The sequence below is a fragment of the Mus musculus genome, chromosome 2 (assembly GCF_000001635.26).
Source record: "Mus musculus strain C57BL/6J chromosome 2, GRCm38.p6 C57BL/6J".
Taxonomy (NCBI): Eukaryota; Metazoa; Chordata; class Mammalia; order Rodentia; family Muridae; genus Mus; species Mus musculus.
Window position 1 is genome coordinate 151,486,590 of NC_000068.7, and position 275,260 is coordinate 151,761,849.

At 45.4% G+C, this 275,260-nt stretch overlaps 8 protein-coding genes, 5 long non-coding RNA genes and 1 pseudogene across 45 annotated transcripts; 6 read left to right on the plus strand and 8 right to left on the minus strand.

Annotated features, from left to right (window-relative positions):
* The first annotated feature begins 7,592 nt into the window (after positions 1-7,592).
* Nsfl1c (NSFL1 (p97) cofactor (p47)) lies at positions 7,593-24,721 on the plus strand. 2 transcript variants are annotated; one of them, NM_198326.3, is made up of 10 exons: positions 7,593-7,823; positions 9,995-10,092; positions 14,126-14,200; positions 15,866-15,871; positions 16,425-16,590; positions 17,522-17,614; positions 18,764-18,873; positions 19,658-19,795; positions 22,920-23,084; positions 24,318-24,721. In NM_198326.3, exons 1-10 carry the CDS (start codon positions 7,719-7,721, stop codon positions 24,478-24,480), a joined length of 1,119 nt encoding a protein of 372 aa, NP_938085.1. In that variant the 5' UTR covers positions 7,593-7,718; the 3' UTR covers positions 24,481-24,721. The 2 variants fall into 2 exon arrangements, with proteins under 2 accessions (NP_938085.1, NP_001278003.1); NM_001291074.1 differs by lacking the exon at positions 15,866-15,871.
* Positions 24,722-31,933: 7,212 nt separating this feature from the next.
* Positions 31,934-41,128, plus strand: Gm52533. The gene is made up of 2 exons (XR_003953956.1): positions 31,934-34,088; positions 37,372-41,128. It is a non-coding gene; the product is annotated as a predicted gene, 52533 (long non-coding RNA).
* A 13,008-nt stretch (positions 41,129-54,136) lies between these two features.
* Gm14167 (predicted gene 14167) lies at positions 54,137-55,882 on the minus strand. Its single transcript, NR_166213.1, has 3 exons — positions 55,664-55,882; positions 54,834-55,015; positions 54,137-54,296 (listed from the first exon to the last, which is right to left on the minus strand). It is a non-coding gene; the product is annotated as a predicted gene 14167 (long non-coding RNA).
* Positions 55,883-55,893: 11 nt separating this feature from the next.
* Positions 55,894-75,102, plus strand: Fkbp1a (FK506 binding protein 1a). Of its 10 annotated transcripts, none has more exons than NM_001302078.1 (6): positions 55,894-56,155; positions 56,229-56,276; positions 57,317-57,551; positions 70,797-70,909; positions 72,869-73,031; positions 74,032-75,102. In NM_001302078.1, the coding sequence occupies exons 3-5, from the start codon at positions 57,341-57,343 to the stop codon at positions 72,995-72,997; spliced, it is 453 nt and encodes a 150-aa protein (NP_001289007.1). In that variant the 5' UTR covers positions 55,894-56,155; positions 56,229-56,276; positions 57,317-57,340; the 3' UTR covers positions 72,998-73,031; positions 74,032-75,102. The 10 variants fall into 10 exon arrangements, 9 of the variants coding, with proteins under 9 accessions (NP_001289007.1, NP_001342006.1, NP_001289008.1 ...); NM_001355077.1 differs by having other exon boundaries at positions 72,869-73,027; NM_001302079.1 differs by having other exon boundaries at positions 57,424-57,551.
* Positions 75,103-82,636: 7,534 nt separating this feature from the next.
* Gm39959 lies at positions 82,637-85,436 on the minus strand. The gene is made up of 3 exons (XR_866853.2): positions 85,382-85,436; positions 83,658-83,838; positions 82,637-82,756 (listed from the first exon to the last, which is right to left on the minus strand). It is a non-coding gene; the product is annotated as a predicted gene, 39959 (long non-coding RNA).
* Positions 85,437-85,704: 268 nt separating this feature from the next.
* Positions 85,705-103,416, plus strand: Sdcbp2 (syndecan binding protein (syntenin) 2). Of its 3 annotated transcripts, XM_006499304.3 has the most exons (10): positions 85,705-86,115; positions 87,308-87,381; positions 96,104-96,176; positions 97,345-97,414; positions 98,220-98,320; positions 99,738-99,896; positions 100,478-100,653; positions 100,733-100,904; positions 102,616-102,707; positions 102,944-103,063. In XM_006499304.3, the coding sequence occupies exons 3-10, from the start codon at positions 96,123-96,125 to the stop codon at positions 102,996-102,998; spliced, it is 879 nt and encodes a 292-aa protein (XP_006499367.1). In that variant the 5' UTR covers positions 85,705-86,115; positions 87,308-87,381; positions 96,104-96,122; the 3' UTR covers positions 102,999-103,063. The 3 variants fall into 3 exon arrangements, with proteins under 3 accessions (XP_006499367.1, NP_663510.1, XP_006499368.1); NM_145535.2 differs by lacking the exon at positions 87,308-87,381 and having other exon boundaries at positions 86,034-86,115; positions 102,944-103,416; XM_006499305.2 differs by lacking the exons at positions 85,705-86,115; positions 87,308-87,381 and adding an exon at positions 86,123-86,214.
* Positions 103,417-103,959: 543 nt separating this feature from the next.
* On the minus strand, positions 103,960-146,018 carry Snph (syntaphilin). Of its 11 annotated transcripts, none has more exons than XM_030251168.1 (7): positions 145,867-145,984; positions 145,559-145,665; positions 115,792-115,819; positions 114,389-115,042; positions 113,668-113,775; positions 110,520-110,669; positions 103,967-108,010 (listed from the first exon to the last, which is right to left on the minus strand). In XM_030251168.1, exons 4-7 carry the CDS (start codon positions 114,568-114,570, stop codon positions 106,831-106,833), a joined length of 1,620 nt encoding a protein of 539 aa, XP_030107028.1. In that variant the 5' UTR covers positions 114,571-115,042; positions 115,792-115,819; positions 145,559-145,665; positions 145,867-145,984; the 3' UTR covers positions 103,967-106,830. The 11 variants fall into 11 exon arrangements, with proteins under 11 accessions (NP_001278005.1, NP_937857.1, NP_001278006.1 ...); XM_011239535.1 differs by having other exon boundaries at positions 113,668-113,874; XM_030251172.1 differs by having other exon boundaries at positions 114,389-114,485; positions 145,867-145,951.
* Positions 146,019-148,289: 2,271 nt separating this feature from the next.
* Gm46786 lies at positions 148,290-150,041 on the plus strand. Its single transcript, XR_001783621.2, has 3 exons — positions 148,290-148,596; positions 148,963-149,272; positions 149,872-150,041. It is a non-coding gene; the product is annotated as a predicted gene, 46786 (long non-coding RNA).
* On the minus strand, positions 156,401-157,043 carry Gm19180 (predicted gene, 19180; annotated as a pseudogene).
* On the minus strand, positions 157,777-184,033 carry Rad21l (RAD21-like (S. pombe)). Of its 4 annotated transcripts, none has more exons than XM_006500044.2 (14): positions 183,921-184,033; positions 181,801-181,976; positions 181,317-181,446; positions 179,740-179,833; positions 177,761-177,867; positions 174,054-174,224; positions 171,770-171,862; positions 170,838-170,951; positions 168,524-168,750; positions 168,014-168,110; positions 166,871-166,995; positions 165,299-165,385; positions 162,487-162,564; positions 157,777-159,003 (listed from the first exon to the last, which is right to left on the minus strand). In XM_006500044.2, exons 2-14 carry the CDS (start codon positions 181,942-181,944, stop codon positions 158,815-158,817), a joined length of 1,656 nt encoding a protein of 551 aa, XP_006500107.1. In that variant the 5' UTR covers positions 181,945-181,976; positions 183,921-184,033; the 3' UTR covers positions 157,777-158,814. The 4 variants fall into 4 exon arrangements, with proteins under 4 accessions (XP_006500107.1, XP_006500105.1, XP_006500106.1 ...); XM_006500042.2 differs by having other exon boundaries at positions 165,299-165,388; XM_006500043.2 differs by having other exon boundaries at positions 165,299-165,388; positions 183,885-184,033.
* Positions 184,034-192,771: 8,738 nt separating this feature from the next.
* On the minus strand, positions 192,772-199,544 carry Tmem74bos (transmembrane 74B, opposite strand). Its single transcript, NM_001378411.1, has 2 exons — positions 199,375-199,544; positions 192,772-194,485 (listed from the first exon to the last, which is right to left on the minus strand). The coding sequence occupies exons 1-2, from the start codon at positions 199,438-199,440 to the stop codon at positions 194,255-194,257; spliced, it is 297 nt and encodes a 98-aa protein (NP_001365340.1). The 5' UTR covers positions 199,441-199,544; the 3' UTR covers positions 192,772-194,254.
* Positions 199,545-215,215: 15,671 nt separating this feature from the next.
* Positions 215,216-230,156, plus strand: Tmem74b (transmembrane protein 74B). 5 transcript variants are annotated; one of them, XM_006498562.4, is made up of 3 exons: positions 215,420-215,856; positions 219,725-220,464; positions 225,045-230,156. In XM_006498562.4, the coding sequence occupies exon 2, from the start codon at positions 219,766-219,768 to the stop codon at positions 220,462-220,464; it is 699 nt and encodes a 232-aa protein (XP_006498625.1). In that variant the 5' UTR covers positions 215,420-215,856; positions 219,725-219,765; the 3' UTR covers positions 225,045-230,156. The 5 variants fall into 5 exon arrangements, with proteins under 5 accessions (XP_017170388.1, NP_001153835.1, XP_006498625.1 ...); XM_017314899.2 differs by lacking the exon at positions 215,420-215,856 and adding an exon at positions 215,216-215,391 and having other exon boundaries at positions 219,725-227,312; NM_001160363.1 differs by lacking the exon at positions 225,045-230,156 and having other exon boundaries at positions 215,419-215,856; positions 219,725-220,721.
* Psmf1 (proteasome (prosome, macropain) inhibitor subunit 1) lies at positions 229,473-257,610 on the minus strand. 3 transcript variants are annotated; one of them, XM_006499306.4, is made up of 8 exons: positions 257,414-257,610; positions 254,422-254,565; positions 248,885-249,037; positions 247,633-247,715; positions 242,902-243,087; positions 234,234-234,287; positions 232,896-233,054; positions 230,156-232,096 (listed from the first exon to the last, which is right to left on the minus strand). In XM_006499306.4, the coding sequence occupies exons 1-8, from the start codon at positions 257,417-257,419 to the stop codon at positions 232,045-232,047; spliced, it is 837 nt and encodes a 278-aa protein (XP_006499369.1). In that variant the 5' UTR covers positions 257,420-257,610; the 3' UTR covers positions 230,156-232,044. The 3 variants fall into 3 exon arrangements, with proteins under 3 accessions (NP_997611.1, NP_001292173.1, XP_006499369.1); NM_212446.2 differs by lacking the exon at positions 257,414-257,610 and having other exon boundaries at positions 229,473-232,096; positions 254,422-254,721; NM_001305244.1 differs by lacking the exons at positions 247,633-247,715; positions 248,885-249,037; positions 257,414-257,610 and having other exon boundaries at positions 229,473-232,096; positions 254,422-254,721.
* A 3,378-nt stretch (positions 257,611-260,988) lies between these two features.
* Positions 260,989-264,876, minus strand: 4930556L07Rik (RIKEN cDNA 4930556L07 gene). Of its 2 annotated transcripts, none has more exons than NR_138569.1 (3): positions 264,775-264,876; positions 263,149-263,387; positions 260,989-262,237 (listed from the first exon to the last, which is right to left on the minus strand). It is a non-coding gene; the product is annotated as an RIKEN cDNA 4930556L07 gene (long non-coding RNA). The 2 variants fall into 2 exon arrangements; NR_138568.1 differs by having other exon boundaries at positions 264,689-264,876.
* Positions 264,877-275,260: the final 10,384 nt, after the last annotated feature.

The window sequence follows — 275,260 nt, forward strand, 5'->3', positions numbered from 1 at the left end:
CTTGTAGGGTTAGCTTGATGCTTTCCTGATATAACATACCTTCTCATTCCCAGGTAGGGAGACTGGGCCTGTGTTGTCTGTACTGGGAGTAATGAGGCAGTGAGGTTATCCAGCTGGAAATGAGAGAGGGAAGAGAACAGACAGGCTGGGTCCCAGACACTGTGCTGTTTGTCCTGTTGCCCCTGTGTTGGCTGTGAGGAAACCCCATTCACAATGTATTTCATCTTGTGAGTGAGGCTTCACAGAGTTGGTATAAGGTTGCTCTCTATGAGAGTCACTGGGTATAGGTTAGTGAGGGTACAGTACAGTAGTTAGCCTTGGCTGATTGATAGAGATGAAGAAAAAGTGATATTTTAGATGATAAATATCATCGTAATAATACCATTCTTTAACAATATTTGAATGCACAAGAACTAGAGGTTGAATTTTCATACATATCAATTATTACAATAGTATTTCTTCCATTTAAATTTTTTTCTGTAATTTATGAATTTACCTAACATTCTGATTGCAGCCCTCTCTCCTCTCCTCCACGTCCCACCAGCCTCACACCCTCCTACCCCCATTCTTCCTTCCCCTCTGTGAAGGGAACACCTCCACATGGGTGCCAAGCCACACTGGCATATCAAGTTGCAGCAGGACTAGGTGCATTTTCTCCCACTGAGACCAGACAAGGCAGCCCAGTTAGGGGAAAGGAATCCAAAGGGATGCAACAGAGTCATGGACAGACCCTGCTTCACTTGTATGGGACCTGCCAAGGACCTGCCCCAGGCACTGGTGGCTCTCCCTGGAAGGCAGCTGATGGAGGGAATCATCGGGGGTGGGTAAAACTTGGTTTTTCGAGAATAAATGTTGCTTAGTATTAATAAGGTTTTCCTGTCTTAACTCTAAGTTACTCTGAGGCCAGAAGCTGCAGGCCTCGGGGTGAATTAATACCTGATGCTTAACAGTGGGGGATTAGGTAATGGGTGAATTGCTAGGACTCCTTTCTCTCTTGCCCAGAAGCCTCACCTCGCACTGGCCAGAGTGAGAGGAAGGCTTGGAGCAATTAACTGTTAGTGAACCAGGAAAAGAGAGTCATACTCGCAGAATGAAGCACTTTTACACATGCAAATATGCACAGACATACATACATTCACACACACACTCATAAACATGTATACATTCATTCATGGTTGAGATCAGCCATTTGTCTCATCAACTTATATACACACACCTATAGTGTGTGTGTGTGCGCGTGTGCGTGTGCGTGTGCGTGTGTGTGTGTGTGCGTGTATTTGGTGGGTGGATTAAAAGCTTTCCATGAACACATTTCATTGAGCAAGCCCCAGTGCAAAAAGGAACTCACTTATTCTGGGTGAAAAAATAAGCTCCAACCTTTATTGCTAGAGAAAGAAAACAGTTCTACCCTTTTATTGAGAAAGAAAAAGTCCTGTCCTTGTCAATGAGAAAAAACGTGCTGTAAGACAAGCCTGCCTGCTGCTTTCTGCTCTGCTGTATTCTGCGGTCTCTCTGTGTCCTATCTTGCCTCTCCTGTCTCCTCAGCCCTGTCATGTTCTGCTATGTGCTGCTGTCTCTTCTGCTTCCGTTTTGCTTCTACTCTGCTTCTCTTCTGTTCTCCTTCTGTCTGTTATTGCTGCTCTCTTCTTATTATCATTGTTCCTAGCACTTCTACTTTTTTTTTACAGGATACAACATCACATGGCATTCTAAGCATCTTTTTTCGAAAGTTCACAAGTTCAAACATAAATCCAAATAAGTTACAACAGAGATGCTTACATGTGTTTCCATTCAGAGTTGTTATGTAACTAAACATTCATTATCTCACTAGCTCCACAGGTTCACTTAAAGTTTAAAACTACAATTCTTATGTCTAAGTTAGCACTGAAGTTGTATGTACGTAAACTCGGTGAACATGTTATCTTCTATTCTTGCACCTACAATAAATCATTTCTTTTATGACCTTTAGTAAATAATTTAGTAGCCTGGTGTTTTGTATTTCTTAATCATAAATGTGTCTGCTTTCTGTCTTAGAGCAATTAGTCCATGACATGTGAAGAATTAGAGAGTGCTAATTACAGTCTTTCTATAAATGGTTCAATAAATATTAGTATAAACTTAGTTTTTATTAGTTTTTGTTGAATCATATTAGGAACCAAGAAATCATCTATTTGTCTATATAGCACCACTACAAGACAGTACATCTTCGTTGATCTGCAGAAAATCTACCCAAATAGGGTGAGTTTCTGCCCAGGAGTTATTATATTAGCTTAATAATGACAGGAAAGGCATATAAGCTGCAAGAATCAGTTCCTGAGTTGAAGTCTTTCAGACCTTTCCTCCTAGAGCTCACCCACTGCAGTCCATGCAAGTCATCTCCAAGAAAGTCATTCTCTAGCCTCACCTAGATGGCTCTTGACAGAGACACACATGGAGACCATGCTGCACACCTGCTACATATATGTAGGGGGCCTAGGCCCAACACCTGAATGCTCCATGGTTGTGGTTCAATCTCTGTGAGCACCCATGGTCCCGGGTTAGTTGACTCTATAGGTCTTCTTGTGGTGTCCATGATCCCTCTGGTTAATTCACTTCTATCCCCTAATCTTCCGCAAGACTTCCCAAGCTCTGCCTGATATTTACTGTGGGTCTCTGCATCTGTTTCCATCCACTACTGGATGAAGTCTCTCAGGAGACAGTTATGCTAGGATCTTGTCTACAGCATAGCACAATATCACTAATAGTGTCAGTTGGTTTTCTACATTGGGATGGGTCTCAAGGTGGAGCAGTCATTGGTTGGCCATCCCCTTACTCTTTGCTCCATCTTTATCCCTGCACATCTTGTAAGCAAAACAAATTTTAAGTTGAAGGTTTTGTAGGGGGTTTGATGTCTCCCTTCCTCTACTGGAAGTCCCACCTGGCTACAGGAGGCAGCCATTTTAGTCTCCATATGCCCTCCTGGTAGAAACCTCAGCTAGGGTCACACCCATAGACTCCCTAGAGCCTCCCTCATCCCAGGTCTCCAGCTAGTCCCAGAGATGCACCTCCATCAACTTCCATTCTCACCCCCAGCCTTCTCCCCCACTCACGCCCCCACAAATGTTTCCCATATCAATTCCCCTTCTCAACCCCTTTCTCACTCAGTTTCCTCTCTCCAACCACCTGCAATTACTACTTTCTCCATGGCTAATGGAAGTGCAAACTTATACAGCTACTTTGAAAATCAATTTGGTGGTTTCTCAAAAAATTGTGAGTAGTCCTGCCCCAAGACCCAGCTATACCACCCCTGGGTATACACCCCAAAGATGCTCCATTATACCATAAAGACACATGCTCAACTATGTTCATAGCAACTTTATTTGTAATAGCTGGAAACTGGAAACAAACTAAATGTCCCGCAACTGAAGAATGGATCAAGGTAATGTGGTAAATCTACACAATGGAATATTATTTAGCTATTTAAAAACAAGGACATCATGAAATTTGCAGGCAAATGGATGGAAATAGAAAATATCATCTTGAATGAGGTAACCTAGACCCAGAAATACACGTATGATATGTACTCACTTATAAGTGGACATTAGCCATAAAATACAGGACAATCATGCTACAATCCATAGCCCCAAAGAAACTAAGTAATAAGGAGAATGCAAGGGAGCTGCATGAACCTCACAAGGGGACACAAAATAGACAGAGGGTTCTTTGCTGAGCACAGCAGGGCCTTTTTGGCTTCAGGGTCATCTCCATCTGCCCTATAACACTGCTGGAGGCAGACCCAGCACGGTGTGCAGATCCTTTCCTGCTCCCCTTCTGCAGTCTAAGGCTGAGTGGTCTGTGTGTTGTTTCTCTGAAATACACAGTATCTCTCTATCCTCCTGCCAGGTGGGCTGAGTCTCTGGCTGCCTGTGAAGAGTACCAGCTGGAAGCATTATACAAAAGTTGCCATCAGGCTCCCAAAACAGATGGGGCCTAGGATGGAGCCCTTTCTCTCTAGGTCTCTGCAGCTTCTGACTGCTTGCCTCTTCCTCAAATAGCTCAAGTCTGGTCACCAACATCTCTAGATTTGCCTTCACATCTAGAGCTCTGCACTCAAGGCTTCCAGATTGAAGAGAGGGGTGTGTGTGTGTGTGTGTGTGTGTGTGTGTGTGTGTGTGTGTGTGTGTGTTAGGCTATGGTGCTAAAAGGGAGCCTGGGAGTCTCCTGCCAGAGGTGCTCAGGAAGTGATATTGAAATGGGGACAGGGAAAGTGGTGGGGCTCAGGTTTAAGAACTGGGTGAAAGCTAGCAAATTTGTTGAAATAAATTCTAAAATGTGGCTCCAACTTGTTAACTTGTAAATTCCTTGGCCTCCTGTAGCCCCCAGGGTGACATTGCTGGCCAGGAGACAGGCATCAAATGCAAAATCTCTTCTCCACTGCTATCTCTGGCTATACCAGACACAGGAGACACTGTGACAAAAAGCTGGAGTATGTGTGGCTAACCTCAGGATGGACTGTTCTACTATCGGGAGAGACTCAGAGCAGGCATACCCACTGCAGGTGGCACTTCAGGATGACTGTGCCCCACAGCTGACAATACCTTAGGATGGATAGGTCACCCTGGTGACTATTATTAACTCCAAGTACGGCACCTCTGGGTAGGCACGCCCCACTGAATACAAGACCCTGGAATAGACCCCAAAACTGTGAAAATAAAGTCTGCCTCCTTACACTGTTTCTCTCCGGCACTTGTTGCAACAACTGATGCTATAACTTTCTCTCCTCCATCCCCCATTTCCCCTCCTCCTCTCCCCTCGAATCCCATAGTTGGTGTGGAGTTCATTGCCATTTTGGGAAGGACATTACCCCCGCTGGTGGCTTCCTCTTCCCAAGGTGGCTGAGGGAATTACATAAAATGACACTGGGATTTGTCACTCCAATGATGTCAATGTTTGTTATGTCTTCTGAGATAGGAGGGAGATAGGAGGAAGGGCTGGAAATTCTGCCCTTCAGACTCTATACTAGGTCCCCTCTATTTTGTAAGCCTGACTGTGACTTTTGTATAGTGCTTCTAGCTGGTGTTCTTCACAGGCAGCCACAGAGCCCGCCGTGTGTGTGTGTGTGTGTGTGTGTGTGTGTGTGTGTGTGTGTGTGTGTGTGTGTGTGTGTAGGTTTCTCTGTAGATCCCTGACTATCCTGGAACTCACTCTGCAGATCAGAGTGGCCTCAGACTCAGAGATCCACTTGTCTCTGCCTTCCAAATGTTGAAATTAGAGATACACACCACTGCCAACCAGCACTCCCCCCATCATTCTTTAGGATATATCCTTCTACCTTTAACAGGTGACCTGACACTATTTCAGTGGAAACATTTGCAGTCACCTGCCCTCAGCTGACAGAATCTGCTCAGTGACTCCCTTGCCTGTACTTTCACAGAAGAGAGATATGCAAACTTTTAAAACAAACCCTCCCGGTCTGTCTGTGATGCCCAGAACCTCCTTCCAGCAAGGTAGCAAATAGCCAGTAAGTGCAAACTGACCTGGAATGAGAGTACTGAAATAGGGATGGTGTGGGTTTGGAAATCTGAAAAGCATAATGTGCACTTAAGCTGGGCTATTCGAGGAGTAGAGTGCCATGGACGCCATAGGTGGTGGTGATGATGATGATGATGGTGATGGTGATGATGGTGATATATGTGTATGTTATCCTGGAGTAATGTTGTTGTTCTGGTGGTGGTGGTGGTGGTGGTGGTGGTAGTGGTGGAGTGTGTGTGTGTGTGTGTGTGTGTGTGTGTGTGTGTGTGTGTTAGTCTGGAAGCCATGAGTATTGTGTGGAGTGCCCTGGATATTTGGGAGAACATGTGGAATGGACTAACTGGAAGCTATAGGTTCTGGGTACATTTCATACCTGAATGACAAGAAAGTCAGCTTTAAATTGAAACCAGAACTTGACCACAGGTGGAGCTGTGGGTGATGCTGTGTATATGTAGAGAGACAGCGAAGATAGAGGCTTGGTCAGTCTTTCTCCAAACTTCCAGGCTAGGACATTTGTTTAAAACTGGGATTGAAACTATAGCCTCTCCCATGACAGGCAAGGCCTCTGGCACTGGGCTGCATCCTCTGCCTTTTAGCATGGATTCACTTTCTCACCAGGTTTAGTTTTGTTTCCCAGACTGACTTTAAATATGCTCTGCAAGGTCACTCTTTCAGTCTCAGGCACCTGAGAAGCTGGGACGGCAAGGCCCAGGTTGTACTTTTCATTAGGTGTGGTCCTACTGAACCTCTGGTTTCTGTCTTTACCTGTAAAATGGGAATACTAACCTCTACCTAGCAGAGGTTTATTTTATGATGAAATAGATAATAATGTGAACACAGCACCTTCAGCAGGCTAAGGGAACCCTAATGCCCTGCACCCACAATTATTCCTATAGTCTTCTTGATAGCTGTCAGGCTGGGCAGAGGGCTGACTATGAATCGGACCAGCATCAAAAGCAGATAGGGTTCTCCTTACTGCTTCTCTGCAATGTGTTAGGTTCCAAATGGCCTCTGTGGGCCTTTTCAGTTGGTTACAGTGGGACTGATCTGCAGTTATACCAAAGGACGGTATTCACACCAATCCAGTGCTGTCGCGTTTGCAGCCATGCCCGAGGCTGGCTTAGAAGTTGGAGATGCCCCTGGCAGAGCTACTTCCTGCTCTTCATTCTCATAGTATGACTCTGTGGAACAAAAAGACTGAAAGGGGCTCTTGCATAGACCACTCCCTGTGAGATCCTCATTGTCTGATCCATGTGTTATTTCATCCATTCACTTATTCATTCATTCACACATTCATTAGTAGTGGCTTCATGCACAGTGAATGTGGCTCTGAGTCAGGCATAGGAAGAAGAGGAGAAAAACAAAGCATATAATCAGCTGACAGGAACCTCACTGAACACTCAATAAGTTCTGGTAGAATAATTGCTGGTCACCAACTTAGCAGATTGTAGGATGGTAACAGTTTAACCTTGAAAATGAGGGATAAATAGATGGACTTAGGAGGCTCCCAGCTTCACTTGTCCCCACTTTCACTTGAGGGGCAGCACTGTTGGAGAGAGAGCTCTAAACTTTCTCTGTAGGTGACACATGTCCATCTTACCTCTGCTCTGAGTCTCCTTGTCCTGGGCCAGCCTGCCAGTGGCAATGCAATGGTGATTTGCTAGATGCTGTGGAAAGTGGCAGGCTGAGACTTATACTAGTTTAAGATAGGAAACCATGGGGATGTGAGCATCGGTTAGAACTGTTAGGGTCAAAGGACATAAGCAACAAGAAGACAGGATACTTTGTTTTATCTCTGTTATTTCCACAGCCCTTGGAAGAGCATCAAGCCATAGACAGCGTAATGCTTCAAGAAGGAAATTAATGTGCAAATAAATAATTAACGAAATAAAGGGATGAGACCATGAGTAATTTCCAGGATCTGATTTCGGGACTACTTCATCCTGTGGGAAAACCAGCCCCTCCCTACTCACTTCCATCGACCTTCTACTTCAGCCATTAAGGTGAGGCTCACATAGGGGCCACCAGAGGGCGCGAGGCGGCTAGGTTTCCCACACGGAGGGCTTTTCCTGTGGCACCGCATTGGGCGGAGCCTACGAGCAGGCGCCCAGCGGCTGGACGCGGTAGAACGGCGGGCGGAACGCAGACCTGGGGTTCGGGCTGTTGCAGTGTCCGCCGGAGCGGTTTGGGAAGTGCACGGGGCGAAGATGGCGGAGGAGCGGCAGGACGCGTTGAGGGAGTTCGTGGCGGTGACTGGCACTGAGGAGGACAGGGCCCGTTTCTTCCTGGAGTCGGCTGGCTGGGACCTGCAGGTAGCGCCGCGAGGCGGGCCGCTTCGGACGGGCTGGGGAATACGGAGTGCGGCGTCGGCTCTGCGATCCCTACGCGGCCGAAGCGCACAGTCATCCCTGCGGGGCTGGGCCCTGCCTGGCCCAGGCCTCATGGTGCCTGGGGTCGCTTGCCACGCGTCACCGGCCTGGCTTGGAAGTTCATGGAGGCGGGCGGGCCCTGCTTTGCAGGGCCTCTGTTTTCCTGCGGGCTCGCAGTGTTGGCGAGACTTTGGGCGCTGCCGCAGTCCGCGTGGAGTCGTCGCCTGGGGGCGTGGCTGCCACGGCGAGTGCCTGCGGGTGGCCGGGTGGAATCGAGTGCCCTGCTTCCAGATGGAGCCCCACCGAGGTCGCGGTGGCCTTCCGATTCCGCTTCTGCAAGGATGCTGTGCTGGTGGGGGAAACCCTGCAAGGCATCAGCCCACGCCCCACTCTTGCCTAATTGCAGGGAGAAACTACCTGTGGGATTGTGGCGCACGTTTGGGGTCTCTGCACATTTCGTAGTTAACTGTAAAATGGGAATTTCTTAGGACTTACTGTCTTGTTCACTGGCATGTAGTAAATAGTCACTAAGGAATTAATTTAGAAGGCAAAGCTCCACCAGGCATAAAATGTTGCACACTTCTGATCCCTAGAGCAACACCCATCTCTTATTGCTCAGAAACACAGTAATTAATGTTAGAAAGAATTGATTGCATAAATGTCCTTGGCCAGCCTACATCTTAGGTAGATGACGATGACTAATATTTCTTGAGTACCTACAACAAGCCAGGCACTGTTCAGCATTACAGAATGTCTCATTTACATGTCTCACATTGCAGCTGAGACTTGGAGGATAAATAACTTGCTGAAGAGCTAACTACTAATTAAACAGGTAAAGACTAACCCTATCTTATGGATAAGGAATTGGACCCTCAAAGGGACACCGAATGTGCTCACTGTGTGAGCTTTCTGATGTAACCATGTCTACTGACTGTAATATTTAGCTTCCCAAACATTAGGGATCTTTATTCCTTTAACTCTTTCAGCACTCTGGAGGCAGAAGATCTCTGAGTTCGAGACCAGCCTGATCTACATAGTTCCAGGAGTAAATAGTCCCTCTTTCAAAAACATAACAAACAGAAAGATGCTCTTAAAGGCGCTGTGAAGCCTCTGTGCTGAGTGGAAATACATAAGAGAAAAGCTTCTATCCCAGTAGATCATCCGAACTGAGGCTCTTACCTGTGTGGTAACTTGACTAGCAGTGCCAGGACTTGAATGCAGGTTCTCTAAATGTCAGTTTAGTACAACTCCTACGATGGCACATGACTTCCCAGAAGCTGGTTATACTACATGAAGAATACCTTCAGACTGATTGTCCCATGACAGCTCATTTCCTCCTAGACAGTTGGTTACCTTTTAGACAGGAGGTGCCTCCTCCATCTCCGTGGGACTTCATTGTTCTGTCTTCTCTCTTTGTGTGGAGAATGTGTGATAAATCAATGCCTTCTCATTGAGTTGGCGACAGTCACAAATGACCAAAGGACTCATATGAAGGGCTTTCACATGTGTAAAGCTAAGGTGACTGCGTTAACTTTAGTGATTATCTCCTTCAGTTTTATAGGTTTGGTGGAACAGCATCCCCATTTCAAACAGGAACCGGGCTTCACAAAGAAAGGAAATGTAGCATCTGTCCCTATACTCTTCTTCCTCTTAGAACATAAGCTTGAGGGCCTGAGCATGCTGCCTGGGGTTGAACCTGACCCCACTTCTTACCTCCAGAAGCTGTCTTCATTTTGCAGTCCATTTGTGCCAGCTATAAAGTGAGACAATAATGATACTAATTACGAAATTCTGAGTAGATTAAATGAATTAATATATAGTGTACAGACGACCTGACACATGGATAAATAATAGTTGGTGGTCTTCCTTTATGTTTTTCATATTAATTTTATTTAGTATCTTTGTTTCCCTTGGTGGGTGGATTTCCCCCTGAAGTAATATATCCCCATCTTCACTTCCAGGCTAACATGTCTATTGCCTTTTCATCTAATCTTCTTTGGTTCCAGGTGTAGGAACCAAAGTATGGGTTTTGTCTTCATGTTTTTGTTCCATTGTGAGATATGTGTCAGATGAAAGCCTGGAGGGTCCCAAAGTACTCTGTCTGTGTGTTTTAGATTGCACTTGCAAGCTTTTATGAGGATGGAGGGGATGAAGACATTGTGACCATTTCACAAGCAACCCCAAGTTCAGTGTCCAGAGGCACAGCTCCTAGGTAAGGACCAACTTCAGTTGCTACATGAATGTTTCCAGAAAAGGGACTTTCCTTTCTGACTTGACAGATTATGAACCAAGAGGTTTAAAGATCAACTAAAAAGAACTGAGGGATTCAAAGGTCAACTTACAAGGGTTTTTTTGTGGCTTGGTTTGTTTGTTTGTTTGTTTGCTTGCTTGCTTCCTTGTTTTTGTTTTGAATGTGAGTGGGTGTTCTGCCTGCCTGTATGTTTATGCACTGTGGGGACCAGAAGAAGGCATTGGATTTCCTGAAACTGGAGTTAATACATGATTGTGGGCCACCATGTGGGTGCTGGGACTTGAACTGGGGCTTCTGGGAGAACATTCAATGCTCCTAACTGCCAAGCCATCTCTCTAGCCCCTACTTAAGATCTTTAAGGGCTGTGTTTATGAACTTTGGGGAGTCACTTGTCTTATTTCTGGACTAGGAGTGCCATAGTAGAGATGAGGTTAATGGCCTGTCACACTAGTAAGATGATCATGGAAATAGATACCTCTTCTGAAGTTGACACGGGGAGTTAACTAACATTTGTGTTATGCCACCTTCCCTAGACCTTTGGCCACAGTCAATCACTTTTGTGATTGGCTCATGAGGAGAATGTTGGCCTTCCCAGATTCTCTCTACAGAAGCGTCTGAGCTCCCACACTTCTTTCATACTTTTAGTCTAATTGCACTTACTCCAGGGTATATGTTGTCAGAAAATTTTGCTGGGTTTGAATTCAACTCCAGTATGTAGAAAAAATGTCTCTCTACTATGAAGTGGTAAATTCTCACAGAGGGTCTCTGAGCTTTAAACTACATTTTTTCCCTTTGAGAAACACTAACACCAAATCTCATTGGTCCTTCATGTCTTTCCCTGCCTCCCACAGAAGGGGGGGGGGGTCACAGGAAAGTGATCTTTTCAATTATTTGCAGTGAGATACTGATGAAATACTGTAATGTTATTGCCTGCGGGGTGGGTTGTAAGTATATGGGCTGCTGGCAAAGGTGGCAAATTTGTGATCCAACCTCACTTTGGGTTATTGACATGTCAGAAGTACCAAGGAGGAGAAATTGAAATGTAGCCTCTAATGCTAGTCATTTGTCCCTCCTCTCTTCTTCCACAGTCCAGAATAACCCTTAGCGCATCAAGGGTTTATTAGTGTAGGGCCAGGGAGGCTAACTACCCAGGTTCAGGCTCAGAGACTCATGACTTGCGACAGAGTATTTATCTCAGTTTCTCAGTTTTCATCACTGTCAAATGGAAATTGTAATAGTGTCTGCTACTTAGCAGAGTCAGTGAATTAACCCAAGCCAGGCGTGGTGGCACACACTTTTAACCCTAGCACTTGGAAAGAAGGTGAGTTCAAGGCCAGCCTGATCTATATAGGACAGCCCCAGCTATGCAAAGAGACCTTGACTCAAAAGCAAAAAGCCAGACCTCAGAGCACACTTCCTTTAATCCCAGCACTGCCTAGGCAGAAGCAGGTAGAGCTCTGCCACCCTGTCTCAAAAACAAACAAACAAACAACCCAACTTTATGTAGTACTTAGAGCATAATATGTTGCCTACTATGACTGACACTGTACCCTGCCTCATTCCACAACTGGCAGGTGGGTGTGGGTGGGTGGATGTGAGAGAGAGAGAGAAAGAGAGAGAGAGAGAGAGACTGAGAATCTGTGTGTTTTACAATAACAGTAAAGAACAAGGAGCTACAGCTTAACATCAGCATTAAACGTGAAAGGAATGTAAGACTGGCCAGGAGTTGAGGCCTCTTAGCCTTTCTTACTGTTTTGCTTAAGCCCTAGCTTTGACTGTGGGCTTCTGTGAAGGACAAAAGAGGACGGAAAGGGGGTGTGGCTTTTCATTGTCTTTGTTTAGGAGGAAAATGCTGACTGGATTTTCTCAGAAGAAACTAAACTGTACTAGCATCCCAAAGGAATTTGGTGGTAGTCAGGGAGCAGCTGCTCTCCAGCCTTTGACCTAGCTGTTACAGGACACTTAGCCTGCTGCTGACTGACCCCTGTTCACCTGTCATCTACCTTTCATGTTGTCTCTGACGCCAAGTGAGAACAGTCACTCTAGAATGGAGCATTTAGTGTGGAGCCCTGGAGCTTCCAGGAGGAGTCTGTAGAAAGGGATAGTGGAATGTCTTTAGATTAAAATTACTGTAGGTACAGGTTTAACTATACTTTGGCAGGTATCTTCTGGCAAGAGAGTCTATTAGATTCCCATAAGAAGAATCTAATAAGGTGTTTTGCATAATTTACTGTGGGAGGAAGTCTTAAGCTCAATATAAACCATTATCATTGCTGAGCACTCAGTGCATCTTTTTTTGTCATCCACCTTGGGTGAGTACTGTACTGTTCCCACTGTATCGATGCAGACACAAGAGCTGGGCTTCTTCCCTAGATCACACAAGCCAGCAAATGGAGGGTAGAAGTCCGAGCTCTTCTGCTTCCTGAGTCTCAGTTTTCTGTGCAGCATGTTGCTTCTCATGGATGCTCAGAAGTCCTCCAAAGTCTTTCCTGAATCTGCCTTTCTCATCTTAACCCCTTTCCTTTTCTTAAATCCTTTGTTCCAACCAAACTAGTTCCTTTGATGGCCCATCTCTGTGATATGTGTGGTTCTGTCTTTGTTGGTGTCCTCTAAATTGCTGTAGTGGCTGTCTTGCTTTCTGCCTGTCAATCTCAGTTCACATCCCACACCCATGTTTGCCTTCATCCTTGCTCCTCTGCTGAGCAGCACACCACAGCCCTATTCCTCAGAACTCCAGTTGCAACTCTAAATCTGTTTATAAGTAACATCTCTCTCATGTTGTCTTGAACCCTTTTCCTGATAATTTAACTTTTCATATTAATAAAATGAGAAGTAGGAGAGTTTTTGCACTAGCCATCTGTCTGCTGAAGCCAGAGATAACCCCTCAAACTTCTCCTCCACACCCTGTGGGGTTCACCCAACCCCACCCCCTGAATATTAGGAATAGGACTTGGCAGGAGAAGTGCCTCATGCCTATAGTCTGAGCACCTGGAAAACAGGCATGAGGATCTAAATCTAAATAAAAGATCTAAGGAAACTTTTTAAAAATTATCCTGCAGTAGAAATAGGCTGAGAGCTCTATGCTCCCTGCCACCCACACATTGATTCTGCAGGACTCCTTGACCTTTCTCTAGTGTGTAGTCTCTTGTCTCTGCATTTACATAAGTGTTTTCCATAATGCTATTTTAGTTCCCATTTCCCACTATCTCCACCATCCTTTTTTCACTCAGTCTCCTGTTCACCGGTTCCTTGGTAATGGTCCAATTGTGCCTTTTTGTAGGAAGCCTTTCCCTCACGGGAGACAAGAGGCTTTGTGTTCATAAGGTCATGTGCACTGATACAGCCCCTGTTGTGCATCCTTATAGTAGATAGTTGCTTATCTGTGCCACTAGCCTGTAATACCAGTGTCTAATTTTTACCTTTATAAATCTAACATTTAGTTAATGCCTTATATGTTAAAAGTTACATAATAAGACTATTCAGTAGTAAAAAAAATTTTTTAATTTTATATGTATGAATATTTTGCCTATGTGTATGTATTTGCATCGTGTTTGTGCCTGGTACCCACAGAGGTCAGAGAGGGTGTTGGATTCCCCAGAACTGGAGTTACAGATATTTGTGAGCTACTATGTGTGTTCTGGGATCCAAATGTTGGTCCTCTGCAAGAGCATCAAATGCTCTTAACCACTGTGCATTCTCTCCAGCTCTCAGTAGTTTTCTTTAAAAACAGTGAATAACTCATTCCCCCATTTCCAGAACAGCTTAAATTGGATTCCATTTTACCTCACAGTAGCATTCGCTAATTTATTCTCAGTCCTGTGTGACCTTAACAGACAAATGCCACGCCCTTTCTTATCTATACTTAGGTCAGTCTTTTCATCTGTGTTGTCTTCATACCACAGCATCTCACTCAAGTGTGCAACTCACCAGTTGATACAGGCGTTGCCTTTCTTTAACTCTTCCTGATATAATTTTTGCTCCTTCCTGTCTCCAGTGATAATAGAGTGACATCCTTCAGAGACCTCATTCATGACCAAGATGAAGAGGAGGAGGAAGAGGAGGGACAGAGGTAAGGCTTTGAGAGGGAGCACAATTTATCAAAGTACACAGTGGTGTTTAAGTCACCTAGGATAAGGCGTGAGACACATGTTCACTATTGCCAACCGTCACTGCTGTGCATAGGGGTATAATATCCTAAGAGCAGTTTGCTCTCGGTAGGTTAGCAGTAATTCCCATCTCATTGCTATACCCCCCTCCCCACTTTGTCATGTACTGGGGCTTTTTTTATTTCTCTCTCTAATTGTTACAGGGAGGTATTTATAGAAGAATATTATAAAGAGGGAAGCAAAACTTCTAAGAATGAGAAAGTTACCAAGTTACCCATAATACCACAACATAGAAATAGCCAAGTATCTTCTTGTGGTATGTTTTTATCCATATAAATAACTTACACAATAAGTAGAAAAATAGGGTTGTAAATGTGTGTCCTCCCAACACCATCATACTGTTTTTACTTTTAGGAATCTTGTAATAGAATTATTGTTTCATTGTAGAAAATGAGACTTACAGAATGAAAGTATAGTGTTTATCCTTTGATAATTACCATTAATATTTTGTTATGTTTCTATGCAGTCCTTGTTCTGATTATAACATGGTGAAGATGATTAGTTTCTTGTGTTGGATTAAGCAAGGTCTTAGATACTTCCCTGCTGACACTGAAATTCCTGTTTTCCATGACTTTGCTAGCCCATATGTCCCATAGTTTTGGTGAGTCTGTGTCTATACTACTGTAAATGTCAATTCTGTGAACACCGTTTATGTTAATCTTTGACCAGTTTTGAATTATTTCCTTACAGTAATTTCTCTAACAGAAACACCAGGTCAAGAACATAATACTTTTAAGGCTGTTATTCACTGGCTCCCAGTTATTAAACTAAGACTTAAAGTTCCTTCAACTAAGACTTTTCAGCCCAGGCAGACTGTATTTACGTGGATTGAACAAGAATAATCTGGCTATAGCCTCATTTCTCAGGTGTTTATTCTCCATGGGTCCGCTTTGGTCTTTCAAGCATTCCTCAGGGAGATGAGAAGATAACCATTGTAGAAATGTAGTGACTTCTCTGTAGAGATCTGAGGAGTCACATGTTCATGTAGTGCTTCACACTACCTCAGAACTTTGCTTTTAAATATACTGGAGACTTGTAGATATTGGTAATTTTAAGGTTCTGTACTCCTCAAGTAGAAGGGCACTAATTATCACAGCCCCAGCCTAGCTTCCAAATACCACCTCTATCTTCTCCAGCCTGGTCACAGCTTCCATTGTGACCTTCCACTATTTCACAGCCCTTTAGCTTCCTTGGTTACTTTAGACCCCACTCACTTTAGACCTGAAACATTCTCAGCCAGGGCCTAAGTGTTGCCTCCTGTTAAGACTGGTGAGGAAGCAGCTACATGATAGCACCTTCTTAGATCCAAATTTTAAAAAGTGCTGGTTTAATCTCAAGCTGATCTTGGACTACTAGAGTACTACTAGGTATCTTGGAGCTTATTTCTGAGATTGGAGCTTTCCTGGCTTCTAGTGCATCTCTTGAGGCTCCCAATGTACATCATAAGAATGGCAGGTGAAGTGAGTCTTGGGGGAATTATGGTGTGGTGTCAGTCAGCCTCACACGTACATTGCTCTGCTTGCTCTTTTGCATACATCTGCTGATTTGAACCTCGACTCTGACTTAAGGAGCAGGTAGGTAGGGCATGTAATCCTTCTTTCATTTTAAAGCAATAAAGTATGCAAAGCAGTGCACTGGCTTACTATTCAGGTCATACAATTGCAGAGCCAGGACTGGATCCTAGCTGCTTGTACTAACTACACCACCAACATTAATCCAAAACTCTTAGAGTTAGCTGCTTCTGACTAGGACCACAGTTGCCTCCTGGAAAGGGGCTTGCAGAAGGATGGTTCCTGCTGAGAGCCTCCTTCATTAATGTGTTGTTGTGCATGCCTGGAATGTTTTTCCCCCATCTCTTACCTGATAACCTCATCCTCAAGAGATCCCAGGAAATAGCAGCCTTGGTTGTTGTCCCTGTCTCCCCATCTCCATGCTGCCACCACCATTGTCCCTGAGACCCTCACTGACTTGATGGCTGCTCCCTTTGCATCATATCTGCTTGCACCCTTATGTGTTTTTCTAGCTAGTCAATAAGTTTCTTAAAGACAATATACCCTTTGCTTCAGTGCACCCAGAACCTGGTACATCTTCTGTTTATTTTTGGTATGTTTGGCATTTCACACACAGGTTTTATGCTGGGGGCTCAGAGAGAAGTGGACAGCAGATTGTTGGTCCTCCCCGGAAGAAAAGTCCCAACGAGCTGGTGGATGATCTGTTTAAGGGTGCCAAAGAGCATGGGGCTGTAGCTGTGGAACGAGTGACCAAGAGCCCTGGAGAGACCAGTAAACCGAGAGTGAGCATAAGGGTTGTTGTAGCCAAAAGAATTGAGTTCCACAGTGGAGAGGGAAGCCTGCTTCTCTCTAGCAGAGATTGGCTCCTTTGTTTCTTCACTTGGCTATTTGTTCTTCTGTGTAGAAGACTAATGTGTCTGTGAGCTAGATCAGAGCTCAGAAACCTACCTATCCAAATTGGCCAGCTTAGTGTTTTCCTTTATTTCACTGTAATTAAATTCATTACTGAATTTAAGGAGGGAGGAATTTTTTGTTGTTAACAATTTTTTTATTAAATATTTTCTTCATTTACATTTCAAATGCTATCCCAAAAGTCCCCTATACACTCCCCCCGCCCTGCTCCCCAATCCACCCACTCCCACTTCCTGGCCCTGGCATTCCCCTGTACTGGGACATATAATCTTTGCAAGACCAAGGTCCTCTCCTGAGGGAGGAATTTGGGGGTTTTGTTTATTTGTTTTTTGCTTTTTCAAAACAGGATTTTTCTGTGCAGCCCTGTCTGTTTTTAGAATTCTCTGTAGACCATGTTTGTTGCCTCAAGCTTACAGAGATGCCTGCCTCTGCCTCCCAAGTTGTGGGGATAAAGCTGTGCTCCATCATGCCCAGCTTCATCACCAGTTTTTATGTAAAGATTTCTGTCCTTAGGAAAATCAAAACATCATTGTTACTGTCCTATACCCATATTCCTGCATAGCCATTATTATTATGAGTTTATACTGAGAATAGTAGCTATTCCCTTTAGCTGGGTATTCCAGCTTTCACCTCTTATCCTGCCCCTGGAACAAGGGGCAAACACAAGCAAACCTTGTCCCTGTGTTTGCTATTCAGTAGTTAACAAGCTTGATCAGAATGTTACTTCTCTGCCTCATCCTAAAAATGTCTTTGTACCTGAGTAATTCCACCACCAAGTGTTTATGAACTTGTCCTTTATAGCCATTTGCAGGAGGGGGCTACCGCCTTGGAGCAGCACCAGAGGAAGAGTCTGCCTATGTGGCAGGAGAAAGGAGGCGGCATTCAGGCCAGGATGTGAGTGTCCCTTCCTCAGAGATGCTTGTGGACTGTTCATTGTGCCCATTTCAAAAGGGACTAGTTACGTGTGTGAACGAGCAGCCTCTAAAAGACGAGCCTGCTGTGGTCTCAATGGGGACTTACATAAAAATGACAGTTTTCACTTGGTGGTTAGAGGGCCAGGGCAGGAATGGGGAAGAAGATGGACACAAGGTTTCTTGAGTGTTCTTTGGATCACACACAAGGGGGCAGTGTGGTGGGGGGAGTGATTCCCTGGTATTTTGGGGATAGTTGAAGAACCTTGAAAATGCCAAAGAAGGCCTGAAATATGGATGGATTTGGTTGGTTTTGTTTTGTTTCGTTTTGCTTGAGTTTTCTTTATACACACACACCCTCCAGGCAGTGATACTATATAATTTTGAGTCTTTAAAAAAATTTAATATGCTACAAAATAATTTGGTCTACCTTTATTTCCATTCATTTCTGTGATGTATATTTTAAATCATTTTAGTTTTATTCCCAAATAAAGTCAAGCAGGAAGACAGTAAAACTTTTATAGACTTGTAGCAGTGGCCACCAGTGCATTAGCTGTTAGCCTTTCAAACTTTTTTCTGTAAGTGTGTATAGAAAGTTGACAAATTGTGGATATGTTCTTGAAATTTCTTTCTTTTTTATGTGAAGGGGACAGGGGATATGCACATGAGTACAGAGGCCAGAAGAGGGTGTTTAGATTTTCAGTAATGAGAGTTAAAGACAGTTGGGAGCCACCTGGCATAAGTGCTAGGAACTAGGAACCAAAGTTGGGTCCTGTCAGGGCACTACATGCTCTTGACCACCGAGTCATCTCTCCAGCTTCCAGATAATCATTTTTAGTAACTGCAAAATAGGGAGCCACAGCTGGGATTGAGTCATTTCTTATATAGTCACCTCGATAGCAAACTCTCCTTAGAACAATGCCCACTTCTCCTAACCTGCGTCATAGCATGTCCCTAGTTTAGGTTGGTGTGATGTATTTGGTTGATACTCCTTGTCATGTGTGTATTTGTCTGATTGTTGATGTTTTTGTAGTAATGTAAGATAGTGAAAACTCACTCATTTATAGGTTCAGTTGCATTTTCTAGGTTCCTGTCATTGTAACTCCGTGCTTATTACCTCCTGTTGTCACAGGTTCATGTAGTGCTAAAGCTCTGGAAAACTGGATTCAGCCTAGACAATGGTGACCTTAGAAGCTACCAAGACCCATCCAATGCCCAGTTTCTGGAGTCTATCCGTAGAGGGTAAGCAGAAAAGCCCATGTTAGTCTCACTTTCGTGAATGAGCTGTCAGGTGGGAAAGGAAGAAAAGTTATTAAAACAGATTTAGCACAATTTGACATAAAGATTCACAGATCACTCCAAAAACCTTGTCCATTTTTAGCTGTTTTCCTTGAGGCATAGCTAAGTAGCCAAATAAGCAGGCCGTGCTGTGACTGAGAAGGTGGAGACAGACACTTCCATAACCAGACCCTGGTGACAGAGAGTCTCTCTCCTCTCAGGCCATTGGGGTGAAAAATGCTATGGTGGCTTTGGGGGATGGAATTTCCTTCATCTCCCCAGTTCCTGTCCTCATGAAAAGCCCTCAGGGATAGAGAAAGGGAGAGATGGAGACAAAGAGGAAGAAGTGCTTGAGAAAGCAAAGGGATTGAGAGGTTTGGTCTCATCTTGTGCACTGTTCTCATTTGCTTTCTGTTGCTGGGATTAAACCCAGAATGAAAGCAACTAAAGGAGAATGGGGTTTGTAACAAGCTGCTTGTTTGCTCACTGACGCCTGCTCTGCTGGCTATCTTAATAACTAGATTCACCTGCCTAGACAGTGTCATCCTCAGTGGGCTTGGCCTTCCTACAGCACTTGTCAATGAAAACAGTCTCTTAGAGAGATGGCCGCAAGCCATTCTGGGAAAAGCAGTTCTTCAATTGAGGTTCTCTCTTCCCTGATGACTACACAGGGTATCAAGTTGACAATAACAACTTAATCAGGTTTCCATCCATCTCAAAATAAACCCACCATTGCCTTTTTCCTTAGGGAGGTTCCTGCAGAGCTTCGGAGGTTAGCGCATGGTGGGCAGGTGAACCTGGATATGGAGGATCATCGGGATGAGGACTTCGTGAAGCCCAAGGGAGCTTTCAAAGCCTTCACTGGCGAGGGCCAGAAACTGGGCAGGTGAGAAGCAGTGTCAGTTGGACCATCAGTCCCATCAGCCAGTCCTGTGTTCTCATTGTGAGGATCTCAGTGAGAGTAGTGGCAGAGTAGTTGAGTTGTGTTTCACAGAAGGGAGAGTATAGGTTCTGGAGTATGCAGACCTGAGCTAAGTCTCTGCTTGTCTTTCCTTTACAGCTGAGTGATCTTAGACTGCACAGCCTCCGTTTCCTCAGCTGTAAAGTAGGGTTGCTAAGAGTCCTTGCCCTCGGGGTTCTATAGGGAGGAATAAAGGAGCCAGTGCATGTAGAACTGTTTGGCATGAGCTGTGAATGGAGCATAGCTGCTGCTTTGACTCAGAAGGATTTCCTGGATGCTGTAAGCCTACACTAAGCATGCTGGGGTTAAGAAATTTTCAACTTCCTGTCCAGCACCGTCTCCCAGGAGTGCTGCACAAGGACATCATAGCCCTTGGAAAGGCTACTGCTCCTTAGTGTGTAGCCCAGTCAAGACTGGGATTCTGTTGCCTACAGCTGGCCTCTACCTCAGCATCCTCCTGCCACAAAGTGCTAGGGTTAGACGAATGTACACCCATCACACCTAGGCTCATTATCACTTTGTCATCCAAAATAATTCAAAGCTAAAATCTGAATTTTATTTTTCAGGTTTATCTTAAATATAAAACAAACCTCAGATTTGGGGGGTTTGCTTTTCAAGTTATATATAAAAAAAACCTTTTTATATTAAATAGTGAATGGGTCATTTACTTTAAAGGCACTGAGAAAATTCTTGAGTTGTGTTGAATATCTGTAGTAGGTTTAGGCTTCACATCCATTCATTTGAGCCACTTACCTGACAGTTTGATAAAGACTGCACATATTTCAGTTTGAAGTGTAAACAGTAGAAATGTGCTCTCAGAAAACACTTCCCAGAAGATGTCACCTCAACGATGCTGGTCTCTTCTTAATCACCGCTAATTTCTTAGCTCCAACTAACCAGCATCAATAGTCCCAATAATGCAAAGGTTTTGCTTTAGTAGTTCTGGTATCTTGTTAATCGCAGCTGATTTCAGCCCCAGCTAACCAGAACCACAGAATAATCAAACTCCAAAATAGCAATGGACCTGAAAAGAGTCTCTAATTTTCCTCCTGAAATTTCACAAGCCAGGCCTCCATTTTCTGCACTGTTCTCAACATTATCTTCAAAGCTCCTACACAACATCTGACAGAGCTCTTAACAACGAATGAATCTTCTAGCCCAAAGTTCCAAAGTCCTTCCACAGTCCTCCCCAAAACATGGTCAGGTTGTCAAGGGATTCCCCACTATGCTGGTACCAATTTGTCTTAGTCAGGGTTTCTATTCCTGCACAAACATCATGACCAAGAAGCAGTTGGGAAGGAAAGGGTTTATTCAGCTTTACACTTCCATACTGCTGTTCATCACCAAGGAAGTCAGGACTGGAACTCAAGCAGGTCAGGAAGCAGGAGCTGATGCAGAGGCCATAGAAGGATGTTCTTTACTGGCTTGCTTCCCTTGGCTTGCTCAGCCTGCTCTCTTATAGAACCAAGACTACCAGCCCCGAGATGGTCCCACCCACAAGGGGACCTCCCCCTTGATCACTAATTGAGAAAATGCCTTACAGTTGGATCTCATGGAGGCATTTCCTCAACTGAACCTCCTTTCTCTGTGATAACTCCAGCTGTGTCAAGTTGACACAAAACTAGCCAGTACAGTGACTTTAACCTAACTTTGGTCCCCATTCTACATATAAGAACCATAGCTTGGAGAGTCAGGCCTTTCCCTAGGGCCAAAGTACTGACCAGTGCCAGACTAGGCTCCTTCTAGTCTCTGTTCTTACTGCCAACACTACAGGAATCCTAGATAACTTTGAACAGGTTTTGTACCTCTAGTATATGCCAAGTGCAACATGTCCTTTGAGCTACTTTCTCAACTTTTCTGGGAAATGTTTGTTTGTTTGCTTGTCTGTCTTATTGAGATCCTCAAACTCCTGAGTCATAAGAAACCATGCCTGGCTGTTGCTGGGAATTGAACTCAGGACCTCTGGAAAAGACAAGTAGCATGATAATTGCCACTGTCCCAGGCTCGGGTCTTACAGGCCAGGAGTCTGACATAAAAGCAGCTTCTCACAGGTGTATGGTTGGTACTCTTTGGGCTCCACTTTTAATTCTCTCAGCCCCTATCTCTTCACAGAAGAGGAAGTCCATTTCTTGGACTGAAAGTTGGGCATGGTAGTTCATGCTTGTAATCCCACCACTATGGAGGCTATGGCAGAAAGATTGCAACATGCCCTAGGGCAGTGTGGGCTACATAGTAAGAGTCTGTCTCAATAAAAATTAAAAAATGGAACTTGGTTTGCCCAAGGCCACCCAGCTAATGAGTGAATTTGGATCCTGGTCCATCTCATGCTTAAAATGTGAGCACAAATAACTGGCAGAAGCTCCATCCTGTTCATTGTGTGACTAACCACTCCACTACCAGGCTCATAGCTGACCTTTAGGAATCCTTACTTCACCACCACCATAGTTGGCACATATAAAATAAATGCCCGTGTGAGTTCATTAGTAGAGCATCAGTTCTCAACCTATGGGTTGTGACCCCTTTGTGTGTAGGGGAGGGGGTGTCAAACAGCCCATGTACAGAATTCACCTAAGGTCATTGGAAAACACAGGTATTTTTCAATTCATACCAGTAGCAAAATTACAGTTATAACGTAGTAACAAAAATAATCTTATGGTTTCAGGTCACTACAACATGAGGTACTATAATATTAAAGGGTTGCAGCATTAAAGGTTAAGAACCACTGTACTGGAGGGTGCCTGCCTGAAGAACATAACACAGCCAGTCACTTGCAGTTTTGCCAAGGCTGCCTCAGTCACAGATTTGGAATGCATCCTCTAGCCATGTCAGTGAAGTTGAGCCATCCTGATCTGTGGGTTCTGTGCCTCACAACAGTCTCATCTCTCCAACTACAAGCTGTCTTCTTTCTAGACTGTCACATAGGGCACCTAGATTGATACAGGTTTGGTACATAGCAGTTGCTCAGTGAGAACCCAGAGATTTCGGCCTTGTACCTCTGTGAGGACCTTGTTTCTTTCTATACTGCCCTGATGTTCTTCTTTCTCCTCAGCACGGCCCCCCAGGTATTAAACACCAGCTCTCCAGCCCAACAAGCAGAAAATGAAGCCAAAGCTAGCTCGTCCATCTTAATCAATGAAGCAGAACCTACCACGAACATCCAAATCCGGCTTGCAGATGGCGGGAGGCTGGTGCAGAAATTCAACCACAGCCACAGGTACCTTCTCTATCTGGACTACCTTCTGCTAGCAGTGTCTGGTCCCAGAGTCTAGGATAGATCTGTGGGAAGCAGGCAGCTGTTCTCCTTCATGTACACTATCCAGCAATCCATGCCTTCCCTGGAGGAAGCAGTGGGTTGGGATGATTAATGTACAAGTAGCTGGATCTGTCCCATCTGTAGGTCTCATTCCTCCTCATTAGGATTAAGCCACCAGGTTCCTTATTCAAAGGAAGTGTCTCTGGTTTTAAACTTAGGGAAACTAAGGCACCATAGAATGAAGAGACTAGCAGAAGAGGTGCTAGGGGCCTATTACCAGTAAAGATACTTGGCAGCTCCTTTCTCTCAAAGAGGATGTCTAAGTTTCATCCATAGTGTGCTAGCTAAGCCAGGACTCAGATGTGGGCCACTGAGTAGGTAGGCAATCTTTGAGTGCTGACCAAATGTTCCTAATGTTGGTGCTTCCCTCTGAGAGAGTTGTAACCCATCTTACCAACCAGTTACTGCTTTAGCTTCACCTCACTAGTTAACCCCACCCAAGTGACAGCCTGTACAGAGTGTGGATGAGGGGTCTAGGCTGCATCTTATATCTCCAGCCTCTCATGGGCCACTACTACATAGTGGCAGAAAGAAACTTCTGTTGATAGGGTATAAGGAAGAATTCTGTTGCCAGTGGCTCTATCCTTGTGATTCCCAGGTGCAAGAATGTGCCTGGAGGAGGGTTCCTAGGACTAAGATGATGCTGGCATACAGTTGAGAAGTGCCCCCTCTGATACCAAAATAAGATGTGTCTACCCTGCTGGGATTCATGGTCTATAAGGCATAGGCTATAGTCAGATGGCCCCAGAAGTATACAACCACTTCTGTGGCAAGATGGGAGCAATAGAAGACAGCCTTCTTTTGTGAAGAGTCCCAAAGTAGAATAGAATGAAAGAAGGCTGACTGTGGAAGGAAGAAAGAAGAGAGATAAGGACAAGGAAGGAGAGCAAAATAAAGCAGGCTTTGGGACTCCAGGAAGATTGTACCTGCCAGGAATGGGGGGCTTCAGGCAGAGGAGGAAATGAGGTTGATGTGCTTCCAGGTGACAGCTTTGGCCACTCTGTAGAGAAGGGACACAGGGAAGCAGGCATGGTAAGAAGGAGCCTTCAGAAGCATTCCTCTTCCCAAAGGCCAGGGTTGGGGGCAATAGCAGAGAGCCCTATTCATTACCTCCAACTTACCCTGCTCCTCCAGGATCAGCGACATCCGGCTCTTCATCGTGGATGCCCGGCCAGCTATGGCTGCCACCAGTTTTGTCCTTATGACTACCTTCCCTAACAAAGAGCTGGCTGATGAGAACCAAACCCTGAAGGAAGCCAACCTTCTCAACGCTGTCATCGTGCAGCGGTTAACATAACCGCCCAGCTGTTGCCTCACCTCCCTAAGTGTCTCCCATGACTGTGGCCATGCCCGTGGGGATTTCCTCCCACCCCGTACACACCTAGCCCTTCCAGTGCCACGTCTCGTCCGTAGCTCTGGATTCTTAGACTTCAGTTGGACATTTGTTTTCTCTTTAGTTGTATTTCCTGGGTTTTTGTGATGATCAATGGACTTTAAAGAAAAAAAAATAAAAAACACAAAAATTTGAAGAAATACTACCAATTCTGTTATATAGAAATTCCCACTGGAGCTGTAATTGATTGCTAGAAAATCTTATCTTGGGGCGTGGTAAGGGGACTTTGCTTTCATCCTCTGCGTAAAAGTCACTGTGTACACATAATCATCTCCTGCTGTGGTCCTCCTGCTGCAGGTGGTTGTGTGGAGGATTCCTCCTAGAATAGAGGGGTTTTCTTTTGGATGTGGCACATGACAACCTTAGTGGGTTCAGGTAGGTGTCTTTTTCTAGGAAAAAAGCAGAAAATGTCACTAATGCTAGCAGCAGATACACATATGGGAATGAATGTCTTATGTATCTTGAGTGCCTTTAACTGTAGTGGTGGTCACAAGAGTCTGTGGAGAAGCAATTTTATTTGGGTATGTATAGTTAACGTGTAGCTTTGGGACGCAAGTTCTGTTTTACACTTGTTCCCTGCCCTTCGGACCTTTGACTTGCAGCAGCTTCAGGCATATCCCAGCCTGGTGAAGACATCCACCATTGAAGGCATAAAAAGGATAGTAGGGACCTTGGATAGAACCTCTTCTGCCTCCTTTACTGTACTGCTTCCTGCCCTGCCCAGAGCCAGGAGCCAATGTGATACTGTGAGCTACCAAGAAGCATCCTTAGACAGGGTCTTAGAAAACAGTGTTCTCCTGGGGTTGCAACGTCTCCGGCATATTGGTTACACCGGAACCAAAGATCTGGAAAAACAAAATTGGTCATTATAAACAGAACAAGGACAACAGAGTTTGTCCTGCATATTGAGTTGCTTGGAAGGAAGTTGGCAGCACCTCTATTTCTGCACTTCACAGGGCCCAGGTCACACTTGGCAAATGGTAGGGTGCATGGGCAAGGTTCCTGGGACCATGCTCTAATGCCCAGGCTTTCCTACATAATTCAGGCCCCTTCCACTACCTGGTTTTGCCTACATCCTCAATGATTTGCAAAGGGTCCTGGGTTTTCCCCCTGCCTGTGAAGTAAATATGGATGGCAGCTGCTTGAACTTGCCCCAGTTCTGTGCCTGGCCCACAGCCAAAGGAACTGCATAGAATGGGCTCCATGCCCAGGAAGGCTGTTTCCAGCTTCAGGCTTCTGTTCTGGAGGCTCAGGTGGAAACATCTGTCCACCCAGATGGGCTTTCATCAGATACTCTAGGGCTGTTGAACTGAGGGCAGTTCTCCACTGCATCATTGTGGATCATCCTAGCATTGCATGACAAGTAGGGGAATCACTTGAAACTAAGTAGGCTGTGCTTAGCATGCATTACAATGCCTGGACATGTCTTGATCTGTCGGAAGAGTACTTCTTATTCACCAGAGTAAAGGTAAGTTAATTATGATGCCTGTTGTGGGGGATAGGATCCCACTGTTTGCTCTGGCTGGTCTGGAAGTTACTATACCTCCATGTCAGGTTTCATGATGCCTTTTCTAACAAGTGCAGTTCAAGCTTGTTCAAAGAAACATGTTTGATCTTACTACACCAACCAACTCACAAGTAGAGTTATATACATCTCTTCCTCCTTAGAAGATGATTATGGAAGGAAGGAAGGAAGCATGCAGGCAGGGACTGAGCACATTCTTGGCTTTAGATGATACTGCCGCAGTTCCTTCCAGAGTACCACTAGCTGTTTCCTGCCATCAATACAATAGAGCATGCCCCTCTCCGCCAGACTCTTCAGGGTGACTTGGAATTTACTAAGAGCAACTGGTACAAACATAGGCCCCCTGCTGCTCCCTCTTTCTAACCTGCTCTGTTCTAACCACTAGATTCAAGACAGCTACTATCTGAGACCCTTTCTCAGGCCCAAATAAAAGGTCTTCCTTCTTACAAATGGGTGTGGCTCTGTTTTAATGGTCTGACTGTCTTCCTAGCTCCTTTCAGAGAGAGCAAGCCTGAGAAGCAGGGTAGAAAGCACATGGTCGAAGCATCTTACCTGTTCCCAGTCTGAGCCAGATCTTGCACATGATCAATCTCAGTAGCTCTGTCTCCCCCCCCTCCCCCCAATATGGTATTTTTAATAATTTGGGGATTTCACACTTGCTTCCTATCCCCATTCCTCGCAGGTCCACCCTTGATCTGCATACACCCAAATTATTCCAAGTCCAATTTGTGTTTCCCATATACTCATTGGAGCATGCTCAGACTCCCAGTGGCCACCCTTAAAGAGAACTGAGTCCTTCCCCACACGGCAGCAGCCTCTCTGGCACCTGCTGGGCCTCGTGGCTGCTCCAAGGAACCTGGTAGACCCTGTGTCAGTACCTTTATCCCTCGATGCCACCTAGGTGCTACTTGCCATTAGCTCCCTGGCCAGCTTCCTTCATCTCTCATGTGGAGTAAGCAGTAATTCCATGGATCTGCCCTTAACCAACATCATGTCTCACCCAGCAGAGGGCTCCTTTCACCACATTAACCATATGCTATGGCCTGATTCTCTAGTGCCCTGTGTGCATTTGATTGTGCCTGGAAACTCCTAAGGGACCTTGCAGGATCAGCTCCTGCCTACTACTATCAGCTCCCCGACATTCTCTGGCCTGTTTATTTGCTCCTTGCCTGATACAACATATACTGTCCATTTGTGTGTGTGTTTACTTTGGCCCTCACTAGAGCCTAACCTCTACCAAGGCAGGGTGTTTGGTATTCTTCACCCACACCTGGCTATGTTCAGCAGTAGTGGGGCAGATGAAATTGAAATGGAGTTGAGATTCTTATGTAAAGGATACACCCCCACTCACAATCTTCCCAGTAGGCTCTCAGCCAGAGAGGTAGCTTTTTAAAGAACATTGGTTACTCTAGCTTCATTCTGTGCAGATGGTTTAAAAAAAAAATGCAGACTAAAACCAGATGAACTTAGGAGGTGAGACATGCTGTGAAGAGAATGTTTCAGCACCTGGCTTACCAGTTACTGCCTACTGAGAACCTGAGGTTGTTGCCAGGACTTGAGCTACCACAAAGAATGCCAGCTACTGCCATTATTTTCACACTAACTTTGTACTTTACCTCCAATGGAAAAATGGGCAGAACTACATTTGAACCATTCACTGTTGTACTGCAAAGCCAGACTTCATGGTTGTTCTGCTGTGAAAAAGGCCCAAAGGACAGAGGTGGCAGTGATGGCAAGGGAGTATGGAGGAGTCTAGAAGAGAGCACCTGAGAGTTGGGTGGTAAAGGATGCCTGGAGATTGGTTTTTTTGAAAAAGAGGAAGCCACTGGACATGGTAGTACATGCCTTTAATCTCAGTACTCAGAGGCAGAGCAATCTATTGTGAGTTCCAAGACAGCTAGCGCTGTGTAAAGAGACCCTAGAGAGAAAGGGTGAGGGTGGGAAGTAGGCAGAGACAGCTGCAGAGAGTTAGGGTTGGGGGAAGAAACTTTCCCATAAGAGCCAGATCTAGCAGACAGGTGGTGTAGACAGGCAGATTTGGCTTTGAGTTTAGGTTCCATTTTCTGCTAGGTATGACCTTAAAGCAGTCACTTAAGCTTCTGTAGTTTTGTGTATCTCATTCAGTAGAGAAATTATCGTGGTCCCTACACTGAGGGGACTAAAGAGATCTGTGAAATGTTCGACTCTAGGAAGAACTTTCTAATGAGTATAGTTGCCATCTATTGAGCCCTTAGTGTGAGCACTTGGGCAGGCATGACCTCCTTAATTGAATACTTAGGAGGCAAGTGCTTTGATTATATTTATCCAGGGAGAAACTGTGCCTTATAAATATCAGGTACCTTATACAATAAGTAACTGTAGATGCACAGAATTGGAGAGGTGAAACCTTCTCAAGGGCTTATCTGTAATACTAACAGAACTAAGACTGAAACCAAGGATCATCATATACATTTATCCTCATGCCCTCTCTACCCTGAGCAGACCCTTCATGACTCAAGGAGAGTTCCAGCTGAACAGACTATAATGGGGTGCTTAGTGTGACCTTGTGAGACTACGAAGAAACTGGGTCCCTTAGACAAAAGAGGGTCAAGCATCCCTACAGCCCAAGGTAAGGTACTGTCCACACACAGGGCTTGCAAAGAGATTGAAAGGGTTATGTGATATTTCTCATCCCACAACAAGGCCAACTTATTGAAGAGTTTTCTTCAAAGTTGCTGAAAGGCTTTAGGTCTCCAAGGAAGGGGAACAAGATTTCCTTTCCCCTTGGCCAAGAAGTGGGGTCTCCTAGAGACAGCTAGAGAATTTGGAGGTGGTGTCAGTGATAGCTAGGCCTTTGCCTCACACAAACCTAGTATGAGAGAGATGTTGTAGGCACAGAGAGAACTCGGTGCCTAGGAAGGTCTGGACCCCAGGACTCTACAGAGCCTCCCAAGGGTACAGGATAGCCCATAGACAGCTGGCCTGGACTCTAGGGAACTAACTACTCTAGGGACTGAGAAGCCTGTGTGGAAGCCTGACCTTGGATTGAGGAATGGGGAAAAAGCAAGCAGCCAGACAGGAATTTATTTGGCCTTGTCCAAGGGCGTATAGGCACGTGCTCCCAGGACCCTGGACCAAAACCCAAAGAGCCCTCTGTTTTTGGATAGGCTTTCAGAGCACCTGGGCTTCTTATTTCTGGAAGCCATCGGGCCCTTCCTGCCTTTCACCTCTCCTGCGACCAGGACCCTGACACAGTGAACCTATACCTCTAAATGAATACATTCTTCTTTTTTCATTGTTGGATATTTTTGTTATTTTTTGTAGAGGTGTTTTTGTTTTTAATTTATTCACTTCACGGCCAACATAAACCCCCCTCTCCTCTCTCACACACAGATCTTCCTCTCATTCCTCGTCCCTTTCTCCTCTGAAAAGGGAGAGCTCCCACCCCCAACCCTCCCCCTGGGTATCAACCCCACTCCCAGCACATAAAGTCATTGCAGGACTAGTGCATTCTCTCCCACTGAGACCAGGTGAAGCAACCCAGTTAGGGGAACAGGATCCATAGGTAGGCAACAAATTCAGGGACTGCCCCTACTGTCAAGCTGCACATCTGTTACATATGTGTGTGGGGTGGAGAAGCTAAATCCGGCCCATGCTCACTCTTCATTTGGTGGTTTAGTCCAGTTCAGTAGTATCAGGATAGCAAGCATAAGTCAGCAGCAGTGGTACAATCCAGCAGAAACAGCATGGCCTACAGCAAATTAGCACGAGTCAGCAGGACCAGCAGGAATGCTAGGAGTTCTCTGCCATGTGGCTCTCAATGAAGTACAGATCAACAAAGTCAAAGACAGAAGACCAAGGAAGCACTGCAAAGCTAGCTATGCAAGAGCACTATCACTGTCCACTGAGTCCTATTATACTCTCTCCAAACATCACAAGTCCTCCCACGGGTATTGCCTCAGCAAAACACCGTGTGAGTCTATCTTAGCAAAACACCACATGAGTCTGTATTAGCTGACATATCCAGAAACTTCCACTTCACTCTGCCCATCAGCCCGAGTACACAGAAGCAGCCAGAATACCACCAGAAGTTTTTTGGTATGCTTCTCTCTATGAAGTCACAACAAATGACCTGTAAAAAATGGAAAGGCTTCCCAATGCCATCTAGTGTCATTGACTGTCTGTTGGGTTATATTTATATTCCTTCTAGAACATCGTGCATCCTCTCACATGTCTGCTCTAGCAAAACTTCTTTTCACCTGTGTACCCCAGTAAAATATCATTTACCTGACTTTCCAAAGAAGCCATAAGTTCCTACTTTACACACCTGCACCCTTGGGGTGAAGCCGGCTTGATCATGGTGGATGATGTTTATGATGTATTCGTGGATTCCGTTTGTGAGTATTTTATCGAGTATTTTTGTATCCATGTTCATAAGGGAAATCGGTCTGAAATTCTCTTTGTTGAGTCTTTGGGTGGTTTAGGTCTCAGGGAGACTATGGTCTCATAGAATGAGTTTGGCAGTGTTCCTTCTGTTTGTATTTTGTGGAATATTTTGAGGCGTATTTGTAGTATTAGCTCTTCTTTGAGTGTCTGATAGAATTTTGTACTAAAACCATCTGGCCCTGGGCTTGCTTGCTTGATTGATTGATTGATTGATTGATTGATTGGCTGGGAGATTTAATGACTGCTCCTATCTATTTCCTTTGGGATCATAGGACTGTTTAGTTTGTTTACCTGTTCTTGATTTAATTTGGTAAGTGGAATCTGTCAAGAAAATCATCTGTTTCATTTAGATTTTTCCAATTTTGTGGAGTGCAGGCTTTTGAAGTAGTATCTAGGGATTCTTTGGGTTTCCTCAGTGTCTGTTGTTATGTCTCCCTTTTCATTTCTGAGTTTGTTTATTTGGATGCTGTCTTTCTGCCATTCAGTTAGTTTGGCTAAGGGTTTGTCTATCTTTGATTGTCTCAAAGGACCAGCTCTTGGTTTCAGTGATTTTTTTTTTCAATTGTTTGTTCTCTTTGTTTCTAATTTATTGATTCCAGCCCTAAATTTTATTTATTTTTTATTAAATTTGATTTTATTTCCTGCCATCTACTCCTCTTGGATGTGTTTGCTTCTTTTTGTTCTAGAGCTTTCAGGTATGTTGTTAAAGTCGTTAGTATGAGATCGCTCCAGTTTCTTTATGAAGGCTCTTAATGCTATGAACTTTCCTCTTAGCACTGTTTTCATTGTGTCCCGTAAGTTTGGATATGTTGAGCCTTCATTTTCATTGAATTCTAAAAAGTCTTTCATTTCTTTATTACTTCTTTGACCTAGTGGTCACTGAGTAGAGAGTTGTTCAGTTTCCATGAGTTTGTAGGCTTTTAGTTGTTTCTGTTTTTCAAGTCCAGCATTAATACATGGTGATCTGATAAGATGCAAAGGGTTATTTCAAGTCTTCTTGTATCCTCAGGAAGGCAGAGAGAGCCATGAGCATACAATGAAGGTCAAGGGACCGGACTCTGCTGGCTCTGCCTCAGGAGGACCCAACTGGCAAGGGATTGGTGGGGCAGTGTTCCAAGCTGGTTGTGCTTGAGGTCCCCACAGGCTTCCACAGAGAAGCAGGACATTCTTGGGGTCCCCAAGGCTCCTAGGGGACTATAGGGTGAGCCAAGAGCCAGACAATGGAGGTCAGGGGACCACATGAAACTCCTTTTTTTTGGTTTTTGAAGACAGGGTTTCTCTGTGTAGCCTTGGCTGTCTGGGAACTCACTCTGTAGAGCAGGGTGGCCTCGTATTTATAGAAATCCACCTGCCTCAGACTCCCAAGTGCTGGTATTAAAGTCATGAGCACCATTGCTTTGTTATTTTCATTTTAAATAAAGTTTTTTTTTAAAAAATGATAGCTCCTTTCTGCTTGATATCCGAAGATCTTTTCCTCTTCACACAAAGCTCTTGCTTATCCTTTCAGACTTCCTAAATATGAAATACCCACTGTCTACTCTAAGATGCAAAACTTCCCACATTTTCACAAACATGTGAAATTAAAATACATTGTTTAGTCAGGGAACCATGGTGTCACCTAAAGCCTTAGCCTACTTATTCTACCCATATTTTTCCTTTTTTGTCTAATCTAAAAAATGGTAAGTAAGCAAGCTCTCAAGAGCAGGTAAACAAACTAAACAGTCCTATGATCCCAAAGGAAATAGATAGGAGCAGTCATTAAATCTCCCAGCCAATCAATCAAGCAAGCCCAGGGCCAGGTGGTTTTAGTACAGCATTCTATCAGACTCTCAAAGTTGATGTCTCTGTCATCCTGGAATCACAGGGTCAGTGAGTCTGCAATAGTTCTACTAGACAAATGTCAGCCTACCTGCCTGTTTTCATCTTTTTCCATTTGGGGGAGCATTCCTAATGAAGGACTTGTTGGTGCCCCTGGTGTTTTTGCTACTGCAAACAGTGCTGCAGTGGGGCAGCTTGTACTTGCTAGTGAAGGCCACAGGCAGTGGATGGAGACTGTTTCCCACTGTTTCCCACAGATGAACCAGTAGAGTGTGCTGTGGTAGGCGGAAGTTCAGTAAGTGAAACTGCACTCCCCTCATAGTTTTGCATGTGCTAATAAATATAATAAATAAACCATTTATTGCGCTCTTTCCTACATTTCATGATAAGCTAAGCTAATTCCTTCCCCTGCATGATCTCATTCCATCCTCAGACCATCAGTCCTGTGATACAGAACTGCTTTTTTTTTTTTTTAAAGAACCCAACTATTTCTGGAACAAATATAGAATAATTCATGAAGTAAGGAAGTTTCAACATGAAGATACAGTCAACAATTTCAGGTTCCAGAGGGATGCTACATACACAGGAAAATGAGATTTGACTAGTATTTCCCCAAAAGGTGATTTTGAACTAAGGGATAAACAGAAGGGGCCCAGGGGAGTAGGATTATAACACCAAGTGTATCTCTTATTCATGTAACAAGGAGCAGTCCCCTCGTTCTCCCTTCAGAACAGTTGATATAAACAACCGTTTAGAGTATCTTACCTAAGTTACATTCATAGCAAGCTCTCTACAGCTGGAATTGGATCTACTCTTACTGATGGGGAAAACAGCTGAAATTAATATGCTGAGTCACTAAAGAAATGGTCCATTTGTTCCTCAACTGTCCTTCTGAAGTCTATAGTAATGACTCTCAGGAAGTGAAAAGAAGAGAATATATGTCCCTAATAGGGTGAGTCCCAATCCCAGCGATTGGGGTTGGCTCCAAGACAATCCTTAAGACACAAATGTTGCATTTCTATGTCCTATGATTAACTGGAGTGCCTCAGACCAGAGGTGAGCACTGACGGTCATGTTATTCCCAAGAAATCTCTGCCAGATTCTTTTTCCTACTGAACAAATCCTCCCAACTACATAATTTGCAGCTTTTACAACAGATGGTATCCTTTTTTCAAAAAAAAAAATCTCTTAGATTATTCATATCATTATGAACCAACTAGCAAGTTAGCCATATACGGTGAGTATAGCAAATTCCCTCAGAAGCCTTGAGCTAACTCTCACGCTGATAAGGATGACTTTTGTTGTTATTGTTTGTTGTTATTTGGGTTTTTTCACTTCTGGTTTATTATTGTATAGGTGTGCATGTGCAGACATGATCATGCATATTCATAGGCACATATGTACATCAGAGGACAACTTGCTAGAGTTGTTTCTCTCCTTCCATATGTATCTTATGGATCAAAAGCCAGCCTCACTGAGCATTACAGTAGGAAATACTGTCACCTGCTGAGCCATCTCAACTGCTCCATTATCACTTTTAAAACAGGATCTTGCTATGTTGCCAAGGCTGGTCTTGAACTCATGGATTCAAGCAGCTCCTTCACTTCAGCCTCCCAAGTAGCTGGTGGACTATAAATGTGTGCCAGTGCATCTGGCTGATCTAGCAGCTTTTAAAGTCTGAATGTATTCCCATCATCCCAACAAATCTAGCTGCCACAACACGTCTAACAAACCCTACACTCAGGTACTAATTTAAATTTTTCATTTAAAAAATGTTTATGTGCGTGGATATTCTGTCTGCATGAATGTCTGTGCACCATGTGATGCCTGATACCCTCAGAGACCAGAAGAGGCCATTGGATACCAAAAATGGAGTTACAGATGGTTGTGAGTGCTGAAAATCGAACCTGAGTCCTCTGGAAAACCACCCAGCGCTCTTAACCACCTCTTTAGCACCCCTACGAGTACCGTTTATCATTTTCCAGATGAGGAACACAGCAGCTAAGCAATTCATCCGTTGCACCAAAGCCAGCATATGCAGGTCCACAATCTTACAATAAATTTGGCCATAGTACATTTCATTTCGAAGCTTACTCATTAGCCACTCAGAACATTTGTCTTCCTAAGTATTTATGCATATAGTAATGAAGAACATCATATTTCCAACTTAGCGTCTCCAGGATATTGGTGTATATTTTTATGACTAATTATGACTGATTATAGTATCTATGCAAATTATAATTCTTCCTAGCTTGAGAAAGATAGCCACACCTTTTACTTTCTATGGTGAGGCCAGTCTTTGGTGAATTGGTCAAATACATATTTACCTGTTAACATCTCAGGTGTCTTAGTTTGATTTTCTGTTGCTGTAACAAAAATACTCTAACAAAGGACTAGAGAGATGGCTCAGTAGTTAAGGTCTCGGGGTGCTCTTGCAGGGATCTAGGTTTAATTCCCAGCACTCAGTTCCAGTGGATCCAGTGTTCTCTTTTGGTTTCCATAGTTACCAGGCAAGCATGTGGTACATATACAAGTAGAAGGAGCACTCATGCACATAAAGTAAATTTTAAAATCTAAAAATGTACTCTGACAGAGGCAGCTTAAGGGAGAAAGGGTTTCTTTTAGCTCACATTTCCAGGTTACAGTCCATCCTTGTGAGGAAGGCACAACCGCATGAGCCAGAGACACTATTCACACCACATCCATAGTCAAGAAGCAGAACAGAGCAAATGAGTGTGTGCATGCTTGCACACAACTCACTTACTCCACTCTCACACAGTTCAGGAGCGCCTGCCACTGGAATGGTGTCACCCACAGTGGGTAGGTCCTCTCACAATTACTCACGGACATGCAACTAGGCCAACTGGTCTAGACCGTCACCCAAACTGCTGTCTTCGCAGATAATTCTAGATTGTGTCAAAGTTGACAACTAAAAATAACTCATCAGCTATATGAGCAAATAGTATTCCTTTTAAAATGTTGCTTCCTGGATCTATCTTGTTTCTTTCCTTCAGTTTTACCTTCTTTTGTGAATGACTGTTGTGTGTAAAGGTTGACATCAAGTATCTAGCTTAGTTGCTTCCTACCTTCTATATTGATGTGGGATCTCTCACTTCAACACAGATCACTGATTAGGCTAGTTTCTAGGTAGGACACTTCCTCTGGGAGTCTCCTATATCTGCCTCCCAGGTGCTAGGATTACAGCCAGGCTGCCATGCCCACCAGCATATACATGGATGCCAAAGATCCAAACTGCAGTTCTCATTCTTGTTTAGCTATCCGTCCGGACATACAGAATGGCTCATATAAGAATGTACGTTTTCACATTTCAATTTTAGAATTACATTACTTCTTGTGTGCACATGTGCATGAACACACATGCACACAGGTACATGCATGCCATGACTTGTTTGTGAAGGTCAAAGTACAACTTGGGAAGTCTGTTCTCTTGCAGTCTCTGGGTACAGCGTCTGAACTTACCAAGTTAGGCTTGGTGGTAGATATCTTTACCCACTGAGCCATCTTTTAAATACGTTTTTCTAAAACATTTATCTTTAAAGAGACTCATGATCAACTATCATATAATTTTAGGAAATCCAGCTGCTACAACTCTACATTAAAGTAGATTTTCTCATCACATCACGTATAAAATATAATCTGTAAGACAGCTAAAGGATTGAAAGAAAACAGTCATCACTCCCAGCTGAGAGACATTTGCTCCTGGGCTCTGCTCACTTAGCTCTTAAGAAGCTATGGGAATGGACTCGGGGCAGACTGCCAATAATCTCAGCATTGCCCCTTAGCTTCAAGAATCTAGGCAAGTCACACAGCCCTTTGGCCTTCTCTTCTGCAAAGTGGAGATACCAACGTCACAGGTTGACAATGGGGACAAAAGTGAGGTATTATATATACAGCCATGTGACCAAAACTATATTATACTTAGAAGTTGGAGAACACAGAAAAATGTATGAACTTGAGGGGGCGGGAAATAGACTGCCTATGACACCAAAGGCATGAGCAACAGAAGGAATATACAAAGCAAACATAAGATTTAAAATGTTTGTGTGAAGGACTTTAAAAAGAAAACCAAGGGCTACTGGCTACTTAGCAACTGGCTTAGTGGCTGAGAAAACTGGCTGCGCTTCCCAAGGATCTGGGCTCAATTCCCAGCATCCACATAGCAGCTCACAACTGTAACTCTAACTCCAGGAGATCTGATACCCTCTCCTGGCCCCCATAGACACTAGTTATACAGGTGGTGCACAGACATTCATGAAGGCAAATCACCCATACACATAATGATTTTTTAAAAACTTAAAAAGAAAATTGAAGTTATAGAATATGAGAAAACATTTGCAAATCAAGTCTGATTCAAGGACACAGTAGCCAAAAGATGTAAAAAAAAAACAAAAACAAAAACAAAACTCTACAACTCAGCAAAAATAATTTTCAAATAGAGAAAAGAATTAATAATAATAATTCCTAGCACTTTGTATGAGACTAATATAGTGATGTCCAAACCAGACAATAGGTAAGTGCCCAGAAACAGGCCAATATCCCTCACAAACATAGATTCCAAAATTTCTCCACAAAATATCTGGAAAGTACGGGGCGTGGTGGCGCACGCCTTTAATCCCAGCACTCCGGAGGCAAAGGCAGGTGGATTTCTGAGTTCAAGGCCAGCCTGGTCTACAAATTGAGTTCCAGGACAGCCAGAGCTATACAGAGAAACCCTGTCTCAAAAAAATAAAACAAACAAAAAAGTCTGGAAAGCAAGTCTAGCAACTTATCAAAAGGATTAGCACTGTGACTTTCTCACAGAAAGGGTGATTGAACACAAGGTCTGCCAGTGTAACTAACATACCATGCTAATGTTTCCTCAGGGGAAATGGCATGATATCCTCTCAATAGACACAGAAAGCATGCAACAACGTCTAGTACCTGTGCTTGGTTGTTGTTGTTGTTTTTTTTAATCTACAACTTAAGAATAGGAGCAATTTTTAAATTTTTATCTTTATACTCTCTAGGGGAGTGGACCTCAGGTCTTCAAGGCTTGGGTGGCAAGAAGTTGACTATCCCCAGCCTCACTTCATATGATTTTGAGACTATTTCCTAACTCCAGGTAACTACAAAAACATTTTGTTAAGTGAGAGACTAGTTTTTAAAAAGTCACACACACACACACACATACACACACACACATAATGTATGATTTTACCAATATAAAATGACCAGAATGGGTCAATCTACAGAAACAGACGTTCAATGTTGCCAGGGTCTGACAGGAGGTGGAATAGGAAGTAGAACCTAATGGCTGCTGGGGCTGCAGAGGTGTGGTGTTTATATAGCCCTGTATACTAGGCTATATGCACTGGGCTATGCTAGGTTTAAATGGCTCATTTTATACCACAGGAATTTTTATCTCTATAAAAATATATACCCTTACTGCTTGGAATACATTTTGTCATAGAGCCTCAACACCCTTAAGTCACCCGAGACTGAGTGGGAGTGAGCGCCTCTCTACTCTTTTTTTGTTTTTTTTCAGTCTATTTTCTTAACCTCTGCATGTTGAGATTATCTTATCTCTTCATGTTCCGGAAGTACTGGTTAGTAGAAGATAGCCCCTAAAGGTTTGTGGTATGTGTCTCAGAGATAAAAAGCTGAGTGATTTTGGATTCTGTCCTGAACATCTGAATACTGTATTACAGAACTTCAGCCTTTATTAAATTCCACAAAGAAGGTTGGGATTTCCTAACCAGAAAAACAAAACCTGGTTAGCTTAGGCCACAAGCTCCTCCCTTCTGTGGTCATTGATTCCATTGGCAGTTGGGTTAGCAGCCTTTTCTGTGCCATTTGGATCTGCCCCACACATTGTGGGAGGTATGGAAGTGGTCTGTCTTGTCAGACTTGGCTGAGTGTTCACGGTGCTAATTCCTGTCAGATCTCCATTCATGTAGCTCAGCAGTGAGCCAAGGAGTTAGTTCACAGACTCTTCAGGAAGCTGCTTCCCAATCTCCTCCCTGTTATCAGCCTCCCTGGTACCTTCCAGTTTCTGAGGCTCCCCTCCTAACCTGCCAGCAGAAAAAAGCCCCAGTACCCACCCCAACACACATGGCTTCACAGCCCAGCTGACTTACTGGGAAATCATCCCACCCCGACCTCTTCCAGGGTTTTGACTGCAGTCTCTAAGTAGGCAGCAGCCTCTGCTGCCACTGTCACCAGGGCCTGGTCATAGGAGGAGAAGAAGAAAGCTGTAAGGAAGAACGAAGGAAGAAGGAAGGGATGGAAAGAGAGAGAAAGGAAGAAAACATAAAATTTAAAAAGGAAGGAAAGAAAGAAAAAAGAATTCCCTTTCCAATTTTTGCCCAGAACTAGGACTCCCTGGCATTTCTGCCTAGGTTCCCACCACTAAGGAGTACAAAGGTGTGAGGGAACTCACCTGTGCTGTAGTACTTTCATCCCAGGGCTAGGGAGACATGTGCTGTATTTTGTTGTGCTTAAATATATGAGGACAGGAAAGGTGAACAGTAATCCTTTCAATCCTCTTCTTGTCCTCAGTTCAGCCACTTACATACCCAGTTTGTCACCCATCTTACATACCCAGTCTGTCACCCATCTGGCCTTCACAGCTGCCACTCACCTTAGCCTGATTACAAAGGCTAGCAAGCATCTTTGCAAACACTTGGAAGCGACTGCAGGTTTTGCCTGTGACCTCTGTTGCTCATCCTTTTTTGTTTTTCTATGGGAGAGTATTTAGGAACCAAACAGATGCATGCTGAAATCCAAAGCTATGAATCACAAATGTTTTTCTAATTCATTTTCTTTTGTCTTGTGACTCACTTCTACTTTTTTCTTTTTCTATCCTTAGAGTTTATTTTTGTAACTGGATGAACTAAGACTGCTTGCAGGGATAAAGGGCCAAGGCGACTTTAAATGACAGAAGTCATTGGTGCCAACCCTAGATCCTATCACCAGACTTGAAAAAACTCAAGCCCTCAAGGTGCATGGACACTCTAGATCAAGCAAAGCAAAAACTGTTATAGCTCCTGGGGTCCTGCATACTCAGTGCAAAGGTCATGAGCACTAAAGTGTACAGTGACACCTCCTCTGATTCTTGCTATAGCTTCTTGGCCTGCTTTCTGGTTATCAGGCAGAGCCCTCATCTGTCACACTCTATCTCTGCTTCCCTTCTTCGGAAGGTGGAGAACTCATTACTTGTCATTCTGTCACTAGGTCTGCCCATCAGAAAGTCTTCTGAGCCCCAAATTGACCTGCCTCCCCTTACTCTCTGAGAATCTTTGCAGTGGTCTCCTAGAGACACTTGGACTGTGGGATCCTTAAGGGTACAAGGCATAGTTGGTCAAGTCTCTGGAGAGTAGGCTGCCTTATCTGGGCCTACCTGCCAGCCCAGTGCCCACTGAAGCAAAATCTCTGAAAACCCAGGTCCCTACCCTCATGAAGGATCCTTCTAGGAGGAAGAGAGTCAGTTAGTCCTACACATACACATGGACAGACAGACACACAACACAGAGAGAGAGAGAGACCAGCACACAGACATGAACACGTAAAGGTACTGTACACTACTCAGGGACTTCTGTGCTAACCTTCTAACGGCCCTCCCCAAGAGAGGCTATGGGTCACAGGTTTTGAGATTCCTCTTCTTTCTCTTTCACTGTAAGAAATTCCAGGCTTTATAAAAAAGAAAACACTATACTTCCTGCCCTCCCTTGCAGCTAGAAATAGCTGTGTGACAAAGTTCTAGCCAATAGAATATAAGCATAGAAGTTTCTTCCCTTCTCTTCTAACTGGACTGCAGACATAGTGGAGCTTCATGTACACAAGAAAGAGCCACACCCTGGGGACAGAACGCACTAGCCAGACTTTGCCATGCAGAACAGCCACACATTGAGAGAGCCCATTTGGATCTTCCATTATAAGTTGACATATCCATAGCCTCACTAAATGCAACTTTTATCTGAAGCTGTGAGAACAAACTGTAGCCCCATGGAGGCATCACTACATAGAGACACTCCTGGTGACAAAGACACAAAGGAGAACATGAGAGTACAGGGACCTCATTCTGTTGGGAGCACCTCTGAGCAAAGAGTTGTAGGAAGAAAGTCCAGAACAAATCAGGGGAACTCTGATGGACAGATGTTCAACTCTCCCAAGTAGTTACAAGGACCCAGCATGGTCCTGTAGGCTTAGACTTTCTAAACCTACTTTAATAAGTGTTTTCAAATGCTTTGACCTCCCCGCCTTCTAGCATCCAAAGGCAGAGGAGAAAAGATGGTAAGTAGGACAAGGGGATGTGGACCTGTTTAGTAGTAGTTTCTTGGGACAATTCCAATCTCTGTCGGGATACCAGTAGTCCAGTTTGGCAGTGTCAGGATACCCAACACAAATCAGCAATGGTGGCAAGATCCATCAGAAACCACCAGGTCTCTGCCTTATCAACACAAGTCAGCAGGAATGACCAGGACCAGCCGAGATGCCAGGAGACGTTCTCTGCGGTGCTTCTTTTATGGAAGTGAAGATTAACAAAGAGGAAGGCGGGAGCCCAACGAAGTGTTGCTAAGCTAGCTATGCAAGCCTGCCATCACGTCCATTGAGTCCTATTTATACTCTCTCCAAACATCACCTGGCCTCCCACAGGTCTTGCCTCAGCAAAACACCGTGTGAGTCTGTACCAGCTGACATATCCAGAAACTTCCACTTCATGGTGCTAATTCATGGTAGGTGTTCAGTAATTGGTTATCACAACTAAAAAAAAAATTGGTCATTCATTTGTCTTTGCAAATATATGAATAACCAGTAGTTTGTAATAGCCATGTCAGCTGCCATCAGTGGGTACATGCTATATGCTGGGCTCCAGTTTAATATCAGCCTGATAATGGTCCTCAGAGCAAATTGTTCCTTAAAGAAGAAGCAGGTCACACCCAGGGCCAAACAGCCTGATTGTGGCAGAGATGGATTTGGGTCTAAGGAATCCCGTAACCCTTTTGCACAGTCATGCACAATCTGTCCACCGCTTCCCTGATGATACCCAGCCCCTTCCAAAGAGGCATTTATGGGGCAGCGGTTAACACAGACTGGAGTCAGCCAGCCTGCATCCTAGCCCCACTGCTTTGCCTGTTCTGAATAAACCATGTCTTTTCCAGGTACAAAACGGAATGGGTGGAGTAGCAGCATCTAAAATTCTGTAGATGCTATGAAGTCCTGAGGGGTTATTTTAAGTGCTGAACACAGCACCTGGCCCCCAGCTGTGGCTCAGAGACAACAATCTAGGCCATAAGACAGAAACACCTGGGGACAGAGCCCAGGAGAGGTACCCACATCACAGGGCAGAAATGTGAGCTGGAGGCCAGGCCTGGAAGAACTAGAGCAGCAGTGGGGATGCCATGGCCACCAGCCAGGCCAGGCACAAGAGCTTCAGAAATCAGAGTTCAATTCCTCCATCTCTGCCCATGAAACCTGTTAGGATCAGAATCCTAGCCAGGCACTGGCAGAGCCTGACCAATACAGATATGGTTGCACATAGCCAAACATTGGACTGAACGCAAGGACCCCAATGGAGAAGTTAGGGCAAAGACTGAAGAAGCTGAAGGGGTTTGCAACCCCATAGGAAGGACAATAATATCAACCAACAATATCCCCCAAAACTCCCAGGGACTAAACCACCAACCAAAGAGTATGAGTACATTGCGGGACACGTGGCTCCAGCTGGATATGTAGCAGAAGATTGCCTTATCTGGCATCACTGGGAGGGGAGCCCCTTGGTCCTGTGGATGCTGCCAGGGTAGGGGAATGCTAGCAAGGGTGCTGAAGCAGGAGTGAGTGAGCAGGTGGGGGGCACCCTCATAGAGGCAGGGGGAGGGGAGAGGGAATAGGGGGGTGTGGAGGGGAAACTGGGAAGGGGGGCATTTGAAATGTAAATAAATAAAATAACCAATAAAAATGAAAAAATATAGCTGGACATGGTGGCACACACCTTTAATCCCAGCACTTGGGAGGCAGAGGCAGGCGGATTTCTAAGTTTGAGGCCAGCCTGGTCTACAAAGTGAATTCCAGGACAGCCAGGGCTATACAGAGAAACCCTGTCTCGAAAAAAAAATTAAAAAGGAATATTTTTTAAGTGTCTTGACATAGTTATTACAATTAGTTGATCAGAGTTCATGGTGGGATTTTTCTTTTTCTGGATTTTATACTGATCTGCATATCCATTTAAAAATATTTGGTTTTATGTGGTTATGTGTGCTCTCTGAAAGTATAAATTTAAAAAAAAAAAAAATCCAAGCCAGATTCTCTCCTTCCCTCTGTGTTGCCTCCTGGAGTGACCCCACCCACCACTTTCATCAAGTTTCATCCTTTCACTCAACATGTGTCACTATTGGCTGGCAGCCAAGCCAGCTACTCTGGTACCATAGTGTACCCAAGATCTAGGAGATGTGGAGTGCAAGGACAGATGTGGCCTAGCTGTGTAGGTGCATGAATGATGACACCCACAAATGGTCATTTGTGGCTAGGCAGTAATGTTGGTGAATCAGTGAACTAGGTCTGATGTGGGGAAAGGAGTTGGAGCATCATTCCATTGGGGTTGGGAACAGGTTCCCCAGCCCAAAAGTCTGGCTGATGTGTATGGAGCAGTGTTCCCAGCCTTGTGATTTCTACTCGGGTAACTTAGAGAGGAGGCCTGAGGTCCCAGGGAACCTGAAGGCAACTACTCACAAAGCTTTGAACTGACCCCTAACTGTGGGATCCAATGTTTGCACAGGGATGAGTGGGTGATAGCCTGAATTAAGAACAGCAGTCAATTCACAAACTCCACTGCTTGAACCTTCAACTAGGCAAGCTCTCATGATTGGGGTACTTGGAGCATCAAGGAATGTTCTTTAGACTGCCAGAGTGCAGTCTCTGGGAGAGACACAGGAAGGCTCAGTCTGGGGCTGGCAGGGATGAGCATTGCTGATGGAGTCCTTAGGATTTGTGGCTTCTGGCCCTCACTGAATCCTTGGCTGTGACCACACAAGAGCAGTGGCTCTTAATCTGTGGGTCATGATCCTCTTGGGGTCACATATCAGATATCCTGCAAATCAAATATTTACATTATGATTCATAATAGCAAAATTAGTTATGAAATAACAGAATCACTTTATGGTAGGGTGTTCACTCTGCGTGAGGAACTCTGTTAAAGAGTTGTGGTGTTAGAAAGCATGAGAATCTTTGCTCTAAAGTGTAGACAGCTGGGAATGGATGGGCTACAGGAAGGGGTGGGCAGGCTGCAAAGTTGGGCCAACAGGTTCCAAGTGAGGCCTCTTGGCCTTGTATCCCCTTTCCTGGCTGCAGTTACTCACCACAGGTACCAGCCTTCCAAAGCAGGTCCAAAAACTCTGTATCCAGGGTTGAATTCTGGCTCTAACATTGATGCACTGTGCAACCCTGAACAAGTGACCTTCCCTCTCTGAAGTTCAGCTTCGTCATCTGCCAAATAGGGTTGGTATTGTGTGGGTTTTCTTGGGGAGATATGAGGGAGGAAATGTCTAGTAACCCCAGATAAGGAACTGGCAAAAGACCAAAGAAACAATGCCACCCAAGTCTAGTGAACAAATGAGCTCGTTGGGGATACAGGAGCATGGGTGAGTCAAGGCAGCTGCGTCACTGGACAGCCCGCCAAGATTGAGTGACAAGACATGAAACCTGCATTCCTGGAGCTCCTGCATGACTTAGAGGAAGCTGGGCTGGCGGGAGGGAGGGTCTCCTCTCGAGGGAGTTGGGCAGCCCTAAGCTTCCCTCACACCCTCTGCCCAGGATGGTCCCTCTGCCTTTGGGCAGCGTTGGAGTGGGGATGGGCCCTTCACCAGGTTTTAGCACTGCCTGTGTCCATGCATGGCTTGCTCAGAACTACTCCCTCTCTGCTTCTCTGGGAATCCCACTAAAAATGCTCATAGAACAGTTCCCACCAGCAGGCAGAGCTAAATACCAAGAGGACACTTGAGGCTCAGAGACAGGAAGTAAGGTCTTAAGTCTCACAGCTGATCAGAGATAAGGAGGGAGCAGTGGCTACATCCAGACCCTTTGTTAGCTGACACCAGAAGGGCCTCCAGCCATAGTGCTCCTGGTGAAAGCCCAGCAGGCTGCAGCAGTCCTAGGGCTTCTGCTGAAAAGCAGGTTCAAGAGGCAAAGCTGAAGCACTGCACAGGAAGTGAAGCAGGTGTAAGAGCCCTTCCCCCAATCTACCTGCTGTCTCATAGTCCTACAGAGGGGGATGAAGGTCAGATACAAGGTCGTTGATGTAGGTTAGAGGGACAGGCATCCAGGCCCCAGACCTTGTTCTTTTAATAAGAATCAAAACCATATGCTGGGAGTAGTGGCATAGGCCACTAATTGAGGTACCCAGGAAGCATAGGTAGGCAGATCTCTGTGAGTTTGGAGCCAGTCTTGTCTACATAGTGAGTTCTAGGCTAGCTAGGACTACACAGTTAGACTCTCTCAAAAATAAAAAATCAAAATCATCATAAGAAAACAACTGGCCTTCATTGTGTAGGGTGTGCCAGCACTGCATTAGGAATGTTTGTTTGTTTGTTTGTTTGTTTGTTTGTTTTCTGAGACAGGGTTTCTCTGTGCAGCCCTGGCTGTCCTGGAACTCACTCTGTAGACTAGGCTGGCCTCAAACTCAGAAATCTGCCTGCCTCTGCTTCCCAAATGCTGGAATTAAAGGTGTGAGCCACCACTTCCCAGCAGGAATTTTTATAAACAATCCCTTCCTCCTTCCTTAGGTTTGTTTCCAGACTTCCTTGCAACTGGCCAAGCCTCAAACTCAGTCCCAAAGTTAAGGCCAGAGACACAGCAGAATCAGGATTTTTCTCCTACCCCTGGACCTACCCTAAACACTGAGAATGTGGGGCTCATCCACACCTGGCTAGGGCTGGGGCTTGCAAAGAGATCCCTCCCTTTTTCTGGCTCCTGCTCTTACACCCATGATCTGCTCTTTGCCTCAGCTCAACAGCAATCTTGGGACTGCTTCTTGTGGTTCCTCAGGTCATTGTTGCCTTCCTTAACACACATGCCCTCTGGTGCCCAAAACCCTGCCTGGCCCAGCCAAGCTGAGCGGTCCTCCCTGTTGGCCTGCCTCACACATTTCAACCCTCAGCCAGTATGGGTAGACCAGCTACAATACCCTCTACCAGATGGGCACTTCTAAGGAGAGCCCTTAATGCCACCAGGGCCTCTAGACTCATGAGGACAGTGTCACTATCTAGGGAGACTGAGATCACCTGCCGTCCTCCCATTCCATGGTGGATACTCAGCTCTAAGTGCTCCCTCAGCCTCTGTGTGTAATTGTCCCCAACCACACACAGGACAGCCATTCCAGAAAAGGGGTCTGGTAACTGCTTTAAGTTGGTGTTTTGTACTGATTGCTGTGAAGAGGGGTGAACTGGGAAGGAACTGAATGCCGAGCTACCTATACAGCCTTGCTCTGTTTCCCTCTCCCTCTCCCTCCCCCTCCCCCTCCCCCTCCTCCCTCCCTCCTCCCTTTCCTTCCTTCCTTTGGACAGAGTTCCACTGTATAACCCAGGCTGGCCACCTGCTGGAATAGGCCATCACTGAGGCTGGAGCAGCTATATCTTGTTGCCACCAGTTCTTAGATGTTTTGTCATAGGAACCCTCTACACTTAAATACATACATATAATAGATACATATACATGTATCTATTATATACACATTTTACATATATATTATATATAAATATATTTGTATCATATATATGTGTATATATGACAGTCTTTTTAATATAGCTCTCTATTATTCAATATATACCCAGCCATGTTGGCCTCAAACTTATAACAGTCTCCTGTTTAAGCCTCCTGAGAGCTGAGATTCCAAGAGATCACCACCATACCTGGCTTTCTTCATGCTCTTAAAAAGTCCTGAAGGGCTTTTTTAAATTTTAATTTTGAATATGATATTTGTTTTGTCTATACCTGTGTACCATGCATATATACCTGGTACCTATGGAGACCAGAAGAGGACATTGTATCTGCTACAACTAGAATTACAGATGGTTGTTGGCTACCATGTGGGTACCAGGAACCAAACCCAGGCCCCTCTGGAGGAGCAGCCAGTGTTCTGAGCCACTGAGCCATCCTTCATACATGCACCACTCTTGTGTCTAGAGTCATTTTCCACTATTTCTTAGCATGAAGAATAGTGCTGTTCTACATAGCGGCAAATCCTCTGGGTGGTCTATCTCAACAAAACACAAGAGGCTTTCCTTAAAACTGTTTCAATGGTTGCAATGTCCTAGGCCATATGGCTTCTGGGGAATAGAATTCATAAAAAAAAAAATGAAGCAAGACAAGTGATGTCCTGATGTTATTATGAAATGTAATGTGTCCTTGTACAGCCCCTGAAAATTGTCTGAGGACATGTGGGGACCTGGGGACCTGATCTGAGAATGTTTGTAAGGCAGAGACTTGTAAGCAGGGAGGGAGGAAGGGAGCATCGGGGGTAGGGAGACAGACAGCTCAGAGTGCCTACAGCGCATGCATGGGGACCTCAGTCTAGTTCCCCACATACATGTTTAAAAGACAAACTAGGCATGGCAGTGGTTTAAAACTGCAGTATAAGGAAGGCAGAGACAGATGGATCCCTGGGGTTCACTGGCCAGCTAGTTTAGCCTAATTGTCAATCCCTAAGTCCCAGTCGAAAATGTCTATCTCAAAAAACAAGGTATATGGCCCTTGCGCGCGAGCGCACACACACACACACACACACACACACACACACATGCGGAGGTGGGGGGTTGAGGGAAGGGGAGGCAGAGGCATTCTAGGAACAGCAGCTACAAACACAGCTGAGTCATCTTCCTCATTCACACTGAGGAAATGATGCCCAGAGCAGAAATGAGTTTCCCAGTGGCACACACCCCTCAGATGCTGGCCATGGTGACTGTCCCCTGGACCTAGGCAGGCAGATCCAGGGCTGTCTTATGACTACAGGCCTTCTGCTCACCCAGTCATAGCCTCTCCCTTCCTAATAGACCCTTTTTAGTCATCCATCTCTTTCTGGACCAGGCCTGCCTCAGCTTCCTGAGTAGCTAGGATCACAGGTATATGCCATGTCATGAACTTGTAATGCATGTGAAAGATCTTTCAGGCTGTAGGAAGAGCTGGACATTGCACTGGGACGACCACTGGATTTGCCAGGATTTCCCAAGAGGAACGAGCATGTTCAAGTTTAGGTTTTTGGTTTGAGTTTGTTGTTGTTGTTGTTGTTGTTGTTTGGTTTTTGGCAAGGCTACTGCATTTTTGCAGTCACATGGTGTCAGTGACACTGGTAGCCATGAAGGAATAGAGACATTTCTTGGTTACATGAGCTCTGAATCAATGCATCATGGTAGCTTTAATACTATCATTTTTATGTCATTGGTGACCTGGAGTAATCTGATAAGGGAATTTGCTGATCAGATATTAAACACAGGACAATCTTTAATTCCTGTTTCCTAATTTCCTACCTTTTTAAACAATGAGTTAGGCCTCTAGCAGCCTCTAGCAACCAAGATACCTATCAGCTTGTTTCTATTGTGACTTTGAGGATCATCTCTAGTTTACTGACTTACACACACACACACACACACACACACACACACACACATGAGAGGCGGGGGCAAGCTCTGGATGACAATTGCTTTGCTTGATCTATCAGATGCTTGAAAATTGTCAAGACAATGGGCCCTATTGTGCCATCTCCGTGTGTGCCTTCTGCACAACAAAGGTAATTTTACTTAAGGGACAACCTACAAAATGAGGGAAATTAATTAATTAATTAATCCTTTACCAAGGGATTTAACATCTAGAATATGTAAGGAACTCAACAAGCCAGCAGAAAAAGCATAAAAACAAATCATAAAATGTAAAATTGGCAAATAATCTGAGTAGCTATTTCTCAAAAGAAGATATGCAAATGGCCAACAAATTTATGGAGATACTGCTAATGTCACAGTCACAAGGGAAACACATCAAAACTACAGTGATCAGTTCAGTTAAGATGGGTATTACAAGCTGGGCAATGGTGGTGCATACTTTTAATTCCAACACTCAGGAGGCAGAGGTAGGCAGAACTCTGAGTTCAAGGCCAGCCTGATCTTCAGGACAGCCAGAGCTACATGGAGAAACCCTGTCTCTAAAAGCAAAAGGGGGTGTGTGCTCTGGTTTAGATCTAAGTACCACTAAGGCACATATGCTGGAAGCCTGGCTGCCGGCCTTTAACCTGCTGGGAGCTTATGAGGCCTAGAAGCAGGGTCTAGAGGACAAAAAAAAAAAAAAAAAAAAAAAAAAGTAACTGGAAACCTGTCCTGGACTGGGTATTGTGACCCCAGCCTCTCCTTTCTCCTTGCTTTTTGGCCACCATGAAGTAAGTAAACAGACCCTGTCCTCATGGGCTCCCACATGCTCCCCTGTTCTGCCACAAGCTTAAAACAACAAGGCCAAGTGACCAGGAATTGACACCTCTGAAACAATGAACCAAAATACACATCTCTTCCTCTTACAGGAAGTTGAGACGGGTAATGGAAAGTTGGTTAGCACAGTTATTATACAAAAAGAGATAAAAAAAGTAATATTAGTGAAGTTGCAAGGAAGAGGGACCCTCAAGTAGTGTTGTAGGATAGGTAAATTAATACAGCCATTATGGAAAAGAGCATGGAGTTCATTAAAGAAAACCAAATCTAGAATACCATGTGAGCCAGCATCCCCACCACCAGCATGCATTCAAGGGAATCAGCAAGGCAAAGGACTGTGTCCACCTGCGGTGCACAGTAACACTAATCACAGCAACCAAAACAATGTCTGTTAGCAGGTGGATAGGTGGATAAAGAAAACTCTGTGTGTGTGTGTGTGTGTGTGTGTGTGTGTGTGTGTGTGTGTTACCCACGTTTGTCCTCAGTAAAAGAAAGGGCAATAGGTGAAATATTGAGCAGACTACCAAGTCCCTACTCTCCCTATTTTTTCTTTCCTTCTTCCCCTTTACAGACAAGGCCTCACTTTGTAGCCATGGTGGCCTTGACTTCGAGGCAATCTTCCTGCCTCTGGTTAACAAATTCTAAGATCACACATGTAAGCCCCTGCTCCTGGCTTCCTCTTTTCTTTTAAGCAGGGATACAAAGCTTCAGAACCCCAGAGAGAAGACATCTGCTTTCCTCAGCTGGAGTTGTTCACATGGCAACCTCTAGCAGCAAAAGAGCCCACATACAGGAGGAGGAGGGGGAGGAGGAAGGGGAGGGGTCAGGGGGAGGAGGGGGAGGAGGAGGAGGAAGGGGAGGGGTCAGGGGGAGGAGGGGGAGGAAGGGGAGGGGTCAGGGGGAGGAGGAGGAGGAGGAGGAAGAGGAGGAGGAGGAGGAGGAGGAGGTGGTAGGAGGTAGGAAGTTTTGAAGCCCAGCAGTGCTTTGCACAGTCTGGTTGGAGGTGGGGAGGGGATTGGAGAGATGGCTCAGTGAGTAAGAATGAGTACTGCTTTTGCAGAGGCTGTAAATTTGATTTCCAGCACCCACACTGAGTGGCTCACAGCTCCTATAACTCCAGCTTCAGGGTATCTGATGCCTCTGGCCTCCACAGTACCTGCACTCTCCTGCAAATATACCCACATATACACATATACACACTTTAAAAACTAATCTTTGAAAAAAGAAGTTTGCTCTTGAAGTGAGCAAGAAGGAAGCGCTGGGGCAGGGGACAGCGTCTCAAAGCCCTAACTAGCAAATCAAATATTCCTGCTCTCTGCCTCAAACTCCCTCCCACAAGACTCTGGAGGAATGCCAACACTGCGGTTTCTTTGTAAATAATGAGTCAGAACCAAGCAGTAAACAGTAGTAGCCAACTGTCACTGTGTATTACCGCTTCTGACTCAGGAAACAAGGCTTAAAGTTGAAGATTGTTCATACAATCTTGAAGTTCCCTATAAAAGTCAAGTTGAGGAGGATTTCAAAACACATCTACCAAAATAGAGGCTACTACGTGACCACCCAACTCTGGTTCCCTCTCCTTGCTGGGCACACCTCCCAGCCTCCCTTGCAGTTGAACACGGCTGGGTGGCTAATGGAAGAACTGGTATCATTCCAGGCCTGGCCAGGAAAAACTTAAGCTACCTTTCTTTTTGTCCTCAAACCCAGATCACAACAGAATGTTCATGGCAGCCACATGCTAAAGACTACAAACTCAAAGGCAGCCTAGAAACTTGACTAGTCACATACAGTGTAGTACCCACCTGCCATAAAGGAGCACCTTGGCTCCGAGGGTTCTAAGACAGAAAAATAAACCTGTGTTCAAGTAGTCACACAATGGGTATACTTCTTAAGTGTGCTCAGCCCACTGGACTGTTATTCTAGACATTCAGCTATGGAGTCGTAAAATATGGATGATGTCCTTTCTTCTGCTTCTCTGCCAAACTTTCTGGGCATTACAGACCTTAATTCACAAACATTGGAGGGGAGCAATCCTGGAAAACAGGGACAGAGCCCTAAGAATGGGAAGTCTGAGCTTTTTGTTCCATTCTCCACTAAGAAGCTGGAGTGAAAATGACCCTGGACCATTGGAGGGTCTACTGACAATGGAGAGTGCCTACCTCAGGCTTGGGAACTTCCAGGAAGTCCATCATGTGCTGAGATGACATTCCACTCCAAGTCTACTAGATGCTAGGGACCAGGACTCACAGTGAACAGATGTCTTATTCCTACCACCTACATGGCTAGCGCCAGAGTATGAAACTTAGAGAAGTCAGTCTTGGGTCTTCTGTACAAAACCTCCTCCAGGAAGTAGAAATGATCTGTGACCTGTACACACGGAAACTTCAAGGATCCAACCTTTCCACAGACACTGGACTCTCAGGGAGAGAATGCCCTATTTTCATGAAGGGACTCTTGAGTTTTATGTCTCTCACAGACTCCCTGTGTTCACTGAGAAGATGGCTAAAGGACAAATGGAATCATGAGCAAGCAAAATGTGTTTTCAATATAACACTGCCTTCTAAGAAACTGTTAAGAATAACACAGCCTTGGGCTGGGGGTAGAGTTGTTAGTAGATTGCTTGCCTAGTATGCATGAGGCTCTGGATTCTATCCCCAGCACCATTACAGAAATTCCTGTAATCCCAGTGCTTGGAAGATGGAGGCAGGAGGATTATAATTTCAAGGTCATTCTTGGCTACATAGTGGGTAGACTTGTCTACAAGAAACCTGGCAAAGAACAAGAGTAACAGGCCCTTCTAGAATTGATTCCTTTTACCCTAAATCTGGAATCTGGATTAAGATTTTATGATTTGCATATACAAAACCTCTAAAACCCCAAATGCTGATTTGCAATGTTTTGGCGGGGATGGGGGAGGTGGGGGAGTGTTGCACATTTAGCTAAGCATTCTATCACTGAGATACTTCTCCAGCCCTTGTTGCACTTCTTGCCCAGCTGCCTCTCTTCTTGCTGGAGCTTGAAGACCTCAGTGACCTTCCAGGCAGTTGAGTTTCTTATCTTGTTTCTTGGTCACAGTGCTTTGTAACTTGGGACCATGAGTCCCCCATTTGTGACCACAGTAATCACAATTTCCAGTATAGTCTCCGAGCTCTTGGGTAGTAAAGCTTTTTCTTCAGCCCTATAAGCCCTTGAGAAATATAACTCAGAGCTACACAGAACCAAAATTTTCTGATATTTAAAGAGCCAAGGGGAATAGCAGATCAGAACATTCTCTGTTAGTATAAGCCCAGGAGACTCCAACACTTGACTCTCATAGGTGTACAGAATTAGAGAATCAAGAGCATGCATGGGGAAATGTGATGGTTGTTTTTTCTCTATTCAACACAGCTAGCATTACTTGGGAAGAAGAAACTACAACTGAGAAAACGTGGGAGGGATCAGCCCAATATAGGCAGTGCCATCCCCAGGTAGGTGGTACCGGGTTGTGTAACAAAGCAAGCTGAACAATCCATGGAGAGAAAGCCAGTAAGCAGCGTTTCTCCATGGCCTTGGCTTCCAGGTTTTTGCCTAGAGTCCCTGCTCTGACACTTCCTTCAGTAGTAGCCAACTGTCACTGTGTCATGCCTTTGACACGTGGACTGTTAAGATGAAATAAACTCTTTCCTCTCCAAGTTGCTTTTGGTCACAGTATTTTTTCACAGCAATAGAATGCAAACCAGGACAGGGAGGTAAGTCTTTTCTGTTTTGCCAAATAGAGCTAGATCACACAGGACTTAGTAAGACCTCTGAGTTCTGCCTGGGGACAACAGAAAAGGGAAAACATGGCAGACATTTTTAGAAGTTATCTGAGAATGTCAGTTATAGAAGTTCGATGCTTTCCCTTTGGGAGCTGCAAGTGGAAATTACCTTTCCTGTGGAACTCATAGAACTTACTAGCATGCATCATTTTCACTTAGCCTCTGTCCTCTCCTCTGAATCAACCTCAGATCACTAAAATTTCAAGCGTCCTCATTTCAGGTGTTGGCAATTCCTCTATACTTGTGTGTTTTCCAAATGTGGTTCCCAGGCCAACAGGATTGCCGTGGTTTGGTGAACTTGAGTGTGAAATGTTCCTACTTTATATGCTTATTCCACAGCTGGGGGCAATATTGTGGAAGATATGGAGCTGAAAGATTCCATAGCTTACAGCTAACTGATAGTTCACTAGAAGTGGGCCTATAAAGATTACATACAGCCCCTGGTCCCTGCTTCATTCCCTGTTTCCTGGTCCATTGTAAGTAAACAGCCTCTGTCTGCTACATGCTCCTTTTTTTGCCATGGAGATAGAAATTCTCTGGTGCTGCAAGCCCAAATAAATCTTCTCTCTTCCTTCTTCTTTTTTTGTTTTGTTTTGAGGCAGGCTTTCTCTGTGCAGCCCTGGCTCTCCTGGAACTTGCTCTGTAGACTAGACTGGCACGGGCCTGCTTCTGCCTCTGGAGTCCTGGGATTAAAGGTGTACACCACCACCTGGCTCTGACCACAATATTTAGACACCCAAAACCAACTGATTTGAGTATTGCTTTTGAATGTTTAGAACTACAGATTGTCTGGCCACACGTCACACTAGCACAGGATTCTGGGGGTTCTAACAGATGATTCTGGGGCATGTTACAGCAGTTCCCTGTAGTCATTACCTATACCTTCAAGCAGCTGAAAGACCAGCAAGGGTGGCCTTCAAGGTCAAGATCTATGAGTTGGGATATTATATAAGCCAAGAATCTATTAGCTGTAAGTAGCAGAAAGTCCAATTCAAACTAGCAAAAGGAGAGCTTTCTCAGAATGAAATGAAGGATCATCTAGATTTAGATACTGTGAAATATAGTTGAAACTCTTTTATATTTATTGTGTGAGTACATATGTACGTGCAAATTTGTGTGTATGCCTATGTGTGGAGGTTGTGTTAATCCAAAAGATGGGAGGAGAATTAAAGCAGGCTTTTTTGTTTGTTTATAAAGGCTGCCTCTCCCCAAGGCAGAGTTTGAGATTGGATGTGAGGAAAAATAAGGCTTTCATAGCTCAGGGGTAGGGAATTTCCAGATGGGGGATTTGATGGGCAAAATATGTGGAGTTATAGGACCAGAGCAAACAAGTCAGCCCTCATGATCTCTTGAAACAAAGACATGGTTGCAAGATGGGAGTAACAAGGTAGTCATAGTCATAACAAGGTGGTCATATAATCTTTTGAAACAAGATGGTTATAAACAATTCTTTGAAACAAAGACATGACTGCCATTCCTGGAACAGGCAGTACTGAACTATTTGTAGTTAAGATTACAGGTGAGTCATAGCCCAATCCTTGAAAAACAGAAGTTTAATCATAAATAGGAATGGACCTCCTTTGTCTTTATGATAAGATGGCTTTTAAGCCTAAGATGGTTGCAGGCTGGATCTTCATTCCCTGCTTGTCTTCTGTGTCCCTGTGAAATCTTTGGTAAGGTCTTAGCATTCTTTATCTGGGTGAAAACAAAATTTGGAGCATATCAAATGATGAAATCATAAATTATACCTGTTTGGTTAGCATAGATAAAACCAATATTTTAAGGCCACATAATCTTGGTATGCCAATAAGTTCTTTAAGTACTTATTTTGTCTCCTTTGCCAGGGAGTTAGTTCCATTAGACCTAATATTCCGACCCTTTGTTGAGAACAAGAGATGTATTCTCCTCTAAACCTACTTCCTGCAAAAATTAGGATGCCACTGTTAGAGCCCAGTAAGGCTGGGGTATTACCCAAAGGCCAGGGTGGGCTAGGGTAGTGAGGTATTCATCCGAAGCTGGTTTGCTGACCCAGATGAAGAGACAGGAAGTATCACATCGACTAGACTGATTTATATCAACTTTCAGCAAGTCCAGGACTTTTTGGTTTTGTTTGTGGAGCTGTTGTGGTGTAGATCGCCTCTGGAGCAGTTTATAGTCCCTAGATTGGGATCTGACAGAACCAGAAACCAGATGTCACCAAAAAAAAAAACATTAAAAGTTTCTATGACTTACCAGAGGATGCCTCCATAAAATAAATACATATGTTTTTAAGGTGTTGGTGGGTTGGTTTTTGATCCTGCTGTCCAACAAACTGGAGGTGTGTGCTTTCTCCAAGGTGTGCACCCCTAAGGTACAATTCCTCAGTCCCAGAGGGCCAGAGGGCAGGATCCAGCTTCTGAATTTCTGAATTCAGCCTAAGATGGAGGCAGATTGGTTCAGCTGGACACGTGGTCTTTGGGAACGTGGTCTCTATGGTCTCTGTCTACCTCTTTTAATACAAGGTTTCTCACTGGCCTGGAGCTCACTGAATAGGCTAGACTGACTGTGTTCCTATCCTCAGCACTGGGGTTACAGGTCTGCACCAGCAACCCTGGCAGTTTTATTTTATGTGAATGAGTGTTCTGTCTATGTATCCATCTGTACACCGAGTATATGATTCCCTGGAACTGGAGGTAACAGATAGTTGTGAACTGCCGTGTGGGTGTGGGAATTGAACTCAGGAAGAGCAGCCAGTGCTTTTAACACCCGAGCCATCTTTCCAGCCCATTAAGTTTTTATTCTTTAAAGTACTGAAGGTATTCAAGCAAAACTCACAAGAGCCCCATACATACATATATGACTTTTTTCTTTTTGTTTGTTTGAGACAGGGGTTATCTTCCCTTGCTGCTCTGGAACTCGCTCTGTAGACTACACCAGGGCTGGGATTAAAGTCGTGCGCCACCACTCCCCTCTCTATTTCCATATATTTAATATATACGTATTCGTGGAAGAGTGGGCTTTCACGCAGGCTAGTGTTAATACTGACTCTTCCAAGAAGGAGCTCGGAACCTAGGGCCACTTACAGACGTTTCCTTGGTTCCACAGGTACAAGGCCTACTCACAGCTATCGTCCTTACAGGGCAATTAGTTAGGTGTGCGCAAGTAAAGCATCTCTGAGTGAGCTCGTCAGTAGCTGGTGGGCCCGTTATTACTGCGGCGTCTCCGAGGCGGAGAAACGCAGAGGAAAACCGGGAGTAGCCAACAGGACGCGCCTTCCGCCGCAGCTGCATCCGGGGGTCTGTGGCCTCCGGACTTCCGGTCCCTCCGCCTAGCTGCCCCGCTTCAGGGATGTGAGCGCCTCGCGCAAATAGGGCGGGGCGTGCCGTGCGGTGCGGTGCGCGTGCGCAGGAGCCACGAGAGGGACGAAGCCGAACCTCTGAACCGCCGCCAGGTCCGCTCCGGCTCCACGCCGCCCGTCGCGCCGCCACCCGCGTCCTTTTCCTCCTCCTCCGCCAACGCCGCCGCCGCCGCCGCCGCCATGGGAGTGCAGGTGGAGACCATCTCTCCTGGAGACGGTGAGTAGACACCCGCCGCCCGTTTCCCGGCCGCCGCTCGCAGCCACTCACCTGCAGTCTTGTCTCTCCTCAGGGCGCACCTTCCCAAAGCGCGGCCAGACCTGCGTGGTGCACTACACGGGTGAGTCGGACCGGCCGGGTGGGGCCGGGCGGGAGGGGCGGCGGCTGGGGAGTCGGGGCGTGGTGGCCGCGTGGCCGGCGGCCGAGGCCTGGGCGGTGGCCATGCCCCGAGGGACAGGCTGGGCCCGCCGCGCCGAACGGGACATGGGGTTGGCGCAGTCTCGTCCGCCCTGAACGGTGTGCGGCCCCGGATGCCGCAGGGAGCCTACTGTCCAACCGTAGAAACTGAGGCTGGGGCGAACTCATCGCCTGGCGGAGGTCACACGCTCCCGGCCAGGGACCCTTCGGGAAGATTTGAACCGTTTCTGAACCCCGATGGCTTGATGCCTTCTTCGTGCGTCGGGATTCTTCCTTCAGTAGATAGAAGGGGAGAAAATTCCTAGTCTGCCCAGCCACCCTTTCCCAGGGAAACCCTTGAATTCACCTTTCTGGGGCGGGTGGGAAACGACCCACTTGCGAAGTCATTATTGTGGCTTCACGTGCCCTCTCAGAAATAGATAATGCAATGTCTATTTCTCTTTGACCCACTTGCAAATCTCAGCCTCCATGGCAGTGATTTCCAGACCAAAGGATGTATACCATAACATTTTCCTTTCCCCTTTCTGGGAGTAGAGACTTTCTCACCCCCATTTTTAAAGATAAAGGAAACTGGGGGGTCGTGAATGCAGTGCACAGTAACTAAGTCAAAGGAGATTTTAAAGACGCGCATACTCAGCCAGAATTGAAGCATCAAGACTGCTGGCCCTGGGACCATTTTTTACTCCATGCCCTTACAAGGTCTTCCTGGGTTGGGGAGGGGGAGGGGGAGCTGACTGTGCCTTCATAGCTAGGCAGAGTGGTGTAGCCACAGCTGATATGAATCGGCTTCCCTCCCCCTCCTTCCCTTTCCCACCCTTTCCTTTGTCCCCCTCCCCATCCTTCCTCTGTTTCGTCTGCTTCTCCCTGCTCCCCTCCACTGTCACCACCCCCACCTTTTTTTTTTTTTCCTGCCTGATCTGGCCAAGCTGTTCTGGCTCAAGTTGCCTTTCTCTCCCTAATCAGGGGAGGATCCCGATCTTGAGGGAAATGACTTACAGGGAAGGGAAGACAAGACAGCCCGCTCACATCCTCCTCTCTGTGCCCCCTTACTTCTATGACTTCTTGAGTAGAGAAGCGGGCAGGAGATGGCAGAAGTTAAGGACTAGGACCTTTAAAAAGCTGCCAATGGAAGGAATATTGAAATACATCTTGGCAAGAACAGACTCTTCTCATGGACCAAATCGCAGTAGCTGTTGTGGTAAGACCAATCAGCACCTTAGTTTGGGAGGGCTAATAGAGGAACAGTCATCCGTTTAGTCACCTCTGAAAGCAAGTTGAAAAAGGATGCTGTTGCTTTTTAAAAAACAAACATGTGTTTAAGGCAGTTTTAATAGAGTTCCTCATTTGTGACCCCCCCCCCACTGTGAGATTATTTTCGTTGCTGGTTCATAACTAACTAATTTTGCTATTGTTATGGATCATAGTGTAAATATCTGTTTTCAGTGGTCTTAGGCAACCCTTGTGAAAGGGTCTTTGGACCCCCGATGGAGTTGCAACCCACAGGTTGAGAATGTGGGCACGTGGGCAGTTCCCTGCCTTCCTACAGCCCTCTTTAGCTTGGTTTGTGGCAGCCCTACCACAGTGCCTGGTTATATCTGTGTACGTCCCAGGCTGCCCATCATCCTTGCCTGCCTATGCTTCACTGCTGCTGAAAGCCAGGTACCGGCGTGTAGGCAGAAACAGTTTACTATGCTTCGTGGTGAACTGTTCCTATAAAGTGTCTGGAGCCTTTTCCTTAAAAAAATAAAAAATAAAAAAATCACCCCCCCTCCCAAACCAGATGACTATGGGACCCAGAACTCCTAATGCCTCTTCAAGTCTGTTCTCCATGCAGGCAGTGCCCACCCACACGTTCCCAGAATGACAGCAGGACCCTGGCACACAGTAGAACAAAAGCTTTCTTTTTTATTTCATTTTGATAAACTCCACAAAGACGCCTTAGTGAGAAGCCAGCTGTGCCTCACGATCACAGAATAGGCTGTTGTGAGGGCGGGTGGCTTTGTTCCCCAGTCTTTGCCACCAGCCTCCCAGGAAGAACCTGTTTGAGACCTGTGGGGGCGTGAGAGAAGGGGGTAGATTAGCTATGAGATCATGTCCGCAGCATTAAGGCTTTTGAGTTGCTGGGAATAGACTTATCTCAGAGCGATTGTGATGAGAGGAGAACATTGTGCCAGAGACTAGAGGAAGAGGGTCTTCAAAGATGGGGAGCCAGTGGAGTCCCAGGAAGGGAGGAGAGAGCTCCTATCTCTTATCTCTGGCTTTCTCTCTGCTTGCCTCATTTTTCTATGCTGAGATCTATGCTTCTGGCTGGTGGGTGGGGGAAGGCTTCATGTCCGTGCTCAGTGTTTCTGTTCCCTTTGAATGTCTGGCTCAGGTTGTTTGCCTGAGTGACAGAGGAAGGATATGAATGACTGAGGCTTGAGTTGGGTTAATAATTCTTGGTCATGTGAGTTTTAGCCAAGTGTCCATTTCTGCTATTTAGACTGGGTCCAGAGAAACAGCAAAGGAAGTAAGGTGACCAGCCCCTCAGCCCCGCACCCTGCATGCCAGGGATGAACCCCAGGACCTTACAGGTACTAGCCAAACGTTTCAACTCTGAGCTCCATCTCCAAGCCTCAACTTCAAGGGTGTTTTAGATGCCAATAATGACTGACTTTGTGCCACTGCTAAGCCTTTCTCTGGAGTTTTCTGTGACCTCTGCCAGAACCCAGCGTAAGTGCAGGCTTGAAGAAGACCTCTGAGTGCCACTGAGAATATCTAGTGATTTTCTGAGGGGTGTGACAAGCCTTGCCTGAGGCCTGAGGGAGGAGATAGGTCAGTAAACCATACAATAAATCCTCAAAGGCTGCCTCCTGGTTGCTGTGCCGCTTATCCTAGTGCATATCCCTTTTCACAAGGCCACAGCAGGCCACATGCTTGCCACTGTCAGAGCAGTCTCAAGTGGACTGAAGGAATTCTTTTTTTTTTTTTTTTTCCTCTTAAAATATAGCTAGACATCTTGTCCTTGGGATTGTGCTTAAGTCTTACATAGCCTCTTGGTGTCTGATGGAGAAGCTAAGAGTCCCTTGGCATCATCTCCAGTCTGCCTAGGGCAGTCAAAGCTCCCAGGCCAGGGCTGGCCCATGACTTTGAATTTTTCTTTAGTTTTCGTCCCTCTTCTCTGCTGTTCCTTAGTTGGTGACCTGATGTCTGGAGGGAAGCTCATATTTAAGAAATGCCTCAGGTGGTATTTTTTCTAGTGTGTAGTGTCTGTCACAAAATAGGCTGAGCTGTATGGGTAGTTGTGACAATGTTTTGTTGTTGTTGTTGTTGTTGTTGTTGTTTGGGGTTTTTGTTTGTTTTCTCCTTTGTACAGCAACAAACCAGGCACAAGTGGCTAGTAAACTGACTAGAGGAAGACCTGATCTAGTAGGGTTTAGCTCAAGAGGGGGACCAGCTTGACAGTGCGACATGTCAGATAGTGAGAGGCACAATAGAGAGAGTAAAGCAGAGAGGGATGGGGAAGGAGGAGTTTACTTTTAATGGAGACCGTTGGAAAAGTCCTGATAAGTGTCACCCACCTCCAGCAGCATGCACAGCAAGTTTGGTAGTGGGCTTCAAGGCCATCTCGAGGGAAAGTTCTTATGCAAGGCCCAGGAGCTGGAGTGGATTGTGTGAAAGAGTGGTTTTGGGCAGTGGGGCTAAGGGAACTTGGTATGCTGCCTTCCTCTGAGTCTGAGGAACATGTCTTGAGCTGACTTGAATTTTAACCTTCTCCCTCTGGGGGATAGATACATAGTACCTAGCTGTATCCCCAGTGTGAGGGTGTTCCAACCTAGGACATCAGCAAGAAATAAATGATGCCAGGCGTGCTCCTCAAAGGGTGGGCGTTTGGGAGAAGTAGCACCTTGTGAGTAGAGGCACGGGCAGCTATGGCACTGCTCCAGCTGTGCTTAAATCTTATGCTCCACATACCAGGCAATGGAGCTCGTGTCCATTGTGGGGTCTAGAGTTAGAAACAAGGTTGAACTGTGATCTTGGCACCAAAACTGTTGAGAGTGGTCGTCAGACTTGGATGCTTAAGATTGAAGCATTTGGAAGCTAGGTGTGGTACCCCGTGCCCTTTAATCCCAGCACTCATAGCAGCAGCTCGATCATGATGAACTTGAGGGCACCCTGGGCTACCTAACAAGTTCCAGGTTTCACATGGTGAAACCCTTTTTTAGACACAAAAGATTGAAGTGGTTGCCCCAAGCTCCTGTTGGAGAAATTGGTATGCAAAAGAGGTGGAGTGGAACAAGTGCCCATCTACAGCCATACCCCGGTATGTGCACAACGAAGCTCCCCTGGGTGAGAGTAGTCCAGCTGCACTGTGCTACCTTGGCTGTGTGAACACATTAGGGGTTGATTTCTGTTGCCAGATTTCCTTAGCTTGGTAAGATGTTGGCACCATGAAGTGGATCCTGCTGTGGAAGGGTTGCCTTCCTATGGCATTGTGAGTTCTCAAATTAATTACACAAAGTCTGTTGTCTTCCACAGGTAAGGGCAGAAGAAACTCTTTTGTTGTACCCCCAAAGAATATGTGGTGCCACTATTCTTGGAGACCTTTTTAAAGAAAGAAAAGTGAAAACAGAAGTGTGTGCCTGAGTGCTACTGCCTTGGCACAGGTTGACATTTTGTTACATGCACTGTTACTATCCACTCTGAAGTTTAGTAACCTATAACCATAGGGCCATTGTTTTGTTTCTCAAGACAGTCTCACTGTGTAGCCCTGGCTGTCCTGGGACTTACCGTGTAGACCAGGCTGGCCTTGAACTCACGAAGGTCTGCCTGCCTCTGCCTCCCAAGAACTGGGAGGCAGCATGCCTCTAAGCCCAGCTTAGCTGGGCCATATTAACTTGAAATATCCTGGTGTCTTACCTGCCATGAGAGTATTATTTTCTTGCTTGTTACATCCAAGACAATGTAAAGTGATCTGGTCCTATCCCAAACCAAACTCAATGAAATCATCACAGTTGTTTCCAAAGCTGGTTTTACAGCCTTGCTTCTTTTGAGGTTCACTCACTGTAGTGGGATGCTCTGTGTGCCTCTAAATGTGGACTTTCTCTCCCAAGAGCTCTAACCACTAGGGGAGCAGGAGGGGTAGGGAGTGTGTCTGCCCCCTTTAGTAAGTACTAATACACTACCTGCACTCCGACCTTCCTGATACTGTGTCAGGGGTTTCTGTTTTCTTCAGTCTAGAAAGAGAAAGTACTTAAGTCTCTTTTTGGACTTTGTTCCTTTCTCCTTGTATCCATTACTCCCATGGTTCACCCTTCCCTCTATTATTCAATGATATCATCAGGAGGTGGGAGAGAGCCATTCATTGAAATCTTCATGGCAACTGGCACCTGTAAGCGAGAAGTGCCTAGAAGCAGTGGCACTTTGAGTGTCAGTGCCTCAGCCAGGCAAGAGGAAAGAGTTATCCAAGTGTACATATGCCTGGAGTTAGAAGGGATCTTTGATTTCTTTATATGAACTCATGTCTGTGTGTGAGGTACTGTACTGAGCACCAAGAATTTAAGAATGAAGTAGAACACAATTCCTACCCTTGTAGATTTTTAGTTGTTGTGGAAAAGGCATAATTAATGTGATTATGCAAAAATGTATTGTTCAATAGTGCTAAGGAGAGATAAGAATAGGTCAAGATTTTAAATGGCAAAGGCCTTATTGAGAAAGTGAGAATAATATAGTTGAAGGAGTCAGGGGATTAGTGCATAGGGCGGTTTGAGCAAGAGTGGGCAGCACAGCAGCAAGGCTGCAAATAGGAGTGTACTTGATGTGAATGCAGACTACAGTGCCTGGAGCAGAGAAGTGGAGGCAGGGGGCAGCAAGATCAGAGAGGTGACAGCTCTTGGGAGCCACTTTTAAGGAGGTTAGAGTCTTCTGAAAGAGATGGTGAGCCAGGCGAGGGCTTTAAAAAGCAAGGGCCTGTTTGTGTTGTTTCAAAGGCCCTGTGTTAGGCTCTTGTCAGATTTATGCTGGAGGAAGAGCAGGAACAGAAGCAGAAAAGCCAGGGAAGGGGATGAACCATTTGGGAGGAGTACGTCCTAGAGCATTGCATGTATCTGGCTAGCCACTGTTTATATTGTGATTAATGTGGGAACTGAATGACACGCCCACAAGGGAAGAATTTACTCTACCTGTGTTCTTCATATTGTTGCACAGCTCCTTCCATTGTGGATCTTGACTTTGAAAACTTTTGGTCTAGAATCTAAGGGATATGGCTAAAGATAAGAAGTGTTTGCTCATGGTTGGGCATGTGCTTGCACTTAATGGACCAGGCAAGTGATGGGATGGAGTTGGTTCCTTCTTTGGATAGGCACTTGACCTCTGGCCATACCATTCACCAAGGGTATCCTTATAAGTGCAGGAAGGTTACACTGGGGTGCAGTCGTGCAGTCACGGGGGCCTAGAAGTGGACTAAAACAGCTCAGACACTTGCTGAAGAGCCATTGCTTTTTCTTTGAGTATGGTATTTTCCAAGTACCAATTTTGTTTTCTTATAATAAAGTAAGGTCTATTGTGAGAAGTCTAAATGCTAAGCCTTTCCAGTTCATTACTAGCAGCAGCGTTCTTTCTGTCTTTCCTGTACTGACTCGTCAGCTAAACTGATTTTCTAGCCATACCCATTCTTAACTGATCTGCATGCTGTTCAATTAAATCATCAGTGTAACCACCATGACTAGCTATGGAAACATATGGATGACTGCTCCCCTGTCCTCTTTGGTAAACTTAGCATGGGAATGTTGTCTTTCTAACGCAGAAGTTACACAGAAGTGGGTTTGGGAAGCTTCTGTGTCTAATAAAGAGGGAAGAGAAACAGGTCTGTCCTGAGGCCTCTGACAGTGCTCTCACCTGGGAAAGTCCTGCGTGGTTTCAGTTGCGAGGCTGCAGGCTGACATGCCTTTGGGTGGCTCCCCCTTTCATTCAACAGCTGCACTGGTTGCACTTAGGAAACTAATCTGGATTTTGGCCTCAGCAACTCCTCCCTCTCCCATTGGCAAGTGACAGGAACTTAGCTTTGATTTTGTCATGTTTAGTTAGTTGATCATTTCATTTTATTTAAATAGTGGGGTTTCCTGTATTGTAGTCCATAGAATGCTGCCTGGGAAACCTCATGTAGAAATTGGTGAGTACTGAGAATGAGCTTTCACTATAGTTACTGAAGCTCGAGTCTTGACTCAAGCAGAAGGCATTGGGACTCTGCCTTCTGAAAAGCAGAGTGCCAGAAATAATCTGCTGATGCTCGGTGGTCCTCATGGATTTGAGTCTTGATCTTGAACCTCACTCTTTCTGTGGCCTGAGCCAAGCACTGGGATTGCAGTCTAGGCCACTGTGGCGCTGTGCTTACCAGGTGTTGCCTGTGTCTTTTCCCTTTGCCAGTTACTTGTGAATAAGAGCACGCTCCAGAGCTGGGTATGACTGATGGAGCGCTTGCCTGGCATGCTATGGTGGGGATAGATTGGAATCTCCCCCCAAACTCCCAAAATCCTTCCCTGCAAGGATTTGAGCCTGATTGCCCCCAGTGAGAAGCTGTATGGGATAGAAGCGGCATGGGCTGTGTGCAGAGGGAGCCTTTACATAGGGAGCCTCATCTTGTCTTGTGCTTTACATTGGACATGCCCATTTCTTGCCATGTTCTGCAAAGTAAAGCCAGCCCTTCTAGGAGCATCCCCCAGCTGCTGCTTGCCATATAGGGAAGAAGGTCTAAATATGGAAGCCTCCTGCTTATCTTAAGTGTCCTTAAGTCAAGTAAGAAGAGCCAAGGGTTGAGCCAGATGCCATTGGGACATAGGACAGAATCCATGTCTGTGATCTTGAGTTTCATTCGGCCCTGAGTACCATGATTTAAGGCTGGAAACTGAGAATCTACAGCTCTTCAGACAGCTCTCAGTCATGAAGTGGAGTTTGTGTCTAATCAGAAATGAAAGTGGCTACTGCAGCAGCAATGTAAGTGTGGTCTTGAGAGCAAAAGCCTGTTGTGTGTCAACAGCGGCCTCAGTTGCCCTCTCCCGGCTCTCCTCTAGGATATTCTGGGGTAACTTGGCAGGAGAGCTCCAGGTGCTTAGTTGCTGAAAGGGATGAGACTCGACCTGTTCCTTTGTCCTACTTTCATTCCCTTTGTGGAGCAGGAACTGAGCAGGGGGTTAGTGAACATCACTACCTATTTTGACTTTTTTCTTCTGTCTTCACAGGCAGGGTCTTATTTTGTTGATCTGGCTGACCTCAGAATGATCTCTCCCAGCCTTCAGTATAGACAGGCACCTCCATGAGGCATCGTTTCCTTGTTACAGTTTTGTTAAGGTTCAGTTGTCATACAGTAAATGTCACATGTTTACAGTGTTCAGTTTCAGCTCTATGTAATGGCTCCTACTTAGGTCCTTAGCAACCTGGAGTCAGAAGCATGAGGATTATGGGTATGGACTAAGTAGTGGAACACTGTCTGAAAGACCTCAACAGTGTACAAGTTAAGCCCTGCTAAATAAATCCCTGTGGAGCTCCCAGCTATATATCCTTCCCTGACTGCTAACTGCTACTGTGCTTTCTTAGAGCTCAGTTTGCTGGCTTTGTTTCTTATTTTTGGTTTTTGGTTTTTTTGTTTGGTTTGGTTTGGTTTGGCTTGGTTTTTTTTAGTTTTTGAGTCCAGGAACTTACTGTGTAGATCAGGCTTACCTGGAACTCACAGAGATCCACCTATCTTTGTCTCACAGGTGCTGAGATTAAAGACATGTGCCACCATAGCCTGGCTAAAATAATTTTAAATGGATATCAGTGTCTAGTTTTTTTCTTTTTGATGGCTTGTGTTTTTTGATCCTACACCTAAGAAATTTTTACCTAGTCTAAGATTGCAAGGATTTCTTTGCCCATTTATTGTTCTAAAGAGTTGTGCAGCTTTAGCATTTACATTTAGGCATGTCCATTGTCCATTTTGAAGTAACATTTGAGGGCTGGAGAGATGATGCCTCAGGACTTGCAGACTTCCCACATAAAAGGTGGGCATGACAGCGTGTAACCTCAGTGCTCCCTCAGTGAGATAGAAGGGCAAGACAGAGTCCTTGGAAACTCGCTGGCCAGCTAGCATGGAGTATGAAATTGTGAACAAGAGACTGTCTCAAACAAGGTGGGAGGTGAGGACTAATATCTAAGGTTGCCCTTTAACTCCATTAATAGCACCTACACACTCACACATGAACACACATATAGCTTGAAGTAATATTTGATATAGTGTAAATATGAATCCCAATTTTCTAACTTCTATGTATGTAGCGGCGAGTAAGTTGGTCCGTTAAGTCGACTTTTGCTGCCTTAAGGACTGTCCCTGTCCACAACCCAGGAAACTCCCAATGATGTTAGCTGGGGTCATTGGAGGATGGCCTTACTCATTTCCCAGCTTTCAGAGATTACTGTGTCTAATGTCATAAATCCATTGTTTCATTGAGTCGATTCTTAGTTATTGTGGAGAGATGGCTAGTTTGGTTGGTTGGCTATACAGAGACAGTTTTGACCATTTCCCTCCATCTTGGTGGATAACAGAAATCCTATCTAGCTGTTTTCCATCTTCTTTTCTTGTGTTCTGCCATCAGAGCTGAGTAGCATAATTCTCAGAAAGCTGCATGCACTCTCACGCCTGCCTTCCAACATTTGTTTCCCTCTGCATCTCTTCCTTCTAGACCCTCCTTACCCTTTAGCCCATTTTGACACCCACTCAACTACCCTTACCTCTAGGGATATTGAAGAGCACTGGCTGCTCTTCTAGAGGTCCTGAGTTTAATTCCCAGCAACCAAATGGCAGCTCGAGACCATCTGTAATGGGAATGATGCTTTCTTTTGGTATACATAAGTAGTACATGTAGTCAAAGCACCCTTATACATTAAGTACATAATTAAATACAACTTAAGCTGGGCGTGGTGGCGCATGCCTTTAATCCCAGCACTTGGGAGGCAGAGGCAGGCGGATTTCTGAGTTTGAGGCCAGCCTGGTCTACAGAGTGAGTTCCAGGACAGCCAAGACTACACACAGAAACCTTGTCTCAAAAAACTAAAATAATAAAAAAAATTAAATACAACTTAAAAAAGAATTCAATTATGGGGGATAAAATCCTTCAATCCTAAAGAATACCTCCTACTCTTACTTTTTCCTGGGAAGATAAAATAGATTGACAAGAAATGACAATGGTCTGAAGCTCTGGAGCAAGACTCAAGTCCTCTTTCTTTAGACAACAGCTCATGTGAAGTAGTGTAAAAGGATAAGGCAGTAATCCTGTTTCCTGAGCTAGTAGAGCCACATGAGTTTAAGATAAGGAAGTCAGACATCCCATACTGAAGAACTAACTGCACAAAGAAGCTCCCTCTGAGCCTCCTGCCTGCTCTTAGTCAGTTGAGGCAACTCAGGCAAAGCAGCACCAGTGCATGTCAGATACAGGAGGCAGCTTTCCCCTGCCTTTGGGAATGAAGACCTACAGAGTATATTGTACATTTTCGTTGAATTTAAAATGTGGTCCTGCTCAGGTCAAGCCATGTTCAGATTTGACAAGAAATAATATAATTCTTTTGGAACAACCCATTAATGTATTGTGAAATTTATTTAGTGCAATCCTAATTAAGTTATTTTGAAAACTGAGAAGTATTTACTCATGAGTGTTCCTATGTGTTTTGATTGTTTGTGCATGTAAAGTATAGGTGTGTGTCAGGGAAGCACTTTTGGCCACCTTGTTCCATTCACGTACTCTTTGTAGAAGCACTACACTGGGGTTGAGTAGATCAACCAAAGCTTTTGTCTCACACAGGTTATACTGGGTCATAAGTAGCCACAAGCCCTACTGAGAAGGCAAAGCATGCTTCCCTACTCTCCTTTGGAGTTTTTCCTGACGTGGATACAGCTGAAAGGCTAAGAAAGATTTGTGAAGTACTATTTTGTTGAAGCAGACACAAGTAAAAGGATAGTCTGCTAAGGGACGTGTGGTGAAGGATTTTTTGCTAATGACACACATATATTATCTACCTTCTGGTAGGGTGTTGTGGCTTTTTGCTGCTTTCGCAGACCGGGACTGATTGGCACAGTGATGTCAGCTGAGACGTGCAGAGTGAGTCAAACCCCACAGAGGACACGATGTTTAGAGGGAGCATAAAAAGGACTCTACAGACAGTGACAGAGCCTGAGCTTGGCTTACTTACAGAGCTAGCTGTATAATACTTGTTGGTCTCACGTCTTCTCTGATTTTCACTTCTCTGAGAGAAACATAGCCAGAGACTTTTTCTGACCTTCTTATTGACCCTGATCCCTCCTACTGTCTTGTGCTGAGGCTGAGGCCTGGCTGTCTCTACCTGATAGTACCACCACTACTGATTCATATTCACTATTCCAACTCTACCAAACTAAACTACTGAAATATCCATAAAGTATTTACAAGTAGATTGAGCTGTCTTTATTGAACTGTGAACTGAACTGTCGATTTCCAGACAGCACAGTTACTTCAAAGAATCATTTCTAAACAGGTCCACTTCCCCTGTATTTTTTTCCCCACTACCTCTCTTAGGTAATGGACTAAAAGGAATGTTAAAACATTTAAGAACCATTATTAAAAATAGACATTAAGCTTGGCAGTGGTGGCGCACGCCTTTAATCCCAGCACTTGGGAGGCAGAAGCAGGTGGATTTCTGAGTTCGAGGCCAGCCTGGTCTATAGATTGAGTTCCAGGACAGCCAGGGCTACACAGAGAAACCCTGTTTCGAAAAACAAAACAAACAAACAAACAAAAAAAGACATTAAGAAAAATTAAAGTTACACTGGCCTGTGTGTTTGGTCTAAACCATCTATAACCGGCATAGAGAAAGGCTTAGATTGAGTAGTCTGTCTCTTGGGCTGAGCTGTAGCACTCCTAGAAAGCTGACACTGCATTGGGAGTGGAACTGGGGCTCTGGGTCTGAATTATTTCATAGCCTTGGTTCACATGTCCCTCTCTTCATGCTTTTCTCAGAGTATTTTATTTAATTTCATTCATCATTGATTTTGGAGACAGGGTCTCTATGGAGCCTGTTGTCCTTGAGCTCTCTGTAGACTAGGGTTGGTCTGTCTCTGTGCCACCACACCTGGCTCAGGAGTGTTTAAAAGAAATTATGTGTCTGAGTGTTTTGAATATATGTGTTTGCACTATGTGTATGTCTGGGTACCCATGGAGACCAGAAGAGAGTTTCAGATCTCTAGAAATGGAGTTACAACCCATTGTAAGCCGCTATGTGGGGCTGGGAACAGAAATCAGGTCCTCTGGGAGAACAGCCAGTCACTGAACCATCACTCCAGCTTCTTTTATCTGGATTTTTTTCTCCTAGCAGGTTCTTACAGACAGTTAAGCTTAAAGGCCAGGGACTGCTGTTTTGTCCTGGGTCCTAACTCAGGGTCTGCTCAGAAGAACTCAGACCAGGAAGAGTATTTCTAGTTATCAGTTATCCTTCATGGTTCACAGCATGAAGAACCCGTTCATTGGTTCTGACCTTAGGTGAGCTGCAAAGCCTTACAGTAGGTTTCCTTATTTCTGTTAAAGCAGAGCCATAAGCAGAATGGAAAAGCTTGCACATGTCCAGGGAAAGAATTCTGAGAATCTTGGTGTCTTTTTTCCCTAACTTGGATCAGTTATGTGGCTCCTGTGGCTGGAGTTGTGCTGGCAGTGGGCATGTGTATAGTAGGTATTGTGGCCTAGAGACTGGTTACCGATAGACTATTCATGTCTGTTGCTTGTCAATTCTTTTATCAGGAAGTGAATTGTGTTCTAATAAAAGCAAGTTAAATGTACACTCCATCCATCCAGCTCAGCAGAGCTCAGCGCTTCTAGGCTTCCACACCCTGTTTCTTCACAAATTTGGAACAGAATAGCTCCTGTTTTCCTCTTGTCTTTTACCTCCAGTCTTCAGGCTGTTTTAGGTGCATTTTGCCCAGGGTATTGGTCTTGACTCTTGCTCAGGACAGCAGCCTCTAGAAGTCTAGCGACTGTGATGAGACTCTCAGTTCATCTGTTCCCATAGTCTACTGGCCAGGGTTGACATTGTTTTTTGGGTTAGGATTTTTTTTCCAGGGTTTTCCACTTTTATAAACACATGCACATGCACAGGAGAATTCTTTTTTTAATGTCTCTTTAAACCTTATTGTGTTGCATACCAGTTCTGAGCCCCCCCACTAGCCCCCTCCAGCCTGGGGTTGCATTTGAGAGCTCTCAGGAGCTCAGGGTCAGTTACCTCAGTTGGCTGACACTGGTTTCCGGAGAAATCCATGCAGGGATGTTTTTGAAAAGGGAGCTACAGATGTCTGCCACAGATATCTAAGTCCTCTTTTCTCACGGTGCTCACCCTTTGCGATCTCCATTGCTAGAGTTCCCCTTCCATTGTGCTTTGCTTGACCCCTGGGAAAGCAGTCCAGTAAAAGGAACATGGTGTGAGGCGTTTTGCCTCATTTTGCCACTTGAACAAATTACTTCACTTGTTGTCAGAGGTTCATCTGTGAACTGGGATGTGCTGTGAAAACATGAGCTTCAGCAGTGGGTTAAATGCTAGCATGTTCCAGTTTCTCTGACATCCAGGGTATATGATACTTTCTCAGGAAGACTGGCAACTCAAAAGCTAGCCCATGCTCAGGCTAGCTTGTTTGTTTTTGTTTTTTAAGATTTATTTGTTTTATGTATGTAAGTACACTATCGCTGTCTTCAGACACTCCAGAAGAGGGCATCAGATCCCATTACAGATGGTTGTAAGCTGCCATGTGGTTGCTGGGAATTGAACTCAGGACCTCTGGAAGAGTAGTCAGTGCTTTTAACCTCTGAGCCATCTCTCCAGCCCCAGGTTTCTGTTTTTTAAAATAAGACAGTACCAGAGTGCTTGGTAAAGCTTTTCTCCTGTTGTCTCTTTCCCCATGATGCTGAGAGGATTTCCCTCTAGTTGAGGACTCAGTCACTGCCATGGAGAGCAGTAGTGTATATAGTCACATATAGTCACATATAGTAGTCACATATAGTCACAGCCAGCCTCGGAGCAGGATGGAGAACATGCTGTGTGCTTGTTACATATGTACAGTGGCAGAATTGGGGGTTACTGCCTCTTGCACGGGAAGACCTTATACAAGGAAACCACATTACTAATTGAGAAGTCCATGGTGCTGGAAAGGTCACAGCAGGGAGCTTACACTCTCCAGAGCAAGGTAGTAGCTGTACCTCAGAGTGAGATAACAGACTTCATGACATCAGGTCATCTGCATAGCTGCCCACATGCCATAGAAGGCCATAGGAGATCCTCCCAAGATGGCTCAATTCCCAAGATGAGATGCCTGACCAGGCATACTGACGCTGCTGTGGTGATGAGGCCTGTACCACTATTTTCTGAACTACTTCACACCATTTCTCTTGGTTGCTCATGTTACAACTGCACTTTCTTACAGGGATGCTTGAAGATGGAAAGAAATTTGATTCCTCTCGGGACAGAAACAAGCCTTTTAAGTTTACACTAGGCAAGCAGGAGGTGATCCGAGGCTGGGAGGAAGGGGTAGCCCAGGTATGTTCTCCTTTTGTTTCTTAATATCTGCCTAACACCCCACAAGTACCACGCTGTGAGGGCTCGTTCTTTATTTTAAAAGATGTACTACTTTTATCTGTATGTTCACCTGCCTAGACTGGGTGAGTGTCTCGTGCCCTCAGAGGTCAGAAGAAGACTCTGGATTCCCTGGAACTAGAATTAGAGATGGGTGATGGGAACTGATCTTAGGACTAGACAAGAGCGGCCAGTGGAGGGAGAGCCACCTCTCCACCCTCATGGGATTTCTTATTTAGCGCACAAATCTACTTTCCTTGCCTTTTCCTCCACAAACCTGCCTAGAGTTTACTTTCTTGTTTCCTCATCACTGACATTCCATGGCTGAACATGGCAAGATTTATATAGCTGAATGCTCTCCGAAGGGTATGGATGCTGTAATTCAGTTAACCAGAACCCTAATGAATGCCACTTGAGTCTTTCCCAGTATTCTGGTACCATAAAAAATACTACGTACTAGGTACATCTTGCAGTCTTCATTTTACATGTGTGCAAGTAATACTGAAGGGCAAGTTCTAGAAAGTAGGCTCAGTTACAGCCTCCATAGGGTTATACTCTGAAGTGTCATCAGGCTGTGAAGGTGCCATCAATCTTTAGGTTATTTATGTATGGCAGAGGGAGCAAGGGGGAGGGGGGGCGAACTGAGCCGAAAGACAGATGGGTTAAGTGAGGCACATAACCCTTTTCCTTTTGGTTTTTTGTTTGTTTGTTTTGGTTTTGGTTTTGGTTTTTCAAGACAGGGTTTTTCTGCATCGCTGGTTGTTCTAGAAAAGAACAAACTCTATATACCAGGCTGGCCTCCCGCATGCTGGAATTAAAGGCGTGCGCCACCTCCTCCTCCATTTCTTGATGCTGATTTGGCTCTGTGTTTCCTGTCACAGCTGTGGTAGTTGGTGTTTATAATCTCAGTACTGGAGGCTGAAGCAGGGGTATCTCCCATAGTTGAGGTCTGTTTTGGGCTGTACAGTAAATTTTATGTTAATGAGCGCTGCACTGCTATCCTTGTAAAGATATTTTCCATTAGTTAGTATAAATGTAGAATCTATATATGAAATGTATAGTATCCTGTTCCCCAGAAAAATCAGTGGGTTTTTTGTTGTTGTTTTTATTTTTGTTTGTTTGTTTGGCTTGAAATACATTTATTGGTTCATGTAATCCTTTAGTTCCCAGTGAGAAGGACATGCCCTGGATCACCACACTCAGGCCTTGGGTGTTCACATTGCATTAGTCTGTTATGTCTCTGAAAGCAACAGTGTGTTTTTTTTTTTTTTTTTTTAAGTGCCTCACCATAAGATTGTAAGTATAAGCTGGGTGTGGTGCTTTTTAACACCTGTAATCCTAACCTAACTTGAAGCAAGAATATTATTAAGAGTTTGAGGCCAGCCTATGCTACACTAAGCTATAGAGTGAGAGCCTGCCCCTCCCCTAAATCTAAATATACAAAGCACAGAACCATGGACTGTCCTCAGATGTAATCTATAGTTTTGGTTTTTATTTATGCTTTTTATTAAAGTGCTGTCAGCCCTCTGTGTTGAGAGTTGCCACATGAGTGGATTACACTAACCACAGCTGAAAAGGTTGCATCCGATAGACACTGCCTTTCCCCCTTGTCCTAATTGTGCAGATAATACAGTATGAGAACTGTTTGTGTGACATCAGTAAGCACTGACCCTTCAAAACGTCAAGGAGGGTTTTTAATTGCCATTGGGTCCCATCAAAAGTGACTGCCCCACTCCTGAGTGTTTTCACAGTGTGGGTGCTGCCTACTGGGTGGGCAGCTGCAGCCACTAGAGTCTCTTGGTCAACCCTGTCCTGGTCAGAGATACCTAGTAACTAGCTCAGCTTGTACAGAGATTGGAAGTGTGTTCAGATGATTTTAATCCTTGGGTTTGTTTGTTTGTTTGTTTGTTTGTTTTTTCACAGATGAGTGTGGGTCAGAGAGCCAAACTGATAATCTCCTCAGACTATGCCTATGGAGCCACCGGGCACCCAGGCATCATCCCACCACATGCCACTCTTGTTTTTGATGTGGAGCTTCTAAAACTGGAATGACAGAAGTGGCCTCCTCCCTTAGCTCTGCACGTGGGTAAGAGTACTTAATGGTGAAAGGCTCTAACTCCCTTTGTTGCTCCCTTGTTAGGTCCAGGGTTTGGTAAAGACAAGGGCAAGAAGATACTACATGTGGCCACTTCCCCCCTCCCCCTCCCCTTGGTGTTAATGTCAGTGTAAGAGTTGATCATTCCAAGAACAGGATGGCATGTGTATTGAAGGAGCTTGTGGGAATGGCAGATGTTAAAACTTTTTACATGTAGCTTATTGAGTTTGAGTTGAAGTCTCTAGAGTCACAGGCCAGGTTCATAGTGCTAACATTTTAGACTTTCAGAAATAACAACTCTTTCTGGATTTATTCTGCCCTGTGCTTCTAAAAACTAGTAAGAAAAGCACCTTTATAAGAGCAGCCTGTCAGCTTGAGCAGCTGCCTTAGGAGGAAGCCTTAAGATCAGACAGTTCTAGGAAGAAACTGTAGGAGCCTGAGTTGCTCTTTCTAGTGAAGGAAACCAGGCCTGGTCACATCCATGTGGTGGCAAAGTAGAACTGAAGCCTGTTTCCTCTTATTTCATTCTTAGAATGTTAAGCGCAGCACCCTAGTGGTATGGCCTTATTCTTGTGGCTATTAGAATCTCTTCACACATGAATGTCACCCTTACAACTGACCCAGACCAGAGGCCACAACCAGGACGCTTTTGTTAGAAACCTGAAGCCAGTTTGGATCCTGGTGATCACTGTGTTATCAGTAGCATGGGGGTGGGAGGAGCCGCCTCCTCCTGTCCTTAGCATGTTAAACTTAATGTTAGGTTAACAAGAGAAAAGCCACATGAACCTCACGTGGCAAGTTGAGCATAAGAAAGTTGCTTGCCCGGAAACCCAGACAATCCATCTGCTTTTTCCAGCTATCAGAATTGGCCTGGTCCCAAAAGACCTCTCTCAGCTGCTCAGGACAGGGCTTGGCATGACAGATGATATTGTGACTGTCCACACAGAGAGAACAGAGTTGCTGGAACTTACATATTTTCTGTTCCCAACAGATCTGCCATGGAGGAATCTGGTACCTCCAGATGGGTGCACATGAATCCATGGGGAGCTCTTCCTGACGTCCCACCACCCTTTGTATAGACACCTACCCGACTGAATGTGTTCCGTCACTCAGCTTTGCTTCGGACACCTCCATGTCCTCTTCCCCCCTCTGTATGTGTGTTGACCTAAACTATATGCCATAAACCTCAAGTTACTTTATTTTGGGGTGAAGACTCAGTTTCTGTTTCAGATCTAAGTTTCCAATGAAGTATATTGTCAAGTGTTAACAGCACAAGCGATGGGTTAACTTAGAATAGAAATTGGTGTTGGGGGGGGATTTGCAAGAATTTTTATTTTATTTTATTTTAATTTTTTGGATGAAAATTTTATCTATTATATATTAAGACATTCTGCTGCTGTGCTGCAAAGCCATAGCAGATTCGAGATGCTGTTGAGGGCTGGATTTTTCTCTAGTGAGGGAGGTCCTGTTAAACTGAAAGCCCTACCCAAACTGAGGTGGGAAGGAAGCGGGGGAGAGAGCCTTGGCTTCTGACAGTCCTTCCACCTTCTGAAACTAGCTGCCTTTTAAAGCAGATCCCTTCACTGCTATGTTGGACACTACAGTATCTGTCCCTGGGTTGGCAGAGACTTGAAAGCCTTTGTGACCTGGCTTAATTTGTTTTTCATCCTATGGTTTTTCTAATGGATTTTCTGGACTTTTGTAATCTTGTAACTATTCAAGCTCCACTTTCTAAATTTTAAGAACTTCAGTGGAAAGTTTAAATTGAAGGTGCTGTTTGTAGACTCACCACCCAACGGACGCCCAGCCACCACGGCAAATCCTTGAGTGTTCTCTAAGAATACGATGCTGGTCATCACAGCTTCAGCATCTCCTGGGTTTTGATGCTTGGCTCTTTGCTGATCTTGGCTTCCTGGCTTTTCCTCCTTCAGTTCCTTCTCACCCTCTGCTGTCCTTGTGTAGTGATTTGGTGAGAGAAAGCTTTTGTCCCCTGCCCTCTGCACTACATATGCGGTTCAAGTTTTATTATTGCAATAAAAGTGCTTTATGCTGGCTTTTCTCAGCTCTGTGTCATGGAGGTTGCTTACACATGCCTTATGTCCCTTTTAGCACAGAGATTGGTAGGTATTAGTGTCTGTTCTTGACAATGCAGCAGTGAACAGCCTTTCCCCCTTGGCCGTGATGTGCATGGGGGCATTAGGCGTAACTCAGGCACAGCCTGGGGCCAAGCTGAAGCAGTCATGGTCCTTCTCACATCCCTTAATGTAGAGAAGACTTAACCTGCCTTTAACAGGGAGTCAGCTGCAGACGCGTTGCAAGCAGATGTTTGAAGGATTACGAAGGGAGGATGCAGGGATTTAAATCTTTGTCCTTTATTGAATAGATATGCAAAGACTGCCTTGGTATTTTCTTATCCCCCAGCCTCATTCTGTAGGTGCCAGTAATGTTTCTTTTACTGAGAGTTAATGCTGATCATGAGGATGCCCCAAAATACCTTGACAAACACCTTGTAAAATTGCTCTGGAGCTGGTGCACACCTTTAATCCCAACACTCAGAAAGCGAGTCTCTCATGAGTTTCAGATCAGCCTGGTCTTCATATTGAGATCACTGTCTATTTTGATTTGTTTTGTTCTCCTTAAAAGTAATAGTTTAAAATATAGAGGTTGTCAAACATTAGAATAATGGTTGATTTTTATTTTTTAACATTTATGTGGAGGTCAAAGGTCAGTTTGAAAAGGCTAGTTTCCCTACTATGCAAATGCTTGATGTAGCACCTTTACCAGTTATCTTGCTAGCCTGAATAATTGTTTTTAAAATACCTAAATTATTAAATTATTTAATTTAGATTTCTGGAGTAATAGCCTAGAGTTATATCTTAATTTTCCTCAATATTATTTTAACAAATTTATCAGAATAAGAGTTTTGATGACTCCCTATTTAAGAACTGTTGAGATGTCTGGTTGGTACTACAGTTGCCCTGATGCATACATAAGCAAGGCAGTGTTTGTTTACATTTTGCCCCTCATCCAAGATCACTGTCGTTCCAGGAGAGTTGCATGCCGTTTCCCACTCTCTTTTTTTTTTTTTTTTTTTTTTTTTTTAAGATTGATTTATTGATTATATGTAAGTACACTGTAGCTGTCTTCAGACACTCCAGAAGAGGGAGTCAGATCTCATTGCAGATGGTTGTGAGCCACCATGTGGTTGCTGGGATTTGAACTCCAGACCTTCGGAAGAGCAGTCGGGTGCTCTTACCCACTGAGCCATCTCACCAGCCCCGTTTCCCACTCTCATCCTACCATACCCCAGAGACAGAGATGTTTCTATGTGTGAGTGTCTGCCGCATGGTGTAGCTCTCCTGGAGGCCAAAAGGTCTTAGACCCCTAGAGCTACAGTTACAGGTGGTTAAGAGCACTGGCTGCTCTTCCAGTGGACTCCAGGTTTGTTCCCAGCACCAACATGGTGGCTCACAGCTGTCTGCAACTCCAGTTCCAGCCATTCCAGGACCCACTCTGGCCTCCATGGGGACCAAGCACCAAGTGGTGTACATATATGTGTGCAGATAAAAAACCCATAAAGATTTTTTTTTAATGCACTAAAATTAAAATGCCAAAGGTAGCATTCCTGCCTTTTGCCCAGAATGTGTGATGAGGTCATCCAGGTTGCTTACATTCTAGGTGTGCCCCCAGGCAGCTGAACTTTGTACCCACTAGGTAGGCTAGGCTTGCCACAGCAGTAAACCACATGGCACACAGCCAAATGACTGTCAGCTTTTGGAAAGGTAGAAAATCATGCTGTCCGGCATATATGTGTGGCTGATATATTGTCAGATATGCTCACTGGTGGGCACTTATTTTAACATTTATTCTAACTCTCCTCAAAAGCAGCATGTGCCCAAGAATTTGGAAAGTAAATTCAGTTAATTGCAGAGTGTTTAGTAGTTATTATGCTAGTGCATGCTGGGTTGCGGGAGTGATTACAGCCTGAGACAGGACAGTGCTGATGTCGGCTTTTAACTCCCAGTGAAGGGAAACAGCAGATGAGTAAATGCTACCAAGCACCACGAAAGCAGCAAAAAACAGGAAGTGGCCAAGTGAAGGCTGAAGATTTTTCCTGTGGCAATGGAACAAAAAAGTATGAAAGCCCTGAGGGCTGGTACACTGGGTTAACTATGATAGCAGTGAGACCGGCAGGGACTAGCCAAGGGGTATTATGTCATAGGTCAGCGAGTTCTCTAGTGTCTTGTGAGTTTCAGTGTATTCCCACCTCCACTCTACATAGTGTAGATTTCTTTTAAAAATGAGTTAGAATAGAGTTTTCAAAACTTGGCAAAAGTCTCATATCCTAAATATTACATTTCTAAAGAGTTCAGATTAGTTTTAAATTGCTGCAAGGTCTGCACAGTGTACTAAGTAATGGCCCAGGTATCTGTGACCTACCACTCAGTAAACATGCCCCAGGCTTTTTGGTCTTGTGGTTTCAAGTTTCTAAAACCTTCAAAGGCTGTGAAAGCTGAAGAGCACATAGTAGGACTTCAGTGCTCTCCATCTAGGCAAGAGCACATAGTAGGACTTTGGTGCTCTCCATCTAGGCAAACCATGTAACCATTCTAGGCTGGAAGGAATAGATGCCTCTCACATTGGAGGAACGTCAGTCTCTGCAGAGTGCTTTGTACAGGCATGTGGGCCCACTGGAACTCAACCACAATCTCATAGTGTCTCAGTAGTCACCATCTCAGTGGCACTTTGTCTGAACTATTGTTCTAGGTTGATAATTGTTTACCCAGAGAATGGAGGTGCATATTTCCCAGTATTGCTGAGGAAAGGGTGCCTTCGTGATTGCCACTTATCTGTGTTTGGCTGACCTTTTTTTTTTTCTCTGCATCTTGCAGGACCAGCTAGATATATAACAGGTAAATTTTCATATGGCCTTGCCATGGGTGGTGGGTTTTTGTTGTTTCTGGTTCCTGTGATGGATCACTAGAACGTATGTAAAACAACAACAGTGACAAGGCATTGAACCTGTAATCCAGAGCTAGGGAAGCAGGTCCACAAAAAGAGCATCTGAGAACCACGGCAATATCAACATATTAACAGTGACCTCAGTAGCATATGAAGAGGGGAGGATATGAGCTGCTGTGTAAAGTACTCACAGTCCAGGGAAGCTGCCACTGTACGTTGGGTAACAGTGGCTCACAGACATGTCTGTGGTACATACATACACATAATACCCATGCACATTTTTAAAAACTATGTGAAAGTATAAGGGCCATGTGAGGGCAGTCTACCCCAGCCCCTTAATGGCCATGTGCTTGGGCAGTCTTCCCTCCCTGGGCCTTGTGAGCCCTCTGCACTTTTTAACATCTGGAAGAAATTACATTGAAGTTTCAATTCTCATGCATTGAAGTGGAAACTCAGAAAGAGTGATGTCACCTGTCTGATGTCACATCTCTGTCCTGCTGGCCTTAGGAGCTATCTCCCAGAAAGAGACTAGGTCATGACTAACCCTTACACACTGCCTCCCAACTCCACTGTCTTAATATTTCTGGAGTGAGGTTGTATCAGATGACTGATATCCCACGAACATGCCAGCCAGTGGGTGGAGCACACGTTATGAAAACAGCATTTCACCAGATTGAATCCCTCTTGACTATCATCTGAAATGATGTCACATGGAAATAGAGCTTGCCAAACATGCCGAAGGCTGATTCCTACAGCCAGGCAACAACCTTAGAAGTACAAACTGCAGTCTGCTCTCTGGGCTCTATAGTTTGTGGTTATAGGAAGATTGCTAAATGAAGTCTAGAGGTGAAGAACTTTGATCACTAGGGGGACAGTGAAATGCAAATTTTACAAACAAAAGTTACGAACTTTTTATTTTTAAAAGGGAATATCGGTTTGTTTTTTAATTTTAAAACACTATTAAGCATACTTGGTATTCTTTAAAAATCAAATTGGTGTCATGGAATCTAAGAGAGCCAACAAAAACTGTTGTGGACGCAACCCAGAACCCAATGGTCCTGCACAAGAGTGGGTAGTTGAGTAGCTCTGCACTGAAGCCCCAGCCCAGCTGGGAGTGCTCCACCCCCTCAGTATCCTGACTCCAGAGCCCCACGTTGGAGGTGCTCAGCTCTCAGCAGAGGAATCAAGGTGGTCAAGATCTACAGACTCAGGTCCTCTCCAGTTGTGAACTTTTAGATTTCTCTGTAACTGGCCGTCACAAATCTGCCTGATACCCCAGCTTTAGGAACAAATGGAGAGTCGGTGGCTGGGCCTGGTCCTTCCTTTTACGTAAAATAGCAATTAAGAGCATAGGCTCTGGAACCAAACTGCCTGGGTTCTAATCTGACTTTCTTACCTTGGGCAAGAAATCTAAACTTTGTTCCTCAGTTTCTTCATCTGTAAAATTTGACTAACACTAGGGGTTAAACTGGGGATTCTGAGATAAATCCCAAATGTAGGGATTTGGGTGCTGGTGTGTATAGTTAAATGTTCAAAAGTGCTGACGGTTCATTTTACTGTCCTCCCACAAGGACTTTTGTTTCTGATGTGAGTCTGTACAGCCCCACCCTGCCCCCACCCCCCTCAGGAGCCCTGGCTACTGCTCCTGAGGGGGGCCATCCTTCCTACCTTAATTGTGGCCTATGCAGCCCCAAAATAGGAACACTCAGTCCCTGCCACCTCAAGCAGCCACCTTGGGATTGTTAGCACTGAACTGTGTGTACTGAGACCTTTCTACTCACCAGTCTTATTCCTAGAAACAGGAATCAAACAAGCCTAACAGGCCAGGCCTTAAATGAGATGGTGGGATACAAGGCTCAACCACCTGTTAGAGCACACCTGATTTTTCTCAGAAAAGGAACTAGGCCAGTACAGTACCCCCAGTGTCCTCCCCTGTAGAAGTGCATGTGTCCAAGGCTCCTAAGAGGGTGATCCTCATTCACAGTGGCTCCACCTTCATGTTTAATCACACTCCAAAAGCTTCATGTCACTGGGAGTTTCAGTGCATAAATTCTGGGGATACAACTACAGGCATAGCAGTTTGAAAAGCAGGGCCACCAGCTTCACCCAAGTTCTGAAGTACCAAGTCTCTCTCCTTTGGGTTCCTCCTTGGGGAGATCACAGCAGGTTTGTGGAGACATCTGTTGAACACCTGTTCTCCCTCTCCCCAGGTGATCAGTGTCGCCTGATACCTGGGGTCATGTCTGACACAACTCTGTATTGCCCATGTTCTGGGTTCCAGATGTGGTGCAATAGCATCTCTGAAACCCTTTTTACACTGATGGGGTCACCTAGAGTAGAATGTGACATTTGGGTTGCTTACTTCGCAAATGGAGACCTCTTTCCCTATGCCCAGCTGCTGACAGTCTTTGAGATACAGTTACTCTGTCACCTTGGAAGCTGACGTCAGGAGATGCGGAGACTTGCCAGTTCTTGGCAGGCGTGTGCATGTGTGAGAAATGAGCTTTGTGTTTGTTACCTCAATGTGGCCTTGCCTACCTGGCCTAGAAACAAACGCCAAAAAGCAGGAGGGGGCCAGAGGAAAAGAAAAAAAGATGGTCCTGAGAAAGTTCAAGGAGCAGACTTTTTGTCTTTGAAGACCAAATGCTCTTCACGTAGGCATCTGTGATGTCTGGGACCTATCAGGGATTCCGGTGGCGACTCTAGATGGCTTGGGGAAATCTGGGAAGAATCCACCCAAATTGTTCCTTGAACAAATGTGGAAACTGAGGCCCAAAGAGACTAAGGACTTGATAGTATACTTTGGCAGAGGCATCCTGCAGCGGGCTCCCTGATGGGTTCAGAAATCTATCAACTGTGATCTCCATTTAATATATAGGAATGTGGAGGGCTGCGGAGATCGTGACTCTTCCATGCCCTTTCTTCCATTCCATGTCCTCAGGACATTATCTGGGAAGGACAGGCACAGTGCCAGGTAGGATCAGTTAGCTCAGGCCCTATACATTCCTGGGTAAGGATGGCTGAGGCTGCTGTGTCCCTACCTCATACCCATGTCTCTATTTGCTTTTTGAGACAGGGTCTTACTATGCAGCCCTAGCTAGTTTGGAACTGTTTTTTCTTGCTAAGGGAACCCCGGTGTTATTTGGCAGTAACCAAAAGATACCATTTCCCAGCCTGTCTTCAAAGCTAAAACTGCTTAGGACTAGGGGGGTCTTCTAGGTAAGTCTGTGGCCCAGCTGCATGAGGGAGGCTGAGAGTGCAGGCAACTGCATTGTGCTGTGGCCCTGAGTAAGGTGCTGCCCTCAGAGTCTGCATTGGAGGCCAGCCTATAAGAAGCCAGTAGGATGCTCAGTTTGTAGGAATGCCATGATAGCACCTGGCCCACCATTAGCGTCCAGAGGGACAGGAGCAGTTGTGGCACACTAGCCTGAGTTATGAGGCACCTTCCAGATTCCTAGGGCTGGTTAGACAACACCGTGTCTCCTTTCCTGATGAGCAGCCTTTCTCACTTCTGGCAGTAGAGAATGCCTTTAGTGGTTTTATGTCTGATTTATTTTAATTTTATGGTAAAATTTGTAATTTGTATAAGCAAAAGGCATTAAATCTCTAGGCCCAGTAACTGGCCACTATTGAACAAACAGTAAATTCAACATTGCTGTGAAGGCTGAACTTTAAAAGCCCCTAACTTCCTTCTGCTGCAGTCAGACAAGTTCCTAGAAAAGCTCTCAAATACTAATAAACTCAAGGAAGAGAGGACTCGGAGGCCACCATTAGGCACACTGCCTTCAATTGCTTACCGAATATCTGAGTTAAAGGTCCTGTCTCTGAACAAACTGAAAGGGGCTGGGCTGGCACATAGACCTGCCAGTGAGTGTCGGGAAACCGGTCACAGTGTTTACATGATCTGGAGGTTAGTCTCCTAAGCACTAAGTCACATACTTCACGAGTGAAGAGGTTACTACATCATGAGCCACCAGCTTACCAGTCCATACAACAAGACCCTAACAAGTACAGCCTTCCTACAGTCTTCTAATTTCAGTTGAAGAACTTTGGTTTTCATTTGAAATTCCAATTTTCAGCTAAAAACGTCAACCATCAGCTGTCTGTAGATTTTCGTGATGTACTCCCCATCCATGTCTTGAGTTTAAAAGTAAGGTTTAAAAGTATGTTCAATTAACTGTTCGTTTCTAAAGGGTCTCAAGTTTGTTAAAAGGCATTTCTAAATAAAAGTGACTTTTAGGCTGGCCATGGAGACACACACCTTTAATCCCAGCACTTGGATCTCTGAGTTCCATGCTAGCCTAGTCTACACAGTGAGTTCCAGGTCATCCAGGGCTACATAGTGATACCCTGTCTGGAGGGGAGAGAGAAATGACTCTTGCATCAATTGCCAGTAGCTCCTCAGCTAGGGGTAGAGCCTCTGGAGCTGCACCATGATCCATAATAGAATTCTAACTGGTTTGGATGAGTACAGGTAACCAGTGCTACAATGAATTTAAATGGGCAGCTGCCATGTCCTAGCTAGAGGATCGTGGACTACCATGATCAACTTGGGGAATGTTTTTAAAACTGGCTTCATATTACATAACTCCTCCAAGTTTGTGATAACCTGGTAAGTAGAGAAATGGCCTACCTGATTGAAAGAAACTGTGCATCTGCTGTTTGCTCCTTCATAGTGATGATAAGCAGTAGTCTCCAACTCCATTGCCTCTGCCTACAGGTACCCCCAACGTTCTTCCCTCTAATACCAATGCCTGCGGGGAACATATAAAACTCAAGTGGTGTTTTCACATGTGTCAAAACAATTTTCTTGTCCAAGTATCAACCTCACCTTCATTTGTGCTGTTTTTTTTTTTTTTTTTTTTTTTTTTGTAGCCGTGGCTGTTCTGGAATTCACTCTAGACCAGTCTGGTCTCAAACTTAGATCCACCTGCCTCTGCCTCCCGAGTGCTGGGATTAAAGGTGTGCACCACCACCTTCCCTAGCTCTGCTCTCCTTGAGACATTTTCTTCCTGTGACTCTCAGTTATGCATTTCAAAACCTCTTCTGTTATTACTAATCTGCCACACTGAGTCCCCCAGGTTGCCATGGTGACCACAGCTCTCAACACTGACCTATTCCTCATTGTCACACAGTCATCTAGCTTTAGATAGATCTTAGTCACAGAGATGAGACTGTGACAGTAGCCTCCTATTTCCATGTCACAATTTTCAAAGCACTTTACACCACCAATGCATGTAATGTTGAGGACAAACCTGTGTAGTAGGTAGCTGTGGGAAACCCTGCTCAGAGATTTAGAAATTAGTGTGATGTCATAGACTTGGGACTTAGCTCTGATAACCCAACCAAACCTTTTTAAGTATGGGTGAATATTTAAGTTTTTAACTGTGGTTGTTTTTTCTAGAAGGGACATATTTTTTAAAGTACTTCCTAGGCAGGAAGCTAGGCCCCAGGGTTAAGGAGCTCACAGACTCTTGATCCCAGCACTCAGAAGGCAAAGGCAAGTGGACTTCTTGAGTTAAAGGAAAGCCCGGTCTACGAGTAAGTTCCAGGACAGCCAAAGCTACATGGAGAAACTCTGTTTTGAAAAACAAACAAACAAACAAACAAAGCCACAGACAACATTCTGCCAACATGGAAGCCCAGGTACATTACCTCAGATCAACTTCAAGTGACAGTGGCAAGCTGCAGCCTCCATGTGAACAGAGGATTCTGGACAAGCCATGAGCCCGGAGGGAAGGTTGCAGTGGCAGGCACTGATCTGCCACATTGCTCACAGGGAGTTTCTAAATGAATGGCCACCAGTGTTTTAAACCTCTTAGCTATTCATGCAAGTCTATAAAGAAACAGAAATAAGTCCTGTCATAGCACTGATTCCTATATTAATCGTGAGAACACTTTTTGTAGATCTACTATGTAGGCCTTGCCTTCAGTTAGCCAAGGACTGAATTTTCAGCCTTTGGGACACATGAGCAATACAAGATGATTCTCAGAGTTAGAGGCAAAAGGCCACATCAACAGATATGTCACCAGTCCTGAGATGTGTTCCTTGTGTGGCACTCTGGGCTGTGGGCTCCTCCCAGGCAGGCAGTGTCTCAGGATCTGCTATTGTACAATCTGACCAGGCTCATCATGGGGACTGTGCTGTGAGCCTGCCTGGCCAGCATCCCTGATACCTACCCCACCTTGAGTGGGCACACTGTGTCATTCCTTAGGGGATTTCCTAGCACATGACTCCTGAGTCCCTCTCTAGACACCATCATCCAACTATACCCATCAGGAATTTCTCTTCCTCTTTTTTTTTAACTTGACTTTCATATGAGTAGTGGGTTAAATGTACATTCAAAAGCTTCAAGGTTTAAAAAACATAATAGAGCCGCCAGGTGTGGTGGCGCACGCCTTTAATCCCAGCACTTGGGAGGCAGAGGCAGGCGGATTTCTGAGTTCGAGGCCAGCCTGGTCTACAAAGTGAGTTCCAGGACAGCCAGGACTATACAGAGAAACCCTGTCTCGAAAAAACAAAAAAAACAAAAACAAAATTAAAAAAAAAAACATAATAGAGATATAGAGATGGATTTGGTGGTACACACCTTAAACCTAGCACTTGGGAGGCAAAGGCAGGCAGATCTCTAAGCCTTCAAAGCCAGCCTGGTCTAAGACAGCCAAGGCTACATACAGAGAGCCTGTCTTAAAAAAGAAAAAAAAAAGAGGGACAAAGGAAAAGAAAAAGAAAGTAAACTCTGTCCTATCAACACAGTTCCTTAATTTTCCTAGGAGATTTCCAATTAGATTTTTTTTTGGGGGGGGGGGTTGTTTTTTTTGTTTTTTTTTCTTCCAAGACAGGGTTTTCCTGTATAGCCCTGGCAGTCCTGGAACTCACTCTGTAGACCAGGCTGGCCTCGAACTCAGAAGTCCACCTGCCTCTGCCTCCCAAGTGCTGGGATTAAAGGCATGCACCACCACCCCCGGCTCCAATTAGATTTTTTAAAAAAAAAATCCAAAATACTTACTGCTTTCTTAGGAAAATCATAAGTAAGGCTGGAGGGATGGTTTGATGGGTAATGTGCTTGCTATGCATATATGAGGACCTCTCCACACCCACATGAAAGTCGTGAACAGCAGGTACATTTGCACTACAGGTGCTGAGGCGGATCCCAGGGGCTTGCTGAACAGCCAGGCTAGCTTAAATGGTGAGCACTAGGTTCAGTGAGAGACCCTGTCTTAAAACTAAGGTGGAGGAGAATAGAGGAAGACTGTCAATCTCTGACTTCTACATATACACACAGGCAAAGGCAGTGTGTGTGTGTCTGTGTGTGCCCACACACACACACTTTGCTACCATTATTGGAATCTACACAACTACAAAGTGAAAAGCTCACCAGGGCCTGGAGATGTCAGGCAGCATTTGCTTAGGAGTGTAAGGCTCGGTCCCTAGCATCTCAGAAAGAATGAAAGAGAGCCGGAAAGGGGGTGGGGCTCTCTAGACTTCCTGCAGTACACACTTTTCTGAAAACAAAACCAGAGGGTATGACCTCAATGGTGATTATTCGCTGTCTCAGTATTGTTATATTTCCCCTTGGCACCTTCCTGAAATGATTTAATAATTGTGTCATCGTCTATAGATTGGTGACTCCTTTAACCAGTGTCAGGCATCTGGGATTTCTAGATTGGTTTTACTAAAAGAAACACCATGATGGATCCAGAGACTGCACTGCAATTGATTTCTAAGAAATACACTAGGTTACAACCTGCGGCCATCTTTTAAGGCCCAGGACATCTCTCTCACTGTTCTCCAGTTAACTGCCTATTGGCAGGGTGAGGCCGCCACAGTCGTGCTGACTTCCTCATAGGGCCAAGTAGCCCTAGTTCGCACCCATCTCTACAGCATCTACGCATATCAGCTGTACGCTTTAGCCCCACCCACTCGTGGGTGACTGCTCTGTTTACCGAGCCACACAGGCTTACCTGGGCCCATCCTAGTCCACGGTGAGTCAGCTGAACAAGGGGCGGGCACCACCCTTCCCAGAGCAGGAACCCAACTGGGACACAGGCGACCAGCACATGCCAGGAGGCTGCAGTGGCTGGAGAAGAGGACAGCGTGCGGAGCCAGCAGGTAAGAACAGTCCGTATCGGCTGGGATAGAGGAGCTAAACAAGACCTGCTCACAACCAATTTCTTTCCCTCCCTTGTCCTGTCTTCTAGGACTTCCTAGGTAGGTAAATTCCTTTTAATTTGCTTCACTCTTAGAAGGAAATGGGAACAAAGCTTTCCTTTTTCTGCTCCCTGGCAGGGTTTGGAGGACGTATGATTTTCTGCACTGTTCTATCTTCTACACTTACCTCTAATCTACCCTACATCCATTGGCCAGAAGGCCCTGAAGGCTATGGCTCTCTGATGCTCAGACTTTCCTTGTGGCTCCCTCTCACTCAAGAAGGGTCAAAATTCTCACCAAGCCCCATGAGCCCTCCAGGGTCTGAGCCCCTCCCATCTTCTCTGGTTTCCTCCCTCAGGGTCCTCTGAACACTGGGGGCATGCTCACCCCAGGGTCTGTGCAGTGGGCCTGACCCCCCGGAATGTTCTTGCCCACCCAATTCTTTAAGCTTTTACACAAATGTCTCTCCCCTCCACAGCAAGGCTTCCCTAATCCTACTGCCACCCTCTGCTCTCCACCCCACTTCATTCTCCTCCCCAGTTCTTCCCACCACCTGACACAGCCCACAAAGTCTTGGGGCTTTTTAATCCAGCTCTTCACTACAAAGTCCCTACATCAAAGAGTGATGATTGTGTTCACTTCTTACTGTGGGCATCCAAAACAGTGCCTGGACTTAGGAGGTGGCCCTAGGTGGGATGAGCAGACAGTTATGGAGTTGCCTATTTGTGCTAGGCACTGTGCTAAATGTTCTCCATGTGTAACCCATTTAAATAGTCTTCTCATGCCTAGATAACTCTGCTTAAAGTAACTGTTATTTTACTATAGTTACAAAATAACTATATCGGACATGGTTACAAAATAACTATATCGGACATGGAGCCTAGTCCATTCTTTGCTCTCATAGTCAGAGGCAAGCAGTAGGTTGAGCCTCTCTAAAGCCTGGCTTCTGTTCTGCCTCCCCTGGACCTTCACTGGGAGAACAGAATTTCCTGAGTCCCGTTCCCTCTGGCACAGTATAGCCCTGGAAGGAGGAGGTACATGCTTGTGGCTTAGCAACAGCCTCCTCCTTGCCGATTCACCAGATCCCTGGGCTAATTTGGCCTTACAGAAGCTATTACTCCATCACATTAACCCACGCTTCTGTTTTCTGAAGGATAGATGAGTTGTCCACAGGAACAAGTGGGAGTCCCAGAGTTCCAGCAGTTTGGAACAAAGTGTTCTTATTCTGTAAGTTCAAAGATGGGGGCTAATGGGCCCCTTTCCAGCCCTGCTGATTCCCCAGGGCCTGACTGCTGATATACTGTGTTGTTATTGCTTACAATACGAAGATGTATAGAAAGCTCTGGGATGGAGATCGAACGATAGTGAGGGGAGGGAAGTCCTTGGGAGCAAGTCCCTTCCGAGAGTCAGCTACCTGCAGGAACTGAGCAAGCTCTTGCGCTGTCACACTACTTTCTGTGTATCTCACTAGGGCTGGAGTTTCCCTCCCTACACCTAGTTTTTCTTTAAGAGGCTTTCTACAGGTGGTAAGTGGGAAAATGTTTATCAAGGTGTCAGATGACATTTCTGGGGAGATGTGTACAAACACCTATTCACCTCAAAGAACCAATGGCACACCAACTAAAACAGTGGCTCTCAACCTTCCTAATGCTGTGACATTTAATACAGTTTTCCTCATGTTCTGGTGACCACCCCAACCGTAAATTTTTTTTTTTTTGTTACTACTTCATAACCGTAAATGTGTTACTGTTGTGAATCATGATGTTCTGATGGTCTTAGGCAACCCCTGTGAAAGGATTATTCAACCCCAAAGGGGTTGTAACCCACAGGTTGAGAACTGCTGAACTAAAATAAACTAGTCCATGCTCACTGTGGTAAACCAAGGAGTTTAGTAGGATTAAAGGAGCCTAGGTGATGCAGGCAGTTCCCCCCAGCATTGGTGACAACCCCAGAGAGAAGAACCTCCTCTCCCCTCGCAACTGTGCACTGCTTACATAAGCCTGGGGAGGGCTCTGTGAATCAGCTCTCTGCGCTCAGAGTCTTTTATGCTTCCTTAGGTTCTTGAGTCTCAAAGGCCTCCCACTCCCTCCCAGGAGGGAACGTTGTTTCAATTCGGAGGAAATAGCTACCTACACACTAGGTTTTCGGGATTCTCTGCCCTGTGTCTGCTTTTCTCCTGTTACTCTATGGAGACACAGGGCTTGGCACTAGTGATTCACACTGGCTAGTAAGGATGGCCAGCAAACCAACATAGCATGGTGGAATTTCAGCCTAGGTAATGCAAAAGGGAAGGCCTGGCTCGGAGTATGGACTTCCTAAATACGTGTGGAATGAATAATGACCAGTGAATCCGAAGATCCTTGGGGTTTGTGTGGGTGTAGGGTTTAGGGGCAGGCTTAGAACTGACCAATTCACCACGTGAACTGTGGATGGCATTTAAGGCAGAGGGAACAGCTCTGCCACGGCATGAAGGCATGGATTAGCAAGCTGAGTTTTAAAATCAGCAAGCTATTTGAAATGAAGGGAATGCATGAGTAAATGGGGGTAAGAACGACATGTCCACCAGGGGTCAGTCATGAAATGTTTAAAGTCATGCTGAAATCTGAGATTAATTATGATGTCACCAACAGGTAAAGGCAGGGTCTGAGGGTAAGTCCCTGATTTCTGGCTCAGTTCATAAGAGTATTTGGTGGGGCTGCTATCAAGATTTGGGAACATTTCAAGGTAGTCACCTGAAAGTAATAAATATCCAAAAGGGAATTTATGCCCACGCCTCCCTATTCAGAATAGCACACTCTACTCTCACTGGCTTAAACGTTCCATCCTTCATGGCCACGGGCAAGTCTTGGAGGTTTCCTTGATTTTCTAGCTTTTCACCTGCATACCAATGCCTGAGAGGGTGATTGGTTTAAGTAGGAAGTGATACCCTCGGGCAAGTCCACTTCCCTAGGCAGCAGACGCCCAATGGTTCTAACTCTGGTGGTTGGTGCGTCTGCATCTTCAACTAGGGCAGGTCAAAAGTTGGCGCCAGGCCACAATCCTGAGAGCAAGGCACCAGAAGCAACCACCTAGGGACTTGAAAGCGCTTCTAAATCAAAGGGAGAGGGGATCTCCTTTTCAGAACGAGCAGCGGGGCGGGGTGTCGACTCTTGCTTTCTTCTCCCACCCATTGTAAATCAAATGGTCTGACGAGCATAGAGCCCCAAGGGGCCTTCGGAAGAACCGCGGCCTCTAAGTTTTTTTAGGAATGCATGAGGAGGGCTGCAGAGGCAGGCTGGCCTTCCGGTCGCATATTCCACTGCATTGCGGGTCTCTTTGGAAAGTCTGAAGCCCGGCGCAGGCACATTCTGCAATTCCCGGGAGAAAAAAAGCTGTCAAGGTGACTCCGCAGCCGTGGGGCATCCTGGGAACACAGGCCCCATCCCGAAACCCCGCGCGCGCCCGCACGCAAGTAGACTTGGTGCACATGCGTCAGGGGCACCACACGCAGTAGCTAAGCAGGATTTCTGCGCAGGCGTTATAGACTACAAGCGGAGACGCAGCTTCCGGCTAAGTTCTGAATCCTTGGATAGGGAAGTGAAGGCAGCTTGGGGTCGTGGAAGAGCGTGACGTAGGGGCGTACAGAGGCTAGGCCCTGGACAATTGAGTCTCTCCCGGGTATTCGGTGCATGAAGAGTGCGGTGTCTGACCCACGTGCTTTCATTTTTTTAAAGGAAAGAGACGGTTTGGGATTCATCTTGAGTTACTGCCCAGGCAAGGATGCCTTTTAGTGAGGGGAAGGACAGCAGTTTTCAGTAAAAAGAATTTGTACCATTTCTTGCTAAAGCAGTGATGAAAGTGTTCCAGGAAGTGGGTCTCTGAGCCTGTTTTCTCCCAGAGGGCAAAACGCATCTGCTCCTTTGCTGTACTGTTGGAAAAAAAGGATACAGGTGGCTCTTAGGTTCGCATCCGCATAGTGCATACTGGTGGCAAAGTATAATTTGGTAGATGGTAACTGCTGAGTGTTATTTCAAGGTTAAAAGTCTCCAGGAGGGTGTACATGGTAGGGCAGACCCCAGATGAAGGGGTCTTTTCCTGAAGTTGCTCTAAAAGGAGATTAGAATCATATGCTTCCTGCCCCTAGGAAATTCTTGTCTTAGGATCCCCATTTCTGCCCCCAAAGGCTAGCCTAGGACAAGGAACTGCAGATATCCTAGCAGCCAGGCAGGCAACAAAAATCAGCCAAGGGCTGGTTGGGTACTTGAGTCATAAGAAAGCAGGTACAACCCCATCTAGGAAGGAGTCCTGACCATGCTACTTATATTTTTCAGTACAAATTAGAAGTGACTTTTTAAATTTTCAGATTTTGTTCATGTGTTCATGTCAGATAAGAGGGGCTACAAGTGGGTACATGAGTGAGTGAGATGATTTGGCTGATCTAGGAAAGGAGCTGACACAAAAATACCTTTCAGGAATAAACTTTGTTAGGGGAAAGAGTCTTGAGACCACAGAAGCCATGATCAGGTCTTGACAGGGCAAAACATAAGAAGAGATGATGACTTCTATCAGAGACATGAATGGGGCCTTTAAGGACAGGAGAGGTTTCCCTTTGAAACTTAGAGAGGAACTTCATTAAAAGAGAGAGCTTAAAAGTCAGAAAGACAGCCATTATAGACAGAACAGGGTAGGGGGGCTGTGTCAGAAAAAAAAAATTTTTATATACTTTCAGAGAGTGGAGGTAGTGCCACACCACACGATTTAGTCTAGGATAGTCTATGTGAAAGAGAACACAGAGGAGCCAGGTCCTGGCTAGGACCATAAATCAGGCTGAAGGATTTGGTCCCATAGAGTGATCATCTCAAAGGCGCAGGTCTGTGACCTGACAATTCATATTTAACTACCCAAGATTGAGACATAAGGTGCATTTAGTCCTCTGGTTCTTGATTCCATTCCTAAGAAGGGCATGGTCTTGAAGCAGCAGAACTTTGCTTTACTAGGGGAGAAGTAGAAGGGCCAAATATATTGCCTCTGGCATATCATTGCATTCTCCCCCATGCATGCATTTGAGGAGTTCTGCAGTCAATGAGAAGGCCCTTTGGGGACTCCCAGTCTAACAAAACAGCTAGACAAGTAGAATCAACTAGAAGACTAGTGGACAAGCAGGAGTAAGGACATAGGGGAGCTCTACAGAGCACAAATCAGATCAGGCTTCCTATGAGAAGGATCCTCTTATTTTAGACTTGAGAATCATCTGGCACGTGCTGGACAAGGAGCAGAAGTTGGGACTCAGACAGAATGCTAGACAGAGGGAGCAATACTCTCCAAGACTGAAGGATGAAGACAGTGAGATTCGTTTTCATTACCTGAAAGGATCTCCTTGTTGCAGCTGTCTGGGGAGTACAGGCTGGGGAGGGACACATGGAAAGATGTGGAGCTGGGAAGTAAGGTCAAAACTGAAAACAAAAGCAGGTTTGGTGGCAGTGGCAAATGCTTTTAATCCCAGCACTTGGGAGGCAGAGCCAGGAAGATCTCTGTAAGTTCAAGGCCAGCCTGGTCTACAGAGTGAGTTCCAGTACATCCAGGGCTACTGGTAGAAACTGTCTTGAAAAACAAGAGAGAGGGAGAGAGAGAGAGAGAGAGAGAGAGAGAGAGAGAGAGAGAGAGATAAAATTTGCAAACAGAAATCTATTGGAACACAACAGCCAGGGCTACAAGGAGAAACTCTTGAAAAATTAACCAATAAATAAACAAAATTTGCAAACAGAAATTTATTGGAACTCAATTCCATTGAAAGTGGCCTTGGTGAAGGAGACGATGGAGAGGGGTGGGACCATGCACACTGGAGTCTGTGGCTGTTCACCTGAGTCTTCAGTTGCCAAAGCTTCCTGCTCTTCAGGAATCTGTTAAGCGTAGCACCTGCAATTTTATATTTAAGCAGCAAATCGTTATGTATTCTGAAAGGTCAAATACAATTTCTTTACATCTGGACCTTGGGTCACCAATTCCATTCCAAGGAAGATTCAGGGAGCCCTTGTGTGCCATTTCAGAAAATACAGGCTAGGTTCCACAGGAGCTACTGATGTATATGTATGTGTGTGTGTGTGTGTGTGTGTGTGTGTGTGTGTGTGTGTGTGTTGGCTAGTTTTATATCAACTCGACAGAAGCTAGAGTCATCTGAGAGGAGGGAACCTTAACTGAGAAAATGCTTCTATAAGATCCGGCTGTAGGCAATCCTGTAGAGCATTTTCTTAAGTTAGTGGTTGGTGTGGAGGTCCTACCCCATTGTGGGTGGGACCACTCCTGGGCTGATGGTCCTGAGTGCTGTAAGAAAGCAGGTTGAGTAAGTCAGGAGAAGCAAGCCAGTAAGCAGTACTCTATGGCTTCTGCATCAGCTCCTGCCTCCAGGTTCCTGTTTGGTTCGAGTTCCTGCCTTAACTTCCCTCTTAGCTGTGATTCACAATATGTAAGTCATATAAATCCTCCCCTCCTCAAGTTGCTTTGGGCAACTTGATGTTTCATGACAGCAATAATAAACCTAAGACAGAAATTGGTACCGGGGTTGCAGAAGATTGCTTGTGATCTACTTTACCGTGTTGTTATGGGGGAGGATTGAGGAAGGACTTTGGGACTGTGGGCTGGAAAAACCATTGAGTGTTCAAAGGTTGGCAAGCTGCTGTGAGAGGTTGGAAGATTAGAATGGAGTGTTAAAAGCAGTAAAGATAATGGAGGCCTGACTTGTGAGCTTTCAGAGAGAAGCAAAGACTCTATCATAGCTGCCTGATGGTTTGAATTAAGAATCGGTGGTTCTGGTCAGCTGGGGCTGAAGACTCGGCTATCATTAATTACTGAAGCAAAGACATTATTTTACTGATGCTAATCAGCTGTGGCCAAGAAATTAATGGTGATTAAAAAGAGAGGCATCGGTGAGGTGAAATCTGGGAAGTGTTTCCTGAGAGTCAGCTGTGTTCTAGAGGCAGGCAACGCTGTACCATATGCTGGCAGCTAAACTTATACTAAGTGTCACCCAGGTGGTACTGGTTTTGAAGGTATGCAGGGGGGTCATGGAGGCTTGGCACTGTATGCAGGGCCACTATCATGGGATGGTTGCCAATAATAGCAGCAGCAGTGCATTGGATCTGGCCTGAGCCTAGGAAACAAGCTGTGTGTGCTGCAGAGGGTGGAGCGGCAGAAGTGACCCAAGCCTTTGGAGGAGCCCACGGATTGTGAGCGAATCCCAGAAGCTGGACACCGAGTTATTTCGTGAGCTGAAGTTTGGTTTCTCTTTGATTTGATTGTGACTGTGCCTTGGTTCTTCTCTCTTGGAATAAGAGAGTACTTAACTTATTCTGATTTTATAGTAGCCCCAGTCGAGAGATTTTGAACTTCTAATGAGACTTTGAATATTTTAAAAGAGACTGAAGATTTAAGCGTTAGAATTTCTAAAGATTGTGAGACCTTTAAAAGTTGGAATGTTTTACATTTTGATGCTGATATTCATGTGTGCTCTTGGATGAGCAAGAAAGGAAAGTTATGGCTCACCAGTGATGTGTTTGTGCGTCAGGTCGTCAAGGAGTCAACTGTCCTGGTTAGTTCTTATGTCAACTTGACATAAGCTAGGGTCATTTGACAGGAGGGAACCTCAATTAGGGAAAAAAAAATGCCTCCCTAAGATCCAGCTATAAGCCAGCCTATAGAGCACTTTCTTCATTAGTGGTTGCTGTGGGAGGGCCCTTCTCATTGTGGGTGTTGCCACCCTGGGCTGGTGGTCCTGGGTTCTACAAGGACATAGATTGAGCTAAGCCACGAGAAGCAAGCCAGTAAGCAGCACCCCTCCATGGCCTCTGCATCAGCTTCTGCCTCCAAGAGGCAGGGGGCTTTAAGCAAAGCCACAACATCCTAGTTTCATGCTTAAAAGGCCTGCTGGGTACTGTCTGAAGAGCAGAGGAAGAGGTCATGACCTGTTTAGGGGTGCTATGTCAGTAATGATGGGCAGGGATACGGGTGAGAGGGAACTTGGTGACACACAAGAGGGACGGTGGGGAGGGGAGTTAAGGAGAACTTGGCTTGGGCGGCAGGTACAGAGGGAGAAATGACTCATGAGAATGCCCTAGGTGCCTGTGGGTCATTCAGGGTCACAGGGTTGGGTTCACATCATCATGGCACAGCCTAGTCAGTTCCCTATGCCACCTCCTAGCGTTCCTATTACATGTGGGCAAGAAGGACATACCTTAACCATTAGTAGTAGTAGTGGGCTTGGAAGCACAGGATACCTAAGAGTTGGAAGTGGGTATGTAGCTCAGAGCCTGTCTGGGGGCAGGGCCCAGGGTGGCAGGGCAGTGACCTCTACTCTGGGAGGTGGGCACAACAAGAGGGAGGTGACAGGCAGGGTGGAGCATCCAGCTGGAGTAGCCTGCCTAGCAAAGGGCAGGAAGTATGACTGGGTCAGGTAAAGGGAAGAACCCAGAAGGGGAAACTCCCCTGGAGTTTGACCTAGGGAGGAAATGGCAGGTTTTTAAGAGGTGATAGTTGGGACTGCATTGAGCACCTTGCTTAGGTGCTACAGATTCTCATGCAGGATGATAAAGTGTGTGTGTGTTCAGTGCCCCCCCCCCCCCCCGTGGAACATTGTTATACTAAATGCCCCAGTTTATGTGTTCTTCCGAAGGAGGACTGTGGTGCTGGTGTGGCAGCACTGCCACTTGGCTCTTAACATTTGGAGTAAAAAGGGGTTTTTGATGCTATAGGAGCCTGCAGTTGAGAAACTTTGAATTCTTAAAGATACTTTGGATTTTAAGGAGACCTTGAATTTCCTTTATTTGTTTGTTTATTTATTTATTTATTTAAAAAAAAAAGGATTTATTTATTTTATATATGTGAGTACACTGTCGCTGTCTTCAGATACACCAGAAGAGGGCATCAGATCCCATTAAAGATGGTTGTGAGCTGTGGTAAAGTTGTGGTTGCTGGGAATTGAACTCAGGGCCTCTGGAAGATCAGTCAGTGCCCTTAACCATTGAGCCATCTCTCCAGCCTCAAGACCTTGGATTTTTAAAGAGACGGAACGTTTAAAATGTTTGAATTTGTAAAGACTGATTGTAGTATTAATATGAGATCTTGACAACACCAAGAGAAGAAAGGTTATACTTAATAAGTGATGTGCTTGTCAAGTTAACAAAGGGTCACTTGTACCAACTAGTTTTTGGGTCATCTTGACACAAGCTTGAGTCAGAGGACAGATCCTCCGCTGAGAAAATGCCTGTTATAGGCAGGTCTGTAGGACACATTCGGTGGGTGGTGCTACCCTGGGCTGGTCATTCTGGGTTCTGTAAGAAAGCAGGCTGAGCAAGCCATGAGGAGCAAGCCAAAAAGCAGCACCCCTAAGTGGCCTCTGCATCAGCTCCTGCCTCCAAGTTCCTTCCTTAACTGCATTCAGTGATGCTGATTGCATGGGAGTCGGGGGAGGGGCACCCTTTTCTCCCCAGACTGACTTGGTTGCGGTGTTCATCACAGCAATAGTAACCCTAGGCCAGGTGGCAGACTGTGGAACTGAAAGAGGAAGGAAGGAAGAGATTGGGAGGCTTTCTAGAGTCTCCCACCTTTCTGCTTAAATGCAAAGTCCCAATGCCTGTGGTTGTGGGCGATACTGTGCCAGCTCCCAGCCTCACCCGCCAAACAGGATGGGGAGACCTTACTAGCTCATCTGACTTTTTACACACGGCAGGAAAAATGAGGCCCTTGGCCCTGTCTTTTCTTCCGGGTACATCCTGCATGGCCCACTAGGTTTAGTTTCTAAGGTCCAGGATCAGTCAGGAATTTTGTGGGTGGCGATTTATGAGCTCGAGAAACAGACTGGTGTAAATCCTCATTTTTAAGATGGTGATGGGCTCGGCGTGCTGTGGGACACAGGTGGCAGGAGGCAGCAGTCCTGCCTTTTTTCTAACGTTGTAACGATGCCCTCTGCATTCTGCAGTGTGTTTCCAGAGGCAGCTATGTCTGTCCTGTATCCGTCTCTGGAGGATCTGAAGGTGGGCCAAGTCATCCAGGTAAGGAACTAGGCTCCGTTTGCCTGGAGTCCCTGATGGTGACCTTGGGGATTAACACCAGTAACTAAGGCTTATCTTGGAGGATCCTGGGTACTGGGAGCCCTTGGGAATTCCAGGGAAGCCCTGGGACCCAGTGCAAAGGCTGGTGGGTAAAGGGAGAGTCCAGGAGTCAAGGCCCTTGGAGTCTGAGTAGGCATACAAAGACAAAGCAGCCACAGTGAGGTGGGTTCTAGCACTTCTTCCATCCTCTGAAGGGACACCTAGGTGCCAGCCAGCTTCGGCAGGAAACCCAGGGCATGGGCTCAGCCTGCTCAGTCCCAAACAGCCTCTTCCACCTTCACCCCACATCCTCAATGTTCCCAGAAGCCTGGAAATTTCAGCCTCTCTCCCTGGTTGGGAGTGGGCTTTTATGCTTTGGCTGCTATGGATAGAAAATAGTTGGTCCCAGGTATTAGAGGACTTTCTGCCAGAAAGATGCATGCCCAAAGAGGTCACATTAAAAAAAGAGATTTATTTATTTTTATAATATGCATGTTTTCTCTGCATGTATGTATATGTACAGTATGCAACTCCAGTGCCCTCAGAGGACAGAATAGAGCATCAGATCTTCTGAAACGCCAGCTGTAGATGGTTGTCAGTTGTGATGTGGGTGCTGGGAATTGAACTTAGGTCCTCTGCAAGAGCAGCAAGTGCTCTTGACCTCTGAGCCATCTCTCTCTGGCTCCCAAGAGGCCACTTTTTTTTTTAATGCCGTTTTGATTTTTAATTAACAATTTGTGGCTATACATACTCATGGGGGTACATGTGACATTTCAGCTTCTATACACACTGTACCAGTCAGATCAAGGTGGCTGGCACAGCCATCATTTCAGACTTAGTTCTTTGGGCCTGGAACACTCAGATTCCTCTCCACTGGCTATTTTGAGATATTAGCAGTTGCTGAATATAAACCACAGTTACCCTAGGTGCTGCAGAGCATCCATTTAGCTTTGAGAGCATGCTCAGAGTGAGTGAGCACATGCAGCTACCACAAGTCTACAATCACACTTCTCACGAGTCTACAGTCAGACTACTCAATGCTCAGAGTCCCTGCCTCAGAGAGTCCCAGGCTCCAAGAGTTCCTGGGGTCCAAGCTTCAGATGAGCAACACTTCATGTTCTCTTTTCAGGCCCAGGGCAGAGCCTCACCCACGATGCCAACTCTGCCAGCCCCGATGGCTTCTGCACCCCCACTTTCAGGTGAGTGAGCCCGACCCCAGTGTTCGTGCAATGACAACCTCAGCACCATCATGCATCCCAGCACTGCTGGACCTGTCACCCAGGCAGAGAAGGGGACTTTTGAAGCTCCTGTTTCCAGGGCTGGGCACCTGCCTTTCCTGGGTGTGTGGGCTCTGCTGAGCCTGAGGATAGTGCCCAGTATCCTGGCCACTCCTCAACGCCCGTTTCTCACCTGTCCTTTTAGAGGGGCCCATGTACAATTAACCTTCACCCTTTGAGGAAACATTAGAGAAACTGACTAGTGAGGCATTAGTTGCCTGATTTGGTGCTATGGTGGATGGGCAGGCCATCTGGAGAGACCAGATGTTTGAGGTAGCCCATTTAGAAGCTCATAGCAACCGCGGGTCAGTCCTGTGAGAGAAGCTTAAACTAGGGCCCATGGTCCCTCTTCTTGTCAGGGCTCTGCTGGCTCCCTGAGCTGTCCCCCCCCTTACCCTACCATGGCCTGTGGTCCCTAGTGGTCTCAAACCTGCTCTGGCTTTGTGTTAATTGTCCAACGGGTGCCAAAGCAGTTGAGCTGAGTCCCTCAGTAGTATAGGAGGGTCTATATATACACATAGTCTGAGGCTGCTCTGAGACAAAGGTGCTTCAAGCCTCGTCAGAGCTGGCCCAGGCCACCTGCAAGCATTCCCGGAGCACAGGACATACTCAGGGGATCAGAGTAGCCTTGGCGAATTTCCCTAACTTCATGGAAAAAGAGAGGCCCTGAGCCAGCCAGGGTGGCTCTGCATACCCGAGTGACACCTTGTTTCTTCCTTACCATCAGAGTTGTATCCAAACCTGGCAGAACTGGAAAGTTATATGGGACTGTCCCTCTCTAGCCAAGAAGTTCAGAAGAACCTGACTCAGATTCCAGATAGTGACAATGTAGGTATTTGTCTCTTGCCACTAAATATCCTACCTTTTGGTCTTGCCATTTTAAAAGGTGTGTGTGTGTGTGTGTGTGTGTGTGTGTACACATATATACATGCATGTCAACCCAGCCATTCTTTATACCAGTAATTAGGAGCAGATGCACTCATCCTAAATTATGATTGCTACTTTTTTTTTTTTTTTAAGACAGTGTCTCACTGTTGTAGCCTTGGCTAGCCTGGTACTGGGTATGTAAACCCAAATGGCTTCAAAGTCATAGAAATCTGCCTGCTTCTGCCTTCCAAGTGCTGAAATTAAACAACCCCTCTCCTTGGTTGTCTTTGAAAAAGATTTGTTTTATTTTTACATATATGATTGTTTTCTCTGTATGTATGTGCACCGTATATGTGATTGGTAGACAGCTGTAGAGCTTTTATAGAAATGTGCTGTGTCTGTGTCACAGGCATTGGCTGCTTTGCTAGATCTTCCAGTGTGCGCACACAGGAAACTGTTTGCTTAGGTCTTTGTTCATGTTTCTGCATCCTAGATTTTCGTCACCTTTGGTATACAGTCTCTGCACGTGTCTTGTTAGAGTCACACATAGCTCATTTTTTCTGCTTTTTTGGGGGAGGGTGATCAGGTGTAGATGAATAGTTGAGTCTGTTGCCCAGGCTGACTTCTAACTGCTGGGTTTGAGTGACCCTCTTACGTCAGCCTCCTTGGCAGCTATGACTACAGCTGAATGTCCCTGTCCCCGCTCAGTTGATTTCCGTATTCTGACACTGAGTTCTAGATCTTGATGAGTGTTTGTATTTAACTTATGGCTGGGAGTTTTAGATTTCTGCAGCCATACTAGTGGACGATCACGGTATCTATCACCAGGAGCAACGGTATCTTCCCGTCCTGTGTGATCTTTTCTGTTTTCTTGATTCAGTGCACTGGCCAGATTGTATAGTCCTGTGTCTGGTGAGACTGGAAATCCTCTGGATATCTATAGGAGGGGTCGTTTTTTTAGTTTTTATTTTGGGTTCAAATTATTTTGTCCAAGACAAAGTCAAAACTAGCCCTGTCATCTTTGACAACTCACTATTTACTGTGCAATTGTCTTTTTTTTTAAAGTGAAATTTAACGGCATCTTTTTTTGATATTAATTTCCTTTCGAAGATACAGTGACCCCTTCCTGAACCCAGCTTCCTCTCACCCTCCACTCATGCTTAGGGATGTGGATTTTGGTGCTCTCTAGTGGTGTCACTGAGCTCCGTTTTCTCTCAGCCTCTGCAAAGTGTGTGAGAGGGGAATGCAGGGACTGTTTGGTCCTCTTTACTCATCCCTACCTATAACTCAGAGACCCTTGAGGCATGGGCCCCAGGTGCCTGGCTGAAACACCCCCCCCCCCACACACACACACACACTCCCACTACTGTATCTGCAGATGGTGGTCACTAGCCCTGGACCTGGCCAGGTGGTAGCTCCAGTATCTGGGAACAACCTGGGTATACTGCGTGCAGAGATCAAGCCTGGCGTGCGAGAGATCCACCTGTGCAAGGATGAACGTGGCAAGACTGGACTTCGCCTGCAGGCTGTTGACAAGGTAAGCAATGTCTGAGGAGGACCCTTTGGAGGAGAGTGTGCTCCTCTGGTGCTGGATAGCCTTGTCACAGCCCTAGGAATACAAGTTCCTCTTTGGGACAGTCACCCAGCAGCCTGAGATAGCATAGTATATAGGGGCCTCCCCTCCCAGGGCTCAGAGAGCCTCTGTTTATAGCAAGGAAGATTCTAAGAAGGCACCTTAATATCTGAGGCCTTGAGGCTGTGCCTTGTTGCAGAAGGAATTAGCCCCGTACAAGGCTCCAGCCACTCAAGAGTCTCTCACCCCCTACCCCATTTTCCTGTGCCATAACTCCCGTGTGTATGGCTTCCTGATGACTGTAGAGAAACCCAGCCAGACATCTTTGAGAAGGGCAGTGTAGGAGAACAGATCAGGATGCTGACATTCTGATTCAGCTCACTCTGTGTGGTCTGGTGTGTTTCCTCCTTCAGGAAAATAGGGGTAGCTGTGTATCTTAGGTCCCACTACACTGTAAGCTCACAGGATATGGGGAAAGAACATCTTAGAGGAGGGGCCTGGGCTCAGGCAGCCAGAGGTTCTAACTCTGGGTTCCTGCTTCCCAGGGGCTCTTTGTGCAGCTGGTCCAGGCCAACACCCCTGCATCCCTTGTGGGTTTGCGCTTTGGGGACCAGATCCTGCAAATTGATGGCTGTGACTGTGCTGGGTGGAACACACACAAAGCTCACAAGGTGTTGAAGAAGGCATCAGCGGAGAAGATTGTCATGGTTATTCGGGACAGGTGGGTATCCAGGTCCCAGCATCCTCCCTGCCTAGCCCAGCCACACCTGCAAACCCAGCTTACTGTCACTCTCCACCAGGCCATTCCAGAGGACTGTCACCATGCACAAAGACAGCTCAGGGCAAGTTGGCTTTTCCATCAAAAAGGGGAAGATCGTGTCTGTGGTAAAGGGAAGCTCCGCCGCCCGCAATGGACTTCTAACCAACCACTATGTGTGTGAGGTGAACGGACAGAACGTCATTGGGCTAAAGGTAGGTGGTGGTGTAGCCCTGTCAGGAAATGTGGTCGTCGTGGAGATGATGAATGTGGGACAGCTCCTGTCTGCATAGTCTGGGAAACCTGCCAGAGCCTCAACTTCCTCTCCTAAGGCTGATGAGGGCTTTAGTATGACTTTGTGTGTGACGTTAATCAGAAGGAGTAGATGCCTAGTAAGAATTCCTTCCTTCCTAACACACAGGGTGTACCAGAGGAGTGTTGTAATGTGTGGGTACATGGGCACCCAGGTTGTTCCTGGTCACAAAGACTCTTCCTCCTCCTCCTCCCTGCTCCTCCTCTCCCCTCCTCCTCTTCCTCTCCCTCCTCTTCCTCCTCTTCCTCTCCCTCCTCTTCCTCCTCTTCCTCCGCCTCCTTTTCCATGTGGCACTTCCCTTTGGATGCTGATTACATTCCGTAATGGGGCTTCCTTTAGAATACTGACTTAGAAATCCATTTCTGACCTTGGCTTACTCTTCAGCGAGGGCAGACGAGTTATATCTTGACAAAGCGAGCTGGTGCACATGGCTTTAAGCACATGCTATAGATCTGGAAAGATGGGTGTCTTCTGGGAACAGGCAGTGATGAGTTGTGTGGTCTGAGCCATGAACAGATGAAGTGACTCAGTCCTGATCTCATGCCGCTCTACAGTGGCTGAGCTGCTCTACCCCATGTGTGCATGGGTGGGTGGTGGCATCTCATTCCATAGAGGCCCCAAGCCACTTCTATTGTGTGTCTGCTTCCTTGGGGGCAGTCTCCCCTCACCTTCTGTGGAGACTTCTTCTGGTGGCTTGTGCTGCTGTGTTCGGGAAATTCTTCCTGTGTCTGGATCCCTCCTCGTGCATCCTCTCCCAGTTCTCTGTGACCAAGCAAAAGGCCACCACAGTCTGTGCTTGAAAATCTGAATGCAGTCATGCCACCGTGAGCAGCTGCAGATCGCTTCAGTTGTAATGCTAAGAGTGGCCATGCTCAGTGGTGGTTCTTACAGCTGCCTAGATGGCCCGGAGTGTCACTGAACTTGCAAGTTACTCTGCCTAGTGGCAGTACCATGAGACCCTTAGGTACTAGTTCTGTGCTCTTTGAGAAGTGTCTGGTACTTGTACTTTTTGAGACCCATCATTTGGTGGCCACCGGTAGTCCCCTGGAGCATCTTCTCCTCAAACTAAGAAAGCACAGAACCCGATTCCTTATAAATGCAAAACGATGGTCACCAGGGCCTGAGGGCGGACCAGAGGCTCATCACCACAGCTGTAGTCATTCAACTGCTGAACACCCTCTGCATGGAGATTGCCTGTTATTCTCTTCATGGTCTGAGCAGTTTCTCAAGCTTTTCTTACTAGTCAGTGAGGTGTGGGAGAGGCTGGTGAGGCAGCAAGAGCCTGTGGATCCAGGTGGATCCAGTGTCTCCCACTGGAGCCCAAGTGTGACTGGGCCCAACAAAGTTGGTAGGGGCCCAAGAATTACATTGGTGGGACAGTGCTATTAGGTCCATATGGATGGATGGCCTTCATGGACTGGGAGGCCAGTGTCATGACCCTGGCAATTCTCAGGTGAGAGGAATACCCCACCTGAGATGTCCAGGGTCCTGGGCAGCCTGCTACTGCAGGCAGACGTGAGGTGTGGGTGCTGTCCTCTAGCCATAGCCACGCTGAGCTACCAGTTGGGCTGTGGTGCTATCCCTGGATGACCAAGCACTTTCTTCCTCTTCAGGACAAAAAGGTTACTGAGATTCTGACCACAGCTGGAGATGTCATCACACTGACCATTATTCCCACTGTGATCTACGAGCATATGATCAAAAGGTAAGGCTAGTATACCCCGCCTCTGCACTCTGCCCCATGCCCTGGCAGCCGCGGTGCTGACCCAGAGCACAGGCCTGGTCTGCTCTGTCTTTGATCTTTCATTGGCTCCGTGGTGGCTTCTCATGAATGGAAGTCCTTAGAGGTGGGGGATGAATGCCTCTCCTGTGGAGTGAACCGGCTGGGGTGAGAATGAAGGAAGCTGTGGTTTCAGTCACCGTCACTGTTGCCCTGTCTAGGTTGTCCCCGTTGCTGCTTCACCACACCATGGACCACTCCATTCCAGACACCTGAAGTTCCAGGAGGGCAGCGCAGGCTTCCCGCCATCCTGCAGGGAAGACAGCAGTCCTCAGATGACAGGTTGCAGCTGGCTTGCTGCCTGGGTATTGCAGGGATGTGTCCCAGGTGATGTATATTGAGTCTGTCATTGCCGATTTTAGGCCTCCTTGGATCCTGACTTCTAGCTGTGCTGAGGCACAGACTTGGGACCTGGTTCTCTGTGCCCTAGATGCTGGGCACTTAGGCAGAACAGCAGAATGTCACTAAGTGCTGCTGCATCCTTTTGCAGACCTTGCCTCATCTAGGCAGTCAGACGCTTGATTGGACAGAGGAATGCCTTGTGTGTTGTCTTCGTCAATCTTTGTCACAGGCTATGTACAGACTAATGGTAACCCTTCACTGTCTTTTGAATAAAGAGTGGATTTAAAACCCAGCCCCGGTCATGAAAGTTCCTGAAAATTCCAGAACCAGAGGGTCCCATGACTTGCCAGGGCAGCCTTTGTTTTTGGACAGTGGCCAGGCCAAGGTCATATATGTGTGCCTCTGGGAGCAGTGAGTGGCCTATGTGCTGTGAGATGCATGCCGGTGTGTCATCGGGATGTTGGCACTGAGGGGCATGTGGCTGTGGGATGACAGGGATAGTTGAGGGGACCCTGCAATTGGCTTTGAGACCCCTGCTGAGTAGTCATGGCTATTTTTGTAGCTACAGAATGGGCCAGAGAAGCCACTTTGAGATTACTTGAAAAAACTGGGATATTCTCCTTGTGCCAAGCAGGATGGGGACCTGGGATCAAGAATGGAGGTTCTAGATCCTGTGCCTGATCACAGATGGGCAGAGAAGCCCCAGGCCTACACAGCAGGGTCTGCTGGGGCTGAGCCAGCCAATAGCTGATTCTGTCTGTGCTGGGTGCTTGTGGTGAGTTTCTCACCCATCCCAACATGCTCAGAGAAATGACACAGTACAAAGACACCAGGCTGAGGGGCTGTGTGCGTGTTCATGCTTTAATTCAGAGCTGTCTGCTACAGGCACAACTCTGTCTGAATAAAGAGACAAAGGAGACCGAGAGTTATGACCCCTTCCCACAGGCCTCCTCCTCTGTCCCCTGAAGTTCCTGTCAAGAGGATAGCCTAATATGAGTGCGCAGTGGCCTGTTTACATTGTCACCTAGATCAGAGGAGGGCTGTGAGTTCCTTGGGTGGAGACCCCTCAGTAGCCTTTGGCCCTAAAGCCTGGGATTTGTTGTCCTGTGCCTGTATAGGTGAAGAGGAGTCTCAGTGAAAAGCTATGTATGCTACCTGCTTGAACACATTGATCATGAACTCTGTTCAACGTTGCCTCTGTTCAGAAATCCTCACTGAACCCCATCAGAGGGCTCCAAAACAAAGGAGCCACTACTTCAAGCCACTGGGCTCCAAGGGCCCAGTAGAAGGTAGTTCCTGGGGACACTTCCTCAAGACCTTGTGTGCTCTGACTGGAGGCAGGGGAAAGGAGCACCCTTAACATTTTTGCTCCAGGAGCCAAGGGCAAGAGGGAAAATTGCAGCCTATGGGATGGGGAGAGCTTTAGGGATGAGCATCTAAGGGGAGCCTGGCCCAGTTCCACCTTGCTCTCAGCCCCCTTCTCCATATCTGGAACCAGCAGGCTGCTCAAGTGTCTACTTCCAAGCCTACCTCTTAGGATTGCACGGGCATTGCAACCCCTTTGTACGGATATGGGACTCTGGGCTTATATAAACTTAAGGATAGGGCCATTACCCCAGCCTGCAGGGTTCACAGGTCATCCCAGGGCTGGGTAATGGGCTGCTCACTCCACTTGCTCTGGCAAGGAGCAGAGCCCTTCTGAGAGGCAGAACTCACGAGAAAGAGAGGACCTCTGCTGTAGGTGAGGTCCTCTGGTGATCACATAGGCAGGGTTAGGGTCACAGCAGAAGCAGGGTGGTGGCCAGTTCCACTTGATGCCTCTACAAACCTGGACCCTTTTCAATGGCTTCTCCAGCAGCAGGAACAGGGTAGACCACAGTCCTAGCCCTGCCCAAGTCCACCAAACACGAGACACGACAAGAATGCCCAGACAGCAAGACATGGAACAGAGGGGCTGCAAAGTTGGACTAAATGCCAGTGGTGAAAAATATATGGATTTTATGTTGTCAAATATAGTTCATACATTTATTTTCTCAGCAGAGCTTCGACTGTTGCTAGGGAGACATGTGGAGCTCCACGAGTACACGGCGCAGGAGGCTGGGTCCGTGGCCAGTCCTGGCGTGGCTTTGGATCAGTTTTATCCCCTGTCTCTCCATGGTACCACCCCAGTGTCCTATGGGGCAGCCCCAGCGAGGCCTCAGGCATTTGGGTTTGGTTCAGCTGGGGTAGGGATGTTCCACCAAGGATGGCTGGTCTGAGGCCCCAGCCAAGGTGGGGGAGTTTTGGAGGCACAAAGCGCATGGCAGAGGGCTCTTGCCCTGATGGCTAGGCTGGCTGCCCACTCCCAGTGCATGCAGGTGCCCCTCTGGAGGGCACAGAGTGGAGGGGCAGAACTCATGAGTCAAGTGGTGGCCACTGGAGCAACAGTGAGGGCAAGCGACCTTAGCAGAGAACCAGAGAGGCTCCCAGCCAGAGGGTGAGATGCAGGACTCTACCAGCTCCCTGGAGGTGGGCCAGTCAGGTCGGAACGACCTCTCTGGGAAGAAGAGGGAAGTAAGGATCAGAGCATTTTCTCAGGCTGACGGGGCCTGGACCAGGAGCAGCACAGACAGGCTCCCACCACCTGGCCATGCCCCTACTTGGGAAGCACACTCAGAGACTCTGCTTTGGCATAGACAGGCAGACGATGTGACTTCAGAAACCCATCTGGAGGTGCCCCCTGATGGCCATATTCCTCTGAAGTCAGCTCCATGAGAGAAGCCCTCGTCCCAGAAAACAAGCAGCCTGGGGTTTCTGGGGTGGGCAGGAAACAAAGTCCTTCAGGAAACTGAGTGCAAATGTAGTCAGGGCTTGGAGCCAATGGAGCCTGGGTAAGTGGCCTCTGACTTTCCCAACTCACTGAGGTACCTCTAGGCTACAGATGAGGTGGACTCATCTCAGAAGGTGAAGGGTGCCCTAGAGCTGCTAGCCTTGCCTTCTCTGTGCTGGCAGATTTGCCCAAAGGAAGCTGGGGCTTGGGTAAGGGCTCCCTCCACTCCCATGGTAAGCGTGTTAGTAGTGATGGGCATTGGACATCTCACAAAGATCTAACACACCCAGAAGCCAAGAGGACAGACAGACAGACACAGAACCTACCCTCCTGCCTGAGCTGGTCATTCCAGCTGGACCATACTTTTGCATCCCAGGGCAAGGGAGGAGAGCTGGAGCCTCAGTGGGACCAGGGAAGCCAGACCCTGCTGGGAGTGGCTCTCTGTGTTCTGGGTCCTGGCTGCCTCCATTTGAGGAGGTAATACTGGTCCGGGAGCCCAAGGAGAGGGGCAAGGGGTGGCCTGGAAGAGAAGGCATGGGGTGGGCCAGGTGATGGAAGGAATGGTTCAAAAGAGGGGAGGATCCTCAGATCAATACAGCCAGAGACATTTTGAGCAGGGCCTGCCTTGTCTAAAGTCTGGGTGGACAGAGGGGACAGAGGGGGGAAGCTCTTAGCAGTTTCTCCCTCTTCAATTAGCCATTTTAACCTTTTCTCTCCAAGTTTTGGGATGACTTTCTGAATCCCTGACACTATTGACATCTTGGGTTGGGGCGCTATTCCAGACCTGAAAGTATATAAGAGGAAGCCAAAAGGGGATGGGTGTGGGTGTGGGTGTGGGGCAGCAAATGGCATCCTACAATCAATGGTCAGGCTGCCAGGAGTGGAGAGCCGGCAGCCTCAGAGCTGAGAGCCACCGGCTGTGCTGGAGCTCGGCTGGCCCAGTGAGCGGCAGCTGATCCTACGGATGGAGTGCAAGGCCACCGTGCAGCAACCCCGCAGCAGGGAGCTGATGTTGTAAATGGGCTGGCCCTGACGCCGCTGGGAGCGGCAGAGCCAGGCCACTGTTGGCACAGCTGGCACTACCACAGCCAGCAGATCCACGATGTAGTGGCGGCTCCAGTAACTCTTGGGTTCCTTTTCGGTGGTGGTGGCAGCGGCTGCCTCCTCCTCCTCCTCTTCCACGGGACACACCACACTCACGGGCAGTCCTGGGTTAGAGTTGACTGCAGGCCGGTGTGTGGCTGGCCCACAGGTGATGGGCTCTGGGGCCTCAAGCTCGTCACCTACTGTGACTACCACTGCTGAGTCAGGGTCTCTGGGCCCTGAAGGGTGGGGATCCAGCTCTGAGTGCCTGTCTTTGAGGACTGAACCGCACACCTGAGCCTGGCCCACTTTCTCCAGGATGGTGTTCAGGTCAGGCTGGTACTGCACAAAGTCTGTCTGGATGGCCCGCTCCTGCATGCAGCTGACCTGCACACCAGCCTCCATGCCGCACAGCAGCTTCTCGTAGGTGTTGCTGGCAGGGAAGCGGGGGCCCAGGTTGAAGGAGCTGTGCAGCGAGGCTTCCTCAAGGCCACAGTCCACTCCTGATGACAGTAGGCTACTGGCCTCCAGGGCGTCCGTCCGACTCAGGGTGTCATCGGCAGCCACATATCCACTATCAGCTCCATCCTCGGCAGAGGTGTTGGAGGGATCCCCTGGCTGGCGGTCACCACAGACGGCTGGGTCACTCAGCTTGGTGTAGGTGGAGCTGCGGGTGAGGGACCGTGCAGGAGACCCACCTGCTGACTCCCCTGTTCCTTCCTCCTTGGCGACTCCATTCTGGGCCACCTCCATGCTGTGCAGCAAGGTCTCCAGCTTCTTGTTCTGGATATTGATGTCCACAAAGTACTTCTGCAGCCCCTTGTCCTTGTCAATCAGGTTGTTCTTGACAGTGTCGATGACCTGCTTGAGCTGCCGGATCTCCTTGCGGGCCTCTTTCAGGGCCAGCTGTGCTTCTACGCGGTGGCACTCCTCCTCAATCCAGTCCTCTTGCATGCGGGACAGCTGCGTCTTAAGGTCATCGATCTCCGTGTCCCTGTAAGCAAAGGCAACACGACTGCTCATAGCCTGTCCTCCTGACCTGTCACTACTACTGTGGAGAGGCAAGGAGATGTCACCACGCACGGATGGCCGCTGACGGGGTGGTTCAAAGCTAGAAACAAAAGTAAGGGCATTTGATACCTCTCATTTCATCCCACAGGGAGAGGAGTAAGAGTGGGTGGGGCAGGGGCCAAAACAGGATCGTTTCCTTCAAGAGGGAGAAGAAATGGCAATAGGAGTCGCGGCCCATCTCACCCATGAAGCCAAGCGCTCTCACATCGTCACCTCCTGCTATAAAAATGTAATAAACTCTTAATGCAAAACAACAAACATTAGGGAGGGATATGGTTTCCTACTGAAGCAGCTTGTGTTTTAAGGGAGAGACATTTGTCCCCTGACCCCCAGGGAAAGGATGGTGACTTGTGACAAATGACAGCCTTTGCTGATGGGGGGCGGGGGGCTGAATGTTTTATAGCATGCCTCTTTCAGAAAGAGTATAAGGTGGTGAATGAGTCACAGGAGGGTGAGGAGAACTGGGTGGCTCTCTTGTATGCACGCTAGAAGGTTCTTTATATTTCCTGTCAAGTAGAAAAGCTGAAGGGATGGATGGGAAATGCAGTTACCGAGAGAAGGGCTACACCAGCAAGCAGAACAACAGCAAGACTTCCACCCAGATGTGCTAAGGCCCTTCAAGTCTCTCAATTACAGATGGACCTGGGGTGCTGAAGAGGGAGTGGTCAGTGAAATATGCCACAGTGATGGGAGGGAAAACCAGGGTGAGACTCAGTGGGCACTGGCTTCAAGCAGTGGGAAAGGATTTATGAGTCTAGCTGAGTAACTGCACCACCTAAGGCACCATAGATTTCCTGCTCTAGAATAGGCTTCTGATGTCGAGCAGTATCCTCTAGGAGAGGCTGGCCACCCAATAGGGTGTATCAGCAGTGGACGCCTAGGAGGCAGTGACCTGAACTACCTGAGGGGCAATAGCAGGCAGATCAGCAGGCATGGCGTCCTGGATCTCCCTCCTCTTCTCCACGTCTCACACATGCCTGCTCTGGGAGGTGAGTGTAAGAAGGAGCTGGGAATGCTCAGCGTGGCTGCACCTTGCACCTCTCTCCTTGGAGCCAGCTAGACCTTGGGCCTTCCCAGTCCTGAAATGGCCTGGTGCTATGGGTGTAACATTTGAATTACATCTTAAAGGAAGGGATTGGTAAATACAAGATGGGAGAAGAGGCACCTCAAAGGACACGAGGCCCACAAGCACAGAGGGGTTTGAAGAGTGGGTACACGGTGGATGAAGAGTAGGAGGGGGAGGCTAGCATGAAAGTATGGCTGTTAAATAGCACCTGGAGGGTGTGAGGAGAAAGGCATTGTGCCAAGGATAGACTTGGTGTGGGTAGCAGAGTGGTTAGGGATGATATGAGGGCAGCCACAGAAGGGCATTCTGCCAAACACAGGTGGATGGTCTACATGTCGCTACTGGCTAGCCCAGACAGGAAGCCGGAAGATGGGCTACTGGTTCCCCATAGGCGTCAGTGCAAAAGGCCAGTCGCATATGAGTGCCGTTAGGAAGAGGGCAGGAACTTGAAAAAGAAACCTTAGTTCAAAGGTGGCAGAGCCCAGCACTTGAAACTCGCTGAACTCTGAAAACCACTGGACTGGCTGCTTGGCAGAGGGCAGTCATGCACGCTGCACTCTAATATGTCCAGAAATCAATGAAGACAGGAAGATCAATGTGTGCCAGGAGCTGGTGATTGGAGAGGAGCAGCTAGGGCTGATGGGTGACTGTAGAGGATGGGTAATGGTTGCTAATGGGAACGGGGTGATAAAAAGAGGTGTCAGATTGTGGCAATTGTGCCAACACAACCCACCATCCAGGGGTTACGTTAGATGGGCCAATTCTGTGGCACAGAGAATATTTTGGGTGAGGTGTGCTATAAGCCTTGGCAGAAGCAAAGAAAAGACGCAGTGGGATGCCCGGCCTGAGCTCTGCTGTCTTACACTGTTTGGTCCAGCTCAGAACAGACACAGTTCAGAGGACACTGGTGAAAGTGGTAAGAGGTGGGGGAGGCCACCCTAGCACAGGGCTTTTGTTGCTTGTGACAGGGCACTACATTCCATGCTGTCCTCCAACTTACACGCCTTCCTCAGTCTTCTGAGTTCTGGGGCAACATACATGTGCCATGGCGCTCAACCTTTGAAGCATGGCTGTTAAAGATGAAATCACCAGGACGGGCAGCACTTAGTGTCTACAAGGATCTGAGAATGAGCACAACTGGGCCTGAGACCTGTTCCAGGATGAGCAGGACCTCAGCCTTAGCACCTCTGACCATCTATCATTCTTCCTATAGAGGAAGGAAGCAGCATGAAGGGAGGCTTCTGGGCCTAGGCTATAAATGGAGCAAGGCCATTCCTTCTCCTTCCCAGGCAATACCCCAGGGCCCTGTCTCTGCTGAGACTGGAGCTGCTGGGTGTCCCCAGGGCTTCCCTTGGCTGCCACTCACCTATCCTGGAGCCGGTCCTGTGTGTCCTTGAGCCGGGCCTTCAGGTGCCGGATGCAAACCTCCTTCTGTTGCAGTGGAGTCAGATACTGTTCTGGGGTGGGAGGCTTGATGCCGTGATTGTCGCTGCATAGTGTGTACTTCATGGAGCGCCTGCAAGGGTATGTCCATCAGAGGTGGGGGATGAGGGGGTAGGCTGGGTGAGGGTGGGGCCAGGGAGCAGGGGCCTCCAGCCTAACTACATTTGGCTCAGCCTGTGCCACCAGCCCTCCTGCGCCTGCTGTGAGGCCACAGTGCAGAGACAGCCTTCTGCCAGGTGAGTTTAGTGGAGCTCTTCTGAGTGAAGAGCAGGATGGGAGATTCAAAGGCTCCTCTGCTTAGGGAAGAAGGGACCTCTCTGAGGCTTGTGTGTTCTGAGTACTTTATGACACCATGTGTAGGCCCTCCCTGTAGCAATAGGCTCAGGGAAGCCTTTGTCCTGCAAACATACACTCACTTCAGAGAGGCTGGCTCAAGCATGCGGGCTGCGAGTCCTCAACAGGTAAGTGGGAGAATGAGCAGGGAGCAAGGGCAGGTTCCAAGTGAGCCTGGAGAATGAGGACTCACTTGCACAGGAGGTGAATTCTCCTGGAGGAGACACTCTCCTCCCTGCCGCTGAAAGCCTATCTAGCATAGGGACAGGGATGGGGAGGGCAGACAGGTGTGAAGTCATAGCCATGTTTGCAGACACCCTAATGCACTCTCTTTACCTCCTTTGGGAACATACAGGTTTGCATTACATAGGCACACTGGGAGGTCTGGCCACTCCTTCCTCTTAAGAAATTCATAGTGTCTCAGGTATTGTGTACCTGCATGTCCCCATGTGTGTATATACACCAATTTCATACTGCTTTCATAGGCAATTGCCTGGTCCAGGACACCAGTCATGTTTATACACCTATGCTCTGGGGCATGTGTGAGACACCTGTGAACAATTGGCAGCAGCTGGCTTGAATGACAGCTGGCTGGCTGCCTTCTGCAACTGATACAGTATGTCATACTACACCATTCTGGAGGAGCCCCCACCCAGAAGGCCACTGGAGCCAGGATGGAGGGCTGGCCATTGCTTTCCTAGGAAGAAGAACTCCCTGATTCCACAACAGACTATAGTCCAGACGGTTCCACCCACAGCTTCCTGGCTGCAGGATCTGTTCTTAGGAACCCTAGTTGGTTCTTGGTTTCAAACCCCAGGAGTGTTCCCACACACTGGAGATTCGGGCTGCAGCCATAACACCCTGATGCTCCAGGGGCTGGGAGCTCTTAGGCTCAGGATAGACACTTCATAGGGCTGGAAAAGACAGGTCCTGTGGAGGCCCATTGTGGAAGTGGTCCCATTAAAGGCAGGTTTAAAGTTTCATGGAAGAAGCCTTGTAATATTTACCGTATACTGTAAAGTGAGAAGATGGCGATAGTAAGGGAGACTAGGTCATACAGCCTCTCTTCCACTTGGCATGAACCTAGACCATAATTTAGTACATGCCACATCTGTAGCACATTTGCAGTGGTGGGTGCCCGGGCTTTCCCACCTTGGTCTAAGATCTCATCAAAAGAGGAGCCATATAGCATCCTCCATTTAGATTGTAGCTGTCCTCCTGCCCTGCAAGGGCTTTGACAGGTGGGCACAGACCTGGGACGAGTAGAGAGAGAGTCCTCAGCCTGGCATGAGGCAAGAAGTGAAGAAGCCAACATTAAACTACTAAGGATGAGGGTTACAGTCAAGTGGGGGCTTTGGTTCTCATTTGCGTTCATGGACATTTTTTTCCAAGATAACATTTAATACATGTTTATAGTCTCTATAGTCTCTCCCTCTCTCCACCTCTTCCTCTTCCTCTTTGTGGTGTATATATTCAAAAATAGAAGCATGTGATTATACATATCTTAGCAGAGAGCCTGGCTGCAGTGAAGCCCTTAGGTAATGTGTCCCATCCCCTAGAGGTAGCAGTCTCCCATTTTGGGCAACAGGACATTTGTCTCCACAGGTGTTGGCCTGGGGTTTGAGACTGGGAGTCTCAAATGGGAGATGTGTTATAAAACTGTAAGTAACAGAAAAGTCTGGAAGCTTCTAATTCCAGGCTTTGCAAGATGCAAATCAGAAGCCCGAGACTGGGCACGTGTCTTACACATGACTGTTACCTACCATCCACACCTTAGCGGAAATACCTGAGATCTTTAGTGGCTCTGGGCATCCCTGAACACAGATGATGTCTCTCTACCGAGGCGGAAGAGCTTGACTGTGGGACTGCTGTCAGAACATACCTGTCCTTGTGTTCATGACCCTCCAAGCCTCACTGTGGTCCAGGATATACAGGCAAGCTGCAAACTCATTCCCTGATATTTCTGGATTATTATTTTATCCATGTTATGACAAAGAAAAAGTTGAGCCTTAGAGACAGGAAGCCAAATCCAAAGCCTGCAGCTTCCCAGAGCCTCCCACTTCCTCCTTGTATTCCAGTACCCAGGAAACAGGACACCACATCAGCACCAGGTTCTAACATTCAGGGACCCATAGCATTTCTTTATCTGCCCTCCAGGTGACTCTGTATTTCAGGTGACTGTCTATTCTACCTAGACCATAATTTAGCACGTGCCACATCTGCAGCACATCTGCATTTGCAGAGCCTGAGCTAACGCCCACATGCATCTTGTCTTCTCTTAGGGGCAGCGGACAACACTAATTCTCTCTGAAGTAACAGGACAGGTTGCTAGTACATCACGTGGCCTAGTTCTAACAAATGAAGTCAGACAAAAATTCACAGGCAAATGTCCCTTCCCTGAGCAATGAACACAAAGGGGGCTATGTTCTTCTTTGCTGGCCGGAAGGCTGGTGGTACAGGAGCCATCCTGGGATAATTAGGATAAAAGACGTTCACATGGATGGTGGAGCAGGAAGAACAAAGACCTGTGATGTTTCAGGAGTTGCCCCCCTCCGGCTCCTGCCTCATCATCTCATTTGCTCATGCCCATCTTTCAGACAGGAACCAAAGCTCAGAGGGGAGAAGTGAGCCATTCTAGGCCAGTGCCAGGAAGCGTGCTAGAGGAGCACGGTGCTGTTTCCCCATCTCTTGGGTACCATAAAGGCAGCCCGGCCAGGCTGGAAGGAGGAGCTGGTTACCTCGGTGTGGGGCTGCTGTCACTGCCCTTGCAGGAGCCAGAGTTGCTGCTGCTGCTGAGGGAAGAGGTGCCGTAGGCGTCCCGCACACTCACAGGTGGAGAGGTGCGCCTGGAGGCGGGGAGAAGAGGCCGCTGCTCATTCTGGCTGGCGGGCACCTGTGGGCACTGGGCGAACACTGCCAGGCCGCTACGGCCTAAAGTGCCCCCGCTTCGGGTTCATCACAGGGAAGAAAGGCAGTGGGGAGGGGGCACACACACACAGAGACAAGGATGACAGAACAGACAGTGGAAATCAAGATGGAAACCAGAAGGTGGCTGACCCTCCTACATCCCCAGGGTCAAGAACAGAGGCTAGACAGGTTGCGAACAAAGGGTGGGTCCCAGGGTCTCTCAGCAGGGAGGAGAGTGGGGCAGACAGGAAGTGACCGGAGGAGAGCCCCACAGAGTGAAAGGGCCAAAGGGAGAAACTACTGCCTGCAGGGATGGTAACCGCAGGGCTGGTGCTGATGGGAACCTTCAGATAACTGTTATCTCCACCGTGTCATTTGGGTCTTTAAATAGTTCCTGGAGGTGGCATGGATCATCCAGCCTGCTTTAAGGATGGGAAAACTGAGGGCATAATTGGCTTAAAGGCACGCTACAAGTCTGCTGCACACACTGCGAGACAAAGCCCAAGGCTTTCTGCATCCGAAGCCCAGGTTGTAGACAAGGGAGAAACTCACCTGCGAGATCCGGCAGAGGCTCGTCTACTTCCCTGCAGGGACATGGCCATGAGGCTGCGGGTCCTGGTGAGCGGCGGAATGGGCGGTGTTCCCGGGGCTGAGGAAAGAGGGCGGGTTGTGGGGGGCGTAGGGAGGGCAGGGCCGGGCCATGTCATCCTCTCACTGGGGCCACTGCCTGGCATGGCTTCTCCTCTTGCCCTTCAGACACGACACCCCAGAATCAAGCGAGGGCCTATAGGCTAGGCTGCAGGTGGCTGCCTCCACCAGTGAATTCAGTGGGGGCTTGGCACAGGCTGCTAACCCCAGTTTAAAGTCTCAGTCCTTAGAGCCTCAGGGGTGGCTAGAAGTCTCAGTCCAACCCCAGATCTTCCAGGTCACAGTGAAGGTGCCCAGAGGGCTGAAGACCCTGTCACAGTCAGACAAGGACCCTCCTGTCCACCAGTGCAGCAAAAAGGATCTTCTAATCTACCAGCAAAGCCTGCTTCTCCCCAGGTCCCTGCCCCTCAGATCCTGCCTCCCACATCCAGTCCTCCCTCTTTGGCAGGGGCTGCAGGTCGAAGGACTCCTGGTGCAGGAGTAGGAGCCCCAGAATAGGCCGGGCTGGTCTCGCTGACCATCACCTTCCCAGTTGGCACGTGGTTCGGGGCTTCCTGGCTACAAAGGAGACAAGACAGACGGACATACCAGCACACGTGTAGAAAGATAAATGGATACAGACAAAATAGGTCATTCCAAGATGTGCCACACACATGTGCATGCTCAGGCGCCTGCCCACAAAGCAGGACAAGCAGCCAGGCCATCTGAGTCCCATGCTACATGCAGGCATGCCAGCTTCTGTCATATAAACATGCATGCTTATTTCGGCACATCCCAAGAACTTGAGCACACATTTGATGTATCGGAGGCCAAGGTCAAGAGAGTAAGAAGCCCTCCCTAGTTGCTGAGTGTTCTAGGGTGGGTGGGTCTAGCAAGTACATTCATGTGCCCAGGAGATTTGAGAAAAGGGGTGGGTGGACCCAGGCCTATTGACGCCGCTACTGGGGTCCTTAGGATGTTCTACTCAGAAGAGACAAATAGTGGCAGGGGACAGCTTTGCAGGGATGCTTTAGGGATAAGGGGGAGGGAGAGAACCCATGCAGAGGGTTAGCTGTCTGGGATCAGGGCTACACTAGCATCAGGGTCAAGGGAGAGAAACCTAGGCTTTCTGCAGCCAGTGGCTAGTTTTGAGCCAGTCTGAGAGGTGGCAGTCCCTGACTCCACACTCAGGAAAAGGGACTGTAGACAATAGCCTGGGAAAGCTTAGCTGAGAATGTCATGCCCTGGACTTCTGCCCATGCTGGAGGAGAAGCAGCTGCCAAGCCAAGCCCCAGTGCACATCAGCCCGTGCTACATGTGTTACGTACATCACGCCATTGATTTCTCCCAACAGCCCTATGAGGAAGTGCTGAGATTAGTCCCCTCTCATAGATAAGGAATCAGGGCCACTACGAGCAAAAGGACTTGCCCAAGTCACACCCCAGTTGTGTGGCAGGACCAGTATTTGAACCAGACCAGCATCAGAGACTGAGATCTCAAACCCCAGAGTTCCTGACCCAGGGACTACCTCCTTCCCACGTCAGGGCCCCCAGGAGCCTGCTTCTCCTGGCCAGTAGTGGGACCATCTCCTGAGTGGACAAAGACACTACTCAGATGGCCAGTTTCCTGGCTGTGATACAGAACATGGCCTGTTCCCCTAGAGGGCCTGGACACAGCCAGCATTGTCTGCCCAGAGGTGTCAGATGCTGGGCTGCAGGAGCCACTGACACCATGCCTGTCACCTGAGCTGCCCACCTAGCTTGGCACCACTTCCCATCCACCAGTCTCAGTCACCCAAGCAGAGACTCTGGGAAGAGCGGGCCCAGACCCACAGTAGAGAGTATAGGCAAGTGCAAAGTGGGGAATCAGCGGACTGTATGGCTGTCTAGAGAGGCACACAGGGGTCCCTGTCTCCAGGGCACAGAAGAACATGGTGGGAGCAGCTGGAGTTGGATAGGTAGGGGGTGATGGTATCTGCTTATGAGTGGACAAAGCTTGGAGGACTGCCTGCTACAGAGTGGTTCCTCTGTGGTCAGGTGACCTGCTAGCAGCTCTCTTTCATTTGAGCTAGTCCATCTCTTTACTCTCTCTGTTCCCATCAACACTTTACTCTTGGCTTTAGGCTGACTGTCAAGAGGGAGGAAGCACCTTCAGCAGGTCTCACCTCCCAGGATAGCTTCTCTACCACGCCAGCTCGGACGAGTGTGGCTGAACAGTCAGCAGAGCCCAGGTGGAGCTCCAGGCCCAGGCCCTGAGAGACAGGTGAGAGAGGCTTAGATGGGAACTGCATGTGGCCCTGGTACAATGCGAGCTTTGTCCCAGCTGCCTCTGCTACCACCTTGCTTGGCAACCTGTTTCTCCCTCCTCTTGAGTTCTGTTTTCCTTCCTCCCTGGCTGTGGGTGGGAATGGAGTGGCATTTGTACCTGGACACAGTTAACAGTCTCCTGGGAGGCCAGAACCAGCTATTAATTTGGGGCAGAGTAGAAGTGGCATTTCCCCTGCTGGGATGGGACCTCACAGGCAGGGTCCCTCTTGGGAAGGCAGAAGCCACCCAGTCCCATAGGGTGCCTCCTCTTCAGGATCCTGCTCAGAGGCCCCAGTGAGTGTCCTGTGTCTTCTTAACTCCTCCCTCTCATCATAGCCCGAGAGAGGAGGCATGTTGCCATGGCATTTATTGCCACGTTGCCTGTTCAGCCTGGAGTCCCACAGGCCTGTCCCCAGGCAGCTGGAGGCAGCCACTTGGAATAGAAGGTGAAAGGAAACCCTAAGTCACGGGAGCACAGCCAACAATCTCTCGTCCCTTCAACCCCAAGGGCACCCACCCCTTTTCACACCAGTGTCCCTGTTTCCCCATTGTGCACACTCCATAGCAACTGCACAAACATCTGCCTCTTTGATTGGTCATCCCCATGCCCAGTGCTGCCTAAGGGCTTATAATGAGGAGCAAGAGCTGAAAGGCTGCAGAAATAGGGCTGAACAGACCTGGGGTTGAATTCTGGCTCTTGTACTCTGAACGCGTGTCTCAGCAAGTCTGGCTACTGCTGAGATTCAGCCTCTCACCCACCGGGAGCGGCACCTCCTCGCTGGGCACCGTGAAAGTAACACGAAACAGTGCATGCAGATGGCATGGATGGCGGCTCTGCCACACAAGAGCCACTGGACGAACAGGATCAGACACTGGTCTGGAAGTAGATAATTGAAGTGTGATATGACCTTCAAAAAAGAAATAGCCAAGACATTTTGGTGGCCTCGGGAAGGTCAAGAAAACCTTCTTCCCATCAGAAACGTGTGTTGAGTCTGGAAGGGTGGGCAGGAGTCCACCAGTGGGAAGACAGGGTGGCATGGCCAAAGGCAGTAAGTAACTCAATAATACAGCTGCTCAGAGGCGAGGATCAGTGAGTGAGGCCACATAGCCTGGTAGGCCAGGGTCGTGTCCAGTGGGCCACAGGGAGGCATGGAGCTATCCCACAAAGGAGATGGGCACATCAGACGTTTATTCAAGGAAGCCCTGGGTAGAGTTTGTAGGGAAAGGACAGGACCAGAGGAAAGGAGAGCAGGCAGGAAGCTGTGAAAACCTTCTAGGGGTGAATGCAAGAGGGCATGGGTCTGGGTTAGCATCAAGATTAACAGAGAAAAGACCTGGACCATGTTTGAAATCTATCAGAAGCTTGTGGTTATATGGAAGCAAAGTGGGAAAAACTTAATCTTGGTGATCAAACCCTTTCCACCTACAACAGTCTCCTCCGCCCTTTTCTTTTCCTCCTCTGCGTGTGTGTGCATGTGTGCATGTGTGTGTGCATGTGTACATAATGAGAGCTCTGCTTGTCAAAGCACCACCATATCTCTGCTTGAGCTGTTTGCCAGCCCACTGCATCCCACCCCCCAGGTCTGTGTATTCAGCCTGTGCTCTGCAGCCTTCCTACAGGGACTGGCTCTCATCCCTTCCTGTCTTGGCCTCTTAGCTGAAGTTCCCTGGTGTATTTCATAGGAACAAACACAATCAACACACAGTTGTTCATAATATAATGGTTTAAAACCCCGTGCTAGATCATGAAGCTAGACGAGATGGTCTCTAGGGTATCTGGGTCCCACATTCTCATTTAGGGCTGTTTATAAAACAAGGGACTGGGATATGATGCTGTCTCTTCTGGGTCACAGTTTCCGAAGCTGTACGATCAGGAAGCTGCATCTCTTGGGAGATCCTGGCATCTTACTCAACATGGGGAGCAGCCAGGTGCTCAGGTCAGCCAGTGTTCTAAGTGACAGTCCCAGAATATACCTTTGAAGGTATCTCCCCCCCCCCAACCTACAAAGTATCAGCCACCTATGAAAGAAGAAAGCAACCCTGCAACCCCAGAGAACAGAACAGGCTGAGCTTATGACTCAGCCTCCAGCAGCTGTGCAAAGCCGAGCACGGCAACCAGAGCTTGGGAAAGATCCCATCGCTGCCAAGGCAGAACCTGGACCAGCCTTCCCTGGCAGATAGAGCAACTTGTGCTCCTTGGATGCTAATGCCAGAGATGGAAATGGAAACGGGCCCGGATGCTTGCCAGCAGCTACCCTCCAACCTTAGAACTTCAGGGCAGCTCCAGTGAGGTGGCAGGCCAAACTATGCAGGTTTCAGGGCGGTCTCATCCCCCCCCCCCCCCTCCGCAGACTCGAGTCCAGCCTTCCTGCACTTAAGCTGGCAGGAGTTGGGGGAGGGGGTACTTCACCAGATCACTTCCTGTCTCTGGCACAAGCCACTCCCAGGACTGAAACCACTCAACAGAGCCACTGGATTCTGTGTTCGCACTGTGGCAACCCCAGAACAGTGGCAGGACTGTTCCACAACTTGGCTAAACGCTGCAGGGGTTTCCAAGGTAACCAGGAAAGGCTTGAGGGCTGAGGCAGCTCCACAGGACTAGTCTCAGATGCCTCAGAACCGGTCCCAAGCCTCTATCTACACACCACCTAAGAAACTTAGCTCTGGACTGCTAGGCAGGGTGGGCTCAGGCTTCCTCCTCCATTTCAGCCAATGGGGTCCTCATATTGGTTCTACTCACGCAAGGTGCGGCGATTAGTGATAGTCAGCACTGGGGATGAGGAATGCACCCTTCTGGGTGTGTCTGGGGGGGGGCATTCCAGAGCAGAGGAACTAAAGGAGGAAGCCACCCTGAATGTGGGGGCTCCATCCCGTAGGCTGGGTCACAGAGCAAAAGAAAGAAGAGAGTCTGTATATATAGTTATCCTCTCGTTCTATCAGTCTGTCTGTCTGTCTCTCTTTCCCCTCTGTGGGGCTGCTGTGAGGTGAACAGCTATGCCCCTCTCCCATAGGCTAATCCTACTTAAACTATGTTCAAAAATTCCCCCTTTTCACTTTGCTGACATCTTTTGTCACAAGGACAAAAACTGACTAGAAGGTCTGAAGGTGTAAGGTGTGTGTGTGTGTGTGTGTGTGTGTGTGTGTGTGTGTGTGTTTGTACATGTGCACTTGTGTATATGTGGAAGCCAGAGGCCAAAGTGGGGTGTCTTGTTCAATGGCTTATTTTCTGAAACAAGGTTTCTCACTGAACCTAAAGCTCACCAGTTCATCTAGACTGTCTGGCCAACAAACCCCAAGAATCCTTCTGCTTCAGCCTCCCAAGGGCTGGGATTCTGGGTGTGCACCATGACAAACTAGGGATGCAGACTCAGCCCTGAAGCTTGTACCTTACAACCGAGACATCTCCTCTGGCCAGTAAGACCATTTTGGTTTTTTTGTTTGTTTTTAGAATTCTTCTTTTTTTTTAATTAAAAAGATTTATTTTTATTATGTGTCTGAGTGTTTACACATATATATGTGTATCACATGTGTGCCTGGTGCCCATGGGGGCCAGAAGAGGATTTTAGATCCCTTAGAATGTCATTACAAATGGTTGTGACACACAGTGTGGATACTGGGAACAAAACCCAGGGGAAGACCATTTTCGAAAGAAGGATTTGGAGGCTAAGGATGTAGCAGAGGCTTACAGAGTATGTGAAAGACCCTGGGCTCAATCTCAAGTACTGCCTAATCGCCCCAACAAGAGGGGTGTTTACAGGTTAAAATTCCGAGATACAAAATTTTCATATCCACTAGGATTATTATAAAACAAACAAACAAACCAGGAAACAAGTACTGTTATGAGCATGGAGAAACTCATGTGTGTCTGGTGGGGAATACGACAGCCACACTGCCATGGCAAACAGTTTGTGAGTCCTTACAAAGCTAACAGGGATGGCCTGTGAGCCTGCAATTCCACTGCCAGATAGATTTCCCAAGGAACGAAGCAAGCATTGAAACACCGTGCACAGGGTTGATGCAGGCAGCTTGTCAGTAGGAGATAATGTGCGGTGCAGCACATGTATGCACCAGGACTTCACTCATTAGAAGAAACGAGGTAGCAACATGTGCTGCAACGGGAGTGAGCCCTGAAGACACTGTATTAAGTGAAAGAAGCCAGATGCAAACACAAGTACTGAACGAACAAGTGGGTTTACACAAAATACCCAACATGGGCAAATCCAGACAGACAGAAAGAAGCCACTGAGTGAAGCCACTTAGTGGTTGTCAAGAAGTAATAAAGAGCAGCTGCTGACAGGAGCGGGGCTTCTGAAGGAAGACGATGCAGTTGCTTAGGGATTAGATAATGGGGCTGGTTACACAATTTCGTGTAAGTACATTCTCAGAGTGGTGTATTTCTCAGATTTTATGGTCCGTGAACTACATATCAAATTTAAAATCCCATTCAAGATAAATCCATACAATCTCTATTTTAAATGGATAGTTGCCAAAGGATAGGCATGGTCCAGAAGGGAGAGGGTGGCCCAGAATGCTGGGCAGTGGCAGCAGGGCAGGATGGAAAACCAGCTCTCTGCCCTCACCTGAGACCAGAGGCGAGCACAGTACGGACTCTACTTCCAAGGAATTCTTCCTGTGCCCTCTCTCTAGCCTGAGTAGGACTGCTCCTACTGTTCTTATAAGCAAAGGAGAAGCTCTGTCCAGAGACCCCCGATCTTGCCTCTCCCAACTGTCTCTTCTTGCAGCCTAGGAACAGTGCACGCAGTAGCCTGAGACCCTCAGGAGCTCTGAGCCACATCACACTGTCACTGGTGGTGATGTAGGGCCTGCCTCACATCTCTCCAGTCCAGCTTCCCCAAGCACTCACGGTAGCATCCTTTGTTCATGGGTTGCGTTGAGACCCAACCAAGGTAATAAGGGAGTGATAGGTAATTCTTCGGAAATCAGAATGCTTCTTTGCATTATTAACTCTTAAAGGCATCTGTCCTTCTTTAGAGATAATCTGTACACCTATCAGAGAGTCTAATAAGGCATTAGCTGATTCTGAAGTTATAGGCACCCTCTTCCAGGCCAGCTGCCCAGGGACATTCACTAGAGCAACATCTGGCAGGCTTCCTACATAGGCAGGGAACAGTAGGGGAATCTTGGGTCCACTCCTTCCAATCCCAGTTGCTCCAGGATAGACCTTCTGCAGACACTAGGGAAAGGTGTGTGAACAGAGGGGTCATGGTGCCAACTTGAGCTTGGTAGCCAACCTAGCAAATGACTCCTGGCAGATGGAGGCCCCCCAGCAGCCCTGCATATGGCTTCCCCTGCGCTTCCTGACTGATAGAGCTGTCAAGCTCTGCAGCTCCTCTCCTGCCCCTCCTTCTCCTGAGCAGCACAGGAAGAGGATAATGGTGGCATGCCAGCCCCTGGTTTCTCTCTCCTCTTTGGGCCTTGGCTTTTAAGATCCTGGGTTCTCACCATTACTTATGCCAGCACCAATCCCCAATACCAGAAAGGGGCTTAAAGTGGTCTCAGAAGCAGAGGATGGAAAATGCCTTAGGGAGACTGTCACCATTTTATCCACAAAGAAATGAGAATTCAGCAAGAGCAGGTAACGTGTTTACAGTTACCCAGCAAGTGGGAGACAGTCTGGACTGGCAGCTGGATTCCAGCAAAAGGCCTTCTTCACTCATCCCTCCACCCGTCTTCCCTTAAAAGCAGGCCAAATGCAATAAGGAGAACGGAGAGATTTTCCAAAGGGGAAGCTTTAGGCGGAAAGCTGAGGGGTAAGACAAGGGTTCTACCAACTTTAAGGCAGGTCACACAAGACAGGAAGGTGAGACTGAGGCCCAGAGGAGAGGGGACCACTGCGCTATGAGTACAGAGTGGTTTAATCTCAAGCTTCCACTGATGTAAACAGGACTTATGATCCGTCTCCAATGAGGAGCAGGCTCATGCTTTGGGAAAAAGAAAGACATCCCTTAAGTGGGGGTTGAAGGAAGAATTTCTGCATGGGATTTGTTGCAGGGCTCCTTGGGAGTGGGCAGGGAGGAGCCAGAGAGGGAGGGTGGGGGAGGGAGGAAAAGGGTGGGGGTGGAGGGAAGGTAGTGCCAGCCTTCAAGTGCTGTGTTTTGTTCATGGGGCCTGTGTAACAGGGACCAAAGGGATGTGCAGATGTGAGAAGCTCTGCCTGGGACCACAGCCACTTTGCATGGAGACAGCCCTCCATCAGTTAGTGATCAGAGAGCCTCCACCAGCTGGGAAAGCCAAACCAGGACTGACATACAAAAGCAATCTTCCCGACACTCTGGTCCAGTGGCTCTCAACCTTCCTAAGGCTGCAATCCTTTAATACAGTTCCTCATGTTGTGGTGACCCCCAAGCATAAAATTATTTTTGTTGCTATTTCCTAAGTATAATTTTGTTACTGTAATGAATCCTAAGTATCTGATGTGCAGAATATCTGATATGTGACCCCTGTGAAAGCATCATTTGACACCCCAAAGGGGTCGCCACCCAGGGCTCTAGTTCACTGGTCACACTTTGTTAGCAGAAAAACCAAAGATGTGTGAAGCCCACAGTATGAGCAATAGCATCAAAAGTCATGACCCTGAAACATGGCCACCTCCTTCTGATTTCACCAGCATTCACAGTGTGCTGCTTCTACTGGGAGCCAAGTCACATCTGTGTGCTTGAGGCCTTCAAGCTGAGCACAGAGATGCAGCACGGCTCACCCAAGCATGCCCTGTGTTGCCCACGAGCCATGCCCCTCACTGCAGCCTCCTCCCTCCTCCTCTGTGCTTGCTCTTTGAAGCTGCCAGCTGCTCTGCCTGCTTAGCAGCTGGTCCCTGTCCAGCTGATTGCTGGTGGCATTTCCCACATCGGAGCTGAAACCCTTCACCTCCAGGAAGCTCCCTGGCTTTCCCCAAGGCCCAGCATTGCTCATGCTTGCTGGATGAGGGCCAGGCAGTAACAAACCCCTCTCCAGAAAAGCCTTTCCAGAGAGGCTGTCTTGTCTCTTGATTTAGTCAAAGCAAGCATTTTCAAGATGCTTTTTAAGTGGACAGTCTGCAAACACTAAGGGCCCACTGAAAAGTCTTTTGTCTCAGAAAGTTTTTACTCACAGAGAAACCAATTAACTTAACAGAAGCAGCGTACTTCTGGGATCAAATGCACCTGGGTTCAGGTTCCTAATGCCAGTGGATCTAAGTCTCAGTTGCTTTTTCTGCAAATGGGGCTGATTACACTTGTAAATGGGATAGCAATGACGAACAACATCAGCAATAATGCCCTGCTCCATGCGGCCAGAGCCCTGGCACAGTGGACGCCTGTCTATTCTCTTTATAACTATTTAAAATTTTTTTAAATAATAATAATAATAATAATAACGTGCATAAGTGCGTTCACGTGTGTGTGCATGTGTATGTGTGTCTATGGTCCAGTATATACACATGTATGAGGTTAGAGGTCAGCTTGAGTGCAACTCCTCAGGAGCCATCTTGTCTCTTCAGACAGTCTCTCTCGCTGGGATCACAGGCTAGGCTAGGCTGGCCAATGGGGTTAGGCTAGGCTGGCCAATGAGGTTAGGCTAGGCTGGCCAATGAGGTTAGGCTAGGCTGGCCAATGAGGTTAGGCTAGGCTGGCCAATGAGGTTAGGCTAGGCTGGCCAATGAGGTTAGGCTAGGCTGGCCAATGAGGTTAGGCTAGACTGGCCAATGAGCTTTTTCCAACTCTTCTGCGCTGGCCTTTTAAGTGTGTGTCACCACACTCAGCTTTCCCAGAAGTTTCAAACTCTTGCTTCACAGCAAGCACCTTCAGGACTGAGCTATCTCCAAATCCAACTCCCTCCAAACATTTTTTTCCACCTTGGCTCTAGTTGTGGGGGGTGGTGTGTGCAAAGAAAAAGTCAAAAGAAAAAAAAAACAAACAAAAAACACAAGCCACTCACTGTCTAGCAAACAATGGCACCTCAGGACACTGCCTCTTGGGTGTAAGATAGCACTCCAAGCTTAGCATTCCCTAAAGCACAACTCTCTCTCGTCTTCCCTCAGAACTCTGTTTCTGGGAGGGTTTCCTGCTATTATCACCAACAGCAATCCCACTGCTTCAGCCGCACGAGGCTCGCTCTGATGTGCTTCAGGGGAGCTGTGGCGCCCTTCTGTCCCTGCTCAGCATATCCAGAATCTATCACCTGCCAGAGCTGCCAGTGCCCATCCACGGCGTCAGACACCACCAGCTGTCTCTGGATGCAGCAATCCTCTTAGTCCCTACAATCCCAGGGCAAGACAGGTCCCCTCAGAACAGGGATCAGATTGTGGCACCCCTTCAATGCCTCCCATCTAGGGAACTCTGGCTGATCTAAAGTCCTTTACATTCTTTTCTTTCCATCATCGACTGTCTTCATCCTCTGCTCCTGCTCCCCTCACCCACTATACCTTCTCACGCTCTTCCACCTCAGGGCCTTTGCATGTGTCAATTCTACCTGGAAAGCTCTGCCCCCACACCTCTGTCCAGCACTCTCTCTTCCGTGAAGGTGTGTCTTTGTAAGGCACCTCATTTAATATGATACAAGCTCCCATGGCCCAGCATCCCTCCCCCCTCCATCACTGCTCTCTAGCATCCTCAGCAACCACTAACATACATTTACACTTATTTGTCTGTTATCATTATAAGCTCCAGGAAAGTATGGACAGGTGCCCATCTTGTTCTTGACTGTGTTCCCAAGCCTTAAGCTAGTACCTATGCTCTGCCCAGTGTCCGACACAGACTTGCTGAATGATAAGTGTGTCTGTACTTGCTTGGGATGATGAGAGATTTTCAGCAATGGAGGCAGATCAGACTCTTCACCTGCATGGTCAGAGTTTCCTCTTGCTCAGTGCTTCATGTAGTGTGTCATCTTTCCTTTAAAGCTGATTCTACTCCTTGGCAGAGACCAGAGCACAAAACTAACAGCTGGATCTCAAGGACAAGAATGAAAGCAGCCTTTTTAAAGGCTGCTGGTTTACCCACGAGGGACACTCTACAATCAACCTCTCCATCCACCTCCCACCTCTGCAGTAGGGGAACTGTCTAGGACTCAGATCTCATTCCAGCTGCCCCTCCAAATTATTTCTCTCCATCTTGTGAAGTCCCATTTGGTATACCAGCAACCCCAAAGCCTGACACCAGCTCTCAGAGGAAGACCAACACCTAACATCTATGCTTGCTTTTCATTATTCACTGATTTTACATTTGTAAAGCCACCTACATGCTGATAACTTTTTGTAGTCTCAAGATTAATAAAATTGTAATATCCAAAATTAATTTCAACTCTTTCCCAGTCATTCACGGACAGGCCTGAGTGACAGTTTGGGTTACTAGATGCCATGTTCTCAGTTGACCACAAGGTAGCTTCTTAATTTTTCTAAAAAAGAGATTTATTTTATGTGAGTATTTTTGCCTACATGTATATCTGCACACCGTGCACATGGAGGCCAGAAGAGGGCCTTGGATCCCCTGGAGCTGGACTTACAGATGGTTGTGAGTTACCTTGTGAGTGTTGGGAATTGAACCTGATCCTCTGGAAGAGCAGCCATTGCTCGTAACTACTGAGCCACTCTACCCCAACAAGGTGGCTTCTTGGTCAACCTCATCGACTGTAAGCGCAGGAGCTAGTTCGAAGTTTATGAGGAGCCAGATTTGCAACACTGCTGCTCATGACTTCATGGTTGAAATGATTGCCCCAAGCTGTTAGATTACTAGCTGTTAGATTACTAGCTGATGTTTCTCTGCACAGGAAAGCTTCCTCACAAAGCAATACCTTGCTCAGAAGCACTTTACCCAGGGATGAACCACAGAGCTGTTGGGTATGTGCCCTTGGATCGGAATCAACATGTATTAAATAAGATATATTCAGACAGAAACCCACATGAGGCAAGGTTATGCATGGGTGAAGATGTGATGGAGGCTGGCAGAAACCTAACCCTGTGACTCCTTTAGGCACAATGGCTCAGGACTGTATAGTTTCTAGTTTGACCTAACTTTGTAAAATATAGTACCACAAATCTGACAGTCCAAACACAGCTGTGGTGGTTTAAAATATGCTTGGCCCAGGGAGTGGCACTATTTAAGGTGTGGCCTTGTTGAAGGAAGTGTATCACTGTGGGTGTGGGCTTTGAGACCCTCCTCCTGGCTGCCTGGAAGCCAGTCTTCTGCTAGCTGCCTTTGGAACAAGAGGTAGAACTCTCAGCTCCTCCAGTACCAGGCCTGTCTGGATGCTGCCATGCTTCCCACCATAATGATAATGGACTAGACCTCTGAACCTGTAAGCCAGCCCCAATTAAGTGCTGTCTTTTATAAGAGTTCATGGTCATGGTGCCTGTTCACAGCAATAAAACCCTAAGACAACAGCTAATTTTTTTTTCAAAGATGTACATATGATGGGTCTAGCTGTAGCTTGCATGTTCCAGGTTCAGTACAAAGCAACACCACTGGCACCAGCTCAAGGGTGCCTTGTGGTGCAAGAGCTCAGATGATAAGTCAGACTCCTTGGGATTCAAATCTCAGCCCAGAGCAGCAGTGTGCCCTCAGGCCAGTCTTCTCAGGGCCAATTTCCTTAACCATGCCTAAGGTACACTGCTGTTGTGACAATAAAGGTCAGTTCCTGGCATAGAAACTCTTAGCACATGGAACATATCATAGCTGGGGCAGAACTTCCAGCAAGTGGCAAGCTAGCCTTTGAAGACTAAGTATTTGGCAGGAGAAAGCACTAGGGCCACACAGAACCAAACCCTTCCATTTTCTCCCCCTCAGAGGCTGGCTTTTCCACTCTTGCCTAGACCCTGCCATGCACTGGCTTAATCAATGACTGTCCATTAAGAGTCTGACCCAGAGCGCTAGAGCCACAGGGTGTTCAGATATTGGCATCCACCGTAGATCCAAACCTACACAGCAAGCAGTGCCATGCCATGGGCCACTTTGCTCTGCCTTGCATCTATCTGTACATGGTGAACATTGATAAATTAAGAGACTTCCCATTAATTTGAAAAATCCGTATTTCTGGCTGTCTTAGTCAGGGTTTCTATTCCTGGACAAAACATCATGGCCAAGAAGCAAGTTGGGGAGGAAAGGGTTTATTCAGCTTACACTTCCACATTGCTGTTGATCACCAGAGGATGTCAGGACTGGAACTCAAGCAGGTCAGGAAGCAGGAACTGATGCAGAGGCCATGGAGGGATGTTCCTTACTGGCTTGCTTCTCCTGGCTTGCTCAGCCTGTTCTCTTATAGAACCCAAGACTACCAGCCCAGAGATGGTCCCACCCACAAGGGGACCTCCTCCCTTGATCACCAATTGAGAAAATGCCTTATAGCTGGATCTCGTGGAGGCATTTCCCCAACTGAAGCTCCTTTCTTTGTGATAACTCCAGATGTGTCAAGTTGACACACAAAACCAGCCAGTACACTGGCCCATTTGAACAAATCAAAGAGCTTACGTCTCTGTGCACATCATATTCTAGAATGGCAATGGAAGCTGAGGCTGTGAAGTGGCTCCTCCCAGGACTATGACAAGAGTTCTCCTGCTTGGTCTGGTTGTTTTCTTAGGCAGAGTAAGAGTTTCTGTTCTCTTCTAGAGATATTGTATAGGCAGAAGATCTAGGCTTGGGGTATAGGGTGGCACTTGTCCAAGTCCCAAGGCCATCAGTGGTAAAGCTAGGATTCGAAGCCTACACTTGTGGCAGAGGGCTGTGGTGCACAGTGGCCTAAGCCAGCCCGATAGTGTTCTTTTGGCTATTGCCAGATGTTGGTGAAAATGCTGGCTGGGGCTAAAAGGGAAAGCCTGTTGGACAAGGCCACTGGGGCTGCAGAGGAAACAGAATGCACCTCTAACTGCAGCAGGCAAAACCTCTCTTCTTCCCTGCAGCTGGTGCACACGATCTCCACTCTGTAAAACAGTCCGCCCTTCACTGGTTCTGTTGGCGCTGGGCTCTGGTATATCCCTCTAACCTGCCTTTCCTAAGAGCACACAAGAGCCTGTCACAGGGACTCTGGTTTGGTGGGAAGAGAAAGTGAACTGTCCTGGGTTAAGACTGAGCTAGGAATGTGCCTCTCAGCAAAGGACTGGATAGGAACCTCAGCTGCCCCTCCCTGCCAAGTGAAGCTCAATGTGTTTAGTGATGATGCCCGCCAGGAGCCACGCCGTTGCTTAGAGGACACATTTACAGACCAAAGCCCTGGGTAACATACCAGGAAGGTCCCATGGTACAACAGGCTTCCTTTCCTTGGACTGGGTCAGTTTTTTTTTTTTAATTTTTAATTAACTAATTTATTTATTTTTTTGGTTTTTTTTCGAGACAGGGTTTCTCTGTACAGCCCTGGCTGTCCTGGAATTCACTATGTAGACCATGCTGGCCTCAGACTCAGAGATACACAGAATTCTGCCTCACAAGTACTGGGATTAAAGGCAAGTACACACTACCCCTTGGCTAGCACACAGTAATTTTTGTTATTGGTTTTGCATGGTTCTAACCATAGTGTGTGTGGGGTGTGTGTGTATCTTCATATCTTTTAAATTTTTATCATGGTTTAGGAATTGTCCATATGGTGCAGTCTTTTATAAAATGTGTTTTCTGGGGGCTGGAGAAATGACTCATCGGCTAAAGTACGTGCTGTGCAAGTGTGAAGAGCTGTCGGGATCTCCAGAATCCGTGTAAGAGCTGCACACAGCAGTGTGAATCTCCCGTCCCCGTGCTCTTAGTGAGAAGGGAAGAAGAGAGCTGCACACAGCAGTGTGAATCTCCCGTCCCCGTGCTCTTAGTGAGAAGGGAAGAAGAGAGCTGCACACAGCAGTGTGAATCTCCCGTCCCCGTGTTCTTAGTGAGAAGGGAAGAAGAGAGCTGCACACAGCAGTGTGAATCTCCCGTCCCCGTGCTCTTAGTGAGAAGGGAAGAAGAGAGCTGCACACAGCAGTGTGAATCTTCCGTCCCCGTGCTCTTAGTGAGAAGAGAAGAAGAGAGCTGCACACAGCAATGTGAATCCGCAGTCCCCATGCTCTTAGTGAGAAGGGAGGTAGAGACAGGAAAATCCCTGGAAGCTAGAAGGCCAATCAGCCTGGCACAAGCAGTTACACATGAAGGTGAGGGGGGCTGACACACAGGGCTGTCCTCCACACAAGTGCTGGGGCATGGCTGTGCCTATACTCACACACGATCATGCACCATGCACCCACACCCACGTTAACACAGACACTCACAAATATGCACAATGCTTTATGGCTTGCATAATCTTCCATCCCTGATCCATGATGGTTTACTTTCCCCTTCGGCTAAATACTAGTACTTTTTCATTACCAAAGCCAGTGCTATCTTTGTCTGTAGCTACTGTTCTGCATTTAGTGTTATTTCCTCATGATGGATCCCTGGGTGGATGCCAGGATCAAGGAGCCTGGATGTTCTGCCAGACAAACTGCTTTCTTGGAGGATCAGGTTGCCAGCTGACTCCTCCCACCCATAACATCTGCACAATGGCTGGATTTCCTGGGTGGTAAAGCCACTGTTCCTGACCAAAGGCTTAAAGGGCAAAGTTAATCCCAGACAAAAGAGCCATGCAATATAATTTTGCTGTCTGTTTTCCCTTGTGGCCAGTGTCTTCACACCCATGTGGCCAGAGGGAAGAGTGTTTCTGCAGGCACTGGAAGGGAGCCCTTGAGTAGGGTTCTAAAGAATGCATTGGGGCCTCCTGTGAAGCCACTCTCCTAAGTGTGGGGTCAGCAGTTAATGTTCCAGAATGCTCTGGTGGCTGGGTACTGTGCAGCCACCTGCAGTAAGGACAGAGGGGTCGTAGAGGGCAAGGCTGGGCCAGGAGGTATATGGGTGTATAGGAATACTAGCAGGTTCAACGTCAAGTCGGGTTTAATGCTGAAGGTCAGGTTTAAATCACAGTAGGTGCCCTTGCACTAGAGGTGATGAAAGGCTCTAGTGGAGCAGGTAAGAGACAGGTTAAGAGGGCCGTAGAGCTAAAATGAGAAGAAAGGGGAGGGGCCAGAATCAGAAGTGGCTTCAAGAAGAATTCAGGGGGTCAATCCTTCAGGGCCAGAAGAGATGGCCCATGAGGGACAGGGTTGGGGCAGGGGCAGAGCCACGACAATGCCTAGCCTCTGGGAGGCCGCAAACACCAATCACTTCCTCCTAGGATTCACACCTCCTTCTCTGGTATTAGTACAACCCTAATTTCGTTCAGGGAAGGCAACATCCCCAGCTCCAAGCATCTACACAAACAGCCCCAAGTCTGAGTGCAAGTCACAGTAGCAGCTCCAGCCTGTTAACTATGGGCAGCAACATTCTGGGCTTGAGGGTCTGGCCAGCTGCTCATCTGCAAAGGCTGAGCAAGAAGGGACTCCATCCATGCCTTCAAAGGCAGGGAGTCTTCCCAGGTACCTGCAAATAGGGCTGACTTCAGAATCAAGATTTAGGAAACAATGGCTAGAGGAAGCTAAGCAGTGTACAGATGATCCAGGCATCCTGAGAGCCTCAACAATTTACTCTGGGCAGCAGAAAGGGGGCTCTGGAAAGTTCCTCTGTTCTCCTAGGGATAGAGCCTGGGCACTTATGTCTGCTCATGCCCACATACCTCTCAGAGCTGTTGTGATATCACAATCTCACCCTCATGCCTCTTTCCCAGCTACCTCGACTGAGTTCATGTGGAGTCCCAGACTTGCTCATGCAGTGGCCTCTAAAAAGCTCTTGGGAGCCTCCTAGTCTGCCAAGACCATTCAGGAAGGGAAGCCTGTGGAATGGCTCTACATGAGGTCAAATCCACAGCTCCCACCCGTGACCCTCTTAACTATGCCCCCTTAGAGTATTGCACCACCCATAGCTGGCTTCTGAGCCTAGACAATGCCACCGCGCTGTGGAAGAGCTTCTGCAGAAGCATGAAAATGCTGTCCCTGTCCAAGAGAGCCAGAGCCTAGCAGAGAAGGCTGCCAGGCATCACCCTGTCTCACCCAGGGCCAAGCTCCACAGCCCTTTCTGAATGAGCACACGCCCTCACCCCCATTCCACCCAGCCACTTTAGGATGTCAATGACACAGACACACACTCCTCGTCCTTGAGTGGAGGTGGACAGCTGGAGCGCTCAGACCCCCGCCTCTCATCTAAAGAAAGGCTCTGCTGTCACCATCTTATAGATGAAGGAGGCAGAACAGTGGCCAGACCCTCCTACAGTTGCAGGACTAATGGCACCAGGAACAGCTTGGAAAACCAGAGTCATGACTGAGCTCTGACTAAGCTTCCATGGGGTCTTTGTTTGCACAGCGAGGTTCTAGGTACCTGTGTTCTATAGATAGCTCCAGATGCTGACTTGTAGGGACTGTCACGTGTGTTCAACGTGTGTCCCTGAGCTGCATCAGTCAGGCCCAGGACAGATATGAATATGACCCAACACAAAACAATGTATGTACTTAAAAATATTCTGAGGTTTGGGACTTTTCTTTTGTAAATGCTTTGTGCACTTCTTGTGTATGAACCTTGCAGAACTGAAGAGCGAAAGGAAAACATTGTGCTGCTGTGTCAAAAGCTTGCACACACCCGTGAGATAGCAACGAGGAAGAACTAAATCCAGAAAATGTATGTATATGTATGTATTCACATATGTATATATGTATGTGTGTGTGTGTGTGTTCCTGCAGGTCAGCATCTGGAATATCTATAGAACACAGGTACCTAGAACATCACTGGGTAAACAAAAACCCCATGGAAGCTTAGAGCTCATTCGTGTGTGTGTGTGTGTGTGTGTGTGTGTGTGTGTGTGTGTGCGCGCGCGCGCATGTATACATACCATGAAACTCTCTACACCCTGGAGAGTAAGCCACAGGCTAAAAAATCAATATTTGCAAAATGTAAGTATTTGACAAAGAACCTGAATCCAAAAATAAATAGCAAACTGCAACACTCAGTAAAATCAATAGCACCCCCTTTTTTATGGGAAAAAAAACACATCAGAATAGACACCGCACCAAAACTGATACACGGGTTGCAAAACAGCATAGGAAATGGCCCCGCCACTGGTCATTAGGAAAGGCAAATGAAAATGACAGTCATGGAGAAGCACCCTCCTTTCATAACAGCTAAACGTAAGACCAACCACTCTAAGTGTAGGAGAAGACGTGGAGGAACCTGGATTCTTTCAGGATTCTCGTAAACTGGCATGGGACTGTGAACTGGGCGTGACTTAGTTAATTGCATGCATTAAATTAAATGTATCAAATGATATGTGCATTTAGTTACAGGAATAATGCCCAGTCCCATATGGCCTTGGTGGGGACAGAATGACACGGTTCCTGCGCCTGGGACAGGGCCAGTAGGCATGGTCCTCCATGAGTGTCTACAGCTGCTGTGTGTGAGACTTGTTTGTATAATAATGTATATATTTTCACATTCCTCTGAGGAATGTCCTTCCAGTTAACATTAATGATTCCCAGATAATCAGGGAGCAGGAGTCCAGGAGGCAAAGGTGTGGCTGGTGCCTCAGCAAAATGGTAAATGCTGGGACCTTCAGGGCAGCCCTTAAGGCTATGGAAAAGAACTCTAAAAACATGAGTTCAAAAATATACAATTTCTCAACTATGCAAAAAAAAATAAGGATGTGATATGAATTGTATGAGGGACTCATGAATCCAAAGGAACAGAGGCAGCTGTGCTATGATCCAACTTGTCAGAAAGATACTAAGGAAGTAGAGAAAGATTTAGGGAGTGGTGATCAAAGTTGATTCCACCCAGCTAAGGTTTCTTGTTTATGTGTACAAAAGCAGACAAATTCCTGAGTTCAGGGTCAGCCTGAGACAGAGCAAGGTAATTTCAGGATGGGTCCTAACCAGCTAGCTCAGCATCTGTGCTTAACAGAGGCAGGCAGATCTCTGAATTCCTTTGCAATGTTACAAGGGAAAGTGTGCTTGCTATTCCCTAAGAATTAAGGGGTTGGAGTCACAGGACACTGATTCATGGGAGAACCAAAAGGAAACCTGGAGTAAATGACTGGATTGTTATGCAAAATAAAAGACTGGGCTTATGATCTGCAGGAGATGAGCTATCCAGAGAATTTTTTTTTTTAGAATAGCAAGAGAGAACTGCTTGAAGAACTGGCACAAGCAGAACATAGTGAGAAACAGATCAGAGAGAAAGAAAGCAGAATAGAGAGAAAGCAGGCTGGAAAGCTCTCTCCAGCAGAGCATGGCTGCCAGCTTGGATCCACAATTTGACTTTGAGTCATTTGTTTTCCCCGCCCCTAGACACACACCCCTCCCCCTTCCTCAGAACCCTTCTCCAAGCAGAGGCTGGTCTTTAAATAAACCAAGAAAACAGTGTGTGTTCATCAAAAGATTTGTGTAAAAATTTTCACAACAACCTTGTTTGTAGCAGGAAAAAAAAAAAAGGAAAAACCCCCCACATAACCAACAAAATATGAATAAACAAACCAGTCATGGTTGGTCTTTTACTCATACAATGGAATACTACCTAGCAATAAAAAGAAACAGGCCATTCTTTTTCTTTTATAGTGTGTGTCTGTGTGTCTGTGTCCATCCATGATGTATGCCTGTATGTACACGTGTATCTGTGAATGTACTCAAACGTGGTGCACTTGTAGATAACAAAGGTCGATGTTCCATGTCTTTCCATACCATTATCTACCTTACTTTTAAGATGGGGCCCTCTAACTGGATCTGGAACTGGCTATTTTGGCTATGCTTGCTGGTCAGAGAGTATTTGGAATCCACCTGTCTCTGCCTGCCTCCCCCCTATACTGGAATTACAAATGTGTACAACATCATCTGGATTTTCATGGGTTCTAGGGGTCTCACTTCAGCTTCTTACAATTTCCAAGCAAGCACTTTGCCCACTGATCCACCTCCCCAGTAGCCCAGAGATATCATATATTCATATATGCAATGTGACTCAAAATAATTTTACTGAATGAACAAAGCCACACCCTCCAAAAGGTTCACTTTAGAGTTACATTTGTAGAAATGTCTAAAAGCACCAGTGATGGGAAGCAGGTACATTGTTGCCCAGGCAGAGGGGATAAAACTAGAGAGTAACAAGTTACAAAGAAGCAAGAGGAAACTTCTAGGGAAGAGGAGGAGATCTTATCTTAATTGTAAGAGTGGTTTACCAAAATGACCTAACAGTATATTTAAATATGTGCAGCTAGCTGCTTACTAAACTGTACTTCACTAGAGCCAGAAGTGGGAGAGAGGAGAGGGTGTAAGGAGGAGGAAGAGTGGCAGGCACGAGTCTTAGGAAGCTCTGCGTACACAGCACACACATACACTCACTCTGAGGGAGAAGCTGCCACATGGTCTCTGAGGTAACCAGAAAACTCTGGTGGCCGAATAGCTCATCTGCTAGAGATGCCGCGGCTGTTTGTCATCTTGTGTGCCACACTCACGCCAGGCCACTGGGGATACTCTTGCCCCAGGAAACCCACCGGAGCAGCCATGATGCATCCTTCCCACATCTAACAGAAACACATGCCCCAACCGCCCCATCTGGGTTCCTTTCCCGAGCTCCATCACAGCTCTTCTTGGCTGGGATTTGATAACCGTGCCACTTCAAAGCCTTCAATTAGCTCACGACTGTAACAGAATTCTGCCTTTTATCAGTGCTAAATAGACATCCAAGCTGAACCCCAACTGACTTCTAATAATCCACTCATGGGAGTCAAGTATTCACGGGATCCCAGAAGTGCAGAGCAGGAAAGGACGTGAGGCTCCAAAGCCCACCGTTCAGAGTGATTGACAGTGAGTGACAGCCTCTGAGGGACATTTCTCTAGGTGACTGTTCTGTTCTGCAAGCACCTGGCCTGTTTAAACCCCTGTGGGGAGGAGAAAGCAAGAGTCACAGACTTTTCCCTGGAACTTACTGTGCATCTACTGTGGGCTGAACCCTAAAGTGGCACAAATGGGGGTTCCTAATTCAGTTTAATTTCACTCCAATTTGCTCCTCTGAGTCTAAGTTTAATTACACTGACCAGTTACCAGTGAGGTAACAAGGCCAGACAAATAACACGACTTGTTCGCAGCAGAAGCTAAAAGGGTTAACCAGGATACACTATTTGTGTTCTCCATGGCTGACCACGCAGAGAGTCGGAAGAAAGGCCCGATGTAGCCTTAACCTGAGCCCTGCTCTTGATGGAACAGCTGACTTTTGGGATCCTTCCAACGCCTACCTCCTCTCAGTACTAAGGGAGGGGCCAATCTCCCCTCAGTCTTGGAGTTCCACAGAGGAACACATTTTTCTTGGAGGTAGCAAGGGGCCATCTCACCTCTGACCACACAGAGCCTAGCATGATGGCTAAGAGCCCAGGTTCTAAGGAGGAGCTGTGGGGGTTTCAGAAGAGGATTCCTAAAAAGACAGCACTTGAGCTGGGCCTTGAACACCAGAAGATACCAACCAGGAAGACAGTTACATAAATGAGGAACTGGGTGAGTGGAATAATCGAGAGAGGGAGGGGGAGTACAGAGCAGAGACTGCCGATCTGGAACACATCAAATCCTAGGTCGCTTCGGGACTTTTCTGAAGTCACACACCATCAAGAGTCCTTCGGAGCTCTTAGCTAGCCCTGGTCATGAGCTTCCTTTGATAAGCCCAGGTGAGAGCTGAGGCGTGAAGAATGGATGTGCACAAGTCTCCTCTGAGAACAGAATGAGGGAGAGAAAGATCAAAAGGGAAGGGGAGGTGAGAACCGGGGTTCTGGAATCAGACGTCCGGTGATCCAGCATCCCTTTAGATCATAATGCTGTCCCTGAGGGGTCTGTAATGTCCCACATTACTAGGCCAGCATGGGCAGTAGTGTTCTTTGTCACTTGGGGCTTTGAGAAGGGGAGAGGGGCTAATGCCTGGGGAAGAAGGTGACTAGGAATCAACTTTGGGGGACTACCTGATGCACTCTGGGCCTTTTCCACACAGGCTCTCAGGAGAGCATCCCATCTGCTCTCTGGAAGGAACAATTGGTCCTTCTCTGGTAGCTGAGAACATGGCTAAGGATGTTCACACGATGTGGCTCAACCCCAGGCTAACAAATAGCAGACCTGGAAGAAAGTCAGACTTGACTCTGAAGCCAGTGCTCATCATGAACAGTGAGGAGGTCCAGCGGACCCACAGCTGCTTCAGAGAACTGGTCGGAGGCTTCTCTCCACAGGCTCAGGCCCCCAAAGGTGAGGGAGGTGTCCTTTGTCACATGACCGTGTCTCACTGTGGAGGTGACGTTCCGCAAGCTTCGCTCACACTTAGCTCAGTATCCAAAGTCTGCCACTTCCAAAAGGGAAGGTGGTGTGTGTGTGTGTGTGTGTGTGTGTGTGTGTGTGTGTGTGTGTGTGTATACAGGGAAGAGAGGGATGTGTGGGGTTCTGAGGAGTGGCACCAAATTGGTTTCCCTGTGAGGCTTTGGGGGCAGATGTAGGGTTTCCAGTGCCTCCATTGCTAGAGAGCACAGGGATGTGCCCTTTGCTGGGAGCCTCAGACCTAACACCAAGCTGGGGTCCATCTGTTTTACAGTCCTTTTCCCCTCCCCTCCCTCAGCCCGTACTCTGCCGGAATTTTGGGTCCTCCTCCTTGAAGGCCTTCCTTGAAATACCAGCTTCCAGCTATTCTTTCCCCTGGGAACATGAGTGGTGCCTCCCGCTTGCATCACTGTGCCCTGTCCTAGAATTCCAGACCCTCTGCACTACAGGATGAGTCAGGCTCAGCTGCTGCTCACTACAACACCATCTTAGGAGCTTCTTCTAGGACATCCTGGCCTATGTGATCAGCCCTGATGTCAGAGGCTAGCTCTGAAGGTTATCTTTTTTCCCCCTGTAGATTTCTTTTTATCTCTTAGTAATCTAGAGCTGTGTACAGGTTCTCTCAGAGGTCAGAGGTGTTGGATCCCCTGGAAATAGTTACAGGTAGTTGTGAGCCTCCAGATGTGGGTGTTGGGAACCAATCTCAGGCCCTCTTTGGAAGAACAGCACCCGCTCTTAACTGCTGAGCCTTCTCTCTAGCCCCAAACATGCCACCTTACTGCTAGTTGCTTATTATCCTCACCTCAATGGTGAGAATGGGCTCTGGTCTGTGCCAGAATTTGCCTCCCTTGGCAAGTACTGATCTGGGCTCTGCCTTCAATGCTATGCAGACTGTCTCCTATGACTTTGAATACGATTCCCCTGCAGAGTGCTATCTTGTCTCTACACTAGAGGATGTCCTGACCCCTGCCATATTGAGCATAAAACTTTGGGCCAACTCTCTCTAGAAGTCCCAGCTTTGTAACTGTGACAGTGTGCTTACCCATGCAGTAGCCCATGTGGCCATCAAATGAATAGCAATCCAGAGGTACTTAGACAGAGAACACTGCCTCGATGGCAAAACTATGTGGGTTCTGCTACATGGCAGCTACATAATCTTGGGCAAACTGCTTCCCCTCTCTGAGCCTTGGTGCTTTCCCCTATAAAGTGTGGATCACCTACGATGAAGGGCTTCAGTTGGTGTTCTTTTGGGAGGTTGGGACTGAAAGTGGGATCCAGCTATGGTCTAGTAAACACACACATGTCTCCATCTCTGATCCACATCACTGAGCCCTTAGATTCCTTAGTTATTTCTCTTTCCTCTAGCCAGTCTATACTTTGCCTTTCACCTGGGTTTGCCAAATCTCCCAGACCAACTGCAACATGGCTGCATATCCAGAGCACATATCTGTTAGTTGCATTTCTATGTAGCAGGCTCTGTATAGCATCCACCTACCCACCCACCTATCCATCCAATTACCCAATTTTCTACCCTCCTACCCATCCATCCACCCATTCATCCATCTACCTACCCATCCACCCATCTACCCACCATCCATCCATCCACCCATCTACCCACCCATCCATCCATCCACCTATCCATCCATCCATCCATCTATCCATCCATCCATCCATCCATCCATCCATCCATCCATCCATCCATCCACCCATCCACCCATCCATCCACCCATCCACCCATCCACCCAGGCATCAAATTCAGCCATCCATCCATCCATCAATCCATCCATCCACCCATCCAGCCATCCAATTCAGCCATCCATCCATCTACCTATCTATCCATCCATCCATCCATCCATCCATCCATCCATCCATCCATCCAATTCAGCCATCCATCCATGCATCCATCCATCCACCCATCCATCCCATTCAGCCAGACTGGAGAGCTCCCCAAGGAGAGGGAGCACACCTTGGGCCTGAGACAGACACTCAGGAGAATGGACGTAAATGAATAGTTGTATTTTTGCCTCCCCTGACATGTCCAGAATAGTCTTATCATATTAGGTTGCTTGATGAATATTTGATTAACTGGGGCCACAAGAATGCAACTGTTATCAGTGGCTTTCATCTGAATCTTGGAAGGCCCTAAAACCATATGCCTGGGTTTCCTCCTGCTAAGTATAAGCTCCTCCGAGGCCCTTCTTTTAGAACACTCTAGGCTTCCTCTGCAACCAGAGCCCACTATCCCCGAGTGGCCACGTGACAGAGCAGCACACAGAATGCCTGCTGGCTAGCCAGGTCATATTCCACTCAAGCAGACGGCAGCAGGACCTCAGCTTCCAAAGACAGAAACTGCTTCATCAGGGGTCTTTCCTCAGGTCTCCAAGTGGTTGGGTCAGGCTTTATAGGCCATGCTATAAGACCCGCTACTAAAGCTGCCAACTAAGCTTCTGGAGCCCCCATGGTAGGAAGCCTGGTTAGGGCCAGTTTCAAGTGGATACAGAGGTACCAGAAGCCTCCATCTCCAGGCCGTCCTCACGGTGCTGTTGAAAGAAAGGAGCCTCAAGCAGGGCCTTGGAAGTCACAGAGGCAGAGCCTTGAGTGCATGCTGCCAAAGCAAGGCAACTTCCCAGCTTTGCGGAATGGGCCTTCCCTAGTACGAGCCTGCCTTCCCAAACTATTTCCATTCCCCAGAGACCTTCTAGCAACTGCTGAGGACTGTGGGCCTCACATTGAGGATCTTCGTCAGAGGTCACCAACGACCTAACAGACAGAGTTCAATAAGTGCACTGGAAAGATTCCCTCGCTGGTCACATCTTTAACATTGAGCACCATCATAACAGTGCTCCAGATTTCTGCCTCGCAGGCCACCAGATCTGAGAAGTCTGGGCTGGCATTCCTGTAGTCAATAGCAGAGCAAGACAGCAACTGCCTGGTTCCAGAGAGCACTACAGCCCAGCCTTCGCCCTGCCTTTACAGAGAACCGCGCCAGGGGGAAGCCCTTGCTTTGGCTTCTATTAGTGAATAGACCCTCTAATAACCTCTGCAGACAGAGAGCATTATTGCCATTTCAGAGACAAGGAAACAGACTCAGGAAACAAGATGAGGATTAGAATCCAAGCAGCCCAACTTGGGCCAACAACACAAGGACACTTGCCTGAGACAAACTAAGGTAAATATGGCTAATGAGTTAGGGCTTTTACATGTGTTATTTATGGGGGCTAGAGAGATGGCTCAGCGGTCAAGAGCTTTGGTTGCTTTTGCAGAGGACCCATGTTTGAGTTCCTGAATCTACATGGTGGCTCACAACCATTTGTAACTCCAGTTTCAGGGGATCTAATGCTCTCTTCTGGCTTCTGTGGACACCAGGCATGCACCACAGTGCAGACACACATGCAGACAAAATAGCCATACAAAAATAAAATAATTATAAAATGTACTTTCTTCACCATCACCATCACCACTCCATCACCATCATCATCATCTGTGGTGCTAAAGAAGGATTCCATGGATTTGTGCACAGTGGGCAAGTGCTCCACTCTGAGCTACGTCTCCAGGCTACAGTGAGGTTTTTAAAAAGCAAAACATACTCGGGTTGAGCGGTATCTTTCTGGTACTAGAGCCTGGGATCAGAGGATCTTCTCTTACAATATGATAGTAAACAGAACGCTGAGTATCATCTGAAATGTCCTTATCTGGCAAAATAAAAAGCTGGCCAAGCTAGGCTAGACTCCCAAAGGTGCAGACTTTTGTGAACACAAGTCTACGTAGCCAGCCTGTCCCCGTATGACAGCAGGCTCCTCCTGACCCAAACCCAAACACACAGGAACCCATCTATCTATATCTGGAGCATTCTATCTTTCAAGAGGTGGCTTTGAATGGAGCCATTCCCCAACATTATCCCTCAAGCAAATCCACAGAGCATTTGTTCCTGCCTCTTGTTACATTATCTGAGTCTTCCTCAAGTTACAGGTACCTGGTCCCTATCCACCCCACCTCCCCCCATCCCTGCCCCAAAGTGGTCACAGGAGAAAACAGTTGTGAAGTCCTTAGCTCATCAGAGCTTGAAGGGCCCTTGTCCATCTTCACCTCTGACTGCTTCTCTCTCTCTCTCTCTCTCTCTCTCTCTCTCTCTGTGTGTGTGTGTGTGTGTGTGTGTGTGTGTGTGTATGTGTGTGTGTATGTGTGTGTGTGTGTGTGAATGACAGGCTTTCTCTGTGTTTACCAGGCTGGCCTTGAACCCAGAGATCCCCCTGCCACTGCCTCAAGTGCTGGGATTAAAAGCATGCACCACCATTGCCTGGCTAACCTCTGACTCTTACTCTGCAGGTATGGAGAAATAAGAGGTCTGACCTCAGGCCTGGCATCGGATGGCCAGCAGGGTATAGGCAGGGTCTCAGCTATTTAGATTCCTAAAGCTGGCTCTTTCCACTGTATCAGGCTGCCTCCTAGACACTTCTTTAGGGTTGGCTCAGCATCTCAATTCAGAGGACAGTGCTGGGCATGTGACAAACACTTCATAAATATCCCATCCATTAAGAGATGTAGAGCAGCCTGGGAACACAGACTTCCCTCTGCAAGGACTCTTGGCTCAGTGTCACCAGCACCGAGCACCAGCTGCCCACCCCTAGGGCCTGGGTGGCCTAGACACAGAAAGAGCCCACATGACTCAGAAATGTGTGTTCTTATTGGATGGTTCTGGCCCCTGCCCTTTTGAGAAATCTTGAACAATGACTCAACTTCTCAAGGTAAGTGGTTCTTCCTCATGTACGAGACACTGAGAACTGTCTGAAGGGAAGGCTTTGAGTCTTCCGATAGTCACAGACACTACATAGAGTGTCTTCCAGGTACACATGACAGACTGTAACAACAGAAAAGTCACACTTCTTCCAAGTGTGGTGGCATGCACCTATAATCCCAGAATGTAGGAGGGAGAAGCAAGATGGTTCTGAGCTCGAGGCCAGCTTGAGACCCTATCTCACAAAAACAAAACCAAACTTAGCAGATCCTGCTTCTAGAAGCCTCTAAGGACAGGAAAGAGTCTGATCCACTTGGGACAACTGTATAATTCAACTGAACATGGTTACAGAGTGATTGTAGGTGGTCCTTCAGACTCTTGCTACCTTCTAGCTGCTGGGGAAGAGAACGCACAGGCCTCTAACACTGCTGAGACCAGAAAGAATCTTACTATCATTAACTTAACATAGGATTTAAAGATGCTAATGACATCAGTTTTCTAGGTCTTCTTGATTCTCCTTCTCTTTCTCTGCCCCCAGATTATAATGTTTATCAGTATCCCTCCTAGACATCTTTTCATACCTGCATACTGGGCTTCCTGAAACGCAGGATTGGCTCTAGCTCTTTCCCATAACCATGCACTTGGCCCAGAGCCTAGCTAATGAATGATAACAAACACTGAGCCCTGTTCAAAAGGACCGAGAATCCCTCTACCCTGTGCTGGAATAGGGTCACATTTAGACTCAGAGCCAAACAGCACATTCAGTCTGTTTGAGCGGTGGGGACACTGTCTCTCAGAGGGAGACTGGCTTACCCAAGGTGACCCAGTCTAAGGGAGGGCTCAAACTAAAAACAGTTCCTTGACTCCCAAGCCGATGTGTCCTCAGCTCCATACTTGCCAGGTTCTATATTATTTTAGTTGTCCAGTGCTGGGCAACACTCTCAGCCTCTCTGCCTGGCATCCTCACTGCAAAACGGGTAAAATGATGTATGGAGCCTACACATTAGGATGGTCTGAGCAGTAAATAATTGAAACCATGTTGGGCTATTGCACAGGGAGCACCTAGAAGGCACATTTGTCATGGCTGTCACTCAGACCCAGCCGTTCTCCTTGAGAAAGGGGAACCCTCCATCCGTCAGCTACACAGAGCTCACGGCAAATGCTCTGCAGCCCTGACTCACACACTCCTCTCAGTTCAGCCCAGCACGTCCTTTGCAGCAGTCATCCTGGGGAGATGCCTGATCTGCCCTCATGATCGATCCTTCACAGCTTTCCTGGCTCTGAACTCCATGCCTGTGTGCAAGGGCACACACACACACGCATGCCACACACGCATGCCACACACATGCTATAGCAGGGGGTAGGTGGGAGGTGGCAGGATATGTGAAAGAGACAAGGCTTCCGAGCCACATAGACCACCACTTCTTCCTGGGCATCCCTAGGCATGTCCTGTATCTCTCCAAGCTCCTGTTTCTTCCCTTTCTAGCAGAGACAATAAGGATCCCCTACAGCGCTCTGGCATTCCATAACTGATATTAGGAATAATAGATAGTCATCCTTTTTTTTTTAAAGTCCTCTTAATGGAATTTCAGAACCAGGAGCTCAGGGATCGTCTAGTCCACTCTTCTCAGTATACAGATGGAGATGAACAATTGCTAAAAAAAATCAAGTCCAAGGTCACACAGTGAGGTGGCACTTGGACGGAGTCTGGGACCTTGGTCTTCTAACCTTCTACTGCTTTCTGTATTAGCCTGGTTAGCTCTCCTGTGCAGCTTCCCTCCCTCACACAGTGATGGTTGGAATCACTCTTCCCAATTCTCTCTAATCACGAGTATATTGCATGAATAATTACTAGTAATCTCAATATATACTAATCTGAATATTATTAATCTCCATATAATGGCAACCCACACCGGTGCACCATCTGACCTTTGAAAGCCAACTCACCACAGGTTTTTTGTTTTTTGTTTTTTGTTTTTTGTTTTCCCAACATAGCTTGTTTGGAGGTATCATTTTCTCAAATGTATTTAACTCAACACTTATTAAGCACCTACTTTATGCCTTGTCATGGGCCAGAGGCTGGAGACAGAGAAGCAAAGACTGGGCCTCTGCCAGAGGGAGCTCACAGTCCAGCAGGGATTTAGGACAGAAGGGATGGGAGGGGGCATCCCACTCTTTTGACCTAACTGGTGCTGCGGCAAAAACTCCACCCCACGCTGTTGGGAGCCTCCTTTATGTTGCTGGAATAAACTAGAGCTAGACAGGATGGCTGGTCAGTCGGCTGAAAATGACAAGAAGGAAGGAAACAGAGAATAGGAAATGTGGGCCCCAGAACTTGACTCTCTTGCTTCGGTCTCAGAAGAGATTGTGCAGGGAAGGCAAAGATTGAGATCTGTGATCCTGGCTCCTGCTCTCTGCCAGCACTCAAGACTCATGTGCTTCTGTTCCCATGGGATGCCACCTATGGATGACAGGGTCTTCCAAGCTCATGGCTGGATTATACATGACTGCAGGCAACTGTCATTTGCTAGAACTGTCTTAGCTCTTGCGACGGAAATGTTCTCATCTTCTGGTTGCTCTGGAAGAGTCTGGTGGGGCAAACATGAACTCCTCTCTCTCCTAATTTGCCTTCAAATTCTGAATCCTTGAAAACCTACTGTGTGTGTCAAGCCGTTATCTCAAGAGCTTTCATATGAATCTCATCTCACCCTTAGAACTCTGAGGCCGGTACCATCTCCCAGGTTCACAAATGAGGGAAGGTAAGTAACTTGTCAGGGCAGGGATATTACCATAGAATCCTCTGATGCTTCCAGTGTTGTGAGACCCAGAAGGTCAACATTCCACTCAGGAAGTCCAGAGTCAAAAGAGAATGGCCAAGGGGACCTCAATTATTTCAAGGTCCGAACCTTAAATGGTTTTAATGGACAAGTCTCCAGAGTTATTGAAGCCACACTCAAGTGATATATTAAAATTGTACGGATCATCTAGCCCAGCCTCTGCACTGAACAGACAAGCAAACAGACACCCACACCCCAGAAAATAGTAAGATGGCTACTTGGAGCCAACCAGCAAGTTAAGGCCCAGAACCTCAGCCTATCTCACTTCCTTACACCCCTTGACTTGCAGAGACCAGCATTTTCTGGGAAACTCCTCCAGCCCACCCAAGTACCCCCAGGTGGGCAGAGAAGGCCAAGGCAACAAGCAGCATGTGACCAGCCTCGCCACCCCTGCAGCGTTGAAGCAAGGGAATGTGGGGAGTTTAGAGGCTGGCAGGTGTTGCAAGCCGTCTGGCTCCCTGCTAGGGAGTGGAAAGAGAAAACAACAGATACCCTGGAAGCTCCAGGGAGACTGAGGCAAATTTCTCACTCTAGGGATCATGGGAAATTCTGCCAGATCTACTGTAAGGCTCTGATGTTTATCAGTGGGCAAGATAGGAAGGCAGTCACAGGCACTTGACCTTGTGGTGGGTGTGCTGTGCGGTTCCAAAGAGAAGCTCACATGTTTGCAGAATGCCAGAAGAGAAAAACAAACAAGAAGGGCGAGGGGTTAGTTCCCTAAAACCCATCTACTAGATGTCAAAGACCTTGGGCGTCTTCCCTACTGAAAACAGCATCCTCTAATTAATTAGTAAATTTCACGCTAGGGAGAGGGGTGCTTACGAGGATGTGGGGGAATGGAGGGAGGCTAGGGATGAGTCACGTTAATCCCCTCCTCGCCTGGTACCTCTGCGGGATCGCGCCACCGCAAGCGGTCTCAAACTGACCCTGGCGGCCGCGGAGCCACGGAGGCCCCCTCCCGCTCCGCCGTGGCCTCCTCACCTGGGTCCACTCGCCCTCCGCAGTCCGGCCGGCTCGCACGACTCCCGCGCCGCTTGGCGCAGCGCCTCTGCAGTCGCTGCAGCAGCCGCCTGGCGGTGATCAGCAACCTGCGGCGGTGGGGAAGAGAGAGACAGAGGCGGGTGAGCGCCGGTGGCCGCAGCCCGCAAGCTCGGAGGACACGCTGCCCGCCGCGGGCTAGGGCAGCTCCTGTGCTTGGCCGGCGCCCCGCACCCCCGCAGTTGCACTCCTGGGTGCGGCGGGTGAGGCTGGGCGGTGGGCCCGGAGGTCCCCGGGGTCCTTGTCATCACCTGCGAAGGCTTCCATGGTTTGGGCTGCCCCCAGGAGGGCAGCCGGATTGCTCTCCCGAGCCCCAGCTGAAGGTGGCTAGCGGGTGCTTGCTGGGGCTGGGGCTGCGGGGAGGGAGAGGTGGAGGGCGGGGAAGGAGAGGTGGATGGAGGGGGATGAGCCAGTCGGCAGCTCGCCGGCAGCTGCGTAAGCCTCCCGTCTTCACTTTCCTTCTTAAAGAGATAGTTGGTTTCGCTCTGAGAGCCCTGGAGCCAAGACATCAACAAGCATGCATGGGGTCCTTTATTACCTCCAACTAGCTGTTGCTCAGAGGTGGGGGATGGGAAGGACTTCAAAGGGTATCTATCCCTTCAGCTTCTGGGCCTCAGTATCTCACCCCTTGGCACACATTAAGTAGTAGTATTATCTGGACGCCTTTAGAAACATTTTTGACCCCCTAAACCAATTTGTGAATGTCAGGAGTTATTTAATGCGAACAGCTCTTGCCTTAAAAAAAAAAAAAAAATCTTAAAATCCCGAAGGTATTTAAGAAATGTTATCCTTTGCAGTATTAAAACAGTAAGCTGGAAAGTTGGGCAATAAAAAGCGAATTAATCCTTATTGTGGGTTTGTCTCCTGCCTTTTACCTGACATCAAAGGGCTCAAGGGACCACAAAGTCCAGGAAGCTGGATTTCTAGCGCTCCCATTTCTGGCCGCCATAAGTTAACTTGCTGGCCTGGTTTCTTGCCTGCCCCACTGGGTGCAGTAGGAAGGGGCTCCCTTCTTGAAGCAGCCCTTTCTGGTCAGCTGGGCCTTTGCTCACTACCTTCTGGGAAGTTTTCACCTTGCTGTCTTGCTCTTATTCTAGCTCAACTCGCTGGTGTCCTCTCACATGACTTTGCCCGCCACTCATTTTGCTCTTTTGCTCTTAAATTCTTCCTTGCTGGGCCTCTACCCCCAGCTTTTATTTGCTAGTTCATGGGTTTGGAACAACCGAGACGTCCAGTTTGCTCCTTGGACTCCTCAAAGTCTCTGCTCAGACACTGCTATCTCAGGGAGGTCATCTGCCATTGTCAACTTGACTGAATTTACAGTCGACTCGGAAACATATGTTTGAATATGTCTGTGAGGGTGTTTGCAAAGAGATTTCCCTAAGGAAAGAAGAAAGGCCCACTTTGGACGTGAGCTAGGGCCCGGACTGGATAGGGTGAAAAGAGAAAACTCATTGCGTAGGAACATTCATCGCTTTGCTTCCTGACTGAGGACACAACGCGACCATAAGCTTTCTGCCATGTCTCCTCTGACATGATAAACTATATTTCCCTCAAACTACAGCCAAAATAGTCCTTCCCTTTTAAAGTTTCCTTCTGTCAGAGATTTGGTCAAGGTCCTGAGAAAAGTAATAGACCTTTTCCAGTCAACCTACAGAGCGCACCGACCTCCTCTTCCTTCAGTCGCTTGTTCTTGCTGTATGTACACATAAACGTGTGTTTGTGTGGGTGTAGGTGTGTACCCCGGAGCTTGTATGTGTGTGGGTGTGTGTGCACACCAGAGGTTGTGTGGATGGGTGGGTATATGTATGTACACCAGAGGTCCTTTTTAAAACCACTCACCACTTTCGTTTTTGAGACAAGGTCTCTCAATGAGCCTGGCTGGAGCTCACTCCCTGATTCACTACACTAGTGTGGCCCTGCCTGGCTTCTTTACCTGGCTGTTTAGATTCCCATGCTCACTGGAAGGCACTGGAGTGGCTGAGCCACCTCCCCAGCAATGCCCTCCCTCATGCATTTATGTCTGAGTTTTGCTGTTTTAATTATCTGTAACTGAAAAAAGACAGTTAGTTACTACCTGTGATAATCTACATCACCTCCCTTAGAATGTACACATTGTGAGGGAAAGAACATTTTCCTCTTGCTATATCTTTAGTGCCTAGGACTGAAGCTAGCACATGGAAGATGATCAATAAATGCTGGCCTGGACTGAACTTGGTGCCTCTACTCTCTACCCATGCTGAGTTTTCCAACAGAATTAGCAAAGCAACTTCATTAATTTACATTAAGTCTCTGCACTATTGGCCTGCTATTTCAAAAGTAGCTTTGTAAATATTCATAATACCTACCCAAAAAAGCATTATTTTAATTTTTTCTATTTCTTATAAGTCAAATCTTTTTCTATAGTGCATTTTTATTAAATCTACCAGGGTTTCTTTCTTTCTTTTCTATTTTTTAAAGTAGTAAATGGCTATGGGGGGGGGCATTTGTTACACCTTCTCTCTATTAAATCTCCAGTTAAATTTAATTCTCTTGCCTAAAGGCCATCATTATATTATATACACTATGCAGAAATATAAAAAGAGCAGTGGTAGCAAGAACAGTACACTGGAATTGAAAAGGTCATGGGAGATTAAAAAAAAAAAAAAGACAGGACAAACAATAACAACAAAAACCCCCTAATACTACACCAGAGAACTAGTGATGGCATGCTTTATCTGCCTTAATTAAACAAGTAACGTCTTCTTACTTAAACAATACCATGTAATCACTGCATGTTTATGGGGAGAGAATTTCTAAGACTGTGATCTATCTCCATATCGTCTTCCTGGTTTTTTTTTTCCCCTGGTTATTTAAAAGACTACATTTCCCAGAAGTCTCCACTAACAATGTCCCCAAAGCAAGAGAGCTCTTCCACCCACACTACTCCCATCTGGAATGGTGTCAGTCAGTAAAGAATTCTCCTGAGCCTCAGAAAGCAGGTGATTGAGAAGAGAATCAGTGTTTAGGAATAAGGGAAATTGCAACAAATGAGGGTCACAAACATAAAACAAGATAAAATTATTCCAAAGAAATCAGTAATTTTATTTTGCACTAATTAGGAAACATTACATTTAGATTTTTTTTTTTTCAGTTTCAAAACCAGTTTTTATTCCAGTTCTGGGCAAGCACCTTGCTCTCACTGAATGCAGCAAGAAAATTTGAACAAAATACATACACGTGGGAGCTATGTGAGCATTCTTAAGGGAAACCATAAACAGGGCTAACTAAAGAAGGCCGTCAAGGTTTAAGTCACTGGGATGGCAGAACTTAGCTTTTTGGTTTTTTTCCCCTTGGATCTCTTCCAGCCTGGGCTTCAGCCAGCAAACTCTGAAACTGGGAACCAGCACGAGAAATCTTCCAAACAACCCTTTCCGCTCTGCCTCGAGATCCAGGAGAGGAGGCATCTGATGCTCAGTATGTGTGGGGGAATCATTTTTCTTTTCAGATCCTTCTCCATTTTCTCACAGTTCCGTTCTCAGGCAACGCTGCAGTGGCTGTTGGAACAGCAGGAAATGGCAGGTGGAAGAGGAGTTACTCCATCGGAGTAGGTGTGGTCCTGAAGGAGGCGAACACCTGCTGGCTTTTGCCCCTTGATGGTCCCACCCTTAGCTCCAGGTACATGTGTGGGAAGCTGGCAGCAGGGCAGAATAGAGCAACACAGCTCTCAGCTGTAGCTTTCTGATGAATCCTTAATAATGACCATGATATATGCAATACTTTTCTGCACTAATAAGCACCAAACCAAGAAAACAATCTTAAAAGGGAAGAGGAAAAGATATATTAATTCTATAGGAATGTTTTGCATAATTGGGATTTCTCGTCATAAACAATAGAGGGTAAAAGAAAGCAGAACAAACTTAATAAATGGGTAAAAGAGTTGTCAACCAGATTGTAACATTTCTCAAGAGTGAAAGTAAAACAAGGACATTCTGAAAGAAAGGGAAGCTAAGAGCATCATTGAAAGCCTTGCTTGGGGCTGATCCAAGGCCCCAGGCACATATGTAGCAGAGGACTGCCTGCCTTGTCTGGCCCCAGTGGGAGACAATACACCTAATCCTGTAATACTTGATGCCCCAGAGAAGGGGGGTGTCTGGGGATGGGTCACCGTTTCAGAGGTGATGGGGAGGGGCAATGGGGTAAAGAACTCTGGGAGGGGAGGACTGGGGGGGGGCACATTTGGGATGTAAATAAATAAATATTTTTTTTAAAAAAAGGGAATAAAGACAAAAGGCACAGGAAGTCAGTATTCTGCTAGCAGCCTTCAGATGAAGATATAGAACTCTCAGCTCCTCCTGCACTATGGCGGCCTGGATGCTGCCACACTCCCACCTTGATGATAATGGAATGAACCTCTGAGCCTGTAAGCCAGCCCCAATTAAATGTTGTCCTTATAAGAGTTGTCTTGGTCGTGGTGTCTGTTCACATCAGTAAAACCCTAAGTAAGACACTTGCAGATAGGAAGATAGCAACTGAGAGGCTTCACTTTGCATTCAATGGAAATAGTTGCAGAGACCCACAGCCAAACATTAGGTGGAGCTCGAGGAATATTGTGGAAGACGGGGGAGGAAGGATTGAAGGAGCCAGAGAGATCAAGGACACTACAAGAAAACCCATAGAATCAACTAGCCTTGGCCCTTAGGGGCTCATTCAGACTAAACCACCAACCAGAGGACATGCATGGGAAAGACCTAGGCCCTGTACACATATGTAACACTCCATGTATGTGTGTGTGTATCATATATATCATTTATATATCATATATATAACATAATGTGTGCATATGTATACATACACACATTTGATAAATACTGCTTTTTTTTTCAGTAGATACCTTTAGCCTGAGCTGTTGTACCCACTGAGTCTCGACCTGTTATACCTTACCAAACTTCCCAGCATGGTTTATGTTGCAGGATTTTCCCTGTCCAATCACATTAGGGCAGTGGGAGGCTTGTGATTGGACAGGAGAAGGGAGGCAGAGCGAGGAGTTGGAGACAGGGAGAAAGGACTGAGGAAGAGAGGGGGAACCAGAATGGAGGCTGATGTGGTGTTACCAAAAAGGTTAGAATAATTGGGTTAAAGCTTTATCGTTATCATTTGGCTCTGAAATTATTATATTGGCATCTTGTAAATTGTGTTATTATTGATACATAAATCTGATTGGCTAATTAAGTATTAAGAGTCTTGATTCTCAGAAGATGGCCTAGTTGGCCATCAGTGGAAAGAGAGGCCCATTGGTCGTGCAAACTTTATATGCCTCAGTACAGGGGAATGCCAGGGCCAAGAAGTGGGAGTGGGTGGGTAGGGGAGTGGGTGGGGGAGCGTGTGGGGGACTTTTGGGATAGCATTGGAAATGTAATTGAAATAAATACCCAATTAAAAAAAAAAAAGAGTCTTGATTCTACCAGGTAATTGGGTGTTGAGATGGCTAACCAGGAGTGCGTGGGGTGTTGCATGAAAGTCTAGAGACAGCCATACCCGGGGATCCATCCCATAATCAGCCTCCAAACATTGACACCATTGCATACACTAGCAAGATTTTGCTGAAAGGACCCAGATATAGCTGTCTCTTGTGAGACTAGGCCAGGGCCTAGCAAACACAGAAGTGGATGCTCACAGTCAGCTATTGGATGGATCACAGGGCCCCCAATGGAGGAGCTAGAGAAAGTACCCAAGGAGCTAAAGGGATCTGCAACCCTATAGGTTGAACAACAATATGAACTAACCAGTAACCCCCAGAGCTCGTGTCTTTAGCTGCATATGTATCAGAAGATGGCCTTGTCGGCCATCATTGGAAAGAGAGGCCCATTGGTCTTGCAAACTTTATATGCCTCAGTACAGGGGAATGCCAGGGCCAAGAATTGGGAGTGAGTGGGGAGGTGGGGAGGGTCTGGGGGACTTTTGGGATAGCATTGGAAATGTAAATGAAGAAAATACCTAATAAAAAATATTTAAAAAACTAATTAGTAACACATGATAATAGCCTGCTTTCTGGAAATTTGTCGTGTTTTTTTTATTCACAACTGAAAAACACATACTTTTATTGAAGAGATGGTTCCCGACACTATATAAAAAAAAAAAAAAGAAAAGAAAAGAAAAAAAGAAAGAAGAAAAGAAAGTGAGAGGAACTCAGAGGCCCTGTCTGAGAGATGGCCTGGTGGGAGCCATGTGGCCTAGCAGGGCTGGCGAATTGGTGGGCTGAGAGACTGAGGTCACCTGGCGCACACTCTAGAGAGTTGTTGGCGATGGCAGGAACGAGGGAGTGTGTCCTGGCCCCAGTGAGAGTTGGCAAGTTCATTTTTTAATATTCCCAGCAATAGTTTTACCTCTTACACAAAAAATGTATACCAAGGTGCCTTTCTGTAGCCCTCATTTGCCTTTCCTAATGACCTGTGTTTATTTGTAACCCTTGTATCATTTTTGGGTGGGATTTCTGTTCAGATATTTTGTCCATTAAAAAAGTCACTATTGCCGGGCGTGGTGGTGCACGCCTTTAATCCCAGCACTCGGGAGGCAGAGGCAGGCAGATTTCTGAGTTCGAGGCCAGCCTGGTCTACAGAGTGAGTTCCAGGACAGCCAGGGCTACACAGAGAAACCCTGTCTCGAAAAACAAAACAAACAAACAAAAAAAAAGTCACTATTGATCTTACTGAGTTGCTCCACTTTGTTACACACTTGGGACTCACATTCTTCATTAGATACTTATACTTTGAAAATATTTTGTTCCAGTCCAGGACCTATCTTCAAAGGCCTATGGGAGTTTCACAATCAGTTTTTAAAAAGTGCCTCTCACATCTCATAATAATGTAAGTAAGTGCATTATTTTGTATTCGGTCACATTCATAATCACCGTAGGTCAGCACTGGACATACCTACAGGGTACAAATCTGGAGACACTGATTGCATCATGTTGGCACCTTTATAATAATTTAGCTAATTTCATAGTTTTCAAAAGCTGTTATTTATGGAATTTTTGAAGGGGACATCTGTTTTATATTATTATTCTCTCATACATTATGACTGCAGCTTCCTCTCTTTCCACTTCTCCCAGTCCCCACCCACCCACCTCCTCTTCCCAAGATCCACTCCCCACAACCCCCGCCCCCAATAAAAGAGCAGGCTTTCTAGGGACATCAACTGAATGAACACAGCACAATAAGATACAACATAACACCAGGCACAAAACCTCACATCAAGGATGGGTGAGGGAACCCAGTAGGAGGCAAGGGATCCCAAGAGCAAGCAAAAGCTTCAGAGACGCTCCCACTCCTACTGTTAGGAGTCCCACAAAAACACCAAGCCGACAACCATAGTGTCCATGCAGAGGACCTAGAAAAGGCCTATGCAGGTTCCATGAAGGCTGCTTCAGTCTTTGTGAGCCCCCACCCCCCGCCATGAGCCCTACCTAGTTGACTGTGCATGGGCCTGTGCTCTTCACCCAGTGTCCTTGACCTCTCTGGAGCCACCCCCCTCAACTTCTTCCGGGGTTCCCCAAGCTCTGAGAGGGCCCAGATGGAGACCTCCAACCTAGGCTCCCTCTCTGCATCAGCTCCCATCAGCTGCTGGAGGAAACCTCTCTGATGACAACTGGACTCGGCACTGATCTATGATCTACTTTCAAACTATAGGAAGATTAATAAAAGTTCCCACTTAGAAATATAATAACTGCCCGGCGGCGGTGGTGGCACATGCCTTTAATCCCAGCACTCCGGAGGCAGAGGCAGGCAGATTTTTGAGTCTGAGGCCAGCATGGTCTACAGAGTGAGTTCCAGGACAGCCAGGGCTCACAGAGAAACCCTGTCTCAAACAAAACAGAAGAGAAGAGAAGAGAAGAGAAGAGAAGAGAAGAGAAGAGAAGAGAAGAGAAGAGAAGAGAAGAGAAGAGAAGAGAAAAGAAATATAATAACCATTTTACAGCCTTGGTATCCCAAGCATCTCAGAAACCAACTTAAAAATTATACTTGAGTGTTCTAAGTTCTGGACTAATATCCACTTAGCAGTGAGAACATATTATGTGAGTTCCTTTGTGATTGGGTTACCTCACTCACGATGATGCCCTCCAGGTCCATCCATTTGCCTAGGAATTTCATAAATTCATTCATTTTAATAGCTGAGTAGTAATCCATTGTGTAGAAATGCTTTCCTTGTGTCCCATAAGTTTGGGTATGTTGTGGCTTCATTTTCATTAAACTCCAAAGAGTCCTTAATTTCTTTCTTTATTCCTTCCTTGACCAAGGTATTTTTTTCCATTTTTTATTAGGTATTTAGCTCATTTACATTTCCAATGCTATACCAAAAGTCCCCCATACCCACCCACCCCCAATCCCCTACCCACCCACTCCCCCTTTTTGGCCCTGGCGTTCCCCTGTACTGGGGCATATAAAGTTTGCCTGTCCAATGGGCCTCTCTTTCCAGTGATGGCCGACTAGGCCATCTTTTGATACATATGCAGCTAGAGTCAAGAGCTCCGGGGTACTGGTTAGTTCATAATGTTGTTCCACCTATAGGGTTGCAGATCCCTTTAGCTCCTTGGGTACTTTCTCTAGCTCCTCCATTGGGAGCCCTGTGATCCATCCATTAGCTGACTGTGAGCATCCACTTCTGTGTTTGCTAGGCCCCGGCATAGTCTCACAAGAGACAGCTACATCTGGGTCCTTTCGATAAAATCTTGCTAGTGTATGCAATGGTGTCAGCGTTTGGATGCTGATTATGGGGTGGATCCCTGGATATGGAAGTCTCTACATGGACCATCCTTTCATCTCAGCTCCAAACTTTGTCTCTGTAACTCCTTCCAAGGGTGTTTTGTTCCCACTTCTAAGGAGGGGCATAGTGTCCACACTTCAGTCTTCATTTTTCTTGAGTTTCATGTGTTTAGGAAATTGTATCTTATATCTTGGGTATCCTAGGTTTTGGGCTAATATCCACTTATCAGTGAGTACATATTGTGTGAGTTCCTTTGTGAATGTGTTACCTCACTCAGGATGATGCCCTCCAGGTCCATCCATTTGGCTAGGAATTTAAGATACAATTTGCTAAACGCATGAAACTCAAGAAGAACCAAGACCAAAGTGTGGACACTTTGCCCTTTCTTAGAATTGAGAACAAAACACCCATGGAAGGATTTACAGAGACAAAGTTTAGAGCTGAGACAAAAGAATGGACCATCTAGAGACTGCCATACCCGGGGATCCATCTCATAATCAGCCTCCAAATGCTGACACCTTTGCATACACCAGCAAGATTTTGCTGAAAGGACCCTGATATAGCTGTCTCTTGTGAGGTTATGCCGGGGCCTGGCAAACATAGAAGTGGATGCTTACAGTCAGCTATTGAAGGGAACCCAGGGCCCCCAATGGAGGAGCTAGAGAAATTACTCAAGGAGCTAAAGGGATCTGCAACCCTATAGGTGGATCAACAATATGAACTAACCAGTATCGCTGGAGCTCGTGTCTCTAGCTGCATATGTATCAGAAGATGGCCTAGTTGGCCATCATTGGGAAGAGATGCCTGTTGGTCTTGCAAACTTTATATGACTCAGTATGGGGGAACGCCAGGGCCAAGAAGTGGGAGTGGGTGGGTAGGGGAGTGCAAGAGGGAGAGTCTGGGGGACTGTTGGGATAGCAGTTGAAATGTAAATGAAGAAAATACCTAATTAAAAAATAAATTAAAAAATTATACTTGAACATGTTATTAATTATCAGCAGGTGATCTGTCTGACCTCCAAGAAAGGCACAGGCTGCTTTATCCTAACACTGCCTCACATGTTGTCAACAAAGGAAAACGTACAGCAAGTAGAACCCCTTTCCCAACATTCAGCAATAATCATCACTGTCCCTCAACACCTCTGTTTTGAACGTTACTTATTTGAAACCCAGTCAGATAGAGCACGGTGACTGAGGTATTAGACAGAGGTTCCCGAGTGTTCACACTCTGTCAGCTTTCTTCTGGATGTGGAGAAGATGAAGCAAGAATGGAAGGTGATGGCAGAGAAACTGCGGAGAGGGAAGAATGCACACCTGAAACCCAACTGGCGACATCCACAGCCTGAGAAAGGGCTCACCTGCAAGTCTCTGGACTTACACAAGCAAGGTTCCTTTAAATAAGTAACATTTTATCAGTCACCCTAAAAGCCTCAAGCAATATCACTGAATAGAGTGATAACTTCCTAAATCCATAAACTATGCTGCTTAATAGAATCTTTATTTTGCTTCTATTTTCCAACTTGTAATAAGAAAGCCCTCAATACTCCCAGCCCCACCTCCCAAAAACTGCTTCCAAGCTAAAGATTTCTGGATCATGTCTAAAAAAAAAAAAAAAATCAATCAGCTTTATCATTCAGAAGATGGTTGTTATTTCATATTACAGCTGACTGTAATTTGTTAAATTATAAACACATTTAATATATTATGAAATTAAATGTAATCTATGTTTGTGTAAAAAGCCACCACATTTTAATTATGAACTAAAACCATCTGATCAGCAAACATGAATTAAAAACCAAGTCACTAAATACAATGCTAGATAATTTCACAGTGGGAGAGTCAATGAAATTCTTTTCTGCATACATTATGATTAACCAACTAGTAAATCTTAATCATAAGGTGAAAATAGCAAAATCATACTTTTTTTCATAAAATGTTACACGTAATCTTCTATAAGGACAGCCATCGTATGTGGAGAAACAAAAATGTGATCGGTCTCCTGCTTTTCCAGGAGTATCAGGCAACGTCATCTTAGAGTGAGCTGGTCATCTTCCTCTCCATCATCTTTAGCATCCAGTTTCCTTTTCTCTCCCTGAAGGCCATCTTCTTCTTCCTCCCCTTCCCCTTCATCAGTACAATCATCCTACCTCTGAATTTTTTCTTTCATGAAGTATTAGGCCTACGTCTCCCATTTCTGAGCCTCCTTCACGTTCCTCTTCCTCCTCTTCATAGACTTCAGGTGGGCCAGCTTCATCTCTTCCATCTTCCTCTTTATCCTCCCCAAATCCGGAGCTTCACAATCTTCCTGACAGAATCCACCGACTTGTGCAATTTGCTGCAGCAATTCCAAAATGCTTTATAATCTTCCAAGTTTGTGACCTCAGTTAAGCAAGTCAAAACTTCTATTTTTAAAGATTTTTGCAAAGCTTCTACTGTACTGGGGTCTTTGATTTAAAAAAAAAATCAACTCAGATTGAGGTAGGTAAGATTTAGATATTTCTCTTCAGGACTTCCAAGCTTATTTTGTCACTATGTTCCAACTCTCCAAGTTGAATTAAGCTGGGAAGCAAAGCTAATGAACTAAATTCTACTTTAACCAACTGTGAGACTCAAGTTCTTTTAAAAGTGTCGTTCAGATCTTCGATTTCCTCATTTACACACAAGTCATTACCAAGAACTGTCTGTCACCTCCATTCTTCAACTCTGTGTCCTCATTCTATGTTTTGGCTACAGTGCTCCTCCTTCCCCATCTCCTGCCCTTCCCACTACCTCCAAACCTAGAAATTGTGTAGACTTAGAAATGAATGTAAATCAATGCAAATACAAATGCCAACTAGCACCCAAGGTAGGGAGGAGAAAGAAAAGAATAGCAAACAGAATCCAGTGAGTTGAGATTCTGCTAAGAATTGAACTTGAACCCTCAAGAATTTCAGCCAGTGTTCTTAATGCCTGAGCCATCTCTCCAGCCCGATGGATGAGTTTTGATGCTCAGTGACACGGGGGCATCGAGTGTTTTCATTTGTGCCAACATTTGTCCCATTGATGTTTCTCATCATTGTACAGCTTTTGACTTAGTATAGTTATAAATATACCTACATACAATTACATCTTAAAATTAGATTGTATTTTAATGTTTTACATAAAGAAATTTGGGGTTCAAGATAAATATAGATACAAAAATATTATCAAGCCTACAAGTGTGGTGGCACATACCTTCACACAGCAATTAGGAGGTAAAGACAGGGTGATCTCTGTGAGTTCAAGACCAACCTAGTCTACAGCAGAGTTCCAGGCCAGCCACAGCTACATAGTGAGACCCTGTATCAATAAACAAACAAACAAAATCATAAGTAAATAGAAGCTCTCATATTTTATTTGAGTAAATACAAAGTAGTCTAACCTCTGGCAAATAATTTGTTATAAAGTTAAATATACATTTACATATGACCCAGAAATGCTATTTGTACAGAAATAAACACTCATATGTATAAAACTACATATGCTTACAGCTCTGTAATAGTCAAAATTGGAAGTACTTAAAGTCTTTTAATGGATAAAAAAGCAGGCAACAGAATGCTACTCAGCCTTTAAAAGGAACAAAATACTGATACAAAAAGAACTTGGATGCATATTAAGGATACTACACTGAGTGAAAGAAACCAGTCTCAGAAGGTTATATGCTATATAATTCCATTTATATAACATTCCCAAAGAGACACAAGTGTAGTCATGGAGAATAGCACCCAGCTACAGAACAGGGGAACTACCACAGGAGATTAACTCAAAAAGATTTTTTTAAAGATGATATTACTATGTCTAGACTGTGGTGTGTGTGTATTCTAATATATATATTAGAGATGTATACCAAAAATCAGGAAATCAAACCAATTTTTTAATAATCTAAAATAAAAATATTTAAACAAGTGTTTGCATCACACACACACACACACACACACACACACACACACACACAGGCTCTTTATAATTGCATATTAGAGTAAAACCCAGGGAGTTAGGCACTATCAATGATACAAAGTAGATCAAATAAACTGATATCTACAAGTAAGAAAATATCAATCATTCATTAGCCCCATAAACTTTAGTAACCTAATATATAAAAGTGTTTTAGAAACACCCTTAAATGTTTCCTGTAGGTACACGGTATTTTATAATGTATCCTAAACACAACCTAAATGCAACATTCAGATCAGGGCAATGATAAATGCCACACATTCAAATCAGCTAAGTCAAAAAAAAAAAAAAAAAAAAAAAACCTGTCTCCACATAGGTTTCCAATTCTGGTTGTATTTGTTCTGACCTCTAGATAGAAAAAGGGAGGCCAGCCTGTCTATGAAATGGATCAGACCATCAGCTGCTTCCAGATGGCTTCTGCATCAAGCTGATCAGTCTCTGCAGAGGTGCCAGTGATGGTATAAACCTGCATGCTGCGGATTTCTTTCACATCTTATAGAACATTGGTCCCACTGTAGCTATAATATCTGCATAGGGAACACTCTGGCTCAGCTCAATAGCACGATGTTTTTTCAGGATGAGAAGAGTATAAAATTTGGCAGCTGCCTGTTTTCGGTCACTATTTCTGCATAGCTTTTTCAGACTAAAGGACTGCATTCCCATTTTGTTGAATTCCTGGGAAAATAATTAGAAAAGAGAAAAGAGAAGAGGAATAAAATCATTAGATGCACAGCAGTCTGTGGATGTGTTATGAACAACAAATAATGCAATTTTTGATAAGTAATTATGATATCCTTAAAATGAGAAACAGAAGGACTCCAATAAGCTTAAACCAACCAACCAACCAACAAACAAAACAAACAACAACAACAACAAAAAAACAAGTCACCAACCTAGATGTCCCATGACAGAAGAAGGATACAGAAAATGTGGTTTATTTACACAATGAAATACTACTAAGCTATTAAGATTGAGGATATCTTGAGTTTTGCAGGTAAATGGATGGAACTAGAAAATATCATCCTGAGTGAGGTAACTCAGACCCAAAAGGACATGCATGGTATGTACTCACTAATAAGTGGATATTAGCAACGCCCCCCTAAAAAAAAAGTACAGAATATCCAAGATATAATCCACAGAACTCAAAAAGCTCAACAAGCTTAAGTGCCCAAGTGAGGCTGCCTCAGTCCCACTTGGGAGAGAGAAGAAAGCAACCACAACTGGGGAGGGAGGGACCTGGGTGGGAAAGTGAACAGGGAAGGGAGTGGAGGGGGAGAAGGGAACCTGATCTGGCATTGTGTGAGGGAAAAGGACTAAAGCCCTGAGGGCCAGCAGAAAGAATGGAAACAGGCAACCTCAGGAAATAGGAGGTTGGAGGGACACCCCCACCCCCAGAATGCACCAGAGACCTGGGAGGTCAGAGACACTCAGGACTCAAAGGACTTTAGATGAAATGCCCCACAATAGGGAGAGGGAACTTACAGAGCCCACCCCCAGCAGGAAAACAGGACAAGGGAGGGATGGGGTTCCCATCTCACAATCACATCTCTGACCCATAACTGGCATGACTCTGTCTGTTTTGCCAACCTGGGAAGAAGGAACATTCAGGAACTGCTTTTATCAGATTGACTTGGGAGCAGTCTGTGGGGCTTTTTTTTTTTTTTTTTTTTTTTTGATTAGTGAATGATATGAGAGGGTCCAGTTCATCGTGGGCACAGTGATCATTAGATATTAAGTAAAATCTCTAACATTAAAGAGAAAATAATAATAATTATATATTGAAAAGCTCCATTATAGAAAGAGAATACAAAGGCCAAAGAAAGCAATTAAATTTGAAGCTAAAGTTTTTCACTGTGAACACAAAATGATTAGGATGACAGTGAACAAAGCTTATGAGTGGTTGCTTGGGGAAGAGAGTGGGTCTTACACCATGGGAAGGATGAGGCAAGAGAGAATAAAGTGGTGCAAGGACATTAGGGCAGTTTCAAGTAAGTTCATTATTCTTAGTGTGGCGATAGTTCTTCATATGTGAAAACAGTTCCAAATGCATTTAATACAGTAAACTAAGTATAGTGAACGATACGTTAATATGTATAGTTTGTTACTTATCAACCATGCCTCAATAAAGGTTTTTACAAGTTGAATAAAGATTAGGATTATATGAACCAAAATAGTCAGTCACTTTAAAAGCTAAACCAAGACAATAACAAAACTCTCAGAAAACATGCAGCAAATTCTATTAAAAACTGATCCACAAAGTATCTAAAGATACAAAGTATTCTTAGTAAAAATACAAAGAAAAATATAGAGATGTGTTTATATAAAGGAATGAATAAAGAAGAGCCATTATCTGATGTATAAATTCTCCAAGAAGAGGAAATAGACAACCAACAAGAAGGAAATTAAAAGTATTTTATGTGTCTGGGTGTCATTCCTGCATGTAGGCTGTGCACAGTGTGTGTCTGGTGCCTTTGGAGAACAGAAGAGGGTGTTAGATGCCCTGGAACTGGAGTTACAGATACTTGGAGGCTACCATGTGGATACTGGGAATCAAATGTGGGTCCTCTGGAAGAACAAGTGCTCTTAATCACTGAGCTGTCTCTCCAGCACCAGAAAGTCCAAAAATTTAAAAGTCCTAGAATATGGAAATAGGGATTAAATATACTCAGTACAGGGCAATACAATAAACTTAAAACAAAACAAAACAAAAACCCCTCAGAGCACATCATGAAATTTCAGAGCATTGGAGGGGGGGGGGGATGATCTAAGAGCTTCTAAAGAGAAAGTAAAGGTCACCAAGGTGATCATGAAACAATACAGTACCTGACTTCAATAACAACACAAGAATCCCAGATATGTCCTAAAACTTTATCAGGGAAAGTATTTTATATGTAGACAACCAATCACGCTCAAGTTAAAAATAAACAAATTTCCAGGCATTGTTTGCAAAGTTGCTGTCTGCTATACACCATTCATCTTGATAAGTTATGAGGACAGTAATGACAGGAAAGATTTCAGGTAAAAGATCAAAGCACAGACAGAGAAATTAAGAAGAGACAAGGAATTTCCCATGTTTCTGATAAAGGACTGTCCCAAGACAAAAGCTGTGGAGGCAACAGAGTAACTACTATGAATTAGATCAAGAGTATAACGAGATGCAAGAGGGTTATCTCTGAGGGGAAGGTGGGAACTGATGGGTCACTGAGTTTTATTACAGTGCCAAAGAATTTGGGAAGATATTTATAGATAGTTACATAGACATCAAGGAAATAAGCTGATGTAATAACGGGCTAGAGAACTCAGTGGTTAGGAGAACTGGCTGTCCTTGCTGAGGACCAGGTTCATTCTCATGGAGTGTCACAACCATCTGTAACTCGAGTTTCAGGTGATCCATGTCTCCTTCTGGCCTTTGCAAGCACTGCATGCACACAATGCCCAGACATACATGCAGGAAAAACACCCACACGTATGAAGAAAAATAATAATTAAAAAAAATAGGTAACAAACCAAATAACACAACCATAAAATTTAGATGAAAATAACTGTAATCACACCATGAAGCTTCGGTAAAAACTGATTTTTTTTTACATAATCTTTGAAACAGAAACTGACAGTCATCCTTTAATAACCTTCTTCTTCTACATTTAATCCTAGGCATATTACTCAAAACCATTTCATGCCAGTAGACTTTTGTTGTCCTCAACAAAACATACAAAATGTTTTGTTTCTATAAATATCTAGATGCTCAAATTAATATATTATTTATTTTTGGAGTAAGAATAAAGGGCTAGGGAAGGGCTCAGTGGATCAAGTGCTTGCTGTGCAAATGTAAGGCCGGGAGTTCAGATCTGCTGCACCACACAGCAATGCTGGGTGGGTCTGGTGGCCGGTAACCCCAACACTCAGGAGTCAGAGATCAGGGACCTCCAGGGCAAGCTCAGTGACCAGCTGGAATAGCAAACTCTGAGTTCAGTGAAAGACTTTGCCTCAGGAAATAAAGTGGGGAGTGACCGAGGAAGCTACTTGATACCAACTTCTGCCTCCAATACACAAGCACCTGCACATACATGAATCTCATACTAGAATGTGCATATCCATGTGTATATACAGTACACCTGCATACACACAGTTAATAAATAAAATAAAATGCCATCTTACCCGTAACACATTTAATGTTTGAAATAATCTTTGATTCCATTTTTCTGCCTCAGTATTTTGTTTGCTGCCTGATGACTCCTGTTTAAATCATCAATAAATAGTTCATTTAAGCAAATTTTATTGAATGTTCATATGCACCAGGCATTGCATTAGCTACTACTTAGCTACTACAGAAACACAACTGTTACACAGTTCTGCCAAACAGTGTATGGGCTGATGAAGAGGATGACACAAACACAGGACAACTGTTGTTTAACAGTTTACTCCAGATTAAAGCATTCCAATGCGCAGGAAAGCCAAGGAACCATACACACACTCCTGTACGTAACCCCAATAAAACTCGCTGGTCCACCCAGCTGGGCTTCCGTGATATCCGTACTTTGGCCTATTGTGGGTTCCCTGTCTGGGGTGAGCAGATAAGTGTGTTGTGGCTCCTCAACAAAAATTCTGTCACACAACAAAAAACCTGTGCAACTTTGTACCTCTCCTCCATGCATGTCTTCTGATAAGGACATCCAAAGTAAGAGACTGTGCAGCCTTACTCGTGATGCAGCCCAGAGCTTGTACTTCTATGTACTTTGTAAAGTTAGCAAAATCAGCCACTCTTGGCTAGGATTTTCAGTCTGGCCAATCAGAACTCCCGTGAGAGGAGCAAATAGAAAAATTATAGAAAATTTGTTGTTGCAAGGCCCCGTTCTGAACTTAACTGATGACATAAATATCCTTAAAAATGGTTTAGGAGACCTTTCAGATTTGGAGGTGCTTTGTCTATATATATACACGGCTCACTCGATGCCTGCCCTGCCATCTGACTAGATTTACTCTCTGTCTTTTAAAGCTGGATCACTTCAAAAGATAGCTCGGTGTTAAAAACTTAAGTTGGAACCCTTTAAAAAAGAATTTACTTTAATCTCTTACAAGCTTCACCTTTTGAGTGGAGAATGGGATCTTGGCTCAGGGGAGATTTTGATCTATCTGATAAAAACAACAATAACAAGGGAAACAGGGCAGGCTGTGGATGAGAAGCGGCCTAGTTCTGACATACTTATCAATTTTCCTAGGCTAGGGTGGACTGTGATATGCAATAGCAAACAAAACAAGGAAACAGATTAAGAGGATATATATATATATATATATATATATATATATATATATATATATATGTATATATATATATGTATGTATATGCACGTGTGTATGTATATGTGTATATATATGTGTGTATATATATATATACACATACACATATATGTATATGCACGTGTGTATGTATATGTGTATATACATACATACATATATATATATATATATATATGTATGTATATGTATATATACACATAAACAGTAGTTAAAAGTTAAAAGTTCTTACTACCCTTGAAGAGGACCTGGTTAGGTTTCCCGTCAAGTAAGTGACAAGACAACTATCTGTAACCCCAGGCCTCTTCTGGCCTCTTTAGTCACCTGTATGTATAGGTGCCCATAAACTTAAAGAGGCATGCATGCCTGCACATAAATAAATTTTAAAAAATTTAAGAAGTTAATACTAGGACTTAACAGGTGATTTGATAGCATTTACTAAATAACTTTTGAAAATTTTCTTTAAGCTAAAAATGGCTTCAGTATGCTGGGATAAAATTCTAAGAAGTAACTCAAGGGCTGGAGAAATGACACTAGCTGCTCTTGCAGAAAACCTGGGTTCAATCCCTAGCACCCACAGGTGGCTCACAGCCACCAATAATTGCAGTTTTGGGGGACCCAACACTCTCTTCTGGCCCCCTAGAATATCAGGAATATATGTGGTGTACCTTCATACTGGACAAATACTCTTGCATATAAAAATTTTTTAAATGTTAAAAGAAGTTTTTATATGTATATATCTTTTTAAAAAGAAAAAAGAAAAAAACTAAAGAAAGAAAGAGCCAGATGGTGGTGGCACACGCCTTTAATCCCAGCACCTGGGAGGCAGAGACAGGTGGATTTCTGAGTTTGAGGCCAGCCTGATCTACAGAGTGAGTTCCAGGACAGCCAGAGCTACACAGAGAAACCCTGTCTCAAAAAACAAACAAACAAACAAACAAGAAAGAAAGAAAGAAAGAAAGAAAGGAAGGAAGGAAGGAAGGAAGGAAGGAAGGAAGGAAGGAAGGAAGGAAGGAAAAGGAAGGAAGGAAGAAAGGAAGAAAGGAAAAAGGTAGTAGTAATACACAGGGGAGTGAGTCAAATTTTTGTATTTGCTCTCAAAATGTGGCCCTTTGAGTTGACGATTTTCATTTTATGATTTTATTTTTTCATATCTTAATATATAAATATATTTAAAATATTCTTTTATAATTTAACACCAGAGATTAATAACTTGTGTAATTTGAACAACTATTAAAAAGAAAAATATTACAGATATCATTATTATATTATAGATATTATAATATAATAGATATATATCATTATATTATATTATAGATATTATAGATAGAGATCATTGTAATGATAATACTCTTTGACAATGTTTGAAAGAAAAGGAATTAGAGGTCAAATTTCTATATGTATCAACTGCTGTCACAATAGTATTTCTTTCTTTCTTTTTAAAAAATATTTCCCTTAATTTTATTGCTTATTCACTTTACATCGTGATCACAGCCACCTCCCTCCTCTCCTTCCAGTCCCACCCTCACACCCCCATCTCCCTACTCCTCCTTCCCCTCTGAGAAGGGAACCCCCCCCCCCATGGATACTAATTTGCCCTGGAACAAAATTATGTTAAATCTAAAAATAATTAATTAAATATGACAAGTCACCCAAAGACAACAAATACATTTACCAATTCAGCTGGACAATTTTCTTGGGCCAAGGACCCATTCATTGAAGACAATCCCTCAACAGCTGGAGAAATCATTCCAAGAATATCCTGCTAAAGAAAATTCAGAAATTACAGGTAATTATGCTAGTGGTTATAAAACTAGCAGCTCAATTTGATTAAATGATTTATTAACAAATGACATTTCTCAAACTAATCCAATGTACTAATTATATTTTCAAACTTACTTTTCTGAGAAGCCTAAGATAATCAGTTCCTAATTTAAATATTCTTTTTCTATATTACCCACGAATGAAGAACCCTGTACTTCTGCATTTCTCCTCTCCACTGTGAGCCTCTCCTGATGGGCTCCTGAGCTCACTTCCCTCTGAAGCATTTGGTTTAGTGGTTACTCAGGAGAGACAGCACCAGGCTTCTGTGGCATGAAAGAAACCAGAATGGGCAAGTAGAGGGGGTGAGGATGAGGGCTGGGGACACCCATAGCCATACCCAGGGCTGTGACAGGACTCTGCCACTAGAGTGGTCACTGAAACAAATAGAGACAGACAAAGAGGGTATCCTCCAGAAGGAGAGCCAAAACAAGGGCAGGAGAATGAGAGAAGGCCAGAAATGTTCTGGTCTCCACATCTCCTCCTCTTTTCACTGCTCTAAGGCCCTGGCCCCTTTCCACCCTTAACCCATCACTAGGCTCCATTCCCCAGCTGCTGTCTCTGATCTCGAGTAAGTCAGAAATATTTCCTAATATACTTTCCTCACTTTTTTCAGCTTTAAATACTTTAGTGACTAGGAGGCATTGCTCTTTATTCTTTAGCATATACTTTATCCTTATCATGCTCTCTTTTCAATATCTAAGAATATTCTATATTTTAAATAATGCCAAATTTATAGTCAATGTACACAAAAATTGTTTTATGAGATTTTAAAATGACTGATCAGAATCAACATTTTTCTGTCCCTTCAAACTCACTGTATGTGCTCCAATACTTTACTCTATTTCCTATTTCTTCACCATTTTGAAAACAAGGTAAGACTAGAACTGAAGATTAGAGCGTAGACTAGTGCAAAGGAGTAAGAGTCAAAAGAACTGATCCAGCACATAGAGAAAAATCTATTTTGCAAATAAGTAGTTGATAAATTCAATGATACTTTTCTTTCCCAAATCACAAATTAAACAAGTTTTCCTAATAAGAAGTTCAGTAGCTGCAGTCTAGGAAATGCTGAAGCCCCCAAAAGGCAGATTGCATGGCAATTCACTGTATAGGCATTCAGTATATTATCAAGTGCACCATCCCTGACCTCAAGCTGTATTACAGAGCAATTGTGATAAAAATTGTATGGTATTGGTACAGAGACAGGCAGGAGAACGCTATTCTTAGAGGAAAAAGGCATGAAACAGCATACAAGGATCTGGCTAGAGTTCTAAGGGACCATGAAACTCATGAAATGCAGGGCTTAGAGAGGTTCTCTATATAAAACCAGATTCAAGCAAATCACTCATTTATTATGTCACATAAAATATTTCAGCATGAAATTATGAATAATCAAAAAAAAAATGATTCTGCCTGGTTAACTTACCTCAGAGTTAACATTCATGTTGACGTTCTCCTGAAAGCTACCCACAGATTCATCAGTCACATCCTTCCAATCTTGGGGTTGATCTAACTCACTGTGGGAATTTGGCTCTCCCATCACTGAGGGTTCTTCATTATAAAGAAGTAAAGATAAAGTTACCAAGTGCATTTCAAACTTGAAGTGGCATATAGCTATTCAAAGAGAGAACTGCTGACCAGTCACGTGGAATCCAAGAATCTCAGTAAGGAGAACATGACTTTCTTACACTGCTGAGACTCACAGAACTTCTACCTTTCCCCCCTTCTGCTTCTGTATCATTCCCACTCCCTGTCGACTTCTGCCCATCTGTCCTCATGCACTTCACACATTCCCTCACAAGACGACGGGACGTATAAGCTCATCATGGCGTACTTGTTCTGTACATTTAATGTCTTCAGAAATTGTCACTGGGAAGAGGAAGCTTACTCACCACCTAAGTTCTATTACTTTATCACTAACTCAACAATGAGTGATTATTAACATTTTATGAACTTTATTTTAGGCGGACAGTGATACCTGTCTCAGAGTAGTCGTATGATTTAAGCACTGACCTTGTCACTATATATTTCAGGTTATTTTAAAAAGAAACATTCTGCTAGACACAGAGACTTTATTTTTTAAGAATTTATGACTACTGTGCTAAGAGAAAGAAAAATGATGTATTTCATCTTCTTTATCTGTGTGGAGAGGATACTGGGGATTAAACCTAGGGCCTCACACATTCTAGGCAAGTACTCTACACTGAGTTATACCACAAGCCCCTTTAATGTGTTTTAGCTTGAAACAGAGTCAGGCAGGCTCTGAACTTGCTCTGTAACCCAGGCTGGCCTTGAAGTTGCAGTCCTTCTACCCTAGTAGGTAGGATTTCAGGACTGTGACATCAGCATTGGCCTAGATTTCATCATTTCAGTAAAGTCTTGAGACAGAAATTAATGTGGAAAGCAGAAAACTGCTATGCTAAGGTAATATTTTTAACTTAAGCTATTCCTCTATAGATAGAGATCTCTGAAAATATAGATTTGAACCCAGCTTTCATTCTGAAACATGAAACTCAATTTTTGTTTATGCAACCTTTCCCTGGACAGTAACAGAACCAGGAAGTCTCACCTGCAATCTGCTGGTTTCCCACTTCTTTCCTTACTGACTCCTTCAGTGTCAATTTTGCAAGTTTATAGTCAGAGGACAGGAAGCATTTTGTAAACAACTGTAACAACACATTTATACTGTCAGTTTTATATGTAGTAAAGCAATTTAATAAAGCATAAGCCCATATGCTAAAGAAGTAAAGGCTATTCATACACATTTGTTTTTCAAGCTGGGCATAGTGGCACATGCCTTTAATCCCAGTACTCAGGAGGCAGAGGTAGGCACACCTCTGTAAATCTGAGGCCAGCCTGGTCTACATGGTGAGTTCCAGGATAGCCAGAGCTACATAATAAGACTTTGTCTCTGGAAAAAAAAAAAAAAAGAAAAAGAAAAGTAAAAGCCATTCATGTACATTTTTTATTCAAATTAAATTTTAAAATAGTTTTTTCCCACATGTCTAATTATGTTGTAAATGAAGAAAAATTATTTATAAACAAATATCACATTCATGCAGAAGATGGAAGCAATTACCATTTTCAATTCGTCATTAATCAAATCCTGGGTAGCAGTTGACAGAAGCATATCCACTCCTCCCCGCTTCTTCCACATCATCAATCTTTGTGTGGGGGGTGCAAGGTCCAGAACCATGAGAGTGTCCATAAAGGAAGCAAGCTGCCTATGCATAGCCTTGCTGCTTATCTCCTTGACTGGATCTACCAGCAATCTCCTCTTTTTCCTTCTCCTCCTGTCAGCAATATCTAGAGAGAAACAGGCGTAAATGGACTTAGAATGTGTTGTGAAACTATATTCTTGGCTAATAAATATCTTAAAAGTCACAGATAATCTGCAGGGTGGCCGTGGGAAGACAATGAATACTTCTGTTCTGTGAAAAGATGCTCTGTGAAGTTTTTGCAAGGCTAGAGTATCTGAGCAGTCAAGAGCTGATACGTTTTCAAGGTGTTGTTTGAAGATGCTTAGGAGGGACTCTGTTCACGTGTTAAATGGGCAACCAAAGAAACACAGCAAAGAGGGAAAGCGTAGCTAAAAAATCTGGAGCTTTGTAAAAAGATGTTTCAAAATATTAGTGTGTATCTTTGTAGTGTATTTCACCCTCCACACTGAAATTCATATATGAATTCAAAGTAAGTAGCTAATTCCATACCATGCAGAAGTCAAGCTTTTATTTAGTAAAGCTGAAAATATTTTGAATTGAACTCAGTTTTTATGTTTCTACCTTCCCAAACTGGACCTACGATTTGAATCAGACTACATGTGATGGAAGAATTATCTAAGATTTCTTTCATATTCTTCTATTTAATGCCCAATGCTACTATCATGCAGCCTTCTACTACTGTTGTATGGATTGTTTACATATTCACAGAAGCCACCTAGGAAAGGCTACGGCAAGTGAGTTTCCTGGACCCACCATTTTGCATGGCTGTGATGGGTGCAATCTGGAGAGGCACAGCCCGAGAGACTTCATGCCAGGATTGCTTCTTGCTACTGATATGCCTTTCTGATACTATCACATAGCCTAATGATTCCTGGGCATCAGCCCACCCTATTGGGCAAATTTCTTGCAGATCAATATGAAGATGAATTTTCTTGAGCTAATGCTGCTTAGATGAGTTAATGACTTTATAGAATTCCTAACTTGATTCAAATAGTTTTAGGAAGAAAATATAAGGAGATGGTTTTAGTTGTTTTGTCAGAAAAACGTAATAAAGTTAGGATCAAGAATAGAATGTGCTCCCCCATAGAACAGAAAGTAAAGGCTGCATAATAATAAGGACTACGACGAGCCTTCATAAATTACACTAAGAAGAGAAATGGGTTTGGGACAAATTTGTGGTTAAGAAAAAACATTCTAGGTCAAGTCCATGGATGAAGCCACAGGTGTGCACTATGATAAAGAAAGGCCATGTAAAACTGTTGCTTTGAACTTATAAATAGCTTATAGAATGAAACACTGCTTTGAACTTACTATGACATTCTACTGTAACTTCTCTTTTTCAAAAAAAGATTTATTTATTTATTTATTATATGTAAGTACACTGTAGCTGTCTTTAGACACCCCAGAAGAGGGTGTCCGTAATGATACGGTTGGTTATGAGCCACCATGTGGTTGCTGGGATTTGAACTCAGGGCCTCTGGAAGATCAGTCAGTGCTCTTAACCACTGAGCCAACTCTCTAGCCCCTTTTGTAACTTCGCTTTTGTGTAACATTTTATCTATGAGGTAATTTTATAAAGAACTTTTGTCTAAGAAGGTATAAGAAGGCTGCAAAAAGAAACAAAGTGTGGCTATTGGGGCTCTGCTCCACCCACCAAATATATATATGTATATATGTCTATCTGTATGTATATACATATGTATGCAGGTATATGTGTATGTATATAAGTATGCATATGCACTTGTGAAACTATAAAACAGATGGTTGAGCCTGATGAGAGGGGGGGAGGTGAGGGGGAGAGGAGATGGAGAGGAAGAGGAAGAGGAAGGGGAAGAAGGAAGGAGGGAGGGAGGAGGGAGGGAGAATATGAGCACACGCACACCCATAAAGTGTATATCTGAGCCTCTTGCCTGGCAAAAGGGGGGCAGGGGGAGCCTTGAGCCAAAGAGAAAAGATCCCAAGTAACTAAGCTTTTTTCTTAATCCCTTGCTGCTATTTAAGCAGGAGTTAAATTGCCAGAAGTAAGCAGATTGTGGTTCTGATTGCTTACTCCATACCCACTTTTGCTGTCTTCCCAGGGAAACTGGATGCTGGGCAGCCCCCACCAGCACATCTCAAAGTAACTAAGATACCAGGGCACCAAAGAGAAAAATAAAAACAGGAAACTTTTACCTAAATCATCAATTGGGTCCAGAGTAAATCCTTCATCTTCATTTGATAATAATGTTATTTCATTTATTTCTTCATCTTCAGGTATACATTGGTCATCTGAATTACCTGGTTCTACTAATAAAAGCACCATAAAAGAAAAAGCAAAAACATATGACTATGCTACATATTAGAAGAGAATATGAGAAATAAAGTAAAGAATAATTGAGGACACACTGCTAGCTGGGGCTATATATAAATTCCTAGAATCACAGAGGGAAAAAGGCTCAGTAATAAATGGTCTGAGGCCTACAACATTTGAATGTCAATGACATCACCCTCTTTTGCATATGAAATATCTCAGGCTGGGCTATAGTCACAGCAGAAATGAAAACAAAAAAAATGCCAATATAAGTTTTCTATGATAACCAAAATATTTATATTCACTTGAACTGTCAATGGACTTACATAGACCCATAGCTAAGTTTTGATTGCCCAATAATTTTTATATTTTTAATTTTGATTACTGTGCTAGAAAGCAAATGTAACATCAAACACTGAGAAAAACATAAATGAGGTTAACTAGACTTTAAATTCCTTAGGAAAAAGTACTATCTTCAAGACCTCAACTTATCTGAGACACTCTGATAAGAATTTCAAGTAGAGGAAAATATGCTCATTGGAAAATTTATAATCTCTCAAATTATTTGTCAATGTGATATTTTCTCTTCCCATATAGCATACATTATTTTTTTAGGATTTGAAAGCGTACTACTTGGGAAGAATAAGTGTGATCTATGAAAGCCAGTCCTTGTTAACTCCCTTTTCAGAATCTAACTTCCTGTGCACCTGAAGGACAGTATTCTCCATTGCAGTACTGCTGAAACTTACAAGTTCTGAGACTTGATTTGAACATCTGTATCTATACATTTTCTATGCAAAAGACTTCAACATACCCATTATACTACTGGGAAGCTCAGGAGGCAGAGACACTTCTTTGTTCAAATATGCTTCTTCTAAAAAGGTACTCTCATCTTGCAATAGATTGTCTTTAAAAGAATAAATAAATATGTTTATTCACTAAACATGTACTATCATTATTTTACATAAGACACTTTACTCCAGATTCTTAAACTGTTTGTTTTTATTCCATATGAGGTCATATAACTGAATTAGGAAGGGTAGTAAGTGAAAACTCTGGCAACAAGGAAAACCAATTAACAATCAAATGTATTTCTGGCAGGGCTCACCCATGCTTCATTGTACCACTTTAGAGTGGCCTTGGGTCTGAACCTTGGGTCTGCACTGCGTGTGCTATCACATGTCACACAATGCCACAAACACTGAAATATCTTGGCACAGATTCAAGATTACTGTATGTTATGAATTCCATTATTTTTACTATGTGTACAACATTTTCTGTTCTAACAGAAACATAATGACTTTATTATAGTAAATACATTTAATACTTTCCTATCATATCGCCTTGTAAATTAGCACATTCTTAGATTATAACTAAACATTCTTATATCATTTTATATTACTACTTATGCAGATCAGTGTTACAAATTCAGCATTACAATTTCTAAAATTGGGCTGGAGAGATGGCTCAGCAGTTAAGAGCACTGACTGCTCTTCCAAAGGTCCTGAGTTCAAATCCTAGCAGCCACATGGTGGCTCACAACCATCTGTAATGAGATCTGACACCCTCTTCTGGTGTCTGAAGACAGCTACAGTGTACTTAGATATAGTAATAAAAAGTAAATCTTTAGAAAAAAATCTAAAATAGAAATATTGATCAACGATGAAAAACACTGAAAATGTTCTACACTCTGCAGTATCCAAAGTTTAGCAGAGACTTTTCTTATTGTAAGTAAATGAGAATCATCTCAATTTCATGTCTATTTATTTTAACAAGTGGTAAAACGATACAGTGTACCAAATAATTGCTTTAGGATACATTTCTTTCATTTATTCTCAGTAAATATATAATGGTTTATATAGCCATTTAAACATTGTTTTAATATGTTTTTAAGTTTTATGTGTATGGGTGTTTGCTTGTATATATTTTTGCATCACATGCATGCAGTGCCCAAAGAAGACAGAAGGCAGCTTTGGATTTACGAGATCTGGAGTTAGAGATGGTTGTGAGCCTTACTGTGGGTGCTAGGAATTGAACCCAGGACCTCTGGAAGAGCAATCAGTGCTCTTAACCACTGAGCTCTCTCTCCAACCCTTTGTATACACATTTTATATACCTATATACCCAGGACCACACAGGAATTTCTTGGGCAAAAGGGGGTTGTGGATGGAAAAAGTTCAAGAAGCCCTGGTTTACACAAGGGCTAACCACACTTCTTTCTTTCCCTGACTCCTCTTTTTTCTCTACTCCCTTCTCTCTCTCTCTCTCTCTCTCTTTTTTTAGGGCATCTATCTTTTTTATTAGGTATTTTCCTCATTTACATTTTCAATGCTATCCCAAAGGTCCCCCATACCCACCCCCCCAATCCCCTACCCACCCACTCCCCCTTTTTGGCCCTGGCGTTCCCCTGTACTGGGGCATATAAAGTTGGCAAGTCCAATGGGCCCTCTCTCTCTCTTTTGAGACAGAGTTTCATTATGTAGTGAACTGACCGAAAACTCCTTATATAGTCTAGGTTGGCCTTAAACTCATGATTATTCTGCTTCAGTTTCCCAAATGCTAAGATCACAGGCATTAGCTGCTACGCCTGACTGTTAACTAGACTTTTAATGCAAACTGGAAAAAAATCTGTAAATGTACTTCATATAGTCAATAATCTTTAAGATACATACTTTTATTTTCTCAGTTTCTCTCCAAATTGTATGTTTTATACTAATATTGTAATTTAAATATAAAATGCTACAATAAGAATACAAGAATACTTTTGGGATAGTATTGGAAATGTAATCGAGGAAAATACGTAATAAAAATATTAAAGAAAAAAATACAAGAATACAAGAAGGATATCTATTCTACAAGTTGTATTAAACAAGATGTTACCAGCATATAATCTAGTATATTTTGTGAAGAGTACAAGCAGGAGTTAATAGCTTCTATAGGGATGTGTTTAAACAAATAGACTTTGAAAACATATGTGAAAAATAAGTTGGCCTACAAGCACAGACATGTATCTGAAAGTTCAATTTGATTTATCAAAACAGATACTTTACAGTAATTTGATTAAAATAAATATTTAACTTTTAGGGCAGAAAGCATACCAATCATTTCTCCTGCAGCTCCTTCATCTCCAAATCCATCTCCATTGTCAAAGAACAAAGATTTTTCCTCAGCGAAGCTTCCAGAACTATGTTCGACTACAAGACCACTGGAGTTCATTAATATGTTGTCATCAAAGAAGCTATGTCTTCTGAGGATTTCAGGTTCATCCCCTATAAAAACACATCATCAGTGCCAAGCTACTCATAGAAACATATTCTCTTAGAGCTAGAGGGAACAGATACCATCTAGTATAGTTCAGCCTATTCTATGAAGAAAATAAAAGCTTTAAAATTACTGAATTATCTAATAGAAGACACCCAGCTAATCAACATAGACTTGATTTCAAGTTTAATATTCTCCCAATACAATAGGGAAAATGCTGGAGCATTCAGTAGAGTTTATAGTTATGTGGGAGTAAATTTATTCCCTATACATTTTGTTGGTCACATTCTGTTTAACCAAGTATTATTTCAGATCATTTCATATAGACAACTGCTTCAGCGGCTTATGCCTAACAAGAATTTGGCAAATCTATCTAGGGGTTCAAAGAGAAACCCTACCTCACAAAGGACAATATGTTAAAATATTAAAGAATGGGCTTATAATATTCATTCTGTAAATATTTATAGAACATACTAGAAGTTGGAAACGGAATACTAAATAGAACACAGGCAGTCAGTTAACATTAACTCAGCACTTAGTTAATTACACTATGCAACAGAAAATATAATTCTCATTGCACAAATAAGAAAACATCACTGAAAGGCTTGAAGCCAGATCTAATTTGTCACTAGGCTATACTGATAGCTACAGAGGACTCAGAGTTAGCTCTGGCATGTTCTCTCTACCCTTTGGCTTTTAAAATCATTATGTCCATGATTTTAAACCCTTGAGATCAGACATTGGCCTTCTCTCTCTTCCAATAACTTATGTTAATTATTATACAGTAAAAAAACATGAAGTACCACCCATATTGAATATTTGTCTATAGACATACATCACGCTGGATTAAATATTTACTAAATGGACTAAATGACAGTTTGAGAAAGAACTAAGAACATGTTTAGATCATTCAGGTGCAGCTCTCTTCTAAAATGAAAACCAGCTTTAGTCAATCTGAAAATAACACTTAGAAACAGACACTAAATTCTGAGTGTTGAACATTTCAAGAGTCTAATGGTGCTGCACACTTACAATTTCAGTACTCAGGAAATGCAGCAAGCCAATCTGAGTAACAGGTAAGACTAGATTAAGTAGTGAGACTGAATATCTGTCTGTCTGTCTGTCTGTCTGTCTGTCTGTCTGTCTGTCTGTCCATCCATCCATCCATCCAGAGATTACAGAGAAGAAATAATCAAAACCTTCATTTTTACATTGTAATATAGCACAGAAAATATTAATATTAAACATTTCTTAAGGTTTGAAGGTTAGCGGAGAGAACAAAAGGCAAGAATAAAGAAAATAACTTGTGATATTGCTATCAGGATCACAACTTTACAGACAGGGTCATGAGCCTCAGCTAGGTCATCTGCTGAGTATACACACAAACTGATGGAAATAGTCCAGACTCAAACCTAGGACTACTGAAAGACTACCATGTTTGTCCATCTTTTTTGAGTTATGTAAGATAGAGCACTGTGAACAATTAAGTTGTATTGTTAGATGGTAAGACATATGTTTCAATAGAGGAAAATAACTATATTGAGGCTAAAACAAGATGAATAGAGAAACAATGAATTGTTAGAGGGCACTGAGGAGAGGAAAAGGAATTTTAGAGGTTTGATACAGTCACAGGTAACTAGGCAGAGTAATGATAGGTGAATAAGCAAAGAACTTAAAAACAATTACTCTTCCAGAAATGTAAAAATATGAGAAAAAATGAAGTATGATTTTTAGGACGGTAGTATAATACTGCAGCTAAGAAGCAGAAAGAAGATATAAGAGATAGTTCAGATGTTTGGTTTTGCTTTTGTTTTTAAATCAATCAGTAGGTCACGCCCTTAATCCCAGCACTCAGGACGCAGACAGGTGGATCTCTGAGTTCAAGACCAGCCTTGTCTACTAAAGGAGTTCCAGGAGAGCCAGTGATGATACACAGAGAAACCCCGCCTCACCAAACCAAACCAAATCACAACAACAGCAGCAGCAGCAACAACAGTAACAAATTAATCAGCACTACTATGAAGCTGACAAAAAGCATAACTGAAAATAACCATAACGTTTCATGTCTAAAGCAAAACAACAACACGGCATGGTGATGCATACCTGTAATCCCAATACTTGGGAAGCTGAGGAAAAAGTATTGTTGCAAATTGGATGCTAGCCTGTAATACATAGTCAAATAGCATGTGTGCCAAGAATGAACAGCAAAAAAGTTTTATAATAACTCAGCAGAATAATTATATATAAATTTGTATATATTGACTAATAAAAATATTAACTTAAATTTTATTTCTGATTTTTAATTTTTCTAATGATTCATTTTCAAATCTAATAATTTCCTCAGTTTATACAAAAATAAAAATCAGCACAGATTGGAAATTGACATTTATAAAAGGTGTCCTTCGCCACAGATTAAAAAGCATGGCAGATAGCAAGCACTATAGAAGAGAGTGAGGATAGGAAAGAGAGGTCAGGGATATAGCTCAAGCATTACTTGCATAACTCCACACCCTGTCCCAAGAGAAGTTTAGGTCATCCTTCTACATCCTACACTCATTGCTTTGCACACTGAAAGAATGTCAAAGATAACCATAACATTCTCATGAACTTTGTAGAGCAATACAGAAAGTATGTAAATATGACATGAGACAAAAGCCAGAAGTAATAGTTGGATTATGCTGTATCACCTCATTTAAAAATATGGACACCTAGTCAGGCATCCCAGCACTCAGGAGGCAGAGGCAGGCAGGCATCTGTGAGTTCGAGGCCAGCCTGGTCTATTAAGTGAGTTCCAGGACAGCCAGGGCTGTTACACAGACAAATCCTGTCCTGAAAACAAACAACCCCACAAATCCCGTGTTCAAAAAACGAACCTAAACAAACAAACAAACAAAGAACAAAACCCATATACCTTACCCAAATATATTTAAACATTTCAAAAATCATTTCATGTTTCATATTCAAACTGTAAATTATTTAGTGTGGTAGCATTTTTCCTTCCTCACTCTCAAGTTAACTTAAATCTGTTTTAACTATCATATACAGAAGAAAATACATTTGAAGAAATTTTATGTAGCATATGTATGTATGTATGTATGTATGTATGTATGTATGTATGTATGTGTATATATATGTATATATAAAAACGATACCAACTGTTAATTTGGATATCTCCTTTGAGAGCTGAAACTGCTTCTCCTTTTTTAAGGGAGACAGACTCTTACTATAAAAAACTAGCGGGGATTATATTTATTTGCCATCACATCAGTCCCAGAACTTATATCTTTAATTTAATACCGTTCTTGCCTATTAGAGCACCTGATATATAAGAAATTTAAGAAATAGAAATTCATAAAAAATGGTTGCACAATGATAAAATAAATTTACCATAGGACAGGGTATTATCAATTAGGACAAAAGAATTAAGATTATTTTTATACATGAAAACATCCATTCTATAGATATCTCTATTACCACTGTTTTCATACAAAATGCAAATATAATTGATGACATCTTATAATTTTAGTTTCTCAAATATTCTCACCAAAGCTCCCAGCTTGGAAAAGTAGATCATTGCTATATTCTTCTCTAAGTGTGATTTCCTCTGGTCTACTTTGGTTCTGAGCAAGGGGCTCCGAAATATCAATCTCACTATAGAGAAACGTATTTAGGAAATTATGAGTAGAACAACATGGTTTTACAAACTATTGAAAAAACTTAAAAACAGATTATAATAAAAGAATTTTTATTTTGTCAATAGTATTTTTCTGAGCATGATCTTTAAGACACACATATACACAAGTAATGTTCTGGATTTAAATCCATGGTGCTTTCCAGTCACTATCTTACTTGTACATTTGAATAGATGGTCACTCTTGTTATGGCTCAAATATTTGAGTTCCCTCCATGTCCAGATATGGAAAGTTATTTCCGAGGGTGATGCTATTAAGAGATGAGGCCTCTAAGAAGCAACCAGGTCATGAGGGCTCTGTTTTCATGGACAGAATTTGTATGGCCCCACTACCATCTTGATCTTATACCAGATGAGGATGCAGAATGACTGCCTTCTATTAACCAGGAAGCAAAGACTCTGAATTTATGGCATCTTAACTTTGGCCTTCCTTTGTCGATATTCTGACAAGAATTGAGGAATTTATAAACAGAAATCCATTGCATAAGGGTCTGGAGTTTGGGAGGCCAATATCAAGGCATCACAGATTTAGTATCTAGTACATGCCTATTCTGCATAGACAACACTTTCCTGCTGTATCCTCAGATGGTGAAACTGTAAGAAAGTTTCTTTGGACTCTTTTATAATGCCACTGACCCCATTAAGGAGGGCTCTCAGCTTTCACAATCTCATCATGTTCAAAGGTTCCCACCATTTATGCCATCATCAGGGGGATTAGGTTTCAACATGTGAAATTAGAGAAACATACACATGAATTCAAACCCAAATTCTGTTGTCCAAAAACCTAACTTACTTCCTTCTCTCTTCTTCAACCTTCATCCTTTAGCTATCCTGGTTTCAATAAGGGGTACCTCCTTTTTATGCCCCAAATTAAATAGTAATTCTTTATTTCTTTAGGGCTACATTTAATTCATCAACATATCATGTTTACTCTGCCTTCCATACATATCCATTAATTTGACTGCTACTATATTAATAAAGTGAAGTTTGAAAATTGGTCTAATACTACTTCATATGAATTACTACAATAATTTCACAAGTTTTCTTTTCCTTTCTTTTCCCTTTATAGTGAAACAGCCAGAGGGAGCATGTTGAGACCAAGTGAGATCTGGTCACTCCTCTATTCTCTATTGAAAACTCTTGTGCATAATCTCTCAGCAAGATAAAAACCCTATTGTAGCCTACAAACCATATGTCACCTGTATCTCTTGCTCCTTCTCTGACCTCCTGTTGTTACTACTCAGCCTTTCTTTCATTCCACTTCATTTCATTTGCATTCTTGCTGCTCCTGAACATGTCCAGTGGCCTCAGTGCTATCATCACCTTTCCACTTCGTTCTTGGCCATTCTCTCAGAGTTTTTACTTCACTGGGTATTTCCATTAGAACATTCTTCTATGTTATTGTATAATTTTGTTCCCTTATCTCCTCCAGGCTTATGTTCTTACTTTATCAGAAAATCCTTTCCTGACAATCCCATTATTTTAATTTATTTATTTGTCTTAATATTTATTTATCTTCATATTGCATATTTACTTGTTATTATCAGTCTATACCAGGAACTGTTTTATTCATTGGTATCTCTTCACTGCCTAGAACTGTGCCTGCTATAGGAAAGGCATTTATTTAATAAATATTTACTAGATGAACAAACATACTATCAATAGTACAAACAATATTCAACCAATGAGACATTTTTGGTTTTGTACTTTGGAATTTCACACTGCAACTTTAGCCTTGTAATTTGTACTTGTTCAGTTGTTTTCCAGCTGAGGTTACCTTTATCAATCTGAATATGAAAACAATAAAACATCAAGAAAACAAAATAATTTACTTTATATTGTAGATTTCAAAATCATGAAATTCTTCTGGTAATGTGATAGTGTTGTAAGCTGCTTCAAAATTCTCTTTGGGGAGGTCAACCAGTCCTGAAAACAATGAAAAGGGAACACAATAAGCAGTGCTCCCTTATGAGACATTAAACTTCCAATTAAATCTTTACCATCTCTCATGGGCTTCCCTATATCCACTCCTGCCCCTCAGCAGTCTATTTTTGTTTTATGAAGTATCCATAGTAACAGTCATCAAAAGTAAACAGTTCAGATAATTCTCATGCTTAAAGATTTAAGCATGAATGAAGTAACCCTGTAGCAGTATACTTACATCATCTAAGGAGACTCTCCTCAATCATGAGACTCAGTCCACATACATACTAACTTTTTGGTCCCCTGAAAAGGGCAAGGATTTCTTTTTCACCTCAAGACATTTGTACTTGCAGATCCATTTGCCTATATTGCCGTCCCTTGGGCACTACTTATGTATGCGTGCACTTCTTATTTTTCAATTGTGAGTTTAACTTCTATCCCCTCACAAAGGTTTTCTCCAACTATCTATCCTGTAAAATGAACTCTTTTATCTTCTATCGTAGATCTCGCTTCCTTTGTAGCATGGCCACTAATGGGTTCAGTAGCACATGCCTTTAATCTCAGAGTGACCACAATCTGTAATTATTGTAGTAAGTTTTAAAAATATTTCCATTATTTGATTTCCTCATCTGACTGAAAAAGAACTATTTATCTTGGTTATCTTTGTATTCCAAAGTCTAGCATCATGTCAAGCACGAAGCATGAGAGTCAACAAATATTTGTGAGATACATAAATAATAAATGAGCATGTAAAACATAGTATACATATAAATCTACCTAAAGACTCTAAAACTATTTTAAATGAGAAAGATTAAAAAAGAGTTATCAGTTGGGGTCCACAAATGTTGATGGAGGGATGGTATATGAAAAGCACTAACATAGGTACTGTAAGAGATTAGAAAAATGTCTACAATAAAGATGCTTCCTTTAGGGATCCTGAAGCCTAGCAATGGAGGAAAGACCTTTATTTAGACTAGTATGATGGAAATAGGAAGTGATGCATGCATACATTTGAAGTTGTAGGCACTATATTTATAGCACATAAAAACATCCAGCACTGTAGAATGTCTGGGATTTTTAATAATACTTCATAATCACTATGCAATTTAAGACTCTCAAGAACTCTATGTTTACATTTTGTCAGTAAGTTTGTTCTCATAAAGGAAAAAGCAGATATGGGGAACTAAATGACCCATTAAAAATAAGTGTATCAGCGTCTTATAAAATTGTGATGACTCTAAGTATATTTTTATATTAATACAGGAAGCATAACAAGTTTGGAAGCATAACTATTTCTTACAAACACAGGAAAAGAACAAGGGAAAGAATATAATTATCTTTATGAAATCTTAAGATTCAGTCAAAATGAAGTTTATATTCATTATATTCACCTGAAATTACAGTATGCTCACAACTAAAATAAACCACCCAACACAAAAATGCCCAAAGGAATCAATAGTGACATAAAATAACACTGTGTGCCTACCTGGGCGAAATGTCATCTTCATCTTAAGGAATGCTTCACTGCAGTCTGCCAGAAGGTATTTTGCCTTCCTGTTGTAGATTCGAACAACCCCCAAAAGAAGGTGTCCTGAAGTTCGGAGTGCAATTTTCACCTTTGAGTTATTTTTAAAACATCAGAAAAATGAAAGATGAGGCTTGTAAATCCTGTTCTTTGAAAACTAAGGAAATCATAATTTCTCTATGAAAAGCAAACGTTATATTCTTACTAAAGTAAACCACTTTTAAACTCACCATATAAAATAATTTACTTTTATTTTTGCGTATTCAGCAAAACCATAAAAGCTTCAGCAAAGCTTCATTTAAATCTATATTGGAGTGCCTTTGTACAGACAATAATTTGGGGGGGAATAAAAAGTTTTGAGAAGCAAAACTGTCTTGGAAACATATTTTAATTCTTCAACATCAGCCATGGTTAGTACAGACTATCATTTTAATCAGTAACATACCTTAGGTGAAATAATTTTTTGAATGGTTATTTCTAGATTACACTCGAACACATGGGCCTTTGTAAGTTTCTTCTCCCAGTGAGCTGCAAGCCATATCTTGGCCAATGGCCCCCGTTTACTCATAAGCACATGAGTGTAGAACATGTTGCCTGTATTCCTTAGTTGTATTTAAGGAACTAGAGAGAACACAAAAAAAATGTCTTAAATTTGATAAGAAAACCTTTTTGGTATTTTTTTTACTGCAATAGAATGTATCATTAATTCTACAGAATAATATTTGAATTATCTCTTAACACAATGTTATTAATTTTCTCATTAAAAAGGAGAATGTTATTTAGAATATTATTAAAACGAAGGACAAAACTCTTCTAGAAACTTGTAAACCACACTCTGTTTAAATGTATTCAATGAGATCAATTTATCTCAGATTTTTCTATTCAGAGAATATAATTTATCTTGTTATTAATATAGTAAAATAAGTACCTAAAGGTTTATAGGAAAAAAGGGAGATAGAAACAGGGAAGAAACAATAGAAAAAAGTGGACAAAACTAAGGTCATCTGTTTCCTAAGAAATAAGAATTTGATGTTGGATTTATTTTATATTAATATTAATTATATATTAATTATATCTAGGTATGCAACCACATTTTTCTCTTTAGGATGCTAATTATTACTATTATTATTACTATTATTATTATTATTATTATTAGATTGTTTATAGACAAAAGTGATCTGGATTCCCTGAAGTTCCTGCTTTTGTTTCCAAGTGCTAGGATTACACATATGTACCCCACGCCTGGTTATAAACATATTAATGTTGAAGTTAAAATGGCAGAATTCCAAAGGGCTATAAAATTAAAAAAGAAAAGAAACTACAGAAAAACAATCAGAAGTCATAAAAGAAAGCACTGTTGATTTTTAATATTTTGGAGTAAGGCTCTTAGAATTTCTGTTAACATAAAAGACAAGAAATAAATAGATATTTCTACAACCTGTACTACTGATGACAAAATAAAGCTCTATTTCAAAGTAAAAAATGAGAGATGTCATATCACTTTGACTTTGGAGTACAAATTACTACTTTCATATGTCTTGTGAAACTGCCACCACAGAGCTAGCTTTTTTTTCCTGCTGAATGTTTTGGTAAAAGGGAACACTGAGCCAAATATGGAGACAAACATAAAGTCAGCCACAAAATTAAAAACTCAGGTCAACTTGGATCAATGACCATTTCTACTGCAAGAATCAAACAAAAGGTTACACAATCTATCAAACTACAGTCCTTAGGGAAACACTTTGCTATTGGTTATGGCTTGTGCCCTGCGATGGCTCTACTTCCTTTTGGTGCCTTGAAACTAACTCCAAATCTAAGTTGAGAAAAATGTCCCCAGGTGTAAGACAGTTAAAAAATATTTTTTTGGTACTAGATTAAAATAATAAATAAAACTGTAAAAGCTGAACGCTGGGATTTTACATACCAGAGACCCTGGTTTATTGAGCATATATTCACCGCTCACCGCCCGCCCCCTCACATCCGCGCACTCCCCATCCCCATCCCTCCCACACCCCATACCCCGAGGGCTAAGGGGCAGGGGCAGTTTTTCAGACTACTTCATGAAAGAGAAGGCCAAGCCTGATACAAGGAAGGCGGAGCAGGGGATGGGACTGATTCCCGGACCGACGCCCATCCAGGGAAGGAAAGAAAGGGAGGGAAGGCCAGGAGGCGTGACCGAGCAGGTGCCTAGGAGCCTTGCAAGGGGGCCTGACGACTAAATCTGAGGTGAGGGTAAGGGCCCGCGGGGAGGGGCCTGAGGGCCTGAGAATGAGCGTGAGCTTGTGGGAAGGGTCAGGGGTGGAAAGGCTGAGGGCCAAGCCGCAGCCAGGGACGCTGGGAATGCGGCTGGGAGGTCCGCGCAGCCACATGCTTCCCGCAGGCATCAGGCACTGTGGGAAACCCGGCCACAGAGCCGCAGAACCGGGTCGGCTCCGCAGGTGGGCCTCGGGGGCTTGACGCCAGGAGCTGAGCGAATACTGCGTCGCCAGGCACGGTGCAAGGGTCCCCCAAATCACCCAAGCTGCCTACCGCTCCCAGCTGCCTGGCCTCGCAGGCAGGCCTCACCCTGCTTTCAGTGTGGAGTCTAAGAGTGAGGATCCCAGACGTGAGTCTCCTGGAGCTGCCTGCGGTCCGCCCCGGCTGTGGGGAATGGGCTGTGAGAAGGAACTAGCACGTGAGGGGGCGGGGGCGTGAAGGGCGGGGTGGGGCGGGGCTGAGTAGTGAGGAGCTGTTTGGAGGAGAGGGCTCCGTGTAGAGGGGCGGGGCAAGCCGTGAGGGGCGTGGTGTGGAGGGGGCGGAGCGTGGTGTGAAGGGGCAGAGTGTGAGATATTGTAGTTTGGAGTTTGAGTGGTTAAGGCTGCAAGAGGCATGAGAGGCGGGGCTTAGAGAGGCGTGTGATAAGAGGTGGAAAGGGTGGGGTGTGAAAGAGGTGGGCAGGGCTGAGAGAGATAGTGAGGGTGTGATGAGAGGTGGGAGGAGTAGGTATGGAGGGGCGGAGCGTGGAGGGGAGGGTTGTGAGGAGGTGGGGCTGAGTGGTCCAGTAAAGGACAAGGCCTGAGGGGTGTGGTTTGAATAGGGAGGGGGCATGTGAGATGATGTAGGATTAAAATGAAGTATGAGAGATTGAGACCCCAGGAGCAGGCCAAGAGAGGCTGGAGAGGCTCAGATGTACCACATGGCTAGAAGGCAGCATTGAGGCATCCCGTATAAACCACCTGCTCATGAACCACCTGCTCTTGATCTGTGCTTGAATTCTGGGCAGTGAGCCAGGGGTGATGGCTTACATCTGATCTCCATGAGTTCTTCACCAGCCTGATCTACATTAGTGAGCTCCAAAACAACCAGGACTACACAGAGATAGCCTGTATTTAAAAAAAAAAGGCATAGATCTCTGCAAAAGTGTAAGGGTAGAGCAGGGCTCCCATTAGAATAGACCACTCAAATACAAATCTATGAGCCAATTCCAAGTCTTTATTTCAGCCAGCTGGTGAGTATACTTGAATATTGGAATCCCAAGTGCAACCCTAACTCTTTCTTAGTTCACTTTCAAGCAAGAAACTTCGTGGTTGGAAAGTCTTCATGGTTCCCTTTGTGCAGCTGCAAGCAGATAGTTTCAAAACCCAAAATATGTGATTAGCAAAAATAGTGAAGTCAGGCTGACCATTGCAAAGAGTCCACATCCTTGAGTTACTTTTCTTCCTGGAATTGTTTTTTCATAAATTCCTCCTTACAGCTACTGGCACTCTACTCAGCAAGACAAATTTCATCTGAGGTACCAAATGCAGTCACCATAGTCAACTGGCTGCCCCAGACACACTTGAGGTTCCTGTAAAAATGACATTATCCTCTTCAACCTCAGTTTTTCTCACCTATAAAATGGAAATTTTGATAATAAAAGTACCTCCATCATTGAGTATTGCAAAAATCATTAATGAGATGATATATGTAAAGGACCTACAGTTATAAGTGCTTAACAAATATTGGATATTGTTATTACTGTTACTATTTAAAATATCATTCATTCACATTGACCCACCCTCCTCTCCTTTGGGGGCAGTAAACATTTTAGCCTGAATTATCATAACATTTAATAGTTAATGCCAGTTGCTTAAGTGTGAGGAAAATCATATAGGAACATAACACTCCAAGGCTAATTTAATTCTCTTGAGCTTTATAATAAGTATCAGTAATACATCCTGAAACAGTGATGTCCAGTATGAGGTAATGAACATGGCCCAAGCTCCTTCCTGGACATTTTTATAGATTAGCTCATTTACTCTATAAACAACCACACAGTAGTTATTAGTTTTCCCTTTTGTGGGGTAAGGAAATGTAGGCGAGGAAACAAAACCTGTCCAAGGTCACATGATTGGGAATGGTGGAAACAGGGTTCATATTCAAGTTCAGCTCCCACTTTCCTTCTTGGGGTTGATGCAAATATCCGGGACACGTCCTTGATACTGCCTACAGCACCATGGCCAGATGTTTCTGTAAGCTTTGTGGGAATTATATGTAACTGTAATCCTTTGAGATCAATATCTTCTTCCACTCCAGCTCTCTGTCACACTGTATTGGTGAATCAACGGAGGCAGCCAAAACAGAGTTAAGTGCACATTTAATTTAAGTTCAAAGAGATCCATGCATTAGGGGCCATGCCAGTGCCCTTGGCCTTCTATGGTTAAATCACTGTTATCCATCTTATATAAAATGGCTTCTAAAACCAGAACTATTACCCACTAAGCTGACTCAACCTCCATGAGAAAGAGGGTCCCGGGGTCCAAAACTGTGTTAGTGCTCAGCATCAGGAGTGTACTCACAGGGCAGGAAACAAGATTGAAAGCTAGACCACAGAATACTTCTCATCATCAGACATAATAACTTACATAGAAGATTTGGCTCTCACAAAGGCCAGTTAAAGCAGAACTCTAGGGTTCCACAGCAAGCAGAAGGACCTGAGTTCAAGCCCTCAGAACCCATGTAAAAAGTGGACTCATGATGTAAGAGTCTGTAACTCCAGTGCTCCTACACAGAAATGAAGAGTGAAGACAGGTGAATACCCAGGAGGGCTCAGACCAGCTAGCCTGGGAAGCAGCAACGAGATCTTGTCTCAAAAGAAGGTGGAAGATGAAGACTCGCTTCTAGGGTCGTCCTTTGACCTCCAAACACTTGTCACAGCAGGAACATACTCATATTCACGTGAGGAATATGCGTATAAATGTGCATGTACACACAGAGCAGAAATCTTTTGGCAATGCAAAATATAGCTATTGGTATAGCATATATTTTTCTTCCTTACTAATTAAAACAACACAAGAACAACATAACCCAAAATGCACAGACTTGTGCTTGCTGAGCATGACATGTAGCCATGTACTCTAAGCAGCCAGCAAGAGTGTTTGTTGTATGAATTCATTGCAGTAGGTCACATCTTATGTGGAGTGTTTGCCCTGGTAATATCTGATGCCTATAGAAGAGATGTCCTGCAGGACACAATGAAACAGTAATTCATTAAGAGAAGTAGATACATTCAAAGTCAAAATGATGAATACATTATTGCTCATTTAATAATCTAATTAATTAAAAGGAAGGCCTAGAATGCTGGAGCAGGTCTTTAATTCCAGCACTAGCTAGACAGAGGCAGGCAGACTTTTGTGAGTTTGAGGACAGCTTAAACTACGTAAAGAGTCCCAGGACAGCCATGGCTACATAGAGAGACCCATTTCAGAGAGAGAGAGAGAGAGAGAGAGAGAGAGAATCAGGATTGAGCATGAAAACACATACCTTTGATCCTATCACCCAGGAGGCAGAGGTAGGTAGATCTCCGTTAGTTTGGGGCTAGCCTGGTCTACATAGTAAATTCTGGTCATCAAGGATTATATAGTGAGACTGTCTCAAAAAAAAAAAAAAAAGGTGTGTGTATGGGTGAATCATAAATGTACTAAGAAAGATTTAAGCTTTTTTGTTTCTTGACCTGAAATGCTGGTATGGATAAAGAAAATAGCTCAGAATATACCACTACAATTGGGACATCAAAAATAAGCTGTTTAATGTGCTGTCTGCTCAAAGAATGTTTAGAATTAGTCATTATACAGTAAGACTTAGAGTTCCAATAGGAAAGAAACTTAGTGATTTCCTCAAATTTACAATAATCCTAAGAATTTACATGTCATTAAACTTTACAACACGAAGAAAACTGTTAAATTATCCATAATAAAAAGTTTGCCTTGTAGGACAGATTTCCTTAGGCTCCTTATAGAAAACAAGACAACAAAAACATTGTCATGATTAATCAGCAAATATGTGGAGAAAATTAATATAGAGCCATTATCATTCAGTCAATTAATAAAAGTATGTCTTAAATTTCCAATGCTGTGACAAAATAATTGAAACAATCAATTTAAAAGAAGAGAGGTTTTGCTTTGCCTCACAGTTTCAGAATGCATCTTGTGATACTACTAGGAATAGGGGCTTCAGCTGTAGTCACCAGAAACAGCAAGAGACAAAGGGCAAATTCTCCCTATGAGCCCCCAGAGGGATTCAGCCTGGACAACACTTTGATCTTGAGTTAGGAAAACTGGCTTTTACTCGGTGAAAGAGCAGAACTGAGGGCTTGGGAAGGCAAACCAGACAGACAGAGAGGAGAGCAGGGTGGAAGTGTCATCTCATAATAGAGCTTGAGATGAGCTGAGGACAGGACAGTCATGCATGGTTGGGGACACCAGGTTCTGGCTCCAGCAGCATCATCCTAGGGTGTCATTTACAGTTGCTGAAGGCTGCTTTGCTCCAGATGCTAGCAGTAGGAAAGGGCAGGAGCCTGGCTTTCCTGATACCCCCGCCTCCTCTGTCCCATGGCATGACTGTCCACAGTGTTCTAATGAGAACCTCAGGAGCATGACAAGAGCTCTGTTTAGACAGGAGTTGGAACTGAAATTTAGTGTCACCTGTTAGCTTCTTCACTCATAAAATGGGGCTGTAAAATCAGTCTTGCAGAGATGTTGATTGGGTTCCGTTCAATCATATCATTACATATCGCATTGCTGTACATGGCACTGGAAGATAGAGTGGATGACTGAAGATGACAATGAGTAGCTTTGTATGATGCTGATGCAATCCTTCTTAGGTGGCAGGCACTGGTGTGAATGCTTTGTGTCCTACTACTTCATTTACTCCTCACCTCAACCCTAAGGGACAGGCAGTGTTAGCCTTGTTCTACAGACAAGTAAACTGAGGGACAGGGTGTTTAATGACCTGCCTAAGAGCACACGATTAGTAAATGGCAGAACTGGGACTTGAAGATAGGCAGTAAGACTGTACCTTCAAACACTGTAATCATCCTAACTCCAAAGTTGTAACTGTCAAGGTCAAAGGGTGGCTCGGTGGATAAAAGCCGTTGCCACAAAGCCTGACAACTTGAGTTCCATCCCTGGAACCCACATCATTAAAGAAAAGAATTGACTCTTGCAAGTTGTCCTCTGACCCCCCACATGAGTGTTGTAACATACATGTACTCTGCCCCCGATAAAATAAATATAAAAGAAAAGGTAGCGGTCATTAGTGTATGTGTGTGTCTTCTTCAATTTCTCACTTTACTTTTTTTGAGACTGTATCTCATTGAACCTGGATCTTGCTGGTTCAGCAAGACTTGCTGGCCAGCAAGCCTCAAGAGATCCTCTTTCTCCACCTCATCAGGATACGGTGTCTACCAATGCACCTAGATTTTTATGTGGGTGATGGGATTGAACTTGTGCCCCCATTTTTGCATGGAAAGCACTGTATTAACTGGCGAATCTCCTTGGCCCCCATTATTATTAATTACGACAAGATACACTGAGTTCTTTCTGTGTGCCAGGAATGTGCCAATACACTGCTTTTGCTCAAGAGCCCTGTGAGGTCATTTCTTTTAATATCTCCACTTTACAGAAGAGCAATGAGAAACATAGGAAAACTGTATTACTTGGGCTGGACGTGTGTCTGGCTTAGTTGTTAAGAGCACTTGTAGCTCTTGCAGAGGATCTGAGTTTTATCACCAGCTCCACCATCTATAATTCCAGTTCCAGGGCATCCGACACCCTCAAAGGGAGACCCAGTGGGTAAAGCCCAGGCAACTCCCAGACCCAGGGGAGATGGTTTACAGCAGCCAAAGTGACTATGCATAAAATGATTGTTGCTACCATCTGAAGTTTTGGGCAGTTTATACATAAGAATACATGCTTGGTCAGGTGTCATGGATGGCTCAAGACCAGAACCAACCTGATCATTTATCATTAGCCTAGCATTAGCCCCGCCTTGCTGCCTCAAGCCACTGTGGGTTTCATGTATTGAATGGCTCTTCTTCCTGTACCTGAGTTGTTAGCATCTGATCACACTGTCACCCTGGGTGTCAGACGGGGGTGACTCTGCATACCTGCTTTTGCTGCTTTAGTGGACAAAGCCCTGCCTTTTCCTTTCTAAGATCATGATCTAAGTGCTCCCTCTGGTGCTCACTGGCTGATCTGGATGGAATCAATTCCCAGCCTTCTGCAACCAGTGCTCAGGATGCTGTTTCTACCACTGGGGCTCAGTCTGTTTGTTCTGACCTTGCATCAGAATTAAACACCAGTTTTAGGTGGAGGGTCTTGGACCAGAAAAAAAAATCTTTCAGAGGAGCAGCTGCAGAGCTCTGGGTCGATCTCCAAGATAAGTGTGAAAGTGGGGATGGCAGGGTTTTTTTATTTCATTTTATTTATTTATTTATTTATTTATTTATTTATTTATTTATTTATGTTTGTCTGTGAGTTACCTATGGGAAACTGGAACAGGCATAAGGTAGCAGCAGTGTCACTAGACATGGTGGTCGGGGGAGCACTGTTCTTTCTCCTTTGTATAGCCAGGCAGGTATGTCTTTTGATGATGGCTATTAGCAAGCTTGTCCGTTTGTTTCACAGGTTAGTATTCACCCCACAGCAAGAAGAGTAAGTTGCCAATGATCTGTCTTTCCAGGGTGGAGTGCTGTATGACATGCTATATATGAATGGCTCCACTTCATTTGTGCAATAATAGTGCTATTATTATTCTCTTTTTATATATGGGGAGATAAGGTGAATGAAGCCCAAAGAACAAAATGTAAAAAATGAGGGGATGGCAGAGATGCTCTGCCCATAAAGTACTTGCCACACAAGCATGAACCTGAGTTCTCATCTCAAGCATCAGTGTGAAAAACAGGAGGGCTAGAGAGATGTCTTGGTGGTTAAAAGTGTGTTTGCTATTCCAGAAGACTCAGAGCTTGGTTCCACAGGTCAAGCACCTCACAACTGCCACCCACTCCAGCTTTAAGGGAATTGTGTAACAATTTCCTCCAAGATTAAAACATTCCAGTCTGCAGGAAGCTCCTTAAACAGAAAGGTAAACAACTCAAAATAGCTTCAGGAAGTTCCTAAAACTGACAAGACTTACTGGTCTCCTCCCTGTAAGAGTGAACAATAAAAGTTGAGAATCCATCTGAGACAAAAGGAAGCTGAGCTGTCCAGAAGACTTTCGACACCAGACCAGCTGCCTGGAAAAAAACAGAAACCCGCTGAACTGCTTGGAAGAGGTGAGCGCAACGGAAGCACCTGGAAAGGACACTCCAGTCGGCTGAGCTGTCTGCAGGCTGTGCAGTGTTTTCCACGTTCCCAGATTTGTGAGTTGTCACACATGCTGGGTTGAGTATTGATGATACAGTTGTCTTTGAGTCATTTATTTTAAGTCACCCTTTAGCCATGTTCCTCTAAACAACCCCAATAAAAGCCATTGGTTCACCAAATTGGACTCTGGTGGTATCAGTACTTTAAGTCTATTGTCAGTTCCCTATCTGGGGTGAGTAGACATTTCTCTTGTGTCTCCCCAGAAAAAGTTTTGTCACACAACAGGGATCCAGATCCCTCTGTGGTCACCTGAACACCACCCCCATAGCTCCGTGGCCAATAGAAACAGACGCAGGAACACACAGGTTTTTTTTTTTTTTTCTTTTAAGCTAGACGATGTGGTATGCACCTATAATCCCATTGAAGGGAGAAGAGATTGGAGGATCCCTGGAGATCACTTGCTAGTCAGCTGGAAGCTCCAAGCTCATTGAGAGACACTGTCTCAAAAGCTGAGGTGGATATCACACACATAAATATACACACAGAGACATACAAGAAATGGTAGGGTTGGAATTAAATTAAAAATTAGCTTAACAACTGTGGTGGTTTGAATAGGAATGACCCCCATAGATTCATGTGTTTGAATGCTTGGCCCATAAGGAGTAGAACTATTAGAAGGTGTCCCTTATTGGAGGAAGTGCATCACTGTGGGAGCAGGCTGTGAAGTCTTACGCGTTCAAGCTGCGCTCAGGATGGCTCGTACTCTCTCCCTGCTACCTACAAATCAGGATGTGGAACTTTTAGCTCTTTCTCCAGCACCTTGTCTTCCTGCACACTGCTATGTTTCCTGCCACATTGATAATGGACCAAGCCTCTGAAACTGTCAGCCAGCTCCAATTAAATGTTCTTCTTTATAAGAGTTCCATTGTTCGTGGTGTCTCTTCACAGCAATAAAACCCTAAGACAACAACCATCTCTGTAGTCAGGATCAAGCATGTGAAAATAGTTTTTTTTTTTCCTTTTGAGATGCTAAGGATCAAATTCAGCCACACACAACCGAGACAAGTGCTAAGCCACTGAGTCACATCTCCCCAGTGCTTACTAAGTAGCTCAGAGTTGGCCTAAACCTTATACAATCCTCCTGCCTCAGTCTCTACAAGTATTGGGATAGCAACCATTACTGGCTATACTGGTCCATTTTTCAAATGATAACACTGAGTTGTGGCTAGATTCAAAGCACCAAGTGTCATATGTGATGTGCTTGCAGGGTGAAGCTGGACTCCCATCTTGGGCTAAGGTTTCTTTTTAAAAAAAAATATTTTATTACTTATTTGAACATTTCATACACTCATTCAATATATTTTCATTATTTTCAGCCCCACTCTTCCTCCTAACTACTCCAAATCCCACCAAAACCCTCTTCCAACTTCATGTCTTTAATTTTAATTTTATTTTATTACCCACAGAATCCAGTTTGTACTGCACATATGCTCATGGGCACAGGGCCATCCACTGGCACTGGGTTGACTTAGCAGAGGTCACAGACTTAAAGAAAACAGACTCACTGTTCCCTTGCAGCCTCAGTCAGGGGTGGGGCTAGTGAATACCTTCCCTATAGCTTCTAATGAACAACAGCGTTCCCCTCCCTCTGGGTCTTCTCTTTGATTTATGCATCGGAAAACCTTAGAATAGTTAGAGCTGTGTTGGCAAGAATAGCAAAAATGGTGTCAGTGGGAATAGGTAATAAACAAGTCACATCTTTTCTACCTTCTGTTGTGGGGTCTGTTTAAATCCAACATAACTCAAACACCAGGTCAACGCAGATGACAAAAATTTATTGTAATCAAGCCAAGACTGATCAGTCAATGCCACAGAACAGACTCGGGAGCTGAACTGCAACCCTGAAGAGAAACTGCACAGCATATTTAAAGGATGAGACCACAAAGCAAGGGGAAGAACGGTAGGCTGTAGCACTGTCCAATCATAGTTTGACATAAGGAGTTGGAACAAGAGAGTTTTCATTAGTCAGGATAGGAGTTGGTTCCAGGGCCTGGGAACATGAACTCAGTTTGACCCTGCCAGCAAGATGGAGAAGTTGTCCTTGACATGTCTGGACTCAGACAACTCTTCACTTACAAGTTGTCTCTGAGATGTCTGGACTTGGACAATTGTTTCCTTATAATAGAAGCTGTTCAGCTATTGCAAAGTCCTCAGTTCCCCTAGAGACTAGGACCTTGAATTTAGTTTCTTGCTCTGATTAAATGGAGTCTGAAAACAAAATGGTCGTACTTAGAATAAGTTTCTTTTGCTTGTTCCAACATTTCCTTTTTTTTTTTAATGAAACACAGAATTTAATACAAAGAATTATTAACTAAGTATAAAGTTAACTGAGTAGATGAGAAGTTATAAAAAGAACTCTAAGCTAACAATTACAGAAAGAATCTACCACCCCCAGTGCTAGGGAACAATGAAGCTGAAGGATTACAATTTAAACCACACAGACAGGAGCCCTGTAGAGCTGGCCTGCAGTCATCTGAGAAGGAGGGTCTGAGCATAGAGGGGGCCTCCAGACTGGGCCTTGGACTTGGACAGGGCTGGTGCCACGTGCTGAGGTGAAGCAGCTCCGGTGGGTGACACCACAGGTTGCCCTCTAAGATACTGCAGGGGACAAAGGAGTCGGTCCCTCCTTTCACCTCTTGTTCTGGAGTCTAACCTTACACTGCTTACTGGCAAAGATCAGCACAGCCTAAAAGAAATCAATCTAACTGTAGAAGTGTGGTTGGCAGTATCCAGATAGCAAGCCCAAGGAAGGCTTGTGGTTGACTTTGTTGAGTCGCATGCCCATGAATTAAGCCAATAATGAATTATGATGTTCGAGCCAACATGAATTACATATCTGACATGCTCCTCTCTGTGATCTGTGGTGCAACAGGACCTTTTGCTATCAGATTAAGGTGGACAAGAAGGCCTAACAGGAACACAGAAAATAGGAAGTCATTACAGATGTTCTGATTTTTCGCCAAGGCAACAGTAGGTAACCCTCTTTGTATATCATACTCTTTCTTTAACAACTGCCCTGTGAAAAATGGTGTCGTCCTGTTGGAAGCTATGTAACAGAGTTGTACTTACAAAGCATATATGCCTCCAATAATTTATCTTACACACACACACACACACACACATACACACACCCTCTGGCAAGTGACATAGACAGTTAAATGACAGATTCAAGGACACACAGCTGACACATGATTTATACTAGTGGTAGGAGGGTTTTGATGAGCGTCCTCTGGCTGGCTACGGAAGGGAGCTTCGCCTGCTCTTTTCCCCTCGGAGCAGCTCGGTCAGTTGCCTCGGCACAGGCTGGCAGGCTCTGCCCTCTGATCCCAGCCTTGCTCGGAAAGGTGATGTGTTTCTGCTGGGCCTTGTGTCCTGCCAGTGGGTGCTTTCAGCTCGAAGCTCCTCCAGGAGGCTATGCAGATGCCTTAGTGTGAGTAGCAGTTTCTGGTCTTGGATCTGCATCTCGGCCTAGGAGAAAGGGGGCGTCAGTGAGAGTGTGACAGGCACTGTCTGTGCCATCAGTCTGCCTCCCGGCTCAGTGGAGACAAGCCCCTACCTTGTCACACAAGCCACAGATGCCATATTCCCCTGAAGCCTCACTTTTGAATCTAGGAAACCGAAAGTAAATCACACACCTTTCCAGAATGAATTGGAAGATATGCTCTGAAGATGGCATAGATACCACCCCCATATCTTTTCATTTTGATGGTAACAAATAATCAGCGTATTAGTCAGGATTCTCAAGAGAAACGGAACTTATAGAATGGACCTATATAGAGAAAGGGGATTTAATTGACTGGCTTACAGGCTGTGATGCAGCTAACCCAGCAATGTTTGTCTACCAAAGGCAGGTCCAAGAATCCAGTATTGTTCGGTCCACAAGGCTGGATGTCTCAGCCGATCTTCAGACTATGTCAGCCTCCTGAAGAAGTAAGCTCTAATGCCAGTGGAGAAATGGACTTGCCAGTGATAGTGAAAGCAAGCAGGCAAAGAGAGCAAGCTTCCTTCTTCCACGTCCTTTCTATAAGCTACCAGACGTGTAGCCTATCTTAAAGGTGTCTCGTCCCACCTCAAAAGATATGGATTAAAAGAGGGTCTTCCAACTTTAAATAATTTAATTAAGAAAAAAACCCCATCCCTCACAGGTGTACCCAGCCACTTGGGTTTTAGTTAATTCCAGATGTAGTTAAGTTGACAACCAAGAATTGCTACCACAATCAGACAGGGATTAGCATGCTAGTGGCTTCTGTCACTAGCAATGAAGCTAAGCCAACTCCACAGCAAAAGCATTTTAGAAGCACCCTAGTGCAAAGCTTTAGAGTGCCTGGGTCCCCAAAACCTTTCAAGGTATTGGCAATGTCAAAACAACTTGCCCTATGATGATTAAGGTAAAAATTTCCCCCCTTTTTCTTATTTTCTTATTAGGATACATAGGAGTTTTCCAATGACATGTGATAGCTCAGTAGACTGAATACAGAACTAGAAAAGAGAATCCAGTTGTCTTCTTTTGAGCCATACAGTAAGGTGATTTGCAACAATGTAAAGTAGGCTCAATTATTCTCAGTATTTGCTTCGAAAAACAGTTATTTAAATATTTTATTAATATACTGTGAATTTATTTGTACAAAGGCATTTCTATACATTTTGACTTTTTTGCTCTCTATTTTAAAGCATTAAAGTTCATTTTGTGCTGACATATATTTTTTTAACATCCACTGAAAAGCCACAGAAGGGCAACTGTCTCTCAGTATTCAAGGAGGATGGCTATACCAAGATCTAAGGGCATCGAGAGCCTTACAGAAAATGGCAACATGTTTGCATAAGGCCTGGGTGAACCTCCTGTGTACTTCAGATCATTGCTAGATGACATGCTTCTTTGTTAGGTTTCTATTGCTGTGATAAATACCATGCTTTTCCCAGCCATAGCTCCAGCTTCAGGGATGCGATGCCCTCTTCTGGCCTCCATGGGCACCTGTACTCATGTATATAACAGCACAACTGAAGGGGCTGGCAGGATGGCACTGCAGGTTAGAGACACAAGCTTGACGTGGTGGTCTGGATGTCTGTCCTCTATAAGCTCAGAGGTCTGAATATTTGCTTGCAAATTGGTGGCACTGTTTGGGTGGCTTTTGCTGAAGGAAGTATACCATTGTTGGGGGTGATGAGATTCAAGGTTTTGACAGCCACTTGCCATTCCCAGGCATTCTCTGATCCCTGCTTGTAGTGGTTCAGGAAGTGAGCCTCAGCTTCTTGCTCCAGCTGCCATGTCTACTGCTTGCTGCCATGCCTCCAAACTATGACAGCCTCTCTAGAACTGTAAGCCACATAAACACTTCCTTCGGTAAGTTGTTTTGGCCATGGTGTTTGTCTTTGTCGGTTACTACTGCTGTGATGAAACACCATGACTAAAGAAGCCCAGAAGGAGAGGGCTTATCTGGCTTATGCTTCCACAACATAGTTCATCATTAAATGAAATGAGGGCAGTAACCTAGGGGCAAGAGCTGATGTAGAGGCCATGGAGGAGTACTGATTGCTAGCTTGCTCAATCGACTTTTTTTATATAAGCCAGGAACAATAGCCCAGGGGTGATGCCGCCCACAGTGGACTTGGGCCTCCCACATCATTACTAAAAAAGAAAATCTCTCACAGACTTGCCTGCAGCCAGATCTGATGGAGGCACTTTCTCAACTGAATTTCCCTTCTTGAAGATGACCCTAGCTTGTGTCAAGTTGACATGAGACTAGCCAGCGCAACTGAACTCTTGTCAACTTGCCACACTGTTGAGCCACAACTTTTCCTTTCTTGTTTGTCCCCAAGATCACACATTGATATCAACATCACAATATGAGACATTTTACAGGCTTAAGAAGTCTCACATTTTTAAAAAATTTAAACACTTAAAAATCCAGTCTCTTTAAAAATCTAAAGTCTCTTTTAAATCCAAAATCTCTTCTAAAAGTTCAAAGTCTCTCAACTATGGGCTCTGTTAAAAAAAAAAATTACTTTCTTCAAGAGGGGAGAATGACGGCAGAGTCACAGTCTGATCAAAACAAGCCAAACTCAAACAGTGTGAATAACAAGGTCCAATAATTGGGCTCAGATTCACTCAGATCTTCTGGGCTCCTCCAGCTTGAGTTACTGTTCTAGCTCCACCCTCTGCAGCACACATAGCTTACCTTCCAGGCTCTAGCTGGATCCACTTCATTGCTGCTGCTGTTCTTGGTGGTCATCCCATGGGACAGGCATCCCCAAAATGCTGAGGTCTTCCACTGCAACTGGGCTGCACTTTCACCAATACCCTTTCCTGGGTGCTTCTCACACTGCCAAGCCTCAACTTCTCAGCATGACCCTTTCAATCCTGTGCCTTCGACTGCTACTGAAGCTGTACCTTCACCAATGACATTTCCTGGCCACTCACAGTGCAAAGCCTCAGCTAGCTGTTCGTGGCTTCAAACCCAGTGCCACCTGGGTGTCTCTTACACTACTCAAGTTCAGCTGCCCCTGGAACACAGCTTTTGTGTGCTCTGAAGAAACACCTCCTAGTACACTTTGCCTCAATGATGCTATTCTCTTCTTAATCACCTCTAATTTCTCAGCTCCAGCTGACCAACATCAGTTATCTCAGTAAAGCAAAGGTTTATTCAGCTCGCACACCCTGAGTCACACTCCACTGAGAGAAGCCAAGGCAGGAACTCAAACTAGGCGGGGATCTGGAGGCAGGAGTTGATGTAGAGGTCACGAAGTGCTGCTTACTGGCTTGCTTACCATGACTTCTTCAGCCTGCTTCCTTATGTATAGAATCCAGGAGCACTATCCCAGGTTCAGCAATGCAGATGTTCAAGGGCTGAGGAAGTTAACTCAGGCACAACGGTATCCTAGGAATAACCTCTAGCACCACTAGGGGGTGAGGTAAGAGATTTTCAAATTGTGTTTCTCTTTACAAGCGATAATTATTAAAATTATTCTTCCACTAAAAATAGTGTTTAAGAGGGCTGGGATGTGGCACAATTGTACAACATTTCACATGCAAGGTCCTGTGGTCTCCAGTCGGTAAAGGCTTACCCATGGGTCACTAATTCCCCTGAATATCTATGCCATGTTACCTGGGAAGCCAATCACCATGTCTTTCCCTGTGGTGTTTTCTCCAGGTCCCAAAATAAAGAGGTATCCCCAAATATGTGTGCACAGCAGCCAAGAGAGAGGAGGAGTTGACCTGGGGTTCAGGTTTAGCACTGTAAAAAGAAAAGTGATTTTTATTTTTGTGTGTCCCAACCTGACCATCTTACAGATGGGTCCAAGTCTCTGTGCTGGGAAAGCCAGCTGTGCTGCTGGGGTGCTGTGGCTTGTAAGCAGCTTCAGCAGCAGCTGTGACCCCAACCCCAGGAGAAACCCCATCAGGGTTGCCTCCCAGCTGGCCTGTTGCCTAGCAAACCACAAAGGTCTACTGGGATGATCCTGTCTTTCCCTCTCCCCTCCGGTGTCCCTACACAGTCTCCTCCCTCTTGGATGCTGTGCACACATAGTTGGGGATGCCTCTTTGTTTCGGAGCCTGGAGAAAACAGCACAGTGGAAGAAGGCATGGTACCTGGCTTCCCAGGTAACACGGTATAGATACTCAGGAGAGTTAGTGACCCGTGGACAAGCCTCTACCAGCTGGAAACAGAGGACAGGAACACACTAGAAGTAAACGTCCTCCTGAATGCTCCTCTGAGGCATAGTTGGTTTCAACAATTGAGAGGAAGTCCCACAGGCCAGCTGGCTCTTTCTGGCCCCTTCTGCAGTGGAAGCTGATTTCAGTACTCATGGCCGAGCCTAGCCCAGCATCACTTTTGCCCCACCTGGCCTACCCTTGTTGGTTCCTTGGCTTTACCAGCTAATGTGCTGGGTATCCCCTGTGTCTCCCAGGGGTCCGGTTTAACCATAAGTGCCAAGCATTAATAAGATAAATGACAGGCATCTCTCACAACCTTCGAAACCCCTACCATGTTAGCTTTATTGTTACCTTCACCTTCTGATTAAAGAAACCGAGGCTCAGAAAGGTAAAGGCACTAACTAAAGGTCACACAGCAACAGAGCTAGGTACAGTCTCAGCACCCAGTACAATGCTAAACCCAGTCTGGCCGGCACCCAGTGTCTCCTATATAGGCCATGACCCACTTTCCCAGTACCTAAGAATTCCATTGTACTCTGTGTGGCTGATCTAGGTAAGGTGTCTGCAGAACCCAAACTTCAGCCTGAAGCCCCATCTCAGCCAGCGAGGTCCTGGGAAGTGTGTGTGTGTGTGTGTGTGTGTGTGTGACCAGAAGCCTTAAAAATACATATTTTGGAGACATGACAAGGCAAAAGAAAAGACTTACCAGCTCCTCCCTCAGCCACTCCAGGGTCTGCCCAAGACTTGCAGCTGGCTCTCCCGGCATTTCCATCTCAGTGTCCTTGATAGAGTCCTTAGCAATGACTTGGTTACAGGCCCGGGGGACCTTTGACTTGTATAGTCACCAGCTTCCTTCAGGCTGGCAGCTAAGTCCCCAAGGGTGGAATTAATGAGAGCAGGACGTGGTTCACGTTGGAAGACGTAGTTCTGGATTTTTTTTTTTTTAAAGCTTCAGTGCTTTGAACAAAACAAGGAAGAAGGGAAGGAACCAGGGGTGCAGATATCTGCATGCATGATAGTTCCAGCAGCTCAGAGAATCTCATGACAACAGGCAAGCCAGGGTTGTGAGGCTGAGTGACGCCAGTGATAGTCAACAGGCACAGCCATGGCTCTTGGGGCTTCTTTATGCTTCCTGTATAGAGCTGGCAGCCCACATATTCTCTGGGGCTGATACTCCTTTATGATCCCAGTCCCCCACCCCTCCCGTCCTCACCTGCGGAGTCTCAATGAAGAAGATGCTGACTTTCCATAACTCAGTTTCTGGATGCTCATGTGAACAGCTCCCCACAGGGAAATCAAAGCAGAAATGTGCTCTTACACATTAAAAAACAAACAAACAAACAACAACAACAACAACAAAAACTTTATTGTCCTGAAAACTGGGAAATGTTACTGTTGTTTCCTTTTTGCTCTTGCTTCCTGTCACCTCCATCGTCCTGGAATGTGGATGTGATGCCTGGAGCTTCAGTAGCCATCTGAACAGTAAGGTGACAGCCAACAAAAGGAGAAGTTGGAAATCACAGTGTCACCAAGTTAGCGACACCATCTGTAGGTCAGTGAGACAGTAGATGCCATTTGAAGTGGACTCTGCAGCTTGCAAGCAAATCTGGTCATGTCTGATCCCCCATTTATTTCTCACAGCACACTGTGAGAGGCTATTCCTTCATTAACCCTTCCAATAGACACTATTGATTGTCTACTGCGTGCCAAGGTCTGCCCCAGGCACAGCAGAAGCTCCAAACCAGAGAGAGGACGCCTTGTTTTGCCTACCAAATGGAAACAATAAAACCCAAACTCATGTTAAAGTGGGAATAAATGGGATGTATTCTCATGTAGGGTTTTCAGACATGCACTCTGTCCACATAAATGAGAAATTCCAAGCCAGGAGCCAACACAACCATTCTAGATTCAGAACCTAGAAACAGATCAAAGGGAAGTGGCAAAATGAGTCCCTTCCATGTTCTCGGCTCAGGCCATTCCAGCTACCCTCAGATCCACCCAGGACCCACAATGACAACACACATAAGGAAACTGCCCAGTGTAAGTGAGAGTCAGCAGACACCAACCGCAGTGGGATCAAACCTGTCTTCCTCCAAGAAAACAGGAGGGAAAAAAAATCCAGGAGAAAAGTATTATGAAGCTTGACTTGGTGCCACATACCAGCAATCCCAGAACTGGGGAGGCTGAGGTGAGTGGATTTCTGTGAGTTAGAGGCTAGCCTGGTCTACAGACTGTCTAAAAAAGTATTAGGTAAATATAAACATAAAAGAAACTTGAAAACAAAATGACACTATATTAACAAAGGGGATTCGAAGTAGAACCTGAGAATTTTTGCAAGCCAAAGAAAACGAAACAAAAGATTCAAGGAAATGTCTAAACGAGAAGAGAGGGTCCTATTTTGGTTTCAGACATCAGGGCAAGGACAGTGAGTGTAAGGACACTAGGGACATTGGACTCTGAAGAGGAGAGTGTTGCTAAGAATTCTGTCAAGCAGTGGGTACTTGGTGGATGGCGCATGACCCATGGTTTCGATGCAGTGGGTACTGAGGAGGTCCAGCAGACACTGAGGGGGCTCCAGTAGCATGAGGTGGACCTGGGTTCCTTCTACGGGTGAGGCCTACAAGGCAAGCAAAAGGACCTTATACTGGATGGAGCCTGGGCCCTGCCTCCAGCTTTGCGGCAGGAAGTTCTAAAGTGGGTTGTTAGGAGAATCATGTTTCTTTCACTCTGGGGTTTAAATCCCAAGATGCATTTGGACGGCAATACATAGCATTTGCTGGGCAAATTCTATTCTGGCTCAGATGTCACGTGTTTGGACCAAAGTACTGCTGACCACATCTGCCAGACTTTTAAACATGGGGACCAGAAATAATTCTTTCCCAGACTTTGTGTCACATAACCCTGAAATGGACAACTTTCTGGAACATGGATGCTTTAGACTACTCTTGCCACCTGCAGAGAGAACAGGAGATCTTTGGCTCATGATGGCTGATGTTCACAGAGCTGTTTGGGGGTGATGACCACGTGAGTCAATTACTTCTGATCTCATTTTGAATTAGGCATAGTCACAAGAGCACTGGGTAACAAACATCTCTAAAACACCATACTTTTATGTAACAATCACATAATCTTGTTTTGTTGTTGTTGTTGTTGTTGCTATAACAAAAACCAGAGATGGTGAACTTAAAATGGTTTATGTTTAGCTCAGTTATGAAAGTTTGGGATCATGGTCAGTTGGCCCTGTTACCTGGAGCTGTAGTGAGGCAGCACACCACGGCAGGGAGTGTGTGGGTGTGAATGGGCTGTTCATCTTGTGACAGCCATATAGGAGAAGACATGCAAAAGAGCACCAGGGTCCTAATACTCCCTTCACATGACTGGAAAGCTTTCCAGTAGGCCTCAGATGCTCAAAGTTCCCCTGCCTCCTGATAGGCCTTCACCCATTGGTCTTTCAGGGCACTCATACACATCATGGCAGTCATCTGTTTTCAGACAGAAGTTAGTGGGTTGGTGGGATGATGGTTTGCTGCCAGCCACAACCTGGAGGTCTGAGGCTGGCTCCACCGGTCTGCTGCCATCCTCCTAGGCTTTCTAGGCACTTTCTCTTGGCAGTGCAAAAGGTAAGATTTTAAGAAAGATTTGGGAATTCTGCTCAGTGGGTAGAATGCTTTCCTAGCAGAAACAAAGTCCTGGGTTTGATCTCCCAGAACTGCAAATAACTAGACATGGTAGCACACATCTGGGAATCCAGCAGGTGGGAGGTAGAGACAGGAAGATCAGAGGTTTAAGGTCATTCTTGGCTGCATACTGAGTCTGAGGCCAGTTTAGGCTACCTGAAACTGTGTCTGACGATGAAAAACAAAAACAAACAAACTAAAAACTAAAAACAAGCAAGGTGAAGGAGCAGCAAGACCACAGGAAGTTCCTTTAAGGCCTGAGCACAAAGCTGGCACATGGTCACTCTGCACACACCTTTGGGGAAGGTAAGCTATACAACCAAGTCCATGCTGAAAGCAAAGATATACACCTTGGCAACATACTGTGTTGTAGCATAGAAAGAAGTAGGGCTACCAGCTTGGAAGGGCCCAAAAAGAGATGACTAAATGAAACCAAGAGGTGGGAGGATCTGGAGATGGGTCTCACAGTGGTGTGGTGGTAGCAGAAGACACAGAAAGTGATCTCAGAATGAGACCACAACCATTGATTGATGCTCTATTCTGGGCCCTTGACAAGCATAGACAGCTTTGTTCCATCTTTAAAACCTTTATAGATGGCAGAGCCCAAACTTTGTGCCAAGACACCCCCAAGTACTGCAGAAACCCCAGAGATAGTACATAGCAGTTAAAAGCTCAGGGGAGATGCAATGTCATCTATCAGATACTCTGCAGAAAGCCATTGTTAAAGCACTTGAACCAGCTGCATAATAAATCACTGTTGGGCATTTCCATGGGCCTGACTCAGTGAGTCGGTCTCTAACATGACGAGACAATGGGAAACAGAGAAGGTACGGGAACCTCGGCCTGTATGCTAGGCATCATCATTATTTATATTTTTTAAGTTTATTATTTTATGTCCTGTGTGTGGGATGGATGTCTGTCTATGCAGGACTATGAACCATGTGCAAGAAGTACCCATTGAGGCCAGAAGATGGCATGAAATCATTTGGAACTAGAGTTGTAAGTGGTTGTGAGGCATGGTGTAGGTGCTGGGAACTGAACTCATGTCCTCTGGAAGAGCAGTTAGTGCTTTTAATCACCGAGCCATCCTCTAGCCCCTGTTATTTTGTGTGTGTGTGTGTGTGTGTGTGTGTGTGTATTCTGTTACATATATATATTCTCTATACATACTCTATTATATATTTTAATATAGTGTAATAGCTTTGCAATATATTAATGATATATTGATCATTGACCACTTTCAAACACAGGAAATTGAGGCTCAGAGAGGCACAATTTCCCAAGGATCACTCCAACAGGTGGTGACAGCTGGAATTAGAATAATTTTCTCTGACCAGTGCATGGTAGGTTTTGGTCTATTTTAATTGGTGGAGGGCCAAAAGAGGCTCTCTCCGACCCCATGTGCTCTGCCCTGCAAGGCAGCACAGAAAGCTGGAGTGCTTGGCAGAGAGTGCCGGGCACGCTGCACTTGGCCCCCACAGCTGCTGCCTAATTATCCCACAAAGTCATTTCTTGTGGCTAACTTGTTTGTTACACTCTCATTTATTTTTTAATCCCACTAAGGATTCCCAGCCTCGAGAGCATTTTACTTCACAGGCTCAAACAGGCTTGGCACATAGACCTGAGGAGACATGGAGCCAGAGTGCCTGGACAGGCAAAGAACAGAAATTTCTGAAAGAGGAGAACACTAAAGCCAGAATGGTCACCCATTCGTCTTCCCTGACAGCAGGGTGGTTTTTGTGTGCCAGATTCTCCAATGCATTCTGGGGATGGAGCACTGAGTGAGCAGGTCCTCACTTCGATCATGAAGCCCCTGATCCAGCTAATAAGAGAGTCTATTAACAATCAACAGACTCAAAATCTCACTTGAGCTCAGGACTCAACTCAGCTGACAGAGCGCTGGCCTAGCATTAAAGAAGCCAAGAGTTCCAATTCTACCACTCTGAAAACTGAAAGCTGAGTCTGGGCATATAGCCCTGTAACCCCAGTACTAGAAAGACAGAAGCAGGAGGATCAGAAGTTCAAGGCTATCTTTGATTATATGTACATACAACAAGTTCAAGGTCAGGCTGGAATATGTGAGAGTGTCTCAAATTTTATTTTTTATTATTTTTTTTGAGACAGAGTTTCTCTGTAGCCCTGGCTGTCCTGGAACTCACTTTGTAGACCAGGCTGGCCTCGAACTCAGAAATCCGCCTGCCTCTGCCTCCCAAGTGTTGGGATTAAAGGTGTGCACCACCACGTTTGTATTATTTTTATATATTTTAAGTTTCGTTCTTTCTTTCTTTCCATCCCAAACACCTCACCCCCACCTATCCAGTTCTCCTCTCACAGAGTACCTCCCTTCAGAGCCCTCCCCATCTCCTCTGTGAGGGTGGTGCTCCACTTCGTATCCCTCCTCCCTGGCACATCAAGTCTCTAACAGATTAGGATCACCCTCTCCCACTGACACCAGGCAAGGCAGCCCTGCTGGAGAACAGATACCCTAGTCAGGCTACAGCTTTTGGGTGAGCCTCTGCTCCAAGTTACTGGGGGACTCACATGAGGATGGAGCTACATGTCTGTTACATGTGTACTGGGGGCCTCATTTCAGCCTATGTATGTTCTTTGGTTGATGGCTCAGTCTCTGAGAGCTCCCAGGGGTCCAGGTTAGTTGACTCTGTTGGTCCTCTTAGAGGGTCTCCATCCTCTTTAGGGCCTTAGTGTTGGCAAAGAGCTCAGCTGTCAGAATGCTTGCCTAGCATGCAAAAAGCCATGAGTTGAATCTCTAGCACTGTATACATTGGGTATGGCCATACTAACTTGCGATTCTAGCACTGGGGAGGTAGAGATAAAAGGACCAGAAAATCAGTGTCATCAAGACCAGCCTGGATACCTGAGATGCTGTCTCAAGCAAGCAAGCAAGCAAGCAAGCAAGCAAGCAAACAAACAAACCCCACTTTATAATGCAAACCTAGTATATATATATATATATATATATATATATATGCACACATCAGTGCTTGAGCATAAAATGAATGCCTGAGTTTTCAAATGAAAAATCTATAGCTCATATGGAGTACTGACTGTCCAAGAAAAAAATACTATGACAAAAATTATAGGCTGTGCTCTACAGGAGGGAATTAGTGCCTGGCATTGTAAACACAGGCAAAACCCATGGCTAGAGAGGTCATAGGCCACAGGGGTGGGTGGGAACTACTGTTGTTGTTTTGCTAAATGTCTAATATTTGTGTTTACATATGCAAATCTGCACTGCACAGTGGGTAACGAAGAGAGGCAGTGCTATTCAATGTGCTGAGACGAAGCAACTGTAGGTCAGCAATAGATGGCACATCTCTCTTGGTGGTCTCCCCAGGGCTTGGGGAACATAGCTAAGGAGCTGGTGGAAAGAATGTGAGAGCTGGAGGAGAGCCTTGAATGCTGCCCTCTGGGTATAACACGGCTACCTGAGCATGATCAAGCCAGTTAAAAATCCTAGCATATACATGGCAGGGGCTACTGAATCCTCACCCTTAGCTGAGCAGCTCTTGGAGGTTGATGGCTGGGGGAGGGGCCACTCTTTTTGATGAAGTAAGCCCTGGGGGGTTGCCTATGTGTCCACATGGGGATGGCCCCACCCAAATGCACATGTGGATAGTACTAACTGGACGTGGTGGATCAAGATAGAGGGCGTGAAGTTGGGCGATGTGGAGCTCTCTTGGAGGAGGCTGAAGAGAGGTTGTGGGGTCAGTATGCATTGGGTACATGAATAAAAATGTCAAAGGACAAATAAGAATGTTATTTTAAACACACACGTTATTCTTTAATATCTGTACCATTCTTTTTTTCTCATAGGAAAAACTGCATCTCCCATGCTTCCTTGCGGGTATGGGTGTTACATGACTAAATACTGACCAATGAAACATGAATGGCAGTTATGTGTTCAATTTCTGACTTATGCTCTTAAAAGATGGAGAGGAACTCCTCCCATTGCTAAGGCTGGAGCTGAATCAGCCATCTGGGCTTAGAAGATAGATGGAGTTCAGGTCTACTTTAGGTGGAAGCCACCATGTTAGCCTGAACTGCCAAATAGATTTTTTTTTTTGCAGTAGAAATATGTTGTTTTATTGAAGCCATGATTATTTACACCTCTTAAGTACAGGAGTTCAGACAGTGTCCTTACAACCCGACAGATGGCTAGAGCAGAAGCCAAGTCCCTTGGTTTCCCCAATCCAAGTCCTTCCCATCGCCCTTTTACCTATGGATTTAATGGTTTATTCTCTCCTATATGTTTGCATGTTCATGACATCCATAGTAGAAAGAGGACTTCTGTGACTGTCACTAAGCAGACAGGAAAGCAAAGACACAAGAGTAGCAGATGAAGAGCTACAAAGACAGTAAAGTATTTGCTGTGTACCTGTGAGAATCAGAATTCAAGTTCCAGGACTCATGTAAAAGACCATGCATAGTATAGACACTTGTAACTCCAGCACTGGGAAAGTGGAGACAGGTGGATCCTCTGAGCTCTCTAGCCACCAGTCTAGCTTTATTGGCAAGTCCCAGGACCCAGAAAGAGCCCTTGTCTCAAAAAATAAGGTGGATTGCTTGTGAAAACACCTCTGACCTCCATAGACATGTCCACACACCCTTCCCCATGAACACTGTGGTCATTGGAATAAGTATTTCCCCCATATGATCATATATTTTAATGCTTGGTCCTCAGCTGGTAGAACTGCTTGGGAAGGGTCATGACATGTATGGATGAGGTGTGTCACTGGTGGCTAGTTTTGAGGTTTAAAAAGCCTATCTTGTCTCCAGTCATCTCACTCCTCTATGTCTTGTGGTTGTGTCTGAAGGTGTAAGCTCTCAGATAAGACAATGCTCTGTCCCCACACATCCTGCATACAAGTCCCCTGCATCTCTTTCTGACTACACTGTTGTACATGAGTATCCTGAATATGCATGGATGTCCTAACCCATCCACTTCCCATATGTGCATTCTGTGTGTATGTGTGCTACTGTGCTACATAGCCTGTTCTTTTGGGTGGTGGAGACTCTGGTGAGCAAGCATGATCTTGGCTTCAGCAGGCCAGCACGCTGACTGATCTAATGCAAGGGCATGGCTCCAAGTCTAGTTAATCGGATGCCCTGGACAGTGTGCATCTCTGGTTGAGAGATGGCAAAGTCTTTAGCTTCAAGGAACTGTTGGAGGGAGGCACTTGCTCTTAGAGAGGCTGGGGATGTGGGTCTCAGCTTCCCTCACTCCCTTGCCTCCCTCCTTTCTCTTTCCATAGAAGGTACAGGAGGCATGTGTGAAGGGGACTCTCCTAGGGTCTTGAGTGTGGCCTCCAACTCCTGTCCTCCTTCCCTATGCCATATCCCATGCCTGTGACATTGGGTTTGCTCCAGCAGAGCATTAGTGTTCCAGGAAAAGTAAGATCCAGGCTGGTGTTGGAATGGACATGAAGCTGTTGATCTGAAGTATGAACCAAGTAGGGCTTGGGGGTAGCATGTAGGTCATCCTCTGAGGTCAGCCCTAGGGCATTAGTTATTAGTTACCTACCATATTCAGCTTTGAGATCTTGGACATACTTATTGATTATTCTGTGTCTCTACTTCATTGAAATGCCGTTTATAACATCCTAACACATTCTATGAGACAAGCTGGTCTGAGTGACAAAGTTTATGGTGACTGTTGCATTCGTCAGACAATGTGAGCCTCACTGTGTAATGCAGTGATGTTGCCTCATCTATAGATTGTGTGCATGCATCTCTCTCTCTCTCTCTCTTTCTCTCCCCACCCCCATGGTGTGTGTGTGTGTGTGTGTGTGTGTGTGTGTGTGTGTGTGTGTGTAATCCTTTGCCCATGGCTCATGTGAGGACAACTTAGGGTGTGGGTTCTCATCTTCCACCTTTTAAAGTGTGAACCACTGTGGAGGCCAGGCTGGTTGGCTAGTGGAGATTTTCCTTTTGTCTCTTATCTAATCAGACCCAGACTCTCACATTTGCAAGGCAGGTGCTTAACTGAGGAGCCATCCCTGGGCCTCTAGCATGCTTCTCTTTTCAGGATCATTTTTCTTGCTTCCTTCACCTCAGCTCACTGGGTGAATCCTGTTTGTATCAGCTGCTGGCATCCTGCAATCTCATTCTCTCACTGGGAACATTTGCTGGGTGGAGCAGATCTGCATTTCTCAAACTTCAGCTTGTCCAATGCCTCTTTCTCAACTTCTCTATCCACTTTCAGTTTGATTTACTTACACTGTCTTGAAATTGACTCTGTTAGACAGGAACAGTTTTCCTGAGTAACAGAAAACCTCAAATAGCAGTAACGGCTGGTGGAAGTTGATTTTGCTCACACATAGAAGTGTGGGAAATTACTCCAGGTAGCTGTTTCCTTCTGTGCATCTAGGATCCAGGTTCCTTCAGGTTTGTTGTTGTCCTACCCAAATAGCTCAAGATGGTTGATGAATTAAGCACCAGCCACTAAGCATACATATATACATCCTGACAGCAAGAAACACAAAAGGAGACAAGGAGAGCATAGCTATCTCCTACCGGGGCACTTACATTTTTCTCAAAGTACTGATATTCTAATAGCTTACCATTTACTTGGCCATACCTAGATGCAAGAGAAGCTGGGAAATAGAGTCCTTTCAAGGTGCCAAGCACCATCAAGGGCTCCACACCAGTTGTTGAAAGAAGTGCACAGCAGTCTTGATAGCATTAGCTTCAAATAAGTATTTATTTTTTTTGCCATTACTCTAAGCAGTGTATCCATGATAGTGCTGGAATCATGATTCCATTATTTTTTTCTTAAATAGTTTAAAATAAACACTTGTGCCTTAAAATGGTGCACACGTGTGTGTGTGTGTGTGTGTGTGTGTATGTGTGTGTAAGATGATAGATACATGTATATAGTAGGCACAGTATGAATGACAGGAGAGGTTACTTCAGTTGCATCCAGGGATCCATGTTCACACCCATCTACAGATCCCTCCTCTTGACTCTAAGCTGTAGCAAGCAACACAGTGCAGTAGACATAATGCCAGGCCAGTTTCAGGCCTTGACTCTAAAATGTTCTAAAACATCTTCTTTTGTATCCTTGAGAAGGCTGGGCACTGTATAAGGTTTCTGACTACCCCAAGATCATGCCAGGTAAGGAAGCCCAAGCTGGTCACATGGAGGAACTGTGTGGAAAAGAATGGAAACTCCTGTATAACAGTGAGAACCAAACCACAGATACATGGTGAAATCTGAGCTGCTTAAGAAAGCTCCCAGATCTCTGTGCCACCTGCTGACACCACATGGAAGACAATGGAGCTGTCCCAGACTTCAAAAACATGAGCCAGGAAGTTCTGAGGTAAATTGTAATAACAGCAGGCGAAACCCAAACCGCCTATGTATCCCCATATATCACATTCCCACTACTCCGGAAAGTTCTGGACCACCAAGTGATGCTCTAATGTTCCCCAGAAGAGCCTCATTCTGTTTCACAAGTCACATCTTCTCACAGAATCACAGCTAATTTATTGAGAACTAGCCATTTGTCAACACAGCCACAAAAAACTGCCCACATGACGTGTCCCTCTTGATCTCCTCACTCTTCTGTGGAAGTAGTTGAAAGGAGGTAGTCACAGTGTAACCCTGATCCTTCCCAGGGTTGCTGTTAATTCAACTGGGTACCCACATCTACAGATGACACTAGGCCACACTTGGAGCTAACCTGCTCAGGAGGATGTAGAACAGGGACCCCTGTGTCACCATGCCTTGCTGTGAGTGGAAATCCTTACGCTCAGCAGAACAGTCCTTCTTGGGTGGGTGCAGGCCAACTCCTGGCTAAAAGGCTTCATGTCCCTTAGGACCTGTTTCCAGATGTGCATAAGTCCTCATGTTCAGGAAGCCCCAAGTGTAATTTCCCATTAGGTAGTTATAGTTTTTACCAGCTGTTGTTAGAAATGAAAATTAATCAACTAACTCAGTTATTAGCCAAGGTTTCTCTAGCCTGCTGCCATAGCCTCCCAGGTGCTGGGATTATAGCTGGGTGCTACCATGCCTGGTAACAACTTTAGTTTTTTTGTTTATAAAAGGGGGAAGGGTTAGATAGTACAGCATTCTCATATATTTCACTTCAAGTGTCGTTAAATTGGGGTTGTGTATTTGTTTCAGTGTAAGAACCAACATGAGATTAGCATTATAAAGTCCAGGTTTTCTTCTGATGCTATAGTTCCTGTGTTAATCCTTTCCTATCCCAGGACACATTTATGTAGTTACTACTTTCTTCCTTAAGCTCCTCTGGCCTGTGGCAGTTTCTTAGCCTGCCCTTGTTTTGGGACAACATTCATAGTTTTGAAGGGAACTACTCAAGTATTTCATAGTCTGTTCCTTAGTTTGTGCTTAGAATCTATGTGATCACATGATTAGATTAAGGTTGTGAGTTGCAGAGGTAAAGGAACAATTAAAATGTTAATTGTGAAAGAGTTGTGTTTTAAAAAGATTTTTGTATGAGTGTTTTGCCTGCATGTATGTATATGCACTATGTACATGCAATTCCTGGTGCCTGAGGAGACCAGAAGAGGGCATCTCATCCCCTGGGACTGGAGTTATAAGCACTTGTGAGTCACCATGTGTGAGAGATGGGAACCTAACCTGGGTCCTCTGCAAGAGCAGAAAATGCTCTTAAACATTGATCTACCCCCCCCCAACCCCTTTTAAGAGACAGGGAAAAAATGTAAATGTACAGAAATCCTCCTGACTCAACATTCTGAATACTAGGACTGCAGTTGTGCACCACCACACCCAACTAACCTATCTTTTTCTTTGCCTCATAACAAGGGTGCACACTAGTATAATAATCCGACTACTAGTATGGACCTGGACCCAGGACTGGCCCAGGTAAATGCACCGGGTTCCTCAGGTTCTTCATAGCTTTCTTCTCCATATACACTCCTGGAAAGGCCACCTCTAGGTACAGTCAGTGTCTGAGGTGGGGCATTGTGTTCCATGCTTTGAGGACCATGGGGCCACAGAGATCAAATACTGTGCAGTAGTTTATCTTTTCATTGATCCATTAGGCTATTTATATCAGGATGGAGTCAGGAATGTGTATGTGATGCTTTCAGTCACAACCCAGAATCACGATTTTGTTTTGTGGCTGAACTTTGTTTCCAGCTTTGGCTGGCAGCACTTTAAGTTGACTTGTGTGTTTTGATATGATCACACCAGTGTGTGTGTGTGTGTGTGTGTGTGTGTGTGTGTGTGTGTGTGTGTGTGTTTGCGTTTAGTATCTCTCCTTTGCTTTTCTTTGTGTGTGAGTGTGTGTGGGGTTAGGGCAAGGTTTCTCTGTGTAGCCTGGCTGTCCTGAAACTTGCTCTGTAGACCTGGCTGGCCTCAAACTCAGAAATCCACCTGTTTCTTCCTCCTAGATGCTAGGATTAAAGGCGTGTGCCACCACATCTAGCCAGTATTCAGTCTTTTTTCTTTTCTTTTTTTTTAATTAAACATTTTTAAGGATTTATTTATCTTACTTCATGTACATGCGTATTTTACCTGCATGTAATCCATGTACTATATGCATACCTAGTTCCTCTGGAAGCCAGAAGACCACACTGGATCCCCAGGAACTGAAGTTATAGATGCTTGTTTGTTGGCTGCCATGTTGCTCGGTGCTGTGAATCAAAACTGAGTCCTCTGGAAAAGCAACCAGTGCTCTTAACTGCAGAGCCATCTCTCTAGCCCTGTATGTATAATTTATTTTATTATTCATCTTATATACTTTCTGCCTCATTGCTCCAAGGAGCCCTGGTTCCTTTTTTTGAAGAATAATATTAGAAACCAAGCTCTCAGGTTCAGCCAGAAAAACACTTTCCTCCAACTTGGCAACCTGAGTTTGATTCCAAGGGTCCATAAGGTGGAAGAGAAGAACTGACTCCCATAGGTACACACACACACACACACACACACACACCACATACACACACATACACACACATACACATACATATACATACACACACATACACACACACACACACACACACACACACACACACATACAAGATTATTTGCAAAAAAAACCCCGTAGGACACACACATACACACACACACACACACATACCATACATACATACCACACATACACACACACATATACACACACATACATAACACAAACACACACACACACACACACACACACACACACACACACAAGATTATTTGCAAAAAAACCCCCGTAGGACACACACATACACACACACACACACACACATACCATACATACATACCACACATACACACACACATATACACACACATACATAACACACACACACACACACACACACACACACACACACACAAGAAGCCAAGCTCTCTGCACTTAGGTGCATTCTTTGCTATGAAGCAAAGAAATTCATATATGTGTAAACCCATGTATATGTACATTTCTGTAAACATTTTAAAACAGATCTTGCCTCAAGATTATTTGCAAAAAAAAAAAAAAGTAATGTGTAGGAGTGTCACACAGTTCCATCTGCCTTCACATTAGCAGATAGAAGCCTTTTCTCTGGGGCCTTCACAGGGGCCTGGGCACCTTTGAGAGCCTGAACTGGAGCTGAAGCCTGGGCCTGAGCTAGAACTATGGCTGTAGCCTTGGTTTGAGCTTGGACTTTGCTTGGCATAGCCTGCAACTCCTGGCCATGCAGAATAGAATCTGCCTCCTAGGGGTGGAGTCAGTGACGAAAGCCAGATGGCTGAGTTTGTGGCTGGGGCCCTTTGGCATCTTGGGCTTAACTGCCTTAGGCTTCTCAAGGGCCTTGATGACCTCTGCACATGCATTCATTGCCTACACCTTCTGTAGGTCTTTCTTGTGCTTCTTGGCAAAGCACGGTTTCCTCAGGAACTTGGGGTCAAACCCCTTAAGAGATTCATATCTTTGTGACTGAGATTTCTTGATGTCGTTTCTGTGCCATTATCAGGATTGGCTGTATAGATGTGGTTCTTGGACTTGGCCACGTCTGCATGGTAACTCACGGCTCCAGAAGCACGTAGGGCTGCTCTGTAAATATTTCTATACATCACCACCCATATCTGTATTAAGCTGAACGTGAGTTCATATTGATATCTCCGATTCTCACCCGCTGCTGCTGTGGGTCATTCTAGCTTTCTCTACAGGGGTCATATTTATCTAAACAGTGTTGCTCAATCACTTGGAATATATTTCTGGTCTTGTAAAACCAAAAAAACCTGAGCTGGACAACCAAAGGTCAAATTCACATGATAAAGGGGATAGAAGGTTAGCTAACTTTCTACTCCGACTCTTCCACGTTGGAGTTCCCCCTGTCCTGAGAAGAACATCCTTCTTGGCCTTCAAGGCTTTGCAGAGACCTGGCACAGCCCCATGTCCTGCCATGCTCCTACCTTGGTCTCCCACTGTGACCATACCCCCTCCATGCCCACGCTCACTGTGCTCCCTTCTGCCCCAAGGCCTTTGTCCACGCTAGTCCTCTGCTGGATCTCTCTTCCTTGCTCTTTAAATACTTGCCATCTATACAAGTGCCCGTTGTGGCCCAGTCCCCTCTTCTGCTAAAATGCTATCCCATCCCCAAGACTCAAGCAAGCACCCTGCCTGAGACGCGCACAGCACAGTGTACCTTTGCTTGTTATCCCTCACTGTGGCTACAGCACTGCCTGTGTGCATCCCTTTTCCTTCTGGAATATCACCGGAGTTTCTTGAGGGCAGGGACGGGCTCTGCTTAGTTGCAAGTATACAACAAGAGCAATAGCTGTGCACCTCTCAATTCTTTATTTAAAGAATAGATATCAAGGGCCCTTTTTAAGTCTCGGGATACACCAGGGAGGGGAACAAAGTCTGTACTATACACTTGGCTCTTTTTTGCTTTGATTTTCTTAGTTTTGATTTTGGTTTTCCAGACAGGGTTTCTCTGTGCAGCCCTGGCTGTCCTGGAACTCACTCTGTAGACCAGGCTGGCCTCCAACTCAGAAATTCACCTGCCTCCCAAGTGCTGGAATTTAAAGGCCTGCATCACTGCTACCCAGCGTGTTACTTATTTTTAAGCAGAAATGATACTGAGCAAAGAAATACACTATCAGGAGCTGATGAATGCCCTAGTGAGAAGTTCTGAGTGAAGGCAAGCAGGGTGCCAGAGCGCTACTCTTTTTAAGAAGATGGCCCAGGCAGGTGGTTCTGAGAAGGTGACATGTGAGCAAAGACTTGAGGGAAGTGAGGGAAGAGAGTGACCACTGAGGATGTGCTGCAAGGCAGGACTATACAGGGCAGGGAGGGAACTGTGGACACTCTAATGGCTGGGATCTCATGGAATTCTTGAGTCCATTTACAGATGGGAAAAGGAGCTTAAAGAGAGAAGTTTGTACGAGGTCATACACCTGCGAGGGGTGGAGATGGCACTGCACAGGAATCTGGTGCCATTGCCAGCTTCCCTGTAGAGATGCAAATCGCTCAGGCCTCTCAAAGAATAGAGGGAGACAGCTTTGGAGGCTCAGCACGGGGCCCACAAGGCTTCCAAGACAACCTTTGTTCTCCTGGTGGGTGAGGACTGGATGCCTTTGGAGTAGGACCAGTGAGCCTTTGACAGTGAGAGAGCGACGAAGCCAGGGCAGGGATTTTCTCACCTTAGCTGTCTTCCTGGATGTCAGAGTAGCCTCCGCTCACACTGGCAGAGTACTCAGGGTCAGCAGTCATGATTCCCTTGGACAAAGGTGGACAATAAGGTTCAGAAAGATGATAAGACTTACTTGAAGCCGGCCACGAAGTTTTCCCGGAAACCATAACCTTCCCTTACTCACCAGACCTCTCTTTGGGCTTGGCCTGGGGCCCCCAAGAGGAAGAAGTTCCCTTTAAAACAGAAACCTGTGCACCTGCACCGGGCTCCACAGGTCAGAGGAGTGCCTAGATGGACGAACCCCAGTGTGTCCCTGAGGAAGCCAGACAGGCTGCCCGGCAGAAGGAGCTTTGCAGGTGGCTTTGGAGCTCAAGAGTGTGCGTGGCCGTGGACAATGACCCAGAAGGACACCCATCAGAAATAGAGGTGGGTAGAGGCTTCGTTTCTGCCTTCACGTGGCGCCCGTGAGCCATCGAGCCCCACGCAAGGATGATACTCCGGATCTACAGACCTTGAAGAGGACCCTGGGTCCTACCTGGGGTGGGTAAAGCATCCCCGGGTGCCGCAGGGTCTCCCCAGAGGCGGGGGAGGGGTCTTCTCCCCCGCCCCTTCCTCGCCTCGCCCCGCCCCTGTACCCAGCGCCGCGGGCTCCTTGCCTAGGGTTTCCCCGGCCAGCGTGCGCGGGCGAGACAGAGGTGGCTCTAGGGGCGGTGGGGGCCGGGCACCCGCAGCCGGCTCCCTCCCCACGCTAACTCTCCCGGCGCCCTCGCCCGCCGCGGGCGGAGCTCGATCGGCGACGCTCCAGGATCCTCCGCTCCCGCCCTGCCTTATCCCTTCCTTCTCGGAGCCCCCCAGCGGCCGACGCGGTGCAGCCCGGCGCGGCGCGAGCAGGTACGTGCGCCCGGGCAGCCGCTGCGGGCGGGCCGGGAAGGGGGCGGGAGCCGGGGAGGGCGAGGCAGCGGCCGGGCCGGGATCTGCGCACACCCTCGGCAGCCCGGAGCTCTGTGCTCCCGCGTGCGGAGACTAGGGAGGCCCGACACGGCTCCGCACGCCGACCGCGAGCCGCCGGCGCAGGGCCCGAGGCGGGGAGTGGCAGCGAAGGACAGCTCGCCTGACCTCGCGGCCCGCCGAAGGACACGCGACCGGGGCTCCGTGGAGCACGCCGGCCCCGCCGAGCCCCAGCCTCCCAGGGCCGCCCCTCTGCGAGCGCTGACCGTCCGGGTCTGGCCTGCTCTGGCCCGTGGCGTATGCGGTCAAGGGCAGGAGCAGGGGGTGTGAACTGCGGGCCGGCGGGCGCGGGGGAGGCGGGAGGCCGGGGTGCTGGGGCTTTCCGCGCAGAACTTTGGGTATAACCGCGTGGACCTGCGTGTATGCATCTGCGCGCCTGAGGCTTTGTGTACTACGAGTGCGTGTGTCTGTCGATTGGGTTTGCGAAGCCTCACCCAGCCTGGCAGTGTGTCCAGCTCCGGGGTGTCAGAGTGCGCTATGGGTGAGAGTGCTGGACTTGGGCAGGTCTGGGTGGATCCTGCTTAGATCTCAGTAGTGCTAGAGGTAGTCTCCATTCCTTTCTCCCTTTCTTCCTCCTTCTCTCATCCCGCCCTCTCCCTCTCCTGATTTTACCCTCTTGTGGGTACCACCACCAGAGTGACCCGAGAATCTGTGAGTCACACTTAGTTCCCGGGTCTGTGGGCATTGCTGTGGGAAGCGTCCCGAGGACAGTGAGTGTGGAACAGGGCGGGGGTGGGGGGGCTCTTGCCTTTCAGGAACTATAGGACTGCAGATACAATTACAATAACTGGTGTGGCTTCGGGCTTGGAGTGTGATCCATGAGCACCAGCATAGCTCTCTCTCTCTCTCTCTCTCTCTCTCTCTCTCTCTCTCTCTGTGTGTGTGTGTGTGTGTGTGTGTTGTGTGCAAGTGCGCGCATGTGAGCTAATGTCTGGATAATTGATAAGCAAGCCCTTTAGTAACTTACTAAGCATCTTATGAGAGAAACAGACATTCCAAAGCAGTTAAAGGGATGAAGCCTCCTTGTGTCTGCTCCTTCACCCAGGCATCCCAAGGAAAAAGTTTTGAGTAAAAGAGAGTCCTGTTCTCTTTTATTTGTGTGCCCCAGATATCCTCTGGGATATGGAGGCACTAATGCACCATCTAGGAAAAGTGTTGTGGACTATCCCCACGTTCTTCAGACTTACTGAGGGCTTAATGGGTGGGGGCCATAAGTGGCACCTACTTTCAGGCTCTGAGTAGCTTTGAATGCCAAAAGTAAAAAGCCAACTAGCACTCCCGTCCATCCTTTCTATCCATCCTCTGGGAACTGAGAGAAGGCTAGGGACCCAGGGAGATGTGGAGAGACCAGGATTCCCATGCCTGCTGTCTCAAGTGAGGGTTCCAAGAGCCAGGGAAGGGAGGTGGAGTGTGGGTTTTGCAAGTATGTAGGGAACAGAGATTCTTGGGGTACATATATTCAACTCTTGGTCCCTGGTCCCCATACATACCATAAGATCTTGGTTGTGTTTTCTAAAATGGGGATAGAGCTGAGCTATTCCTGAGTGAGGTGTTAACGAAAAAATCTAACAAGTAGTCAGTGCTCAGCGTGTATTAAACGGACACGGCAGAGGAGGAACACAGTGATAGCACGGAGTTGTAAGCGGTAGCAGCCTTTGAACTAGGATGAAAGGCCACGTGTTTGTTAAGAGATCCACATAGGAAGGTCAGAGAGACTTCCCACCTCTGCTCTCGGAGTTTCATTCATTCATTCATTCATTCATCCATCTACCATCACTTCAGTTATTTGCTCGTGTTTGCACAGAAACACAGGCGCCCACAGAACACTGGACAGTGAGTGACCAAGGGACACAGAGAAGCAGCTTTCATGTACAGATACATGAGAACAGGAGAGCCACGCCACACCTAGGGTCTCTGCTGACTGTGCATTTGTGTGCCAGGGCTGTGTGATGTATGTACCCTCAGGACATCAGGGTATGTATTGTGCTTCTGTGGGGTCAGAAGGTGTGCCTATGAAGAGTTCAGAGCCACATAAGGGAAAAAGCCCCATCACCAGTGCCAGGTGTGTGCTATGCGGGGATGGTGGAACATGGCAGGCAGATTTGCAAGAGAAGTTGGGAATGGGTATCTGCTGCATATACATGGCTCTGGGGATCAGCCTGCCTGGGCCTTCATACCACGGGAATAAAGAAAGGACAGACACCGACATGCAGAAAAGCTGAGATCCAGGTGGTCTGGGCTCGCTGGTGGGGAATCCACAGCTCTCCTAGATCAGCGTAGTTATTATATGCAGAGAGGTGGGGTTGTTGAATATGGCTAAGAAAGAAGGCAGGTTATTACAGATAAACAAGAAGGCAGGGATAGTATACACAGCTGAACAAGGAGGCAGGCTTAGCTAATCTTGGTAGGAGGAGCCTTCTCTGTAGGGGATGTCATCAGGCCATCAACAGGCAGTGGAGGGAGAAAGCTCAAGTGGACGTTTTCTGCACACACTGTCTCCCATGGGACTGAGGCATTGGGGTTCTCCATATGGGGTCATGCCCATGTCAGCAATACACATTCATTGAGGGCTTCACTTGCTCCCTACAGGAAGGTGCATATGGCATCTTTATATACATAGGCACATCATATACATATATGTTTTGATGAATTAGTTGCATATATACACACATATACACTTGTGTGTGTGTGTGTGTGTGTGTGTGTGTGTGTGTATGCAACTGATTCACCAAAACTCAATGAATAGATTTGGAAATGAACTAAGCAGAGCCCCAGTGAACTCAGTCTGGCCGATGACTGTAGGTTGGTGGCCTTTTGACACAAGTGTGCATGTGCAGTGAGTCTGTGTGGCATGTCTCCAGGTATGTGGTGGTGTCTCCTTTTTGTCCCCATCTCCCAACCTCTGCATGCTTACACAAAGGCATTTGACTTTGACCTCAGTCAGGGCTTTCCATTCTCTACCTTCCTTGTCTGGTCACCACCCCTGGACCCTGTCCTTCATGCAGCTGACCTGCCACCTTCTAAAATCCACGCAAATCCCAGCCTTCCTGGCTCCAACAACTTGACTGCCCAATGCTTCTTGTCTTGGCTTTCACAGACCTCAGTGAACAGGACCAGCTAGTTTCTGAGGTCCCCCTTCCCCCTCTAGAATACCCCCATGCTGTGGCTGCTAGAGTGTTTCCCACTCGTGCCAACACCCCCACACCAGGCTTCCACCCACTAGTGCCTGTACCATTTCTCTGCCACACCTACATCATCACCTCGCCTGACACATGTTCACACAACCTCACCTGTTAGCCGAACTGGCCACAGCCTGATGGGCATCACTTGCTGAGCTCCTTACGACAGCCTTGTGAGAGAGGATTCCCATGCTACAGATGAGAACACTGCTTCTGTGGAGGAACGCAGTCATTTGCCTAAGCACAAGCAAGGAGGCTGTGATACGGACCCCACGGCCATTCTAAACTCCTCCATCATCACAACGGTATCCCGTCATTATACTTACTGGGTACGATTACACAGAGGTTACCTCACCCTCTCTGTTAGCACTGTGGGGTAGAGAGTGGCATTGTTATTGTCACTGGGGGTTTTGGTCAGTGGAGAAACTGAGGCCAAGGAAGCACAAGTACGTCAGTTACCGTGCGATCAGGCCCTTGCTCTACTGTCCACAGCTCCCCACAACTGTGCTAGGGACAGCGTGAAGATGGGCTCCTGCAGGCAAATTCAACTGACATTCTGTTTTCTCTTCTAGCTGCCAAGGGGCCAAGGGATGAGCTGGGGTCATTCTTTCCAATGGCATCTCCCCCTGGTCTGGAACTGAAGACATTGAGCAATGGTCCCCAGGTTCCAAGGAGAGCGGCCTCGCAGGGCCCCGTGGCGCCACCCAGGATGGGTGTGGAGAATGCCTGCTTCTTCTCTGAGGAGCAGGAGACTCATTTCCAGAACCCTGGGGATGCCAGACTGGGTAACGCCCCCAGTCCCCCTGGAGGTGTCCCCTCACTGTCCCGGTCCCAGCGGGATGATCTTTCTTTGCATTCAGAGGAGGGACCAGGCCTGGAACCTGTGAGCCGCCCGGTGGACTATGGCTTTGTTTCTGCTCTGGTTTTCTTGGTGAGCGGAATCCTCCTGGTGGTGACAGCATACGCCATCCCCCGAGAGGCCCGGGTCAACCCTGACACAGTGACAGCAAGGGAGATGGAACGCCTGGAGATGTACTACGCCCGCTTGGGCTCACATCTGGACAAATGCATCATTGCGGGCCTCGGGCTGCTCACAGTGGGTGGCATGCTCCTCTCTGTGCTGCTCATGGTCTCTCTGTGCAAGGGAGAGCTGTACCGCAGACAGACCTTTGTCCCCGGCAGGGGATCCAGAAAGACCTATGGCTCCATCAACCTGCGTATGAGGCAGCTCACTGGGGACGGAGGCCAGGTCCTAGTAGAGAATGAGGTTGTTCAAGTCTCAGAGACCAGCTATACCACTCAGGGCTCCTAAGTAAGAGTCCACCCTGTTTTTGCTGCTTTAGCTGCAGAGCTTGGAGGTTCCCAAAACCTGGGGCTTCAAAGTGACACCCATGGAGGGCATTGTAGAGGGAGTTTTGGTGCTGGGGTGGGGGTAGCCTGGGGCCTGGCTTAGGCGTCACTCAGGCAAACACTGCTGATGCGTTTGCAGCTTGAGGTTTTCGCATAAGGCTTTGTTTGAGGATGGCTTCTGCTGCTAAAAATACATTTTGGAAACCACTGCTCTTAGAAGATGAGGCTACTTGGCATTTCTCAGTGTTTGGAGTCGTGTGAAAGGTGGCTTCCATTCTTCATGCCTTGGGGAATTCTGAGACTTATACTGTCTTCATTAGCCAAGTAAGAGTGTTGGGTGACTGACTATGTACGGGCACCTTTCAGACCTGGCCATCTAGGGTAGGGTATAGCTTCATGACGATGGGAAACTGAGATGAGCTGCCTGCAAGCACCCCACTGGTTGAAACATAACATTACCCCCTCCAAATGTCAGGTGCTCAGTCTCTACAGTGAGGAGTAGGACTGGGTGCCTCAGCATGGGCCACATCTGCCCTGGGAATAGGAAGTCAGCCTGCCTCTGGCTATCCTTCAAGGGGTGAGGGTATTCCGTAGGAACTGGCCATTGACAGTGCCAACTTCTGGCCTAGCATTGGTGACTACCATTGCCAGGGGACAGCAGTCTCGTGACAGACCCCGGGTGAGTAGGTTTAGTTAAATGTAGAATTTGACACCGTGTGAATTGGTTCTGGGGGAGGGGGTCTGATTTCCTACGGTGGCTAATTTTCTGCAGTGGTACATTGACTAAGCACTGGGCATCAGGGCATGAGGTCAGTTGCCTTTCTCTGAGCATACTGGGACCTTACCACCTTCCCTTCTCAGTGGGCTGTTACCCGGGACTGATCTCATTCTAGTAGCAGAAAACGATTTTCTTTCAGGCTGAATTTGTAAGTCCAGATGCCAGTCACCAGGGGAGGAATAAGGCACGCTCAAGTGGCCTGGATATTCCAGCCGCATGGATTGTTGTTTGCATTCTTTCATGGGTGAAATATTTCCAAGGCCCCTCCAACCTGTATTTAAACTTCTGACAATGGAAGTAGGCATTAGGGGGCAAGGAGATAGTGGGAGACATTTGGGGGAAGTACTGTCAAGCCAAAAAGGCCCCCGAGGACTTCCAGAGCACATACTGTCTAGGCTATGGGAAGACTCTAAAAGGATCATTTCATGAGTTCTTGACCTCCTTCATAGCTGGCTGTATAAGCTGAGATCCTAGTTGTTTGGGCGTTGGGGGCAGGGGGTGGCACAGGATCCATAGGCTGGAGACTTCCTGACTAAGTGGAACGTAAACCTGCAGCCCAGGCAGCTTAACATCTGGGTGGTATAATATCACAGCTTCTGAGACAGATCAAGTGTCTGCTCACGCTGGCAGTTTTTGCCTGGAGCAGAGGGCTGAAGGGGACAACATTGTGCAGCGTGGCTTTGGAGGTTCTGCTATGGTGCAGAGAGGGTATGGCTTACAAAGAACAAAGCGCAAGAGAGCCAAAGGTCCCAAGGCCTGGGCTTCTTTAGATATGTCAGTTTCCCCCCAGCTGGAGCAGGGAAATACCCGGCCAAGTGGCAGGAACCAATCTAGGTGAATTGCAGTAAAATCAGACATTGCCAGTGATGGCCCCAGCTTCCCAAATCCACGATGATGATAATAAATGCATCAATCCAAGCTATATGGAGCCCTGTGGCAGTAAAGGGGGGATGTTAGGCCGCAGTACTTACAGAGAGTGTATGCCTGGAACCGTCCAGTCAGACGAGTTTAAACACCGTGAAATGTATTTAAGGGCTAAATCAGCTAGAAGATAAGAACAGCAGGGTTTTTGTTTTCTTTCCCCAAGCCGGAGCATCCTGCTCTACATTCCTATAGGAAAACTTCTTTAGAAGCCACATGTAAGTGGATCAAGGCAGTCATTGCCTTGTCCGTGAACTAAGAAGATTTGAGAGATGCTGAAAGTTTCCCCAGGATTGCAGCTGAGCTCTCCCAGCCGGTGGACGGAGGGGTAGGAAGGCGCTGGGAAGGATGAGGAACGCTGAGAACTTCCCTGTGCATTTCTTTGGGGTTAGATGTAGTTGTCCCTGTGGTTGCTGGAATGTGCCTGCCTCACTTCCAAGAACTCCCTCTGCCATCCCATAGGCCACCAGGCCCCCAAATCTTGCTTTTCTCATTGTATCAACAGATAGTGACCTCAGAACTGATAAGATCTGGGTTTGAATAGGAGCCCTGCCACTTGCTGGCTGTGTGGGCAAGTTACCCTACCTCTCTGTCTGAGTGGGCTAGCCAGGTCATACCACATTTCTAGGGTAAGAAACATGGTTGGTGTATATAATGGACATTCATGTTTGAAGGATGAAACAAACAATTTCTATTCCTGTCAGGGCAGCTGGTGGCCTATGCAAGGTCCTGGAGCCCCACAATCCCTGCCCAGTTTCCCAGAGCCCTTGCTGTGGGCTCAGTATAAATGACATAGAAGGTCCTGTGACTAGAAGTATGGGTGTGGTTTGTCACTGAGCTCTGTAGCTGGAACCTCCTCTCTGGACCTTCATTCAGCTTTGTTTTAGGGGTTTTCTTGATAGAGAAAGGTGTGTCTTCCCAGCCCTGCCGTGACAGCCCAGTGATGACTGGTCCCAGGAGACACTTGCTAGGGGTAGAGGTACGTGAGTCCTGACTCCTCTCTCTTATCCACGGCCATAGGGTGTCTAGGCCCAGACTTTAGGGCCTATGACTGTCGCCGCCTCTGCTTCCTTTCATGCACAACGTGGATTTCCCAGTCAACAGGGATGGATGGTTGATTCCACCACCATTGCCCTCTTTCTTGGGAACAGCATCACCCTCCTGGGGATTTTCTTTCAAATATCTTCTTCCTTACATACACACTTCTGTGCGCGCGCGCACACACACACACACACACACACACACACGCATGAGTATACACCTCTGTAGTGTGTGCATGCACAATCTCTCTCTCCTCTCTCTCTCTCCCTCCCTCTCTCTCCCTCTCTCTCTCTCTCTCTCTCTCTCTCTCTCTCTCTCTCTCTCTCTCTCTCTCTCTCTGTCATGAGCAATGCACCCTGTGCACACCCCTGCAGCTTTCTTATTTGACCTTGCTCAGAAGCCAAGGACTCACCCTCTGGCTGCAGAGCTCTAAGCCAGGGCATCCTCTGGAAACCCGATGATGGTTTCTTTCCCTCTCAGACACAGACCCTGTGGTGTTAAGCATGCTGCCCTCCCAGCAACAGCCCAGTATCCATCCCCTCTACAGTTCCCTTCCAGCTTCCTTTCTGAGGGATTCCAGAACCTTGGTACTTGGGAAGGGGACTGAGCTGGGAACTGGGAGAGCCATGTCAGGCTAGTTACCACTTCTATGGGTTTCAGCAAGCAAAGTGCAGACAAAGGTGGGAGGCTTCAAGAAGCCAGAGGTGAGGTTGTTTGAGGGTAAGTGGGATGTCAGGGGTCTGATATTGGTGGGGAGTTAGGTATCTTTAGAGATGGAGCATAATGGAGTTACTTAGATTTAGTTGCGGCTTCCCCAAGCTTCCAGATTGCTCACTTGAGAAGAACCAAGGTCTTTGTGGGCAGAGCCTGGCTTTTTGTCCTGTTCTAGCTTCTTGCCCTTGAGCCTCTGTGTATTCTCTTACCTATATCATTCCTCTTCCTAAATTGGTTTGTCCCAAGTAGACGGACAGTATATGACACCTTCACAGTTCAGAGGGTGGCACACAGTGCTGGAGCATCGTCCCTACATGAATCTCATAGGGACAAGAGTCAAAACCCCGAAGGTCCATGGAGGCTGATTCATCAGTGTAAGAGCTGGGTGCTCAGGTGCTTGGCAGTGACGCAGTGCTTCCCGGCCCAGTTCTTCTTCTTGGAAGGGGCTGTGATAGTCACAGTACCTTCCCCATAAGACTGGTGAGCAGTAAGTGATATGTCTTTAAAGCACTTAGCACAGTGCCTGCATTTTCCAGTTGCTCAGTAAATACCAGTTATCTGTTATCTCATTTGTTCATGGTATCCTTCCATGGTACAACACATGTACACAGCCCTAGCTGTCTTGTGCAGGATGGTGTGGCTGTGCTGTAATGTAGGACACAGTGCGCGCGTGTGCGCGTGCGTGTGTGTCTGAGTGCGTGTGCGTAGGTGGATTGAGGGAGACCTGTGTGATGTGAGGGTCAGAAAGGTTCTTTTGGAAAGGGGATGCTTTATGGGAATCTTAAACAAACAGGAAGTACTGATGTGAAGAGTTGGTGGTGGGGGCTCTGGGCACAGAGAGAGAGAGAGACAGAGAGAAACACACACACAGAGACAGAGACAGACATGTGACCAAGAGGCTCAGGCCTCAGCAGCAGGTGAGAGATGAGGTAGGCAGGTGGTGACTAAGGAGTGTGCAGTGGGACCCACAGTGGGTGCTTGGGCTTTATCATCTAAGAGGGACAGATAGATTCAGGCTCCTATGAGAAGGTTGTACGGGCATGAGGGTGGTAATGTGGTAACAGGGTCTGTCCTCCCTATACTTGCAGGTTTGTCTGGAAGAATCTTCTATAACAGATGCACTGTGGAGGCAACACTGCAGCACACCCTGGCTCTCCTTTACGGCCCTTCTTACTCCAGTCGGGGGACATGGCTTTGACTCTGTGCCTCAACTTGGCAGCCCTCCCCCACTTGATTTCTGAGTCTCCAGGGTTAAGGTGGTAGCTGCTGATCTCCTGGCCTTAAGGGAAAGCAGAAAATGAAAAGAGACTCACCCATTCTTCTGGCCCAGAGGAACAGAGATGGGAAAAGAAGGCAGCTGCCATGCCAACCTCTTCCTGGGAGGTGTGGCATCTGGGTCAGTCCTGACGCCAGGGCCAGTGACATTCAGCAAACTCTATCTCCTCTTCTTTCCTTTCTTCTAACCTCCTTCACCTGATTCCTGTGTCCACATCTTCTTTCATCGGAGTTACTTGCCGGGGGTTGGGTGCCCGGCGGTGAGCTGTCACTATTGCTGTCACTCTCCCAGCAGTCCCTATTCTCTCCCGTCAGAGATTAAAGCAGGAACCCAAGTGCAAATGCCTGCAGAGTTTTTCAGGTAACATCAGTGAACACAGTAGATGGCCATGACAGTGGTGATAAGATTAAAGGGGGAAGTGTCTGTTCTGGCCCTGGCCAGCTGTTGCTTTGTGGTCACCAGAATCCCAAGTTTTTCAATTGCAACTGGACAGCTGGACGCTGTGGGTACAAGGATGTGGCAAGGTGAGCGCTGTGGTGAAGTCAAGGGAACAGTCAATGAGATGTCGTTTGCTGGGGTCAGAGATGCACAATTCCCTTCTCTGGGACTTACTAAATCACTCACAGAGATGAGTGCCTTCAAGAACGTGGGCAGTTCCTGACTGCAGGCCAGGGACTACATGAACCCCATGGTTTCCACCCAAGAACCCTTGTTCATCCATTCACCAGGTTTGAATAGCTGCTATATCCAGTTCTAGAGCTTTCTTTAGCATTCAAGAAATGAAAGCCCAAGGAATACTGACTGTCTTCTAAAGTTCAGGTCTATTATTATCTGGAGAATTTCCAAGATGAAAAGCACTGGCTTGAGGAGATGGTGATGTCAGGGATCATGGAGAGGGCCAGGTCCTTTCTCCACTCTGAGATGCCTGCCTACCTCCAGAACTGGGTTATCCTGGCTTGGAAGACAGTGTAGCTTAGGAAGTTAGAGGTCTCCCCAGCACCACAGAGGGTGGGTGCTGACCAGGGTGCTGAATCGACAATGGTGCTTCCATACAGGCTAGCTAGGAGGAAGAACTGGCCTGTTCTTGTGACTAAGGACCCCGGGACTGTTTTGGTCCACACTGAGCAGGGAAGCCTTGGGTGTGAAGACAGAGTTTCTGTGATGCTGAGGAAATCTTTCTCATGCATGATGTGGACTAGCTTTTTCATCCGTTTACTTCAGAGTAGCATCTATACTGCCAACCCCAGAGGACCAAGGTGAGCAGCAGCTGGGGCTATGTGGCAAAGCATAGCAGATCCCAAATCCAGCCATGAGACCCAGAAGAACCCCTTAGCTCACCCTCAAAGGAGCTTACTGGGCCTGTCTCCTGCAGAGTGGAGGTTGTGGCAGGTGTTCAGATGCCCCCCTCTAATCTGGGTTCTGCTAGCGCTCAGGAACACGAGGAACACCCAGAAAACAGTCTGTTTCAGTCTCTGCCCATACTTGGAATTAGGTAGAATTTCTTTCTCAGACAGGTCCTGACTTTTTTCCAGATTCTGGGATGGATTTTGTCTGGTGACCATGCTCATGTGAAGTTTGGGTACAGCTCTACTGAAAAGCTCTAGAGCTGGGCAGATTTAGTTCAGCCATCCCTCAGGGATATGTCCAGGACTAATGCTCCTAATCTTCACCTCAGGTTGTAGTAAGTACCGTCTGGCATAAGAAGCTGTGCACACAGTGGGAACCAGATAAACTCTTGTCTCCTTCACTGGTTTGGCCCAGAGTCACTCTCCTTTGTCTTTAAGCTCCATTCTTACCAATATGACTTCCACGGCGGCTGCTGACACCCACTGAGCTCCCACTACCTTTGATAAGACACATTTAGTGAGACTCTCCAGTAGCCACACAGGCAGGGGTGACACCACTTCACAGAGGAGGAAAGCTGTACCAGTAATGTGCTGGAGCCATTTCCACGCTTGCTTTCTGTCAGACCTTCCTCTCCGAAGTGGGGCAGAATGACTAATGAACTGAGGATGATGTTACCTCACAAGGGCACCCAAATGTTTAGAGATATTTATGAAATAAATATGCTTGAATGATCCATAAGGCTAAGGGGATGGAGTATATATTAGGGGTACAACCAGGGAAAAAATGAAAATATGAATTCATTAATCATGCATGCCATCAACTAAGGCTGACTGACTCAGTTCTTTGTTCCTGATATGCAGGTGAAGGTAAAGGGCTTCTACACTTGAACATCTCAAATTCCGTGTGCACATGGAAGGTGGGAAACTTGTCAAAAGGCAAGTTCACTGGGGCTGGAGATAAGGTTCAATACTCAGAGCAGCTACTGTTCTTCCAGAGGACCTGGATTCAATGCCCAACACAGCTCACAATTATCAGTAGCTCCAATTCCAGGGACTCTAATGCCCTTTCTGGCCTCTGTATGTACCAGGCATGCATCTAATACAAATACATACACACAGGCAAAACACCCATACACATAAAAATAAAGTGGTAAGTCTGGGGTGGCCCCTGAGAGTATTCATTTCCAGCAAGACTTTGGTAGTGGTGGTACTGAATAGAATGACTTCACCATTCTCCAACCTTGTGATCTGTGAATTACAACGGGACTTTGCAAACAAGACCTTGAAGGTCTTTGCTTAGAACTGTGGATTGGGGCTCGGGATGTACTGTATACAAACTCCTGAGGAGTCTTAGGAGATGGTGAGGCCATGGCAAGCAAGGGTGTGGTACCCTTCTACATTGTTGTTATTATATGATCATAGGAGGCTCAGCAGATCTGTTCCACTGAACCTTCCCAATGGCAGAGATAGGAAAAGTGCACGAGGGCTTCCCAGGACCTCTTGTTGCTAGAGTCTGAGGTGATAGGTTCTCACAACCAGGTGAAGTCAGTCCATTTAGCTTTGAACTAGGAACCTGAATGTGAGCTGAATTGGGCACAAGGTGACAGGGAAAGGCATACACTTTCCGATGCAGACTTGGACAGCTGCTACTGTACAGTTCCTACTTCTCAGACCATGGTGATGAGCTCTCTGGCTAAGTTAAATGAGTATTTACTGCCCGGAACTTCCAGACTGGCCCCTCCTCCTCAGTTGCTCTGAACCATTACACTGTGACTTTCCTAGCACTTGCTTTATGTAGCTTATTTGGAATGACACGTGCATGTGGTTAGCCAGGGTCCTTTGTTGGGAGCAGAGGATGGGCCTTCCGCTTCCACAAGAACAAGTGAGATACTTAGACTTCCTGATGCATCCTCGGACCTGGACAGTTACCAGAGCCTTGCCAGTCTACTGCTTATACCCTCACTCTCTGCCATGCTTGCCTTTTGACCTGTTCTCAGATTCCTGGTCAAGTCCAGAGAAGTGATTTAGGGTGTGGCATCCCAAGGGCAAACAAGGCCTAGATCTGGTGGCTAGGATGCCTGCCTCTGAGCATCTGTTCTAGTTTTGAACAGTGGTCAGCAAGCAAACAAGTATTACTGACAAGCAAAAGTGGGGCTATGCCTGGGATTGTCATTGGTGGTGGAACCTGTCTCTATTGGAACTGCACCGAAGTATATGTACAAAATCAGGTGACAGAGAACATGAAGTGATCCATGGATTTGTTTTCCTCCTGCAAAGAAGACAGCTATGGATCAATGATAAAATGTCACCAATGACAAGACGAAAGTCATGAGGAAGCTGGGTTCTGGAGGGAGGTTGGACAGATGTGTTACCTGTTTTCCAGCTGTGTGTCAACAGGTAAGAACTCTAACAGGAATGTAGCTCCATTTAATACTTGGTACATTCCTGGAGTTGAGGTCTTAGGAGACTCGTGGTTTAGATTGGAGGTTGGCTTGAAGCTCATGACTGAGGAGAGAAACGCAATGCAAAACTCAGCCAGCTCTAAGAATAGAAAAGACAGCAAGCCAAGAAGAGAAGGTGGGATGTGGGCCGGTGTAGCCTAGAAATAGTATGAGTGGTCTTATTTAGCACCAAAAGACAATGATTTAGAAGTAGACCTTGATTCTATTTGTAAGCCACTAGATGAGCTATGAGATTTCAAACCAAGTGAAAATGATACTGTGAATCTTATTAGATGTCCGAAGGTCTCAGGAATTTCCCCCAGAGAAAAGACCTTCTTATATCACAGCCAGCCCAGAAGTCAACCCCAACTCCATGGGGTCATAGCCACTGCCCCGTGGCTGTTATCAAAGCCAACAGGGCAAGCTACTGTGGACTCTGCTCTGCATGGTCTTGGTCAAATTTTTCCATTAAAAAACAAAAGCAAATGGGACAATACAAACAAGATATGACTTGACATCACTAGTTTGGGTACAAGCAAGGATTGGTGAGGATACAGAGAAACTGGAGCACTACCTCTGGTATGAAAATAGCGTGGCTGTTTTGGGAAACACTGGCAGTTCCTCAAAAAATTTAACGTGTTATTATGGGACCCTGAAAATCCATTCCAGATACATTCAATGACTTAAAAACTGCCCACGCAAAATAACAAAACCCACTTTGTACATGAATGTTAACAGCATTCAATATAACAAGCAAGGAGAAACAATCCAAGCATCCATGAACTTATAAATTAACAAATATGACATAGCCATGCTATGATTGTACAGCCATGGGGAATGTCGATGCTACAATCACATGAACAGTGAGGACAGAGAGTGGGAAATGCTGGACACACAGACCACACACTGAGTGATGTCACTTATGAAAACTATCCAAAATAGGCAAACAGACTGGAGGGTTGCCTGCCCAGGGGAGGGAAAATGGGAGTGATTGCCAGTGAAGATATTTCTTTTGGAGGAATCTGGGGTTGGATGCACAGCACTGTGAATATCTCCCAACCCACTGAGTTGTGTACTTTAAAATAGTGAATTTCATGGTTATGTAAATTCTCTTAATAAAGCTATTAAAAAAAACAGGTTATAAAGTGCTATTTATTTACTGCAAAGGCTCCAGTCTGGAGGATCTATGGGACATACACTGAAACATTCCCTCTTGCTGTTGGCCGTACACAGCTGGGAGGAGGTTAAGTGACAGAGACTGAGACAAGTTCCAGCTGCTTGACAAGTTCCTGGAGGCACCATTCAAGGCTTCCCACATCTATGATACTGGGTTTCTTAGAGATACTATATAAGACTTATAGGAACCAAACCAAACCAGTCCTTTCTCCAGAAACACTGCAGTTTGTCTGTAGAAAACAGAACTAATGTATGATTATATTTTTTATCTTTGCTACTAAAAAGCCCAATGGAAGAATGTTTCAACTTTTACCTTTTCCTTTAAATCAGGGTCCAAGTTATCTACATTCCCAAACCTATCTGGAGAATTCTAGCCACTGTTCCTTTAATGCTTCCTTGCATAAAAAAGGGATGCTTTAATGAGCAAAGTGTCCTAAGCTCTTTTGCAGGTACCCAGTTACCAACAGAACCCAAACATCCACCTGCCAGCCCTCAAGGATGAAGTTGATGCACAATGGACGTCTTGTCCTTGTCTCTGCATGGTCTGTGGCCTCAGAGCACAGAATGGCCTACACCTTCAAGGTGGTCAGTGCCTGACCCATGGGATCCTTCAACAGCTAGGGAGCCTGCTCATGCTGGATTGAGCCCCAAGCCCAGCCTCCCTGAGACTGGCCCTGGTCCTGTCAGTCCAGTCTATCTCCCCATCTATCCTGGAGCCACACATGGTTGGGCTGCCGGCCATGGAACGAAGCGCTTGGTACTTGATTTGGTGTCTCCTGGAACAGTACGCCATTGTGCTCTTCCAGCTTTATGGCACAGGGGTAGAGCACTGCCAGTGCCTGTCAGCTGGGGCTTCAAATATCTAGATAATTCTACAGATTGGGAGAGCTTGGACACAGGCTTCCAAAGACAAAGGCTCCCCTTCCTCCTGGCTGGACCCATGTTCCTATGCTCTTGTCAGTCCCAGGAGGACATGAAGAGCAGGTAATAGACACAGCGTACCTTCGTTTTCTCTTCTCTAGTACCTAGGGCTATTCCCATCCACACAGCTCACTACAGAGCTCCAGTGAAGGCACCTCTGATTTCACAGGTCGTTACTAGGCTCCTAAGAGAAAGGACTTCTTTAGGGTCACTATGAAACTAGCCTACAGGTCTGTTCTGTTTATTCCTCTACTTACAGGCCACTGCAGCCCAGGGAGAGTCAACAGGCTGCTCAGAGCAACTGGTTGAGCATGCCCTTGGGAGGAGATGGCAGTTTTTCTAGTGTGCCTGCTTTGGTGAAATCATCCTTGTGGCTCATGGATTCCAATCACACTTCCACCCAGAAAGCCTGGGTGGGGCTCATCTTAGTGATGTCAGGAGCAAGAGTAACTTGTGACTCGAGGGTGCTTGAGAAGAATGCCCTGTAGGAATCCCGTAGTCCTATGCAGTATCACACTCTTAAGAGTTTGTGCATTAACAAAAAGGAGCGTGGAAGACTGGCAACATGTATTCTGTATTGACATTTGGTTCTTAATAATAACATCCAAAATGCGTTCTGTTCTTATAGCGCTGTGACCGCGACTGCATCGGGTGGAGGGCTGATGTTGCCGGAGTCTTCCTTGCAAGTGGGGAGGAGCTGGTGATTGAGACACACTAATTTCTCCGTGGGACCTATATGCAGCTTGGTGGGGTGCTGCAGCAGGCACCTCGGCTCTGACAAGGGCTGGGGATGCAACCCCAGCAGGCCTGCAAACACATGGGCAGAATCCTCTGCCCCAAGCCCACAAGAATACTGACGCTGATGGGGCCAGTGGTGGCAGCTCCTGGAGAGTAAAAGGGAGGCTGAGCTGTTACATTCTTGAGGCCTTCACAGGTACATGTCATCGTAGCCCGGTGGGGGAAGATGGTCAGGGTTAGGTCTGCAATGTAAAGAGGGTCTAATGAATTGGAGAATGAGGCTGAGTACGCAAGAAACATGCCCCGTATGGAGGAGGCCCACAGAGTGACATGGAGTTTAAGATCATGAACTCTAGGGCCAGATGGCCTGGAACTAAATTTTACCATGGCTTAAACACCCAGTCTCCTGGCCTTGCCCTTCTCATCTATAAAAGAACTATTGACATAAGCATTTCTTCTCCTGTGTTGTCCTTGCAGGGTCAATAGCGTGCTGGACAGTTTTACATAAAGTTGATACAAATTATAGTCATCTGAGAGGGGGAACTTTGATTGAGAGAACATGCCTCCACAAGATCAGACTACAGGCAAGCCTGTAGAACATTTCCTTAATTGATGGGGGAGAGCCCAGCCCACTGTGACTGGGGCCACCCATGGGCTGGTGGGTTCTGTAAGAAAGCAGGCTGAGCAGGCCAGGGAGAACAAGCTAGCAAGCAGCACTCCTCCATGGCCTCTGCACCAGCTCCTGTCTCCAAGTTCTTGCTCTCTTCGAGTTCCTGTCCTGACTTCTTTTAACGATGAACCCGTGATATGGAGTCAAATAAACTCTCTCCCAAGATCCTTTTTGTTCATGGTGTTTCATCACAGCAATGATAACTCCAACTAAGACACCAAGGGAAGAAGGTGAGGAGAGACCCCCTAGGCCTCCAGGGAGGCAGCATGGCAGCTGTGCCTGGAGTCAGATACCTCGGCTGCAGTGCTGGACTAAGCTAAGCGGAGCTGCCATCAGGTCCCACCTCTCAGCATACCTGAGTGAATACCTACCCAGATGGGCTGGTCCCAATGGGTCCAAAGGGGTCAAAGCGAGCTCCTGGGGGCACAGCACCAGGAGGAAGCCGGTTTGGGAGGCCTGAGGATGGGTCAATAAGTACTCTTGGGAAGCCGGATCTCAGGGGATCCACAATCATGCCACCTCTCTGACACCTGAGACAGGAAGGAAGCTGGGTAAGCAGGTGTTACAGAGACTACTGCCCTTGAAGAAGAGAGACAGGCATATAGTGAATAAAAATTGACCAGCATGACTACTCTAGAAGTCCAGGAAGACAGGAGAGCAAGTCAGAGTGAACAAGAATACAAAGAGCACACAAAGTTGTGCACCACTGGAGCCAAAGGGCCTGCAGCAGCAGAGGAAGTTCTGTAAGGATTCCGTGAGCCCACAGGACAGAGATCTCTGACACATCTTACATTTAGTAAGATCAACTGGTCAAGAACCAGAGCTAGAATTGGCCAGGATCAATACAGAACTCTCCAGCTCTGCAGAGTTTATCCTAAGTCTAGGAGTAATAGCGTCAATACCATGATGAGGGTTTGCTATTTTCTTTTTCTTTTTTTTTTTGGTTTTTCAAGACAGGGTTTCTCTGTATAGCCCTGGCTGTCCTGGAACTCAATTTGTAGACCAGGCTAGTCTTGAACTCAGAAATCCGCCTGCCTCTGCCTCCCAAGTGCTGGGATTAAAGGCGTGCGCCACTACCGCCTGGCCGAGGGTTTGCTATTTTCTTAAGGGCCTCAGCACAGCTGCTAACTGCCTGTGGGTTGCCCAAGCCTGGCTCCTGCCATTCTCTGTCCCTCACTGAGTTCCACAGACCTGACTTCATGCACTCAAGCTGAGATAAATAGGCTTACATGCTGAGGTCACTGTCTGAGCCGCTCTGAAGAGTTAAGTGAGTCCTATGATCTAAAACTGAGATGCTAAAAGTGGGGTCACTCTTCAGCAGGAGTTAAACCTCATCTGACTCACTCAGAGAACACTGCAGAGCTGAGGGTACAGAACCTCTGCTGGATACAGGATGAGAATCAGAGGATACTCCCTTTGTGGAATGAGGTAACCACTAAATAGCCTGAGCTGTTACTCTACAGCCTGTGGCCCATTGTGTGGTTTTCCTTTTGCATCCTTATGACTCTTGCCCAGGAGGGTCCCAGGTCTTTCTCTGAACTGCTCTGGGTATGGCAGACCACAGAAAGTAGCAGTGACTCCTCAGCCACTCATCACTACCTCCTTCACTCCAAAGGGAGGGGAGGCTGACGAAAGCTCTAAAATGGGATGAGCTGGGCTGCAAGCCACTAAGCAAATTATACTGTTGCTGCCTCCCCAGAAATACTCACCCAAAAGGGTCTAGGTCATCTCCCCCGACAGCAAATGGGCTCAGGGGATCACGCCTGAAACAAACAAGGACAATTACCACAATTCCCAGAGCAGCCAAGCACCTATGCTCCCAGGGGCTTGAAGCTGATGCAGAAGAGACACACCGAACACCAGACAAGGAAGAAACTTTCATAAGATCACAACGTAAGGAATACTTGAAAGTGGTCCTTGGCAGAGATTAATACTGATCACATTAAACTGGAAATAATATGAAGAGCTGAACGAAAGGTAAAACTGGGTGGATGCGGGGGACGGGCGGGGAACTGGAGAGACAACTCAGTGGTTAAGAGCACTGGCTACTTTTCCAAAGGACCTGGGTTCAATTCCAGCATCACATAATGGTTCACAAGCATCCATAACTCTAGTTCTAGAACATATGATGCCCTTGTCTGGCCTCTATGGCATACACATACATACATACACACAGCCCAAACACCCATATATACATAAATAAAGAATTAAAAGTGAAAACGGAGGCAGCAGAGATGGCTCAGCAGTTAAGAGAGCATACTGCTGTTTTAGAAGACATGTTTGGTTCCTAGCACCAAATCAGATGGCTCACAACCACCTGTAACTCCAGTTCCAAGGGATTTGACACCTTCTTCTGGCCTCTATGGCCGCTTGCATGCATGAGGTACATACACATCCACAAAGGCACAAACACATAAAAAATTAATCTTTAAAAAGGTAAAACAATAAAGGGCAAAGTCTAGATAAAGATAAATTATTAAATAGCCTCCAAATATATTCTATTGTATTCATACTTTGCTAAAATTCTTATAGTTTATGTAAGTCAAGAACTTGATACATGAAATATTACTTCAAAACCAACACCTGGCAGCTAAAGTGTAAATGCTACTCAGGTGGAGCAAGACAGAAGCCTGGGAGCCAGAGGGTAGTGTGTGCTTCTCGGCCTTCTATCCATCATGGCCTGTGCACACTTTCAACCCCACCGTCTACTGTGAATCTCTGCACCACAGCCAGCTGGTGGCCACTGGCTATAAACCTCTGCAATCTCTAGTGTTCCCCCTTTCTCTCCAAAGGATTAAGTTCTTCCTTCTCTGCGAATGCCAGAGCGCCAGAATAAACCTGAGAATGAGAGTACAGAGCATAACTAAAGGTTACCAACTCTCCAGAACAATGTGGGGAGGAGGGGAAACAAAACAGCGCAAAGGAGGGGGGAGCTGCAAGGCCCGCTAAACAACTCAAAACTGCCAGGAGGAGGGAGTTGCTAGGCCCATCCCATCCCATACATACTCAGGCCGTCAGGGCTATCCCCAGGGCTATCCGGCAGGCAGCAAGTGCTCTCCAGCCTTACTACAAGGCAATCACACTTTTAAGAACTTACTCTGTGAGACCTGGGAACCCTTTTTAAATGCATCACATAATCGTGTGCACCTTAGGGCAGTCAGAGTTGTGTCTGTGTTCTGGACTTGGAGTAAAAGATTTTATAGCAGGCTGGCAGGAGCCTGTCACAAAATCTCTGCATCCCCAACTTTTTTTTTCTTTAAATTCTGCTAGTTTATTGATTGATTGGTTTTCATGACAGGGTTTCTCTATATAGTCTTGGCCGTCCTGGAACACTTGCTCTGTAGACCAGGCTGGCATTGAAAAAAAAAAAAAATATATATATATATATAGAGAGAGAGAGAGAGAGAGAGAGATTTGCCTGCCTCCTGAGTGCTGGGAATAAAGGCATATGCTACCACTGCCTGGGTCTAACAGTAACACCCAAGAAGACTCAATGATGGTAAACCATACTTTAGGACAAGAAAGGACTTGCTGATAGAATCAGCCTCAAAGAATGGACAGCAGTGATTAAGCTAGAAACAAACCTGTATCATTCTTGCCATCACCCTTGGTTTCTAGTCCCAGTCAAGCTTCCAAATGAGTATCTCAGCTTCATACACTCTACCAGAAACTGTCACTCCTCCCTGATTTCCTGCCTGTGTCAGCCTCTTACTGTCCTTTGGCATGATATGGCTATGGCCCATTTGAACTCTCAGAAGCTACCATTACTCAAAGGATTCCCACAAGCTTGTGCTAACCAACATTCCTTCACAGAGAGGGGAAGCTCAAGAGGAGTGATTCTAGTTCCTCATGTTCTGGTGACTCCTAACCATAAAATTATTTCATTGTTACTTCCTAACTGTAATTTTGCTACTGTTATGAATTGTAATGTAAACATGCCAGATGCAGGATATCTGATATGTGACTCTGTAAAAGTCATTTGACCTCAAAGCAGTAGCAACCCATAGGTTGAGAAGCACTGCTCAAGAGGCTTCCTAGTAAGAAAGCATGAACACACAGGACTCCTCCTTTTCCTGAGGCGAAATAACAGCTATCAGTTACTGAAGTAGGAGACAGGTAGAGGTTTTCTTCAGGCAGAGTAGCTGTACACAGCTCATGCTCCTGTAAGTAACCAAGCTTTGTTGTTGGAACAATCCAGATCATTATCATCACTTCTGAAACAGCTGCTGATGCACATGTCAGAAAGAGGAGCCCAGAAGGGCTGCATCACGATCCAACACTCATGAGCTGCTTTACTCTGGGCCACCTTTCTATGCAGGAATAACAGTGCCGACCCCCTTTTCTCTTATTTGGCAATTAAAGAGATTATGTCTGATAATATCTTTACACTTAGTATGGTTACTGAGGACACAGTAAGGGCTCAGTAAATATTAACCATGTTAGTAGAATCAGAATTGTCATATTCTCACTAAGACTCACTGAAGGGTGAAAAAAACAAAATCAATAGTTTAAGGGCTTTACGACCAGACTACATTTAAGGCTTTAGATGGCTCCTATGATCTCAGGATCAAATCCAGCCCCAAGGCACATGCTGCCTGTCTACTGTGTGCTTCACACACACCTCTTCCTGCACGAGCTAGCACTAGTAGAGGTTACTCACACCCAAGAGGACTCACTGTTCCATTGGCTCTACTGTTTCCTTAAAAACTAATCACTTTGAATAGCATCAAGTTTATACTGATCTTTTTAAAAAATATATAGACAAAGTTTATGTGTATGAATGTTATATATATATCTAGATACTTAGTGCCCACGAAAGCCAGAAGAGGACACTGGATCCCCTGGAACTGAAGTTACGGATGGCTGTGAGCCATTATGTAGGTGCCAGGAATTAAACCCAGCCCTGTGTAAGAGCAGTAAGTGCTTTTAACTACTGAGACATCTCTTCAGTTCCATATACTTTTAAATTACAACTAAAGTATGGCCTTTGTGAAGTTTCTGGTTCTTTCCTGCTCTCAGTTCTTCAGTTCAATCACTGCTCTCTTTGCTTCAGTGTACCTCGGCATACTGTCACTGTTTTAAGGACATCATAAGGGTGAAAGGTGCAATTAGTCCTTACCAGCTGGAAGCTGCTTAACGATTGGGGCACAGCTCATCACACACTGCCAGAGCTTAGTTCAGTGCCTGACAGATAATGGATACAGAGTAACTTACAGATAAGAAAAAGCCAAGCCTTTTTAGTGAGACTCAAGTTCAAACTGCAGTTTCACCATTTAACAGCTGTATGGCCTAGGGTAAGCCACAAAATCTCCAGGCCCAAGATTTTCTTCCACAAAATACAGACAAGAGTATCTGAGGGTTGCCATACAGATTAAAGGATAGTGCTTACTACAGCACGATACCTGGTACATAAAGAGTTTAATAAGCAGTGTTCAATATCCTATTACTATAACACAGGAGTTCTGTCTCTTCTTGGTTATGAATAATTGCATATTATACATGAATGACAGATCTAAGAGGGTAAACAGATGGAATATGTGTCTTAGTTAGGGTTTTACTGCTGTGAACACCATGACCAAGGCAACTCTTATAAGGACAACATTTAATTGGGGCTGGCTTACAGGCTCAGAGGTTCAGTCCCTTATCATCAAGGTGGTAGTGTGGTAGCATCTAGGCAGGCATGGTACAGGAAGAGCTGAGAGTTCTATATCTTCATCTGAAGGCTACTAGCAGAATATTCACTTCCAGGCAGCTAGGGTGAGTGTCTTAAAGTCCACACCCACAGTGACACACCTACTCCAAAAGGGCCACACCTTCTAATAGTGCCACTCCTTGGGTCAAGCATATACAAACCACTACAGTATGTTATCTGGAATATATAGAATAAGCCACTAGTCGATATAAGAATATTATTGCACTAAATTTGCTATCCCTGGATTAGAAAAAAATTCAAAGTATTCAAGATTCTCTGGTTCTAAATTAACAACAAAATATAAAACAAAACAAAAAGAACAAAAAAGTTAATCGGATGTACTGATGCAATAGTGGTACAAATGTGTGCGTAACCAACCATTCTCTGACTGGATTTAAGGTCCACTCTGCAAGATGGGACCCATGCCTGACATGGTTGGGTAGCCAAGAACCTGAGACAAATAGGCCAAGGGCCTAGGAGAAAACCAAATAGAATGACTGTTTTGTTAAAGGAACAAAAAGCAATAAAATGAAATTTGGCTATATCTCTAGATTCGGCCTTGCTCAGCCATCATCAGAGACGCAGTTTCTTGCAGTAGACGGGAACTGAACAGAGGCACACAACTAGACAATGTTCAGAGAGTGAGAAGTTTTGGAATACTCAGTGCTAAGTAGACTATCTTCACTAAATATCTGTCCTTGGGATTCAGGAAGCTATGCAGAAGAGGAAGCAGAAAGATTTCAAGAGCCAGAGGGGATGGATGACACCACGGAAACAGTGTCTTCCTGACACAGTAGGACTCATGTACAAATGAATTCAGAGACTGTGGCAGCACATGCAGGGCCTACACACAAGTTCAAGCTTGACAGGGTCCTCCCAGCACAGCAAGGGGGAAACGGACACAACCCCCACCCCTAATCAAGAAGCTATCTTCACTTACATCTTCTTGTAAAGAAAAAATTAGTTTTTTTCCAATGGAGTCTTACTGGGTATATTAACTATACTCACAAATATCTATCTTTGAACATGGCTTTCTTTAATCTATGTGATTCACTGAGGAAGAGATCATGTACCAAAGCCTTTGTAGAAAAAGTGTGCTACTTTTTTAGCTATAAATAGAACAGATATATTTTCATGAAAACCATCTTTTACCTGAAAGAAGAGCAAACTGTGGGTATTCAGATGTGACTACATCCTTGCCACTTTCCTCAAAAGAGGAGACATTAACTCAAGGAAAACAATATGCAGTATATGTTACCAATTAGAAAATGAAAAAAATATTTTTTTGGTTTTGGTTTTGTTCAACACAGGGTTTCTCTGTGTAACCACCCTAGCTGTTGTGGAACTTGCTTTGTAGACCAGGCTGGCCTCAAACTCAGAGATCCACCTGCCTCTGCCTCCTGTGTACTGGGATTAAAGACATGTGCTACCATGCCCAGCAGAAAATGAAAAATTTAAGTAAAAACTAGCAAATTGGAAATTTGTATTCATCATTTGTGTGAAAAAAAATCCAAGTCCTTTTTGATATTACTAAGTTTTGAATGCGATTTTTGATACTTTTAAATAAAATATATGAGCTTTCAGCAGATCTATGTATCTCAGAATTGGTGTTTTCCAAATGTTCAAATACTCTTTCAATCTAATGGATGAAAAGATCCATTCACAGAGCTTGACATGATACACAGACAGACACACAGAAAGTTCACTGGTAACACATGAAAATGCAGTACTGCAGCTAAGTCATAAAGACAATTACTACTTGTCAATCAGTGCTTAGTATAACAGCAGAGAATAGCTACAGAGGATACTTGGAAAGAATATATGTGTTTTGACTCTACTGTCAGAACACAGCACCAGAATGGAGTTGTGTGAGAATTCGGAGAGCTTGTGAGAAAAGTCTAAGAGAACAAGAGTCTTGTGACCTCAGTGTATCTGAAATGCAGAATTGGTTTTGGAATGTGTTTCTGTGCTCCTCCCAATGTAGGTTTAACAGACAGGAGCTTACTTCAGCTGTTGTTATTCATAAGCCTCCATGGAAAAACACCTTTTTGCCATGTATGGCTTATCCTCGTGATTGAACACCATACATATGATTCTTCTTAACCCTGAGTATAAATTTAAATAAATCTAATAAGAAATTTTTTTTAAAAAAAATCTAAATAAAGTTGGCTATTGCATGAGATTTTAATCTACCTTATTTTCAACTAGAGCTGCAACACTGTAACTCTTTATTCCCCAAACCTGTGCCACCTTACATAAAATCCACATCACTTAATGACTGAATCCACAAGCAGAAATAAGAATCCACCTGAGGGCTGGAGAGATGGCTCAGCGGTTAAGAGCAGTGACTGTTCTTCCAGAGGTCCCAGCAACCACATGGTGGCTCACAACCATCTGTAATGCGATCCAATGCCCTCTTCTGATGTGTCTGAAGACATCGACAGTGTACTCATATACATTAAATGAATAAATAAATAAATCTTAAAGACAAGGAATCCAGTGGAGTGCAGCTAAGTGGTACAGCACATATTAGCATGTAGAAGGCCTTTAGTTCCATCTCTAGCACTAGAAAAAGGAAAAGGGGCAGGGGGAAACTGAATACAAAGAGAGGAAAGGAAAGGAAAGGCATCAAGATATCTTCTTTTTAAAATGTATTTAATTCTTATTATGTGTCTGTGCACAGATGGGTACACAATTAGAGAAGGAATATTTATGGACACTTTCAGTGAAAACCTGAAATGCTTGAAATATTCTATGCATACATAGAGGTCAGGAAAATCATAGCACATTAGTAAAATAAACTAGCAAATACTAAAAAAAGACATGTTAACATTTTAGTAAACAAGGCTTATTAAGAAGATGTAGAACACAAACTGTAAAAATCACATGTAAAGGCAGCTTGTTAAGGATCAAAGATAAATTTAGAATGACCTAAATAAGGCCTTTATACTAAAGCTTCACTTTTAGGGAAGCTGGATAAGCAAAGCAAAATTTGTTTTCAAAACAATGGACATGATTTGAGGCAGACAATTTCCTATTTGCAGACAGATGGAGCTAACATAAGTGGGTTAGATTGAAAAGACCAACAAAAAGTTAGGCTTAGATTTAAAAAAAAAAAAGAAACAAAACAAAACGAACAAGCTTCCCTTTATCAGACAAAGGAGAGAGGAAAGGAGGGGAAAGGAACTAGTTATCTTCTTTTTAATGTCTTCGTGTGTGTGTGTGTGTGTGTGTGTGTGTGTGTGTGTGTGTGAATATGCAGGTACAGAATTAAGTAGGAACAAGTTAGTAACCCAGAGCCTTCAGGAGCTCGAGGTCCCTATCCACCTGGCACTCTCCATTACAGTAGACTGACCTCTCCAGATTCTCCATTACAGTAGACTGACCTCTCCAGATTCTCCATTACAGTAGACTGACCTCTCCAGATTCTCCATTACAGTAGACTGACCTCTCCAGATTCTCCATTACAGTAGACTGACCTCTCCAGTTACATCCATAGCTGAATATAGACAGGCCACTCCACACTTCAGAAATCAGATCCACGTGTGAGGGCAGAGTGGTGGTTCAGGTGTGGGGCAGGTATAATGAAGGCATGGAAGGTGAGAGGTGAAACACGGGTCTGCATTATGTGGGAAGGGGCAGAGGCTTCTAGCACTGTTTAAAACTATTCAGTTATGGGGGTCAACTGCTTCGGGTCTTAAAATCACCCATTTTGTTAACTGTCCAGAAATTAGTCTTAAGTCTTGTAAGCATACTGAGTCCATGGCTAGAGCACTTGGTGGGAATGAAGATACCTGGACCCCAACCTTGACTCCGCTAGTGACCTTAGGCAGGCCATACTGCCTGTGCCCTTCCATGAAATAAGTAGGTTTTACAGGACAAGCAGTTCCTAGAGTTCTCAAGTACTTTTTGTTTTCCTCATTCTCTCTATAGGAGCCAATATTTTAAAAGATTCACTAAACTGACTTGCCAATTATTAATTATAAGAATTTAATTGATTACCTTTGTCAACTAACCAAAAGTTTACAACTCCTAGCCGACATAAAAAGCCAATGGTAGTTGACACTGAGTGCTTATTATACGGCACACAGTGAATGCTTCCCTATTACAATGCCAATCCCTGACTTAACCATACTGTCAGCTTCATACTAGGACATGCTGTCTAGACAGACTACAGTTTCCTGGCCTTTGTCTCCTTCATCAGAGTAGAATTCTCCAGGATTACTGCTGCTAAACTAATCTGCAAAGACCTTGGACATCATTCATTCATTCATTCATTCATATAGCAGCTATTCTGTCCATCTTCTGAAGCTGTCAGAGGTGAGGGTATACAACAAAATGCAGTGAATGGAGAAGACACTGGGGCTGCATCTCCTCCAGGATGGCATTCTGTCCTTATGCATTCCCCAAGTCTGGCTCACAACTCTACAGAGTAACTGGGATTCACCTGGACAGCAGCCTCCAACCCCTGCACACAGAGGGCTGTGTGAGCTTGAGAAAGGAGACAGGCAGCTTAGAATGCTGTAGTCAGAGTAACTATCAGTAGCACCAGAACTCAAATCTATCACCATTTCTACTTTTTTACCTCTGTACACCAATACTTTCAACACGTCTGCTGGAGACACTTGGAGACCAGGGGAGGGGCAACAGCAGGATGGGCTGAACTTTGGGGACTCCATACTTACCAAGCAGGCTGCCTGCTAGTATGAGGACGGTGTGAGGAAATCTGGAGTGGGTCCACCTCTCTGGCAGTGGCAGGTGGGAACTCCCTCGGAGGACTGTTTGCACGAGCCTTCTCCCACTGCTCATGGATAGGTGTGATAATTCCAGATCTGATCTGAGACCGAAGCTCCTCACTGTTCTTATAGGTCCTGCAGGATTGAGACAAGAAATTAGCTTCCTGCAGTTGGCTGGGAGTCTCATGTACAGTATTCTGATGGCTCGGTCGGCGGCGGCGGCGGCCCTGAGCAGCCTTGGTCTTGCGCTTGGCCTGTTTACTATGGTGGGAACGGGCCGTCCGGCGGACCTGGGTGAGGGGGGCAACAGCCTGATGCTGTCTCCGAGATTTGGGCCTAAGTTTCTTAGGCATCTGAGTTGCCCCTCCTCATTTACCACCCCATCAGAAAGAGATGAGAGTAGGGGCACAGCCTGGACTGGCTGCTCTTCTGTTCCCATGCCACCCCTCCCTCAGCTTCATTATGTGTTCATCACATGTCATGGAAGGAAAAGGCTCTGTGGGAGGATGAACCACAGAGGTAGGGCCTGAGGCTCAGTTTAGCCAGATTCTGGGAGAATGTCTCTACCAGGTGTCTCTTCTCACCAAGAGAAATTAGCACCATGAGCTACAGCTGAGGTGTGGTGGCCAGGTCAGGCAGCAGAGGGTGGGCAGAACGGCTCCTTAAAAATGAGCCAAGTCCTGGTCCATAAAGCAAACTCCGTACCTGAAGTCCTACAGAGTGTGTTCCCTGGCCATATGGAACCACATCAGAGCTCAAAACAAACGCCTCTGAACTTGTGGAACTCAATCATTTCCAAAGAATGCAAGGATCAAAGAGGAAAAGGCAGAACCCACACTGTAGTGTTCTGAATGAAATGTTCCCCCATGGTCTTGGCATTTGAATACTTGGTCCCCAGTTGGTAGCAGTATTGGAGTAGGTTTAGGAGATGTGGTCCTGCAGGAGGAAGTGTGTCACCTGACAAGGTTTCAAAAGCCATGCACTATTCTCAGTTTATTCTCTTGGATTCCTGCTTGTGGTTCAGTATGTAGGCCCTCAGCATCCTGCTCCAGCCTGCACTTGTAGCCATGCCTCCTGTCCATGATGGACCCCTAGTCCTCTGGAACAATAAGCCCAAATAAACTCTTCTATAAGTTACTTAGTCATGGTATTTTAAAAAGTAACTAATACATAGCCTGCCTCCAAAGACACGTCTCAAGACATAAATACAATACAAGAAAGTCTAGTCACAAAATTTTACTTTCACTGTTAAAAAAGTCATTTTCAGAAGCCCAGGTGGGAGCATTTCCAAGCAGTGCTAGGAAGCCAGTGCTAGTTAGTTAGTATCAAAGCTAGACAACTAGGAAGCCAGTGCTAGTTAGTATCAAAACTAGATAACTAGGAAGCCAGTGCTAGTTAGTATCAAAGCTAGACAACTAGGAAGCCAGTGCTAGTTAGTATCAAAGCTAGACAACTAGGAAGCCAGTGCTAGTTAGTATCAAAACTAGACAACTAGGAAGCCAGTGCTAGTTAGTATCAAAGCTAGACAACTAGGAAGCCAGTGCTAGTTAGTATCAAAGCTAGACAACTAGGAAGCCAGTGCTAGTTAGTATCAAAACTAGACAACTAGGAAGCCAGTGCTAGTTAGTATCAAAACTAGACAACTAAACAAATAAAATTACAGACCAGAATTTCTTTACCAACTCAAAACAAAAACCTTTCAAAAATATTAAAATTGACCTTAAACAATTTATTCTAGGTAAGCAAGGCTGGTTTAATATTCACAAATCAATGCTGGCCACTATTCTAACAAGTAAATAAACATCAGATAATTAGACCAACTGATAAAGCACAAAACAACATGATAAATGCACTCATGGTAAAAAAAAATAGCACTAACAAAGGAACTAAGGATATAGGAGACCATCCTCAGCTTACTACAGAGCATCTGCCACATGCCCATAGTTAACAATACAATCAGTGATGGAAACTGCATCCTCTACCCCTAACTGTGGGAACATGACAAGGAAACTCTGTGGCAATTCTAATTTAACAACACTGGCAGCTACAGGCACTGTGAAAAGGGAAAAGAAGAAAATCACAGCAATTAAAAGGTGAGGAATGAAACATTTTGCCTATGACAAATTTCCAAGGAAATCCTGCCTCAACAAAACAAAACACCTCAAAATTTCATTCACTAGTAGGGAAATGCAAATTAATGATCCCAATGAGAGACAACTTCACATTCAACAAATAATATAAAATAAAATGCTAGGACAAGATGCAGAGAAGTGGGTGCACTCATAATGAGTGGATATAAATGATTCAGAAAACACCAAAAGTAAACCAAATATGACCTTACCACCACACTCTGGGGTCCCCCATAGAGAATAAAAAGCACAGCTGCATACAGCCTGTGCTCAAATGCTATGGCATCCATATCTGTGATTGCCCAACTAGACACAATCTAGTCAATTAACTTACCCTTTGACCAGTGAGTGATCAAATCAACTGTTGTACACGCAACATAAAGTATACTCAGTAAACAAGAGGCACAGTTAAAGTGCACTACACTTTAGATGGATCCATCACAAGAGTATTATGCTAGTAAAAATGCCAAGCCCAAGACTACATATTAATTCTATTTATATAAAATGTTTCAAGTGAAAAAATTTAGAAATGGAGAACAAATTGCCATGGAGGTCCAAGGATCCTGACCTACTTAGCAAGGTCCCTACAGGCACAGACGCAGACACACACAGACACACACATTTACTTCAAGTTTTGAAAAAACAAGAAAATGAAAAAAATGTCTAGAAACTGTGCTAGTTAAAATTAATTAAAAAGACATAAAAATTAATGTAATAGGAAATATTTAGGTGGATTAAGAAAAAAACCTAAAAGATCCGCTCTGAAGAACACTGTTGGGATAGGTGCAGAAATCAGAATGTAGACTGCATATTAAATGATATACTGATGCTACATTCTCAAGTGTGATCATTGTTCAAAGTTGAGACAGATGATATTCCTATGAAATTGCTAGTCTAAGGTGGAGGTGTTGGAAGAAGGATAAAGCACTTGTCACTAAGTGTGAGGACGCTAGGACCTATAAAGCCAGGCCCAGTAACATGCACTGCAATTCTAGTGACCATACAGCCAAAGAGGATACAAAAATAGGAATCCTTGAAGCTCGTAGGCCAGCTAGCTTTGTGTACACCGTGCAAAACAACAGAGAGACCCTGTTATAAATGAGGACTTACTCCTGAGGCTGTCCTCCTACCCCCTCTCTCTCTCCCTCCCCCGCCCACACACACACACACACACACACACACACCACACACACACACACACACATACACACACACAGTTGTTCCATGCTGCAGAATTTAAAGAACAAAGTAAATAACCCTCAGATGGTTCAAGAATATAAAACAACTGTTAAAAATTGGCTAATCTCGGTAATAGATAAATGGGTATCTACTGTGTATTTTTGCAAACTGTCTCTCTTCAAATTTCAAAATTAGGAAGTCAGCGGAATGTCTCCACAAACAGGGAGAGAACACATGGAGAAGCGGCCAATGAGGACTGCCACCCAAACTACACAACCAACTCTTAACACCGAGTGAGACAGGGAACAAGCGAAGTTGAAACTGAGCAAAGGATCTAAACAGCCTCCTCAAAGAACTACACAGGGAAATAAGCCCATGAAAGACGACTCACACCCTGCCTCACTTAACACAATGCAAAGCCACCATTACACTGCTGAATGCTGACAGGGCACGGGCTGGGCAGCAGCAGCTCTCCTTATTCCCTGACAGCAGGAATGCAGAGCAGCACAGCCGCTTTGGAAGACAGTTTGTCTGGACTCCTTTCCAACCATGACATGCTGAAGAGGTAAAACTATGGAGACAACAGCAGGACCAATGCTTCCAAGGACAGGGGGTGGGGGTGAGGGGAAGAACACAAGGATGCTTACAGTGTAACACAATGGCCTATGACACTGAAACACTGCATATGCCACTGTGTGTATGTCCAACCTCGCATACCACACAACACTAAGAGTGACCCCAAAATGGAGGTGATGTGGGTGTAGGTATATGGCTTATGACTGAGGAACCTCTCTGGTGTCACACAAGAGTGGGAACGGTGAGCAGATGGGATCTAAATTTTGACTCTTAAAAAAAAAAAAAGCTGGGAGTGAAATGAAGATGTACTTGATTTAAGCATACTTTCAATAAGGAATTATTCTTTTTTTAAAGTGTCACACACGTGGCACATGTGTGATCAGAAAACAAATCTGCAGTCATGGTTCTCTCCTGCTGACTATGGGACGCAGGGACAGAACCCAGGTTGTCATGTCTGTGCACAAGCACCTCTACCAGCAAGCATCTTTACCCACTGAGCCACTTGCTGGCCCCAGGGATCTTACTGTTGACTGAAGCATTAGCCTCGCCCCAAGACTATAGCCACGGTAGCCTCTGTGCACTCTTAAATGCATGATTTTACTTAATGAGACATTTCTATGTGAGTCTTGTCTTCAAACAAACAGATATGTAAGAAGGAGGGAACTGAGAACAGACTGCGCCTAGGGCAAGTTCTTCTGTCAACCGTACTTGTCTCTGGGGACTTTGATACCAGTCCTTATTTCTTGCTACTGAGTCCCTCTGCCTTTTCTCATGGAAAGACTTCCTTTAGAAGTACCTGTGGAAGTCACTCAGGTCTTCTGCATCAATATAATCATCTAAGTTCAGGGTCAAGTCTGCCACCTGCTGTGTGCCAAGTTCCTAGAAAAGTGAAAACAGAAAATGAGAGATGGGGTATATTTCCCAGGTTACTGGTAACAGGGGAAGGTGGGCAAGGAACTGAAGTACCCCGTGAATACACAACCATAACCTGGAGCAACATAGAAACACAGGCCCAGTAAGGGCAGGCATCTTGCTCAGGAAGGGAGCAGCACACAGCATGGAGCACTGCAGACTGAATACCAACCCACACCCAGCCTGAGGGGCCAAGCAACAGTGGTTTCTAGGGTTTGGGGTACTGCTTTTGGAAGCCTAGATTTGAACCTACTTTAATGAACTAACTCCATTCTTTTAATGTTTAAATTAACCCAAAGGAATTGTTTGCACCTAAGAACCCAGTTCTTAGAAAAGAACTAAATGTTCATCAGTAAGGGCAAGGACAGTGAAGTAATACAGAGTAATGAAAGAGAATGAGGTATATCTATCTGTGTTATGTAAAGCCCTTCAAACACGTGGTATGGAAAAAGTCAAGTACAAATAATACAGTCAGACACTTTTGTGCACATGCAACCAAGACAAAATGGAACAGAAAGAAAGTCATCTACCTCAAGGTGTTCACAGTCCAGGGTGAAAATACAAGCACAGATAAGTACATAAATACCAAACATGGTATGTACCAGATGGAAAATAGAATAGAAAGCTATCATTTAGACTTGTCTGGCAGGTGGGGTGGATAGTCAGGGCACACACACACACACACACACACACCGGGGGAGGGGGGCAGGCTAAAGGAATGATGGCAGAAGGTATATATATATGTGTGTGTGTGTGTGTGTGTGTGTGTGTGTGTGTGTGTGTGTGTGTGTGATGTGATGGAGGTGGTAGTCTCCAGAGCAAGAAACAAAATGTACAGGGTCCAAGGCAGTGAAACCTCTTACTTACGAAGCTAAGAGAGAGGCTGCAACTACAGAAGCCTTTATCTCCTGTGTTGTCAGAGAGTGAGTACTGCTGTGGACAGGGGGTTCCTAATGAACACCTTTGTGCACAAAACTCTTCTACATATATTGTGGGTTTTTACCTCAGGAGAAAGATGCCCAAAGTGGAATTGCTAGGTAAAAACTTTGGGGTCATTTCTGAGTTCACTGTTAAAATGAGTTTCTAAACAGGTATCTCGATCCCACACCATTAGCAGAACCCTGGCTCAGACTCACCAGCACGTTGATGATCATGCCGTTCTCCACAGAGACAGCTTTCAGAAGGAGTTTTCTGGCTCCATCCTTAGACTCATACCGGAGGGCATACAGTTCTTTATTGCTGTTCCACTTAGCTGGCAGTAGTTCTGATTTCTTATCACTGGGACCTGGCTGAGAAGATACCAGGCTTAAAAACAGGAAGATCTTGGCCTCAGAACCCAAAACTATGAAGGACCATATTACCCATAACTTGATCTCATCCCTCCCATCACACGTGTGCAGGGATACGCACCTAGTTAGAGGTCTACAACTAACACTCTTATTCAGCTATTTGCCTGCCTTGAGGACAACACTGGAGGAATCTGTCAAGAAGCTAAGGCTACGGGCTAGGAATAGAGCTAAGTAGTAGAGTGCTGCCTAGCATGTATGAGGACCTAATTCCCAGAACCAACAAAAATTAAAATAACTACTGCCTTGGCTTAATAATCATCTCTCTACTCTATCATCCTAACAAGAATAAGATCAGTGTGAAATTAAAAGCAGTATTTTCCACAGTTCACACCTTGGGTTCTCTGTAATAGCATCACAAAATGACTGAAAGCACAGATCCTAACAGACTCTCCAACCGATAAAAATCATTACTGTATGCCCCAAATCTAACACACAAACAAGATTTAAAAGTTGTAAAACAGATACTTATGTAGTCATCACTAGCATAGCAAGTTCAGTGTCATCAGTCAGTAAGCATTATCACTAAAGCCTGTGCACAACCAATATTCCGTGTGTATGTGTGTGTGTGTGTTTACTTTTGTACTTGTATCATTTTTACTTTTCCTTCACATTACATCACTACACATGCAGCTCAGCCAGCTACTCTTCTAGAGGAACCCATCTAACTCCTAGTACCCACACGGAGGCTTTCAACCATCACCCAGTCCTAAGAGATCTGGCATCTTCTTCTGGCCCAAGTGGGTGCCAGATAGACAAGATGCACAGACATACATGCTGATAAAACACCCATAAATATTAAATAAACTAAATATATATTCAAATATAATATAAGCTATCTATCTATCCATCCATCCATCCGTCCCAATGCTTTTGAACTCAGTTGCTGTCCACCTTATTTTCTGAAACATAGTCTCTCACTGAACCTAGAGCTCAATGACTCAGCAGGCTAGCCAGTGAGCTCCAGGGAAGTGCCTCTTCCTCTACTCAACACTACTCCTGGCTAGGAATGGAAACGCAGGTACTCATGTAATTAAGACAGGGAAGGCACTTCACCCTCTGAGCCATCTTCTTGGCCCCACCCTTTCCCTTTCCCTTCTATCCAGTGTTGTTTTGGGAAGGTGATCAGCATTCTGTGGCTGATCTACATACACAACTATACAGTGTTGCACCAAATGAATGTGCTACGATTTAGAAGTTCATTAGAAGTTGATTTTTTTTCCCCATTATATACAATGCTGCTATGTTGTTGTACATATCTGGCACACATGTGGAATGCTCAGAGGATGAACTTTCATAGAATAGAAGCAATCTGTGTACCAAATCGTGATACACTTGCAATATGTGAGCTCCTGGTTCTACACATGGCCTGCAGGCTGCCATTACCTGTTTGTTTGTTTTTGCCAATCTGGTAGACTGTACAATATATCTGTGTATTCATTGTGATAATCTCCTTCCTTTCCCTATTTAATAATTCTAAGATTTCCCTGTCTTAATTATGACTTCTATTGCTGTGATAAAATACCATAATCAAAAGCAACTTGGGGAGGAAAGGGTTTATTTTTATTTACCTCACTATTTATTTTTCTACACCACAATATATCATAGAAGGAAGTCAAGGCAGGAACCTGGGGGCAGGAACTGAAGCAAAAGCTATGGAAGTACACTGCTTGCTGGCTTGCTCAGGTTGATTTCATATATACCCCAGGACCAACTAAACAGTGAGCTGGGCCATCTCTCCCTCATTAATCATTCGTCAAGAAAATGGCCTACAGACTTACCTATCTTACTGTCATTCTTAAGTGCATGGAGGCACTTTCTCAAATGAGATTCCTCTTCCCATATAACTCTAGTTTGTGTTCAAAGTCCCTCCCCCCAACCCTTTAATTAAAACAAACAAACAAACTCAAGCAACCAGGACATTCCCTTTCACACATTAAAATATGAGAATAATCTCAAGTCATAGTGAAAACAAGCAGGGCCTTTCAGGTAGGAAATAAAGTTCTTAAGCAGGACCACTAAAGCAAACACAATGCCACTTGTGAGGCCACCCATACCCTAGAGCTTCTGTCCAGGCACAGACACTATAGCCAAAAGGAACAAATGACAAGAATTAATAACCAGACCAAGGCAAGGTTTGGAAAACAAATAAAAAGAGCAGCTAACCGTATAAATGGTGTCTTAGTTAGGGTTTTACTGTGAACAGACACCATGACCAAGGCAAGTCTTATAAAAACAACATTAAATTGGGGCTGTCTTACAGGTTCAGAGGTCAGTCCATTATCATCAAGGTGGGAGCATGGCAGCATCTAGGCAGGCATGGCACAGGCAGAGCTGAGAGTTCTACATCTTCATCCAAAGGCTACTAGTGGAAGATTGACTTCCAGGCACCTAGGGTGAGAGTATTGAGCCCACACCCACAGTGATACACCTACTCCAACCAGGTCACACCTATTCCAACAAGGCCACACCTCCAAATGGTGCCACTCCCTGGTACAAGAATATACAAACCATCACAAATGGTGTTTGTTTTTTCAAATTTACTAGTTATCAGGGGGCAGCTAAAATAATGAGATGAGCCGGGTAGTGGTGGCACACACCTTTAATCCCAGCACTTGGGAGGCAGAGGCAGGTGGATTTCTGAGTTCAAGGCCAGCCTGGTCTACAGAGTGAGTTCCAGGACAGCCAGGGGAACACAGAGAAACCTTGTCTCAAAAAACCAAAAAAAAAAAAAAAAAAACCAGAAAAGATATATATATATATATATATTATATGAATGAAGGTCACACCCAACCACCAGCCTAAGACTTAGTTTGACTGGGCATGAGTGAACCTTCGACACTACTTCTGGGAATTCAGACTTACACAGGCCCTTTGGGAGTCCACCTAGCAGTACTTAGCTCTATGAGGTTTGTATGAGCCAAGACTCAAACGTCCTCCTAGAAGGAAGCTGTGGATACATGTGGGAGCCTGATAAGCAATGTCAACCTTCATTCCAGTGTGAGCCTGAACAGCTGAAGCCGAGGTAAAGTGCACACTATGCTGACAGTGGCACATTACACTGCAGTCAGAAGGAACACACTAGATCAAATTATAGTATTCTAGAGAAAACGTCATGTGTGTGTGTGTGTATTGGCAGTAAAGAACCAGGAGGAGGAGTAATTCTATGAAACTCTCCCCTCTGGACACATGCACAGAGCACCCATGAATACCATCTTCGTAAGAGCAAGTCACCAAAATAAGCAATATTCTGTCAGGAAGCACTAACTGGACTCTGTTGGTTATGAGTGGGGTACAGAGGGAGAAGTCACAAAGTGGGAATTTACAGGGGGAGTGGGAGGAGTTAGAAAAAGTTTATGGTCCAATACCATTTATGGAAAAACAAAAAACCCTTTAAAAAGCACACATTCAACACAAAACAGCACGACCAGAAGCTGTGTTCATGAGAGCATGGTAGGATGGGATGGGATGGGAAGGAGTGGGGCGATGGACAACACTGACAAAGGCCCACACATGAAGGACTTTACACAGCAAGTGCAGGGGAGGCCACCCCTGGTGTTTGGAAATCCTTTGCCAGAGGAGTCACAATCAAACTTGGCTAGGTGACAAGGAGACTGGTAGCCTCAGCAGAGACAGGAGAGTAAGGAGAAAACAAAACTGAAGCTAGCCACAGCCTGAGAAACCCTCTTGCCTTTCTGGGTAACTTCCTAGTGTGGTGTGGACTTCAAGGGTGACTCGGGTGTTTAAGGCAGGGCTGGCAGACCTTACCTGTGTTCAGTCAAGACCTTTGACTCTCTCCTGTCCTACATGGACAGCACTGGCCCTACCAGCAGGCGCTCTTGACTTACAGACAACCTGCTCTGCTCCCCACCTCGACACCTTCATTCCGGAGCAAGAAATAATCGCTAGGGTCAGGTAAAGCTCACAGCCTCACTGTGGTAAGGTGAAACGGATACTCCACAGAAAACAGAAGCTAGACAGGCCCAACACATCATGTGGCTGTCCTCTGCACCTTGATATAAAATATCAAGTGTCCCACAAGGCTATGGTTGGCAGATAACGAAAGCATATGTTTGTACCATGTAACTTCCTCAGATGAAGACTCAAAGGCCTGAGAGTGGCTGCGACCTATGAAAGGTTAGAGCAGGGCAGGCTGGAGATTCTTCCAGACAGACTGGTAAGGTAAAGAAAGGTAAAGCTAGCTGTCTTCTATAGACAAAATCCTGAGGCTAGAAACATTCCTTAATGGCCACTGGGCTCACCCTAGTGCCTCTGGGCTAGAATGCAACCAACCAACCAACCAACCAACCAAAACTGCACACATAAACAGGTCATTCTCTCTTTATAATCTTCAGACTCCCACAACACAATGCCAATTTTTCTAACTCGTATCTATGGCCATCTCCATGGCCCTCCACTGACCTTATCTCACACGGCTACAGAGCTCTCATGGGGAGTAGCCGTGCCCTCAATAAGGAGACCAATCAATGCCTGTTTGTTCAAGTCAACAAACATGTTCTTGAGATCAAATATTACAAGCCCAGCTCTATAGCACTGGAGGCAAAAAAGCAAAGAGAAAGTGGGCAGCATGACTCTTTAGCTGCTGAGTTGGTATTACCCAGTCAAGTGCGTGCTTTGTTCCTCTCATCACCCACAGAAGGAGGGTGGCAGGAGGCAGCTAGAGGACCAACACAAATACCTGCTGAGTCCAGCAAGCATTACTAATCTGCTGGCCACAGGCTGGAAAATAAAACTCTCTAGTAGATAAATTAACAGTTAATGGCCTCTCAATTTTTAACTAATTAATTAAAAAAAATTTTTTTTTGGCTTCTACCCTGAAAACGCATACCCATCAGCAGAGAATGGAGGCAAGGGCAGCCTGAGCCCAGAAAGTACTTCAGGAGAACGGACAGCAAGAATCAAACGCAGCATTCAAGTCTGAAATCCAAACACTGTCCCCTCGAAGAAGGGGTCCTAGAATATGGCTGAGTAGGTCAAAGTTCACTGCCACACCAGTGCTTGAATCCAGATGCTTGGAGTTGAGGGTGTAGCACGGAGTATTCTACGGCAGATGCTTTGGGTAAACTGGTGGATGAGGACCTTGAGGAAGCTACTAGCCTGTCTCAGTCAGATCCACACAACCCCGGCTGTGTCGGGGACGCCTTTACACGTCCGTTCCCGAGTTTACACGCACGCTGTGCCCGTTGTCGGCACCAGCACCAGGCGCGCTAAAGTGCGGCATCAGAAGCCTCGCTCGGGCCCTGGCTTTGGCACGGTCAGGGCAGGCCTTTGGGCCTCGGGCTGCAGACTCCCCTCCACCCGCGTACCTGGTCGCCCGTGCCCAAGGCATAGTAGCCGTTTGTCACCACTTCCCAGTGCAGGAAGCAGACGAGTGCGTCCTGCGGGCAGCTCATGGATGGAGCGGCCGACGCGAAGAGAACCTCGAGACCCGCCATGGATGTTTGCGGCTTCTGTGGGAAAGGAAGAAAAGGAGGGGACTATGCAGAAAGCCGCTCCGCCTAAGAGAAGCGGGACCGCGAGCGGCAGCGACGCCTTTTGATGCCGCCTTCGCTTTCGGCTCTGTCCGCACCTGCGCGGAAAAGTGGAAACGCGGAAACGCAGAGACGCGCACCGGAAATACTTGTTGACTTTGTGCGTGCTCCGGGCTGGAAACACCTGCACCGAACTAGAAGGTTCCACTAAGAAGCGCGCAGGCTAGGGCTTATCTTCTCAAAGCCTTTTTGCCTGCAGCAGGCGACTGCTGAGTGCCAGGCTGTTCGTTCCTGGGGAGAGACTGCCTTCTACCAACTACAGTAGACTTCTCATCTGCGAAGTGGAGTGTGTACTAGGCCGGGGGAAAATTTAGGCAATCTGTCTTAGATGTTTTCATCGTAATTTATTAGCATGCCTGCAGTACTTCTTGCCTGATAGCACTTTATTCTACATGCTAAACTTTAATGCATTTATCAAAATTTCCAGATCCAGTATTATACAGTTGGTATTGATGACAGTACTCTGCCACTACATAGATTTGGAAATCGTGTCACAATCAGCCAGTGAGCAATAGAGGTGCCCCTGGGAACTGGTAATTTGGTCTCTAGGATAGCATTTATATGTATGTTGATTGCATGCTAAATCCTGTGCCAAAACCTTTACATCCCCTCTCAACAAATTCATGGGGTATATTTTATTACCCATCCTCACTTTGCGAGTGATATAAAGAGCAGAAAGAGTGAAATGACTTCACCCAAGTAAACACAGCTTTTGACCACATCTAGAGCCCAGAGATAACTGACAAATGCTAGCCACTTGTGCCCCAATCTCCATCAAGATTTTTTTAACCACCTGTTGTTTCTCCATGTTTCTTGAAGTCCAATACTTTTTTGTAGACAAATAAATTTTGCCATGTTGGTTGGTACCATGACCCAAACCATTGTCATTTTTTTTTTCTTGGTTGCCTGGCATCAGCCTTGTATGCTACACTGGTTTCACCCTACAACCAGAGAGATTCTGTTAAAACACAGGGAAGACCATGTTCCTTAGGCCCAAGCCACACCTCAAAGGCGAAGTTCACTCTAGGTCTGTCACCCTCTCACTCCACAGGCCCTGTGCCTTTCTGATATCACCTCCAAGTGTCCTTTCATTCTCTGATCTCCTTGGCTCCAGTGACCTTGACTTCTCTCAGCTCTCATGCCTAGGTTAACATGCCACAGGTCTTGCCCTGATGGAACTTTGTAGTGTTTCTTTTTAATAGACAAAAAGCAATCCAGTATGAAATCTGTCATTTGGGGGTGCTGAGAGAGCTATACAAGGCCCACAGGAAGCCTATGTTCCAAGCAAGGATCAGGAAGGGTTTCTTGGATTAAGAAATGGCCAATTGCACAGAACTCTCATGGAAGAATAAAGAAGAAATGTTCCTGTAAAAGCATATAGCATACGTGAAGGCACCAAGGTGGGAAATGTAGCTACCCCCGTGTAACTGGAGACTCAACACTGCCCCTCTCATCTCTTCCTCATCTTTAACTACTCTCCACACCTGTCCTCAGCCTGGATGTCATGACCCCCAGGGGTTGCATAGCAGATTTCCCTCAAATTAGATATTTATATTGTGATTTATAACAGTAGCAAAATTACAGTTAGGGAGTAGCAATGAAGTGATTTTATGGTCGAGGGTCACTATAACATGAGGTACTGTATGAAAGGACCGCAGCATTAGGAAGGTTGAGAACCACTGCTCCACACTGTGCTCAAGGAGTTTGGTGGTGTGCCAAGGGGGCAGGCATGCAACAGAGAAAGCTATCAGCTCCAGAAGGGCTGAGAATTTTATCACTGAAGTAGGTTAGGCTTGCTGGTTCATGATGATAGCAAAACACAGGCTGGACTTTTGGCCAGCTTTATTAGTGCTTTTAAGGTTTTCTTTTACTCTCTCTTTTTCCTGCTGTTGTTTTATCTTTTTGTAACGAGGCCTCTTGCCTCCTAAGCCACCAGTGCTCTCACCCCGGCCCCTTGGTTCCACACTAGCTTGCATTCCCTTGATTATAGCTTGCAGCTCACACATTTCCCTTTTCTTTTATATACCATTGCCTATCTTAATGGGGCTTCCCCTAAAAGCCAATACTGAAGGTATGGTGGCTTGTGTCTGTAATCCTAGGACCTAGGGGAAGAGAATAAGGAGTTTAAGGCCAATCTCATATTGGTGATGAGTTCAAGGCCATCCTAGGCTACAGGTGATCCCATTGGGAGCTTGAGTGGCTCATTTGAGAGCTGCTCCCAGGGCCGAGCAGGAGGATTGGGCTAAAGGAGGTACCTGATAAGCCTCTGAGAGCAGTTGGAACTCACACTTGCTGGCAAGCAGTGAGGAGAGAGAGTGAAAGATCTCAGAGATGTTTCAACTCAGGACTGGGGAACTGGGATAATGTTTTGCTCTGGTAAGAGCTACTTATTAGAATTATGGAAAGCCCTCAGGTAGTGAATGACAGAATTCGGAGGAAGTGGCTCTGGTGCTTACTGGTGACTGCTGGGACAGGCAGGACATCCTACATCTGCTGTGGTCCTCCCACCTCAGCTAAGGATGATCTGTGCCTCGGAAAGTCTGCATCTCAATAGCCCATTTGGAAAAGGCATTATTAGTACATTGAAAGAACAGAGCTAAGCTATGTCTTCTGCCCTAGAAGTCTGTAAGTCCTCCAAGGGCCTGGCTGTGTTCTATTCATCCTGTCCCCAGAATCTTCCACCCATGGGAAGAAGTGAGAAGATTCTCTGGACTAAAAGTTCTCTCTGCCTCCCTTGGTCCATCTTCCCTTGTTTCTGTAGACTTACCTTCATCAGCAAGGGTCCCAGTTGGCCCTGGGAGTTCTGGGAGAAGCTGAGACAGGGAGCAGGAGGGAGAGGCTTCCCTGGCCTCCCAGGAGCCCCTGACTACCTGGGTGGAAAAGGGCCCATGCCAGATAAGGGCACAAGGTAGCAGGAAGAACTGGTAGGTGGCTGCAGCCACCAGTTCCTGGTTGCCAAGTGATAGCAATGTGCACATTCCAAGCTCTGTGCTTCCTTGGAAACTGTTAAGATAGGAACTACAGGTCAGGCAACGGGAGCAATGCAGAGGACTCCAACGAGCATCCTTTTCCTTTGGTTTCAGCTCAGAGAGCTCTCTATAAGAGATATTTTTCTTTACATCCACCCAACGGCCAACTAGAATTTAAGACTTCCCATTCCCCACACCCCCCACCCCCCGCCACTGGATGAACAACGTAATTGCCACTAAGAGCAAACAGCTTTCTTTTGAAATATTAATTTTAATATAACACTATTAGTTTTTCAAACATTGTTTTTTATTGTGGCCAGACACACAGAACAGAATTCATTTGCCATCTTAATCATTTGTAATCACACAATGCAGTGACCCCAAGGGCATTTGTATTGAGTAAGCATCACCACGCTTCAGCTCCAGGCTTTGCATTTCGCCAGACTGAAGCTCTGCTCATTAAACAATACGTTCCCACATCCTCTTCTTTCAATGGGTGGCAGCCACTATTCTTTACTTTCTTTCTGTGTGGTTGGTTTTTTTCATTTGTTTGTCTTGTTGTTTTTTTTTTTTTTTTTTTTTTTTGAAATGGGATTTCTCTGTATAGCCCTGGCTGTCCTAAACTAACTCTGTGTGTGTAGACCAGGCTGGCCTTGAACTCACAGATCCACCTCCTCTGCTTTCTGAGTGCCAGGATTAAAAGTGTGCGCCACTGCCCAGCCACTATTCTACTTTCTATCTGTATGGATTTGACTCTGTGAATGACTCTCTGTACTGGCTAGTTTTGTGTCAACTTGACACAGCTGGAGTTATCACAGAGAAAGGAGCTTCAGTTGAGGAGATGCCTCCATGAGATCCAACTGTAAGGCATTTTCTCAATTAGTGATCAAGGGGGAAAGGCCCCTTGTGGGTGGGACCATCTCTGGGCTGGTAGTCTTGGGTTCTATAAAAGAGCAGGCTGAGCAAGCCAGGGGAAGCAAGCCAGTAAGGAACATCCCTCCATGGCTCCACATCAGCTTCTGCTTCCTGACCTGCTTGAGTTCCAGTCCTGACTTCCTTTGGTGATGAACAGCAGTATGGAAGTGTAAGCTGAATAAACCCTTTCCTCCCCAACTTGCTTCTTGGTCATGATGTACGTGCAGGAATAGAAACCCTGACTAAGACACTCTGCTTCCGAGCCTCTAGGGGTTTAAACCTAGAAATAGAATTGCTGAATCGTATAACATTTTTGCTTTGGGTTACTTTAAGGTGGGGTTTTATGTATCCCAGGCTGGCCTCAAACTCATTATACATGATCCTACTATGTTCACCTCCTGAATGCTGGAATTACAGGTGTGTGCCATCACACCTAGTTTATGTGATGCTGGAGGTAGGCGTCTAGGGCTTGGTGCATGCTACCAAGAATTCTACCAAGTAAGCCGCATCCCCACCCCTATTTTTAAATGTTTGAGGACCCACATACATACTATTTACCTAGGGTCTATACTGCCTTTTATTTCCATATACAATGCATAAAGGTTTCAATCTGGCCACACTGGGCCCACATTTTTTGACAAGAGCACCCTAATGGGTATGAAGTGATATTTTCTTTGGTTACACTGTGTTAGGTGTCATTATGGCATACATTGTTCTTTTGGTTTGCGTTTTCTTCTTGCTTTGTGATGCTGAACATACTCTGGTGTGGCTCTTATTTGGAGAAATTTCTGTTTAAAGTCTTGGCTTGTTTTCAGATTCCTTTTCAGGATTTTTTTCCATGTGTTTTAAGTGTTATTTCCTTATCAACTGCATGATTAACAAATATTCCCTCCTTTTCTGTAGGCTGCCTTTTAAATTTACTTTATTTGATAGTATCTTGTCTTTTCCGTCTGTATGCATGCTTTTGTATGTGTGCACACTTGTGTGCATGTGTGTGTGTGTGTCGGAGATCAGAGAACAGCCTCTAGTGCCATTCCTTAACAGCTTTCCACCTTGGGTTTTTGTTTGTTTGTTTGTTTGTTTGTTTGTTGAGACAGGGCTTCTCACTGGGAGCTGGGGCTTGCTGATTCAGTAAGCTGACTGACTAGAGAGTGAGATATTTTCCTGTACTGCAGTAAATCCAGTCTTTGGCTTCCCAGTGCTGTGATTGTAACTGTGTACCACTATACCTGATGTTTTTTTTTGCAGATGCTGGGAATCAAACCTGTGTCTTCATGCTTGGGCATCATGCCCTTTATCAACCTAGCTATCTCCCCAGCACCTGTTAATGGCATCTTTTTACAAACATTGTTAAGTGCCCTTGAGGTCCGTGCTCAGCAGGCTGCTTCTGATGAGAGAGGCTGCTCTCTCCCCACTCTCCCCACTCTCCCCACTCTCCCCACTCTCCCTCTCTCTCCCTCCCTCTCTCCCCCCTCTCTCCCCCTCTCTCCCCCTCTCTCCCCCCTCTCTCCCCCCTCTCTCCCCCCTCTCTCCCCCCTCTCTCTCTCCCTCTCTCTCTCCCTCTCTCTCTCCCTCTCTCCCTCTCTCTCCCTCCCTCTCTCCCTCTCTTCCTCTCTCTCTCTCCCTCTCTCTCTCTCTCCCTCTCTCTCTCCCTCTCTCTCTCCCTCTCTCTCTCCCTCTCTCTCTCTCCCTCTCTCTCTCCCTCTCTCCCTCTCCTCTCCTCCCTCTCCTCTCCTCCCTCTCTCTCTCCCTCTCTCTCTCCCTCTCTCTCTCCCTCCCTCTCTCCCTCCCTCTCTCCCTCCCTCTCTCTCTCCCTCTCCCTCTCCCTCCCTCTCCCTCCCTCTCCCTCCCTCTCCCTCCCTCTCCCTCCCTCTCCCTCCCTCTCCCTCCCTCTCCCTCCCTCTCCCTCCCTCTCCCTCCCTCTTCCTCCCTCTCCTCCCTCAAAAGTCATATATTGGATTCTGGTGGAGTCATTTGGGAAGAGGAAACCTCAACTGGGAAAATATTCCCACCAGATTGGCCTGTGTGCAAGCCTGCAGTGCATTTTCAATTAATGACTGAGGTGTAGGGGCCCAGCTCGCTGCGGGTAGTGCACCCTTGGGCTGGTAGTCCTCAGTGTTATAAGAAAGCAGGCTGAGCAAGCCATAGTGAGCAAGCCAGTAAGCAGCACTCCTTCATAGCCTCTGCATCAGCTCCTGCCTCCTGGCTCTTGCCCCAATTTCCTTTCATGGTGAACTGTGATGTGGAAGTGTAAGCAAAACAAACCCTTTCTCTAACAAGTTGCTTTTGACCACAGTCTTTCATCACAGCAATAGAAACCCTAACTAACACACCTGACAGGATTACCATTGATAAGATTTCCAGGATGCAGGAAGACAGGATGCCTTATTGAAAACCAAGTTAGCAGCCTGGGGAAAGGAATGAGTCCCAACTCAGGGCCATACGCACTCTGGCTATAAGCCTGGTTCATTGTTACTTTTATCTACATACGAAAGGAATATTATTTCCCAGTGGCAGCCTTTGTAACAAGTGTGTGCTGGAATTATGGCTCCTCAGCTGGTGAGAAGCTGCCATGAGGGGCTCTTGTCCCTTCCTCTGTCCCCATAGTTTCCATCTTGCCTCAGTGAGAGGTGTGTGGGTAATGGGAGCGGCTCTGGTTTTGAGATGGTGATAACCATGCCAGGGAGGGCAGAATTCCACAGTAGCTTTTGACAGCCTTCATCATTTCTACCTGTTCCCCACCACTGGCCGCCTTCTCCACCTTACCCCGAGGCTCATCTGCTTAAATTGGTCCCCGGCTGGTGGTGCTTTGTGATGGAGCCTGTGGAACCTTTGGAAGAATAGATGTCACTGGAGAAAGGATTTAGGAGGCCCAACGCAGTTATAATCATCTTCTCTGCCTCATTACCCACCTTGTTGTGAGTTAGTTGCGCTCCAGGCTCCTGTGGCTAGAGACAGAAGCTAATCTCACCGCCATTCCTTTCCAAGGAAACAGAGACAAAATAAACCCTCTTTCCTCAAGTGGCTTCCTGCCCGGTTAATATCTCGTGGTAAACACCGGATAGTATGAATAACTAATAAGCATTCTAAGTCCATCCCTCTAACAGCATTTGTCCGAGTCTGCGGGAATCCACCCCTGAATTCTGAAGTCAACGCAGGAAAGATCCATATACTGTGAGCTATTTTGAAGGCATCGGTTGGGGGGACTTCGGGAAGGGCTAGAAAGAGGGAAGAGCCCAAGACAGGAACAGAGAAATAAGTACAAGCATGCAAAACCCCTCCTTACCCCGAGGCTCATCTGCTTAAATTGGTCATCTGCAGGGACTTTGGAAGGCCCATGTAGAGGCGAGGGAAGCCACTAGGGGGCACCCTTATCCACACAAAAGCTCAGGAAAGGGGCGGGGCATGCATCTTTATACTGCTTTGTTCTTTCAGGTGGTTTCCACAGAACCCTTGGAGGGTCACACTAATACTTCAGGAGGTTCACATAACCCCAGGAGGCTTGTCCACATTGCGGCCTTCAGCTCTGCGTGTCACTTGACTTCAGGAGAGGCAGGTCTTAAGGGATCCTGGTGCTTTGCCTCTGAAAGTACCCTTTCTGGGGCTCATCACTGAAGATGAACAAACAGGAGGGAGAGAGGTGATGGTTTCCTTGGCTGCTTTTATAAGAATCAGCCACTGATGTCTACAGCCCGGTTAAAGGACAACTGTCAGGGGGAAAAGAACTAAGATCACAACTCTTACAGAGCTACGAAAACAATTACATTGCAAGATTTTACTTCACTTGTTAAAACCATGAGGGAACCACACAGATGTTATAATGGTCTGAAGGAATTGAATTATAAAGGCTAACTCTGTTTTTTGCACAAAGGGGAATAAAAAGATGCTGCCAGATAAGACAGAGTTTACACAGCTATAGTTATCCATAATTTTCTGGGGCGGGGGTCTGTTGCATCAAGAGTAAGGGACAGGCTTGGAGAATTCCAGATTCTTATCCTGGTCAAATGAAGCACTTCTCAGCTTCTCTGGGCCTTGGTTTTCTCCTCTGTAAAATGGGGCTACTAACTGATTTCCCTTCCCGGTTGTTGAGGAGATGGAATGAGCCACTAGCTGCTTAGAAGGAGGCGTGTGATATATAAGCAAGCTTTTACTCCCTTTCCCCTGGCTCCTTAACATCCTCGCCAGGACCCTCCATCCCTGAATCAGGCACCTTGTTTTGGATTCCCTCATTCCATCCTCTGCACTTCCCATGATGAGAGAGACTCTGAGTAGCATACCAAACTCACAAAGGGGGTGGCACTTTAAAGATGCTATAAAACCAACCACAATAGAGACCTAACTGGTAATTGAATCCGGTAATGCCCCAGGCATGGTTTGGAACTGCAAGTGCACCCTGAGGTTACAGTGAGCCTGACCTGTGTAGCCATAGTGCAAAGGGAGATGAGGGATGGGCCATGAGGTCAGAGAGGTAATAACAGGGAATCCTGATATTACAAGGGCCTTAAAGGGCAAGGCAAGGGATGACTGATTCTCTTGAGTGTATGTGTGACTCACACAGCTCTCCCTCTCTCCTCTCTTCCTCTGCCCTTCCCCACACCCAGGGAGTTGGAGAGCTCACCTCCTGAACGCTACTTTCTTCACTTCTTCCACTTACTGCACGGCTGCTAAGCTTCCAGACCAGAGCAGCCTGGGAAAGGCCTGGCAGGTGGCATGGCTGTGGTGAGTCACGGCAACTAGCTGGCAGGAATGGATCAGGGATGGCTTCTAGACGTTAGCACATGCACTCCAGACCATCCAGCACCACCATAGTTTCCGTCTTGCTTACATGGTGGCAAACAGGGCCAGCCTGGCTGGACTCTAACAAAAAGAAAGGAAAAGACATAGCTCACTGAGGGGTCAAACCTCAGTCCATGGTGAGGGTAAGTGGGATGGACAGAGACTAGCCTCCTCTGCCGCAGTATTCTCGTTCCTTGTCTATAGAGAGACTTAGTTTGAAAAGAATGACAATTCGAGCTGGTGTGTTAAAAAGTGGACTTAGTGGCTTCTGTAACAAAACTGCCCTAAGGAGAAAGCACACCAGGCAAGGTTAAGGGTCGAGGGGACTGGGGGAGGGGCGAGGGGATGTGCTTTAGCCAAGAAGGCCACACTGACAGGGACCCAGTAAAGACCCAGTGATGAATGGAGTCAGGTGCTGACATAGGCAGGGGGACTAGCAGCTACAAAGGTCCCAAGGTACAAGGATGCCTGACATGTGCGGCCAGAGTAAGAGGGAGGCAAGGGATGAGACTTGGAGTCAGAAGTAACAAATATTATCTGGGTCTTGTAGGGTCAAGGAAAGGAATGGGAATTTCATGTGCCGAAAACCATTAAGTTCCTGCAGGCTTTGCTGATGAGGGGGATTGAGGAAAGGAGTCAATGGTGGAGGGGCCTAGATATGGAACAAGGATCACCACTGGCAACCAGCCTGGCCCTCAGTTCTGGGGTGAACAGATGAGGAGCCAGAGGGAGGACTGGTGCCTGGTTATGTAACAATGTTGGTCAGGGACCTTGCTGTTGATAACTGCTGTGCCACCTCTCCGAGTCACCTAAAACCCCAGCTGCTCAGACTGTGCCGGAACATGTTGCTGCCTGCCACCATCCGCCATCCTCTGGGTGGTAGGCCTTCCCTGTGGCTTAGCCTCAGGGGAGGATCATAGCTTCATGGGAATGAATATACAGAAGATACTCCAAGCTCCATGAAAAACCAAAATCTGAAGAAGGCATAGGAAAAGCCAATGGCTCCACTTTACAGATCAGGAAACTGAGGCACAGTGATAGGGAGTGGGGCACTAAGGCTCAGAGATGCCTTAGCTGGACAGAAGTAAAGCTGGGGTTTTACTTCCTGGTTCCCCAAACCTGTGTTTCTTGCTCAATTCTGAGACAAAAATCCTGGTATATATATGTTGTGTGACAAAACTTTTCCTGGGGAGATGAAACACACTCACCTAGTCACTCCAGACAGAGAACCCATGACAGGCCAAAGTACAGATATCCCCAAAGTCTAACTTGGTGAACCAATGAGTTTTATTGGAGTTTATAGGCATATGAGGGAGAGGTTATTCACAGGAGCAGAAATGACTCTAAGACCCAAGGCCCATCAAGGCATCACCAAGGCCCACCCCAGGATGAGAGACAGCTCACACAGCTGGAGGCAGCTCTACAGCTTGGAGAATGTCCTTTCTAGGTGGCTCAGTGGGCTTTGAACCTCTTTCAGATGGCTCTTCTTGTCTGAATCTTCTTCGTAGCTTTTCTCCTCTCAGAATCTTTGTAGTGCAGCTGGTCTGGAGTTGTCTTGACAGTTGGGCTCGGAATCCTCTGGTAGGGAGGGGCCGAGTGAGTCTGGTCAGTTCCAGGGAGTTCCTGAAGCTGTGTGGTTGTTGTTTACTTCCTTTAAGGAGCAGGGAGGAATGCTTTGGTCTGGGAGGAGGCTGGTACACCACCCAGCCCCACAGCCCGGCTCTGCTTTGTCCTCCAACCCCACCCACAGCTGGGTGGGAGCTTTGACAATGCACATCACCTCTCTGGTAGTGACCTGGCTGGGTGAAGATTTGGGAGCTGTGTACGAGGCAATTCCAGGAACTAAGGGAACTAAGGAAGTTTGGACGGTGGAGTTGAGGATTCAGGGACTCCTTACCTGTCGGTGCAGGAGCTGGGAAGGGAGCTGGCAAGTTTGGCCCAGTGCCCTGAGATTGTCTGATAGTGCTGGGATTTGTGGGGAAGTGGTGGTGCCAGTTTAATAAGGCAGTAGAGGGCAGAGGCAGGAGCAGAGACTGAACACCTCTCCATCAGAAAAGCAACAGGAAAGCTGGAAAGCATGGTCAGAAACAACCTTTTTTTTTTTCAGAACTTTTTTAATTAGTCAAAGGCTTGTAGTAATTGAGGGATCATTTGTTCGAGAAAGAAGGCTAAGGGACTAGGAAGATGACTCGATTGGATTTTAAAATTAGTTTGTTTTACAAACATGAAGATCTGAGTTTGGATCTCCAGCGCCCTTGTGAAAAGTTTGGCACGGTGCATATGCCTCTAATCGCAGAGCTTGTGAGGGGAAGACCGGATGATCCTCTGGCTTTGTGGCTGGCTAGTCTATAGCAGATCAGTGAGCTCTAGGTTCAGTGAGAGGCATGAGAGTGATGGAAAAAGGACACCCGACATTGACCTCTGATCTCCACAGGTGCACACACATATGCACATACACACATACACACACACACACACACACACACACACACACACACACATACACAAAGAAAGAAGGCTAAGTGTGAGTTGAAGCAATGACTTTTGTGGATTCTTGCCCCATTTCCATGTTCCTTATTAGAATGTTGTGATAGTTTGGGAAATTGACAGCCCACAACCATGGTAAAAAAAAAAAAAAAAACCATCCTGACAGCATGAAGACACAGATGGGGTAAGATGACCTTCAAGGCCTAAGAACTGACATTATTCATCTTATCTGGGGAGTCTCTGGAAGCTGCCACTTGCAAGGCTGTTTTATTACGTGACTCCCAACTTATCCACTACAGAAGGCCTTTTGCTGAGTCTTTTTTTCTGGGGAATATTTGTCAAGGCATTTACAAGCAGTTGTGAAACTTTGGGACTACTTTGGTGGCAGATAAAATTTGGGGAGAACAATAGGCTAAACAAAAACAATAAATTGAATAACTGGAGAATGAGAAACTTCATAGGAGCTTCAGAAAGCTCTGACCAGTTACTGGGAATCTATGAGACTATATGCTTGCAGGACTGTGAGGTGCCCACACTCAGGCACAGACCCAGAAAAGGGTCTTACGCTTTCTGCGGAAGCATGGAATGAAAGTCCAGCAGGTAACCAATTGCCTGGCTGAGTTCTGAAAGCATACACAAAGAACCTCTGCATAGACAGGATAACTTACAAGTTCCAAGTATTTAAGGAAATCTCTACCCAATCATTGACGAAAGTAACTGAGCACACCAAAGGATGCAGACCTTACAGAATATGTTCAGAGAATTCAATAAAGCAAAGAACACATCCAGGGGAGGAAAGAACAGCTCATGTCTAGGGCATCTACATTGTGTTATATGAAGTCTCTTGGTTATAACAACAAAAAGTGATGAGCCATGCAAAGATACAAGAAACTATAGAAGTACAAGGTGGAGGAAAGCAAGCAATAGAAAGTATCTGTTGGGAAGCCTAGATGTTGAACTTACCCAGATAAAGAGTTTAAGAAGTCTATTTAAAATATAGTTGAAGAACCAAGAAAATCACTTTTAAAGAATCAAGGGAAAGACGAGTGATGTCTCATTAAATAGACAATAATTATAAAGGGATACAAGTTACTTTAAAAAGAAGTAGGTGGGCATTTAGGAGTTGAAAAGTATAATTAAAATAAGAAGTTCACTGGAAGGATACAACAGCAAACAGGATCAAGCAAAAGGGAAAATTGGGAAACTTGAAGTAGGCCAAATGAGATTTCCATGTCTGAGCATCAGCAAGAAGACAACAATGAAAAAGAACAGGACTGCAAAGATCTGTGGGACATAATTAAACATAACATGTCATTCCTAGAAAAGAAAGGACATTTAAAGAAAAAAAATCTGTTGAAAATACTTTACACATCCTCTCAGCCAATAGATGTAAATAGCACATGTTCAAAGGCCCATATCTGAACATGTCATACTCAAACTGTGAACATCAAAGAGAGGTAAAAAAAAAAACCTTGAAAACAAAAGGAAATATCTGGTTCATCTGATATTCGGAGTCTAATAAGCTCAATAGCTGAGTTCTCTTAAGAACTATGAAGGCTAGGAGTCAGCAGATGACATTCTTAAAGTACTGAAAGACAAAGACTGTTAATCAAGATTCTGTATCCGATTCCAGAAAGATGGCTCAGCTGGTAAAGATGGCTCACTTGCCACCAAGGTTGATGACCTGAGTTCCATCTTTGGAATTCACATGGTGGAGGAAAAGAGCCAACTCCCATAGTCTGCCCTCTGCCCTCGACACATGCACCATGGCATGCATATATTGTCTTACATACATGGAAACAAAAGAAATATATAAAATGTTAAAAAAACATGCTTCATTAAGAGAATGCTTGCCCGGGTTTAATCCCTAGCCATGGTCGAAGCAAAGCAACAAAAGAAACAAACATCTATTTCATGGTTTTGGTGTGTTTATGGCTATAATCCCAACACTTCAGGTACTGTGGCAGGAAGATCACAAGTTCAAGACCAGCCTGAGCTACATGGTGAGACTATGTCACAAACCAAACCCAACCAAACCCAACCAAACCCAACCAACCAAATAACCAACCAAACAAGGGCTGGAGTATGGCTTAGTGGTAGAGAACTTGTGTAGCATGTGGAAGACTATGGGATTGACTCCCTAGTGCCAAAACAAACAAGCAGACAAAACCAGGCAAATACTCCAAATTTTAGGATGATGTGAAGGACACAAGATTAACTCAATTCCATATTGAAAGATAAAGGAGCCATTAAAGGTACACAGTATAAATACATGTAACTTAGTTTATTATGTAAATAACTGATTATCAGTCTGTACTGGCAACCTACAACCTATGGAGAGACAATTTGTACAATGATAACAACATAAAGAAAAGACATTCAGATTGAAAAGGGAATAAACAAAAATATTTCTATTTGCAGATAACATGACCATAATCTTATAGAAAATTCCAAGGATTTTACACACACAAACACACACACATGAAAGAAAAACAGATGTAGAGAAAGATGAGAAAGACAGAGGAGAAAGAGAAGGAGGGAGGAATGAAGGGAAGGAGGGAAGGAGACAGGAAAAACAGAGAGGAAAAAAAGACAAAGACACACAGAGGAGAAAGAAGTGGATGGAGGGAGGGGAGAGAGAAGTTTAGAGACTGGAAAGATGGTTCAGTAGTTAAGAGTTAAGAGTACTCTGTTGCTCTTGTAGAGGACCCGGGTTCAGTTCCCAGAACCTACATGGTGGCTCACAATGACCTGTAACTCTAGTTCTAGGGGATCTGATGTCCTTTTCTGATAGATATAGATCTATATAGATATGCAGGCAAAACACTCATACACATAAGAAATTTTTTAAAAAGTTCAGCAAGGTAGAAGATACAAGATAAATTTAAAAATCAGCTGTATTTCCAGGTTATCAACAGTGAGCAAACCAAAAATTTTAAAGGAACACAACTAGAATAAAATGCTCAGGAATAAATTTAAAGACATGTAGACTGAAAAGTCTAAAATGCATCTAAAGGAAGATGTCTAAACCCTCTTGAGTACACACGGGACATTTGTATTCCTGAACTACAGATTCAATACACTTTCTGCCAAAATCCCAGCTAAAAAATTTCACATGCTGATAAGCCAGGTTTTTTGTTCGTTTGGTTATTGGTTTTTCAAGACAGGGTTTGTCTGTATAGCCCTGGCTGTCCTGGAACTCACTTTGTAGACCAGGCTGGCCTCAAACTCAGAAATCCACCTGCCCCCGCCTCCCGAGTGCTGGGAGATAAGTCAGTTTTAAAATTCATATGAAATTGCAAAGGACCTAGAATGGTCAAACAATCTTCAAGGGGGGAGATTCATAAGATTCTTAGGACTTTATTTCAAAATCTATTACAAAGCTTTCAGAAAGACTGTATGGAACTGGCCTCAGGATAGAGAGGTCATTAGAGTTCATAAATTTATGAGCAGTTAAGCTTTCATAAAGGTATCAAGATAATTCAGGAAGAAAGACTAGTCTTCAACAAAACTCTCAGTAACGCTGGAGAGTTCATCTTCTCACCATGCAATAGATTTAATACCGAGCACATGCGATCGAAGGAAGAACTTTAGACATTTATAAATTCAAAGGATACCACCAAGAGACTGGAAAGATAATACAAAAAGAGAAAATATCTTACCATCATATTTTTGATAACCGTATAACACCTAGAATATATACAGGACTTTTACAACTTAATCGTAAAAAATAAATAAATAAATAAATAAATAAACCAATTCAAAATGGGAACTGAATTTTAGTAGACATTTTTCCCAAAGAAAATACTGGAATGTCTAATACACATATGAAAAAGTGCTCAACATCATTAATAATTAAGGTAATATTAATCTAAGATATAATCAGGTATCACGTCACACATACTAGGATGGATATATTAAAAAGTGAGGAAGAAGGAGGACAGATGTCTTCCCCACAACGACAGAATGATCTTTTCAAACTCTGAGCCAGAATAAACCCTTTCTCCCTGAACTCAGCGTACTTATTACACTAGGAAATGCAATTAATATAGAAAATTCGTGTGTGCCACTGTTGCTATGGAAACCCTGACCATGTGGTTCTTGGCCTTTGACTCTGGTTTGCAAGAGGAATGTGAGAGAGTTTGAAATCCTTGACTAGAAAGGAAAATCCTTTGAATATGCTAAGCCAGTGGTTGTCAACATTCCTAATGCTGAGACCCTTTAATGTAGTTCCTCATGTTATGGTGACCTCCAACCATAAAATTGTTTTGTTGCTACTTCATAACTGTAAAACTGCTGCCTTTATGAATTGTAATATAAGATATGTATGATATCTGCCATGTGACCCCCGAGGGCTTGAGACCCACAGGTTGAGAACCACTGCTTTCAGTGTAAGGAGAGTTTAATCGGCCATTCTGGTGGGGGTGGGGGGTGGAAATAGTGAGTGGCTCAGTTCACGAGGTTTCAGAGGGGAAATGCACTCTACCACAGACAGATAGACTGGAGGTTATTCAAATGATATTCTGACAACCTGGCTCATTCTACCCATGTCTGGAATAAAAAGCAACAAGCTAATCCCGTTGGTGGAGGTAATTTCAAGATTGCAGAAGGTTCAGGCTGAGGCGTGGCCACTTTACTGCGTGTATTCATGCTTAGAGTGAAGAAGAACAAACAAGCAGGGCAGAAATATACTTTCTTAAGTGCAGTTTGCCCATAAAAAGAACTCAAACAAGTTTAACTCTACGGCCAAGGCACATAATAAAGAGGATGTAATTGTCAAAGTGTTCTTCACTGGGACAGTAAGAAAGGAGCCCAGGGCAAGACCCTGCCCATCAAAGGCTCCCACTTGTGAAAACTCAAACTAATTGGAAAGGACGGAGCCTGAGCTCAGAATGCCTAAGGGGTTCCCTGCTCCTGGAAAGCAACTGCTTGGGAGAGTGTTCCCTAGAGTCAGCGCAGAGGCTGCTGCCACTGTGGCCCACTTCTTCCCCAGCTGACAACAGAGCTTGGCAGCATGGTCAACGTGGTTTCACAGGCATGAAAGATGCAAGGTGGAGAGGGACATTGAGTCTCCCTCCACAGTGTTCAGAGCGTGGCTGTGGGGCTAGGCAGTGTGTGCCAGGAGTCCCTGAGAAGGAGCCCGAGAGACCATTGCATGAAGCTCTAAAGGTAAAGTCAAAACAGCAGCGGAAGCCCCAGGATGTTGGAGAGTGCAGATCCATGGGATGTGCCCTGGGGGCAAACCTCATAAAGTACTCAGGAAGCACTTAATGAGCACAAAGGATGATAGAAGCTACCATTGTCTCACCCAATCTTCCTCCCAAAGGCACAATAAACTACCGTTGGAAGTTAGAGGTCTTGTGTTCTGGGAAGCTCTAACAGATCTCCCAGGAAACTAGGAACCCTTGTGCAATAATGGAAGGTCTAATGTTTGCCTCCACGGTCCCTCTCCTGCCTATTGTGTTTCTTAGTCATCATGGACAACGTGGTCCTCTGGTTGCAAGGAACCTGTGTTAGTCAACTTCTTTTACTAAAATGAAGTATCTGGGGCTAATGAACTTCTGCAAAGAAAGGTGTACTACTGCACTTGCTTTTCTGTGATTACAGTCTAATTTTATGGTCCTGTTTCTTGGGGCCTCTGGCCAAGGCTGCACATTACGAGGGCAGCATTGTCAAAGCAAACTGTATGTGCCTCGAGCCAGGAAGCAGAAGAGAGTAAGAGAGCAGGGCACACCCCAGTGATCTAATGACCCCCTCACCAGGCCCCACTTGCCAGCAGTAGCCTCGTTTTGAGGACCAAGCCTTCAACACAGACACTTGTAGGAGGATAGTCATCCAAGGCGGGTGTGGTGTGGTTTGGATGAGAATGTCCTACCATGGGGATGTATGATTACTTGGTCCGTCCATGATGGAACTGTTTGGGAAGGTGGCCTGTTGAAGGAGGTGTGTCGTGGGGAGACTTTGAGGCTTCAAGTTCTGCCATTATTCCCAGTGTATCTCTGTTCCCTTGGTGGACTAGGATTCGAACCTCAGCTGTTACTCCATCGTGCTTGTTTGCCTGCTGCTGTCTACCTCTCTACCCCAGCGCCACCATAATGGTGATGGGTCCCTATCCATCTATAACTGTAAGCCCCAAGTAAACCCTTCCTTCTGTAAGTTGCCTTGTTCATGGTATTTTATCACAATGGTAAAAAAGTACCAGCAACACCATTCTGTCCTGTGGATCAGGAACCTAAGGGGTCTAGGCTGCTTGCCACACAGTACCTAGCAGCTTAGTAAGAATGGTGATATGGAAAGCGAGGGCTCTTCCTGGACCTCAGTGTCACCATCTGTAAAGTGGGAACAAGAGCGCTTTGGATGGGATACTCTCTAAAGTCCACCTTCAAACTTGCTAGAAATCTCTAGAGCGCCAGAGGAAAGGAAAGGTTGGGGTGTGGAGGAGAAGAAAGGAGGGAGGGAGACAGGATGTTAAAGGGGTGGCTGGGATTTTAGTTTTTACTTTTTTATTTTTTTAGGTCATAATGAGGAAAGATTCAAGCCAGATGTGGTGGTAATTTGCAGTAGCCAAGGGTGGAATCATTGTGATAACAGCACATTAGTGCAAAGCCATATATCTATCAACAGCTCTGGACAGAGCACAGCCATTGGCATTGGCAGGCACAGCTTCCCCACATTTGATCTTGGCATTTGAAAGTCCTCAGACCCCAGCTGGGCTTCAAAACCCTTCCAGGAGGGCTCCTCAAAAAGTGTCTACTAGCCCTGGCTCCAGTCACAGGACAGGACAGGACAGGACAGGGCAGAGACCCTGCTTCTCACTTGGCTGCACATTTGAGGCAAGCCAGGGAGGCAGGAAGAGCAGAGGCCCAGAGAAGCCAGGCTCAGCAGGGGCTGTGGAAGCACAGTCCAAACAGCCCACAAGGTCACAGGCCACATGGTTATTACTTTTTAATTAAAATGGCGTCTTTCCCCCTTATTACAAAAGCCACGTCTGTTTATTTTATCAAAACTAGGAAAGACAGACCAGGAAAAAGAAAAATTAAGAATGACCCATGACCCACAGAGAGCTGTTAATAGCAAACCCACGTATATCCGGGAGTCAGGGACTAATTGCCAGTGGGGCCAGACTGTGAACATAACTGTGAAATGGGTATTAAAATTAATAGCAGGGGTCTGCATTAGTATGGTGCTTACACACAACCATGAGGCGCCAAGTTCAAATCCTAGGACACACACAAAAAAGCCGGGCATGATGGCAACATGCTTCTAACCCCAGCACTGGGGAGTCACAGAGAGGTGCATCCCTGGGCTCACTGGCCAGTCAGTCTAGCACATTTGGTGTTCTCCGGGCCAGTGAGAGAGTCTGCCTCAAAAAATTACATGGCACTAAAGGAAAAAACGAGATTGTCTTCTTAGCCTCCATAGCACATGCATGCACACACACTGACATGCATATGTGCACCCATATAAACAGGCACCACACACATTAACTTGTGTATGTACATAAGATGAATTAGTGGATATGAAAATTATTGTAAATGAGTGAACTGTGATATTAGAACTATCACATGTCTTTGTTCTAACCAGGGCTGTCGATGGATATATAACTTCATGCTAATGTGCTGTTACCACAGTGAGTCTACTCTTGACTGCTGTTACTTACTAGAATAGTATGTAATATAGATTGTATAGGCACTGTAATGCCAGTCACAAGTCCAAGAGATCATTGCTGCTGCTGCTGCTGCTGTTGTTGTTGTTGTTGTTGTTGTTGTTGTTGTTGTTGTTGAATAGGGTCTTACTATGCAACACTGGCTACCCTGGAACTTGTTATATAGACCAGGCTGGCCTCAAATTCAGAGAGAGGTTCCTGCCTTTACCTCTGCTTCTGAGTGCTAGAACTGAAGGTGTGTGATTTTTCTTTTGAGAAAAAGTAAATGCACACATGCCCTTGCTGGCATGAACTTGATATATAGACCAAGCTGGCTTGAAGTTCTCAGAGATCCACATGCATCTGGCTCCTGAGTGCTACGATTAAAGGTGTTTGCTATCACGCTCAGCCCCTTAAAAATATTTTGAATACAGGCTTTAGTTTCAGAAGCTTTTACTTTGAAATTCCTGTTAGGTTGCTTTCTGAGATACATATATTTTTGTACATGTGTATATATATATATGAAAGTATATACACATGTATGTACACATTTATACAGATAAATATATATAATATTCAGACAAAAGGGAGGCAGCTGTGTTGAGACTGAGAGCCAGAGCCCACACCCTTTCCTCCTCCTTCTCACTCCAGCAGCAACCCCTAAATAACTCAGTGACACAAAATCCTGGATTGAAATCAACTATCTATTCTAATAGCTTCTGGTCTTCAGTCCTTCACGGACTAGTACATTCTACTTTTCAAAACACCAGGGGCCACCGACCTAGGGTTGTCCTCTTTACCTAAGGTGTGGCAGGTTTGGCTGGCTCCTCTCTCAATAGTCATTTTCTACTGCTCTGTCCACTCCTTTCTTGATTTTGTTTGAAGGGCTGGTATACCTGATCCTGAGCAATCAGTTGTCATCAGAAAGCCTGCTGTGCTAATCCCATTCCCTTTGCAGTCTTGATTTCTTGACTGACTCTCTTGCTGCTATATCCCTGTGAATTCATTGAGGCTGTGAAGTGTATGGAGTCTCTGGAGATTTTGGGAGGTGGCTATTGCTTTCTTATAGAAGGGAAATGTCCCTGGTGCCTTCTCATGCCTGTCTTCCTACCTTGAATCAGGGAACTATGTCATGAGCAGCTCTATCCCTTAGAACCTTGAAAGAAATAATGAGAGACTCCCAGAACCCTACAGGCCTTGGTGAACACTAGCACTCCACTAGCACTGGCTGCTTCCAGACTTTGTTTTGTGTTTTATGCCATAATTAAACCGGGTCTTTTCCTTTTTAGAAAAAATAATAACCACCCATCATTACCATGAAACCAACGAAGAAGAGCAGAGATGAGGTGGACATCTTCTATTGTCATTTCTCTGAGTGCACCGTGATCTAGTGAAAACTTCCAAACAGCAACCTCACCCAATTCTGTGGAAATGTCCCGTTTTCACTCTAGCAGCTGATGAAGTAGCTAGAGAAATCCATCAGCAGGCTGCTAGTCATTATGAGACGGGGGTGGGGTGGGGGTGGGGTTGGTGGTGTTCACGATGTTTCCTGTTATTTCCTAAGTAGGCTACCGGAAGAATCACTGAGGTAAAGTTCTTTCCCCCCATCTTTAATGGTTTCCTTTGGGTAAATTCCTTGCAGAGAACTTTCCAGGTAGAAGGTTATTTACTCATTTACTCATCTTGCCTATTGCCTTCCAGAAAGAAAATACCAAGTTACATGGTCACCTCTTTCCAGATGTTGCACACAACTTGAAGCAACGACTTGAATTATCCCAGGATCCTGTGTAGATGGTGTTTTGGGCCAAGAAGACAAGAGTTG

Bases quoted from the DNA above. Each gene is read 5' to 3' on its own strand.
- Nsfl1c (NM_198326.3), top strand. From the start codon at position 7,719: ATGGCGGAGGAGCGGCAGGACGCGTTGAGGGAGTTCGTGGCGGTGACT. The intron at 7,824-9,994 runs GTAGCGCCGCGA...TGTGTGTTTTAG, and splicing joins CGGCTGGCTGGGACCTGCAG to ATTGCACTTGCAAGCTTTTA. The intron at 23,085-24,317 runs GTACCTTCTCTA...CTGCTCCTCCAG, and splicing joins AAATTCAACCACAGCCACAG to GATCAGCGACATCCGGCTCT.
- Fkbp1a (XM_011239292.3), top strand. From the start codon at position 57,131: ATGAATCGGCTTCCCTCCCCCTCCTTCCCTTTCCCACCCTTTCCTTTG. The intron at 57,552-70,796 runs GTAAGACCAATC...ACTTTCTTACAG, and splicing joins AAATCGCAGTAGCTGTTGTG to GGATGCTTGAAGATGGAAAG. The intron at 70,910-72,868 runs GTATGTTCTCCT...GTTTTTTCACAG, and splicing joins GGGAGGAAGGGGTAGCCCAG to ATGAGTGTGGGTCAGAGAGC.
- Sdcbp2 (XM_006499304.3), top strand. From the start codon at position 96,123: ATGTCTGTCCTGTATCCGTCTCTGGAGGATCTGAAGGTGGGCCAAGTC. The intron at 98,321-99,737 runs GTAGGTATTTGT...CTGTATCTGCAG, and splicing joins AGATTCCAGATAGTGACAAT to ATGGTGGTCACTAGCCCTGG. The intron at 102,708-102,943 runs GTAAGGCTAGTA...TGCCCTGTCTAG, and splicing joins TACGAGCATATGATCAAAAG to GTTGTCCCCGTTGCTGCTTC.
- Snph (XM_011239535.1), bottom strand. From the start codon at position 114,570: ATGCCAGGCAGTGGCCCCAGTGAGAGGATGACATGGCCCGGCCCTGCC. The intron at 110,670-113,667 runs GTAACCAGCTCC...ATACCCTTGCAG, and splicing joins GACAGCAGCCCCACACCGAG to GCGCTCCATGAAGTACACAC. The intron at 108,011-110,519 runs GTGAGTGGCAGC...CTTTGCTTACAG, and splicing joins CAGGACCGGCTCCAGGATAG to GGACACGGAGATCGATGACC.
- Rad21l (XM_006500042.2), bottom strand. From the start codon at position 181,944: ATGTTCTACACTCATGTGCTTATGAGTAAACGGGGGCCATTGGCCAAG. The intron at 166,996-168,013 runs GTGAGACTTCCT...TTTATAATGAAG, and splicing joins GGGAAACCAGCAGATTGCAG to AACCCTCAGTGATGGGAGAG. The intron at 165,389-166,870 runs GTAAGTTAACCA...AATTTTCTTTAG, and splicing joins ACATGAATGTTAACTCTGAG to CAGGATATTCTTGGAATGAT.
- Tmem74bos (NM_001378411.1), bottom strand. From the start codon at position 199,440: ATGGAAATGCCGGGAGAGCCAGCTGCAAGTCTTGGGCAGACCCTGGAG. The intron at 194,486-199,374 runs GTAAGTCTTTTC...CCTTTCTCCTAG, and splicing joins AGTGGCTGAGGGAGGAGCTG to GCCGAGATGCAGATCCAAGA.
- Tmem74b (XM_017314899.2), top strand. From the start codon at position 219,766: ATGGCATCTCCCCCTGGTCTGGAACTGAAGACATTGAGCAATGGTCCC.
- Psmf1 (XM_006499306.4), bottom strand. The intron at 243,088-247,632 runs GTACTTCTAAAG...TCAATCCTGCAG, and splicing joins GACCTGAGTGACTTCCACAG to GACCTATAAGAACAGTGAGG. The intron at 233,055-234,233 runs GTGAGTATTTCT...TTCCTGTCTCAG, and splicing joins GATGACCTAGACCCTTTTGG to GTGTCAGAGAGGTGGCATGA.